This window comes from Zonotrichia leucophrys, chromosome 11 (genome assembly GCF_028769735.1).
Source record: "Zonotrichia leucophrys gambelii isolate GWCS_2022_RI chromosome 11, RI_Zleu_2.0, whole genome shotgun sequence".
Lineage (NCBI taxonomy): Eukaryota > Metazoa > Chordata > Aves > Passeriformes > Passerellidae > Zonotrichia > Zonotrichia leucophrys.
Window position 1 is genome coordinate 8,983,753 of NC_088181.1, and position 225,394 is coordinate 9,209,146.

At 39.4% G+C, this 225,394-nt stretch overlaps 6 protein-coding genes and 1 long non-coding RNA gene across 19 annotated transcripts; 4 read left to right on the plus strand and 3 right to left on the minus strand.

The window, feature by feature from the left end:
- The first annotated feature begins 685 nt into the window (after window positions 1–685).
- LOC135452977 (receptor-interacting serine/threonine-protein kinase 2-like) lies at window positions 686–12,256 on the plus strand. The gene is given in 13 exon segments (XM_064723533.1): window positions 686–728; window positions 2,925–3,090; window positions 3,928–4,081; window positions 4,284–4,439; window positions 4,580–4,728; window positions 6,063–6,112; window positions 7,184–7,345; window positions 7,679–7,764; window positions 9,167–9,235; window positions 9,519–9,678; window positions 10,497–10,640; window positions 11,935–12,213; window positions 12,216–12,256. Coding segments are annotated over 12 exon segments (1,602 nt in total). The 5' UTR covers window positions 686–728; window positions 2,925–2,938.
- Window positions 12,257–20,435: 8,179 nt separating this feature from the next.
- Window positions 20,436–26,171, minus strand: LOC135452618 (serine/arginine repetitive matrix protein 1-like). The gene is made up of 3 exons (XM_064722910.1): window positions 25,484–26,171; window positions 23,342–23,390; window positions 20,436–21,029 (listed from the first exon to the last, which is right to left on the minus strand). Exon 1 carries the CDS (start codon window positions 25,864–25,866, stop codon window positions 25,492–25,494), a length of 375 nt encoding a protein of 124 aa, XP_064578980.1. The 5' UTR covers window positions 25,867–26,171; the 3' UTR covers window positions 20,436–21,029; window positions 23,342–23,390; window positions 25,484–25,491.
- Window positions 25,613–54,686, plus strand: SLC7A6 (solute carrier family 7 member 6). 8 transcript variants are annotated; one of them, XM_064722906.1, is made up of 12 exons: window positions 25,870–25,944; window positions 26,500–26,622; window positions 29,352–29,518; window positions 31,357–31,908; window positions 35,712–35,837; window positions 37,594–37,738; window positions 40,215–40,338; window positions 47,028–47,131; window positions 48,188–48,284; window positions 48,940–49,089; window positions 49,782–49,965; window positions 51,131–54,686. In XM_064722906.1, exons 4-12 carry the CDS (start codon window positions 31,398–31,400, stop codon window positions 51,223–51,225), a joined length of 1,536 nt encoding a protein of 511 aa, XP_064578976.1. In that variant the 5' UTR covers window positions 25,870–25,944; window positions 26,500–26,622; window positions 29,352–29,518; window positions 31,357–31,397; the 3' UTR covers window positions 51,226–54,686. The 8 variants fall into 8 exon arrangements, with proteins under 8 accessions (XP_064578974.1, XP_064578979.1, XP_064578977.1 ...); XM_064722904.1 differs by lacking the exons at window positions 25,870–25,944; window positions 29,352–29,518 and adding an exon at window positions 25,613–25,746; XM_064722903.1 differs by lacking the exon at window positions 29,352–29,518.
- A 74-nt stretch (window positions 54,687–54,760) lies between these two features.
- Window positions 54,761–58,985, minus strand: SLC7A6OS (solute carrier family 7 member 6 opposite strand). Of its 2 annotated transcripts, none has more exons than XM_064722804.1 (5): window positions 58,708–58,985; window positions 57,555–57,932; window positions 56,994–57,191; window positions 56,002–56,125; window positions 54,761–55,492 (listed from the first exon to the last, which is right to left on the minus strand). In XM_064722804.1, the coding sequence occupies exons 1-5, from the start codon at window positions 58,849–58,851 to the stop codon at window positions 55,371–55,373; spliced, it is 966 nt and encodes a 321-aa protein (XP_064578874.1). In that variant the 5' UTR covers window positions 58,852–58,985; the 3' UTR covers window positions 54,761–55,370. The 2 variants fall into 2 exon arrangements, with proteins under 2 accessions (XP_064578874.1, XP_064578873.1); XM_064722803.1 differs by having other exon boundaries at window positions 55,237–55,492; window positions 56,994–57,194; window positions 58,708–58,923.
- PRMT7 (protein arginine methyltransferase 7) lies at window positions 58,745–72,755 on the plus strand. 4 transcript variants are annotated; one of them, XM_064722797.1, is made up of 18 exons: window positions 58,745–58,852; window positions 59,531–59,706; window positions 60,457–60,493; window positions 61,778–61,927; window positions 62,484–62,592; window positions 63,278–63,390; window positions 64,600–64,841; window positions 65,000–65,177; window positions 66,247–66,374; window positions 67,157–67,316; window positions 67,733–67,816; window positions 68,815–68,862; window positions 69,082–69,171; window positions 69,769–69,930; window positions 70,048–70,122; window positions 70,530–70,690; window positions 71,872–71,968; window positions 72,523–72,755. In XM_064722797.1, exons 2-18 carry the CDS (start codon window positions 59,612–59,614, stop codon window positions 72,676–72,678), a joined length of 2,085 nt encoding a protein of 694 aa, XP_064578867.1. In that variant the 5' UTR covers window positions 58,745–58,852; window positions 59,531–59,611; the 3' UTR covers window positions 72,679–72,755. The 4 variants fall into 4 exon arrangements, with proteins under 4 accessions (XP_064578867.1, XP_064578864.1, XP_064578868.1 ...); XM_064722794.1 differs by lacking the exon at window positions 58,745–58,852 and adding an exon at window positions 58,912–59,050; XM_064722798.1 differs by lacking the exon at window positions 58,745–58,852 and adding an exon at window positions 59,042–59,211.
- Window positions 72,756–84,018: 11,263 nt separating this feature from the next.
- SMPD3 (sphingomyelin phosphodiesterase 3) lies at window positions 84,019–189,126 on the minus strand. 2 transcript variants are annotated; one of them, XM_064723015.1, is made up of 8 exons: window positions 188,878–189,126; window positions 118,258–119,881; window positions 106,404–106,479; window positions 99,965–100,120; window positions 95,892–95,981; window positions 94,811–94,874; window positions 89,387–89,549; window positions 84,019–88,570 (listed from the first exon to the last, which is right to left on the minus strand). In XM_064723015.1, exons 2-8 carry the CDS (start codon window positions 119,587–119,589, stop codon window positions 88,469–88,471), a joined length of 1,983 nt encoding a protein of 660 aa, XP_064579085.1. In that variant the 5' UTR covers window positions 119,590–119,881; window positions 188,878–189,126; the 3' UTR covers window positions 84,019–88,468. The 2 variants fall into 2 exon arrangements, with proteins under 2 accessions (XP_064579085.1, XP_064579086.1); XM_064723016.1 differs by lacking the exon at window positions 188,878–189,126 and adding an exon at window positions 155,060–155,419.
- A 2,203-nt stretch (window positions 189,127–191,329) lies between these two features.
- Window positions 191,330–204,113, plus strand: LOC135452828 (uncharacterized). Its single transcript, XR_010441705.1, has 3 exons — window positions 191,330–191,407; window positions 197,559–197,623; window positions 202,676–204,113. It is a non-coding gene; the product is annotated as an uncharacterized LOC135452828 (long non-coding RNA).
- Window positions 204,114–225,394: the final 21,281 nt, after the last annotated feature.

Sequence of the window (225,394 nt, forward strand, 5' to 3'; positions counted from 1 at the left end):
TAAAGCTGATTCCAGTATTTCAGCAGCAGCCTCACCATTTCTGGGCACTGAGGCACCATGACTTATCTCACTTTCCTGACTGTATTTAATGCAGCCCAGCATGTAATTTTCTCCTTTTGCAATAAGAGCACACTCCTGGCTCATGACCATCTTGACTTTCACCCTAACCCCTACATCCTCTTTGGGAGGGCTGTTTGTCAGCCCATTGAACCTGGCTTCTGTGTAACACAACATCACCCTGTGCCTGCCCACCCTCCTACCAGAAACCCAGCATTTATTTCCTGTTTTAAGAGCAACTTGGCTCAAAAAGTTTACAGGGTTTTTAACTCGTGCTGTCAGCTTGACCCACTGCAGAGATCAGTATCAGCTGCACAGTCTGAGCACAGCTCCACATAATTCTGTACCTGGGCTGTATTCAATATGATATTATTGTTATACCTTCTATACACTGCTATATACCTTTCCCTCTTGGTATTCTTTGATGTGGAAGAAGCCGCTGTCCAACCTCTGTTTCTGTAATCGCTCTTATCTGCCGTCACTAAGGAGTTACAGTTTGTGTATCTGACCAGGAAATGTGAAGTGTTTGCAGGCAGCCAATAAAGCAGAGATCAACAGCCCAGCTGACTCACCGGCAGGAAATCCCGAGCTGCTTTTGAATGCCGGCTCGCACTTGGTGTCACAGCAGTTTCACTCCATCATTCCGTAGTTTTATGTTAGTATTTCCAGAGGTAAGTTGATTTTTATTTCCAGTTTTTTGCCTTGAGACACCTGTATATTAATGTATTTTCTCTCATAGTAAGGAAATGTCTTTGCTATGAATTAACTTTTAAAAATTACCTTATAATTAGAAACTTGAAATAAATGGCTTTATAGCAGTCTTCTTCATGCCTCCACCTGCACAGCTGGGCAAGGATGGCAAAGTTATCTGAGACTTTCAGTGTCTTACTAAAAAATAATGCAAGCTGTTTCCTTGCATAGGTGACCTCTGGAATATTGATTTTGGGGGTTGATAATGAGATTTTTAATAGATATGGGAGAAAAAGCATTCAAAATAGCAGAATTATTCAAAGAATGTCTTGGTACCTTGCAGTACAAAGATGTAGAGACACAGGGAGAATGGTGCTTAGCGTGTCATGACATGGTTTGTAACAATAAAGATTGAAGTGGTTTCTGTTTTGACTTTAAAAAAAATCACCAGTTTTATTAGATTTTGCAAATCCAAAATAGGAGCTGATGATTAGCTTTAATTTTTGTCTAATTAGCCAGTTAGCAAGAGTTTTAAAAATGTTTATATTATTACTTGATTCCATTTTAAATAAAAATAAATACTTTCAGGAATGGCTTAGGTAGTAAAACCATTATTTGGTCTTCCTTGCACTATGGTTGGAGTTGAGTAAATTTTTTTGGCTATTTAAATTATTATTTATTGCTGTATAGAATAAAAATGAAGCATAATTTTGCTTCTGCCAGCATTATAACCTCCTTTACATTCAGAATTGGTAGATTTGTGTGGTCTGTTTGCAACTTTAAGGAATAAATGCCTCATTTAGAAAATTATCTTCCTTCAGAGGAACCTTTTCAAATTTTATGAAATTGTTAACCTGTCAGTCTTATCTCTTAAGGACACTTCAGAGAAGCACCTAAGGCAGTTATTGCTTTCAAACTACAATAATCTAACAAAAAAGCAAAAAGTTCAACTGTGCTTTCCTACCAGAATCAAATATTGTTAAAGCTCAACTGGTAAATGAGCTGCTGCTTTTTGCATTTTGATTGTGGTTAGAGGCAAAACTGGGCTTATATTGTGAATGTGTCTGCAGGACAAGACTGAGATAAACCAACAATAAAATGCTCATGAACTAGAAGATCACAGGCAAATTTATCTTCATTATTTTGTTTCTATTTTACTTGTGGAGAAAGAGTTATCTGGGCTTTGAGCCCTTCTGCATCCCAGCAGAAAGGCTCTTTTTGTAGCGCACACCTCAAAGGACACAATTCTCATTCAAGAATCCTTCACAGTCAATTCAGTTCCCTCACTGTTCCCTTTTCTAGCCCTGGTCTACTGGACCCCAAAGGGAATATTGCAGCTTGAGGAGTTCTGACTCACTGACCACTGGTCTGTAGTGATCCTTACCAGTGCCAGCTGGTTTATGCCATCTGTTATCTCAGATTGCCTGCTTTCCTCCTTAACCTCTCACTTTTTGGCTACCTCCAGTCTAATGGAGCTTCACAGATGTAATTAGAAGGGTTACTCATGCAGTAACACAGTGAGGCTTTGCAGAAGGTGTCTCTAATCTGATGCCATGAAAAGGGTCTGAGAAGTGCAGCTGGCCCTGGAGAGGTGCTGCACAGACACTGCACTGCCCCAAAAAAAAAAAAAATTACTGGGTACAAAGACACAACTCCATTTAGCAGAATTCTGACAGCTCACAACAGCAGGAAATGTTCCTTTTTCTTTGCTTTTGCATTTACGTATGATGTACTAAAGATGATATGCAAGAATGGTGCAGAACTTGCTGACATCAGTTGTTGAATAATTGCCTTTTTTATGAGAAGTGGAGAAATTATTTGCCTGATATGCAACTGTAAGATGCTAGTTTGTTGTCTACATAATTCAGTATCAAGTTAAAATCACATTTCATATTATAAGTACTGGTCTACTATTTTGAAGGCATCAGATAGAAATAATGATGAGCAAATAATTAGCACCTTGCATCTTCAGATGGCAAATTATTGTCCAGACACTCCTTGCAATTAGTGCATTTTTTCCTCTCTTTGTAAGGAAAGTCTGACACAGAGTGGTGAAAGGAAGGCTTTTGGATTTGTTATTTGGGAAGTAAGGGGTGGTGCAACTTCACTGTGCTTTGGTAATTGTGACAAAAAAACCTCTTAAAACTTTTTTCTTTTCTGCCACATTTTTCCCCAAGCCAGCCATCAAGAAATGGCCAATTCATTACCTGTGGTGGCCCAGGAAGATTTGGAAAGCTTTACCTTGATCAGGACAGGCTCAGGCTTTGCACTCAAAGCCTTTCATATTTCCTGGAACACTCCCATCTCTGTGAAGCTGCTGAGCAGCCAGGACACCACAGGCAGGTATGGCTCTTATCTGCCCAACCCACCAGGCAGGTGGGCAGCACACACCTGCAGGGCTGGCACCACAACACATCCTGGCATATCCAGCATCACCTATCCCTGAGCACATCCCCATCCCTAGAAATCCTCACCAGCCAAGAGGCAACTTGGAGGCAATTTCACTGAGAAACAAGCTGTATGTTTTTTTACAATTTTTAATGAAGTAGAGCTTAATCCTGAAGTCAATAATTAATCTACTGGAACAAACCTGGATCAGAAATACTGGTATGATAAGGTGCTATTTTTCTAGAGGTCCCTGAAGAGACCTCAGTTGAATTTAATCTAAACCAGCATGCACAGATGAGAGCAGGGGAAATGGGAGGAGGGAAGAATAGCCAGGGTTACAAAACAGTGAGATGTGCATGGAAACACATCATCTCCTTGCAGAAGGGGATGTCACTAAGAGCAGAAGAATACAAGTTATTTGGAACAGTAAAGGTAAATCTTTCTTTTATTCCTAGCATTTCATATACTCCAGCTTTCTCCTCCTTCACACTTCAATCCTGCTTTAAGCTGGCTCTTATGTTCACATTAAAGCATCCAGAGGTCTTTCATTCTATATTAGAAAAAACACACTACATTATGACTGCTTCACATTCTTACAATTGTTTGGAAGATTATATGATATTGGGTTTATTGGTAAAAGAATACCAATTTAAAAAAAACTAAAAAAGAAAAAAATATGTTTGAGCTTGTGCTCAACCATAGGGCTCTCTCTCATTTCCACATCCTACACTCTCATCTCCTGCTGAAGTTCCTTTCAGTCTAACCTGCCTCTGACTTGATTTTTTTTTACAGGGAGTGGAAGTTGCTACTTCAGGACATAGCAAGTGTCAGACACTATGAGTCTGAACATCTCCTGCCTTTCCTTGGGATTTACCAGTGCCATGGACTTGTGGGGATAGTGACTGAATGGATGAACAATGGATCCCTCCAATCCCTCATCCATGAGGTAGATAAAAGATGTCATCTTAGAGGTGATAAAATTAATTACAAGATCAAAGAACAATCAGCATGTAAATTATGGACAGTAGTCACAATCTGTTCTTCAGTTTCTGCATTGTGTTTCTGTATGGTGGCTCTGTTTGTTGTCAAAAGAAAATGGGAATAGCAACAACTTCACAGTACCAAGCCCTGTATTTTGTGTTACTTAGCATCAGCTGTACCCAGAGGTTCCCTTTCCCTTACTCATAAGGATCCTGTCAGATGTGGCTGAAGGGCTGCAGCATCTTCACAGCCTGGAACCTGCTCTCTGCCACTGCAGCCTCAAACCTTCCAATGTGCTTTTGGATGTGCACTACAGAGCCAAGGTAGGAGCTTCTACTTTTATTCCACTACCATAAAATCCAGTGATTATCCTATTGTTACATATATTGATGTTAATAGTCAACTTTTGATATCAAGACTTGTTTTATTGTTACTAAAATTACTTTTGCTCTCATTTCTGTAGATATCAGATTATGGCCTAAGCAACTGGAGGAAACAGCAGCTGAGGTCAGACCTGCAGAACTGCCAGCAGAGAAACTGCCAGGATTTAGTGTATCTTCCTCCTGAAATACTTGAAGGAGGCCTCCCTTCCCAGGAAGGTGACATTTACAGGTGAATGGAGTCTCTAAGGCCACGTCATACCCAGTCCATGCTGCACTCTACAATGCTGCCAAAACTCTTCTCTTCAAAGACATTACAGTAAAAATGCCAGACATACATAATGCAGTAGGATAGTATGGCATGAGGCCAATTACAGCAGTGAATTAGATTTTAAATTCCCATATTTGGTGAATCAGATATCAAGGTTAACAACTGTTCCCAAAGTCAGTCATATAAATATTTATATAATGGACCTAAATGTTTTAAAAGTGCAAAGCTGCCAAAATTTTCAGATATATTTAAAAGCCTCACAGCTGCTTCACATAGTTTATAAGTGTCAACTGTTGCTGGCCTTAGTTTCAGAAACAATTGTTTATGCCTAGATCAGGCCCAGGTAAAGATAAGACCTTTCCCTCTATAGTGTCCCATTTAAGATGCTGAGATATGACTCAGATGCATGAGATTTGTGTGCATCTAAACAGTAATGCAACAGAAAAAGCAAAAATTTGTGTCATACATGAAATACAAATTACATTTAAGTTACATGTATGTCCACATTACATGAATACTTTCCAGATTTTTATGTGAAAGTAAGGCAAAAGAGGAGGCTCTTTAAACTACTGCAATCACTACAAGATTGTAGTATACAAGCAAGATATATAAATAAACAGATATGTTTATCCTAGAACTGCCTCTTCCCCTTTTGATTGCTTTGCTTCTGACTTACCTGCAGACTGTTTTTTCTCATCCAGCAGCCTCCTCTTTTCTGCCTCTGATTTTTGATCTTTTTGTTAAATCACTGTATTTTGTAGCATCTGAGTTGTGGGTTATATGTATAGATCTATGATCCCACTGCAATTACTCCTAGGATGCTGGAAATGGAAAAAGGTGTTAGGAGCCCCATCAAAATTTGTTGAAGAAAATAAAAACATAGTGCACCAGAACCAAGTTTTTGTACATTAACTGATGTGTTTGTTGGTACCTGCTGAAAAGTTCAGTTGATATTGAAATTACCTAAGAACAAACCAATAATGATAGAGAAAGGAGAAGAGAAGCTTCCAAAATTCAAAAGATCAAATGGAGATAAGGCAGTAACCTGAAATGTAATTCTAATTGAACCCATATTTAAGCAATAAAAATCCCTTAACTTGATGATTTTATAAGAACAACTCAATTGAGAACTGAAAAAAGGTCTCATTGAATTAGAAAAGACTTGGATAGACTTTGTCTTGAAAAATTCCTTTCTCTTAAAGCAATAAACTTGCTTTTGAAACTGAGAATGTAGATAAAGATTGCAAACTAATGAATGGTCTTTCACCATTTTGCTGGTTTTGGGCTTTTTTCAGTTTTGGAATCCTGTGTTGGGAGAGCCTCAGCAGACAGAAACCCTTTGAAGGTATTTATTGTTCATGTCAGACTTTGTGCTGTCCACAAATTCCCTTATTGTAGTGAAATTTTGATAAAAACACTATCTTTTCAGATGTCCCTTTGCCTTCTCTTACTGTTACAGCACAAAGCTCCACATTAGAGGATGTAAATTTTACAATTCCTCACTAAATCCTGTATGTTTCCAAAGAAGCTGCTCTTTCTGAAGGGAAAAGGCAGAGCTTCTTTCCTCACTAGTATCATCAACCTGTGCTTGCTGAAGCACTGCCACTGAGTTGGGTTTTCCATGGATCAGTGAGAAGGAATATCACTTCATACTTGTCAGCTGGAATTTTAAAATCAGTGACAAGTTGCTAATTGAATAAGCATAATACTCATTTTTACAGTTGCTGTGAGTTTCAAATACCAATCCAGAAATATCAGTTCATGATGAATTATCTCAAGGAAGCAGGGAATCTTAATTTTTTAGATGAAAGTGTGAGCAGTTTTAGAGAACTTAGTTTGCAAAGCATCATATAATAATTGTTACTGTCTAGGATCAATCCCTGTTTCATGGAAGTGGAGATCAGTAAGGGCTTCTTTGCTATGGGCTTCATTCTTCATGGCAAAACTTATTGAAGGACTCCTGCATTTTACTGAGGACCTTCAAAAAATACTGCATGGAATAACATCTAGATACCCATACAGCTTATGGCTGCCATCTTGAGGCTGCTCAAAGTAGATTTCTTTTTTTAACAGTTATTTTGTTCTATTCTTGTAATGCAAGTGTAAGACTTTATATAAAACTCTGCTTACAATAATAGCATGTATTCCTGAGGAATCTGTGCATGTAGTTTACAGTACAAGTTTACATAACCATTTGTGACTCAATATTGGACAGAGTTCTTCATCCTGAAAGATGAAGTCCTGTTGCAATAAGCAGCTATAGCTAATGTTAAAGGCTAGCATATCTACTTCCAAGAGCATTAATATATTTTTCCTTTTAAAAAAGCAGTCTTTGTTTTAAAATACACAATATATTGAATGTCATTTTAAGAGGTCTTTAATATTTTTTGGCAGTGATATTTTCTTTACATTGCAGGTCAAGGAACCCTGCTTGATGTTTTGAGAGGAATCTGCAGCAGTTTGCGGCCAGGCATTTCAGAAAAGTTCATACCAAGCAATTTGCCTGAGAGGAACAGACTGCTGCACCTCATTGCTCTGTGCTGGCATCAAGAACCAGATTATAGACCACACACTGCAGGTAACATTCAGGATTTCCTTCTGTGCAAGATCTGTAATGGAGACAGTCTTTATAGGAGCATTGCTTTAGCACTCCGAACAACTGAAGTGGAAAAGGTCTTTAGATTATCTTTGATGTTTCCTCTAACTGAAGCTTCCTACCAGAAATTGACTTATTTTTCTCCAACATTTTGTTTACTATAAAGTATGAGGTGGAAGTTGTATTAAACTAATTTCCTCTATTTCATCCATTTTCTCAATATAATATTAAAGTTAGTTGCAATATGATGATGCCTAAATGTATACATGCTTTCATACACAATGTGGTATTTAAAATGCTTTATTACCCCTGCAGAATGTGTACACCTTCTAAATGGAGTTTTGACTAGTATAAATAAGGAGGCAATTTCTGCAGCAATCTACAATTTGATGGATGCAAAGGTCAGTGCAGAATTTCTTGTTCTCCTACAACATTATTCATTCAATTGCAATCTTTCTGACCCAAAACCAGTGAAGGTTTTGTCTTGATTGCTTTACTGGTCATGCCAGAGAGCTGGAGAGTTCCCTTTGGCACTTCAGGTTCATTCAGAAATTGTAGAATATATATCGTGAGGTTCTCTGGAATATTAGTCAATTGCTACCTGCTATTTGAAAAATACAATTCTTTCTAGTCACCACCTGGAGTCAGACTGGCAAACCCATGTGAGTGAGAGCAAACATCAGCCCAGTACTGCAGATTAGGACTAGAACCAAGGACAGTTTTTTTCTATTACTGGTTAGAAAGCATTTAGTTCAAAACCTGAACAGCATTGGTACCTGGAGCAATATCAGTAACAGCACTGCTCTGCACCCTTCACTGCTTCTAAACTGCCAGGCTTTCAGGCCGTGCTCATCCCAGGGTCTCAGGGCTCTCTAATTCCACAGGAGGGGAAGGGGAACAACCAAGGACTGAGGGATGGAGGTAACTCCACATCTGCCATGGGAGCTCTGGCACAAATGGGACTGCCACAAGCAGAGCTGCATCCTAGCTGGCTTCACTGGGACAAGGACTCTGCTGGAGTTACACAACCCATGCTGTGTTGATGGTTTCATTGCTGTGTGTTGTGTATGTTGATGCATGCAGGACTATTTCTATATGTTGCAATCACGTTCTGGGCTTATAGAACAGCCTTGATCAATGTTTTAAAGGTGGCATAGTTAGAGTCAAAGTAATTCTTACTACTGTTGAAGTTTATTTAAAATTGTACTGCCAAATACTCCATGATTTAATGCTTCAATCTCCCTTGAGCAAGGTTTTATTTTTGTTAGATTGTGAAGATTTATTTTATTAGTGATCATCGTTTATTGTTCAAACAACTGAACTGATAAGTCCAAAATTACTCTGAAAATTATACTGAAGTTTCTGGGAAATTGATTCACAACTGTTGAAGTATAAAATCTAAAAAAATAGTTTAACAGTTCTGCTGTGGATGTACAAATTGGGAAAAAAGTTTCAAGTATTGACACATCCTTACTGCAGACAGTTTGGCACACTGAACACAGGATGGCCATGCTGTTTGGCTACTTAAAGACAAACGTGTTCTAGCTAGCCCAGTCTGTCTCAATACAAGCTTATGATTCAACACTGGGTTTTAAATAAATGTGAAACACTGGAAAGAGTAACAGGGTAGAATTTTGTCAGATTCCATGGCTGTTCACTCTGTCCTGTTCATTGAGTGTACCTAGCAGTACAACACATGTTGCCAGTAGAAGTTATGTTGCTATGAACTGTTGCTCCTGACAGCTGTGGATGGCACAAACCACATCCACACTCCCTGCAGTTACTGTGGCTTTCTTCTTCCAGGAGAGAGCGCTGAACGCATGCAAAGGCTCCGAGACCTTCACCCTGCAGAGAGGCACCTGCAATTCACAGGTGAGTTTGGGGCACAGGAGGCTCCCGAGTATTTCATCAGCTGCTCATTCCTCCTGACAGCCCTGACACTGTGCAATGCACTTGGGCAAAATGTTCCTGGCCAGGATAACTCCATCCAACAAACCCCAGTGCTTTACCTTGTTCCAGGCAGCTCACTCTGACATTGCTCTTGCAGAAACAACCTCCTCCTCTTAGGGTTTGTTTTGAACCTCTCCTCTTTAGAAAAGGTTTTGGAACAAAAGTTGCCAAGAAGATAACTCTTCTCTATTTTGATCTCTTTCAGATCATCTGTCCACAAAAAGGCAATCGCTTAATCAGCAAGAAAATTCCTCTTGCAGTGCCAAGCTTATCAACTGTTCTACCTGATAGCAGTGCAAATACAGCAGGAAGAGATAATATTGAGATTGGTGTGTCAAGTACTACCCCACAGAATGCAACCAAAGGTCACTGTCTTGAATTATATTCAGCTCCAGCTGTTACAAGAAAAAGACAAATATTACTAGTATATAGAAATTTTTCATGTAAAATTGTCACTTCTTAGAGCTGTGCTCTCTACTGGTATCATCTGCAGCATGAGTTCACTGCAAGAAACCAGAGACACCACAAAACTTTCCACTTAGATGTATAGAACGAAAAAACAAAACCAAACAAAACCAAAAAAGTACTAATTTTTTTTTGACTACTGAGTGAATCAGGCTGCTTTCTGCCACCAGCTTTGTGGGGTTTTTTTGTAATCTGCTAAGAAATGGAGATACCTTTAAAATCTTTATCTTATCCGGAGATATTTTTAAAAAGGCAATGTTGCCAGGAACATATGAATAATTCCTGATAATCACTGTTCCAATATGGGTAATTTTATTTACCTTTCCAATGTGGATTTGTCCTGTTTAAATTTGTGTCAAGAACAGACAGCCTGTATTTCTCATGCCCTCAGGTACAAAAACTGAGACATCAGAAGTCAATTCACCCATAGCAACATCTGCATTTCCAAGCACTTCAGTTGTGATCAATAGCCATCAGACTTATGGACAGAATAAAATGTTCCACAACTTCAATAGCAAGTGCCTACAGACAGAAAAGCCAGATGTGTGTAGTAATAAATGCCATTTTTTTTTTATAATGATGTATTAACAAGAGCCAAAGTAATCTCGAGTCAGTCTTCAGTTCCTGTGTCCTGCAGTGGCTGATATATGTGTAATTTCTTGTTGTTCAATTCAAAGGTCTAATCATGCTCATCTTCACCTTTTTGTACATCACCCAGGCTCTGAGAGAAGAAAACCAAGCTCCTTTTGCACAAATCCTTCATCTGGCTCAACTGCAGGCAAAGAGAGCAGTCAGCATAAATCCCCAGCAGTGGCTCTTCAGCACAGACCACAACCAATGCACCTGGGACAAGCAGTGACAGGTAAGGCACCATTGCCACTTTGAGCTGACAGTACTCACCTTGGCCACACCTCAGTGTTTAAATTGTTTAAAACTTGGAGGAAACATTGGAGGAAACATTTTCAGGTATTCAGGGTAATAACTGATTCTAACTTGATACAAATGTCTCTCTATTTGTGTATAGCTGCTCCTCTGTTCTCAGAAGTTCAGGCACTGACCACTGAGAACATTGGCTTGTTTTATTTTAGGACCACAGTGAGGCTGAGAATGGTTCTGAAAAGACCATGATAAAAATACAAAAACCACAGCACACATTAATGTGAAATACATTAGATGTTTAGGTCTGGAATATTCTTTTGCAATCATAAGCTGTGTATTGCCTACCTCTGCAAAAGTAGCAATTGACTACAGAAACAGATGATAGGGGACCCTTCATCCTCTCACATCATCTCAGGTCTTCCTCCAGAACAGAGGCAGAAAGGGTCAGCTTTTGATTTGTGAAGATTCTTTGCCTGTGGGTGAAGCTTTGTGAGGTTTTTATGCTAACTTTTTGCAAACTGGCCTAAAACAATTCTCAACTTAGCTGGCTGTCCTTCTCCATGGCAATTTAGTGATTACATAATTTCTGGATAAATCAACAGACTAGACCATGCAGGAAAAGTTCATCACAGAACTCTCCTGCCAACACTCAGAAATCAGAATAACAGAAGCATGCTCTCCAAAGCAACACAACTTTTGGTTATTAAGTTTCTCTTGGTGTATGGTATTTACTGTACACTAAAAACCCTAATTTCAGCACTAGGTATTCTAATCACCCCATGAAAAGAGGCAGAACCCAAAGCTCTCAGGCATTTTATCAAGAGTCTTGCTTTTCACATTAGTTTGGCTTTGATCTATATTCATTTTCCTAGTTTCACATTACATGTTTGAAACTCTCCTGCTACCTTGAAGTACCTGGTACCTGTCCTTCCACCTTTATAGGAGAAAGTTTTCTCATCTGTGTCCAGCCAAGGTGCTTTGCATAAAGTTAAATACAGATGAATAGGCCATGACTTGAAAATCTTCTCCCCTCACACAATCTGAGCACCCAGAGGTTTAGAAACACTTATTTGCTGTAATCTGGTCTTCCTGAGTTTCAAACGTGAGATGAAAATACTTTTGGACGAGTTACAAACATAGACTGCAAACAAACTAACTCCTCCTCCTTCCTTCCTCGGCTGAGTTTGTATTTCTGGTGTCGATGCTATCACTCGCTAACAATTTCTGCATGAAAAAACCACTTGGTTTATCTCATTTTGTTTTCCTTTTCACTCAAGGTCCTTGCAGCAAAGGCAGCTGCTGTCAAATCCTGGCCTGCCAGAGGCAGAGCATCCTGAGCTGCATGACCGAAGGGCTGCTGAACCACGTGCTGGACGCGCTGCGCTCGCAGCAGGCCCTGTCCCGCGGGGACTACGAGAGCATCAGTGCCCAGCCCACGGTGACCGCGCGCGCCCGCGCCCTGCTGGACACCTGCCTGTGCCTCGGCGAGAGGGCAGCACAGGCTGCACTCTCTGCACTGGCAGCGAACAGATCCAGTCCTCTGGGACAAGTCATTCACGCCCAGGCTGTCCTGCCAAGGTAAACAGGCTGTTGTTGTGACTGGGTTTTTCTTCGTGGTCTGCTGTAGGCATCTGAGCTCTAGGAATTTGTGATGGCAAAGATTCACGCTGGTGTCTCACAACCCATGGACCAAAGGCAATTCTTCCTACAGCTCATTATTTGAGTACTGTAGTGGAAAAAGCTAACTGGATTAAAAGGTCGAGTCAACTGCTGCCAACAGAAATTGCCAAGAGTGGTATAACAAATGCTGATTTGGACCTCAGAGATGGGAAAAGTGCAATATGTGCCAGAGCAAACAGAGTTCAAGCGAGATGGCACCTTATTTCCTTGATTTTTTTCTTTAGAAGGGAGGAAAATGAAACATGACTTTTTGGAGGTCAAAGTATGGAAGAATGATTATTTATAAATACTTCCAAATAAAGATAATGAATAACAGAATACTGGATGAGGAGAAAAAATTGACTGCCTTTCACTGCACTCATATCTAAGCCAGCTGTTACAGTGAAAGGCTTCAGAGAATCAAGAAATATTTCTTCAGTAGAGCCTTAAGTAAGACTTGGAAGTTTTATATTATGCATATAAATGACTTAATTTTCCTCACAAATGGTCATATGAAAATGTAGCAGTATTTACATATGTACTTCAGAGATGTGGGACTTGGAGTATTCATTAAATGGAGAAATGTTAACACTTTACATCCCTGTATCTCTCTAATCATGTCTGCAGCACAAATGTAAAATTAAACCAGGCAGAAGAGGTGCCTGGTTTAATCAAAGTGCTCTAATGGGGACAGCCTGGGAACACTGGGAGGTTTTGTAGCTCTGGCCCCCATGGTCACAGATGCTTTGGAGTGTCCTGCTGCTGCCTGAACTCATCCTCAGGTCATGGACCCTTTGACTTGAGTTCACATGGAGTTCCAGTCTGTCCAGAAACATTGCTGTTATCAGAATGTTCCCAGGCACAGCGGAGGAAGATGATAAGTGGTACAGCAGGCAGTGAAAACAACAGCCCAGCTACTAACAAGCACCAGACTCATGGACAGAAGGCAAACAAGTCCCATGGCAAGCACAGGAGTCTGTCAACAAATCAACAGCAACAGCAGCTACAAATGTGATCCAGCACATTCCAGTAAAATCTGTTGTTACCTTGAACCCCTCAAGCTCACACTGGATGTTGAAAAGAACATTTGTCCCAACAGACAACTATGCCACACAACAGTAAAGTGAGAAAACTTGTTTGTTGAGAGCCAGACAATTTATCAGGTAAAGCAAAAGCTGCACACAAGCAAAGGAAAATGTGGAATTAATTCACCACTTGCCAAGGGCAGGCAGGTGTCCAGCCATCTCCAGGAAAGCAGGGCTCCATCCCATGTAATGGTTACTTAAGAAGACAAATGCCATCACTCCAAACATCCTCCCCATCCTCCTCCCCTAGCTGAGCTTGATGCCACAAGGTCTGGAGCACCCCTTTGGCCAGCTGTGGTCAGTTGTCCCAGCTCATCCTCCCCCAGCCCCTTGTGCACCCCCAGCCTCCTCCCTGGTGGGGTGAGGGGCAGAAAGGCCTTGGCTCTGTGTGAGCTCTGCCCAGCAATAACAAAACATCCCTGAATTGTCAACACTGTTTTCAGTACAAATTCAAAATACAGCCCCATACTAGCTCCTATGGAGAAAATTAACTCCATCCCAGCTAAAACCAGCATTTGAAAGAGAAATAATAAGATTACTTTCTTTATAATGAAAATAATGATATATTTTTAAAGGCCCAGTGAGGTCTCTTCAAGCTTCATGGCACCAGATTAACATGAGAACTTGTTATACCATCTACAGGTATTTAAAATACAAAACCACGTTATTTGTTTCCCTATGTTGCTTTTGTTCTCTCTGCAGTTTCAAATTTCTCATTGAATTCAGTCATTTGGCTGATTGCAAATGCAGTAATGATGTGTGGTCTGGGCACAGTTAACAAATAAGACATGTGTTACATCAAAGTTTCCAGCTATGATGCTGCTGCAACCATAAACTTTTTATTTTTTTACATAACTTCATTGAACTTTGAGACTGCTTTTAATTGTAACAATATTTTAATTCAAGGCAATGTCTATCAGAATATGTTGACAATAGTTTTGCTTATTAAAGGAGCTAAATACCTTTTTCACTGTTGAATTTTTTTTCACTTTAAAATCTACACTTTAAATGGGAAATTTCAACAGTTTGCTAAAAAGGGATGTCTTGCTTGTGAGGAAAGGAACTGCTGTCATGGTGTTTTGCCTCTTTAGAAGGCATAAGATACTCAGTAAAACAGATAAACATTCACCTGCAGGAAATAGTTACAGACCTTTAAAAGAGAAACTAGCAATACTGTTGAAACTTAATAGCAGCTTACAAAATCATTCCATTTAGTTGTTTTGCTGGACACTTTACACTCCTGTGAAAGATATGCTGGCTGGCAGGCTATGCTGAATTTTTGTCATTGTGGTTTGGACACAGAAACGGTTTTGGCTCTTTTCTAGAAGCAGCTGCCTACTTGAGAATAAAATCTGATGCCAAACCTAAGCCCAGTCTTAACTGTTGATAGAAGAACTGGCATCAAAACAGTGGGAGCACAAGCTGTCTGCTTTTCCAGTGTGGTATTTTTCAAGGGATGGTACACATTTGTTGAAATGAAACTGTTGTTGATACAAAAAGGTTTGCTACCAAACTAAATGCAGTGACCTGAAACTAGCAGCATTTTTTCTCACCAAAAATACATACTCTTGTAAGGTCTGTAGTGTGAGCTGTTACAAATGTCTCATGTTGATCCCTGCTATGAAATATCAAACTGCTGAAAGCTTATGGTGTTTTGTTCCTGCCCAAGCTTGTCCATTAGCTAAGATTTCTGTGGTCCTCACCTCTGTTTTCTCCAGTTACCTTGATATTATGAAACAATGTAGAATAAATGGCACTGAGCAGGAGTAAAGACAGAAAAATCAAACTGTTCTTTGTGAAGAACAACTGGAGTTGCAGGAAGGAAATCTGAAACCTGGGTATCTCTAGAAAACAGCAAGGAGAATAATAAAACCAAGTCACTCCAGGACTGATAATATAAACTGATTAGTAAGACTCTGTTGCAGTTACTCAGAAAAGAATTAATAGTCATTAAAAATGACAAGCTGTACAAATTTTATGAAGCTATTTAAATTTATTAAAGGAATGGGGTATAGAGTAGGTAGATGTTTATTTTTCTGATGTATTGAAATGTAATTTTATTCTTGATTGCAACTGGTTGCAATCTTTTGGTAGCTATCTTTTGCTGATTTGCAAAAAGATGAGTGTCCCTTGCCCTTTGTCCTAACTATACCATACTTTTATCTGAGATGAGATAGTTTCTGCAGTGTAAGAATGTCTGCAGTAGAATTTGTTTGAAGTTGATTTGTGGAAAATTAATCAGAGGTGCTGGAATGAAATGTTTAAGAGATTAGTCCTTCCAGTAGAGAGCAAGGCAAACAAAGCTATAAATACTACTCAAATGTTCTTACCAGTGCCTGTTAAAAACAGTTCCAGAGAACATCAGAGGAAGATAACAAGTGCATATTCATAAAAAACTAATCTACAAAATTGTAAAAAATGCATTAATGGACTGCTAACATATACATAAGAATTTTACATCACATGAGTAGTCTAAAATGCACAAAACCTAAAGCACTAATGAAAACATGCTAAAACTCAAGGATTCTTATTTTATTGTTTCAAGTCTGAGTCCTACATAACCTTGTAAAATTCTCATGCTTGCCCAGGCTTAGTCACTTGAGCACCAAATGTGAAGAATTTTAAGGAAGGTTAAGTGCATAAATAAATACGTGTGGGCCTGGTATGTTAGGGAAGGACCCAAAGATCGTCAAGACAGGCATAGGAAATTTAGATTTCTTTATTGCTATTTACTGATTTCAGAGCTATACAGCTATTAACTATGCTCTCCTCCAGTAATACATATTGTCTCCAGGATTGCTGGGGTCTTTTATGCCTCAGGAAATCTTGCCTTGGACTATATTCCCTTTCATTCTTTTCCTGCACACAGCCTTGCCTGGCCTTCCCCCGCTTTGCAAAATACTTTCCTGGTGCTCAAAAGGCCCTAGCACAGTTTGATTTTGTTCCTTTTCTAGAGAAGCAATTCCTTCATTGCCTGCCTGCAACTGCATTCCCTTAACTGAGCACATGGTTGACTTGACAGATGGTATGTCAGCTGAGTTAAACAAAACTCCTGGATTTTGAAGGTAAATCCACCATAAATTAAACTACCTGACAAGGTCTGAGAAGAACATATTTAGTGATTTCATTGGGCAACATTAAATTCAGCACAGCTGCAAGAACATATTAATTGCAAGCATTTTGCTTAACCCCAGCAAAAAGGTAGATCAGAAGCTTAGAGAGTATTTCCAGCTCTTGTGCTGATACAATTTGTGATCAGCATTTTATTTCCTGCCTTTATTTCTCTTTGCCAAGAATACATGCCATGTAATGTTACAGAAATCTGTAGCCTCAAACTGCCATTTCCCCTGGGCTTTAAGAATGACCTTTCTTCTTTCAGAGAAGACATGAATCAGTTAAAGAACTTCTGGACTCCTTCAACCAGGATGAATTAGATGGCAGTAATTTAGAATAAGAACTTAGCCCTTAAAATGTGGCAACATGCCAAAGTATCTCAACACCTATTGTTAGAGACAAGCTGATAAAACTGTGTGTGTTTGGTCTAGCAAACAGGAGATGAAGGGCACACAAAAGAGTCTGGAGCAGAGGCACTGAATATGCAGTGAGGAAAACCAGGGAATGGTTTGTTCTTGTGGTTTGTCAATCTGGACTGGCTTTCAAGCAGGGGCTTAAAAAGGATTTAAAGGCCTTCATGAAGACAGGCTCCTTCCCCATACCCAGAGAAATTAGCAATATTCATGGAACTTTCTCTTACCTGATCAAGAGTTCTTTAGTTGACAAAATTAATGCAAACAGCAGAGATTTACTAAACCTTTCCCCTCAGCCTGTTCAGTTTACTTATGCAAGCTATAAACTTTTGAAGTGATTTAAGGGAAAAATTAACTTGTTTTTGCTTGGAGGTAAATAACATGGATATTTATAACTGCCTGTAACTCAATCACTATTCACTCCACTAACACCCACCTGTGAATGCATGGGTCTGTTATCAGGTCAGCTGTTGGGACAATGGAATAAAGATAACTTCAATTGAAGAGCCCTGGAGATTATTTCCACCCTTTACAGTGTTGTTATGAATTCTTAAAAGAAAAGAAGGCTCTTCTACATTTTTTGCTTTGCAGCAGATCATGGTTGGTCATCTTCTCTCAAATAAAATGAAAATGTTTCCATTTTTATTAAAATGCAATCATTATCCAGCAAGATTTCTGTCCTGTCCATTAAATGTTTGCTGAGAGAGCTACTTCACACTCATGTATTTTCTTCCCTCTTTTCACATGAAACCACAGGAACATTAAAAGAGAACCCCTTATGACACACAATATCAAAATGCAAACAAAGTAACAGAATAAAAAATAGAAAATGGGTTGTTACTTGTGCTGAACGGGTATGAGCTCATAGGGAAATTCAGTTGTTTTTCTGATAGACTGCATGTCTTGGACAGGTTTTATTAAACACTGTATGAGACTAAAAGATTTACAGCCAAAGAAATATTTCAGCTCAGGGAGGCTTTCTGCAAAACAAGGCATTGCTCTGCTCTCCTCCCTTCTGCTCTGACTCCTGCAGAGCTGGTTCAAATGCAGTCTGGCAACTCTGGCTAAAACCTTTTCTCTCCATTGCAATCGATCATGTACTGGTATTCAAACCTGCAGATTTATTTGTTTACAGAAAACTCTCCCTTACCTAGAGAATTCATGACATGAACAAGAGAGGAGAGATTTGGATGCTGGTTTATATTATGTCTTTCAAAACTCAAGTTACATTTAAGTTTCTGTAGGATATATAATAGCATTTTAACTCCTCAGCTATTGCATTTTGATGTGTTTAGTAAGAATGTTTTCCTGTATTCCATTTACTACCATATCAATATAGCAATTTAATGAATTCTTAAAATCAGAGAAGCATTTAGATTGAAAAGACCTTTAAGATCACTGAGTCTAAGTATAAACCTAACACTGCCAAGCCCACTGCATTCTTAGGTGGTCTGAGACTATTTATTTTGGTTTAAATCTTATGGTAACTGTCAGCTTCTTCACCCAAATTAGATCCCATCAATGAAAGCTGTCATTTCTTGTTCAGTGTTCTTTATGTCCATCTTCAGTAGCAGCAGAAGGAGGACCCAGCCTGTGGCCTGGCCTCTCCTGCTTGTAACAGTGCCAAGAACTGTCCCAGTCACTGTGCACAGACACAGCTGCAGAAGGAAAGTGCACTCAGCATTTGAGACTTCAAATATGCTTGGGCATGTAGACAGGATTATTCTTGTTTGTTTTTGCAGCTGGCTATTTAATCACAGGTGTTTTTCTTGGACAAAGGAAGCCTTTTTAAGGAACAAAATAAAAGGCAATTATCAGGATTTCACAGCTGTAATTTTACTGTATGCTATACATTGGATTTAACTCCAACAGCATGCAGTGTAGCTGCCTCCCAATTGTTTCAGTACAACCACCTAATCTGAACCTTTGGGTTTTGTTTTAATGACACAGCCTCATGGTTATCTACAATGTATGTCATTCTAGCATAGAATAATACAAAATAACAATTTCCCCAATGATACAACACTTCAGCAATAAAATTTGTCCTTTGTAGTAAGGACAAATACAGAGTTGTTTATGGAGTGTGACACTGAGCACCCTACATGGCCAAGTGACCAATGTGTGGGGTGAGGACACTTGCAGGACTCCAGCCATAAGGTTTGTTGCAGGAGATGACACTGATGACACAACAAATAACTTGGCCATCTCCTATAGTTTCCACTTAAGCTGAGGTGTTCCACATTTTCCCACAGTAGTGACACTGAGGTAAAAATAACTCCCTGACCTCCAGAGTGTAATGTGACACATGAGGTTTAGTTTCCTTTATCCTCCTGCCAAAGCTCTAACAGTAAAGCCCAGTGTTTGCTCTCACTTCACTTAGTCTTCCAGACTCATGTAAAAGTAAAGACTAAAATTTCACCAATGTCACCAATAAGTGATCATGTGTCATTAAATCAACGTTACTGGTATTCAGAATGTTATAGCCTGTGGGATTTGGGATTTCAGCTGAGAAAAAAAAAGTACTAAAAAATCTAGCAGTAAACTTTAACAAAAGCCCTTTCTTCTGGAAGTAAAGTATACCTCTAAGTGTCTGAAGCACAGCTTTCAGTGTTTTCAAAAGTTTGATTTATGGCACTTCACAGTATGTGACTGGGAATCTGAAAAGGCTTTTCATAGTTCTGGGGATCTTGCATAACTTGAGAAACCTTGGTAGCTCTTAATTAGTCCACTATGATTTGCTCTGTGGGACACTGTACACACCAAGTAATCAAGAGCCAAGTGGGGAACAAAGGAGCAAAGTGCAAAACACTCACAAATAGCCTGCTGAGAAATCATTTCTGAAAAGTTAGCAAAGTCAACCAGAATTTTAATTTTAGGGCTGGATGCCTTCTAATAATAGCAAAGAATGGATTTGAAATTGGAAAAACTATGCTGGCAGACAAAAGACTAATAAACCCATTAATAGAGCTATCCTATTTACTGCAAAGGCAAATGGACTGGCAATAAATCCCTACTCTTAAAGGTTCTTTTAGCACTAAGATATTATACCTCTCAGTTCTTAAGGTGTACTTTTAAATAGTGAGACATTCTGAAAATCTTGCTCATGGAACATGGAGTTCTTTGGGCAAGAACTTGAGTGAAAACTTCAAAGGTGTTCTGATCTTATTTTGTGAAACAACATGGTTTTCTTTCTTTTACAAAGCTTGCTAATTAGAAATTATTTGTCACTCTTAGCACGTGTACACACTAGACTGTTCCTCTTAGAGGCAAAATGTATGAGATCAACATGCATTGGCATGTTTGGTTAGCACACACTGTGCAGAAGAGAAAGGTCTTTGAGATTATTTTTTGGAAAACTACTTTTGGATCAAATACAACAACAGAATCCCCCAAAAATCTGAAAGTTTAGGGAATAAAGGCTGTCCTTACTTCTGTTTGTCCAATAACTGTTCCTACACTGTAAAGTATTGAGTTATTATAAGGTCTCTAAACAAAATAGCAGAGAACTTTTATTAAAGGTCCAAATTTATTTGTATTGTACAAACGTTTCAGGGTAATTCAGTAATTAAGAGAAAAGTAACAGGAGTGCACTACAAGCAAAGGTGGAAGAGTGGGATCAGCACTGATGGGCTTGTACTGTAATATTCTGCATTCAAAATGGCTCTGCTAAGGAACATCTGGTTGTATTTAAATGGCAAAGTTTGGACTCAGCATGACAACACAAACAAAATGATGACATTGGCTTCAGCCTCTAGTAACCAGCTGCTTGCAAACAGAGTGTCAATGCAACTACTGCTGAGTAGGATCAGAATCTCAGAATACTCCTGCTTTTAAACAGAGAGAGAGACAGGTACCACAAATATATCAACAAAGGACTGACAATAATACAGGGTAATCTACAACAGAGAGGAACTTTGCTGTTTTGAAGAAAGTCTGAGCAGTTGCATTCGAAGGCCAGAGTTACTTAACCCAACCCAACAGATGTCTTTAAACTGTCGCATCCAGAAGAAATTTATTTAAATGCTGTTGAACTCGGTTACAAACATTATAACTAAGGACTTCATATTCTTCAATCATAGTACCCACATGCTAATTTGGGACCTGAAACAAGAAAAAAAAACTTATCCTTAAGATGATATTTTTTACAGCTACAAACCCTCCTTAGTTTGCTTTTATACATAATTACTTTTAACAGCCTTCAAATTAGACATAGACAAAGAGCATAATCTTAAAAAATCCCTGCAGTGTTATAAGACTTGTGAAACAATGATTCTAACTCCCATGTCGTTTTCCAGGAAAACAAAGACTGTGATTCATTCATTCTCAATAGTAAATAGCCAGATGCTCATGAAGTAATTCAACACAGATAAAACAATTTGTATAATCAAAGGGTAGGGTCTCAAAGCTGAATGATTTCATTGTCTAAAACATTAAACACAAACCATCTGTTTTAAAACAAGTATTATGTACAAGGGACTATTTTTTCCAAATAAACTCCCAAAATTGACTGGGAAAAATTTTATGTACTGCTCATTCCCCTTTTAATAGAGAAGATTAAGAGAAATGTAAAATTAAAATACAATGTTTGTGGCATTAATCAAAATAGTGATAAAAAACTCCCAGGGACCTTTGAAGTTTACCTGAAGATGGGCATATCTGTGCTGGTGGTTTTTTGCCCTCCTAACAAAGTTAACATTTGAAAACTCGTCCATGTTTTAGAAGACATCTATTCCCACTTCTGCATTGCAGCATGGACAGCACTGAACAAAACCAGCTTGCAATAATGTGCAACAAAGATATGTGCAAGCAAATAATAAACTTTGGTGAGAGTAGATAAGGCAGTGAAAAGAAAAAGGCACCTGAAAGGCAACAGAACCAGATAGGACAAATAAAATTAAGAGATGGGATGTCAAAGCTCATTTTACAATCTGTTTTTAAAACCTTTAGTATATAGAAGCTAAGTTTTCCATAAAAGAAGGACTAATGTTGGTCTTCAGAGTATTAAATGACTGCAGTTGGAAAAGACAGAGACACTCCACAGTTTCTGTTCCTTAAAGGGATATTTTCTACTACCTCCTCCTCTGCTCCTAGCTTATTCCATGTTTGTACTTCTGTGATTTTGATAGTAAAAAACCAACCTTCATAAAGGTATTGTTTTCTGCCAGCTTAGTGAGCACAACTGCCTTGCAGAGGGGGCTGGGCAAGTGCCAGCACCAGTTAAATGCTGAAGGCTGGAGTAGGAGGAGACATGGAGCTAGGAACAGGGGAAGGTAAATATAGAAAGCTAAGTTTAGACCTTCTCCTTTAATTGCATAGCACTTTGGTGCTTATAGTCACTCTCATCTGTACTGTGTCACACACTTACCCTGCTTAAACCACTTCCTGCAGAAATTTGTATGATAGAAAGATGAAGGTAAAAACAAAAGGCAAAGGATCAGTGAATTTGTTTTTGTAAACAAAGTCACTCAGCTTTAACCAAAGAAAAGAAACAGGTGCACTTACATTTGTTTTTGAACTGATTCTGTTTCCTGAAATACACAGTTGATACTGTTTGTTGTTTGAAATTATTAAGGTTGAAAAACTAACAAAAAGTAATGTTTGCTTTTAAGTGCTTATGAAAACTGTCATTTGCTGGGATCTGGCTAAACTTCCAGATTTACTGTCCTGAATAATTTCATGACCCCTGTGAATAACTCCTGTGTCAACAGAATGTACATTTCCAAACGAACATCAAAGTGGTCCCAGGACTCCCTCTGTATGGTAGAATTTCTAAAGGAACCAGCATAAGCCATCAAACACATGGCTGGAAGCAATATTTCCATCATAAGCTGCAAGCTGCAATGAGTAGTGCTTACATTTACACAGCACCCCTTCAGTGCTGACCCTTAAGGAGCTCAGTGCACTCTCATTCCATTAATTAAGTGCATAAGCAACACATTCTTGGGGGACTTATGCTGTGAGGATATGCTTAAACTCAGCAGAATGACCCTGTGAACAAGCACAAAGCTGATGTATAAGGTTTCAAATTCATTCAGATTTAATAGCAATTTTTACCTTGGTTTTGTTTCATGTTCTAAACCCATTTAATGAATATCGTGTGGATTTGGTTTCCAATAATCTGATGCTATTTCAATTTGGTTTGTTCAGGGGCATTTAATCAGTTTATTCTTCAAGCTTTTTGAGTTGAATTACATTTTTAAGATGTATCTAGTGGCAATATTAGTCAGACACAAAAAAGGAGATAGGGCAAACTCAGAGGCTTAACCAAACTTTGTTCTCATTGCAGCAGGAGATAAGATCTTAAATTGATTAAACAGTATCAGATAAAACCCTAGTGGAAACAAAATCTTTTTTAGCTGTTTTTTGTCTGCTAGCACTTAGAGAATACACACTCCTGTATAAACACAACTTACCAGTGGCCATTTATGGAGCATCAGGGAAGAGCCACACAATTTATGTAATCTGTAACAAGAGAAGAAATAAAGGAGCCCAGACTTACATTTCGCTTCCATAGTAAAATGGAAAAAGTAATTTATAAAATATGAGCCTTACCAAAATGAACAAAAATATCTACCTGCATGATTATTCTGAGATTTGCTTCTGCTCACATGCAAACATTTCAGAAGCATTGTCTAGCCTTATGATGCTGTCCTAACTTGGATCTCTCATACCAACCTCTAGTGTTTTAAGTTCTTATACTTCAGGTGGTGAACTTCTATTCTGAAACCCCTAAATGGGCACTTTTTCTAATAAATATATTTCAAAGTTCCAAGGTAAAATGTCATTCTCTATACTTCCAGCATATGCCTAATAATTTATTTCCTATGCCTTTTCAGTTCTCATATATTTCTTGTTTCTAAAGGCAACTTTATAATTAGCTCACATTTTATGAGTCCATTTTTTTTGAGGAGTCAATGCTGTCTACAGTAGATTCGATCATGGGAGAGCTTAAAATGCAGCCTACCAACAACTGAAATCAGCTGCATCTTTTACATTCACACTCAATCCACCTTTTGATTAACGTGTGAGACTGTTGCAAACACCCATCTACCTGAAAATCCTGCACTACAGAACACAGGGCACCAGCACATTTGTAGAATCACTTAGCATTATTACCATCTAATGTCTGCTTTCTGGTACGTGTTATCTTTGTAACAACAATCAGTTTCATATTGCAAGGATTTGATTATATTCTGGGGATGTCATCTATGTTTTTATCTTCTATCAGTGCTGTATAAGTGGCTTAAAAACAAAGAAGTCGCCTATCAGGGCTGTTAAGCTCCCAGAAGGCAGCAGACTGGTTTTGTTTGTTGCTTTGCAACACTGTCAGTAGCTTCAGCAGGTAATAGATTTAGAATAGTTTGTATTTGCCAAAAGCCAAACAAAGAGTTGAGACAAACATAATTAAAGAGCTGAGAAGATCAGGCTCCTGCAAATGAGAGTTTGTTTTGCTATGGTGCTTTATAGTTTAGAAATAAAGTCTAATGGTATTATCTTCTTTGTGTGCAATTAAAAAGCCAACTTTTAACAAAAAAAAAAAAAAAAAACCAAACCAAACCAAAAACAACTTTCTTAATTCATTTTTATCCAAACACAGTGTAATGAATATCGGAAGATCTAGATGAGTGCAGCAGTTGCTTGGTAGCCTGATTGTCTCTGTGACAACGAAGGAAAACAACTTGATAAAACACACAAACTTTGGGAGAGGAAGCAGAATGGAAATCAGAAACATAAGCCTTGTGGCAATAAAATTGGACTCCACTATTGCATTTACTAGCACATTTATGGGTATGACAGTGAGTGCATGGTTCGCCTTTCCCTTTTCTTTTACAGCCTTTTAATTTTTATTTGCCCCTAAGATTTTTCACCCTCTTGAAAAACTACATGTCTTACTTATCTGTGTCAGATGATAAATAATAACCGTGGACCAGGGAAGGGAGGAGTAATTAAATTATTTAGAGTGAGACTACCCTGACTCCTGAACCCTGTTGTCTTTCCAGGCACTGAACCATCCCTTTGCCTTGCAGGGAGCAGTAAAAAGGCAATAAAAGAACATTAAGAGGGGGCTGCAGTCTGGGGTTCACTGGCTTAGACAGGGTAAAACTATCAATCTGCTAGTGGAAGACAAGAAAGGTTTCATTACACCCCAGATAAATCTGCTGAATAGCCAATTCCTTACTATTATAATCAGGGACCACGGGTCACTTTTAATCACGATTCTGGGAAGTCCATTACTATTTTAACAAAGCCAAATTCTGGGTGTAGTAGCTATGCCCCTCTTGGAGGCTGGAGCACACCAACGCTACCGTTCTATTTTCACTTCCATATCCCCTATGACTGGTGCAGGACCTACGGGTAGAAGCCCAAAATATCACCAGATCTTAGGGTTTCCACCCTCTCAGGCCCCTAAGTCTCAAGCCCGAGGGTCTTTCAGGAGGTGTGACTCATGTGGGTGTAACTTTGTGCGGCGGCCGCCGGGGCTCCACGAGAGCTCCGTGTCCCCGAGGCCCTGAGGGTGTGAGGGCAGGACCCCGGCCCCGCTGGCAGTGCCGTACCGTCAGCGCTAGGGCTCCTCTCCATCCTGCCCCGGCGGGGAAGGGGGAGCCTGGTCCCCCGCTCCGGCTGCGGCGGGGGTGGCGATCGTGGCTCCCCTCACCCACCGGTAGCGGAGGGGCCGACGGGAACTCCGCGGGGCTGGGGGGAGCTCTGGCCCGGCAAACACTTCCCTGCGCACCAGCGGATGCCGCAGGGTCCCGCGTAACCCCCGCGGAGCCGGTGGGCGACTTGCGGCTTCTCCCTCGGGGGGACCATGCGGGAGGTAGCGGATTTCAGCCGGGGAAGGACGAGGAGGAGGCGGAGGCGGCGGCGGAGGCGGTGACGGAGGACGCCGTGGCTCTGATGCGTCCGTGGGGGGGTGGGGTGGAGTAGGGGCGGCCATCGCGTTTCGTTCGGGCGGCAAAGGGCGGGGAGCATCCCAAGGGAGCTTGGCGGTAGCGTTTCCGGCGGGACGGCCCCGGTGAGGTTTGGGCTTCTTTCCCCTTTCCTTCGCCTCTCTTGACCTTGAGGGGAGGCGAGCAGGGAGCAGCCTCAATGCAGGGGCTGCGGCGGCAGCCCTGCCATGCGGAGCATCTGGGGCGGTGGCTTTGGCGATCCGGGCTGCCGAAATGTGCGGTGGTAGCCATATGAATGCCGTGTGTGTTTCTGTATTGTCTTTAAGGGGCGCCCCGACTCTGACAGCACCCGTCTGAGGCGGGTGCCTGCAGCTACTTCCTTCCCGGGGCTGTGTGAACCTCGCTTATTTTATGAGGAGAAAGAGGCTCACCACGGCTTGTGGGGAGCGGAGCGGCCTCCGAGAGTGGCGGTGACACCTCGGGAAGTGCCAGCCCTGCTGCAGGAGCCCTCGGGCCCGCGGCCACAGCCCTGGAGCCCCGCTTATGGCGACTCGAGGGTGGCTTTGGCAAGCCACGTGTTCCTTTAGTGCCTTTGGTGGTGGGTGCAGAGAGCTAGCGCACCTTTTCCTGCTGACGTTTAGTAGTGATTTTATGTGTTTTATGTGTTTTTAAACGCACAGTATTAACTACAATCTGATCAGGTGCCACCTAAAGAGTACACATGGGTGTAGCGTGTGCCTTTTGGCGTTATTTTTCCTCCTTTGAAGAGGTTTCCACTTTTCTGCCCCAGCATGAAACATAAGGTGAATTACTTTAACAAACTCTACGATTGTTCCTTCTGTCTTTACCTGGGGTTTATTGTATAAATTTCACCAGATGTTCCTCTCACTGCAGCAGCCTCTTGCACTGCCAGCCTAATCAAGACTGATCAAAGTCCCTGTTGCGAGCTTACTTCTGTTTTTTATCTTGGAAATATGAAAATAATTAAAAATACGAAAAATATGAAAATATTACTTAACTAGCATACTGATACACTATCAAGTGAAAAGACTGTCATAGTAACTTCTCTTTCATATTTTTTACATGACAAACATACCTTGTCTTTTTTTTTTTTTAAAGGATGTTACAACCAATTCTATTTGATCAAAAGTTTATTGGTATGGTTTCTTTTTTATTGTGCTAAAGATGGTGTGTTTGTATATGCAAGCACAAAATACTTGGTTGAACAAATCTTTACAGTGAGAATTATTTTTGTTGCACGGACTTCCTGTCTGTTAAGTGTACATATGGTAGGGCAGTGATTCTTCTCTCAGCAGAAAAAGAAAAACATGTCCCAGACAAACTCTAAGCCTTTCCCATGTAAGTGTTCAGACTGTGAGGTGCCTGAATATATACAGTGCAATGAATAAGCGTTTGCTCTGTTGGAGCTTAACTCCCTGAAGACTTTGATGCTGTTTGCCTGTATAGAGCAATCTTGAATATTGCTCATGGGGCCAGTCATTGTGTTCAGAAATAGTCTTACATCTGGTACATGTGAACAGCCAATGTAAAGCTGTGTTACTATGGGAGTTGTTTTATGCAATCAAGAGCTGAGGAAGACAGTAGCAAGAGCACCAGAAATCTTTGCTAATGAGCAGGTATTGTATAAAAGCACGGCAAACACAGTAAGCTTTTAGCAGTTTGGTACTTCACCTTGGTCATGAAATCACTTGCAGGTTCATCCCAGGTCAAACAATCTGCTCAGTGGGAGAAAGGGGATCTTGGCAGATGGTTCCTCTTTCCCTCCCCTTAAAGGAGGGCCACCCTGTAATGCAGTGTTAGTACATTGCTAATTGCATGTTAACCTTCATCAGCTCCTGTGGTACCTGGCTGCAGTGTGATAGGCCTCACCAGAAGATACATTTTTGGTGAAACAGTGAAGCGATCCTAGTTTCAAGTCACTGTGTCCTGGTTTCATACCGTAGCTTTCTATACCAACAGCAGAGTCATTTCAGTTTAAAATTAAAAAAAAAAAATCCACATGTATCAGCAAAATGTTCCTCACAGCTGCAGTGATCAGCAAAAAAAAAGAGTTGAAGACACTGTGTTGCACAAGGGTGAGGGATGAGGAAATCCGTGTTGGTTAGCTTGTGTGGAGGCAGAGCCCTGCATTAGCCATAGCACTCCTGTGGTCAGGCTTTGGCAGCATTAGAGATTGTTCTGAAAGTATTTTTAGCTGCTGTATATTAGGATTGTTGTATGTTAGAAAATGTATACTATTTGTCTCTGGTTCTCCTCCTCAAAGCCTCTTTTCTGTTTCCACTGAAATAATTACCTTGGGACAGAATAATGGATTTTGATATATGTGTTTTTTCTCTGACATAGCTTCAGTTTTCTCTAGTCTCTGCTTTCTCTCTTTCTTGGTAAGTTTTTTCCAAGTGGTCAAAGTTGCAGATTCTAATTCCACTTAAAATTAAGTGAAGCACTTGAGAGAAAAAAACCTGCCAACAGATTTTGGCCGAGGTGGTGGAAAAGCATCACCGTGAGTCAGGCAAATTAGCAATTCTGCCCTGAAGGCTTTAAAAGGCACATAAAACAAACAAGACTAGGGAGGAGAATGAAGTATCAAATCTCCATTGAGCTGTTGTACACACCTTCAGGCAAATCCTAGTTATTAGCAGATTCCCGAAATTGGGAATAACAAAAGAGACAAAACTGGGAGAAAAGAGTCTGGGTTGAGGGATACTGTGATCTTTCCTGGGTGGAGATAGTAGGGCAGGAAGCAGTCAAGGTCATGGGTAACAAAACTGTATTGAACTGCAGGCACGTGCTGCTGGTTGGTGGATGCATTTGAAGGGTGACTGAGTTTCTAGTTGCAGGTAATTAAATGCACCTCTGAACTCCAGACCATGAGGTAAACCAGTCATGGTTACTCTTTGTGCAAAACTGGCTCTGAATTAACACACCAGGTTTGATGGGATTTGAATTATTCAATTGACTTAAATCATCAAAATGCCTGAGTATTCCAAGTAATGTGCATGCTTCTGATGAATTTGTATTTGGAAGGTGTTTAGGAGGAAATGGAAATGATGCTCAGGATATGAGCAAAAAATGAGCTCAGGATATGAGCAAAAAATCCTAAAGCTGTGTAGTTACCGCCAAAATGGTGTTTTACATTCATGATCAGTTCTTAACATATTTATCCTTTGGCTGTAAGGGCTGAAAAGAACATGGCATGTTTTAAATGGCAGCTGGATGTCATAATAATAGCTGTAGTATTCTTGTTTCTTCTGCTGACATTTGTTCAGGGTGAATTGCCTTCTAAAAAACATTTGCAACTAGTATCTTGTCCCGAGTTCTTTTCATGGAAATGAAAGACTCAGTTTGGAGTTGAATGATATTTTTATGGGTCACAAGAGTTTTTTTAAATCCACTTCTTACAGCCAAATTAGTAATGAAAACATCTGCTTTGATTATTTGTTCTGCTGTTTTGCAGAACTTTCTGATGATTGCACCATATCTATAATTACTTAATGATTATATGCATTTACAGATAATAGCTTCCTCTTGTAAAGCAAACAAATAATCTTGTGAATTTATGGAGCATATATATTTTTGAAAACTTTGCTCTGCTACACCACTAACGCAAAGCCAGGCGTGAAGTGGTTGCAGATGAATTTGGCACAAGGTGGATGGAAGAATAAATAACAAGAGAAACAGGTAACAACTGCTGAGATCAATTGACTTTGCTTTTCCTTTGCAGTTTTGCTGACACTCATCTGTAGAAACTGTGGGGAAGCCTCTCTTCTAGTTAATTTTGTTGGAGGTGCCTCATTATAATACTCAAGCTTTTAAGTTCTGAAATGGTAGTGATTAGTTTCTGGAAGTTTGAAAAATTTTTGTTTGAATATAAGTGTGAAATTTGATGTCTTCTGGTGTATCTGTGATATTTGATGTTGACTCGTGTAAATGATAAAATGTGTATTCAGTAATTAGGCATCTTTAAAGTGTTTATTTGGAGTATTGAGGGGAAAATAAACCAGAATAATAATCCAGCTAAACAGATTGAAGGTCTTACTTTGCATTACTTAAAAGAACACAGTCTCCAAAGATTAATGAGTTGGAGATGAATGAAGTAATACTGTTCAATAAAAAATTTGTACCCCATTTCAGTAATGTTACTTCTGTAATTGATTGAAAAGAATCTTTGTAATTTTCACATCTTCATTCTAGTTCAGGGATGTCTGGTCAGATTCTCTGTGCTTTAGTATACAGGTGTTGGCTTTATGATAGAGGAGGAGTATTATCTCCAAAAAGGTGTGCCTACAAGAGCTTGTATGTTCATGTGTACTAGATGCACATGTGGTTTGGGTGACTGCATGTTGACCTTTCAAAATTCCCATATTCAGGTTTTTTGTTGTCACAGTTGACAAGTGTATTGTTGCAGATAGAAAACCTTTTGTAAAATTAGTGTTACCCCAAAAAAAGCACAAAATCCACTCCACACTAGATTACCTGCTTTATTCTAATTGACCCAGATTTTCTTTTTATTTTTTCTATTCTATAGTAAATAGCTGAAGTATACACTAAAGGTTTAATCAGGGACAGGACAAATGAATAGTTACGAAAATAATTTTAGTAGATATGTAGGGCCTGGTTTTTTATGCAACTAATAAGCTAGTGATCTTGTGTAAAATGGGTTTTATTCAGAATTATCGGTCTTCTTGAGCTGAGTGATTTTATTAGCAGTAACTTGCTTTTAGAAGGCATGGGAGCATTTTCTGGAGACTTCAGAAGAAGGGGGCTCTTTTCTGGTCAGTCAGTTCTGAAGCAGAGGAAAATGTTTTTGTGTCCTTGTGTCCCCCTAATTTCTGTGTCCTTAGATACTGTTAAAAACAACTGCTAATGGAGGAATTTGGATTGAAACCACTGTGGGTTTTTATGTGCAGTCTGTACTTTTAGATAAGTGAGTGATGAGGCAGTGAGATGTGGATAAAGAGCTCTGGGGAGGGAGGGAAGAGCTCGGTGTCAGTCAGAGGTCAAGGCTTGCATCAAGGGCACAGTGGAGTGAGCACCTCTGCCTGTGGCCCTCAGCAATTGATAACTTGCTGCTGGATCTCTCATAAATTACCTGTGTAAGCACAGTGCTTGGATTGGTAGTTTTAGTATTGCAGTACATCTGTGTTCATGCTTAGAACTTCCATCTTGGTCTTGTGGTACTTCCTGATCTATAACAACTCACTGTCCTTCTTTCTGGTCTTCTCAAGACAGGAGACTTTTAATTCTGTCCTTCCTACAGTTTTGTTTGTTTCTTTTCCTGATGGTAGCAGTTCCTCTTTCATTCTAAGTTATATAGCAATTTGTCTCATGGTTTGTCTGGGTTGGTTCTGCTGTTTAACTGTGCATGAATTTGACTTTGTGTAAAAAGAACCAAACATGAAGCAACAAAAGGAAATATTTTAATTTATATTTGTTAATCATAGGGTAAAAAGGTGGAAAGAAGATTTTGCAAGGGATAAAAAAAAATAATTATTTCAGCTGTCTATATTTTGTTTTAGATTGTGGTTCGGAGTCGTGGAGAATTCACAGTCTTTCTACAATGGCAGAAAGGACAGATGATACAAAACCACCAAAATACAGCCCAGTCAAAAAATCAAAAAGGACAGGTCGGAGTCGAAAACAGGATGGAGACCAAGATACATTGCAACTGAAGAAAGAAATATCTTTAATAAATGGGATAAGCCTCATAGTGGGCAACATGATTGGTTCAGGTATCTTTGTCTCGCCCAAAGGAGTTCTCATCTACAGCAAATCTTATGGATTGTCTTTAATAATCTGGGCAGTTGGAGGGATATTTTCAGTCTTTGGAGCTCTGTGCTATGCTGAACTTGGAACCACTATTACTAAGTCAGGAGCCAGCTATGCATATATCTTGGAGTCTTTTGGGAGCTTCATTGCTTTTATTCGTTTGTGGACCTCACTCCTGATTGTTGAACCAACTAGTCAGGCAATCATTGCCATCACCTTTGCTAACTACATAGTCCAGCCTTTCTTCCCTTCTTGTGACCCTCCATATGTGGCTTGTCGTCTTATAGCAGCTGCTTGTGAATGTAAGTATTTCTTGAAATTTACTATGGTAAGTTTTTATCCATGTTTTGTTAAAGATGTTTTATTAAAACATCTTACCCACGCTCCGAGTTGGTGCATAATGGATCTGCAATGGTTTGAGGTATAGTGGGGAAAAGAACAATTCCAGCCTGAGAAACTTGCAGGTGTTCAGTCAGTGAATGACCATTTTCTCATTTGGAAGCAGAATAAGGTGTTGAACTCTTTCAGGCTTACTTACCTGGCAAAAATTGCCAGGTAAGTAAGGGGGTAAAAATTGCTTTCCCTTGAGAGAGGTATTTTAAATCAGACCTTGGGGTACTCTTGGTGTGGTCTTAAGAGCTATTGTAGAATGGCTCTTATGCTAGAAATGCTGATGTATTTTGGTTTGCAATACGTTCTCAATGGTTGCATGGTTCAGTTACTACTCTGGTTTCAAAAAATCATTCATTCAAGATTTTTCTTTATACTTGGGATTAACTGTAAGATCAGTAGAGCAGTGTGTGTGGTAAAGCTGTTTTGAAAAGTGGAAATTTTGCATGTACATAAAATTGAAATATTTGTATTCATATAGCCAGCTCTGTTAATCAATATATAGAGGAGCAGCTGCCCACACTGTTCTGCTGTATGATTGAATTGTGTGTTTTATTTAATTTTAGGTGTTTCCTATTAAAAGTGTTTATATACATATTTTACATTTCCAGTAAACAGTGAAAACTGTATTTCAGCAAGTGTGTAGCACAATGCTTTGTGATGAACTGATCCACAGCTGTGTGCTCTGGAGCCTGTCACCTGTATTGACACGATTTTGTATCAAAAAGCCAACACAGAACTTGGGCTCTTACTCCCAACAATATGCTGCAAGGATGTGTGCTGCCTGTTTGAGGCTTCTCTTGGAAGAGTTCTAATGTTTCTTAGTGTCCATAAAGGATAAGGAAAGGGAAATGACATGTACTTTGGGTATTTGGCCTCTGTAATTGGTTATGATGATTGCAGCTTCCCCTTCCATTTTTGTTATTTTTTTACTGCTGTGGAAACATTAATTGAGGAGCAAGTAGGGGGGAAAATAATCACAAACTTTTTCCAGGAAATCTGTCTGTTTAATCAGTTCTGTTCCCTCCTTCTTGCAAATGAGTGAAGGGCCTGTAATGTCATGTTCACATTCCTTAAACAGGTATTGTCCCAAGGTATCTTGGCACAAATTAAGGAGTGTGGGAGAATCTGCTCTTCCATTTAAGGTATCCCCCTCACTCTGAGGGCAGATAGCCCTTATAAAAAGGAGTTGGTTAAAAAGCAATAAATTAAGACAAAGTGATTAAATTAAAATTATTATCTAGTAGGTATAGACAAACACTGTGATGTCCTCTACATATGCTGCTAATCAAGAGGATTTAACACCTCTTTTTTTAGTGGAGACACATGACAGCAGGATCACTCTCAGGCAGGTGGAACAATTTACTTCAACAGTGTTCTGTGGTTTAAATGCTTGTTCTGCCCTGCTCTGAGTGTCAGTGCTAAGACACAGCCCTGCTCTACAGCTCCATTGAGCTGTTAAAGCTTAGGCTTCTCCCTGTCTTAGCACTGCTGGGCTTGTTTGTCACATCCCTAGCTCTGGATATGATTAATCCCTTTGTAATGAAGTTGCTGGGCGTGGAAGTTAGGTTAGGTACAGATTGTATGTGAGACTGGGTGGGTTTGTTGTGGGGTTTACTTTTAGTTTTGCTTGTTGGTTCTTTTTTTATTTTAGTAATAGCAATACTAGAGCCAGTGTGAGAACAGTCTTTGTGTTATACAGCTTTACTTTGACAATCATTTTGGCAGTGGGGTGTCATCTGGTGCTACAGAACTAAACTTCACAGTTCTCAGAAACTTTAAGTGCTAAACAATAATTAAATTGAAGAAAACAGTATTTTTAGCAAAAGAGAGGTGTTGCTTATTCAGAATATTGATAACCTTTCTTTTTTTTTTTTCCCTTATAAGGTATCAGAGTATCATTTCATCTAAAGTAGAGACCAAGCCCTAACTCAATAATTAATCCCAATGAAAGTTGCTTTAAAAAATATGGCAGAAATAAATCCAGCAAGCAAATACTCCAGTCCCTAATACTGAAGAGCAGAGACTGAGCAGAGTTGTTTTTTTTTCCTGAAGGCTGTTTGGGAGCTTGCAGCAGTCCTGACTTTTGAAATTTGATACGACTGGGTTTTTTTTCCCCTCTTCTTGCCACACAGCTGAAGCTCATCCAGCTTGTCCAGACTGTGTAACATACTGCTGCTGTACTTATCTGATCATTACCTTTCTTTTGTTAGCTTCTAAAAGTTACTGTTTTCAGTTTGGTAGCTGTGCTAAGGCCATTTTTATCTCAATGGTATCATGGTATTCTTGGATTATGGGAAAGGAAATAATATATCACATCTTTTAATATAATTTTTATTTACTGCTACCTTACTCCTGAAACAATCAAGTTTAGTTTTTATTTATATGCATATTTAAAATACACAGTACAAGAAGATTCTATGGAGATAAAAAGTACAGTAGTATATAAACATTTTTTCACTGGCTAGAGAGAAAACTGAGATTTGGAAGAAACACTGTTTCCAATACAGAAGTTTCAATTATGTAGTAATAATTTAGCTAAGAAAAATATGTGCCAAATTAGGATTTTGTTGAATAAAGAATATTGAAGATACTGAATCCTGTTTAGTAGGAGTTCAGACAAAGGTTGCCTGGCTCTCCACTTCAGAGAAAGGTAATGAATGCATAAGCAAAATGTTGAGAGTCAGGAGAACTGTCTTGGGGAAGTTGATCATGTGAGTAAGTTTAGTCAGCAACTAAAAAAATATTTGTGAGATCTGAAAGTCTCATTTCAAGTTTCATTGCAACCTTGTGACATAGGTCTGACTGACTTATTTTGGGATAGAGGACTAAAGGCATTCAGGATACTCGTTACTTGCTACCAGTTTGTAAAAATCCTGACTCCTGTTGCATTAGCTGTAGGGCACACGCCCTTTAGAGCCACAGGATGCTTTAGGTTGGAAGGGACCTTGAAGATCATCTGGTGCCAACTCCCTGCCATGGGCAGGGGCACCTCCCACTCTCACAGGTTGCTCCAAGCCCCATCTAAGCTGGCCTTGAACACTTCCAGGAATGGGGCACCCCCAGCCTCTGGACGGTGCCAGTGCTTCATGACCCTCCTGTGGAAGAATTTCCAGATGACACCTAGTCTAATCCAGCCCAATCCAATCTAATCTACCTTCTTTCTGGTTAAAGCCATTGCCCCTTGTCCTCTCTTGTAAAATTGCTATGTTCTCTCTCCATAATGCAGTTCAGTAGAACTGGAAAGGAGTACTGAATCACCTGGAAGCATACTCAGCACTGCAGCTACTCCATGGATGTTGAACTCATCTTCAGCCTAACAATGAAGCATTAAGAAACCTTCTCACTCTTTTAATATGTTTGCCCAAAGGAATTTCTAGATAATCTTTAATTTATTAGGACAATATTGGTACATTGAAATTAATTATTTCTTTAGTTCCAGGGTAGTTGCAGAGTACAGCTGATGAGAGGTAACATTAGGAAAATGGGCAGAGAACAGGAAGGTATTTCCTTCCACTGTTGACACAGTGTTCAAACATCTGTTTCCTGCTTTGTTCAAACCAGTGTGTTTTCAGTACCAATGCATTAATTTAACCTAAGTAATAGTATAACAAGTCAGTGCATATTTAGATGTCAATTAAAAGCTTTGAAAAGTGAGTTAAACTGAGCATTGCTCAAATAGAATTTTAATTTTTGTGTTTTCTTCCTTCCCTAGGTCTTTTAACATTTATAAATTGTGCCTATGTTAAGTGGGGCACACGTGTGCAGGATATATTTACTTATGCTAAAGTCCTTGCTCTTATCGCCATCATCATCGCCGGAATTGTTCAAATCTGCCAGGGTAAGCTTGTAAAATTGTAACAAAGGTTTGTGTTTATCAATTAAGCTGAGTGACTGATGTAAGGACAGTGAACTTCCTCTGCATGTTTTATGGAATGCCTCAGTAGAAAAAGTGTAATGCAGCCACCTTGAATGTACCCATAATACCAATGTTAGGTATTGTCATGATACTGTATTATGAGATACCCATCTTATCTCAATTGACTTTGAACTTGGTAAAAGAAGGTAATTGACTGCTCAGCAATGTTGTGTTATTTACAGCCTGCAATACAGAATTAAAAAGGAAGTGAAAACAGCAATACACAGAGGCAGCAAAATACAGTGGGAGTGGTGAAAGTTACGAATTTCTCTAAGGAACATCTCTTCTTTACTGTGAGATCAATTGAATATTTTTTTACAAAATGAATCTGTGGCCTGAAAGTGTCTGAACTTAAGGCACAAAAGTGCTAAGAATATGTAGGTAAACTTGGGAAGCTACAGCTCTATTTTTGCCCAAAGCCTGAGTTACTGTTGAGAATTAGAAAGTGTGTGTGTTGGGCATTGTGCCTTCAAGTTAAGAGAAATTCTGAACTTAGTTTTGTTCTCAGCCCTTCCTTTGGGAACAGTTTGTTGGTGTGTTAGCTTAAGAAAATTATCCTGATTTAAAGCTGCCATAAAGGGCTGTCTTTCCCTGGCAATCTGACAGTTTATGTCCTTTGCTCTAACTGGTTATTGTTGAAAGTTCATGATCAAGATAATTACTGTGAACCAATCAAGAATATGCATATGTGAGCACCATAATCCTTAGCACATCTGCCCATCCCTTGTTTTGTAGATACCAAGCTTGTTCCCATCTGATTTCCTTGACATTGTCTCCATTTTCTGTTCCTAACTCAGCAGTTACTCCACGTGTGTCTGTGCTGAGGGAGTAGCAATGTCTGATTGGGATAAAAAGTAGAGAAGAGAAATAAGTAAAGATATTTTGGAGGCTTCAAATATTACAGTTTTAATGGAGTCTAAACACTTTAGGATGCATAGAATAGGGCACGTTTTGGAGTTGCACAATAACTTGCCTTTCTGTTTTTGGTGGTTTTGTGTATGTTTATATATATAGAGAGTCTTAATATTAAACTATGATTGATGAACTTGTCTTGACTTGCTTACAGTCAAAAGATGGCACAAGTTTTCACAAATACTGGTCCAAAAACCACACATACACTTTAGCTTAGGAAAATTTTATCTTAACAGGAAAGCTTTATTCTCTGTTAATTTTTCTCAGTTTTCTATTATTAGTAGCAAAACCTTAAACATCCCTGTCGGTGTTTGTGTGGGGTTCTCTTTTCATAGTTATCAAAGTCACTTGTAATCTTTGTTTTCTGCATAGGCTAAATGTTTGAAAATTTAAAAGGATAAAGAAGAATTGAGTGGGTTGTTTTCTAAATATATATGTTATAAACCCCCACACTTAACCTGAGTACTGTCATTGCCATTTGTTTACAGCTTTGTCTGAACTTAATGTTCCTGAACTTCTTGTGCTACTGTGGACAAACCAGGTGTTTAATTGTAGACCAGTATCATACACACAGAATAACTGATAGTAGTTTAAATGCCATGCTAATTCTCATGGCTAAAACTTGGAGTAGGATTGGAAAAACGTTCTTAATAAGCAGATTTGAAGGAATTAGGGTTTCTGAGGTGTTTTTGTAATTGTGTGGCACATGGAAAAATATTACTTACTGTATTTTATTATCCTCTTTCATTGCATCTTTTCCACACAGGACACACAGGGCACTTCAAGAACTCTTTTGAGGGATCCTCTGTTGATATTGGAGAAATCTCCCTTGCATTATATTCTGCCTTGTTTTCTTACTCTGGCTGGGATACACTCAATTATGTAACAGAAGAAATCAAAAACCCAGAAAGGTAAATGATTTGAACTTTCTAAATGGGGATGGTCCCAGGTTGGGGGGCTTGTGGCTGTTACTCACTAATAAATTCTGAGCTTATACAGAAATGAGTGGAACTGCTCTACTGGTGAGGCTGTGGATGGCCAAGGGCAAAGATTTACTAAACTCCATTAAAAGTGAAAAAGAAATTAAAATGCAAGAACAATTAAGTGTAGATGATTGCAGGATGTTGTATTCAGTGCTAGATAAACTTTCAGTTCAAGATGTTGTTACAATTTATTATAATAGGTGTCATTGTTGCAGTGGTACTTAAATGTTGTCTGTGTTTACCTGTGCAATCATTCTGATTTCATATTTAAGAATATTCATATTTTCCATGAATTTATACTCTAAAAGTGTAACTGGCCAATCTTGCCCAGTTGTGAGTCTGTAAGCAGACACCTTTATGTTAGAATAGATTCCCTTTGATGATTTTTGCATCCAGATTGCTATAGCTGAATGGTAAAGAAGAATGAGATTTTTTTTTTTTAGTTCTCCCAACTGATTTTGACTTTTGCAGTTTATTCCCTTCTATGTTGGATGTTGAGTTTTATGCTGGGCATTTATCTAACCAGGAAAGCTATCTATTAAAACAGTGGATAAGTACTTTAAAGAAAACCTAGCTATTTTTGGTTAGATTGAATTGCAGATTTCCAGTTTGTTTCCCTAAATTTTCTTGCAAAGATTTGATAGACATATTCAGAAGACACACATTTTGTATTTTCATCAGTCATTTGGCCCTTCAAATAATGGGCTTTTTTCTGCTGAAAAGCTTCTTTTTTGAGTATTGTTGCAATGCCCTTTCCTTTTTAAAGTAAGTATAGTGTTCTCTGTTATCAGTTTGATAGCTCTTCTATTAGATGCCTTGTTTTGAAAAACAATTTTTCTCACAGTATATTTAGCTGATGAAAATTTCTTCATAATCATTTGCTTTAGATAGGCATCAGTGCCTAATACAAGCTTCATTCTTGGTAGAATGGTAGCTGGTAAAGTGAAGTTCAAATTTTAGCTTTCTGCATTGACAGTTCTTGAGAATAATGAGGTAGTCCAGACTTCTACAAAATTACCACAAGAATTACATATTTTTCATGTTCACTTGATTGGTCGTGCCTTCATGCTTATCCACCCAGAAGTTGCAATCCACAAATTTTTTTGACATCGTCCCTTGGCGTTAATCTTGGATGATGCAAAGTCCTTAAAATGCTATTTCAGATTTTTGTTACATTGTGTAATATTTCTGAACTAAATTCACAGTCTTCTGCTTCTTTTTCTTCTCTGTGCTGGGATTCATGGGTCTCTTACTATGAGTGTGCAACCTGAAAGAAGAGTCAGAACTCCCAGTTACTAATTTACTGATTTATATAGAGGATTGCTGGCCCTGTTTATTTTTCTGCTTCTATGGCAGCAGACAGACAGCTGGACTTCTGGGCCTCAGGAATTTTTTGAGGAAACTTGCAAAGTTTCAGACTTGCAAAGTATTCAGACTGATAATTGTTATGCTTTGGGGTTTTGTTTTTTGGAGATTTTTTATTGTTGTTATTACAAACAATGTTTATGGCAAATGCACATCAATGTCACCCTGCTGTATTTGATTTCAAGCTGGGCAAATGTGAGAGTAACACTCTCAATTCTGCTTCCCCTTTTGAAACATTTGAATATTCCTGTGTGGTTTGAGGGAAGAATAAGAGTGAGAAAAGCCAAAGCCACACCTTAAAAATGTGTTTCTGTGGAGCTGTACACTCAGGGCTGTGACTTTATCTCACAGTTAACTCTTACCTGCTCACATCTAAAGGTTAGCAGTTTCCTGTTACTCTTGACTTGGTTTTGTGTAGCTTTCTAGACCTGTGTTTGCTAGTAGGATACACCACATGCAGGGGCTCATAGCTGTTCAGAATTTTAGATCTGCATCTCTGTTGTGCAGCCCAGTTAGGTTGTTCTCTGCTGTGATGAGGGCAGATGAGAACAGGGGTTTGGTTTAATAAAGCTCCCTGCATCAGTTCCAGAAGGAGGTGCTGAAAGGACAACCCCATTCCCCAGGGAGGAGGAGGGCAGAACCTCAGAGCTTTGCCTCTTTGGGTTCTAAATGTGGTAATTAACATGGACATTAGGAAATCATTTAAAGCATGTAAGTTTGAAGGCTGTTACTACAGATGTGGAAACCTTGGAGTGTTTGAAGAGCAGTTGCAGAGAATCCCTTTTTACACATAATTTAGGTTCTAAGTTACTATAAAAATCTGATTTATTTTCCAGTCTTCTATATTAGAATTTCTAGTTATAAAAGAAACCAAACTCTGATTCCAGAGATACCTTCTTTGAAACCTTTATGCTGGTTTCATTAATTTTCTCTGCATTGTAAATGATACAAATAAATAACTTTAATCTGTTACTAGTGTAAGTTTTCTTTTTCTGCAGTTGTGGGTTTTGGAGTTTTGGCTTTTTTTTTTGTCTTGCAGGAACTTGCCCCTGGCTATTGCAGTGTCTATGCCAATTGTCACTATTATCTATATTATGACCAATATAGCTTACTATACAGTGCTGGATTCTCATGCTGTTCTCGCTAGTGATGCTGTGGCAGTGGTAAGTTGACCAAGTGTTACAAGTGAGTGTTTGAGATGCTTAACAAATCATTGTAAGGGTATGAGCAAAAACCAGATTCTCTGGGTGGTGGAAGAGAGTTCTATCCTCAGTGGAATCTTTAGGAAGACTTAGAGCATTGTATTCAGTGGATGAATGAAGAAAGGAGGTGAGAATTAAGCTATTCAAAGAAATCTGATGAAATTGAGGCACTTTGATCTGCTCAGATATTCTACATGTGACACAAGCTACAGATTGCTTGTTGCCCTTTATGTAGTTGGTGCAAGTTGGCGTAGGTTGAAGATTACATTGATGAATTTTTAAAGAAACATGGTAGTAATATTGCTTCATTTTCAAGTCTGGTGTAATCAAGCAGCAGTTACATTTCAGCCTCCTTGTTGCTATTTTGGGAAGAAGTGAAGTGGCTTTCTCCTTTTCAGTGAAGAGGCTTTGAGCTGGAAAGGATGGAGTGAAGCCATTTCTGGTTTCTGAATGGACTGAAGGTTCTGAGTAAAAGAAGTATGAAAGGATCTTTCCAGATCACATTCTGTGCTGTTTTTATTGGTGATGGGGCAAAAAAAATCATACCAGGGGGTTATATGGGAAAAGAAATAATAAAATGCCCTCCTTTTACAACACAATTGGCTTCATGTGATATAGCCCCAGTGTTGGGGCTAAGAAATGGATTTTTTGAAGTTTTTTTGTTGAAGAAATTTAAGTGATACAGCAACAGCCAGCTTAAAAGTTTTGCAAATGCTCTTCAGATGGTTGCTGACTGTGTCAAATCACTCACTTTTTCAGTGATTCCTGTCAGAGTCTCACAGTTGACTTCTGTTTTACCTCCTTATGGAAACCATTACAACCTTTGCTATTAACTTTTATGGAGATGAAAATTACTGTGTAGCACAAACACAAATAAAGAAGAGCAGACATTTTACCTCATCTTTCACTATTACTGAACAACCTTTTTGATGTTTTTTGAGACTACTATTGTGCTTTTATCTGTGAAAGAAGCAGCTGGCTCCACAAGCACTTTTGTCTCCTGACTGGAAGCATACTGGCTGCCAATGCACAGTTTGATACCTGTGTTTTGGTCATTTCTGTGGGCCTTGATTGAGTTCCTACAATAGGTGGTGTTTGGCAACCTACTTCTTTTAGCTCTTCCTTTGGAAGAGCTAAAAGTGGTTGAAGCAAACAGTTGTCCTGCACAGCCAGCTGTCATCTTTCTTGGAGCTGTACAGCTTTGTCAGCAGACTGGGGATAAAGAGGATGACTTCAGTTGCATCTTTGAATATCATCCTGTGAGTGCAGTGTAAATCCATCAGTTCACCCTGGTGCTCTCATATTCTAGAGCAGGCTTGCTTTGCTTTGCCATGCTCCCTCAATGAACTGAAACGTGGGAGGCTGTGTGGTTTAGCTGTTTTATTCTTCTTTGGTGTATTTAATAAGTATTGACTATTCTCAACTAACCACAAAGATATCAGGACCCTACACCTGATTTTCAGCGCATGAGCTGGAATAGTGGGTACCGCCCTAAGCCTCCTCATCTGAGCACAACTAGGCCAACCTGGAGCTCTTCCTTTTTCTAACTGAATTCAGACAGAAATTTTTAAGTTCTTCTTAGACCTTTTGGGTATTACTTCTCTTCCTTCATTGGCTTCACTGGCTTCTTTTCTGAAAAGGAAAATCCGCTTGTACTTAGCCATCAGTGTCATGTTCCTCTTCTTTGCTTGCACAGGCACTTCCCAGTAAGGTTTCTTTGGATGAAGAGCACATTCCATACCTTCAAACTGAGGGTAGGCAGTTGCTTTTAGAGGGAGAGTTGTTCAGTAAGTTATTTGCCTTCTTTCTTGGAGCCAGCTGTAATTCACTGCCAATGCAACACTCCTGTTGGCAGCTGCATGGAAGTTCTGTGGCTTTGGAGTCCAAGCTGAAAAGCTGAACTTGAGAATGATATATTATATTTTCAGTATGAGATAGGTAAGAGACTAGGGAAACACTGAACCCTTGTTCTACAGCTAGCTGTGAGAGAGGATAAACACCTGAGAAGGTTTAGATCAAATATCTTCAGCACCTCCATGAAAACATAAATGGAACTGTTTTACTGTTGGAGCTGACACTGGAAATTTTAATGTGGGCTGTACAGAAGAGATAACTTACAGGCATGCAGGAATGCAGTGTATTAATGCAGCAGAGTAGTGCTGGTTCTCTTGCCATAAGATTATATTCAGTGACCCAAAAATGAAGTGGGAATTTTATGCTGGACTTCTTACTGCACTGATACCTTTTTCTCCCAGTAAAGGTGTTGCCAATAATATGAGAGAATTATGTCTGTTTGAGTAGAATTGATCAACAGCATGGTAATTGAAAGGAGAATTACAAGAGACACATTTAAATTGTTTTCTATTGCACCTTTACAATTTTCTGGGTTTGGTTGATGGGCACTCTTCCTTCTAATATATGTGACAATAAATCTAATTTGGTCAATGGGGAGAGATGTCATACAGTATCCTGACAATGTAATCTATGGCAATGGGAGAAAACTTCTGCTCAGGTGCTTTTTTTTCTTTTTGCATGTGCAGCTTCCTAATTGCCATTAATCAAGAGTTTGTTTTTGTTAGGCAGTAGCACCTTAGAGTCCTCAGAAGCTCAAAATTAAGAAAACATACTGTAATTCTGACTGCCAGATCTTCCTGTAATGTGGGAATGTATTTATACTTCACCTCAAGAAAAATTTCAAAGCAGAATTAATTGTGTTTCCAAAATATCAGTCAGATTGCTTATATATATATGTACACACACACATATATCCCCTTGCTACTCTGAATGTTAATAGAACTTGGTCTGGAAAAGCTCCTGGGCAATAGGACCTTGAAATGAGTTAATGTGAAGAGGCTCTGTAGATGCCTTTTAAACTTTCCTAACAGAAACACCTGATAATCCTTGGGTATTTTTTGGTATAAGTTTCTTATTCATGTTAGGCTACATTCCCTTTGCATTTCTCCATTTGTCCCTCCAATCAATACTGTGTGCTGCTTTGCCAGCCTCACATGTGCTTGTGGCTCCTTATGCTCTCAGTGTAGTCTGACATTTCTTGTGTGCCTCTAAGTACACTTCTAATGTGCAGCTAAGTGTGATGAAACTGTTCTCATCTTGTGATTTGTAATATGTATGTGGGTCTTGCTACTCATCTGTGTGCCTGAATTACTGAGTGTGAGGCAATATCCTGTGTATTTTGCTGTGGCAGCTCTTGATGCTGGAATTTCTGCTGCTTTTAGTTCAACCTGTTTGTACAGAACTGTTGTTTGGACCTTTAAAAGGACAAAAAAGTGTTCTTGCAAACCATTCAAAACTTACCAGCTGATGATCATGAGATCAAACTAACCCAAGACAAAAATAAAATGTAGTTTATTCAGTCATTCATGCCTTGAAACAAAGCTGTAATTCAGTTTTTGACCATTCTTCTGGGAGTAATGTAACATTTTAGTTATGATTAAATAAGGGCAGTTCAGCTGAGAAGTGCAAGGCTGGAAAGCCTCTTCTTTCATTATTATTCCCTGATGTTTGAAAAAAAAAATCAAAACTAAAGGGGACAATTCCAGCTGCATGTCCTACAGTGTGCATGTATCCATGTATACCTTACATATTCAATGGATGGGAGGGCATAAAAGAACTGTATCTGTACTTGCAAGGGTTACATCAGCACTTCTCTGAATTCTGTTTCCAAGCTGTTAGAAGCAGTTATAATTCAAGTCTGGACTACAGGATTTGTCAGACTATAGCAGAGATGACAATTTAATCTCTTAATCCTTCTTGCTCTTTAGACTTTCTCAGAAGAATCCTGAGATGATATCCTCATAGTGGTGGTTTTCTCCTGTTATGGTGGACTAAATGTTTCTGCTTATAGCTACCTCCAGGTAGGCGGCTCTGTCATCCTCCACATGCCTTTGTAAATGCTCTATTCTTTCCTCCATTGCCAGCTCATTTGTTTTTATATATGTACTTCACAACTCCCAGAAGTAGTTGTAGTTAAAGTAGAATTGGTGAGGAGCTCAGCTTAAAGCCCAGGACTGGCTCATTTCTGGAGGATCCATGATTGTACAGTTGTGGTTTTAGCAGAAAACAACCACTAACTCTGCTACTTTTCCCTCCACCTTTCCCTTCTTGGTGCAGTGCACTCAGTATGTGTGCTTAATAACTTGATTTTGTGTTGTACTTTCCTCTACCCTGCCTTCTTATGCAAAATAATCCTCTGATATGCATGCAGTGAATGTTTCTGTGGCTGCTTTTACTTAGACTTCAGTATCTCTTTTAGCAAGAAATGCTGTGGAGATCTTTGGGTTTATCTTTGTTCACAAGAGACTATAGCTGAGCTTGGAAAAAGACATTTCTTGGCATATGTTAAAGGGAGGATATTGAAGGACTTTAAATTTGTACTCAAGTGTCTGAGTAGTAGTAATGAACTTGGCTGATTTTTGTTATAAATAACGGTGAAACCCTGTCAGAAAACACCTGCCTAAAGGCAGGTGGGTCTTTATGTTCATGTAAAGCTGGTTAATATCAATAGATAGATTAGGCAAACTCCAGGGACCTTTCAACTTTGTTTTGCTGAAAGATCATTTTGCAGGCAGGTAAATCTACTTGGCAAACCAAGCTGAACTTTTTTTAGATGAGTCTCAATTAAAATAGTCTTTTGTACTGCCTCACCTCAAGTTTAGCTCTTGAAGTTTCTCTGCCCTGTGCTCTGTGATGAATCCCAACTACAGCATTAGAAAGTAGATTGGAAATGACAGTGTTTGTTAGGGGTTTTCACTACATTACTCTCTTTTTTGAAGAGTCTGACTTGTACAGCTCTAGGGAAATCACTTATTTAGGCTTTGAGCTGGATCAACAGTTGATGTAGCACATAGCCTGCATTTAGAATACATTGAATCTGTAGCATTTTGGTCTGTATATAATTTGTGGGTTTTACTGTTCATTTGAATTAAATGTTGCTTTCCAAGATGTGTGCAACAGTATTAGCATCTCCTAGAACAACTGGATACACATTACAGGATGGAAATAGCCTTTGAGTTAGTCCTGCACTTGTCATTCACACTGGCCCATTTCCAGATGTTTCAAAAGGAAATAGAAAAGAACATCATTGCAAAGAACATCTTTGGAGGGAAAAAATTTCTCCAAATGTTATATTAGCTAATTTGCATCCTTCAGCATAAGATTGCATTAATAGGGTTTTTTTTCTCTCTTCTTTAGCTTCAGCTGTTAATATTACTTATCTAAACGCTTATCCTTTGGGCAGTTTTACTAAACATCTTAATTCTCTAACATCTTCTTCTGTAGCTTAACTTAATATATTAAAACAAAAAATCCTCCAGGAGTTTTGTGTCTGGTAATTTCACTTGTTGTTTGGCTTCAGAAATCAGCAGTTCAGGTTTAAATATTCCTTTAAAATATTTCAACAATTGCTTACTAGAGTTTTCTTCTTGTCCTCATTCTTGTTCTGGAGGAGTTGTCTTAATTCATTGACTGGATCATAACAAATTACATTCTGCTTCAGGGGACTGCTGCTTGCTAAGATGTAAAATGTTCAAACCTTTGTTTGAATACTTATACATGAGTATGTACCTTTGTGTTTCCCCAAATAGTGACTTGATGCTGTCCAATGTAGTCATGATTTTTTTGCTACTATGACTGTTAGTTTGCTTCTGTAAAAGAAATGATGGAAGTGATTTAGTTACGTGTAGGTAGGCTTGGGATGGGTAGGAAGGCTTCCACCCACATCCTTGAACAGCCTGAGGGCATTTCTGCCTCACTTCATGCCAGTGTCCAGATATGTACAATGCTCAGACCAGGATGGGAGATGGAATCCCTGTCAGTCTGCATTAATTAAATTTCTTCATGTTTCAAATGTGTGGTCTGATACTTTAAGTCTCTCTGACTTTTTTCTCCATCCAGGAGGTTGAACAGAATAGACCAGGACAGTATATTGCAAATTATTACCCATTTTTGTTTTAGATCCAAGACTGCTGGCAGTCAGTGGCTCTTACCACTTGCTGTTAAACTTTGATGCTCCTGATTTCCTGGTTCCAGAGCTCTACCATGGACAGTCACCACAGTTTCTTGCAGTATTGTCTAGCAACATCAAGTATTGAGCAATTGATAAGATCAATTGCTCTGTTATTTGCCAAGTTGTGAGAGTAGAGTCCAGAGGCCCTGCCAGTGGAGCTAAAGAAAAAGATGCTGCTTAGGAAACTGAAAAAAAAAGGAATTGAAGTAGATTCCTACAATAGAATCTATGAGCAGCAGCTGTGATGTTGGCAGTGGTTATTCACTGCAATATGACATTTCCCTGTTTGGTTAGGTAATATTTTTAGTAATCCAAAGAATGTTCACTTGTGTTCTGTAGGTCAGTTAGATAATAAAATATATTAGGATTGGGAAGAAAATGCTCAAAACATTTTCTTTTCCCTTGTGAGCAGAAATATAACTTCAGATGCTTGGCTAAAGAAGTTTGTGTGTATTTAGAATCCATAAATAAATAAGAGAGCTGTGTGATTCCTTGTGCTGCATTATGAACTGTTCTGTGTTACTATTTTTCCATACAAGTGTATTACAAAAGCTCTGATATAATATTTTTACATATTCTTTTTTGCAGATATTTTCATGTTTCCTTTTCTTTTCCCTTTCATCAGACATTTGCTGATAGGGTATTTGGTATATTCAGCTGGACGATTCCCATTGCTGTAGCCTTTTCTTGCTTTGGAGGACTTAATGCTTCAATTCTAGCATCATCAAGGTAGTGCATACCTCTTTCAGCTTGACAAATGCTCATAATTCCTTTTACATGTTACTGTTATGCTGATCTATTATGAGAGAGGCAGAAAATACTTTTAAAACTCAAACTATAATGAATAGCCACAATAAAACCACAGATCTAAATAAACCTTTGTGTGTGTCTGTACATATACCCTTAACACTGCCTTGTTTCTCCAAAGCATTCCTGAGTGTATGCAGAGCATAATTATAAGATCCAATGAATTTTGTCTGGTGAAAAAGAGTCAAATGAATTTTGTGTGGTGAGTCCTCAGGCCTTCTGATTGTTTGCATTACCTTCCATTTTGATTGATAGAATAATTCTAGCAAGTTTTTGTTTTCAAATGTATTTATCTAAAACTTACTGACCTTTTAATATCAGTATTTTAAAACTTTGTACTTGGAAAAACTCTAAAAAACTTGCTACTGCTATGAAGCTGCAATCAGAAAGCTTAGGATACTGTCTAGAACCTTTTCTTTGAGCACTGATTGTGGATGTAACTAGCAAAAGTTTTAAATAGATTTATCCAGGCATTTTAATATTCTTCCTATCCATTGAATGAATTTGAAATGTCTCTACTGAGAAGAAATATCATCATTTGGTGAAGCAGTCAATATAGAACAGTTGGTAATAAAATTGTGTGTTTGTTTTTTGAGCATGTGGTTGAGTGACATCATTTTAGGGACCTGGCAATCTCTTCTGGCAATCTCTTGACATTGAAAACTGTTTTTCCCTAAGCTGGAATGATTTCAGTGCTAGCTTTTAGAATTTTGTGAAACAATAGAAATTTGTTTCAGTTACGTAGAGATTCCCTATTTTACCTGTAGGACGATTTAAAACAAAAAAGGTTGTTAACAGCTTGTTTCTAAAAGCTTACCTCTCAATACTTGTACAATACACCTTTATAAGAAGGTTCCAGTTTAAAGGACAGAAATTCAGTGTTGTAAACATTTATTTTGACTGGTATTGTTCTTTGATTTTCTGTAATATATTCTCCTTGCCTGTGATCTCAACATGTGTTTTACTTCTTTTTTTCAGGCTGTTTTTTGTAGGATCTCGGGAAGGTCACCTTCCTGATCTGTTGTCTATGATCCACATAAAGAGGTTCACACCTGTGCCAGCTCTGCTCTTCAATGCAAGTTATTGCTTTTCTTTTCAACTAATTAGATGAGACACACAGCACAGCTTCCCTCAAAATGCAGCTTCAACACAGAGCTAGAAAAATGTACACAAATATATATGTTTAAAAAATAACATGAGAAAAGTATGAAAGAACTAGTCCATGTATGTATTCAATTTCATGCTGAAATCAGAACATCAGTTTAGCAGAAGGCCATGCCATAAGAAATGTGTTCTGTTTACAATGGATTGCATTTTTAGCCATTTGAAACTGCAACTAATAATTGACATATTGTATATAAAAGATTTCTGCTGCTCAAGACTGAATAATTCCTAGAGCCCAAAGTGCTTCTCTCAGATCCTTCCTGCATCTAAATGCAGCTGAGAAACCCAGTCCCCTGAATAAGAATGTAATTTATTGTGATCCAGTCAATGAATTAAGGCAACTTTTTCAGAACAAGAATATGAATTATTAAAAGGAAAACTTAAAAAAATTCACAAGAGATAAAATATACTGTCATCAAGGTGATTGCTGAAAGAGTAATTTTTTGAGGCACAAAATTATGCCAGACACTAAGGAGTGTCAGGTGTTACTTAAAGGCAAAAACCAGGATAAACAGTAAGTTTCAAACCTTTGAGTTTAGATGCTTAATCTTGTTCTTTTCTGACAGTGTTTTATGACCCTTATTTACCTGGCTGTGGAAGATGTCTTCAAACTGATTAATTACTTCAGCTTCAGTTACTGGTTTTTTGTTGGTCTGTCTATTGCTGGGCAGTTATATCTACGTTGGAAAGAACCAGATCGGCCTAGACCTCTTAAGGTAATACTGATTACACAATTGTTAAAAATCCCTGCCTTCCTTATAAGAGTACTGTCTAAAATCTGGACCATACATGTTAAGTGTAAAGGTTACAGATTGATCAGGACATAAAGTGTGGTTTGCCTTTGATATTGTACCATGAAAGTTAGCTTGTCTGCTAGGTAAGAACAAGAGATTGTTGTGGCAGTATACTCTATTACATGCTAGTTCAATAAGTACCCCTTCTGTCTGCCCACTGGAGAATGTCTCAAGAGCCTAACACAGTAGTTAGCCTTTTATCTAGCAGCAGAAATCTCTGGTTGGAATTGCTCAAGTTAAGTAACTCTGTGGATCACCTTTAGCTCTGATGGTATCTAATACTCTAACCTCATACTTTGATACTCTACTGCAAAAAGTCAGTAATTCATGTTTCCCAAGTTTTACTGGTTTTGTCTAAAAACACCTCATGCTACTATGCACTTTCTTTCAGCACAGCAGAGTTACCATACTTGATTACTTTTGCAATATTTAGCAACAGTTCTGTTAAGAATAATTCTGCTATTTGCTTATTGTCCTAAATAGCCAGATATATGAGAGGAAGAGCAGAGAATTCTACAGAGGGGGTTTCAGAGAGGAAAGTCTGTATCATAATGTTTGTAACCATAGATAGTGAATATCTCATTAACATTGTGTTCTCTTTTTTCTGTCTACAGCTGAGTCTGGCTTTCCCAATAATATTCTGTATATGCACAATATTTCTGGTGGTAGTGCCACTCTATAGTGACTTTATAAATTCAGTGATTGGAATTGGCATTGCTTTATCTGGAATTCCATTCTTTTTCTTGGGAGTCTATTTACCTGCATCAAGGAGACCTCAATTTATTAACAAGTTTATGGGTAAGTTTCTTTGTTTGCTGGAGATGTTGTTAGGAAAGGGAAAAGTAAGTAGGTGACTCTTGATCTGTTCCTGGAAAGGGTCGTGGTGGGCTGACCCAGCTGAGTAGCCAGGGCTGGCTCATCAGCACCCCCAGCAGCACGAGGGACAGAACAGGAAGAAAAAAGGTGGGGAGCGCTGCTGGTCAAGTCAAAGAAAATTTAGTGAGTGAAGAGGGGGAAAAGCCCTGCTGCTGCAAGAGCAATCAATCACACACCTCACAGGCAGCCCAGTGTGCAGCCAGTCTCCAAGCAACAGCTGTATGGGGAAACACTCCCACAGGCAAACACTTCTTGCTCAACCCTTTTCTATTGCTGGACGTGACACCAGAGAGGATGAAATAGCCCTTTGCATAGTTTGGGTGAGCTGTTCTGGACATCCTCCTGCCAGACTCCTGCCCTCTCCCATCCTGCCAACTGCAGGAAGAGCTAAGAGGAGAGAAAAGAAGCCTTGATACTGTTCAGCAATAGCCAAAACATCAGGAAAAAGTCTTTAATTTGAACCAAGATTGATGATTGTAAAAAGTGTGAACATTCTTGGTAGCACAAGCTGTCCAGCTTTACTGAATTGGTTATTTGAAAATAGATAGATTTTATGTCAGTAAAGAATGGAATTTTGCCTTCTGTTGAATTACAGTTTGCCAGCAGTTAAATTACACAAATTTCAACTTTTCTCTATCGGTGCTCTTTGTTTTTGTCACTGTGTGAGACAGCCATGATGAGGGATGTGGTAAGGAAGGTTTATAGCATAACCTGACCCTGAAAGCAGGATGTGGTGCTGCAGTAGTAGAATGTATGTAAATATTCAGTAATCTTGTAGCCTTCCCTCTATGCTATTAGTTTTACTTTCTTTATTCCACAAATTTTACACACTTAATTATAAGGAAAAAAGATTTTATTCAGTTACTTGGCAGGGTACCTAAGAAGCAGAACACCCTAGGATATCAACAGAACAGTTTAAGATTTGTGAAAAATGAGTGGGACAAAGTTATTGTACTAGCTTTTACTGTTTCTTTCCCTAAAGAGAGGTGAGACAGCATTCCTGACAGCTTTCATTGGTCAGATGTGTTTTGTAATTAGAGTTGAGATAGGTGGCTGTTGTTCTAATCTGTCTCCAATTTCTCTGCAGGTGCAGTCACACGGAACATACAGCTGCTCTGTTACTGTGTTTTAACAGAGATGGACCCAAATGAAGAAAAGAAACCAGAAATCAAATCCAACTAAAGTTTAAAGCCATTACAAGAAGCAGGAGGGAGGATAAAGCAATTACACAAAAGAAAGGGAAGAGCTGGAACTGGAAGACACAGAAAAGCTGGTTTTGGTGGTCTTTCAGAAATGCTGAAAATATTCTTACTTGTAGATGGATTCCAACATGGGTCATGCCCTTGTGTCATCCTCCTAAACTATGGCATGTTTTCAGGGCAGGTTTTCATTGGATAACGATGACCTACTCATTACCGACTCACACATGATGTGTGTCAATACTGTTTCTTTTTCGGAATAGGTACTAAAATGGTAAGAGCTAATGGATCAAATTAGATTTCAGCAGAAACAAGTGGTGAAGTAATGCATTATTACATCAGACTAAAGCCCACTTTGACTCCAAAGACTGAGTAATTTCCAGCTTAATTCTCATGGATACTTGCATGAAATGATTTGCTGTACTGTCTCAGTTATTTTCTCAGAAGAAAACTGGTCACAACAAACTACTTCATTTGTTTTTCTGCCCCTTGCCACTGCAGATTTGATTAATGGTTGATTTTTTTTCTTGATAACACATCGGTACTTTGTGTTGTATTGTGTTCTCATACGTTTTAGTTGTATAAAGTTCTACTTTGGTTTATACCAGTTTCCCCCTGTTATAATGGTTCTGCCCCTGCTGCCTCCTCCCTTCTTTTTTATGTCAATCTCCCTACCTGTTCCCCAAAAGTGGCTGAATCCTTCCCTTAACCCCTCCCCAGTGTCCTGTCCATCACTCAACGGCCCATCCCCTCCCTCTAGAAACTTCTACCAAGGGCGTCGAGTGATAGGTTCAGGCACTGGGACCCCTCCCTCAGGTGGCCCTTATTGGCTCCCCTACCTGCCTGTTTCCCTGGTCCCCACACCCTCCTGTATCCCCATTGGCAGGTGGGCAAACCCTCCCTGGTTTGCTCCCCCCCTTTATAACACCCTGCACACTCCAAATCGTCATTTTCAGTTGGCTGCAGCTGCTGGGTTTGGGCTCTGCTTTGAGCTCTGTAATAAACTGGGCTTTGACCCTGATTGGGGTCCACTCTCCTCCTTCTCCCTAAGTCATGCTGCTGCCTCATCCCGAAGGTGAAAGGCTCAGCTGCTTTCCCGACCTCCCGAGGAATAGGGGAGAGCATCCCCTGCAGTGCCAGAGCAAGCCAGGGTGGCTCCAAGCACCCACTCGGAGAGGCACTGCCGCAGCTCTGTAAATCTCTTCCAGGTTTTATGAAACTTTCAAAGTCAAAATGTTCAGTTTGAAGTCTGTGAACAGTTATTTAATTGCTTCAGTGAAGACCCAGTAGCTGAGTTACCTCAGCAGAGAGAAAATTCCCTTCATAAATTTCAGTGCTGTTCACTAGAAAGTGACCACCTAAAACCTAGAAACCACTTTCTACGGCAGAATTTCTGTGGCAGATACTAGATCTTGGCAGCTAAGTAGCAGGGAGAAAAACTAGAAATAAAAACAGAAGTAAAGGGTACTACTGCAGCACAGACATGCTGATTCATATTCTATGTATAAATTCCAAAGCTGTAAGCCTAGAATCGGGGCTGTTTTGATACTGAATTCTGGTGCAGTAAAAGGCAACAAGAAGCCTGTTTGTCTGGCAAAGTGAGGTATGTATTTCAAAAACATACCTAAGATTTTTACCTTAGTTCAGAATGCCTGTCTCAGTTGACCTGAGTTTGGCCACATGTATGGATTTGTGCATTTAAGTTGAACTAAATCTTGAAATTACAAGATTATGGCTGAAGTAATACACACTTCAAAGGGTGCACCACAGTTGCATCAGTGACCTGAATAATAGTGGGGATAATTTGGATTTTTGCACTGTCTTGTTAACTTTTCTCTGAAGCAAACAAAAATACCTTGTCTCCACTCCTTTTTGTTATTACTACTGATTGGCCTACTGCTGCAGCCTCCAGTTCATGAGTGACATTGACCAGCAAAGAGCTAATCTTATCAGCTGTTTTTGGCAGACTCAAGTAGGAGAGTGCTGAAATACTAAATGTGTCCAAACAGGTACAATGGAATTGTTTAAAGATCTACAAATGCAAGTTAAAATGGTGACCTGGGTTCAGCTCTGCCAACTTCTGTGATTTTTAAATGAGTAAAGAAAACTTGGTAAAAAAAAAAAAAGATTTACAATTGGAATGCACGTTGTTCTACTTCAATTGTTAAACTACTGGGGAGAGTAATGGACAGTCAAGGCATTTCATATGCTCAAACACTTGTCTCTTGTGAAGAAAGACACTTGACATTTAGGAACAAATGAATTAGAAAGCAGTAGGATAGGTTGCCTTCCAGGACTTCACTTGCTATCAGGGCAGACACATCGATCTTCTTGTGAAACCTGACATATTAGTCATGACCAGAAGGGCTGCTGCCAACAGTACCTCCACATCTGTACATTTGCTACAGGTACAAACTCTTGGGCATGCAGCTTTGGGAAAACAAAAGTAAAGGTCCCTGGTGTTTATGTCTCTCTGGGAGCCTTTCAGGAACCCTCAGCCAGCCCCAACAGATTCAGGCAACAAAGACCCTCAAACTCCTCACACCGATGATTATGTAGTAGGAGAAGAAAATCAATTATGGCGTGATTTTGTAAGGTGGCTTGCCTTGTTGTTTTGTCATCTGCCAGGAGGTCAGAAAGTGCAGCTGCTGTAATATTTGCCTGTTTAGCGACCCAACACTCTAGGTGTGACAACGCACCTCGAGCTTTGGCTGCAGACACCCGTGGCAAAAACACGGTGATTGCAACACCTTTTGGGTCAGACCAATGTATGATTTCAGAATCACAATTTGGGTCCAAATTCCTTAAGTTTCTCTTTTTGCGGGCTGAATTGTGGGCGCTGGTTTTGGTTCACCAATCCATGATTTGGGTCTTGTTGGGTGTAAACAGGCTCAGCTTTCCAATGGTGCATGGACCTCCGATCAGACAAGAGGGGATGCCCTGCCCACGCTCTATCACCACAAATGAGGAAAAAATCTTTAGGGAGGGCACGGGGCTTATTGTCAGGGGAGGGCGACATCTCCACATGGGAAAGGCTGGATGGTGGCTGTTATCCTTGTAGGGCTGAGCTTCAGCATCTCTCCAGGCAGAAATTCAAGCTTCACTTACTGACTGTTCAGTAGTTTCCAAGGGAGAACAGTGTAGAAAAGTGTAGAGAAGCGAGTGCCGCGCACAGCCTGTCCTGGGGGGGGTGCTGTGGGCCGGAGCTGTGCTCCTGCCGTGCCCGCGGCTGTCACAGCGCGGCAGCAGCCGCCGTGCCCTCGGTTAGCGGCACCGGACGGCGCTGCCCGGGGCCGGGCTACTGTGCAGAACAGCGCAGCCAGAGCGGAGCCCCGAAAGGCCGCGAGGAGCAGCCAGAGAGAGCCGCTGCTTTGCAAACCCCTCCAGGAGCACCGGCCGTGGTTTTTGAGGGCTGTATTTGGTCACGGAAAATAAAATCTTTCGCATTTTGATAATTTGGCTTTTCGATTGATCATTTATAACACACCTGTTAAGAATATGAACAAGGTCAAACTTTCTCTGGAAAAAGAGGTTCTCATTTATTAAAATAGTTACAAGGAATGGAATACCTGGGATAAGCCCGAGCACCCCACACAGTGAGCCAAAAACGCTACCCACAAGTGCACTGGGTTCTCCCCCAAAAGCAACCTTCCAAAAAGAAGAACCCCAGCCCAACCAAACTCCCCCCGTTGATAGCCCCCTTCGAGTCCAGGATTGGTCCATTACGGATCCGCATGGTGACTGGTCCATTTCCAGGCTCCTCATTGGTCTTAAACGCCGTTCATTCTGGACCAGTTTTTTCTGCAGGGCTTTGAATGATTGGTCAGATGTTCCATCCAATCCCTCTACAACCTCACCTTGCCCCACCGCACCTCCGTTCCACCAAACCCTGGACCCTTCTTCTAGAACATTCTAATAATGCCCCCACTCTTAACATAATACAATTAATATAACATAATATATACAATATAATTGAACTATACACTAATCTAACATAACTTAACTTTTACCTATAACACACTCATCTGTTTAATGTCCACCAGCTGAAGCTGGCTGCTCAGATAGTACATTCTCCTAAAGCAGCAAATGTTCACCTTCAGTGTGCATTTCATCTCCAAAACCAGGCTGTTAGTCAGAACCCAAATCTTCAATCTGATCGTATCCAAATTCCTTCAAAACCTCCTCTCGATACTTGTCCCATGTTCTTCTTCTGTAACATTGGTCCTCATCACTGAGGCTGTCTTCTGAATCTGCAGAGAAATCATCAACACTTCTAGATTATCCCTTCTTTTTACTTAAAAAATTAAGTTCATCAACACTTCTAGATTATCCCTTCTTTTTACTTAAAAAATTAAGTTAATCAGACTAGTTTAAACTTCTTGAGAAACTAACAAAGTCTGAACAACTTCTGTATGAGCTGAGGTTTGAACTGTGCTTGAAGGACTCTGGGGTAGAGACTTCAGAAAAAGGAGGCAGTGTTTCACAAGCATGCAGACCCAAGTAAAGGATTCCTTCTGTAAGCAAGCAAACCTTTGCAATTCCAGCAGCCTCAATTTGACTTCTCAATTTTGTCTTTTCACAAACACTAATTTCTCTTCTAGTTCCAAGAAAGATAATCCTCCTCTACACACATTTCACCATTTTAAGAGCAGAATCCGACCCCAGCAGTGCTCAGTTAAGTTGCTTTTCTAGGGATAGCATGTAAAAAAGAGGGGATGTATGCATGCAGGAAAGCAAACAGCATTTATGACAGTTGTACCTTTTTCTCCATCTTCCTCAGGCAAGAATTCATCTTCCTCAGGATAATCATTACGCCAGTTATTTTCATCATTTTCATCGTCTTCATCGTCATACACTTCCTCTGGACCAGGATCATCATTTACCTGCATGTCAACACAAAACACAATGCTGAGTGTCTGTGCTTATAGTGAATGTTAAGTGAATTTTCATCCAGCTGTGCAATACTGTACAGATCAGAAAGAGCCAGGGAATACTGATGGCAGGCAGAAGGAATTCTGCAGTGACACAGGGCACACTGCAGGAGAATTTGGAGTTGTTACTGCATTCACCAGCACACTTCAAATCTGCTTGAGGTGAAAAATCAGTGAAGTCCCACATGTATGTATGTGTTCCACTCCAGCATTTCAATGCTAATGTCTAGCTTAATCCTACTCACTTCAGCAGTAGTGTAATAGATCAGGGAAGACAGAAAATAATTTCAGGCTCCCAATATACAAGTCTGTTAATCACAGGAACTATACAACACAAGACTAAACCTTAGATTAAACTTCCTAACTCCACAGTCACTGAAGAAGTATTATGAAAAAATCTCTGATATGAAGATTAAAGTCAAGTCCTCAAATAGTGTAAAAGCTGTGCATTCCCCTTGTTCTTGTTTTCATTCAGTCGTATTTACAATGCCATTTTAATGGCTGTCTCCTAATTGCAAGCAAGACATAAATGACACAATTTTCCTGTGCCAAAATTGAATTGTCAGTTTGAAACCAGAGAGATTCTTCTCATTACATGAGCACCATCCCTTCCATTTTGTCATATGATGTCCTGGGATCAGGAGTAACCTGCAGGAACATGGGACTGCCAGTTACAAAAGGCCTAACACAGAGGTCACTGAGCATACATGTAGTGTCTACCTGAAAGGACCTTTCTTGGCATGGCAGCTTCCAAGAGCAGAATTTTAAACATATTTGTGGTCTTTCTAATTGAGAAAGATTGTTTTTTCCACACTCTTACCCATTCATATTCTTCTCTGTAGGGCTGCACAGAAAGGATATTTTCAATCCAGTCAGGGGCTGATGTTTCCTTATAGTAGATGTCATAAACATACTCATCTTCTTTGTGACCGTGTTGTTCTTTACCATCTTCAGAAATATTTAAACGCTCACGGATCATCTCTACTGCATTGCAAAGGATTGCATCTGGATTGGTCTTCTGCTGAGAAAAAAATGAAAAACATTTCCACTTAACTCATGCAAAGTCTCATTTACAGCCAACAGTTTTCAGATGAAAAGAGAACTTAGCCATCAGACTGAGGCAAAGAAAAATAGGGTGGTACAAGCCCTTCCTTAAGCAGCAGCTCTGCACACTGTCTGCTTGAACATTGGTGCACTCAGGATCCTCATGAAACATTGCAACTTGCTCCTTTAATAGGAGCTTTAACTAGATGCACTAGCTAAAGCTCATATTAAATAGTGGAATACTTAGAGTGCAATAAAACTCCCACAGCACTCTGCCCACACGTGCCACTCAACAGCCATACCAAATCACTTCAAGTAGCCCAAGTTCATAGCTGACCTGTGGGTTTGCAGTGGTTACACTGGGATCTCCCACCGTCTCCTCTTCTTGTATAATATCAAACAGCTGGAATTTCCCACAGCAGCCTGAACTTTTATCCACAGCACCGCTCTCCTCTGGTGAAGCATCCTGCAGTGCTTCAGAGTCCGACCTGTCCCCGTGGGGCACGGCCTGTCCGTCTGTGGCAGGTGCAGCTGTGTGGGCGCAGTGGGGCCGGTGGCTGGAAATGACCCGGTACCGCTTCTCCTTCCTTTCCGCCTGCTTGGCACAGCGCAGCTCCTGAAGGATTTGCTGGGTGCTTCCCAAAGGGGGCCGCAGGCTCTGAGCTGCCTTGTCCCGCGTGATGGCATCTTTAACGTATTTCTGAACTGGTTCATCCTGGGGGAAAGGAACAAAGAGGAGGAGGAATGTAATGACAACGTAAACATAGCAAGTCATACTCCTTACTGGAAGGGATGAAGAACTGCAATACCAGTAATCCTAACAACATTCAAGTAACTTCTACTATGACTTGAATCAACATAATCATAATATTCTTTTGTTATGAGGGGAGAAAAGCACAAGATATAGAAGTCCTAAGACTATTTCAATTTGATTTTAAACAGCTTTGTGGTAGAGAATAGCTCTTTAAAGAAAAAACACATGCTTTTGGAAGACTGCAGCGGACCTAAATTTAGGGCATAATATCCTGTACTTTACTTTATCCTAAGAAGACCACTTCCCTATTCTTACTCAATAGAAAAGACTAGATGGAGGCTGTTATCCTTGTAGGGCTGAGCTTCAGCATCTCTCTAGGCAGAAATTCAAGCTCCACTTATTGACTGTTCAGTAGTTTCCAAGTGAGGAACAGTGTAGAAAAGTGTAGAGAAACGAGTGCCGCGCACAGCCTGTGCCGGGGGTCAGTGCGTGCTGTGGGCCGGAGCTGTGCTCCTGCCGTGCCCGCGGCTGTCACAGCGCGGGAGGAGCCGCCGTGCCCTCGGTTAGCGGCACCGGACGGCGCTGCCCGGGGCCGGGCTACTGTGCAGAGCAGCGCAGCCAGAGCGGAGCCCCGAAAGGCCGCGAGGAGCAGCCAGAGAGAGCCGCTGCTTTGCAAACCCCTCCAGGAGCACCGGCCCACTCCGCCCGGCCCATTCCGCCCGGCCCGGCCCGATACCTTGGAGGACACGGTCGCCGCGAGCTTGAAGAGGTTGTTCTCTACGGGCTCGGCCCGGCGCCGCTTGCAGGCCAGGAGCAGCGCCTCGGCCGGCTCGGAGCTGCCGCGCTTCCGCCGCACACGCAGCACGGCCGCGCCCGCCATGGTGACTGCGAGAGAGGGCGGAGCGCCCGCACAGCGCCGGCCCCGCGGCTCGGGCTCAGCGGCGGCGGGGAGTGACGGCGTGTGCGGGACAGGGACACGCGGGGCCGGGGCGGGCACGAGCGGCGCTCGGGGCGGATACACGCGGTGTCCCGGGCAGGCACACGCGGCATCCGGGGCGGGCACACCCACGGGGCTCAAGGTGGGCACACGCGGCATGTGGGAGCTGGGGCTCTGAGGAGGGACGAGCCCGCGGCTTCTCGGGCCCGCTGCGCTGGTTCCGCGCTGGGGATGGCGGGGAACGCTCCGGCCGTGCCCCATCGCAGCTCGTTCCTGAGGCGGGGAAGGGCCGGGCCTGTGCCGGTAGGGACTCTGGGAGAGGGGCCGCCGGCCTGATCCACTTAAGGGATGCTCTTCCATGAGGATTTACTGCTGTGTTGGTTTCTTTCCTGCGTTGTGTTCTCAGGGGTTACACCTGGATGATCATAAGGTCCCCTTTTAGTGTAGGGCTAGGTGACAGATTTTAGCTTAAAACGTCCTTGTGAAAAAAGCATAAAGTGGTCACCAGTACTTCTGGCTAAAACAAATGTAGTCGGGGAAATGTACAAGAGCTAAAGTGATACTTGTGTTTACTAAAAGTTTCATGGTTGGTTTGTTTTTGTTTTGTTTTTTTTTTTCACAGCCACCATTTGGTGTATTCTGTTGAAGCGAAAGCAAAGCTGCACACAATACATAAATAATACAATACGGCTTGAGATTGATCATGAAAACCTTTTGTGGAAGAGCCAATCCAACCACTGGCTCGATGGAGTGGCTGGAAGAGGGTGAGGACTATGACTACCACCAGGAGATTGCAAGGTATGCTTGGAAAAGTAGCTTGTTCTGTTAAAGGCCACTGAAAAATGAGCACATCCAACATTTTTTTAAGGGCAGTTTGGGGGTCTGTCTTTGTAGAAGTTCCAAGAGCATGAGGTGAACAGACTGTAGAATCATCTAAATGTCAGTAAATGTGCCCAGTGGTGTACAGAGCAGAGCTGTCAACATAAAATGTTGTAAACTATTCTCCAAGTAGTTTCCTTCTAACTTTTTAAAATTGTTTTCTGTGGACCTGATCCTGATCCTGATCCTGACAGTGTCTGAGCTGGGACAGAATGCATTTACCAAATTGCTTTTAAATGGCAGTGCAACATGTAACTGCCAGTTGTCGGTTCTTGTTGTAGCTTTTTAAGAGCTTAGTGTAATAGCCAGCGAAGGTGAGAAGATATATTTTGGGGTATTTTTTGGGTAGTGGAACCCATGAAGAAATGGGAACCAAAGAAGTTTAAGTCTCAATGTCTTTCATTGTTCTGTATGACTCCATGTGTGTCTCAGGTGCTACTTCACAGCTGTTTGTCCCTACATCTGTCTATCCCTTGGGTCCATTGCTGTGGAGAGGATTTGTGCCAGTGATTTTTATGCTGATGGCCAGATCACTGAAATTACATTATCCCTTAGATTAGAGAAACACTTTAGGTCTTCAAAGAGTGTGTCAGTTTGTACATTTGTGGGGCACAGGGACCAGTTGCTTTGCAGAATGGAGTATTTAAACTGGAATATCTTTTATTGCAGGTCACGCTATGCAGATATGCTTCATGATAAGGACAGAGTAAGTACAGAACCAAAACCCTTTTGAATGGGGGAAAAGAGCCATTGCATTTCTCTTGAATAGCTGTCACTGAAAAATAAAGTGATCACATTTTTGTACTCTCTAAGGTACCAGACCTGCTCTTAAATCAACAAATGCCTTCTTACATCTGACTTTACTATTCTGTTGTTTACTGCAGAACATTTTTACATTCAGTAGCCAATTTTGCTCTTCTGTGTTTGACATTTTTGACAGAGCACTCCTTAGATGAAATTTCAAAGGTTGTAAAAGTGGAGCTGGGCTTCTAAGTTTTTATAGGAGTATATGTAAGTTTGTTCTTCTGTGGTATTTCTACCATATGTACAGGCATGATGAAGTCTGGAGTAAATAGTTCAAATGTTCATTTTCCTCTAGCCATTAAGTCAGCCTTCCATCAATAACATTTTGAAAGATTTTTTTGGTGCCTCCACAATGAATACTGATTTCATATTGAATTAAAACTTATCAGTGGGATAAGGCATTTAATAAACTTTGTAGAGGCAGTGAGTTGTGTCTGAGTGATAAAAACAGCTATTGGAATTATGTGTATCAAAGTTGTTGACTAGAATTGTTGAGAACGGGGTCCAGCAGACCTTCCAGATGTATAATGTTCAAAGGTTGTATATTCCTTGGAAGGGCTTGATAAATCATTTGGAAAGGAATGTCTTACAGTAGGTTGTTAAAAAGAAAATATAACCATATATATCAATCTGTACCTTGTGGCTGACAGCATTTATTTTCTTCCTGTTGTTGATGCTGGTGTGCTCACAGCTCCATTTAATGGCCTGTAACTAAAACCCAGGATTTACACTTTTAATTCTCATGTATGAACCTTTTTGAGTAAATGAAGAGAGGAATCTAGACCAAGACATTTCAGTTCTTGTACTGCCACAGGGAGAATATGACTATTTGAGTGGTCCTGCAGGGGAAAATTAATCAGAAAACCTGTAGGATCTCGCATGGATCTGATTATTATTTACTTGGGAAAATATAATGACATTTGGAAATCATACATATGTTATGAATAGCTGATTGACCAATGGTAATATGAACATTGTGATAAATATTGATGTACTTTAAATGGGCTGGTTCTGCCAGTTACACTTTTTATTGCTGAAAATGACATTGGTGTGACTGCTTGGCATGAGGAGTGTCTGTAGGACTTTTTCTGATTATAAACTCACAGTCAAAGAGTGCAAGATTTCTGCACAAAAATTAAAAACATAAATGGATAAAAGGTTGCTGATTTTTTCTTCTTTTCCACAGAATGTGAAATACTACCAAGGTATTCGTGCTGCAGTGAGCAGAGTAAAGGAGAGAGGTGAGAAAGCAATTGTGCTGGACATAGGGACTGGCACAGGACTCCTGTCCATGATGGCAGCTTCAGCTGGGGCAGATTTCTGCTATGCCATTGAGGTGAGCATTGGTTAGGGATTGCACATACTCAACATGTTCTTTGTGATGCTAATATTTTCAGGTTGTGTACTAGCTCTGTTATTTTTGTTCTGAATGAAACAGAAATTCTCTTCACAATTACACTGTTAATACAAGCAGGATTTGGCATCCTTCAGTGAGTATTTCAGTGCTGGGTGTTTTGGTGTCATTGACATAGTGTCTTGAGCACATGTAAATCTTTAGGGGCTTCTGTTGATGCATGTATAGGTATCTTTATTTTTTCAAAGAAATGAATTTATTTAATGTAAATGCTACAGTATTAATGTATATTCTTGTGTTTCAAAAGTTAAATTGGAGTAGCCTTTGGAGGCAGCCAATAACTAACAGTGAAGCTCTGAATTTTTCAAGTGAGGCTCATTGCCTTGTTTCATGGTAATGAACTTCAAACATAGGACAAGATAAGAATATGTTAATTTTTTTTTTCAGAATTAAATATATTGCATTTTGTGTAGATGCCCTTCCATTTTTGAAAGCTGACTTGAAGGGAACCATGTTGTTGCACTCTCGCTGTTCACAGGTGTTCAAGCCCATGGCTAATGCTGCTGTGAAGATAGTGGAGAAAAATGGTTTTTCTGACAAGATCAAAGTAATCAACAAGCATTCCACTGAAGTCACAGTTGGCCCAGGTGAGAAAAGTAGGCTAGGCTTAAAAAAATTGACAAGTACCTGAAAACCATGAAGGAAAAGGTCTTACTGTTATTTATTATACATTTTTTGATTCAAACAAGTGTGTTGAGTGCGCTGAGGGAGCTGGGATGGGTTCAGCTTGGAGAAGAGGAGGTTTAGGGGAGACCTCATCTCTACAACTGAAAGGAGTTATTGGGTGAGAAAGGTGAGGGTTGGCCTCTTCTCCCAGGTGACAGGATGACAGGAGATGTCCTCAAGTTGTGCCAGGGAAGGTTTAGATTGGAGATTAGGAAAATTGCACAGGAGGGGTTGTAAAGCATCGAAAAGACTGCCTAGGGAAAGGGTAGAGTCAGCATCCCTGGAAGTGCTCAAAAACATGTGGATATGGCACATGGGGACATGGGTTAGTGGTGGACATGGTGATGGTGCTGGGTTAGTGGTTGGACTTTAGATCTTAAAGGTCTTCTCCAATCTTAAGGATTCAGTGATACTTTACATTCTAGAAAGTAACACTGGAAATCTTCTTTGGAAGAAAGTGTTCTGGTAATATTTCAGTAACCATTTGTATTTCAAATGGAAAATAATTTCCAGTCTTCAGCAGACTCTTTAACAAGAATAAGTTCTTAATTACTTGTGTATTCAGGTAAAAGATTTAACATTTCAATGTTGATTTGTGTCTTCTAGATGGAGATATGCAGTGCCGGGCAAACATCCTGGTTACAGAATTATTTGATACAGAGCTGATTGGAGAAGGAGCTTTACCAACCTATGAGCATGCACACAAATACCTTGTACAGGTAAGAAAATATAGGGAGTGTGTCACATCTCTCACTAGAGAAATTTTTCTGTCTTTTTTTGAAATAGGAAAAGGATTATACAGAACTTAGGCTTCCCTTGGTAAATACACCATCAGCTCTGCTAGTTTCTTATTCAGTCAATAATTTACTAGATTCATTCCTAGAATAAAGCTGTTTGAGTTCATATTGTAAATCACAGGCTCTGAAACTACACCTAATTGTTTTGTGTTGAAACCAATAACTTGCTGGTTAACAAATGTCTTTCAGAAAGGCATCCAGTTCTTATTTGAAGCTCTCCATAATAATTCTTTGTCCCAAGAATTTTTTTTTAATTCTCCTAAATATAATGAGCTGCACATCCCAGGCATTGATTCATTTTTGGTTATTTTTTTTCCTATTGTGCTCTTACTGCTCCATATGCATTTTGCATGTGAAAATATTTTAAATGCTGTATTTAAATAATACCCTTTTTTTTACGACTTATAATCTATGGGAATAATTTTGGGGCTTTCTCTTTTATATTTTCTAATATTTTCCCTTCATTAAAATGTGGATGGCAGAACTTTGTTTAGGTTTCCAAGTTTCCATTCCTGAGTTTAGAAGACACCATATAAAGACAGTAGCACTCCATAACTTTGTAGTGCTCTCTATATAGAACTCTTAATTTGCAATTAGTCTTTTTTCTGATAATGCATTGTTTTTGAACAATGAAATGGTTCGCTCTTAGTGCTTAGTGGGATTTTTAGGACAACTTGTGTGTTTTCCACTCTTTAAACATCGGTGCAAAGTTGTCCTTGTATAAATATTTGAGCCATTATTTTTCTTATTTCCTCATTGCAATTAGCAGCTGTCTTGTATTTTTGATAGCTTAGTAGTTTTCTGCCCTAAGCTCAAGCTAGATCTCTTATTTCAGAACAAGAATGGAAATGCAGGTTTAACTGAGGCTAGTAAACTGATAATATTGCATGGTTAATGAAGTAATCTGGCCTTGCTGAAGCACACTGAACAGGACAGATATGTGTGTTCTGTTTCACAGAGAGACAAATTGCTCTGATTTTACCAAAGTCTCTAAAATAACTTGTATTTTAGACTTCAAAGCTCCCAGTCCAACTTTTCTTTAAACGGGATTGAATTTCAGTTGATTTAATCTCACTTATGTCTATAAGTGAAACTTGTTGAATGTGTTTACCCTTTGTTTTGAACACTCAGGAAGGATGTGAGGCAGTGCCTCACAGGGCAACAGTCTATGTCCAGTTAGTGGAATCCAGAAGAATGTGGTCCTGGAAGAAACTCTTTCCTGTTCATGTTGAAGCAGAGGATGGTGAAAAAATACTTGTCCCGCCTTCAGAAATGGAGAACTGTCCAGGTCTTCCTTCTGTTTGTGATATCCAACTGAACCAGATGCCTTCAGGTGACTTCAGTACCCTTAGTGATGTGGTGAAAATGTTCAGGTAAGGGAGATATTGTTTTGTTCAAAACAAAGTCATCCTTTTATGCCTTTCATATAAGCTGTGTATTGAGCTTAAGAAACTGATGAGAATTTCTGAAGAATTCATTTTACAATTTCCTTTCTAATATTTCTTTTTACAATTTTTATGCTTCCCTGCAGTGTGGATTTCAGTAAGCCAGTACAGAGTGCTTCTACCTGTTATAGAGTGCAGCTGGAGCCTGTGAAATCTGGCAAGGCACAAATTGTACTTTCCTGGTGGGATATTGACATGGACCCCTCTGGGATGATAAATTGCTCAATGGCTCCCTACTGGGTAAAACCCACTTCTGCTTTGCAGGTAAAATGCTGAGCCTTCAGATACCATTGTCAGATGACTGAGCAATCCTTTGGAGTACTGGGGGGTTTAAGCAGCTCTGCCTTAAATTGCTTAGGAACTTTGCTAGTATTTAATGTATTGGAAGAAGCTAAATAAGCAAATTGTAGAAATTTTAGCTATGGTATATGCCCATTTGAGGTTTTCTTTAATGGTAATCATTAAAGAGTAATCTTTTTTGTAAAACTTAAAGACTGAAGGTGTTCTTCCAGATATCATTATTTCTTTTATGTTCAAGAACTAAAGATTTCTGTATCTTTTTCCTAAATAGTCTCCATCCCTGCTTAGTCTGTAGTTTGCTTCCTTGTAGTTCTTCTCTTAAATTTCCAAGTAAGTGTTATGTTGATGGTAGTATATTTATACTGTAATTTAAATAAAGAGGCTGGTGTAGGAAAGTGCTGGATTGATACACATAATTATAGAAATGTTATCACTATTAAGTCAGATTTCTGTGTTTTGTGTGAATGTATTTACCAGTAGGAAGAAATTAGTGAAAAGGAAGTTAAAAAATGATTGTCTACACTTAGCATGTTTGAGAATAAAATCTGAAATTACCAAATTGGGGGTGTTCAGTCAACTTAGAGTGACTGATCTGTATAGGATATTTGCAGTGCAAAAACCAGCTTTTTGAAACACAAAGTAGTTGTGCTGTGATCAGAGTGACACTGAGTGACAGTTCTGGGTGCATGAGGCTGTCAGCAGTTCAGTACAGGTTTCTAACACAAGTTAACTGTGGAGGGTGAACAGCATTAATTAATGCAAAGTAATTTTGGGTTGTTTTTCATTTGGTTGCAATAGAAGCTTGGCCAGTGAGCAAATTGTCTTGGGTTTATTCTGTTGCAAGAAATCAATATTATTCAGTGTGTGATATTGGTCTTTATTCAGCCTTGCTAAATTGAACAAGATTCTTTAAATTAATCATGCATTTTCAAAGTTGTGCCCATGCTTCCTTATTGATTTCCTGCTATTTGTTTACTTTCCATTTGCTATTTATGAGTGAGTTTCTGAGGTTTTGTATATCAACCCTTTTCAGTGGAGGGATCACTGGATGCAGTGTGTTTATTTTCTTCCACGTGAGGAGCCAGTTCTGCAGGGTGAGAAGCTGCACCTGACTGCCTGTCGTGATGAGTACTCTGTGTGGTACAACCTGCAGAAAGCCAGGTAACAATCTGGGTGTGGAAAAGACTGCTCTCTTACTCCAGGCTGGAGTATTTGCTGCTCTTAGAGCATCTCCTTTTGTAGAAATGCAAGATAAGAACCTAAAGGGTAGAAAAATATTAAAGGCTGCTTCATGGGCAATGCACAGGTGGAAAATACACATTATGCTTAAAAACTCAGTTGGACTGCAAGGTCCTGCCTTGTACCTGGTTTCATTCTTTGAAAAGAAGCATAAAACAATCATGGTTGGTTCCTGGAAATTTTAAAATACAGCACAGCTGAAGTGGCATACAGGTAAAGAAGTGAAATAATTGCCATTCCATTTTGTATTTTCCTAGTCAGCACTGTCTTTTTGAGATTACTGCTTTTTGCTCAGATTAAAAAGAGCTTAATCATGTTGGTTGTCATGGCAATTGCAGCAAACATTTTTAAAACCAGCGCTGGCTTTAAAATGTCTGACTCTGATGTGCCTTTTTTACCTAGGAATCCAAAATCCAAACAAGTAACTGTTTGCTGAAAGGGCAGAGCCTAAAGTACCTAGCCATCACAGTTAAGTGGTGAAGTGGGGGATGGTTCTTGGTTTTGTCTTTTAAAGAAGGTGAAAATTCTTTTTGACCCCTCTTCATTTGGAAACGCAGAGTTACGGAAATGTCTCTGAAGCTTCAAAAAAGTGACAGCAGAGTTTGCATTCATTACTGTGCATATCAGCCAAAATGCATCAACGTGCTGTTTACAAAAATGTCTTGCTGATGCTGTGGTTGATACTACACTGAAATTTCTTCCAGAGAAGGGGAGAGCAGAGCAGATGAAGAGGAGCAGAAAGCAGATGTCTGTGTGCAGAGTCCTGTCTGTAGGTGTCGTGCCCATCTGCTGTGGAACAGGCCCCGCTTTGGGGAGCTGAACGATCAGAGCCGGACACGCCAGTACATCAAGTCCTTGAGGAAAGTGAGTGCTTGCTGCCTGCAGGTTCTGTTGACTCCTCTGAGGGATGCTCATCCTGGTTTATTTATGTAATTATTTATGGAATTTGTTTGTCCCCTGCGAAGGACTTTGCTCACAAAGTGTATTTTTCTTCCATCAGCAGATGGAAGTTACAGTTTTGTCTTGAAAGCTTTAGTATTAAATTTGTAAATGGTAAGCAGCCATTTTTGCATAGGATTTGTAGTAACTCTGTGTGTTTGTTAGACCTGGTATTGGCAGTTAAATAAAGACATCCATTACATTTTTGAGCAAAATTTTTCAGACCTAAGCCAAAGGCATTACATGAGAATTTTTTTACAGTTACTAGATATGAAAGTGTATTAAGTGTGGAAAGTTTTCCCTCTGCAATAAGAATAACGATGACTATTTGTTTTCTGTAGGTTCTGAAAACAGATAGCATTTGCCTTTGTATCAGTGATGGCAGTCTGCTGCCTGTGCTGGCTCATTATCTTGGAGCAAAGCAGGTACAGTACTTTGACCTGTTTTTCAGATCTTTGCATTTTAGCTTGGTACTTTTCTCTCATGGAGTTCATTTTCAGCTCATTATTTAACTATTTCCAGTGCCTCTTCAGGGACAAGTGAGGAATAGACTCATACTGTGCTGAAGGGGAGTTTAAATTCATCTCTGGTCAAGCTGAAGTCTAGGAAGATAATAATTACCAGATTTGACATTTACCACTTTGTAGTTTTGAGGGAAAGTTCCTTATTCCCCACTGCTTCCTGTTTGCCATCTTGTTTCTTGTTTCTCTGAGGAAACTCTATGGACCTAAATGTCTGGGAGGGTATTTTTCTTTTATGTTTGCAATTCCATAATTACATTTATTACCTAGTCTGGAGTGGAAGATCTGTAAGGAAGCAGTAAGAGTACTGGGTCTGTGTGTAGCTGAGAGCTGCCTGGCTGTCTCACACACATAAATGCCCTCCTTGATGGGGGACTCTTTAACCTAAAATCTGTTAGAGCTGAACTGAATATCTGGGAATGTGTAATGTAATATAATCCTGAGGAATGTAGCATATTTCCTAACAATTATCAATTTTGGATAAAAACTATTTTTTTCTTACTGCAAAAGGCTTCTGAGCACTTTCCAGCTGATACAGTCAGGTTATATTAAGCAGTATTTACAATTTGGCACAGTGGTGATATGCCTTCATTTGTTCATGAGTAAATATGTGCTTAGGACAAATGTTAATATGCTGTGTGCAGCTTAGAAATGGAAAATAAGTATTGGCATTCTGTTGAGGTTTTTTTATCTTGTATAGCCATGAAAACAGAAGTATTTAACCTGTAGTTTTGGAGGGTGTTTTGTTGTTAAAAAAAGTTCATTATAGTGGGCTCTGGAATAGATGCATGGTTCTTTTAAACTGTGCTCACTAGGGCATCAAAATGTTGCTTCGTTCTTCAGTAACATACTTTTAATTAAAAACTATAAAGGTAGTTTGACTGACTGTGTTTTTTCATTAGGTGTTTACCTTAGAAAACTCTGGTGTGTCCTGTTCTGTCATGGAAAAAGTGAGTATTCCATTTTCTGTTAAAGCTGGATCTCTCCTTGCAAGATGCATGCAGCCTTCAAGAATAGACTTGTTTCATCCTCATGAGTTATGGCAGGCAGTTTTGTTAAAATTTCTTTTGGCTGCTGGGGTTTTTTTCCTTATTTATTTTCAATGAAATTGTTATTTTGGACTCAACTGTGGCTTTTGATAAAGACAGTGTGTTACTTTTTGATTTTAGTTTTTTAAAGCAAATAATCTTGAAGATAAAATTAAAATAATAGAAGTGCGACCTGAGTTGCTGAAGCCTTCTCATTTGGAAGATAAAAAGGTATGTTACAGTTGTCCATTATACTGAATTTTAGGGGTTGGCAGGGAGCAGAAGGTAAAAATGAATTGTAACCACAATGAATTCTGTTACATCCCAATTAATCTAAAATTAAAATGGTTCACACCATGTGCCACTAAAATTAGAGACTAAAGAATGTGGGAGGGTTGTTGCTTTGTTTTTGAAGGGGCTGACTTTCCCTGCTGCATAATTGCCTCAGTAGTTAAGGCAGTTTAACTGGTTCTACAAGGCTGTAACTTTCACAGGCCACTCAAGAAGATTGCAATCTATTTGGAAGTAATAACATACTTCAGAACTTCGGAATTCTGTGACTCATTACAAAGCCTTCCAAACTCAAACGCAATATTTTCTCACAAACTTTGTTGCAGGAAAATTGAATTTAAAATGTGGTAGCTGAACCCACAGAACAATGTCCAGTGTGCTGAATGTGCAGTGTACAATAATTAAATCCCTATGGAGCAATCTAGATGATTTCACTTAATATATTGCACTGGCAGCTATTGGAAGAGCTAAACAGCCTGTGTTGTGAGTTGTTGTTCTTTATTATAATGCTTTTTATCTCTTCCCTCCTTTGCCAAGATTTCTGTCCTGGTGGGAGAGCCGTTTTTCACAACAAGTTTGTTGCCGTGGCATAACCTGTATTTCTGGTATGCCAGGACAGCTGTGAGCTCTCACCTTGCCAGCAATGTCACTGTCCTGCCTCAGTCTGCTTCTTTGCACATGATGATTGTGGAGTTCCAGGTGAGATACATACCTACTATGTGGTTTGCTACTGAATGTCTAAGCTACAGCTAAAATTACTGCAAGATTTCCCATTTCCTTTGATAAAGCCAAACAAAATGCTGTTGTTTCTTCCAGGATTTGTGGAGAATCCGGAGTCCCTGTGGCATCTGTGAAGGTTTTGATGTCCGGACTATGGATGATATGATTAAAGTAAGAAACTCAGTTTCACCACAAGTCTTAGCAAAACAAAAAAGTCAGTTTGGCTTAATCAAGCATTTAGTGACTGTTGAAAAACTTGTGTATTAGGCAGAACACCATTGTTTGAGATTCATTTGCATCAGTTCTAGAGCTTTGTTCTAGATTAATTTGGAGGAGTACAGGCAGTTGTAGAATGGAATTCATGGTGAGGGAAAAGAAAATTTCAATGCATTGTGTTTGAAAGTGCCATTTCTGTTTCAGAGCTGAGGGCCCCAGTCACAGCATTTGGTTTCATGCATGTAGGACATTTTCTCCTTTGTGACTAAGTGCAGTCCTGCCCTCTTGCAGCTTTATTGCTTGAATACTCTGGGTTTGCATTTCTGTTGTTTTCAGTTAATTTTATTCCTTCCTTTTTTCAGGATTCTCTGAATTTTAGGGAATCCAAGGAAGCAGAACCTCACCCGCTGTGGGAATATCCCTGCAAGTCACTCTCAGAGCCCCAGGAAGTTTTGACATTTGACTTCACAAAGACTGTCCCAGAGCACTGTCTCAGCACAGAGGGCTCTGTGAAGCTCTTAAGGTCAGTTTTCTCACTGCAATAAATATTTTTGTCATCATCCATTTCTTTACCTCCCAGTCAAGCTCTTTAGAGGAGTTGAGTTTAGAGCTCCTTTAAGTCTATTACACTTAAACTGGTGCATATGTGCTTGGCAGTTTTTAATAATTTGTCCTAAGATTGTGGAAGTTACCCTGACACAAGCTTCCTGTGGATATTCACAGTTGGCTATAAGAATAATACAATGATGTTTGATATTATTAGATAATATACCTCTGTTTAAAAAACCAACATTTAAATAGCTCTCACCATGATTTAAATTTTAAATATATTAATTTATAGTTTAGAGAAAATAAAATATTACCTGGATGTTTTTTAGTGTTTCTGGTCAGAAAAAAGCTTCTACTTAGCTTGTCAAATTATTGTGTTTAATAACTAATAACTTATTATGTTTAATAGCTTTAAAATTATATGCTAGTAGCATGTAATTGTTGTGTATATGTTAATAGCTTTTAATGTATATGTTATTCTTCCTTGTAACTATAATCCTGGCAGTCTTTATATTTTGCCACATCTTCTGAGATACTTTCCACTATAACTGTGGATTGTACTTAATTCTGTTCAAACTTGAAATGCTGTAAAGAATTTAAAAATGAGAAAGCTTTATTTTTTTTAACTATCTAGAGCTTACATAGCTCAAACACTGCTGTGTTTCTCATTAAACAAAATTCAAGCTTTCATCGAGTGCAGAGCCATCTGTGGGGGTCTCTGTGCCTTTGCAGCCGTTGTGTTTGCAGGCAGCACAGTGGCATGGCCTCTGCTTCTTGTGGAGCAGGCACTGGAAGTGACACCATGTGTGTGGTAAATATTTCCTCTGAATTCAGAGTCAGTAGAAGCTGGGGTCTCTAAAGGAAGTTCGCAGCTTATGCTGTGTAATTCATGCCATGTTACTCAGTGCTGGTTAAGTGGCTGTGCTGCTGAGCAGATGTAGTTATGACATGTTCTCTTCCTTGCCTTTTTTTGGATTTCATATCTGCAAATACTTTAAAGTTTCTGCCCCCAATTACCAACTCAGTCAGCTATTCAGCTTTCTTTCAAGGAAGGAAGTTGTTCATGCTTTTGCAGCTCTCACTTAAGCACTAGTGCAGTGGTTAAGGTGCCAGGATTGTGGAAAGTGACAGTTTCTATCCTGCTTCTCTCCCCAGGAAAGGCAAGAGCCACGGAGCAGTTCTGTGGATGGAATATCATCTTACTGCTGATATCTCTGTTAGTACAGGACTGATGAAACTGTCCAATGAAAAGGTAGATCTTCATTTTAATTCATTATGTCAAAGTCTGTAGGATTGCAGAGGGTCTCTGCTGGCCATGCTTGGGTTGTGTAGTACCCCTTCTCACACTGTTTGAACATTGTGTCATCAGAATTACTAAAAATATCTGTTCATGTTTTTATGGGGAGCAGGGGATGTACCTTAAAATGGGAGAGTCTGATTTGCATCCAAATGCTCCCTAGTTTGGAATAGAATTCAGAATTAAAATGGGACGCTAGGCCAAAGCAGAGTTTTTTCATACAAATAACCTCAGGTTAACAAAACCAAAAATTTGGTGAGGAAGGAGTAAGTATTTTTAGTATTCTTTCTCAATATGCTTTGACCAAATCCATTTTTAGGTCTGTGACTTCAGTGTGTGGTGTAGTAGATGGCTTTTCAAGTTATGTGTTCCATAGTGGAGTGGATGGCAGTGTGAATGATAACTGTTGATGATTGTGTGTTCAGCTGGGAGCAAGAACTCTTTCTGCATTGTTACTCTATAATAATATTGAAGATTTTGACTTCTTTCACTTTAACACTCTCCTTTAGGGAAACTGTGAATGGAATCCCCACTGCAAGCAAGCTGTTTATTTCTTCAGCTCTGTTATTGAATCAGAAATTCTGTCAGACCCTACTGCTGTCGAATATGCTATGAATTTTGACACAAAGACAGGAGAGATTGCCATGGATTTCAAGCTATTATAAAATTCTTTCCTCCTGCTCATATTCCTAAATTATAATAAATATACAGTATTTCCTTTTTTTGTACAGCAGAAGTTTTCTTTCATTGTGTTCACAGAGCAAACTTTTATTTAACATACTTCTAACCTTTTTGGTTTGTTTTCAAAATACAGTTAGTGAGGTACAGAGGAACCATTTCTTAGAGACAGGTATTTTAGAGTCAGGGATTATATACATATATACACACATGCTTTTCATCATCTCTTCCAGGGTTTTACATAGTGCTAAGGAGGTACAGAACAGTTGTTTTGACAATAGCAGCTGGTTATTGCAGGGCATATCATTGGATGAGGACACCAGGCCTTACACTGACATTAGAGAAAAGTGAGTTAAACACTTCTATTTCTGGGCTGTGCTCTGTCACTGTAAAATGGGAAATAATCTCCAGACTGCACAAACAGAAATCCCAAGTCAAGCTATATATGTATATTAGTACATGTAATAGGGAGAAGGAAACAGCTTAGCTGCTCTCAGACTTGTCTAAGTTCTGGCTGGTTCTAAGCTGAAATGGCCAGGGAATTAAACTGTTCTGCTGCAGCTGATGATCTGAGATGCTGCATTTCTGAAGAGTCCTGTGCCAAAAAGTGACCAGAATCTGGAAAGCTGTGACTGGAAATTAGAAAATATATATTCAGATTATTGGAAGTGACAAACCAATGGTAGTCTGACTAGAAACTGAAGAAAAAGAGTCATGGGCAAAAAGCAAATCTTTATGAGAGATGTAATATTCAGTAGATGATTAAAAATGACTCATTCCATCAGAGGTGTAAATAAAACCTGCCAGTTTGGCTGAGTTGTGAAGTCTCTGCAGTAGCACATGTCCACTGCTGAGGTTTTCTTAGTTTTCTCCACATCACATTGGCTTCAGTGGCATTGTGTGAAGTGAGTTCTGCTTTAGATGAAGAATCAATTGATATCTGTTTTGTATGTGTGACCTATTAAAGTTTTGATAGAAAATCAATGTCCTGCCAGTCCCAAATTATGTCAGCCATCCACAGGGATGACACTTACTAAACTACTCCTATTTCTCTGAGCAGCAGCTTTAGCAAAGTGAAAAGAATATCATAAAGAAGCCACAAGGCAGCAGAAGCCTCTACTACTCTGCTTTCCTGGTCACCATGATACATCATTCTCGTGACTAAAAATTCTTCCTTTTTTTTCCCCTGATGCTGTGATCATATTTATAGACCCACAAGCCATCTGCAATATTCCCAAATGTTTAGATCATTTTCGTAATGAACAGAAACCTTGCAGCTCCTGCTGATGTGTGTGAATTTCACTTTTCAAAACTGCACTTTTAAGATGCCCAGGGATGGGTGCAGTGAAAGGGAAGGGCAGAGGTTGGGTGCAGTAGCAGCCACCTGCAGAGCTGTGTTCCCAGGGCTGAGCTGTGTGCTTTGTGCATATAAGGAAGAGCATCTTACATTTCAGTGCACCTGGAGCAGAAATTGCTTTGCTGCTATCCAAAAAAACCCAAAAAACCTGGAAGGATGGAAAGCTGAGCATATTTTAGCACATGTGGGTTCCTTAGAAGAGCAAAATCTGAGGGATATGCTCAAGAAACCTTGTGCATGTTCTAATTCACTGTGAGTGTTACCAGCATCACTAGTGCTTGCTGGTTTGGCTTGTGCATTTAGACAGGCACTGCAAGTGCTTTAAGGATTTAAAATTAAAATTGTTAAATTGCTGGGAGCTGTTAAGTTGAGGCAAGCCCTTACCACAACTGTGTGTAATTAAGAGTATTTAATGTATGTAACAGCCTTTCTTGATTTATGTGAATTCTTCAGGTTGAGGTTAAAAACCTGATGTGATCTGTCAATTGTGTGGAAAACAGCTGCTTACAGAGGGACACCATTTCTTACTTATGCGTGCAAGAACAAAATAAGAGCCTGTTTCTATCTCTGTCCTGTTCCACAGGGCATTTACTGCAGGCACACACTTGGGGGAGGAAAGGCACTTTATCAAACAAACACATTACCCAGAGCAGCAGTCAGCCTCCATTTGTTCCCAGATCTGACAGAAGCATTGCAGTCATGTTCTGAGTTGGAAGAGCTGCTGGCTATGGGCATCCTAATAAGCAGAGCAAGAATCCTATTTTCTCTTGGAAGGAACTTATTTGGTGCTGCCAGCACAGGCAATTTTTTTTCTAAATGACAATAGCTTTGATCCTGACTAAGCCTGCAGGCACAGATGCACGTTCTAATAGAAAGAGGATCTTCTGCCAGCCCTGAACTAACAGCATTAGAGATCAGATATTGCAATAGAGCTAGTGTATAGCTGGGCAGCTTTTTTAATGCAAGACACAGGTTTTAGTCAGGTATTAAAAGTCAATAAACTACCAAGTGTTGCCATTCACATTTAACTTTCCAATTTTGGCTTTACTGCAGAAGTAACTGTTCTGTAGTTCTGAATTGCAGTGAGATTTTACTAAGGTGTGGTGGTTACCACAGCACAGCTCCACGAGAGGGTGCTGAGAACCCACTTCTGAATTTCTAGCACATTATAAATCAGGAAAATGCAGAGGCTTGCAATGCAGCTGTCTGATGCAAATCACACTTGTGTTATGAGATACACTGTACATACATGCATGGAAGTGGAGAACTAGTGCAAAAAGTGGTAACTGCTCGAAAATCTAACCAGACCTGCACCTGCTGTTAAAGCAGGCAGTCAACAAACTCTTATGCTGAATACCGAGTGAATATTGCTCCTTGGACAGTGAGGTTGTCATGAAGGACAACTCTTGCATTTTAAAAGGTGTTTTCTAAACCATGGCAGGTGCAATATTTGCTCCTTTATTTGCAGAACTGTTACCTTTTGTGTGAAAGCTGGGCACTTCAAGGACAGATCCTGGAGCTTGCTTTTCTCCTTCATTAGTCCCTTTGAAACTGCTCTGTGTGGGCTTCCTGCATTTAACAAGATAGAGGATGCAGTTCAGGACTAATTCATTTAGTCACTCATCTTTTATATTCTATTTGTAGTTACAGCTGGTTGTTAGGGGGGGAAGAGACTATTAGAGCTTCCTCTAGAGTTGGATTTTTCCAGTGATGATTGTGAGCTGAATACAACGGGTGCTTGTGTTGTCATTCTACCTTATTGACTCTGATGGCATTGCAAAATGTTAATTTGGCTTGGTACTTAATCATTGTGATACTTCACATTTCTAAGCATTTAATGCAGATTAGTGATTAAGATGCTTCTCAGAGAGGTATGTGTTGTCATCTCTATTTTTTGGATGAGAAAAAAACCAAGTGTGGTTTGTGTGGGTGTGTGAGTGTTTCATCTGCCCCAGGCTCACTATAAGATTAGAGCCTCAGAGCTAAAAATGACTTGCTCAAGGCCATGCAGAATAGACTAATCCCCTGACTCCCTAGCTCTGCTTTAATCATTTGTTTTCTTAGCACAGTGTGATTTCACATGCAGCCTTATGAGGTTTGACCGAGATGCAGCAGATAAAGACTCAGAGACAGTAAATCCTTGGATAGCTCAGTAATTAAAGCCACCTGGGTTTTAATGCACATGTAAAATATATTTATATTATATAGAAGTTACTTACGTATTTAATATAAATATATATATATGTATATTTACAAAGCTACAGAGCATTGGTTTTGCTTTCAAAAGCTGTCATGAAGATGACCCACTTTTTCTTCCCCCCAGCAGGATTCTGTCTGGGATCTGAGAGCCCTGAAGATGCCTCTTTTGTGGACAAGGGCACTAATGAATGAATGAATGAATGAGAGCTGATGATCCTCCTGTGTGCCAGGGGAAGGCCCTGCAGTTGCAGGTCTGGCTGCTCTTCACAGAGGTGTGGGCACAGTCCCAGCCTGTCCTGGCCTTAAGTCACACAAGATTGGCTGTGTACCCTCTGGTTCTTCCTCAGGGTTTTGCTGAAGTGCAGCTGCATGACAAGCTGCAGCAGCCCCTTTGCTGTGGATGTGCCTCTCACTCCTGTCTTTTTCCATTTCCTCTGCTCCCTCCTGCCTTGCACACTACTCCCTTGGGGAAGTGATGTGCTTTGGGAGCAGGAGTGGGTGCTGCAGGTTGCTGAGTGTGCTGCTGCTTCTGCAGGGTGGTGGATCCTGCTGGATCTGTCCTCACTGAAGGTGCCTTCTGGCTTCCTGTCAGGGTATCTAAGAAACCAATTACTCACACTCCTGACAATCAGCAAATAAATCAAGCTGTGGAGATGAATGAGGTAGGAGGGAGAGACAAGCAGCCTTCACTGCAGCACTCCAAATGCCCTGTCCGGGCTGCTGGGTGTTTCTAGGAATGCTGGAGGGACTCTACATGTCCTGCATGTCTCATTTCAGGCAAAGTCACTTGTGCCCAGGGGCTGCTGATAGAGAATGAGGCTCCCTCACAGCGGTGGAAAGGCTGGGAGTGCCTCCAAACTGGGAATGAAGTGGCTGCTCTGCAGGAGTGACACCCGGGGACACTGGGCCAGGGATGTCCCCAAGCTGCCATTGTGCCCCTTCCTGCTGGGCCCCTGAGGGGCTGAGCTGCAGGGGGGATGGACACACTCTCCTTATCCCTCCCTGTGCATCCCAGTGCCCTGGGCTGTGTCCTACCCAAAATAAGATGTGTCAGCTCCTGCTACCAGCCCACAGGGACAGAGCAGCTGGCCAGGAGGCTTGCTGTGTTCTGTGAGCAGCTGTGGGACTTGAGAAACCAAAGTTCATGTGTTGAGTTTGTGTCTGTGCGACTGCCAGCCTGGGGGAACCAAGAACACACAGGGCTAATGAACTGGTGTGAAGAGAATATTCAGACCATATAATTTTGCTGGCTGTTCTGCCACGTGTGTGTCCTGGCATGCTGGGACAGGGTACTGAGGGCCAAGACAGTGCCTTTAATATTGGCTGCTCGTGTCCCTGCTGTTTTAAATCAGGACTAGTGTTTGTGTCTCTGACCTCCTGAGTTGATGCTGTTTAAGGGTTTTCCACAGTGCTTCTCATTGCCTGGTTCTATTGAGTAGCAATCATCTTTGGACTCCAGCTCAAGTAGTTTCATTCTGTCAGTGGAGTTGAGGTGATGGGCCCTTAAGTGACCCTGTTGGCATTGCTGCTTCTTGAGCCTTGGCCTTGCTTGAAATCAGTGCCCACCTCTCCTTCTTGTGTCCCTGCTGGCCAGGCTGGTCCTGAGAGCAGAGCAGAGCTCAGAGGACAATGGAAAGCACGACAGGAACTCTCCCAGGATGAGGGACTTGAACCTCTCTTGAGCAAAAGCTCTTTCTGACTAGAAGTACATTTCATCCAAAGTTTATACTTCTGGAATTGATGGGGAAACTCAAAGTTTTATCTGAATGCCCTGAGGAGGCCTTACCTGTGGGAAGGTGTGGTACAGCAGTTACAGCAGCTCTCTCATGTGTCACTGGATGCACTAATGCTGAGTGGCCAGGACTGCATGCCAGAAGAGGGAGGGTTTGGGTTAATACCTGATGGCCCTGTGCTGAAAACTGTGCTGCCATATTGCATTATCATGGCTTAGTATGTGTTTCTGTTTTGTATGAAACTCTTAGGGAAGCTGCATCTCTTCTCCTTCATGCATCAAATAAATTTCTTTATAGATTTCAGAGGCTTAGATTCCTGCCTTGCCGTGGCTCTTCATTTTTTGCTAATACTGACTGTTGCTCAACAAAAACTAGCAGCTCCTTCTGTGTTGCACAGCAGAATAAATTAACTATGAAGTCAACTTCTGTGTTAAATGTTAGGTTTTTATCTTTTCTTGCATTATCTTGACACATACCCTGCAATACACATGAAAAAAAGTCTTCAAAACTGGAAGAAGGAAGAGAAATACCTAGGAAAAACTATGTCTTCATATTTCAATACAAACCAGTCTTTATGTCTGTTGTAGCGGGGTGCTCTTCTCCACAGGTTTAACGGCTCTGTGCTGTCCAAACATTTAATTTTTGTGTTTTCTTTTGTGCTTGTCACAGACACGAGGCACTTCAAGGCCAGTCTCATCCCTGTGTGGTGCTGCCAGGCTGAGGGGTTTGTTTCATGCTCACAGCTGACATGAATGCAGCAGCAGGGCAGAGGCATAAGCAGCATTTCCTTCCCAAGAGGGGCACCAGCACCTCAGACCATCTGAGCAGGTCAGTGCCCAGGCTGGGCCCCTGGTGCCCCACTGTGGGTGTGCCCATGTACAGACTGGCTGGCAGTGTGTTCCTTGTTCCAGAGTGGCAGTGGGAGGTTTTGGTGAGGATGTGCTGTTCCCCTTTCAGGTGCTGTTTATCCCACTCCCTTTGAGAGCACCCTCGATGGCAGATGTGTCCCCATTTAGATTGGTGCCATTTCTGTTGTGTCCCTGTGCCAGCCAGGCAGGCCCTGAATGAATACTGGGATTTTCTCACAGATCATCTGTTCAGATTGATGCAGTGCCTTACATCCAGTGCCAGCTTCCTGCTGCTTTCTTGGATGCTGCTGCCCATATCCTTTTTCTTGCAGGGAGAATATTCCACTGTGTCCCTGCCTCTGGCTGGGAATGAGATACACTGCTCCATTGTTTACCTCCCTAGAAGCTGAGAGCTGTGGCTCTCTTTATGAGACAGTCTGTATTTGCATTCCCTGGGTTGGCTGGGCAACAGCTAATCAAATAATTACATTTGAAATAAGATTTAACAAAAAAAGCATGTCTAAAAATAAAGGCAAGGTGTAGTCATGCTTGTCACCAGCAGAACTAGTCAGCAGTGTGTGTTCTGGGGAATGTTTCCTGAGCAATTAAGGGCCATTTAATCTTTCTTAATGTACTTAATCTTTCTTAATGTACTTAACTTTATTTGTTGCATTTTAAAAATATTTTTAGATGTTCTCCTATCCTTGCAGTATGTCTGCAGATCCAGTATGACCTCCCATTCCTTCTCCTTCCATTCCTTCTGCCCCCTTTGCTTTCAGCCTTCTCACACAGAGCCTTGACAGGCACCTATTCATACTTCAAGTTTCTGCTTGTAAGCTCCAGTTCTGTCCACGTTTAAAACATGAGTAAAAATAGCACTGCTGGGGTTGTTTAAATAATAAACTGACAGTCTCAAACAGATAATTTTGCTTCCCTTATAAATAAGCATAACCCAGAAGCAGAAGAAATTCTGTACTTTCCCCCTGTCCTCAAACCAAAGCTGGGACTGAGTGGGACCTTTGGGTTGTTCTGCATCATCCTTTCCTGCAGCTTGGCTCAAGCACAGATGCTCTGTAAATATACATTCAGCTCTGTTTTAAAAGCAGGCTTGGAGTTTCAGAGAGGAATTTTTTTTGGTTTATTTTGCATTCCATTGTGGTCATTTGGAAGCTAGTTTTGAACTTTCCTGGTCTTGTGGTGAGAAACTTTCTAATTGTCAGCCCAGGCACCCAGGCCTGGACAAGGACCTGTTATACTGGGTGTGGAGCGACTGCCCAGCCCTTGACCAGACCCTGTGTTTCTTTCTGCCAGTGCATAATAATTGCTGCATTTACAGCTTCTAATTTGCTCTGGCTTTGGAACAGAGCTGCAGCATGGTGAGGTGTCTGCAGTGAGGTGAAAGGACACTCGAGGTCAGCTGTGGGCAAAAGGATCTCGCCAGGTAAGCACTGTGGGTTCAAAAGTGGCACAGAGTTTCAGGAACACTTGTAACGAAGTGGCTGCAGCATGAAGACCTTCTTATGTGCTTGTTGTGGACACAAGACAAGTTTGGTTAAAAGTCTGAGTTTGCTGTGGCTATAAAAAACTTCGTTGGCAAATGTGGAGGAGAGGAATTAAATGTAACCAAGGAATAACAGAAAATAGAGTTTTAAATACCTGTTTCATAACAGTCTGATTTTGGGGCTGAGATAATAGACCAGGTTGCATGCTGAGAATTAGTTTGTCTTGTGTGATACACCTTTCATTAGCAATATATTTAGCATAGTGCTTAGCACCATGCTAGGCCCGGGATTTTTGTTTGGTTGGTGTCCTGCAGACCTTGCAGCTGCCTTTTGTTCCTTGATACCCTGATGTCCTTACTAAGCAATATAAAACATTCTGTGTTGGCTTTACTGGAGCTGATGGAAGTGTGGCAGTTGACCTCAGGAGAAGTGTTTTAAATATAAAGATCCAGCTGGATTTTGCTGGGTATTCAAAACTATGAATTTGCATTTAGAAGGTATTTAAGAACCTGTTTCAAAGAAGGTAACAATTATACCTAGGTTGGTCTGAAAAGGTACTGAGGGCATTACCCAAAGTGTAGCAGGGCTGGGTTCAAACTCAGAATCCTCTGCTGATTTAGAAGTTCACAAACCTCTGTAATGAGAAGAAAGATACCTAATTACTTTTGATGTGGAAAGATGTCATCTTCCCCTCATCATGCTCATCTCTTTCTGTTCACTGTGGTGGGATCAGATAAACTGGGGAATTTCAGGTTCTGAACTCCCACATCACATTACCAAGGTGTTCAGAGGCTTCTGAGCAGACACTGCACCATGTGATGCTGTGGCAGCACTGGATCCCCCTTCAGTTGTTTGAATCCACAGAATCCCAGAAGTGGAATTTGGTTGGAATGTGAGAGACCATCAAGTTCCAGCCCCTCTGTCAAGGGCAGGCTGTCATTCCCTGGATCAGGATGCTCAGGGTCTCATCCAACATAGCCTGGAACACTTCCAGGGGTGGGACATCCCTGAATCCAGAATCTTAAAATTGCAGTAGTATTGTTGTGGAATGAAGCAGTTCCTAGCACAGCTGCATCCTGAGTTCTGTGTGAATCAGCCTGCTCAGCATCTGTGGGTCCCAGGTCACATCTGTGGGTCTGTCCCCCCTGCCCTGCAGCCTCTGTGGTCTGCAGGCAGCTCTGGCTCCCTGGGCTGACACTGCAGTGTCTTGGCCACCATCCTCTCACTGAGGCAGAAGGATTTATCAGTTGGTAGCTGATAGTGTTCAATGTGTGTATCTGGGAGGCAAATTCCATTTCAGCTGGCTGGGGAGCAGTCAGGGACATCAATATTCCGTGTCCTAATGGCAGCCCAGCGTTCAGGATCACATTGAGGTCCCTATTGAGCTCTGCACACTGACACATCTTATTGCTGGGATTTGGAAGGCTCAACTCATTTGCAAATAGGAATGGGAGTTCTAAGGCTTTTGGTTGCTTTGGACAAAAACTGCTGTGGCTTGAGGAGCTTCAGCAGAGCCTGGCACAAGCCCTGGTGATCAGCTGTAGTGCAACAGTGAAAGCTGTATGGAGCTCTAGGCTTTTGTTGCAGTGTTTACAGAGGATATTCTGACACACCTGCCTACCAAATACAGGGCACTTGAAGCACTTTGAAGTTATTCTGCTTGGTTTAGCTTCAGAGACATCAAAGGTTTACTTACAAAAGGATAAAAGAGGGTTTGGCAGTGGTGGGCACTCCGTGGGTTGGTGAGATGCTCCTGTGGGAGCAGCAGAAGGTGAAGCATCAGCTTACAGACACTTCCAGAGGGGCAGAGCAGGTGCTGTTTTCTAGGAATTCCATTTGCAGACAGGGGAGCCAGCTGAAAGCTGCTGTGTTAATAGGAGCATGTGGAAAATGCCCCTTTATTTTGTGGTTATACTCAATTATCTCATCCTTTAAAGCGCACAGGAAAGCTGTAGCATTTTTCTACTATAGTTAATGTCCTTTTCTGATCAGTTGTCTATTCAGATGTGATTCTTGGTACCACAGGGGAGGTACCAGTGGCTGAGCACAACCTCAGGAGCTCATGTGATCTGCAATAGTATGAAATGTGTATCAGACTCAAGAGGAGTTTTGAGAGCATTTGGGAAGAAGGAGTATACATCATACACATCCTGAGCTGAATGTTGATGGAGATTCCATCTTTTTGTGTAACTATTCTCAGATTTTCTTTTTCCTCCTCCCATTTTCTTCTAATCTTTCCACCAATTAATGCATATTTCTTCCTGTCCACATTTAATGGTTGTAAGAAGCAGTGGTTAAATCTACCATTATGTAAAATATGAGAACTGGGATTGTTGTTCTCCTGCCAGTCTTCCTAGCAGGCCCCACACACTGATTTCACGAGTGGCTTCTTGGAGGCTTTCCTAAATGTCAGGGAAAGTCTGGAAGAAAATGGTCATACAGGTTCAGGAGTGGTAGATGGGAAATCTGGAATAATCTTCTGAAAGGTCACAAAAATGTAGATGAGCCTCTTCAATTTGCTGCAACAAGGAGAACTGCTACACCGAAGTATTAAATAGTCAAAGAAAAGGGCTACAAGAATGATGGTTTTAGCAGCATCCTGAGCAGGAATTTCAGTGGGATAAGGAGGTTTGTGTTTCAATAATTGTGCTTGGCCAAGAGAGTCTGTAAAACAGCCAAGGAGGCAGATGGCAGTGCTGTTCCAGTGCTGACCCACAGGCAGCTGTTCATCACTGCAGCTCCTGGCACAGGCAGCAGGAAGGAGCTGCAGTTTTCTGTACTCGTTCTTGTAACTGTCTGCAATATGCAAATATCCAAGAAATTACTGTGCTTTTAACTTGCAGTTCCTTAGCACTTCATAGAAGGGAACCCACTCATGATCTGCTCTCATAATAACCAACTGCAGCAATGGGAAAATAGGTCAGGCATTGCAAGAGAGGCAGTCTAGGAATCTACCACTGGAAAATCAAGTCTGTCAAAGTATAATGCAGTGGTAGCATCAGAATGCAGACAAAAATCACCTGTGCAGCAATGGAGAAAGCTGCAGAAAATCATCTCCAACGTCCTGTCTCACAGGATGGGGTGGTGCCTTCCTGAGGCAATGACAAGAGACTTGTGCACTGTCCTTTTTCTTACTCATTTGCATGAAATCCACTGATTTCATCCTTTCTGCTTGTGGAAAAAATAAATTCTTCACAGAGGGGCTCCCTACTGGCTTTTATGGGAGCGTTTGGGAAGACTAAACCAGTTAAATGGATTCTTTTCTCTTGACATTGTTCTGTTAAATCAGCAGTAGTACAGGGGGTGTGATGTGTGTTTTTTATCTTTGGCTGGAGAGCACAGGGATGAAAAGCTGCTCTCCCTGAGCTCAGGGGCTGTTGTGGTGCCCAGCCTGTTCTGCCAGGCTCCAGGGCAGGGCTTGTCCCTAGAGCAGGGACATGGTGTGAGATGCACAGGGAATGCTCTGCAGGAAGGCTGCACCCCTGCAAAACTGCTCAGGGGCTCTTGGGGCAGTGGGGGGAGTTAAAAGGACTAATTTCTTTCACCCAGTGTTTTGTGCAAGTTCACTACAACAGGTGTGGCACTGTGAGCTGCACTTGACCCACCCACCAGACTGTGATCTGGAGTCAGATCTGTGTTGGTGACATGAGACTCCACATCGCAAAACCAGAGAAAGTGACAGCACAGAATCATTTGAGCCTTGAAATTTTATTATCTTGTTTGCATCAACCAGTTATTCCTTTCAGCACCAATAAAAGACAAAAACCCCTCCATATTGTTTAAAATACCTTGTTTTTATCAGGTCTGTGATTGTGGTTTTCTTGCAGGTAAAGAAACCAATGAAAATATTTAAATTTTTCCTTTTTTTTTAATACATTTATAACAAAATGTCAGAAGGTGTGTGCTTACCATATAAAAACATTAGGTTCCAGAAGGATACAATACCGAAAAATCATTGAAATAAAAAAAGGTTATTCTTATTACAGGACTTCTAAACCTCAGCAATAATACAAGTCTTTAAAAGCATCAAGATTATATTTAAAACAAAATGCCATGGAAAAGTGAGACCTTCAGTAACAATTTGACCCTCATAATGGATAAAATTGGGAGGTTCTCAAAGTGCTTGAATTGTATTTCTGTCCTCATCCTGTAGTGCCAGGATGAGGCAAAACTGTTTCATTTCTGAGCTGATGATATGTGGTGACACTGCTGTGCTGCTGTGTGAGCCAGGGTAGCTCACACACCAAACTGGGGACAGTCACATTGGCTTCACCTGACCACCAAACAAAGGCCATTGAAAAAAAATCCTCATTGGAACTGGATGTTCCTTAAATCTTACTGTCTCACCCAACAAGTAGGCCTGAGGGTCTAGCCAGACCAACTGAGGGTGTTTTTGGGATAAAACTGTCATGATACTGGCACAAGGCAGGTGAGCTCCCTCTGCAGCCAGCAGGACACACCTTTGGGGCTCAGGCTTCTCCTGGAGCTGGGCTCTGGTGGTTTCCGTTTGGGGGCTTTAGGCAGCTGCTGCCAAGTGTCCAGGCTGGGATGGAGTAAAACTGGGCACCACTGGAATAAGTCAAATGCCTTTCCCCAGCATGAGGCTGGGGGTGCCTCCCTGGGCTCAGTGCCCCCATCTCTAGGGTGCATTTTTGAAGTGATCTAAAGTTACCAACTTTGTCAAGACCTGACACCTTCAAAACTCCTGGAAATGCTTGGTTTTCTACTGTGCTCCTTGGGCCTTTTGTTCACTTGTTCTAGAAGTGCTGTTGTAAAATGCAAACTGAACATGAGAAACAGAAAATGTTATCTAGCTTTTATAAAAAGATATCATCTGCAGTATCCCTGGTGAGGGGCAGGTATTAACCAAGCATAGTCTTATCAGTCACTCCTTGAAGATGCCTGAAATCCCAGTACAAAGTGGGATAAGCATAGTAGAGTAAGCTTAACTTGATTTCTTATAATAGTCTACTTATAAATTGAGTCATGCTACCCATAAGCAAAGTAGGATTGACATCTGAAAAAGCTTTCCAGGGTTTGTTCTCCTGGGTGTGGTCTCTTTACCCCCAGCCCTGCCCCCAAAAATTTTTTTAATGCAAATATTTTATTCTATAGTGTTTGCCTAAGGCCTGTGATGGTTGCTATTGTGCCAGTACAGGCATTGTCTGGGTGGATTCTCTGTGGGCTGTTGGATGGAGCTGTGGTGGCTGGAGTGGTGTAGGCAAAACTCATTTTTCTCCTGGAGGTCACTGTCGTGGAAGGGGAAGCCTGCTCATTCCAGCTCACTGCTACAGACACTCTCTGACCCCTGCAAGCACTGCCAAGGCAGCAGAAGGCACAGGATCCATGCAAAAACCAAGGAGCATCTGCACAGTGGTGCCACAACGCTGAAACCCCCAGCATCCCTCCCTTGCAAAGCCACATCCCCAAGACAGCAAATTAGAACTACTCACACTGGTTAAATGTGTGTGTATTGTGTAAGAGAGCATTTTACAACTAGCCAGTTCTTGAGCACTGAGGAACTAGGAACATCAAAATCTAAAACAGTTTACTTCAAATTTGAAAAACACATTTCTCAGCATGTCTCAAAAAGTTGATGAAAGTGGCTGATTTTTCAGTCAGCACAAAGCCACAGAACACATTTTAAAGTAATTTAGACCATGATAGTTTTACTGTAAATAATGTAACATTGTTTGGCAGTAGTTTTATGTTTGTATCCCACACAGTGTCAAATTCAGCTCCTGCAACTGATACTTGGTGAAATTGATATCAAATTTTAATTTACATTGTTAGGAAAACTATTAAAAATACTGTACCTTGTAGTTAGTCTTACTACTGAGAAATATCTGCTGGACAGCACACAAATTGCTACTGGTACTGTTTGGGTTTTTTAAAAAAGATTAATAAAATACAAGCAAGGTAGAAAACAGGATTAAAAAGCATTGGTTTGGGTACAAGTTTTTCTGAATTGACTGGAGCAATAAGAAACCCGAAAAACACATTGCACATATGTGCACCCTCTGTATAAAGACAGACATACAAAGTGGGAAACTGGTGGTGCACTGGGGTAGTACACTAAAGTCTCTGATTCTGTAAACTTGAATTCCTAATTTTATAAAAAGGGGAGCTGAGTCTGGTTCCATTTTTGAGTCCCCATGGGTTACACTTCACACTACCCCATGGTTTGGCACAGTACACTTTTAAGAGGCAGTCTCTGCTGAAGGAACCCCAGGACTGGAAAACGAGGCATAAAATGAGTCAAGACCAGGTGCAGAGGGAGAGTGTGAGCAGTGGCCTTGCTGCCTCCTTGGAATTAGCCAATACTCTTAGTCCTGTACTCTCACGACTACTACGAGTTTCTCTATTTGCAAAATCAGATCTAAGTACAAGTTCTGTTGGTTACTGTAGCTAACTAAGCAAGTACCAGAAGCTGTGCAGACTGAGATTTCTAATTTAGATCTATTCTGATTTAGCTCAAGCTGATTCACAGCAAGTGTAAACTAAACCAAAACAAGAGCATCCTCAGGAGTTTGTGGGCAGCATAACTAAAACAGGTTACTTAATGGAGTACATCTAATATTGGGTTAACTCTTCTTAACACAGGGGATTTGTAATGCAAGAGGAAATAAAACTAAACTAGAACAGGAAATAGGCAGAACAAACTAAGTGAGGGTTAAAAGAGAAGGGGTTTCATTGTTCTCCCAACAACAAAAACCCTCTGAAATTAAATCCCTAAAAAATGCCAAGTCTCATTATGGACCTGATTCTCAGGTTTTCATTATTTTTAAGGTTACAGAGGCTGGGTAGGTCAGGTCATGGGGACAAGATGGCAGAGGGGAGCCCCACATTTGAAGAGCTTTAATGGAAAGAACTATGATTCGGGTGGCAAGACCCCCATTCAAGTCTGTGGGTGCTTAACAAATGGAGAATCGTGTCTCACAGACATCAAAACAGCCTCTGTTCTTGGGAAGCAGTTACCTAAGGCCAAGAGTCACAGTTCTATTCTCTACTCTCCTTCTGGCCACGTTCCACTTCCCCTTTAAGTGTACTGATTCCTTTAGAAAATGGTCAGGTTATTCTGCCTTATCAATCATACACTGTTCTACACCTTTTCTCCCCCCAAATGTCACTTATGTTTATTTTTACTCTATATCTAGCATGCATTTTACAATTCATTTCCCACTTACCCTTTCTAGCTAAGGCAGAATGTTGGCTCTGGTGTTACCAATGGTACTACAGGAATCTATTCACTCTACTGTAACATACATATCCCATACCATAATTCAGAACTGTCCCACACATGGGAAAGAAAAGACATTACAGGGAAACTATTTCTTCTTAAGGGAATAGGTTGCATTTAGAAAGCTGAAGGCCTGATTCTGGAGTCATCATTCAGACAAAAGAGTTCATAATTTCAGTGGGAACACAGCTGCAATAAGGGTGGGACTGTGTTCTTGAAGTCTCGATTCCAAATCTTTTAATTATCCTTCAATCAGACAGGAAGACACCGGTCTGCAAATTGAAGAGAGCTGTTTGGTTTAAGGTCTACCTGTACTGACAGAAGGGTTTCCAGTCCCAGGAGGCTCTGGCTGGGCCTGCTTTGTGCCCTCCCTTGCCTGCTGCCAGGTTCCTCTGCCCGGTTCCTCCCGTGCATGCAGTGCGGGCGCATGCGGCTGCTGCGAGCACGAACTACGACTGTCACAGGCTAAAGAAAGAGAAAAAGCTGCAGCTTTGTAGTTAGACAAAGAAATGATGCAAAAAACCATTGAGCAGCACTAACTCACAGACTAAGTACAAACTAAATTGTGCTATATATTAGTATAAAAACATGTTTTAGTAAGAATGGCACTGGTTCAGAAGGAATTAGGACTTCCATCTCGGTTCCGTTCGGTCCACAGTGAAAGCTTTGTAGTACAGGCCTGCCCTGTTGCCTGAGCCACTTGTGACAGTGGCTTTTGGCCACAGCCCCTTCCATTTCTTCCCTTTTTAGATCCACATTGTTGGTACTTTCTGGGAGTAGCCCAGGTCAGGTCTGGTCATCTTTCCTAACGTGGCACCAGAATAGTTCATTCTTATCCTCTGATATTTTTGAAATATCATTCATGTTTCCCTCTTTAATCTCTCTGAGCTGGTTGGTTTTAGGGGTCATCCTCTCCTGTAGACACCATGAGACGCATTGCTACTGGAAGGTGGTCGGTCAGGCCTGCCAGCTGGGTGATAAAGCTGAACTCTTCCACTTCCTGCAGAAGGAGAACAAAAGATAAGGAGCTGAAAAATCAGTCTGTCATTCCACACATCAGAGCTCAGCCTCTTTGAACTACCTTGGTGTATTGTAGAGGTGTGGGAGCTCCCCTGGTTTGGCTGGATTTGTGGGGAGCTGCCACTCAGGGCATGGCAGTGATGCAGAGGGTGAGGGAGCCACTCATGCAGCTGAGCTGCTCTGGATGAAATCTGTAGGGCCTTTCCATTTACAGTAACATCTCTGTTGTTCCACACAGACTCCTCTGCAGTGCTGCAGTAGGTGATCCATGTGCAGGGTATGGTAAATGGATGTGGATGAGCTCCTTGTTTTCATCATGGAACTCTGTAAGGCAAGGCCTCACACTAGGAAGCAGACTGCATCCTACAAGTTCTCCCTCTGGGTACTCCCTCATGTTAGCTTCTCCCCACATACTACAGAGTTGTAACTTAGGCAGGTTTACATAGGCATAAAAGAACATCCAAACACTTGAAAACATTAAAAAATGTTCAGATTGCAGGCACAGGAAAAGCATCAGGAAAAACAGTTAGGCAAAAGCTTAAAAGGAGTGGAAATCAAGGTTGGTTGGCTGTTTTAGAAGAGCAGTACATCTACCAGTGCTGCTGCTGGAATCCTCAAACTCAACTTCGTTATGTAGTAGCTTTACAAACATGTTACCTGCATGCAGAAGTGGAAAATAGCAAAGCAGCAGGTCCTCCCAGGAGTATGGGTGTTAATCCAAGCAGAACAGGCTGCAGTGCCATTCAGAGAAGTGTGTTGTGCAAGTTACAGCATTTTTGGCAGCTCTGAAACTCACCACTTTCCACTCCAGGTAGAGACCTTCCTCTGTGTAGAGCATATAGTCAATCCTCCTCCCATTTCCCTTCAGTGATGCCTTCCTCCCCTTCTGACTGGAACCATGGTTCTTGCTGGTGGGATAGACCAAGTATCCTTTCCTTCCTTCTTCACTTTCCAGCACCCTGTTTCATTAAGAAAACAAACAAAGCAAGTTTTAATGTTTAAATGTTTGCTCATCCTGTCCATTTATGCCTTACCCCAGGGCCTCTCTAAATCCCTGGTAAGGACAATCCCAAAGGACTGTTAAAGCTGTAAAGCACATCTTTTTCCAAATGTGGTTTCCAGTGTGAGGCTGCTCTAACTGCTGACAGTGCTCATGGCAGGCTTGGTATCACTGGTGCTGCCCTGGAGCTCCCTTGAAGCCAGGAGAGCAAACACTGAGAGAGGAGCCTGCTATCAGTGCTATAAGGCTGCTCACAGCCCCTCTGTTGATTTCCAGTGTTGCTGACACTGGCAGAGGAGGAAGTTGTTTCCTGGATTGTTTTGTTTGTATCAAACCTGAGCACTTTGATACAAACCTTTCCATTCTGATCAGACCAACTCCTGAAATTACAGCATCCAGCCCTACAGACGGGATGGTTTGCAGGAACCCACATCTGGGCACATGGTGGGTGGTTTTGAGCAGGTTTCAGCATCAGATTACTGTGTCTTGCACCCCAAGCCCTTCCTTCACTAGAAATAACAGCCTAATTTGCTTGATTCCTGTCAGTGACACTGCAGACTCCTCCACATCAGGAGTTACTCAGCAGGTGTGCTAGCACTGCCCTCCCACCTTGCAAGGAGATTTCCCAGCCCAAGGCCACATACAGAAGCACTCAAAACTGAGAATTGGTTTTCTAGGTACCAATCTTGTGTTCCAGGAAATAAGATGCTGCTCTCCCATTAAAATACTTATTTTGGGTGTTTAAACATTACCTGTAGGCTTTAAACAGAAGACTATCAAGGCCCTGAGCAACTCAATCTAACTTTGAACTGAGCCCAGCTTCAAACATGACCTTGGACCACGTACCTCACAAGGGTCCCTAGCACTCTGTTCTTACAGTAATCCTGTGCTGTTCTGGGCTGTTCTGCTGTTGTGTTGGACTTTGAGGGAAACTTGTTTCACCCTCCTGTGTTCTATTTCAGAGCTCTGCCAAAGGAGCACTGAGAGGAACAGCCCCAACCATGCGAGCAAAGCTGGAATGGGACCCACCCGTGCTGGGGATTGTGCCCAGGTGACATCAAGTCCAGCACAGGTGAGTGCACAGCCCACACAGACAGGGGCTGCTCTGGTTTTGCTGTATCTGCCTTAAAACATAAACCTTCAAAAGCACCTCCTCAAAAATCTCCTTCTTTACTCACCTGCCCCAGCCTGAGCTCAGGGCTCTGTGCTTTCCCTTGCAAGGGCTGATTTTGCCATTAAGCTGCATCACCAACTGCTGCAGGAGAAACACTGAGCCATGAGCTTGGCTCCTTGCAGGCACAAAACCTCTAATTTCACCTTGGAGAAAAATAAGATCTTTTTGATCACCCAGTTCTTAAGACTTGACTTGGATGGGTTTTGTGGGGCTGGGTTCAGGAATTTTTCTAATGCAGACATGTGGGAGTACAGAATGGAGGAAAAACAAGGGACAAGCACTTGTGGTATGTTTTAATGTGTGAGATTCAGATGGTTGCTTTGTCAGATTTTGGGATATTGGAAGGACCTGATTGGTGGCAGAGGGGACCCAGCACTGGCTACAGCTGATCGGGTCTCAGTAGTGTTATAATCTCTAAGTTTGGGTGAATTGGTACATTTAAAGGTGCATTTTTTTGTGCTGCAGCAGATAACAATGACAAAACTGATCATGTAGTCATCTGCTCAGAACTTTTCTTAACTCCTCTTCGGACTTAGGGAGGCATTGAAGGTTCTTAGAGCTTACTGTAATCAGTTTATGAAAGTAAACTTTCTTTTGTGTGTTACTTTGCTTTAATAATAACTCACATTTAATTAGCTTATTGTCTGCACCCCATTTTGATTCTCCAAAGAGCTCTTGCAAATGATTCACTTCCTTAGATTGTTTTTCTAGGTTCAAGGAAGCAAGTTCTTTGATGGTACTGACCTGTTTCAAAAATTGTATTTATATTTGGCAAAGCTAATTAAGTAACAAACTAGAAGAAACTGCTGATTAGCTCTGCAGCACTACTGCAAAAAAAAATTCTTATTTGCATGAGTTTAAGACATGAATTTGTTTCAGCTTCAGTTGTCTTTTGAAAAGTCTCTGAGTGCTGGGTATTCACTTAACTGCACATGTGCTGGTTGAAGGGAAATATTAATTTCAAATACACAGGGGAGGCAAATTGTGAATGTGCATGCATGTGCTGCTGCTGAGAACTTGCTCCTCTCTGTGCACAGGGGTTTGCTGTTTGTCTCTCCAGGACAGCTGGCTCAGCCATGCTGGCAGTTAAACCCTGACAAACTGAGGGAACATTTCTAATCATGACTGAGCACACCTAAACCTCAATTTTATCAGAATAACTGTCTTGATTCATAGGATACAAAGCAAGGCAGAACGAAATAATTGTAACTTTGTTTTCCCCTAGCAGGATTTCAGTCCCAGGTACCCCAGAGCTGGAGAGAGAAAGCTCCATCCCTCTGTTGGTTCCTTGTGTGGAGCTGATTCAGCTGCAGCCAAGGAGTACCAAGAGCAGTGACTGCAAGGGAGCCACAAAGCAAAACTCCCCATCCCAGACCTCGAGGGACCAGCTCTCATTCTGGCCAGAGGCACCTGAGCTGAGGAAGACTTTTCTCACTGGTATTGAAGCATTTAGCCCAGAACTGGGAGCCCCTGACCAGCAAAAATTGCATTTAAATTTTTCCTTAGCTGTGCTGGAATGTGTTCTCTTAGATCTGCCTCTGGTCAGGATTCAGAGATAAAACTGGCTTTATTCCAGGACTTAAACATGACAATCATCTCTGTGAGATGGGATTATTTGTGTGCATTTCTTGAAGCCTTTCTGAGCAGAAGCTTGTGTGGCATCCAGGACTGTGGCAGGGCCCCGTTATTATTATATCTAACTAATTAATTGTTTGATAATTATAAATGACTTGCTTATTACTTGTACCAAGTCTTTTGTTCTACTTTGATGTTTTGCATACACTGTGCTTAACTCAAAAGACATAGTTAAGAATGAGTTCTGCTGCTTTTATGGCCTATTTATTTTAGTAATGTGAAATAGCTAATTTTATTTATAAACCAGAGAAGAGTGCTGATGAAGAAATAATTCTCTGGGTAGCTGACATTGCCAATCTAAATGTCTGTAAAGCTTTATCAAGGTTTATTATGGAAAAATTTGAGAATGGATCGATTCTAGGCAGTACCCTGCTTTGCTGTGTATATGAACAATACTTGTTAGCTAGATAGTGCCCCCCAGCCACTGTGCTACTTAACATTTAAATGTCTTTAAAGCCCAGATTCCATTAATTGCTTTACATTTCCTGGAATTTCCTTGCACATTCCCTGTTTGCCAGTCCATTGCAGAGACAGCAGGACAGGCTCCCTCAGCCTCTCATGGAAACCATGGCTCTGCAATACATGAGCCCTCCACAAATGCACCCATGCAGAGCCCTGTGTCCCTGCAGAGCTGCAGAAACAGCCAGGGGGATTTACAGTCTCACAGAGGTTATTCCATCAGTGCAAGAGAACTATAACACATTGCAGGAAATTGAAAGCCAACTTAGCAGGCAGGAAGCCTTATGTGTATTCTGCTCCCAGCACTCAAGGCTATTTTTCAGTTGTCACAGCCAGAGGTGCTGTGCATGCCCAGAGGCAGCAGAAGTAATATTCTTAATTTGTTATTGATTATTTGATGGCTCCCTATTTAATCAGTCATGTATTTGTCAGTGGAACAGAACTGCTGAACACCAGTAACTCTTCAGGGAATAAAACATAATAACCCAAAAGGAGTTTTGTGACACATTGTCTGAAAAGGCCACTTTGAAACACAGGGTTTGTCTGGGCTTTGGTTTGGTTTGGTTTTCTTAGGAGATGAAGTGGGTTAGGTTTTGTTTTGGTGTTTTTAAACGCTCCAAACCTGCTCTTGGAGGCATAAGATATAATGTTATATCCATATATATTTACATTAGCAAACTTGATTGTAGAGCCAAATTACCTTATTTTTGCTTTCCAGAGATCCCTTTCACATGTACTAAAGTTATGTTTTTAATGTGTGAATAGAAATTTCTGGAAAATTTGTAATGTCTCAAATGTGCAAAGCAGAATTCACTGTACAAAAAATTTATTTTGGATGTAAACTAAAGCCAGACCTGATGCCTAGAATTCCATTTCTTTTTCAAAACTGAAAGAAAACTTCAGGGTGTAGCCTCACTTAATGCATTCAATGAAGTGTCCATCTTTGCCATGAGGTGTACTGTGCTTGATGAGTAATTACATCAACCTCCTATAATGTGCCATTTCCATTATGTCTGTCAACAGAAACATCTGGATTGACTTCTTAATTTAAATAACTTTAACTCTGGAACATATTTTGGTAATGCATAGTTAGAACATCTTTTATAGTTAGTCATGATGCTGAGGTATTTATTTATTACAGTGAACTTGCCTTCGTGGTAGAGAAGGTGACAAAAGGATTGCCACATTAATTAAGTGCTACTCTAAAATGTACAAAGCTTATTAATTTCTCTCCACTGGCATATTATTTAACAAACAGGTATTCAAGAGATTTATCTTAAGACTTCTGTAAATTAATTTTTTTTGTATTTTTCATAACTCCCCTTTCAAACCACAGACACCTGTTTCTCAATATCAAACACTCCTTAGAGGTTTGATGCACTAGTATCACTGGAAGATCCTGAGCCACATTTTTAGTTCTGTCTGCTGTGCAGCTAAATTCCTGTCTGTATTTGTGAGCTGGTGTTTCAGGTGTATTGAACTCTGCAGTGAATGGGAACTCAGGAGTTGCTGGGCTGGGGGGAGGATGTTTTAAACTTTGTGGGGTTTTTATTTGAGGAAAACCACATTTCCTTTTTGCTGCCCTTTGCAGTGACCTCAGAACTGGCTGCCTGCAGACACTTTCAGACAAGCTGTCCATGCTCTCTTTTTGGAGTGCTTGGAGTTCCTTGTGCCATGGGCCTGCCCAGGTAGGACCAGCTCTGGAGACAAACAGACACTTCCTGCAGCTCTCTCATCTTTCCACCCGCTGAATCCAACCCTATTTGACCTAGAGAATCAGCCCCTTTTATCCTCTTCCGCAAACATCCCTGGGTAAAAATTGGATTATTTGTTTTGTTTTCAGTCCATAAAGTACCTCTCAGTCTGAACATCTGAAATGTTAAACAGCAAGCAATGAACTTGCTTTTTACAGAACTGTCTAAAAAGATGTGGAAAGGTTAGGAATTGCATACTTCTGTAGGTTATCTGGGGTGCACACTTCTTCATCATATAATCCTTCAGGATCCAGCAGGGTACCTGTGAACAGAAAGGGAGATGTGAGTGTCCCAGCACAGCTCCTGGATGTGCCTCTTGGGCAGCTTGCAGAGGCGCAGGTGTGTGGGGCAGAGGGGACTGCTCTGACAGCAGTGTGTTCACTTCTCCCTCCAGACCTCCCTGCTGCCTGACACCTTGCACATATCTCCACACTTCCACTTTCTCAGCCCCCATGACTCTAATTTGTTTTTCTCCTACCACAGAGTAAAACCCCATTATTAAAAAGTTCTACTTAACTTTAGTACCTTCACAGTTATTAAAGCTCCTCTGGGGAAAGTAATAATTCCTGCTCTAAAACTTCAGTGAGTTCAACCGAGTCTCACCAGGTATTAATATCTCAGAGTTCCAGGAAATCTTTTGTAATACAAACCTTACAAATTCATGGAGTTGGTTTGCTTTGTTACATCCTCACTATTTATTGAGCACTCTGGAACACTCTGAGCAGAAGCTGCAGGCTTTCACTGCATGCATAAAGTACAGAAACAATAAATTGGCTACCTTCCCCTCCAAGTAATCTAGAGATTGTTTTTAAAGTAGAACATTTGGGGAAGGCATTCAGGTAGCTTGATGCATTCAGTGCTTGATGCACTTCTAGAATGTGGAATGCAGTTCCAGATCTCTGTTTGGTGCTTAATTTCATCATGAGTTTATTGTTCAAGTCGTAATTTATGTAAAGAATCCATATAAATATAATTCTAAATGATATGCATTATTATATATATTATGTATTATTATATATATTATTTAATAATATATTATATTATTATATTATATTATGTTATATTTTTATATTATATATTTATTTATTTATTTATTTATTTTATTTATTTATTTATTTATATTATATTTATTTATATTATTTATTTATTATATTTTTATAAATATTTGTCCCCCACCAAACCCTCGGTGCTGGTCAGCTGAAGCAGCAGCAGCTGCTCGGGGCAGGCTGTGGGTGGCAGAATGGAGTCATTCCCACACTGAGAGCTGGAGAACTCTTACCGATTGCCCAAGGCTTGTCCTCCCCAGGACCAACTCGACACGGGTCTTTGTAGTGTGTAAACAGAGAGTGCTGTTGCTCCAGCTTGTCCTCTGCAGGGAAAGAACAAGCCCACGAAAAGGCACATCAGCTCCTGGTTATGAACCTGTGCACAGCTCTGTGTTCTGACACAAAAGCAACACCAAGCCCTCGTTTTTCCTCAGTAGGAGAATCCTAAATACAAAGGTTTGATTTGAGTCACTTCAGCCACAGCTTTACTGCACAGCAGGGTCTTGCCTCTGTCAGAAATTCCAGCAAATGCTTGCCATTAATAGTGCTTTCCTGTGCTTTCTTACAAAGTCTTTTCAGTGGAAGGTATTTTTGGAGTTTTCAGCTCTAAGCTGAAGTGAGTTTTTCAGTGATTCTCCTCCCTCTGCCACTGCCATTGTTTGCTTACACAGTACAAAACTCTTGTTGAGATGGAACACCCAGAGGAGAGCTGGGCTGGCTTCCCAATGGCAAAGGAAATGCCTGTTTAGGGGCATATTCACACATCTCAGTACGTTTGAAGATAAAACCTTTTGCTTTCTTTGCTTCAGAAGAATTCACTGACTGAATGTTTTCCAAGCTGTAGCAGATCAGAGAAAGGACAGGCAATTGATAATTTGCTTGGGATGTTATCTGCAGCATTAAAGCCATTCTAAACATAATCAGCATGACTATCAAACTTTAAATTAAATTCTTCCTAGCAGCTACTGTGCTCCTTTGAAAGCATTGAAAGCACATCAAGCTCCTGGGATCACTTGGTAAGAAATCCCACAAAATTGCACATACCAGCATTTCAGAGCCTGAGCAAACCAGCAGGTTCCAGTTCTGTGAGTGCTGCTTATCAACACCATCACCATATCTGGGCAAGAAACTGGAACCTGAAAGTGCCAATGGCTACAATCCTACTCTTAAATGGCAAAGAAAATGCAACCAGCTCCTGAAAACTTCCTCACAGCACTTACAGCTTTTACAAGGCTAAAACATCTTAGCAACACTTCAAGGGTCTCTCTTGGGAGAATATTCACCTGAGTTTGGAGCTGCTGCTGTTGTGAAAATGGGAAATAAAGTCCAAAACACAACTCTGAATGTGAGCTGTGTCTTTTAGACAGAGCCCAGCTCACACACCAAGGATCCCATGAAATCTCCTCGTGTAAAATGCTGCTCTTGCCAAGGAAGGAGCTGCTGATCTCTTGCTGAACAAAAAGCTGGAGTGAAGCAGTGCTGTGCTCACAGCTGTTGGCTCGTTTGCCATTTTGTTATTCAGTCTTTAGTTCAGCTGACTGACAGTTCATCTGGCTCATTACATCTTCCCAGCCAGCTCTCAGTCTTGACAACACCCTCAGAACTGCAAGGAGATGAAAAACTAATTTTTCAGGGAATCTTGAACTTGTAGCAGATGATTGGAAGATTGACCTTCCCTAAGTTCTGCCACGTGGGCAATTGTTCACACAGAGAATTGTTCTTTCTGTCTGAGCAGCCAATTGGTTTGTTTAATGTTTATGAAAAAGTAGAAGATTAAATCTTTGCCATTTTTCATTTCTCCCAGTTTTCCCTTGTTGTATCATATGTCTACAGTATCTTCCTCAAAACCAAGATAGATTAAAAAATATTAATTTACAACTGTGGGATTGACCATGACAAGTTACAGCTGGTGACACAAAACTTTGCCCATCTGATTGGAAGGCTTTGTTTCTTATTCTAAAAGGTTTAAAAACATCATAGACCTTTACACAAGTCAGTTGAAAGCAACTTAAGGAACTTTCTGATAGCAGTAAGGAACTTTCTGATAACATTCCCACTAAGTGTGAATTCCCTGTGCAAATGTTGCCATAATGTTCTGTAAAACTGAGTTGCAGAAAATTTGTCATAAGCATAAGGTCACTCATGGACCTAAAGATCTTTGAAAACTGTACTGTCAATATAACTAAGAATAGAAGCTTGGTATTCACTGAAACATTAATTAGCTGTTGTATCAGTCTGTGGAGTAGGGAGGGATTCAGAAAATCACAAAGAGAATTACAGGAAGCTAATTATTGCTTTAAAAAAACTTATACTCAATTAACCTATAATGCTAGCAAATGTCCCTAAAACAATGAGTAATGTAAAAAGGGAGGAGAGAACTTTAAAACATTGCATTAATCTTGCTTAGTACATATGGAAAGAAAGCAATCTGAAAATAATAAAAAAAAATAATAGCCAGCTTCATTCCAGTTTCCAGGCTGGGTGCATTTTAAAGGGGAGGGTGATGAAAATAAGCATCAGAGATAGCAAAGATAAAATTAATTTTTATAACCCATTTTTCAATCCTCTGTAGCAGTAGTTGCAATGTTTACAGCTATTATTTGCAAAAGCAAATTGTTATTTTTGCTTTGTCATGAAAAAGACAGCTCAGAATTGCATTAATTATGCTCTGTGCTTCTTGTGAAAGATCTTGGGTAGAGTGCCAACACTTCTCAGGTGGAGAGTCCTGACCATATGTTCTACCTCACAGCTCACTCCAGTCTCTCTCCTCGTGCTGCAGAGCCCATTCACTCCCCATTTGTGATGGGACTGGGCAGGCTCCCATTTGGTTTGCAGCAGCTTGTTCATTTCCTTGATGGACACCTTTGCCTCCAGGCCACTCCATGCAGACAACAGTGAAAATGAACTGAAATGCTCAGACCACAGCAGATCTGTCTGTCTGTCTGTCTGTGTCCCAGCCCCTGCCTGCCCTGCCCAGCCCTGCTGCAGCTCCTCAGCCTTGGGCACAGGAAGAGCTGCTATTGACCATTTCCTTCCTGGATTCCCCCAAAACCTCACCACCTCTGCTGAATTGTTCTATCCCCTAAGATGTGTTTGTCTGACTGCAGCCTTGTGCAGCCACTGCCACCCACTGCTCCCCTCAGCAGTGACCATTCTGAGTTCACTTTGGAGCCAAAGTTGTGATGGATTCCCTGTTTGTCCATATGAGCTAGAAACAAGTGAGAGAAGGGCTGGTGTTTGGCTGGTGGTCTTTTCTACCAAACTTTGCTAAAATCCTCCATTTCACGTGTCTGATACAAGTAATGAGATTATAGACTACACTCTGGGGTTTTTAGCTCAGACAATGGTTATAAAAACCACCGAATCCACTGGGTGCTGTTGGCCTATTCACCTGTCCATCCACAAACCCTGCTCTGAGCTGCTGAATCCCTGTGGGTGCTGCAGCCTGATGTACCTGGGCAGTGCCCTGTGCTGATCCTGTTCCTGTGCCTGCCCTGTGCTCTCTCTGTGTGACATTTCAGCCCCAGCCTCTGATCCATGTGGCAGCTCCAGCCCAGCAGGGAGCTCTGCTGGGTGCCTGAGCTGGACAGACCAGGGAGGCACAGAGGATGCAGACAAAACACTCTGCACTCCACATTGGCAATTTAACTGTTGCATCGTATAATATTCATGTTTGGAAAAAGCTTCCGTCTCTGTGAGCTCACCACCCATTCATTATGGTTTTGTGGATTTCTTTTTCTAGTACCCTCAGCATCCAATTAAAAGAAAAAAACAAATTTCTTAAAATAAAGAAAACTCAAAAGGACATAGCATCAGTTAATTTTTTTCCAAGACTGATTTAGCAAAGTTGAATTCTCTCCACAGCATTAGTCTCCTATGTCTGCATATATGTACTACCAAATTATTTTTAAGTGCATGAATTTACTGCTTTTTCTCCACAAAAATCCCATACATGTCTCTCCCAGTAACTAAAACTGTTCAACAGTAAATGTCTATCTACCTAATTCAAAACTAAACCACTGGATCTGTCCTCATTATTGCTACCACTAGTCACAAATTATTGCTTTGTGCCTTAAAACCCATCATGCTTAATAATTCCACAGACCTCATGGCATGAGCCAAGGGAGTAGCTCACACTCCAAGCTCATACCTATTTTAGAAGTGTCTGCAGCAATTAAGCTTTTCCTAGCAAAAGGCAGTCATAATTTAGCATATAGTCATATACTGTGTAACCCACAGGGATCAAGAACATTCCTATTCCTTTTCAGGACTGGTAGACACCAGGAAAAGGCAAACCTTGTCTTACCAGAGGAGCAGTTATCAAAGTTGAGATCTCCACAGAGCACATCAAACGCCACCAGCTCCTCTGGATTGGCTGTACTGGAGGAGGAGGTAGATTTTCTGAATTCAGACAGCCAATCTTGAAGCATATCCAGTTGCTCACATCGAACAGTTGTGTCTCCTGTAGCAAACAAACAACAAATCAAGAATAAGACCTCCTGTTAGAATGTTACTCAGCCAGATATGAGTTTCTGAGCTATTGGAGACATCCTGAGAAAAAGGCTGCAAGATAAGAAATGGTGTGGCCAGAAGGGCACTCACAGTGCTGAGCCTGTTGGGAGCTCCATCAGGACTCACTTTTTGGTGATTTGAAGTGTCTCCTTCTGGAACCAGGCACAGCTGAAGAAATGAGAGGATGAGTTCCCTGTGCTGCAGACAACTCCCAAAACAATGATGTTTCTTGTCATAGGAGAATCTGATGCACCATGTTTATAATTAGGAATTCAGAGTTAAAATCCTACTTCAGACAGAACTAGACAGTATGCTCTGGGGTAAATACTTGATCTTGCTTTGCTTTCTAATTTATAAAAAGGAGAAGTTTAGCTTTCAAGTGTAAATAGTAAACACACATCAATGGTACATTCAGCTTACTTATACTGTAATAGTCCATCTGAGCAGGGGTTCTCTTTATGGTCAAGAGGAGATTGCCTGCACTGGAAGTATTTTTTCATATTTTTAAAGGTACATGTTGGAAACAGGTTTAGGTAGGCAGAAATCCAGAAACAGAGAACAAAATTCTTTTTACCAGTTCTGGGGACTTACACCAGGGTGTGCCCTGCTCTGCATGGAAGGGTTGAGATTGATTGGTTGCCAAATGGAACCATCTGACACACAAACCAGCTCTTTAATTACAGCAACTAACCACACTTAACTTCAAGCACATCAGGTGACATGAAGTCTAACAAAAAATTATTCCTGTCTCTCTCTTACAATGATACAGCAAATCATTTTGATGTGGTCAAAGGAGCAGAAACATGCATTCTAGAAACAATTATTTACCATATTGTCTTTCCTTTTATTTTGTTCTCAGTCCCTGGAGTTCACAGCTATAATTTTGCTTGTTTCAGAATTTTATAGATATTTGAAGTCAGAACAACATTTCTTTTCTTCAAAATAAAAGATTTGTTTTCAAATGCCAGAATCAGAAGGAAGAGCAGCAAGCCCAAAATTATTTAGTCTGAATAGAATTTACTTTGACATAATTTACTACTTTGTAAACCTGTTTAGTTATGTATGTCCAGAGCTTCTTTCAGAGGCCACTGTGGAGATGGTGAATGTTTAATTCTGCATCCTTACAGTCTATTAATCACTCATCTCAACTGCAGCTGTCACCAGGACTCTTTAGAGACTTTTAAAAAGTGAGCTGTGCAACATTGGCACTGTCACTGCGTTAGCACACACAGGCTCCAGCCACTAGGGCTTCACCCTCCTACCACTGCTGCCCTGTGAAAGGTTGGAATTTCAACATCATCTTGGGGCAGGGGGGAGCAGGAAGGTGTTAAATCAACAGTTAAATACAAACAGAATCAGAAATGTCCAACCAATGATTATTTGATACGATGCTAAATAATTAAAAGATAAATTGAAAAAACCATGACTAGGGAAAGAGGGTTTAAAGTAGGTTCTGACACTGACTCATCTCTTCAGGCTGGTAATTCCAACAGCAAAAAACTTGATTTTTTTCTTCTGTTTGTGTTACTCCTAACAAACCTTTACCAGCTAGGCTGTAATATAAAAGCAGATGTGTTTCCCAGATCTGTTCCCTAACCTACAGTTTCTAATTACTTGTCCTTCAGGTTCCCATTGTACCCTGCTCACACAGCTTGGGAAAGCCCCTGTAATGACAGCGCAAGGAAGCCCCACAGTGAAGATGGAGCCAAACAAAAGCACAGGAAATAGGTCAGATGGAACAAATGGAGCCTGGAGCAGGTGACACTCACTACAAAAGGTGTGCGTGACTAACAGATCCTTCCTGCTGAGCTAAAGATAGGGTAGAAATCACAGATCCATGGAATGTGTGAGCTGGGAATGTGAAAGGGACCTCTGCAGATCATCCAGCCCAACTCTTCTGCCCAAGCAGGGATCACCTACAGCAAGTTGATCAGGGCCATGTCCAGTCAGGTCTTGAAAATTCCAAAATCTTGCAGATTCCATAACCTCTGGGTAGCCTGTTCTGGAATTTTGTCATCCTGTCAATAAAACCCATTTTCCTGTGTGTAAATGGCGTTTCAGTTTGTGCCCAGTGTGTCCTGTCCCATTGCTGGACCCCAGAGAGGAGAGGCTGCCTCCACCTTCCTTGCACCCTCCCATCAGGTGTTCACACTTGGCCAAGAGCTTTCTCCTCCTGCAGCTGTCCCAGCTTTCTCTTTCCTGGTGAAGCTCATTCAAATTCATGGGCTGTCCTCCTTTTGCAGCATCTGAATCTTCCTCTGCTGTCTCCTTTCCTTAGGCTGTACTTTTTCTGACCTGCCATTGTTTCCTCATAAAGAACTTTTAGGCATGGTGCTTGTTGACAAGAAAGCAGTAAAATCTCATTCCCTACAAAGTCCCAATTTCATAAATTGCTTCATTTTCTAAGAAGTGCTTTTCCATTCCTGAATGGCCAAGGATGTTTCACTCATTTTCTGTGAATTATCCATCTGGCATGGCTTCACCAATTGAGAAATAAAATAACAGGCCCATTACCACATGGGCATAAAACTCAGGCAGCAACCTGTCCCACATCAGCACTAAAAATACAGCAAACCCACTTAAATGAAGCACAAAAAGGTAAAATTCTCCAACAGAAAAATCTTGAGAATAACAAGAGACACAGAGGCAAAATGATGTTGTGTCTGATAAGATGCATTGCTGTTACTAGGAAAGCATTAACTGCATTGTGACATCCACCTCCCTCTGAGGATGCTGAGCCTTGGTAACAGCCCTGCACAGCTTTTAACCTCAGGGCTTGACAGGTAAACCTTGGAGCTCTGGGAACACGACTTCCATCTGTCTTTAGCCAATGTGCACTTGTGACAGCCCAGCAGCCCTGGCTGTCCCCACTAGAGGTCACAGCAGTAATTGCTCTTCAGGGCACTGCTGGGAGCAGGGGCACACAGGCAGCTCCATTTCCAGCACACAGGATGGGATCTCTCTAATGAATGACTTGAATGTAATTGTTTTCTAAGATTAATATTATCCAGCTCACTGCAGCTCTCAGCAGGTACTGCACATATCCACATAGAAGAGTTACAACCCAGACCCCAGTCTCAGCAGCTCCCAATGATCAATAACTTTCGAGATGAAGATAAGTAAACTCATCAGACACCCAAGTAGAAGAGAAGTCAAAGTTGCATCCAGCACACTCAGGGAAACAGTTCAGTAAATACTGACAGGAGAGAACTAGGTAGTAACTCCCAGCAAAGGCTCAACTTCTTAAACATTCAGATAGAATAAGTGATCTGACTGCCACCAGGGATTAGCCAAAGAATACAGATTTGTGCTAATTGCTCTGCACTCTTTTCTTCAGTAACTGGCCTGGAAAAATGCACATAATTGTGTCCTGACGGGTTCCTGCAGTCAGCATTTTTGAGTTCTCTGAAAGCTCCTTTCAGCTTCAAATTCTGTAGAAGGATGAAAGGGTAATATGGGAAACTTCAGCCAGCATAAATAAATACTTCACCTCTGTTCATTGTAGAATAATCATACTTGCCCTTTCCATTCACTTTGAAAACACTTGAGTGAAACCCTGGCTTCAGTCAGAACTCAGGCAAGAATTATGCACTGACTGTTCTATCCTAGTCTGAAAGACACTGGAAGGAGCACTGTGGTTGTAGGACAAAGCACAAGGCCTAGTCACAGGAAATTAAAAAAATCTACTGGAGGCAGTGCAGTATGGGATGTATTGGCAGGGAACCTGGGGAAGAAGAGCAAAAAAAACCTTGCAGAGTGTAGGATGTGAAGCCTAATCACAAGGAAAAGTTGTTTCCAAGTCACAAACCAAAGGCTTCGGTTCAGCTGTGAGACAGGCTGTGTCACAGACCCTGCACTTGTAACACTTAATCCAGGGTAGACTGAGGAAATAAAATAAACCAAAGTAAGAACAAACCACCTAAAACCCAAAGGAACAGAGTCCCCTTTTACTCTGCTGGGCTCCTGCTCAGCTGGGTCAGGTCCCCAGCCAGGTGTAGCACAGCTGGGGTGGCAGAGCTGAGAGGAGGGCAAGGACAGACTGCCCTGCTGGACACACAGCTCTGCTCCTTCAGAAATGTCTGTGCAATCACTGCTCAGCGCTGGAGCTGCTCCTGACTGCACCACCACAGCTTCCAACATGAGAGAGCTTTCTCAGCTCTGCTCCAGCTCCGTGCAGCCTTGGGAGCTGAAACTGGGGCTGCAGAAGGGTGGGTTCCATCAGCTGGGCTGCCAGTGGCTGCATTCACACTAAATGCAGAACAGGGATGTGAGCAGGTTTGAGATAGCATCCAGCAGGCCACATCCCTTCAGCTGGGGCTGCAGTAGCTTGAGGCTGACTCTGGACTGATGCCTTGGAGGGGTGTCTGAGCTGTGACTCAACAGCACTCGGGATGGGGGTGGATTCAAGGCAGCAAAACCTGGCCAGAACATTAATCACTGACTAATCAACAGACATAAAAGAACCATGTAAAATTAACAGCCCTGCAAAATAATTACATCAAATCTCATTAAAGGATCCCTTCATTTGTCACTGAAATGCAGCTATTTCCACAATGGAATAAAGAGTTTCTTCATAGCAGCAACCAGTACCAGGCAGAGACCTGAGAGGAAATGCTACATCTAATTCTAATGTTTTTGAAAAAGTTGAAGGTCAGGTCTGAACAAATGGTAATTGCTCAGAACAGAGTTGAGCCAGCACATACCTTGAGAAAAGCATTAGCAGCTGGTCCCTGATCATGACCAGTTGGATCATTTCACTTTATACTTGTGTAAGTATCAGAACTGTCAAGTGTAAGTTTACATGTCCTAGAAGGGAAACCCGGTTGCACTCAGCCATGTGTGACAAGATGATATAAATGGCTGACCTTTTAAACACTGCTTGTTTTTATAGATAAACATCTTTACATCATTAAACTGGGGTTTTGGATAATTTGTTTAATGCATGAATGTTATGAATCAAACGATGCAAATCAGAAAATACAGCCCTGCCGAACTTACGAACTTTAGTTTCCCATTTCATTCCATAAACAAATACAATATATCTAGGGACAGACTCTTAAATCATTGTCTGCTCTTGTTGAATGTAGTTTGAACCAGATAAGCCTAAAAATACAAAGCAGAAAAATAAAAGGTTGTGTTTTATTCTTGAGCAAACTTTAGGTTGACTTTGAAAATAGAACATTACTTCCCCTTTCTTCTTACCTCCCCCTTCTTCCTCTTTAATATCTTAGGAATTTCACAATGTGGTTATCAAGGATTAACTGAGAATACAGGACTAGGTACTAAAAAGGAACAGGACTGAAAACTAGAAACAAAACCCAAAAAAACTAAACCAAACTGGAACAGCAATAAATCTCAGCAATCTCACAGTACATTACTGTAAGTTAAAAATAGAAAAGCAGAGAAGGATGTTACATTGTTAAAAAGGAGCTGAAAAATTAATTAATCTTTTTTAGAGCCATGCAGTGTCTCTAATGGACTTGAGGGACTGTTGGTTTTGCTGGCAGTCCGTGTGTGGCTGAGGCAGGAGGGAGCAGCAGAGCAGCCCCAGATGCTCACACACGGGTTGGCAGCTCTGGCTCACTCAGGTCCCAGCACATGGGCTGGCAGCAGCCTCCCTGCCAGGGCTGTCCTGCTCCCAGCAGCACCAGATCACAGCCAGGTTTGATGAAGGAAGGGTATCCAGCCTTCTGGCTAAATAAAATGCTGACCATACTCAAAGTAAAGATCTGTAGATTTGGTTTTTATAACTACTCCTACTCTGAACAGAACTGCTTTAAAACATATGACCACGAGAATTTTGCAGTGAGTATATTAACCTGCTGGTCATTTATGGATGAAATTTGCAGGGCAAAAGGCAGAGAATTGTGGCTTTTTCCACCAGAAATCAGCAGCTATAATTACTGTCCCACCATGTAACTTCTGATTAACCCCAGTTATGTACAAATAAATTTTTGTTTATATGCTGATACTCACAGTATGGGTTGCTAAATGCTGTTGAGTAACAGTGATAGTAATGTATTTCTAAAATACCAGTATTTGGTTAAGAGGGAGCAAAGAGAAGTTCCCAAGGGATAGTTTTTGTTTGTGCTCCATAATAATTACTCTGAGATTGAAAATGTGAAGGGTTGGGGATACTTTTTTACCCTTCTTTGCAGTATTGCTCTTGTGCACAAAATTACCTCCCCAGGCCTGGAAATGGTGACAAACAAAGATGAATCTTAGGACAGTACCTGCAATAGCTTGCAAGTGAGTGCAGGAAATGTATCCCACAATTCTTTGGTCCTGAGGTGTACTTCCCACTTGCACCTGGAAGGGAAGAAATAAAAAGGTGATGAATGGAAGAGCTCGTACAACTCTACCTCCAAGCCCATCTGTGCAGCTTTTTTTACCATTCTTTCAAGCCAACTCCATTTTGAAACCAGAAAAGGCTACCAGAGACACACACTGAGGCTTCCTGATCTTACTGGGGCTGGTGGCCAGCACACTGACCCTTGGCTCATCACCAGGTTCAGGGTTTTGATTTTGATCTGCACACATTCAAAAATGTTCCTTTCTCCTGTTTTTGCAGTCCCACAGGCTCCCTGGCCCTGCTCTCATTCCCATGTACAATTCAGGCCCACCACTCAAGTGCCTCATAAACCAAAATTACCAGTATTACCATGGTTCTTGCTGCCTGTGTATGACTAGAATGAAAAAGGAAAAATGCCAGGAAAAAGGATGAAATATTAAATAGATATTGGGTTTGATCATGTTTTTTCTATTCCACAGTAAGTTTTGGATTTTGATGGATTTTTTACATTCTTCTGCAAAGGTGTTGGGAGCCTTGATGTGCCTCAGCAGTGTTTGCATCCTTCAGCTCACAGCAGCAGCCCCCATGCCTGTCAAGCAGACAAAAAACACTGCCTGGAATCCTGTTCTTACACACAGAAGAGGAAGGGCTTCCAAGGAAGCTGGAATGTAATTCCTCATCTATATCTTAAGTTACAATCCTTTAAAAATGTACTTGCAGATAGACACACAAGCAAATTAAAATAAATTTCTCGTTTAGAATAAATTTCTGATTTTTTTTAAATCAAGTTCTGGTTTAGGTTTTCAACTCTATTGGTAATTTTGGCAGTTCAGGACTTGGCTGCAAATCAAAATTCCAAATGTAAAATGGATAAGTTTTGTATTGTGGCAAGAAACTGGTTTGAGTCTATGGTTTTCTTGTTGACAGTTTATGTGGCAACACTGCATGAATTAAAGAAAATGCCCACAGAGGAAAGTTGTACCCAGGGCTCAGAAAACACCAGCGCAGATGACTCTACTTCACAAGGCTGGGCTCAAATTTTATCTGACACCTCTAAATAACAAGCAGAGCTCCATTTCATATGGTCACAATTTTGTCAGCTTGGTTGGTTTTCTTGTTTTCCAGCTATTCAAGAACCAGCTGATATATTTTATAACTGAAAAGGCAGCTTTGCAGTAAGTGAATTTAGAAGTCATTTGTACTTAACAATGCCTTGTTAACTTTGAGGGTTTGTGCCAGCCAGGGGAGTAGGTAATAAACAACTGGCATTATTCTGTCCTCAGCCTGTTCAGTCCTTTTCCAGACAGTTTTACAAATGGATATTGATGGTGTTCTGAGTGCTGTTCCCTCTCAGCTCACCTGCTCCAGGGAGGCAGAGGGAGCCAAGGCAAGCTCAGGCAATCACTGGAGCTTCCAGCCCTAAAGTTGGAGATTCTCCTGACTCCCAGGGCTGCAGCAGCCTCAGAGGATGGAAAATGCTCACACCTCTCCCTCCTGCCTGGACATCTCAGCAGGGGCACTGCTCAACCATTAGGAGCTTCCTCTCCAACTTTTTTATGCATAAGCCATTCCAGTAGAAAAGTGGAAAACAGTTTATTTCCTCTGCTGTCTAGGACAGGCATGTGGATGAACCATCTCTTCCAAACTTAGTGATTCAAAATCAGGGTTTCTCTTCGATGCCATAAAACCCCCCCTAAACTATAAACTCCACTTGTTTGCAAATGTGCAGTGTTTCCTGCAGCAGAGGACAGGTGTGGATGTCACACGCCTTCCAATGTCCCCACTCTGGAAGGAGAACACTGCACATAAAGCGTTCTGCCTTAGAGCAGGAATGTGCTCCCTATAATCCCCTTATTGACCAAAGCAGATGGAATCATCCCAGTGTTTCTATTCAAAAAGCAGAAAAGATTTAATTGTAAAAGCTGAACATCCAGACATAAATTATAGCCCAATTGAGAAAAAGAGTCAGCTCAAACTGGCTTTAGAATTTCCTGTGCTGCCTTAATGGAGTGCCTGACAAGGCTCTGTACTCCTCACCCAGCTTGTGCCCAGGATCATTCTGATTTCCGTTAATCAGGAATAAATGTGTGTTGTTCAGTGAGCCTGCGTGCTCATCTGTGCTGAGATGGACTCGGGATCTTTTGCTCTCAAAGGATTGTGAGAAATGGCCCAGATGAAGCCTGGCTGTGCTCTGTGGAGGGGCTGAGCACAGCAAATGCCCGTGGGGAAGGTGCCCCAGGGCTCTGCTGGAACACACAATCCAATAGGGACAGGGGAGGAGAGGGGCTTTCATAAACACTCTCTGATTAAAAAATAGAGCTCAAAAGCAAGAAGACATTAGCATAATTAGAATTTCCTTGGAAAATGTCAGCGTGGAAGTGAATCCAAAGCAGCTTGTCTCCCAGATTTCATATTTCCTCCAGCTTTTTTGACTTTTAGGGGCTTGTAGTTTCTTTTGAGAGGCAGTGCTGATGGCAACCACTAAACTGAGTATTTTTGCTGTATATTCATAATGGAGGCAAATATTTGTGACAACTACTGGAGAGTAAATAAATACCTTTGCATCCTCCTAGTCAGTTCCCAGCTACAGTGGAGGCTTTACTGTATTAAATACAATCTGAAGTAAAATAGCAAGAAAACTCTGTTTATTCAGTCTAATTTGGTATTTCACAGATGGACAAGGACTGTGGGTTGTGCAGACAGGAAACCTACTTGACCTCTGAAATACTACAAGCCCTGTAATTCTACATGAAAGCATTCTTTTGTGTGGCCAAGGAGCAATTTCAGATGTTGCATTTTCCAGGCTGTGCTGGATGCTGCTGACGTGGCAGGAGGACCAGGCTGAGCCTCCAACGTGGACCTTGGCAGGAGGTTCTGCTTCCACCACACCAAGTCAGCACTTCACAAATACAATTTTAGCTGCTTAACACAGAAGAAACATCTACAGCCACATTTACAAAGGAAATAGATGTAAACAAATAAGCCAGAGTGGCTCTGTCACCATAAGCCTGACTTAAGCTCACCTCAGCTGCTCTGCATTGGTAGCTGTGTGTCAATAACACATTTATTGAATCATCCTTCTTCGGGCACTGCTTTCTAAAATTCACCATACAGTCTTGATTGTGCCATGAACCATTCCTCTTTGTGTATGGAAATGTATAGGAAGAAAATACCTAAATATAAGGTCCCAATGTGTTAAAATATTTATTTTTAAATGATCACGGGGGAAAAAGGTATGTGATAACCTGTTAAACTCTAGAGGTAAAATTAAAACTGACTGAACCTATTTGTGGTTTAATAAAGTATCCAGTTATATAATTTTCACATTAAAAATTAGCCTTTTTCACAATTTTGCTGAAATATGCAAAATTTATTCATTCCAGTTCTCACTAGATTTGCAATAATCTAATTAGTCAAACATTGAGAAGCTAAGAGTGGATTCAGATCCCTGTTACACCTCTTACCATTACATTTTGTTTGCTCTTGGGAGGGGGCCATGAAAATCTCATTACAAATGGGAAAGAGACTTTTTCCCTTAAGGGGGAAATCCTGCTAAGGGTGTGTTTGGAATCCAAAATGCCATTTTCTGCTGCTGCATATTTACATTTGTCCCCCACCTGCAAACAAAATAAGAAAGTGCAAAAGCGACCTCTCTGAATTTTTGTTTTCCAAGTACTGGCTGTGTCAAGCACACCAAAGTACTTGACATCAAGTAGATTTTATTAAAAGATTTCATCTCAATGCCACAGCACATTAGTACAATCTGTTGGAGACACCACGCTGGGACTGTGCTGTGCAAGGCTGGGAATATTCCTAGAATTGTTTTGCAAAAGCTTATCCTACATGGCTGAGGAGTGCTCTGTCCTCCACTGAGACTGGGATCAGGTAATAAATGGCTCATGGAAGAATCAAGGCAGCAAGGTTATGGCAGAAAGATTCTTTTTCACAGGAATAAAACCTAATGAGTAGCAAGAACTGAAATTTTAGAGCTACAGCAAGGGAAAATAACTTGAAATTTAATCACACTGCTTGCCATCATGGGAATTTCCTAGGCTAACTGGAAAATCTTGCACATCTCATGTTTCCCATATGCTGGCACAGTAAGTATACAAAGCTGCAAACTTGACAAATACCTTGTCTCTTAAGAGTTTATATTTACACACATCTGTTCCAGCAGTGCAAAACAATTCTATCACATCTGGATGATAGATGTCAAGAAAAGCATCAACAGATACTTAACAAAACCCATGAGAATGCTACTTCAGTACTGGGGCATTTCTCTACCACCTTGGAAAACAGCTTCAGACAGGACATGGCTGTGTCAGCAAATCATCAGGTGCTCTGAAGGAAATGCTCTTTAATGATTAAAAATTTGAACTGTGCATGAGAAATCTCACTTGATTAAAGAACCAATCTAGAGTCTCAAATACTGACCAATAATATATACACAAACCCAAAACATTTGTTATGAGGAGAACTTAATCTTTAGTGACATTTTCTAGAAGCTTTACATTGCCAGGAGGAAGTCATTCAAAAATATCCAGAATAAAATAGTTCCTTAAATGTGTACCCTCCAAAACAAAGGAATTATTAACATAAAAGTCCAAGCACATGTGATTGCCTCTCCCTTCAGGGGAAGCAAATCCTGGTATGCAAACCAGATGAGAGCTAAAATTTTGGCATACTAATGGCAAAAGTTCTTCACAAAGTCTGTTACCCCAGAATCTCTATGTGGCAAATAAAGCCAGAGCTGGGAAAGGTAAATAACCTGTTTGTAACACTGAGACTCCTTCAGGGGAATTTGGATCTCCACAGCTCAGCTCCAGCCTCAACCAGTGTAGCTTAATCTCATAGGGCTGTAAATGAGCAAAACCTTCCATTTCATCCACGCAGGTGACCATGGAGGTGTCAGTTTTGCCACTGAAGTAAATGTAACCATAGTGCTGCTCCCTGCATTGCTCTTCTGAGGAGGATAAATCACCAAAGCACAGAACTCTCCAGGAAATGAATTCACAGTCATGGCAGGATCCACACTAATGATGGTCATGCCATGGAGAAAAACTAACCAGGCTGAAAGAAACTCTGCATGCTCTGGGGAGGGAAAACAAAACCATCTCTCCCTAAAAACAGAAGTACGAACATGGCATTTGTAAAGAACATCATCTGAACAGGGGCCTTGAGTAACTCTTTGTGTTGGAAATAAAACACCTCAGAGAGAGAGTAAGTGCAGGGCACAGAAACAGAATTTACAGTCGATGTGACAGTGACTGACTCCCACAGAAATATTCATCTTACCATATGTAGCCAATATTGTTTAAGTTCAAGGGAAGCTCCCTTAAAAAGAGTCTGAGGTTAGGAGAATTGCTGTGGATGAAGCAGGTGCAGTGTACAAGGAGGGGCATTTCCACACCCACTCAGGGCTGGTGCCCTGGGATGTGCTCTGTGCCTCCTGTTCCCCTGCACTGGGGATGCCATTATGTAACCCAATGTGACTATAAAGAGTTAGCAGTGGGGAAGGGAAAAGAAAGAAATGGAAAACGCAGTTTGTTTTCTTTCCAGTACAACATTTCTGTAATCTTCCAAGTTGTATCAACCTCTCCTGGACTTTTTTTCCCATTTCAGCAAATTTCCAAAACAAGCAGGAGAGGCAGCATTAAGAGCCTAACTGGGACAGCCAAACTGTCCCAGTCCTCATTCCTGTTACTGCTAAGAGAAGATGCCAAAGAAAACTTGCAGCTACTCCCATTCCCACTTCAAACATTCCTGTCCCACAGAGATGACTTAGATTAGTCATAACTCCCAAGAAAGGTGTATTTTTGGTTAGCTGAGACATGGTGCAAAAACATCTATCTTATTTTCTGTCCTTTAGCAGCTCTGCCTTTTGCCTTCAGAAATATGTAGCAGCTTCTAAAGAAGACACATTAGTTAAATCCCTAATTATTATATTAAACATTTTTTAAAGTATATTGAAGAAGTTTAAAATGTTATAGGAGTCAATTCAAAATTGTGTAGTGTTCTGCAATTCTTTCTAGCTACATTTTCACTTGATTATTTCCTATTTTTTTCCCACCTGCCATGTGCAACAATTACTGTTCCATGAACTCAGAGAATTTATTTGGCAAAGCTTCATTAAACATATATACGAGGGAAAGTGGCTGTAAATTGGTGCCACTAATGAAGGGCTCATCCTCTTTGGAAGAGGAGAAAGACCACGACTCACATTTTCTCAGATCTGTGTTTCATTCTGCACAACAGTTTTTATTTATCCCCATTAATGAAGGGGGAAAGGACCATGATTAATAACATTAATTATATCAAAGTGAAGGAACATGGTACAGTGCCATGGTAGAATCTTTTTTTTTTGTTCTTTTTTTAAGAAAGTCTCAGTTTATTGGACTCCATCCAATTCCTGCATTAACATTTTACAGCAGAAACTCAGCATGTGGAAAATGTTTAGGTTACCCTCCTGCCTTAAATGGCACAGCTTTAGAGTCATCTAAACAAATTCATGAGCAGCACTCGACATTTCTTTTATACATCTTGGGATAACTGTAGGTGCTGGCCAACTGATCAAGGACAAGGAAATCTGACCCCTGGAAGCTCTGGGGGCAGAAAGGAGCCATTCCCCTTTCCTGGGGAATCCTGAGGTCCAAAATCTTCCCCTCAACCCAATGTGGAACTGCAGCAGCTGCCCCTGCACTCCAGGCACAGCTCACATGCAAAGGCAGCTTAAATCACCCAGGTGAAATGCATCTGCATCAGAAATATCAAAAGGGAGACTCACAGAGGTGAATTCAGGGAACCCTCATTTTCTCACACAAATCAGGCTCCTTGAGAGGAGAAAACAGTAAAAACTGTGCTTCAAAACAGTTTTGCAATCAGAGCTGCTGCTCCTTCTGCCATCTGTTACCACCAAATCAGCTCTTTGGAAAACAAGTTGAGCTTTGCACACAGAGCAAAGGTTGCTAGGTTTCCTTTAAGCAATGAATAATGACACGTTCTCTGCACAATTACTGTACTCCCTGAGAACAGCCTTCATTTTCAGAGAATTTGAAAAGTAAATCTGTTAATAACCTTAGGAATTAATATTAATTAAGCACAACTTCTTCCAGAAATCTAGCAAAATCCACAAAACATTCTTTTTCCTTTTGATTTTGAAGAATACTATTAACTGTTCTAACTTCCCACATCAGAAAGCAGTCTTTACATAATGCTCACATACTCCGTTTTAACTTAGAATTCTTATTTTTGCTAAAATTGACTCTTTTGGCAGATGCCAAACCCCAGAATAGTTTCCTGCTAGGAGCAGTAGGAAGCACAGCCTTCTACACACCATCTGTATCTCCCAGTCCCTTTGGGAGCAAGAAGGCTCCAAAACCTCTCTCTCAGTCAACAGCCATTTTGAGAATGATGCCTCTTCCACTCACCTCCCTACTCTGACTGTGCATCTACAACCTAGCTTAGATTTACACCATTGTTACAAATATTACAATTTAAGGATAAGAGAGGTGAAATTTGTCAGCAAAAATGAGTTTTTATTAGATTGCTACACTGGAAAAATGTGGACAAGCTCACCAGGGCAAGTTAAGGATGCTTTCCAGTTTTGCTGCACTACAGTCCAAAACTCACACAGTATCCCTGGCACAGGGTAACCAAGGCTCCACATTAGATCCTCTGTCTAAAGAGGGATGTTGACATTTTGAAACCATCTAGTAAATTACAGACAGGTGATGCATTACACAATTTCTGCTCAGCACTCATTGACACCTTTTAAACTTGATTTGACAATGCTGATTTGTAAAATCAACATCCAGTTTCTGAAAATTATGTATATTTTATAACTGCCTTTTAAATCCATCAAAACTACAGTGCATTGCCATCATGGGTGAGCCAAAGCTGCAGCTGCAGAGGAGCTGAGGCTGCTGAAATGTGCACCATGCTCCAGACAGACCTGTCCAAGCCAGCTTTTCAGTGCCAGCCACCAGCACAGGGGCTGTGCCAGGCCCCCTTCCCACCTCTGTCTGCAGCTGAGCAGCAGCACAGACAATGGAAGTTATAAAACTACAAAGTGACTCCAGGGCTCTTCTCTTCAGCATTTTAAATGAATGTGAAATGCCAGGCTGGAACAGAGAGTCTCAGCAGAGTCTCCCAAGGGCCCAGACTGTCAAAGTATGAAAATGGATTGGCTGATTTATGTATTTGCTAACTTCTCCTCTGAGTCTTTATGGCAACTAGGAACAATGGTTTAACACTTCAGACATGAAACTGTCATTTGGCTGTGACATTTCCCCCCTTCATATATGCTATTTTTTTGTGTTTTTATTACATGCCAATGAGACCCTCAGATTGGAGCACAAAAGCCTGGTAGAGTTTGAAGAGCTCCAAGTGCCAAAAGCAAATCAGTCCTCTTTGCAGAAAATGGACTTCACACAATGGCTCCTCACAGTCACATCATCCTCGTGTCTTCATCCTGCCCTGGAAAGCCTCTACAGGTGGAAAAACCAGTCTGGTCTCTGTCAGGAAAATGCCAGCAGCAGCACCTTTTGTGGCAGGCTTATTAGGAGGAGAGCAGAGGCAGACTTCCTCTGAACAGGTCTCCAGGTAGCTGTTGGGTAGCATGAAACTGTGCTAAAAGCCTCTGTAATTTACTTCCAGCTTGGCTCCTTGGTTGTGCCACCCTAGGTGTTAAGCCACAATCAAATCACTTCACCTTCCTGTGCTTTAGTTTCTCCTTCTATTAAGCAGATATTGACCTTTCTTCATTATGCACCCTGAGACATAGGAATGAAAAGCAGTGGGTAAGAGCTGATTGTTATTGCAGCTACTAATAATAATCCTTGATCTCTGTAAGTCTCTCAGGTAAAATAATTTTGTATGACTAAGCAAATCTCTCAAATCCTTCCAAATCTCCACCTGAACTTTACAATCTAGATAGTGAAGACAGGGCAGGGAAGACAAGGGCAATGGAAAATAATTTCTTATTCATGGGAAACAGAACCCATTCTAAAATGAAAAAAATGTGCAAAACACTTGTACCAGGGCAGTAGGGATCTGTTTTGTATCAGAGTCCCCCAAAGCAGTTTTGTCATTTTGAAATTATTTCAACTTTCTTTAAATATTTAGTTCTGAGACCTTTAATTTATCTCTCTAACAGTTCTATTTGTAATAAGGAGACAATCATACTTACTAAAAAACAATCAGATTCTTTCTCTGAACATTCTTCTGAATTAAGATATTGGGTGTTTCTTAAGGTTCAGAATAATTGTAATAAAGACTTCATCCTCCCCCAGAGTGGAAATATTAACTGGCTTTATCCATATTTTCAAAACATATGAGTCTTCTCCTCTCAATTGCTTTGCACAACTTTTGGCTTCTAACCAACACAGAGAGCAACTGCTCCTTTACTCAGAGATGGAAACTGTGCAAGGGGAACAGTCTTCACAAGTATCTTTCCAAAACAAAACTCAATTGATGCCTTTTCTACATCAGAAATGGGGACACTGCATTCCACAGGAGTCAGGAATTTTAAAAAACAGGGTTTGCACAGGTCAGAGGCTCAGTTCCATGCCCCTGTGGAGGGGGAAGCAGTCAGGACACCCCTGTTCTGCAAGGCTCTCTTACTTTCTCTAAAACCAGAGAAACTCTGTGTAGGACTGGCTGGTATTATGGACTTTCAGAATTCTGTAAGGGCCAGTAAAAGTCCCACCTGGAAGCAGGGAGATGAGCTGTCCCTGGGGATGGCAGAGTGCTGGCCACAACAGCGCCTGCACCCAGAGCTCTGGTGCCCTCTGCCAGCTTCTGCTGCCCCATGGAACAGCTCCAGGCTTCTGAACTCACAGCACTGATTCCTGCTGACTTCAGAAACAAACCAGGCTTTCACTTACTGCATGTAGTTTCTGTCTCTGGAGTCCACACTCACCCAGCTGCTGACTAAGCATCACATCAAGAAAGACAGCCTCTAAACCTACTTTATTTCAAAGACAAAATTAAATAATTATTCCTACTCTATGTTGTTGCTGGCATCAAAGAAATGAAATATGTACAATTGGTCATTTATTTTACAATTAAGAGAGAAAGTAAATTCATGTTAAGGTAGACTTAGAATGAAAAATATTTCAGGTATGAAAAAAGTATATCAGCATGACACAGACAGGAGGAAAAGCAGTCTTATGGCTGGTCAGAACTCTGTTATGTTCAAAAGAATGGAGTCATCTTTGGAACTTTATAATAATTGGCCTCTATTCCCTGCTCAACTGTAACATTATTTAACAACTTGGTTCCATAATTAAGTTCATCTTCCCAGTGGAATCTTGAAAAGAGGCTTAATTTTCTGCAAGAGAAATGGAGACATTGCAGCCAGCCTAGCAGGGTGGCAAATCAATGACTCAGCAATGGGCAGTTACAAACAGATTGGTTTTAATCTCTTAATCCCCAATATATGCATATGTTCAAGGGTAGTCTTTGTGACCCCAGAAATATTTATACTGCCCAAGATCCATTTTATTTTTTTGCTTGCAGCAATTTATGATGAAAAAATAAATTGTTGCTGTTTATAAACACATAAGAGTGCAACATAGAGAGCTTAGACCCAGTTTTTGGAAACCTGTATTCAAATAGGGATTGGCTTTTGTTTATGTCAATGTACATGAAAAACTGAACTATTATCAGAACCAAAATTCTAATATTTGGGGGTTTTCTTACACAAGCCATGGTACCAAAAGTTTTTGATTTGGTTAAAAACCACAAATGGAGTACAAAGCCTCTCACTGATCCTTATTTACAATCCATATTCTTAATGGCTATTAATGTCTTTTGTTGAAGACTTGTGACTAGAAAGTACATATAATTTGAGCATCTAATGTACTTTGTCAATGTTAGAAAAGAAGTTCAGGATTTAGTTAGTGAAACCCATTCCAAACTGTGACTAAATCACAAAATCTGAAATTCAGTATTTTGGACATTTTCAGATCTTTCTAGGTTTGGGTCTACAGACTTGGATCTCTGGCAAAAATTTTTGGTTCTTGATAATTCACAACTTAGAAAATCCCACTTTCCAGTTTAGAAAGAGCACAGCCAGATACTCCCAAGAGTTAAGCATGAGCAGCCTCTAGATCTTGAAAAAACAAATGCAGACTTTATGCTTTTCATGATTTATAGACTTACAACCCCAGGCTTCCTGTTCTCTCTACCATCAGTTAATTTATGTAAACTGTGTTAATAACGCAAAAAAGCTCTGCGCTCCCCAGTGTCCCAGGCATGTTTGTCTTGTTTATTCCTCTTCATATCTCTCCTTGCTAATTCTTTTGCAAGCAAGAGAGCAGAGTAGCCATACCTTTGACTGCAATTCTTTCAGTTTTATTATACTGACATTTAGACATTTGATTGTCTTTTGATTGCCAGACAAACACACAACAAGCACAAGCTGGTTTCCAACAATGATGCTCATTGTACTGTACTCATGTTATGAGGCTTAGAATTTATGCATTTTCTTACAGAGATTTCCATAAAGAAAGAAATTAAAATATCATGAAAATCACTTCAAATTTTGAGTCTTGAAATTATACTTGAGTTCTACCTCCAAAAGTCCCTCATTGTTTCAGACACATCCATCAATTTAACACAATATTCAGGCTACAAATCCTATAAAGATTATATCTATAGCCCATTAGGTTATATCAGGAAAGCTAAATCTGAATATTGCCTCTGTTGCAGTCTAAAGAAATGCGAAAATAATGTAACTTTATAACTTGCCACATATACAGAGTCAATACTTACAGCTTCAAAAAGGCTCTTACCTTGAGAAACAAGGCTCCCTTGGAAGCCAAGGAGTCCATTCCTCTTCCATTGGGGTAACAGTGATAGGCAGCATCCATAACAGGATAGCGGCTGGCAAAAAGTAGACCACTGTTCACAAACTTAAAGCTACAGCAGCTGTGGCAGCTGTAGACCCCAACATCATAGACGATGTATTCAAAATAGTGATGGAGCTGCTCTTTCAATTTCTCCGCAGCTCTTTTGTCAAACACTTCCTGCAAGCACAGAAAGTCCAGGTTGGCAGGGAAGAAAGCAGAGATCTCATGATCAAAGGTCTCATCTGTGTGTTTCTTTTTCCGCACTGAAGTCTTCTTCATGATTGAAGCTTTGTAGAGGAGCTTGTTGTTGACAGTGCTTTGGTCCACTGTACCATCTCCAACACGGACTTTGACTAGGGACTCTCGTGAGGCAGAGCAGCTGTCTAGACTCCCAGAATCTCCTTCCTTCTGTTTGTGGTTTGGTGTTTTTGACACCTCTGCATCACCTTCCAGTGAGGGCTCTGCTGGGCCACTGGCATGAGCCTGGCCATTGACGGTGTCTGCTTCTGTGTCTGACATGTGGCCGTTCTCCTCTCCATTGATACGGACAATGCAAGTGTTTTCTTCTCCCTCGTGTGGCTCTCCACTCCCACCTTTATCTTCTCTGTTCTCCTCACCGTTGTTTGAGCCACAGTTGTCTCCTTTGTACTCCATTGATGTTGTCCTTTTGATGCCAGCATTCACAGTGCGGTTATCTCCAGCCTGGGGGGAGACCAGGCTGCTGAAACTCGCTGCACTGATGGATGTGTTGGTAGGAGAATCTATGTATATTTTAATCTGTGGCCTGCTCGCCCCATTTCGGATCCTCCGGCCGATTTCCTTAGCCCTGGCCTGTGTATTGAAAACGTTATTAAATCTTGCCAGAGAATCGGGCAGCAGGCAAACGTTGGCGCTGCCAAAGCAGAAGCTTTTCCCGCTCCCTGCTGCCTTCCATTCAGTGAGCAGTGTGGCTCCATTGGCGTGGTTCTTGTCTTTCAGCCTGGAGTAGATGTAGGGCCTCCTGGCTGACTGCAGAGGGGACCAGAGCAAGAAGCCAATCAGAGCGAAAGGAAGAGAGGCCACCAGGAGTGCCAGGTAGATGGGAGTGGTGATAATGATGCAGAGTGCGTGGAAATAGCATGGGTCATCTGCTCTTTGACGTTTTTCATAGGTGGTTGGAACAAAAGAGCCCACGAGCCTGTCTGCTAGCCAGTAACATGGGAAAATCAGGCCCCAGGAAAAAGAATGCAGAACTGACAGAAAGCTGTTGGGAAATGGAGAAGTGTATAAAACCATTGCAACTCAGTTATGACAACACTTCAGGGCCTACTACATGATGTCACTGTGTCAAGCATCCATAAAATCACTGGGAGAGGGATGGGGAAAAAAGGTCTGGTCAGGAGATTGTTGGGTTTCTTTCCAGTGAGAGTCAATAACAAAACTTTAAGAGCACCATTTCACTGTGTTGGAGTAAAAATGAAACAAGGCCACTGTTTTTGTCTGGCTTTTTGGCATCTGTATTTGTCAAAGGATGTCATTGTTCACTGGGGTCTGCCATAATGAAACTCTCCAGAGGCAAAACAGAAACCTGCAGAAACAAAAGACAAAACATATTGGAAGTTTAGGTAACACTTACTGGAAGTTTAAAGCAGATTGAGTTTTTCTCACAACAATTAAAGACTTATTATATTTATTGTATTTAGATGGAAATTGGAAAGGTTGGATCAAGGGAGGATTTGGGAGTTTTTTGTTTTGTTTCAATTATTAGCTCAGCATAACTTCACCAATCTTATGCAACATGTTTGAGTTCAAAGAAATAAGGGACAAGTCAAGTGCCAAATAACAAATGCTTGGCATTTACACAGTGCCAAAGGCATTTTGGGATGTTGATAATAGGGGGGAGCCTGGCAGATTTGTTTTTCTGGATGATTTTTAGGATTCTTGAGTAAAAATTCTCAAAAGCGACTCTGGCATCCACGCATCAGATAGGAAAAAATTAACCTAAAACCTATCCAATTATGTAATTACCATTAGAAAAGAAAAATCTCTGAAGAAGTTATGCTGTTCTACTGGGTGCTTAAAATGCTTTATAAAAGCCCTATTTACATAATCACTCAGCAGACCAGAAAGATTCCTGTTTACAGCAGTGCCAAGGATAAACAGAACGTTGTGTTTGGGATCTGTGAAGTGAGGACAGACTGCAAGCCCTATTTTCCAACTTTCAGGCTGACAGCCTTCCTGGTGAAAGGTGTAGCAGTGCTGCAGAATACAGGTCAATTTGACTTTTACTATGTTAAAATAACAGACCAGAAGAAAGTGCAAAAGCTCAACGGATCCATTAAAAAATTGCCTAATTAGGTCTTCAATAGGTGTTTCCTTGAGCATATGATGACAGGATGTTACAACTCCCTGGGGAACATGAAACCAAGGGACAGTTTTGTAGATAGAGCAGTCAATGCCTGCTTGGTGATGTGCTGAAGTGGAAAAAAAAAAAAAAAAAGAATCAATTCAATACAACTCTTGCCAGTTCTATTACGGACTGCAGTATCGATAATCTACAAGATAAATCTACAAGATAAAGCTGTCCAGCAAACCATGAAACACCCAACTAAACAGCTTTACAAAAGCCATTATCCAGATTGTGGAGACACACTCTGTAAAAGGAATTCATGCTTGCTGCAGATCCAACATACTATTGTGTATTTGTAAAAATGGAAGAAAAATAATTGCAATCACAAATCCTTCCATGGGATAAGATTGCACAGCCCATGTCATGAAGCAGATTGGTTTGGACTGAGGTTCGTTTTAACAACTTCTAGCAAGAATGTGATTCTCTGTAAACACTAAAGGCTGTATGATAGTTCAAGGCCACATTTATGACTCCTACACTTCCTCTGCCTTAAAAAGTGAGAGTATCTTCCAAAATCAGGAGGGGTTTTGACCAGGTGCCAGCTGCATTTCTCACTAGCAGCCTGCTGAAGTGAGGAGGCAATAAGGGTTTGAGTACACACTTGTATTCCATGCGTTTTATTCCATGAATTCTAATAGATTTCCCACAACTCATGACACAGAAGCACAAAAACCCTGGTACAACAGCAAGCTTTAAAATATAATAGCTGGGGAAAAGGGAAGAGGGTATAAAGGATGGAATAGCTGGATGTCCTTTAAATTTTTGTATATTGCAGACAGAAGACATAGACATGTCAAGGTCCTAATTAAAAACCCTCTTCTTGCAAGGAAATTATTATCCTGACTTACTAAACTTCCAGATGAAAGCAATCACAGAACTTGCCAAAGCTCTGTCACAGACTCTCTGGCACACACACAAACAGGAACTAAGTTTCCTACTCCTTGCTAGAAAATCCTGTGCGCTCTAGTGCCTCAAAGCCACCCCAAAAAAGAGAATTAAGAGGGTCATGGGAGACAGATTTTATCTCAACAAGATCTTAAGGGGTGAGGGAAGGCACCATGTGAGTCAACAGGAACTTGGAAAACATGACGTCAGTCACATCTCTCCTAATGCAGCGGTTTAGATGGAGCCTAAAGCTAAAGTGCCTAATTCCTTGTGATGAAGGGTATTACTTGGTAATCCAATGCTTTATTCATAGGGGTTTGGGAGATTAAGGGAGAATTTAAGATATTGCAATGAAACAGATATTTTTGTATGCTACAAAGACGTAAACGGCAGCGTTGTTTGGTGGTTTTTATTACTCTGTGAGTGTTTGGAGGCTAAAAATAGACTTTATTTAATTTTTTTTATGGTGGCAGTATGGAACATCTCAACTTTAGTGATAACAAGACATCAGGCAGGGAGGTTTCAAAGATTTTTATGATCATAATTATGCCCAGAAGTATGATGGAGACATCATAGATCAAAAGAGATGTTTCTAGCTCCAGCATTGCTTGCAAACTAAATAAAGGACAATACAAGTCAACAAGTGATAGGAGAAACAGAAGAAAAACAACAAATCTTACAATAATCACGTTATGAGAACAGTCTAGAAATGGTCAGAAAAGTTTTAACTTCCTTTTGCTTAGAAACTAAAATACACTTTCAAATTCAGACAACTAAACTTTCTTCAAAAGTGATAGTAATATCACCTATATACAGTAAAAATACAGTAAACTGTATTTTTAAAACTATAAGTAAATCACTGGCACAACAGTTATTTATTTAAAAACAGAATAAAACTACTGAAGTGGCTAACTGATTTGGAAAATTACCCTATGGGTAATTTCACATCATAATTTACATATATTCATTAAAACTAGTGTTTCTTGAATCCTGAAAGTTGGTTTCCAGGGAAGATTGTAGCAATATTTATCTAAAAATGAATTCTAGAAAAGCAGTTTATTTAGGCTGTGGTTTTACCTTGATTTACTTATTGTCATTGTAATATCAATCAAAGAAAACAGTTTTACAAAATTGATCCCACTAGATCGTGTGAAACCCCAAAAATTAGTGTTTGTAACTGAGCACAGGTGAAATGAAGATCTGAGGTAACTGAGGGAATTCTCACTCAGGCTGTCACATCATTCAGGCTTATTAGACAAACCACAACTTAATTTTTGCTTTCCTCATTGTTCTCATCTGGTTTTCCTCCCAGACACACTTCATAAAATCTTCCTTCTTTTATTCAGTGTTGTTCCCCTGATTATTCTTATACATGCTTTTAATTAGAGTCTAGTTCAACAGCTAACTAACCTTCTGGAAAAGAAACCCACTCCAAAAGGCCAAAACCACGTGAACTGCTTTCCATGCTTGATTACATGGCTGTAATTACAGAGATGCAGCCATCTCGAGGGGTCAGTGGCTCTAATGAAGATGTTTCCTTGTTCCCCTGTGATCACTTCACAGCCTGATGTTCTAACTGAAATCCTCTCATCCTGGCTGGGACTCATTCCATGAAGGAGTTCACCATGCAGGCTAAGGGAATTTAAGTAGAACTTACTGGCTCACCTTAACTTCCACTTAAATCAGTAACAATTTACAGCTTAGGAAAATCTTCGTAAAAACTTAGGGAAAACGTGGATCCTCTTTGGTATGAGAAGCTGAATTTGGTGAATCACTGCTACTGATGAATAAAGCAGAACCCATTCAAACTAAGGATTTGGCAGGAGGAGAAGGGAAGGAGGACAGTGTTTTTGCAGACTTGCCATTGCAACATTCATTTACCAGTTTCTGCCTAAACTCTCTCCCTCCTTTCTAGAGAAGGTCATCAAACACTGCCAGGCTGCTCTGCACCTTGTCTCTTTGTCCATAGGCAGCCAACAGGCAAGAATCAGCATAAACAAGATGCCTAACTCAATTGAGCTAACCTGTAAAAAATAAAATACTAAGAAGTGTGAATTTACAAGTCTCCCTGAATAGATGTCAGCAGTTAAGCACATGTCTGCAGTGAAAACCCCAAAGCATCCCCACAAGTCCAGGGAGCTGCTCAAGCCTCAGGGAGTAGACTTGTGGTGATGCAATCTGTATTTGAAGCAAGGAGATGCTAAATTTTCTTAAGGAGTCCTTGGACTCTCAGTGATGCCTCTGAAAGCCTCCAAAGCTGTACATTGAAGGAGATTTGGTGCTGTTACTAGCCACAGGTGAAGGGAGCTGGAGCAGGGCTGGAGCCCATTGGGCACTCAGCGCTGGAGCTGGATCAGCAGTGCCAAGGTACCTGTGGGCACCAGTGTGAGTGGGAGTCATCCCCTTCCTCTGACAAAAGATTGGCTGCACCTGCAGAGAAACTGGGCTGGCCTGGTGCCCTGTGTACCTCCTCACCCCAAATGGGAGCTTTTCTCTCAAAGTGCTGAAAAGTTGTTTGTGATCACACTGTAAAACTTGCTCTGAGCTTTACAGTTATGTGGGCCATGGCAGCAGATTCTCATTTCCAAAAGCATATCATCTGAGTTTGGTAGTCCCAGATCATATTCCTAGGCCAAACCCCATACCCACATACCTTCTGCTACCTAAATAAATTTGGTTTAAACTTAATTTAAAAAATATAAATTCAATTATGTTAATGTATGGAAACACAGGTTAAAAAAAGATCTTTACAATTATAACCCATTGAAAAGCATTAAAAAAATGTCAGTTTGGTCCCTTTTTTCTTTCAAAATGGGTGAAAAATTGAAGCTGAATGCATTATTGCGGAAAACAATCATCTTTCATATTCCTGCAAGCAACACTGAGTCTACCCTGACACAAGAGATTATACTTGCTCAAACCCTACATACAGAGTTATAAATGCAGAAGGGACACATCACATCTCTCAAGCCTAGGAAATGTTTATTCTTTACTCCACACATACAAACTGCACTCCAACAATGAATGCTGTGTTTACACACCAGCTTCACTAATTGCTCCCTGGAGGCCTCACCCAAACCTAGAAAACTTCACCAGTGCAGCTCCAAATTCTGAAATACACCTCCAAAGCCTTGTGCACTCTGTGAGTGCACCAGTACCAGCCTGTGAGCATCAGCTAAATAATCAAATACAAGCCATGGGGGAACTTTTTACAAGGGCATTTAGTTCTACTTCACTGGAGGGCATGAAGACTCATCTGAAAATCTGGACTCCACAAACTTTCTTTAATTATTTTTATTTCAGTGGAAATAGAAGCAGACTGACAGTTTCTGTTGTATTTTAGAGGGGCCAATGCCACGAATGCCTCTAAAAATATCATGGTTATGCAAACTAAGTAACAGCAACCAATGTCCGTTCTGATCTGCAAGGACATTACTTTAAAACATAAATTTGACTGCATTGTTAAAGTAGCTACTTCAGAATTAATACAAAAAAAAATCCTAATCAGCAGAACTGTCTCTTCTTGTACAGGGGACAATTACATATTTCCAAATTATCAATTCCTATTTATGGCCTTGGGAACTGGTAAGAAGTAGGATCAATATCATATTGATAGATGAAAATAACTGCAAATACAGAGAGCTCTAGGTTTTCAGAAAAGCTTTGCTATCAGGCAAGATTTAGACAAAAAAAAGTTAATCTGACCACTTGGTGATCTCACTCAGCACCTGGAAAGCTAAACACTCTCTGTTTTGAGACCTTATTTGGTGAACTTCAGTAGTGAGACAACTGCAGCCCACAAAAGTATGAATCTGTGACACTAAGCTCTGTTTATACAATAGAAACAGAATGAGCTTTATTTACAAAATCACCTTTTAGTGTGCTTGAGCCTCGTATTTTACAGGAGCTGGAGTAATTCAATAATGGCTAAATAAATCTGATCCTTGTAGATGGTTTGTTTAACAAAACCCAGTGAGATGGAACAATATTGGCCTTAGGTGCACAAGACAGAAGTGGAGATAAAATTTTCCCTACTCATCTTTCACCATCTAAATCCAACAGAGGTCTGACTACAGCCATGCCTTGCCCATAAATTAGCAGGGGCACAGGCTCCTGTAAAATGAAAAGCTGTACTTTCTCAAGCAGCACTTTGAGCCTCCAGGCTTCTGGTTACTCCACGACAGCTCAATAGAAGTATAAAGTAATCATTTTTCCCCAGAGTGGATATTTTTATACTGTTAAAATTGTTCTTAAAGGTGCCAAAGAAAAGTTACCTTAACCTACAGTAAATCCAAGACAAATTCCTGCCAATAAATATCTGTTCCTCTATAAAAAAATGCTTACCTACTATTCTTAAAATACTTTATAAAGGAAATTAAAATAAAATGTGACTGGATTAAAACACAGCTACCCTTATAAAGAAAATTAAAGTACATTTATTCATTTTCTACTTATGGAAAATTGGAAAACAGAGCCTTTTTAACTTGCACAAGTTTTCATGCAAACCCCAAAACTAGACTCCTTAACTCCCAGTTTCCAGCTCTGCTGACAGAGGCATATTTCCCCAGGACCCTGAGATCTAATTGTATGGTGGTAATCATAAAAAACCCAGCATTGCTCAAAACTCAACACATAAATACCAAGTCCTTCCCTCAAAACTTGCTACCATGTCAAGCCACTCTGACAAAAATGCAAGAATTCAAGCTCAAGGTTTTTAAAAATTGCTCCAAGATAGGCTGAGTACTTTTGTTGCATATTTTCATACACCCAAACAGACATCTATTAAAACTCTTATTACAAAAAAAAAACGAAAAAAAGACCCACCAGCATAAAAACCAACCCAGAGCACTTGACACTTTCAGCTTTTCAAAAGTTATAGGAAATTCAAGCAAAAATATTACATTTACTTATTTGTAAATTCATGTTACTGCAATACACTGGTAGACTAAAGTGTGACAATCCTCTCATATTTTCTTCTTACAGAGTAACACATAAAAGAAGACAGAAAACAATATGTGATTTTTTAAATTATCCCATCCAATCACTTAACACTCTAAAAGAACACTTGTTGCCATCTTCACATATAGCATAGCTAAATTTAGCTCAGATATTACAAAGCTACTAATCTCTCGAATACTCAAGAATGAATTATTTAAAACCACAAGATCCGTGTGGTGACTTGTCTTAAAACCACCCCTAAGAAAGCAGAGAGAATTTGCTGTGCATGTTTATTCCAGGAAGCCTCATGGCTTGTTCTTCACTGGCTCCTCCACAGTAACACCCTCGTCCTTGCTAGGCTGGGCAGCTCTGGGGGAACAGGGATATCTAAAATGACCCATGTAAGGAATTTTCTGGCTCACTTCACACTCTGCTGCTGCACATCTGCACAGACACCCCTGCAGAAGGCTGGGGACAAGGGGCTGGCTGCAGGTCTCAAACATCGACGGCCACGGAGCCAACAAGGGTCACTGGCAAGGACATGCTGGGAGAAACAGTGGGATGGGGCTGGAGAAGGGGCCACAGGGGAGGTAGGACAGGACTTTTCTGGGACAAATGTCCTTGTTCTGGGTCCTGGGAATAAGCACAGCATAACAGAGCCATGGGGTTGAGGTCAGGAAGCAGACATGGACCGAAGGCCAGCTCAGCAGGGGGAAAACAAGACCACCTCTGAGCCCCAAAGGGCTCTGAGCCATTTCCTACCATGCCAAGAAGAGTGAACTGCACACTGAGAGAAAGTTACCTTGAGAGTAGGGAAATCTCATCCATAAAAACCTACCTCCACAAAACCCCGGTGTGCACATCCCAGGCTGCTGGATCAGTGCTGGAGCCAGCACTGCTGATCTTTCTGTCTCTCCCTCTCTCTTTCACTCTACCCTTTATTCAAAATCCACCCCTGTGTTTACATGGGAAGATAAGGGACTAACATACCAATTTCCATGCCAAGTGTATAATTTACTTATAAAACTGTCTTTTTGAAAGCCTCTGACATTTGCGGTTCCTTCTCAACCATGGGCACATACAAATCTGGGGTGCTTCCCTTCCCTTCCACAACCCTGCAATGTCTTTTGGAAATATGTTTGCCACCAAAATGGCATTCTTGAAAAAAATCTTCTTGAATCTCACAAGAATGCAAAACAGAAGGACTGCAATATGTTTCCCACTTGTCCTCAAACTCCCTTCACTTTTTATTAACCATTGCATTACACAGAAAAGGCTGATCCTTCCTCTTCGCCTTCTAAGACATCTGACAAACTGAGAACATGCTCAGTCTGTTCTGGATGCCTCACTGTTACAGCACAGGAAGCAATGTTCAGCCACAAAGCAACCTTTGAAGTCTTCTGACATTGCCTGATAAGAACCAGGTTTCTGGCATTGTACGTTAAATTGCCCAAGAGTCTCCCATATTTTCTGCTGGCAGAACAGATCCTGGCTCATGCCTCAACACTTTCAGCATTTCAGGTTCCAGGTTTCAGAGATTGCTTCTCTTCAGACATCGCTGCTTTTTTGCATGAGTTGGGAAAGGACTTGGTAGAGAAAAGTGAACACAAAATTTGAGGTGGGATAGGGAGAGGAAGATCCTATTTCTGAGCCAGAAGCTTTTGCATCTCTATGGAAAAACAAGAATAAAGGCTAATCTAATTTTTTTGTAGTATACAAAATGTATGTTTAATCCATAACACACCTGAAATATCAAAATTGTACTGCTGTTAATCAAAGTGGTCCATATTTAGAAAAGAAACAGAAGAAGCTATGCTAAATACCCAACATTCTACCACTTCTAAACCAAGAGAGTAGCATAACTCAGTAACAGAATCTGGCAAAAATCTAAAAGAACAAAAACAAGGAATCAGTGCAAATGAGCAGCTACTTTAGAGGGGTATGCATATATGGATACAAAGTTCATCTCGCTATTCTGTGGACTTTTATTTCCTTAAAAATACAGCAAATGTTTATAGTTTTTTCTGTTATTAAATGCATTTTTGAAGATCAGGGCAATATACAGATATTTCATTTTGCACCCCATTTTTTATTTCCTCTTGGAACTAGAATGAAATCAGAAAGTGTCCTATATCCAGAAGAAGCAAGAGGGGACAGTGTTTGCTTCCATCTAAAAATACCTTCTCCAGTGTTCTTATGTGGTCACCAACAAATGAAGTAACTAGAGGCTTCTCTTAGCCATCAGCAGAAAAAAAATTGTTTAAATATTTAATATGCTTTTAAAAATGTCAGTACTGAGTCAAACTATTACTAGTTTTTTATTGTGACCAAAAGTAAAATGTTTAATTGAAGCAGCTGCTCCTTAATAAATAACCAGAAGCTGAGAGCACGAACGCGTGGTATTTGCAGATTAGATTTTCATGCATGGCATTCCAGGCATGATCTTTTCATACACTTGAATATATGACAAGTTAAATAAGATCTCAGTCCAAGTAACAAAACTGTAGAGAATCAGAAGTGGTGATTCCAAAATAGATCTGGGCCTACCTCCAGTATAAACAGCTTGATCTCAGTATTAATTTTAGGATGCAAAGCAAACATCCTAGATCTTACTGCTGCTTTTACTCACTCAGGTAAGCTTTACTGTTACAATCGTTCAGCAAAAATATACTGGGGATATATATACTGCTATTCCAGGGAGTAAAAAAATGAAGTGCATTAAAATTTGGTCCAAATATGGTCAGAAAAATTTTTAAATTGCCTCTTTTTTTTAACCATACCTCTGATGTATATTCACAGTACAAAAAACCCTATTTTTAAAAGGTTGGTTTTAGTAAACTCTGCACAACCAATTCTACCACAGTGAGTTAAATAAGGGTTTGGTTCTACAAGACCTGCTTTGATGTATTTGTGAACTTTATTTCATTCTTTGGACCAACTCTGTAGTCCATTATTTACAAAGAGCATCTTCAGGCATGTAAAATACCTGTATACCAGGTTCATGCAACTGCTAAACAGTACAGCATCCACACAGAACTGTCAATAGCAATGCCTAAACTGTAGAGACTTTTGCTACATTTTCCAAACCAGCATAGTCTTGTCCTGCTATTAAATAAACTCATTTTGCCCTATGATTCACTTCAGAATTCAATTTTTAAGAGTCATTTTGCAGAGCAGAAATACATTTCTAAAAATTCAATTGTCTTTAATAGAAAAGCAGGCTTTCATATATTGAATGCTGTGTTCTTGGAAGTGAAGCTCTTCAGCACTGAAATGAAAATCATATTTCAGTCTAAGTTTGCATTATCTCCTGCATGTCACAGAACAGTTGTCAAAGAAATGACAAGGAAAAAGGTGCAAATTGTGTAAAGCAACATTTCTGATAGTGGTAATCTCTGTGGCTTTGGGTTAAATGATCCCCACTACACAGCTGAATTTGTCACATACCTAGAGTCAAGAGTCCATGTTCAAGAGTTAATGGTTCAGCTTCACTGATAAAGCACAAATGTTTGGGGGTTTGGGTTTTTGTAATTAGCCTTATTAGCTATTAGTTCCATTTCTATTTCTGCTGGCTGCCCCTAGTCCTGTGCTACACTTTCCAGGACATACATTTACTTGAGTATTGCAGGCAGAGATACCCTTTGTTTATTAGCCATGGCTTTTACTCCTATATTGACTTTAGTAGGACTGCTCCCAGAGATAAATTTGCATTTTTGCAATTCCCAATGCATATTGGGAAAGTGTCAGAGAACTGTTAGACAGAATAATATTATTTGTAGAATTCTGATTATTATGCACCCCAAATTTTGTAAGATTTGATGTAGAAGGAACATACTGTTAATATCTTATATAATTCATTCTGATCACTTAAATAGTTTCTTAAAACAGCATCCCCTGGATGCCAGCTTTTGAAGTGTTTAACAAGGTATACATAAAGAGGGTAATAATTATAATGGGGGTGTAATGAGCTTCACTATCAATGGGAGTCAAAGTACAGTAGATTTTTATCTCAGATAATTATTGTTATGTGCAGTAAATGCACCAGCAAAATTGAAGACATAAAGCCTTTGGATTACCTCTAGTGAAGAGAATTCACAAAAGAGAACATTGATTTTTATTCTGACTTTGTTCTATGAATCTGACAGGTGTTAAGCTTCTAAATCAGGGGACTTGAGACCTTGTGTAAGTGACATAAAACTATATTGTACAGCAAACACAGCAGAACTTCCAATTCCACTGTGCCTTGGCTACAGGTGACAAGAAACCACTTATGTCTATGCAATTAAACAGCAAACCTTTCACACCAAAGGACAGCAAGTTGCAATGTGATCAGCAGCCAGAAGTGCCTTAGCTGTGAGAAGGGGATTGTGCTGTCCCAGACTCCTGGGGAGCAGCACAATCCCCAGTGCACAGCCACCCTGACATGAATCTCCTTCTCTCAGGAACAAGGGGCTTTCATTTACTAACCACACTCATCCACCCTCGAGCCCTACAGCCAGAACCACCACAAAGTCCCTAAATATTGCTGCTGCTTTTGTAGGAAGGGTTATCAGGCTGGCCAGGGCTGAGCTCACTGAGCTGGCACAGAGCACTGAGCACAGGTACCACCAGCTGGTTACTCTGCTCACTCTGCTTCAAAGGATTATTGATCTGCTGGGATGGACTGGACTGCTGGCCAAAAGCTGTAAGGCAATTACATGCAAGATCCAGGCATTTCAACCTTCCAAAGACAAAAAATCTCTTCTACTAAATTTTTAAAAGTTTGTGTTCTGGGTTGTTTGTTTGTTTGTTTGTTTTTCCTATATATGAATAATTTTTCCTTTGTATCTCCAACTGTCTTAAGCATTTACACAAGTAATTTTGTAGCTGAGATCAAAATTGCTCTCTGAATTTATTATCCTTAAACTAATTGAAAATTATGGCTGGCTCACTAAGGCAAAGAAGCCCAACTGGTAAGCACTGAAGATGGTAACACTTTGCTGCTCACTCAGCTGAGAACAACTTGATTTTCAGCTTTATGAGAGACTGAGCAAACAACTCACGTCAGACAGCTGCAGAGCTCCAGCCTAATCTTGTAAAACAGTGTTGGTAAACCACAAACCTGTCAAGGTGCCTTCATGTGCTGCTGGGCATATTAATTGTGCCATTAGCATACCATGTTTTTATGTACACCACTGGTAGATACATCAATGAAATTATAAGCAACCAACAGAAGAAAGGAAGGCATGAATAGAAGTAAATTCAAAGCAAATTCACTTCAGTTCCAAACCCACTCCTCCAGAATCAGAGGTGTTCTTTGAAGTCAACTGTAACTTAAATGCAGGTTTAAATGATTTTCCATTTTCTATGTAAAATAAAATCTTAAATGATTTTCCATTTTCTACAACCCAGTATTTTCTGTGCTGCAACATTATCTGAAAACAAAGCAGAGCAACAACAAATAAAAGCACTAATTCTATGTTTGTGAATATTTCCTGGAAACCAAATAGCTGCTTTGTTTTATCACATTCATCCCTCTTTTCAATTGCAAGAACTCTGGCAAACAAGTTTTGAGGAACCAACTGCTTTTGTAATTTACACTGCTCTCTCCAGGCAGGCTGGGGGCTGCTGCCTGTCCTGCTCCATTGCAGCTGCTTGCTGTGGTTATGTAACACATATTTATGCATGACTTTTTATGTAAAATACTTCACAGTTCCCAGTGTATTTAAGTTAGGAGCCTATTTTGAAAGTTCTTCACCAAGTCCACCTACAATGGCTCATACCCACAAATCCACACAACAGATTTGCCACAAGCAATTCAGCCAGGCCTAACCCTTCCTCAGATTGTAGCTGGGGCTTTTCGAGAATGCCAAAATCAGTGTCAGTCTTTGAAGAAACACAAACTAGCTATTTGTGGCAACAGCCATGTGAAAGAAGTACTTCAAAAGAAAACTTGACTTGGTATAGGAAAAAAGATCAGGAACCTCAAACTCCAAAACACTCCAGGCAGCACAGACAGTGATTATTTTATAGGACAGAGCTCAGCCCAAACCTTTTCTCTGCTATGTTGTAATAAGTATAATATTTGAAAAGTTGAAATAACTAAGGGTTTATTGGCTTTCTGAGGGGAAGTTTCTAAAAGTAATTTTTCAAAATTTTTTTTCTACCCATGCATGGACCTTCTGAGCAACCTCCACACAGGCTCAGAAGACAACCTTCCTTTGTAATCTTGGGATGTGTATCGAAACATGTTTGAAAAAGCAGATTAACACTCAACAGTAGCAGTGCTGTATTTTAAGATAAATCACAGCGTAAAGGAGTAAAGTAATACTGAATGAGGGACAGTTGAGGATTATTTGATACTGTGCCTCATACAAGGGGGCTGGAAGCTGATGAGGGTTAACTTCTGCCATTTCAGTTTCATGGTGAGGCTAGGAGAGACTTTACAATGTAATTCAATAGAAAAAATATCTTATTTATAAATAGATAATCTAGGAAACTTTCCCATCAAATACTAAAAGTAATCATGACACAAGATGTGTGGCTCTACTGTTTTGCTTTATGATGCAAACCTATTTGCCCTAGTTTTTAGTGATTTACTAGGTATTAAACATGTTTGTCCCCATTACTTTTTCCCTATGGGCTGTGACCACATTCTTTTTTCATTATAAAAATCCTTCAAATTATTTATATTTCTTCATATCTGAGGAATATAACTGAATTATTATTATTACTATTACTTTAGGGAAATTCCCCCAACAGGAACAGGTTAGGCATAACTACACAAGGAAAAACTAATCACCAACAAAATACTTTGCCATTCATGCAGAAGAAAGCCCAAATCTTACAACACGCCTTTCTTTTTAATTCTACCTAACATTTTCTGTTTCATGGTTTTCTTTTAATGGACATAAACGTGAGTACTGCTAATACACCTTGTTTCTACTTATCTCTCTTTATACTGCATAAGTCTGCTTTCAAGATAGCACTTCTACCTGCTTTTAGGCTTCAAACTACCTTCAAAATATGCTAAATTAAAGAGGAATATTACAGGAAGGAGCCAGAGATGTGTCTCATCACTAGCTTTGATCTCTCAGAGACAGTTAATTCCAAAATTACAATTAATTGGACTGCCAGGCCAGAACAAAGAGTGACCTCTCCACAGTAACCCAACACTGTAACTTTACATAATTTGCATTATTTTCTTCTATTGTATCAGGAGGATAAACATCATGACCAGAGTAATGGCCAGGTTATGGCAGCCAGCACAGGACAAAGCACTGATTCAGAGGCCTTGAGATGTGCTTCACCATTTGTGACATGTGTGGCACCCACGGTCCCAGCTCTGACCCTGCCTTTGCCCCCTTGCCCACTGCACACCACAAGCACACACAGCGATCCAGAAACTCCCCAGCCAGCAGCAGGAGCTGGGGAAAGGCTCAGAGCAGAGGGAAGTTCTGCTCCTGCATCTGCACCTGCCCCCAGAGGAGCTTTTGAGCCTCTGTGTGCCCCTGCTCGGTCACTGTCCCCTCTGCCAGTCCTGCTGTGACAGATCTCAGATTTAGGCACAGTTTGCTGGGGAGGCACCTCCCTGGTCAGGACCCCTTGAGCTGTGAACCTCAGCTAGTCAGCATATCAGAAGAGAAGCTGTCCTCTGAAAATTGGCAATTTTATTTTCTGAGGCAACAATCAGCTGTGCAGTGCTACTCAAGCCACTCTCCCCACTGAGATCAGTCAGTTTCTTGCCCTGTGTCTCACCCCTTCACCATAACCTTTGATGAGTGCAGTAACTGTCTATTTTGGTGCCTGTGATGAAAAAATTATTATTCATTGTATAAGATTTCCCATTATATATATATAAAATCATATATTTCATACTTATCATAATAAAAATGGATGCATTTTCATCAACATAATTAATGTTTGTTGTATTATCACTAAAATAATTGCATACAGTTGTAGCTGGAGAACACCACAGCTCTGAAATAGCACTCTTCATCTGAAGATCAATGCAAATGCAGCTGGTAATTCAGCTTTTGTGAGCAGGTCATCAGCATGACTAGCATATTAACATCTCAGCCAAGGAGCAACACTTAGAGGCATTCTTTCAGAGGTTAATGAAAGGGCTTAATATGTACTTCAGCAGTGATTATTTCCAAGAAATTCGTTAAAGGCAAATGGCTATCACTTGAATTTTAATTCAAATTCTAATTTTAATCTGAGCAGTTATTGTAGGTGTTGCCTGACTGTTAAGAATATATTCCTGCTCCTGATCCCATTGTACCCTGCTGAGATTTGTTCAAATTAATTGTGTATGGTGTTACTGATTAAATTCCCTGGGAAAAAAACACAGTGCTCATATATAATGACTAATTCTCTCAGCTTATTGATCCTAAGTTCAGAATCATTATGTCAGTACAAATGCAGAATGCAGGGAAGAGAGATGCTATGCTTGGATCATAGAGAAGGCTCATACCAAGTGCAGCAGCTCACAGCAGCCATAACTGTTTCACATTAAAGGCATACACTGTTATCTACTTTATTTTGCATTCATTTCAGCTTCCTACTCCCACCCCCCAAAATAAATTCTGACCAAGCAAATAAATACACACACCCCAAAGAACCATTTGGAAGCGTTCAGCATATTCATATTTTTCACTGCAAGGACCCACACTGGAATCCTCCAGTGAATTGTCATTAGAAACAGATTGAGGAGCTTCACTTGCCATAACCTAGGGGCTGAGGGGAAGATTCATGCAGCACTACCTGCTGCTGTGCAAGGGCTACAATTATTCCTCATATTCCTTCAGCTAGGCTTTGTCTCTTGTAGGGCAATCTTCACCTTTCAGCCTGAAAATTTTAAGGCCTTCTTAGAAAAGCATTCCCAGAAAGATCAGAGCCTTGAGGCAGAACTGCATCATCCCTTGATTGATAATGGCCCTGGAAACTGAAGCCACATTCACCAGCAAAGGCAGCCAGCTGACAGCTCAGCTACCAAAAGAGCACAGACCATTGTGCAAAAGCAGAGATCCAGGATGACTCTTCCAAAATTAATTCTATCTAATTGCATGTGGGAATATAGTAAATAGAAGAAGGAATTAAAAGAAATTAATTCTTCCCAATTCTTTCTCTATCTTACTGAGGGAAAACATAAATGTTAGAGTCAACTCATCCCAGCCTTGTTATCTGCTAGGCAGAGGGCTCTGTCTGCTCAAAGGTGCTTCTCAGTCCCTTCTGGGATTTTCATTTTTAACCAGAGGAGGTTTGTTCAGTCTGAGTGTGCTGAAACCCTTCAGCTCATATTTAGTATCACACCCTGAGATACTGAAGATAAAATTTAAAGCACCATTAGCACTCAGTACAATCTACTAAATGATGTCAAAGGATTCTTGAAAGCTGCTCCTTGTCTCCTGCAGACAAAGGAGGGGAACTTAGCAAGAGATAACCCTTTGCATGCAAATAGCAAAGCAACATGAAACAATGAGAAAAAAGAAAAAAACCCCAAGCAATATTATAGTCATAAAAATAATGCAAGAAGCTCCCCATAAAGCAGTAATGCTGCTTATTTAACCAGCAGGATATTGCTGCCTTTCACAGGAACAATGCTGTTACAATATCACTCAGAAATTCTGTGTTAAATTCTCTTCACCATTTTTAAAATGTTCAGTAGTGTGCGTTGTTCGTCAGATTTTTTGTGTTATGTGTTTGCACTGGAAATGCTAATGAGAACTTTTTCTCCAACAGGACAGTTTTTAAACCAGATATTGATAGTAACAGGCAAAAAAACCCTACCAGTATTGAAGTTACACAGTGCATAAGAGATGAAACAGAATCTGAATCTATTTCTTCACATGGTTTTGGAAAGGACCTGCTTTGACAGAAACCTTTTGTATTACTAAGAAAAAAATCAGAGCTGCACAAACACTGGAGAAATACACAGGGATTTTATTTTTAATTTTTTGTTTTGGCATTTTTGTTATTTATTCTGCTTTATTTTTTAATTTCTACCTCTTAGCATTCTGGAATGTATTATTTAGGGATCTGTACTTCCCATATTGTGCACTTGCTTTATGGAAACATGAAGAAACCCTAATTATTTTAATTAGAATTTCTGTTTTCATCTACAAAGTTATTTAATAATTTTCCTTCCTACTGCTCTAATTCTATATTAGTATGTTTAAAAAGGCATTTTTAAGGTCTTTAGGTAATTTGTTAATATTGTACATTGAATAAGTATTGGTACTATATAAATTAAACACGACATATAGAAACAAATCTTTCAATCTCTGCCAGGCAAAATTTCTAATCAAATCAGTAAAGTTTTACCTAAACTAGATCTAAATAAGAGCTAGAGGAGCTGGTCACAGGCAGGAGCTGGGACACCTGTCAAAAACCAATCAGGAACACTGGAAAATTCATCCTCAAGGGGGAACTTACTCTGTACCATGTTAACCACACTCCTGACTTTACTCACTCAAAACTTCTTCTCTAAGAACTGATGAGCATGTAGGTCTGCAGCAACATTCCTGGATGTATTTGCATATATTAATATTGATAAGCAGAGCTGTTAAGCTATTTTATAATCACTCCTGTAAAAGCTGTAGGAAAGAACTGGTGGAATCACTGTGGTGTATGTTCAACACTGCCAGCTCATGCTTCTTCACAGTATTAAATTATTGTTATTTTATGGTACAAAACCTTCCTAAAAGCAACAAAAAATTTAAATTAATCACAGATAATATGCAAAGAATAAAAAATACTTAATCCTCAGTAGGAATATCTCTCCCTTCGTACAGAGAAGGAGAAAGGGCCAGGGAAGAGGAATTTCCCTTGTGTAATTCTCTTCTGGAGATTAATTCAATATAGTACATGCCCCTGTGGATTAAGAAATGCCAGATACATTAAGTATACATACACCTGCTCACTGTCTCACAGATATGGAAAAAAGGATATTTCTTCCAAGAGAGACTAAGACAGAAAAAAGAATTCCACTCAAGAGGAACTAAACAACTGCCTGTCCCCCTCACAGCAGGAAAACCTCCTCCTATTAAAATAAATGCTCCTGTAATGGCAGCTGATCTGCATAATGTTATGGTAACATGCAGTTCCTTTCTCTGAACAAAAGATGCTGTTTTTCAAAATTAACTTCAAATCAACCCACTAAAAATTGCTTACAATGAATAGCTGCATTACTAGACTATCTATTCATAATTGTTAGTTTATATTTCTCTCAAAGATAACGATAATTTATACAATAAAATGAAATGTTCCTTGCATCTCTTTGTGCTTTGGACAAACATTCTTCAATAGCTTTGGTGTCCCTTCCAAATTGGTAAGAGGTTTATACACAACCTGTGTGCCAAGCAGGGCTCATTTTTGCTTTTAGAAATGCACTTGGCAATAAGTAAACTGGAAAAATTTGCAACTCTTCTGAATCTTGTTCTCAGTTAATTGTAAGTGCTCTTTCTTTTCTCTCAACATGTGTGCAATTCATTACACTTCAGCTTTTCTTCTTGGCCTTGATAAAACCTGACACAGTAGTTTCCTTTCTCCTTAATTAAAAATATTTTTTACTTTGTTGTAAGGTTTTGGGGATGACTTTATTGTATTTGGCAAGGGAGGATACTTGAAAGAAAACTACTCTGTGGGCCTTTCTGCACCAGGTCTGTTTCTCTCTGCCTGAAATTGTGAGGCTCTGTATTTGATAACCCAGATGGTCCCTTCTGGTCTTGCATTCCTTAAAAAGGACACTGAGTACTGTAAACTGATGCCACATGGCATACAAAAATCACAAAATTCTTTAAAATGTCATGCAGCTACCAAGCAAGTTTTAGCCCCATTAATGGCATTTCACTAAAGGAAAATTGCCATTTTCAAATGCAGTTTGTGTTAACAAGCTCTGAAAACAGATTAAGCTAGTTTTACCATTAAACAAAGGTATAAATGCAGCATCTTTCCCCCAGATCTGCAGCAGCAGAAGTATGATTATTGAAAATAAATGAAATACAGAAAAACCTGGAATTTTATTGGACATGATGATCCTAAAAATAGTCACCAAGATGTGTTTTTCTGTGGAGATGGGTATTTGACAAGCACATGAAGAGCACTTTCCATCACTGTTGTTATGATCTACATCTTGTCTTCAAAGGCTTTACACCTTTTTGTAGAAACTCTTTTACTGCCCAATCAGGGTGGCAGCCAGGGACTGGCCTCACAGGGACCCCCTCATGGATCCAGTGAAAGGGAACAGCACAGCTGATTTTGTGCTAGGAAACCCAGTTTGTAGCCCAGGAGCAGCATTTGTTCCTGTGCATATTCCATGGAATAACCTTCATGGAAGTTTTGTGGTGATGTGCAGCCCAAGACTGATAAGAACTTTCAACCTGACAGACAGCCCTGACTACACCAAACCACCCCAAGATGTGATGCCAAGGAAATATATGACTTCAGCAAGGATCCAAGGCAGCATGGTTTAGAAGGTAGGAATAAGCTAGGAAGGAAACATGAAGGAAAGCACCAGCAGCAAATCCAGTAAATATGGAGATGCAGTCTGGAACATTTAATGCACATTTGTGGAACAGTCAAGAAGGATCTGAAGCACTGATCTGTGCCAGGCACCTCTTTCAGGGTCCACTGCTCACAACCCATCCTTTTCAGGGAGCCACATCAGGTATCCAGACATTCACTATGGCCTTCTCTTTACTAAGAATGCATTTGAGAAAGCAGGAGTGAGCTTGTAAGCAGGTTCCTATTAAGAATTAATTAAGGTTGTTTGTTCTGAACTTGTGAAACCAGTATGAGGTGTTATCAAAGGTTTTCCAAATGATAAGCCTTCCTAAATTACCCTTGGCTTTCACACAAGGGATTTTTCAAAGGCACAAAGAACAGTTTGGTGCTCAAATGCCTTTAAAAATGTCTTTGATAGAAAGCCACCAGGGAAGTGAGTTAGTGTTACAGCTCTGGCTTTTCCAACACCTCAAATCAGCCCTTTGTTTCTCCTCTACAGAAAGAGCAACAAGTTTCTTGTAATTAAGAATTCCCCCCACACCAAGCACTGAAGGTGGGATTTTCTCATCTCCTTAGAAGTCAGTAGCTTAAATAAGTCTCCATCTTTGCTTTTCAGAGTTCACAGAGCTTCCATCATTGTCTTTTCAAACAATCTCTTCTAAGCATCTCTTATTTAAATCCTCTTGTATCAGCCCACAACAGTAATTTATTTAATGATTTGTTTGCCTTCCCTACTTCCCCCACTGATGTATCAACATGGTCTGCTTGCTTTTTGTCCTTTAGAGGATCAAGGAAATTTTAACCCAAAAACCTCTCCAGCACACAGCGCTGCCCAGAGAATATTAGTCTAAACAATTCCAAAATGCAGCAGAAGACAGTAAAAACACTCAGAGAAATAGGAAGGAGGAAGCAAAATCCCCCATTTTGGATAGGGGAGTTTCCTAAAACAGTGGCACCGAGAGAGATGGGAGGTCCCTGCTTCCTATCCCCAAAGAATAGAAAACTGAAAAAATTTATAACAACAAAATACACTTCACAAATTTTCTCTATTTTTTTTCTTCATATCTGGGCTGATTCTTATTTAAGGCTGCTAGCAGGGTTTTGCTGTCATTTACCCAACTACTCTTACCCTATTAGGCTGGGATAGGATAAAGATCAGAGAACCAGCAAGCTCAAAGTTCTCCTTAAAAGGATTGCAAAGTAATGACTCCAACTGCAGAGGGTCTTTGTTAATGCATTTATAAACTAAATAACACTTGAATTGTCAGGGGGTGTGTTACTGAGGTCCAAGCTTTGCTCTGTCAGACACACAGATAAGCACCAGCTGCAAGGTTTGGAACTGTCACATTGCAACTCTAGATTTGAACTAGGAACTCACACCATGTACTAACAGCCTTTCACATTTTGGAAATTTCAAAAATTCACTGTCTTTTCCTATCATATTTTCAATATTTTATATTATGGTGATGCTATAAATAGAATTAGGCACATGGTTATATATGAAAAATATGCTATTACAAACAGATTTAAAATACACACTGTTAAAATACAAAGAAATAAACAACCTGTGACTCACATAGTACAAGCTTTCTATCCATACAAGTTTAAAATTTGAGTAAATGCAGGGCATGCAGTACAGGAAGTTCTTCAGAAAGTAAAAAAATATAGTTTTAGTTACTGACTGCAAGGAAAGCTCCCAGTGTCCTATTGAGATCCTTGTATTATTAATCTAATTTTACAAAAAAATACTGCAGAAAGAGGAAATTTCTCTTACATATATATTCCTGATTCTCTAGTTCAATGAACATCATTAAAAATTTATTGATTCATTCACCTCTACTTACAGACAGAATCAAACTGCTGAAAATTTCACCTGATGATAGCCAAGTATGAAAGACTTTGGGAAAAAGCTCAGCACTTTCCAAGATCAATTGACCAAGTGCTTTTAGAATCCAGCAGCAAAAACCAGGAATCTTGACAAGAGCGCTGCAATCAGAGTGCTAATGGAATACAAGTTGCTATCACAGTACAAACAAAAGAGGTCAAATGCTATTATTATTTGTTATTACTGAACCCTGCATGCCTCCTGCCCCTCTGTGCCTGCAAACACTTGCACAGCACAAGCTTCAAGGAAAAGAAAACAAGAATATAAGAAAAAACCTGTAACATAAAGGAGAAAAACCTCTCAGCAGAAGCTCTTGTTGGTAGTTCACACCATAACAGACACTGAGAAAATTCTGAGAATTTTCAGATTAAATGTTGTTGATCTTTTTTTTTTTTTTTTGCAAAGGTCACTTCCACTTTCTGTGCATTCATGCCAAAGTGTTTTAGAAAATCCTTAAACAAAGCAGAGAATGTCTGAAAACATTTATTTGTCATTCTTTTTATGGCAGAGACACTGTATGTGATTGCACTTGAACTGCTCCTCTCCTTACCTTGAATACTTTGTGTTCTGCATCCTCTTAACTCATCAGCTCTCCCATCCAAATTTAACATTGCTTTTACTGTCACTATTTTTTCATTATTTATTTTCTTCTCTCTTTCTCCACTACAATAATTAATATTTCATTTAGCTATCAATGTATATTTTGATAGATTGCTAAAAAAAGCTCCAGTTTAATTAATTTATGTTACAAACAATTCTATCACTATCAAGCACACTGAAATACTTGTGTGTTGGGAGCAAACCTACTCAATGTGCCAATGTAAAAGAGAGTCTTTTGAGACTGTTGATATCACCTTTTTCAGGATAAGCTGCATTACCATGATTTTAAGTTTTTAATACAGTCACTAAACTCTTGTGGTGGTTTGACCAGGAAGGAGTGGGAATTCTGGGATGCTGTGGTCAAACCAATGGATGTTCTGAGTTCCATACTGACACCTGGTATAGCCAGTGGGGTTTGGACACACCTCCGAGAATACACAGGGGTTAAAAGCAGGGCTTTGGCCTTGGGAGGCTCTCTTGGGACGTCGCGGCGAAGAGGTCAGATCACCCTCCCCTGTCCAGCCGCTGCTGCTGGGCGGGGGAGGGGCAGCCACGTGGTAGGCCCTGGGCCTGGACAGAGATGGGGGGGAGAAGGCCCTCAAGGATGGAAGGGTGGAGGAGCCCCAAGAGACATCGGGCAGCCATTCCCCCCCCCAGGAGGGAGAGAGAGGGAGAGTCGGCGAGACGGAATGTGATAGCAGCCGGCCCAGGAGGAGAAAGGGGGGAGAAGGGTGCAGCCCGGCCGGCCGCAGCAGCAGCACGTGTGGGAGTATTATCGTTCCGGGACAGACAGAGACTGAAAGTTTTAACCCCTTTCTTTCATGATTGGGGCCTTGCAAAAAATGCTAATCCTCCTCGAAGCTGAATAAGAAGGGAGATGAGAGATGAGATGAGACAAGGACCTGGCCCGAAGAACGTGGAGATGATTGAATGGGGAGAGATGATTTGGAGTGGCCTTTTGGCTGGACTTTTCTTGTGGCCATGGACTCAGTTGTTCCTGTGACACAGAGACTGCACTTAGGGGGAAGCAGTGGCTCAGAACCAGGAGGGTTCGTCGTGAGGACCCCCCGGCCCCAGGGGGTTGGAAAAATATGGGGGGGACAGATGTCCCAAAGCAGAGACTGTGCCTTTTTGGAGTGAGACAAGGCATCCTTGAAAGACAACCCTAAAAGCAGCTCTGGTCCATGCGTCAGTGGTGAGAGCACTGGGCATGGAAGGAAGATGTCACAAGCGGCAAAAGGACTTTTTTTCCGGGCGGTGCCGAAGTGACAGGGAAGCACACGAGGTTTCAGTGTGTTTCCAGGGGAAGCCTATGGAACAAGAAGGACTCCTTTCCTCTTCATGAACTGAAGTTTGAGTATACTAAAGTGTGGTGCCAAGGCTGGGCAGTTGGGTGTTTTGGGAGAATGTATCGGATTGGGAAAGTCAGGTAGTGGGGAGGAGGAAAGTAGTTTTTTGTAAGGTCTTCAATTTTTTTCTTTTCCTTATAGTTTTTCCCTATTTCCCTGTAGTTTAGGTAATAAAGTGTTCTTTATGTTTAAGCTAAAGCCTGTTTTGCTTATTCCTGGTCACATCTCACAGCAGACACCAGGGTGAGGGCATTTTCATGGGGGGCACTGGCTCTGTGCCAGGCTCAAACCATGACAACTCTTCACAGCTCTTCACATTCAACAGCATTGAAGAGTGACAATTATAAAATTTCCAACTACTCTGACAACCAACATCAACAAAATGAAATTTTAAGCACTGGCATTAAGACAATGCCTCTCAAAAGGAACCAATAAATAATTTGGAGAATTTGGTGCTTCATTAAGTACAGCTACCTCCTTACCAGTACCAACATCAACATCAGATATTCAGTTTGGGAATTTTTAGTTTTTGTCAAGATCTGCCAGGAGGTATGACCCAAACAACTTTCCTAAAAGCAAAAGCAAGGAAGGAAGCAGCACTGAGCCCTGGCAGGCAGCATCAGAGCAAAACTCAGAATCTCTTTCCCATGACATCAGAATTACATGCATATTATAGAGGTCTTAATTAATATTTTTTTCCTCAGATATACAGTTCAACTCTAGCTTTTTTGCTTGGGCAGTAATTAAGCAAGGCCAATTTTATTCTCAGATTTTAGAATTGCATGGGGATACTCAACAGACTTCAATATCATCCTGGGAAGTCCTAATCACACAACTCTGCTGCACTGACTAAATACTCAAAGAGATTCCTGGGAGAGACCCCCACTGCCAGTGCCATACAACTGGTATATTTTTACTATAATCCCTGCTGCCAGCCCTGGATTAGAATCAACTGTGCCCAGCTCCTTTTTAGCCACTCTTTGATTGTGATTTTTCCTTTCACTCTGCAAATCAGGGCACATTTGGGAATGTCCAAGCTCCATTTGAATCCACCTTTCAGGACTGAAGGCTGAGGATGAAGAGCAGCACAGCCACCACGAAGCTGCAAACCCCAGGCTTCTGCTCTTTGTTTGACAAACTAATCCACCACAGGAGAAGTCAAGTGCCAAATCTTGTGAAAATGTTCCTGAAAAAAGGGGAGTGGATAAGGGGCAACACAAGCTAAAGAGAAGGCATCTGTTTATTAACTAGATCTGCTCTGTCTGTATTTTCCCAATGCAGTGAGTTAATATTCATGAGGCACACTTTCAATCAGGTGGGGAATATCCTCATTCAGACAGGCTGATGGGGTTAATGCAGAGGCATGGCCTCACTTATGCATCAGCAAACCAAACTCATTTCCTGTGCAGCGCAAGGTAGGGAGATGCCATACTTAGAGTCACCACTGAAATCATGTTCCCAGGTGCTCTGCCTGACAATGCATGATTAAAGTATCCTCTGTGAGCTGATTTTCTGTGATTTACAATCACAACCCTTTGCTTTAACCACTAGTTAGGGCTAAAAATTTCAGTTTAATTTCAGGATCCATGTAGCTGCTATGTCTCATTGTTTCCTGGGTCTTCCCATTAGCATAGCTGCAAAAGTGGCATTGCTCTCTACAGAAAGTTAATTTATACATATTGTTTTACAAGTGTGTTACATTTGAGGCCTACTTTGTTCATTTGATAATATGAGCAAGTGAATGTTTTTCTGAAAAACCAGTTTTCCTCCAGCTGGATCACAAATATAACAGTTCTTTTTAATATGGTGTCAGCAGGCATTCAAGAATAGTGTCAAGTGGTCATTCTGTGTGGCAACAGGAGTTTCACTCCAGTTCCAACTAGAGAATTTGGTATTATACAATTCAGTTGCTGAAAGACCGACAGAAATCCAAAACTGAGGATGTAAGACTAGAGATAAAGGCTCTTTTGCTTACAAGAAAAATTCTGCTAAGTTGGTACATGACTATGGATATTTTCAAGGGAAAAGTTCATCGCTTTTATACATTGATCAATACTCAACCCTTACAGGCTACAACCTGAAAAATATTATCTGTTGAAGGGAAATTTTTAAAAGCATGAAAAAGAGGAAGTTTTAGTAACTTATAAGTCCAGACCCTTCTCCTCAGCTTAATTAACTCATAAGGTTTTACAGGAAAGGATTGATGCTATGAAAATCTTTGTTAAGTCAGAATTACAAATCCCATGGCTTTCACAGTCAGATTTTATAGACAAATAAGGAGCAAGCCTCAATTGCTCAAGGAATTCCTTCTTCATATGGAGTAACAGGGAAGCAGTTTACTGTGCAAATGAGGCAGTCCAAGACAGACTGTATATCCAAGCCAGGCTATTATGTGCATCACACACAAAATATACATTTATCATAAAAATCTAGTGCCCCTCATCTGCGTATTTTTCATGTATCTGTGCTACATTTTGATGTAACAGCTGTTATGCAGCAGCTCCTAATTAGATTTTCTGCTCTCATCCACCTTTCTATACTTTAGCCTCATTAACATGATGCTTGCAGATGTCAAGAACAGCTTCATTGAGCCTGGTTCAATAGAAAGGTTTCAATATGTGGTAAATGGCTTTAGCTGCCACCTCAAAAAAACCCTCCCAGAAGAAACCACTGGTTGACAAGACTCAGATGCATTAGTATCTCAGTTACTTTCAAATTTTAATTCCTAAGTCCCCAGTATACATAGCTGCACCCAGAAGATCTAAACCACAAACCACATATTTTGGTTTGCTAAGTTTCTATCCAGTAGCAGACCAGCTTTTAAAATGTCATGGCAACATGTATTAATCCCTTTTATACTTCCACATAACTAACAGCAATAGATTTAGTTACCTTTCTGGCTGAGTTCTTGTTTTAGCTGCTTTTTGAATGTTAATTATTAACACTGACAAAGTGCACTTGCAGCTGTGCTGAACATTTCTGGTGTAGCTGTGGCCTGGAATGAAGGAAACCTCATTGGGACATTATATAAGTGCAGTTACCATGAATATAATTTTGCTGCTTTGTGACCTCAGCAAAAATCAGTATGCAAAAACATTGCAATTTAAATATTTTAATTAACTGCTATTGAGTTAAAGACTGTTATCTTTAATATGACCCACAAAAAAATCTAAACAGATTTTAAATTTAAGAGCTGATGAGATTTCTGCTGCTTTCAGTCCCAGTCTTCAAGACTGGCATTTCTAGTGCACAAAGTAACCTCTCAGAGACTTGAAAAAGTGTCAGTAAAATATCCCACAGAATTTCTACTTACATAACCAATCCACAGTCTTCAAAAAAAGTTTAAGTAAACCAACCTGGCAAGCTCACCATGTTATAAACAGCTCTGCCTCTGCTTTGCATGTATTTGTGACTGGAGGATGGAGAAACAAATAAAGCAGCAGGAAAAAAAAAGAAAACAAATGGAGGTGTTTAACTCAGAAAGGTTTTGCTTCAGGAAGTAAGTGCGTGAAGGTATTTAAAAAGACCTTTTCAAAGCAGTCACTAGATCAAAACATTCAAATGGGACAATATTGTAGAATTGTAACATACAATTCTAATTAAAGTCCTATTGATTTATGACCATCTTAAGTATTGACTAAGAATTATATTCCCTAATCCCTTGTCATTCCATCAACCTACAAAGCACAGAGTGGGAGAAAATATGGAACAGAGCCCTTTTCTTGAGTCTAAGGAAGGAGTACTTAGGCAGTGAGGAGCAAGCTGTAACTTCTACAATCGTGCAGCCTTAAGTAAACACATCAAGTGCATTAAGAAAAAGGAGGTTTGTCTTTGATATTTAACAAATACCTAAAGATCCGCTGTAAGCAAACATGGAAAAATCACATATAAGCAGAGCAATACAAAGTAAATTTTGTCCTGCATCCGTCTCATGTGTGAGTTTTGTTAGTGGTTCTCTTGGGAAACATTTTCCTTATCCCCATATTGCCCCCACAAACAGACTGTGCACGTGTGAGGTGAGAGTAGAGTAGCACTCCAACTGCTTTACAGAGACAATTAAATCCTAGATAGAATTCAAGCCAGAAGCCATTCTTTCTTCATCAAATCTTACCCATTTTTTATTCATTTTTCATGAAACTTACTATATACACTGTATGTTTTGAAACACCAAATTCTCTCATTCCACAAAAATAGCAAACTGCAATGTGCATAAAGAGAGTGAAGGGAACAACATAAAGACCAGATTAATGCATAAAATTAAAAATACAAATGGTAAAATAAAATGTACATGAAGGTTCCAAGTACAGCACAGTCACATGCACAGGTACCTCCTACCTATCACACAGATCTTAATTTCACAGCATCCATCTCTGTGTTGCTGCACCCCAGGGAACAGTGTTGGCATGGTAACTGCAGGCTCTATGTCTTTCTTTTTTTTCCTATTAGCAGTCATATGAGTTTTTTGTTAGCTTCAGGATCAGGTAAATTTAGACTGATAGCACTAGTGATTTGGGGAAAAAAAAAGAGGAGGGAGTTTGTCTGAAAATATAACCAATCCCACATGGGGAAAGAGCAGAAGCACAACTTAGATTGAAAAAACAAACAAACAAACAACAACAAAACCCAACAAAAACAACAACAGCAAAAACCAACCAAACAAACAAAAAAGAAACCCAAAAGCCTCATAAAGAAAAGTTATACATGTCTATACTCCTCAAAACAGTGTCACTAAAAAATATACATCAACAACTTTTTCAATCGGACTAGAGTCATGTTTAAGGACAGAACAGGCTAAATTTAATTTTCACTCTGATATCTTCATTATCATTTCCTGTGGAAAAGCAGAAGAATGGTCAGAATTGGAAAAAGCCTTTAAATAAGTCATCATAATAACAGTAATTATCTTAGTAGACCCAATTTTATATACAGGAAAAATGGCAGTTTAAATTTTAAAACAAAGAAAAGAGCGCCTCATACTTCTATTACTTTTATCTCAGCAGAATAGCTTGCAGAGCAACAAAACACTAGATATTAGAAGACTATCAGGAAAAAAGTCAAAATCCCAATGCATGCAGATTAACCTTGTCTGTAAGTGTCCCCAGGATTGTCTCAATGACCAAGTGAATGATATCCTATTAGTGCAGCCCTTTTCTATATTCCATTGCACAACACAGACTGACATGATCCAGTCAAAGGCACGTGGTAGATAACAAATAAATTATGAATTTATTAGACACTGCTTGTAGTGGACATGCTAAGGGACTGTGATACATCCCATGACAAATCCTGAGTGAATTAATCTAAGGTTAAACTAAATGTTTATGTAACTTTCTCTTATATATGCAGGAGTTTACTCAGTGCTTAGGAAATGTTTATTTTTGACCAGAACAACACTCCAGGCACTGCAGGCACCTATAGTACACGATGCCTCCCTACACATGTAGGAGTAGTGTGATCTCTTCTTGCAGAAACCAACAGAGAACGTGATTCTGATGCCTTCTGGAAGTTTCTGTGATTGTGAATTAGTTGTGCTGTCACACTGGTATCTCAGCTATGTTTTGTTCTTTCAAAGTGTATCTCATTTGCCAGACAATGATGTAAGAAATAGAGCAATAACAGATTATCTTTCTTTTTTAAAAGTCAAATCTATTTCAAAAGCACTCCATCCATTTCTTTTAAACTGCAGTCTAGGCAACCATTAATCAAATCTCAGCTTCATTCTTTTCCAGTTCCTTAGAGCTTTTAGAAGAAAAAAAATTAAAAAGCAATATAATTAACAGAAGTGTCTTGGCTGCTTGTTAGATCCCTCCCACGTCTCAGTTCTTCCACTTCACCTCCCCTAACATTAGATCTCTAAAACCACTGCCCTTTCTTGTTTCCCACCAACAAAGCTGACCTTTCACTAAAGCATTCAAAATGCTTTGGCCATCATCAGTGGGACTACAGGATGTGGAAATCCTTCTGTGCTCATGTTCACATAACCTAACAATTGCTACCTGACAAAAGGAGCCACAAAGCCTTGTCACTCAGAGCTGTGCCTGATGCTTGCAGAAACAGCATTTCTAATGACTGCAGGTGTCAGAGGGGGGGATCTGGGCCTTTCATGTCATGCTGTTACTTTACCATTCCATTTTGTAGAATCCAACGTGCAACCCACTGCAAGTGAATTCTACAGCTGAGCATTATAGATCCTGTCTATTACAAAGGTAAATATTTAAATCAGGCAACTCTTTTTCCTCTCAAAGAAAATCCCTTTATTAAAAAAAGCTAGAAGAGAGAGGAATTATGTATGTTCCAAAGAAATGTTTACAAGGTGAAGGACTGAAGCAGCTTGGTTCATTTACAATTTTACTATTGGGGGAAAAATGCAAACCTGCTCTGATTAGTACCTACAATCCCTACTTTTCTGGAGAGCCCAGTTTTCACTAGTAAAGGTTATTGGCAACAAAATAATTAAGCAGGTATGGCCAAAACCCAATCAGGAATTCAAATGAGTATTTAAGAGCTTTTGTTCTTGACTGAGCATCTCACCTCCACTTGAGCTCAGTTCAGCTCCATAAGCCTCACTCTGCAGGGCTCTGCTGCGTCTTGTAGTGTGAGAATCCAGGCTGGGCAGCATAAGCTAGCCAGTATTTCTGGCTGACTGACAAAGTTCTGTACACCAGCTTTGGAATGAACTTGCCATCTAAGCATAACATTTCTTACAGTGAGAGTTAAAAAAAATAGAACTTTTTTCCCATAAAGTTTAAGTGTTACCACTCATTTCCATATTGTTCCCTTTGAATTTTATTTTATTAAATTTTATTTAAAATAAGTTCATAGGAGCACCTCTTTCCTTTTGTAACTTAGCATTTTTAAGGATTCTCACATCCCTGTGAAAGAGAGAGAAGACACCTTTAGTGCCCAAAATAGAAGTGCAAGATTAGTTTCAAAACACCTAATAGTGAAAGAGCTGCTCATTTGCAACAATAACAACTTTACCCCATTTTTAAGACAAAACAACTATGAACAATTTTAAAACTGAATGCTAAAAGAGCTAATATATAAACAGCACCAAAATTACAGAAAACCAGATATATAGAATATACTGAATAGAAGACCCAGTTATGTCTGGAAGTTCTTATCCAAATTACTGTTGGACCATATTGTCACTCTGAGATGTAACTGCAAATGAGTGCACATAATTATATAATGCTACAGGCTATTTGTTCCGGGTCTAATATGTAAAGATTTCTTTTCAAATACATTCCAGTTATCACTGTTCATATTATTATGACCAAAGTCATTCAATAGAACCCTTTACAGCATGTTATTTCATAACATGGCCTAATCATATGCTATATCAAAATAAGATTTGGTAAAGGCAGTACAGGAAATAAAGGAAATAAGATTACACTAATTCAGACACCAAATAAAGAATGGAATGACTGTCTTAATTCAGGCAATTTGAATTATTAATGAACTGTTTGCATCTGTAAAGATTCTGTAGAGACTTATTCTATTTCCTCAACCATCTGGATCAGGAAATTGGAATCTCAGCTTCTGAAAGGTCAGGTGCAAGATGCTGCAAAGGGCTGCTCTTTTCCAGAATTTACTTCACTGACTGAAATAGAATTCCCAGGAAGTCCATCCCTAAAAATGGACAACAAAGTGCCACAATAAATACAGTGGGATCCTGAGATAGCAACGTAAACACGTGGTTCCAAAATTATTCTCAAACACTTTTCAGAAAGTGTTTCCGCCATTGAAATACCACAGCAGGAGAGCAACAGGTGCAATGGCAGTTTTGTATCTGAGTTTCTGTGTCTGTCATCATTCATTACTTAATGGTCACAGCAAGAAGAGAAGCCCTATTTTCTCCTGCACCTGGTGTCTTCCCCTTTCTGCTCCAAGAAGAATATTTGTTGTGAGAGCAGATAGACCATGCCAGTTTAATCAGCCCCTCAGCCACTTGGAGAACAGAGAGAGTAATTTTCACTCAGGAACAAGTGCTGACTTTATTTGTTCATTCTTCACACTGGAGAATTCTAACACTTCACAGAACCTTAGATGTGAAATCACTCAGAATATGTATAGTGATTTACATATTAGTAAACCTCTAAGCTTACAGAAATAATCTAATTTGTTCTCTGTACCCAGCAAATTCTACCTAAAGAACAGCAGCATATGTCAGTGTCTAAAACTGACCAAAACTTCCCATGAGAAATTTGTTATTACTGCCAACATGACTAAAAGAAATCACCAGTCCTTCGCATTAGATATTTTATTGCTTTAATCTTGCTTAGTTACATCTTTTATTAAGTCTGTTATTTATTATTTTTGACCTCTCTACATGTCATTCTTTTGGAAATTCAACAGCCTTTTTACAGACAGTTATTTAGGCTTCAAAAATTCCCTCCTCCCTTCTATTATTGCTCTTCCCTTTTAACCTGAAACCAATATCCAAACCCTAATATATTTAGCAATTGCAATGAGAGAATTTCTGCCTAGGAAACCAATAAAAATTACATAGGTTTAAGAAAAGAATAAGAGGTGACCTTTTAGGGGTGGCTGTTAATATTTGGGCTCCTGGTATGCAGTATCTTCACAACAGTGTGTTAGATGCTATTAGGAAAAATGCAGGTAACTGCCATGCACACAATAGAGTGTGCTGTAAATAAGAACAAGTAACAATGTTTGAAAAAATCTTGTACCAAGCCTCAGAATTTTCCATACAAAAGTTAATAAATATCCCTTGCATATATGCCTCACCAGTTGGTCAAACATCAAATGCTTTGTAATTGTAGGACCTTCAGAAGGGATGCATATAAACAGAAACTCTGTCATTGATTTAGGCATACCAGTTGGTAAATACATATCAAATGTTCCACAAGACAGTTCTACTACTATCTGCACTAAAAAAATATAGTAATCACTTTTTATCATGCTTTACAGTCAGGTGACAAATGGTACATGAATAATTTCCCCACCCATATTGTAAAACATTATTATAGCTACAAGATTCTGCACATTGAAGTACAAAAACTATACAAACAGAAATCTTGCAAATAAGACAATCAGAAGACAAAGAGGCAGATGGTATTAGCAGTCTAGCATCACTGGGGTTTACAGTAACCACTTCCTTAATGGAGATCCCTCACATCTCATCCAAGCTCACTTTTAAGCATCTATTAAATGACAAAGCAATTTTCATTATGCTCTTGGCAAATTTTGCCCAACAAATCAAGTACAGTATTCCCTGTAGTAATCAAAAGTTATGTTTCCAAGCCTGGATTCACCAGCACATTTGTCACACATAATAGACGCCTCAGATTTTCCTGAGAAGTGCAAGTCACCAAAGACAAATAAATTGCATTACATTTGTTTTGTACTTCTAACTGCATCATTCAGCCCTGCCACTAATTTCTGCCACAACCGAGACGTTCCGTACCTCAGCATTTTCCAGTTACAATAGGCTTAAATCTAGCACACAAAATAACAATAATAAAAAACCTCTTCCAAAAAATACATTTTTACCACCAGTATGCTTGCCCTGCTATCATTCACATGAGGCATATTTACTATTCTCTCATAAATTTTAGCAATGCCTGTTGCAGAGAAAACTTCAAGGGATACACAGCAGATTTCTGTTGAAAAAATATCGCGCAACAATGGCATTTTGAGAGTTGTATATATTTACCTCTGCTAAGCAAAACATGAGAAAGGTATGTGCCAAAACATGGCCATTAGAGCTGGTTTTGGCAATCAGGTAATGAAAGGTTTTACTTTATATCAGTGCCTCATTCCTGACATTTAGCTCTATGGTTTTGTTCTACCATCAGGTTCCGCAAAACCCATTTGGAATTACTGAGCACCTCATGCACTGCCTGCAGTAATCAAGGCTTTACAATCAACATTTTGGAAGCAAAACATGCTCCAATCACTTTGGAAATTTCTTGCAAAAAAGTGGCAAAAGCAACATGAAATGCACAACCAAGTTCTGAGTTGAACAGTTACTACAAACACCTGTCAGAAACCCTTTACACAGTTCAGACAATCCTGGAGAGAAGATGGAGATTCTTATACAGTCACTATTTCAGCTGAGCAAAGGAACATATGGCACAAAAGAGATAAGACAAAACAGTGACTGCTTTTCATTGTGCTTCTGAACTACTTCATTCTGAATCAGCCAGAAAGACATATTCTCCATATCAGTTTTCTGAGGCACTGACTGATTCAACATTTTGTACAACACAGAAAAGTTAACGGCAGGCATGCAGGTGTGTTTTAAATCCACAGGTATCTGAACACATTGACTTCCCAAAGGCTTAAAATCTTCATTGTTTACAATATTTGTATCTCACCAATAAACAAAGGCTATTCAATATGCATATTCCTAAACAATTTTAATGTCAGAAGTTTCAGGACTTTTTTTTTAAAACCCCATCCATTTCTCTTTCCCCCATTCAGCAGCCAATTATGGATATTTCCAGCAGTGTGCTCACCACCCTCCTCTCTCAGCAGCAAACTTCAGCACATCCCCTCATCCAGTGACAGATAATTACTGCAGCTTTGCAGAGACTCTGACTGCAGCCCCATCCTGCTGTGCTCATGGAGAGAGCCCCTGTGACTCCCCCAGGGCTGGGGACATCAGAGGACAGCACCTTCCTAGACCTGCAGTCAGGAACACACATTCCTCACCTCCCTGGACTGAAGATCTGGGTCCTACAAAAGTTTGCTCTGTTATTCTGTTAACATCAACAGGAATCACACAGGTGAATATTCACAGCAGGTCCTAGCACACAGGTTTCTGATTTTAGCACACCAAAGATGAGAATAGCTCTATACTCAGCTATTAATGGAAGAAAGATTAAATAGAAATTATTATGAACACATAATAGTAATGTGACTATATAAGACTTTAAGGAAGGAAAAGCTTCTGCAATGCTACTAACACACATTTTTTCCTATAAATAACCATCTCTGCTTCCACAAGTCAATTTTTATGCACCAATCTTCCAATCTTTCTAGACTCAAGAGCTATAAACAGCTTTCTTGAAAAGAAAAAACATCCTCCCAGCAAAATACTTCTATCAAGATTACACAGCTACTTGGTGTAAACATTCCAGAATGCATTCCATTACTAAATTCTTGAGAAGATTTGTAAAATAAAACAAAACCAAGTGACTTTCCCGCCCCCAACAGTTTAGTGTTTCCTCACAAAACCATGAGTAAGCTAATGGTCCCTGAACATAATTTCTGCTTGAAGACTACTACGGCATGACAAACGAATGCTCCACAAAATCTTTCTAGTGCAAACCTTTCAAATATTCAACAAGAAGAACTTAGTATAATTTCCCAATAAAAATATTGCTTTCTAATTTTAAAGACCTATTTGGAAATCGTTATGCAGCAACCTTTTCTCCTCAGTGGGATTCAGCAACAGATTAGCAGCAGTTAAAACCTGAGATTTGTACCCTGTGGTTAGGCAAAGGAAAAAGCCATGCTGGTTGCTAACATTTGGTCAAATGTGACTTTAAAAAAAGTAGGAAGCTTGGAACTACCAGCTGTGATTTAAAGACTTTTCTACATGGGACAAGTTCAGCCTTTGCAATAGCGGGACAAACTTTTGATGACAGGTTCTAGAACCATTCTAAGACTTTCTGCAGGGGAGCACTTGGACATAGAGGAGTCCTGCTGCTCATCACTGCAGTCAGCTGAGAACTTGGTACATGTGCAAGTGAATTCCATTTCCTGCTGACTTCCCTAGTAATTACATTTGGCTTTATGCAAGCAACACCTGCAAATACGATTTTAACATTTTACTGTGAGTTTGGCTGAGCTGATTACTAATAACCCAGGCCCACATGTCTGTGAGCTTTTGAGAGATGAAAAGATCCCCTACACACAAACATTATGGTTTCCAAACACAAAAAATACTTTAAAATTGGGAGCCTATTGTAAAGATCTTTGGAAAACTTTAACAGCAAAATTATGAGCAAAACAAACAGGAAGAAAACTAATTAGGCCAAAATACAACAACAACAATAACAAAAAAACCAAAACAAACAAGTACTCAATACATAATGAAGAAAGCTGAAGGAGAAATTAAATGCAAAGAAGTGATTAAAAATTTGTAAAAAGACAGCATTTCCCAAAGAAAACAAACACACATATCCTTCCCCCCCAAAAAACCCACCCCACTGTAGATTTAAAAAGATCTCATGATCTCACCTTTGTTATGTCTACACGGCCATCTGAAAATTCTTTTGGGTCTAGGTTTTAAAAGAAGTCCAAAATATGCAAGAGTCTATTCTGTGAGCTCCTGGGAAAATCTCTCTATGGAATTATTTTCTCAGAACAGCCAAAGGTCTAAAGTACTGAAATATTTCCTCAGAAGTAGAAATTTTTCGCCTGTGTCCCTTCTGTCTTAATTTGATTTCAAAGTCAGTAATTTTGAATAATTGTGTTTTGATTTTAGAACTTTTCTTCAGAAAATAACTGAAAAAAAGGAATTTTTAATGAAAGCCCTAAATATTTAATTTTGAAAATAAAAAAGTATAATGATTCAATAATTTTGGTTCAAAATTGTTTTTTCTTAAGGCAGGAGATAAACAGAAAAAAATCCTATTCAGCAAATTATTTTGCTTTCAGTTAGTCCATATTTTCTACATAACCCATGTAAGTAAAAAAATCATGAAGGTCTATTTCCTTTTCTACATCTTCAGCAGGAACTGGACTAGGTGGGAAATGGAAACTGCTGCTTTTCTCAGCTGTGCAGAGGCTGGGAAGATTTGGCTATAAAGCACCTGCTCACCATCAGCTGTGAACAATCACACATTTTGACCAGTAGACTTTGTTTTCATTTATGCTTCCCATGTCCAGTCAGGCACACAATTCCATTCTCCTAGTACATGAAATTAGTAAATTTATACATGTAATCATACAGTTTGTATTACTGCATATGAGTTCCCTCATATCATCCCTTAAATTTACTAAGCAGTGACAAACTTCTGGTCCCCAACTAGAACACATGGATAGAAATTGGGTGTTTGCTACTCTTCCTTTAACTATCAGCTAGGGCTGAGGTGCTAATCCATTTTTTTCACATTTATGAATAAAACAAAAATACACTTTCCTCAGGAAAAAATACCCATTTAACTCAGCCTATTTCTTGGGCCTGGTTCTTCATGCATTGTTACACAAGACCTTGAAAAGGAGTGAAAAAATCCCTTGACTAAACAAGATGTAAGATTGGTGCTATCTTTCAGTTTTCTCTTGTTTCTGCATAAGACTATTGTTTCTTAACCAGAAATTAGATTTATATAACTCAAAGTTACTGAGGCATAACTCAACATCACTTTGATCAAATAGAAGTTATTATAAGAATTGCAACAATCCAGTACTTCAAACATTTTTAGAACAGTCTGTGTGTAAAATATCTAAGTATATAAATTTTTTCTCCCCAAAAGTCAAAAGAAATTAGATTTCTTAATATCTCATTTCAGAAGTAAAATTCTGATGTGTAGAGTAACAAATAATAATTATGTGGATAATCAGTAGCACATACAAGATTTTGCTGGTAGAGAAAAAATTCAAAGGCTAAAGTTGCAGCAGAGGCAGAGTGGAGACATCTTCAAGTTTCTTTCTGCTTTTCTAAAGATCAAAATTTAAACAATCCAGAGTGATAATGAGCAAACTTTTTATTCAAATATTTCTGGCTGTTCAAATTTAGTCTCCTGTTAAAGCTCTATTAAGGACCATTCAGAAGCAAACAATGGGCTTTTCAAAAATGAGACAGCAAATCTTTAATAAAAAGAACCACCTCTGAGTCAAAAAAATGAAGTTTATTAAACTTTTTTTTAATAAATGAAAGCGGGAAAGAAATTTTTTTCCCCTTAAAAATGTAAGTATTCACACATAGCTATCAGTCAATAAATATCAACAGATTTAATGAAAAGTACTTATTAGTTTTCTATTTTAAATTGGTTCACATGTGTCTGAAATAATCCAATTGTGTACTTCATAGTTTAAATTAAAAAATGCCTTTGTATGCCTTACTTTTTAAGGTGACTGCCAATTTTGAGAAATGATTATATTTCACATAGAGAGAAGACTTATTTTATAAGTTACATAATGAAACAGCTTCTCTATATAGAAAAGGTCCTTCCTTCTTGTATTAAGTTTGAACAAAGCTTCCAGAAAAATAAGAGAATACACCAACCCTGGGCTCAGAAACTACAGCTAAGGAGCTGCTCCAGTGCAGCTACAACTTCATCCAGCTGGCTGGAAGACTACCAAGCTTCTGAGCTTCCCTGCAGCATTTTAAAGCCAGGGGCAGAAGAGGGAAGAAACAGCAAAGATTTAGAGCATCAGCTGCCTAACAGGGACTTCAATTTTGGATTAATTTTTAGATGAAATATCTCTACACATGCTGTCACTACAAGCTCAAAAGTTGTTACCAGAGTGTGTCAGTTGATCTGTTTTAGACTGAAGGGAGCAGTGAACACCTTCCAGCAGTGCTGAGGGCCACAAGGACAGCAGCTGCTGCTGCTGCTGCTGCTGTATCTCAGCTCTCACACTGCTCCTTAGAAGGAACCTTCAGAAGAAAATGATGCAGCTCCTCCTCACATTTAGTACCACACTGACTTCTAACCAATTACCAGCCAGACAAACACAAGTTAGATATCTGGGGTCTATGAACAGTTTTCTGTGGTTGTGACCCATTTTCCCCATTAGCCAGCTGCAGTTTAAGGGAATAGAATGTCACCCATGAAAGGGTCACATAAGTTGATTAAAAAAATCAGCACTTGGTCTGCAACACATTTATAAACATGGGAAAATGGTAGGGAGGAATGAAGATGGAACAAATATCCAAGTATTAGTCCTATTTTTTGTAAGGAAAAACCTTTGTGATTAGGTTGCACAACAGCAATACTTTCAATACAGTAACATGACTCACAACTATTTTTTTACTTTTCTGTGGCCAATATGATCACTTTATATCACAAAGATGGAGACTCTACAATAAAATATTGTCAGCAGGTATATAGCATACACAGACAGGCTATATGATCTTACAAACTAAGCAAGAAACTAAAAAAATTTCAGTCTGAGTAACCAAATTTCTGACACTTCCCAGGTCCCTCAGCAGGATGTGTGCCAGACAATAATATTAAGCTTTGTATATTCTAGGAGAAATTGTTCCACCCCAACAGAGATCTTCAAGTAAAACAGTATATTATACACATGAAGCTAAGTAGTGGAAGATGTGCTATATTTTCCATGAACAAAATCTTAAATATCTTTACTTGCAACTTCAAAGGTAGTTTTCTATATGCAATTAATTTTAACTGTAAATAGTTTTTTCCTACTCCTAGAAATATTAATACTAAAATCACTTTCTTTAGCATAGAAAAATGTCCTCAATTCCCCACTCAGTTTCTTTGAATTATAATATATATAAAAATTAATGAAAAAAAAAAAAACAAACATGTCTAGAATGCAAATTTTGAAATACAGTCATTTTGAACAAAACCTGTATTAAACTGTAGTCTCCCAGTTCTAAGTGTACCAGGTGAAATTGGCCTGTAACTAGAAATGGAGAGTGAAAACAGTCTGGAAATGCAGACCCCATCCTCTTCCAGCAGCATTTTCAGGTGCAGCTCACAGAAGGGTTGAGGTCATGTTGCAGGCACAGGGCAGAAGAAGAAGCACAAGCTCTGCAATAGAGGCATTCCTGTCCCTGGGGCTCCATTTTGTCACTGTAATTTTGTGGATCCTTTATGAGGCCATGCCCCTCCCATAGTCAAGCAATGGAAGTGTATTAATTGAAGTATCAACTGAATATGCAATTAAAAGTCACAGGGAAATGGCTCCTCTATATCCTCAAGTTAATTCCCTTTAGTTCAGCACCAAGTTCTGCACCAGCTTGCATATAATTATTATTACTATTTATGTATTAGTGCATCAAATTACATAAACACACAATATCCATTGTTCAGACTCCAATTATTCAGACCCTGTACAGAAATCAAGTCTACCACAGGCATTGTTATTGTGCTATGACTAAAAGATTTCAAGTGCTGTAAGTTTATATATAATGGTCAAAGCCACTCATCCCACAAATAAAAAGAAGCACAGATTTTCTGGAAGATGGCAGCAATCACACAAAATGTTTGCATTTCACTTTTAGAAATGGGAAGTAAAGAAGGAGCTCTCTCAGGAATCAGCATCACAGATCCTTTGGATGCAATTAGTTGCAGAATTTGCTCCATTCAAAACAAGCCTGTAAAGTCTTAAAAACTAATGCTCAATGCTCAAAAATCTGCTCAACCCACAAAAAGCCTTTAAAGTTTTAAAACCTAAAACAAATTTTTGTATTCTGTATTTTATCCTCGTGAAAACGCTACATTAACACAAACTGGGACTGGAGTCTCAATTAAAAGGCACAATAAACATCAAAAGACAGCTGCCTCTGCAATAGAAGAGGTATATTTTTGCTAAGTAACTCGCTGAACTATAGTAAAATAAAAGATTTACAGCACTGGGAAGAGGACTTTTGAATTCACAATAGACTTTGGAAGAGAAGAGGCTGGTTTCTGCTAAATAACTCACTAGTGCTGATGAAAGCCTGCAATACAAAACCTTTTCAAGGTCATGCATTTCAAACCCATGAAAACTGGTTAAACTCAAATTATCTGTTTACTACCAGCTTAATTCCAAACAACTCAAATTTTATATCTGAAAGCTCAAACTTAGGCTTCAAAAATATTTAAAGGAAAATAAATGTACCTCCAGCTACTAAGTGAATTGCTAATGCTGAGAGTCTCATTTTCTTAAAATCAACTCCAGATTTGATTATCTATACAGTAGTAGTTGAACTACAATAGCAGAAAGAAAAACAGATACTACCAAATCCACAAAAAATGTAGACTAGATTTCAATAAAATCAAAAATACCATAAAATCACACTGAAGGTTCTAGAAATCTCAGGTACCATGGGCCAATAACAGGAGTTAAGTGGTGTTACAACCTTTTTAATGAGACAGAACACAAAAAACCTTCTCTGCAGCTTGGTTGTCTGCAAAAAGCACTCGGCATTTCAGCCAAAGAAAATATTCTTGAAAACACAGCCAGTCGTACAACGATAGAAAATCAATGTAAAACAAAGAACTAGGGAGCTACTGGAGTAAAGTACTTTTTTCTTGACACAGACTCCTGCTGGAGATCAGAGGGGCTACAGAGATGAGTGGCTGAGCTGCAGGGGGGCTCCTACACTCATCCAAATGCCTGCATTGCTGTAAAACCTGTAGCACAGTTCTTGATGTGCTATTCCAGAAGGTTCTTTATGCAGCACCCTAGTTAATATTGCTCCATATCAAGTATCCTCATGGCACCTCAAAGACAAAAAAAACCAGAAACACTCTGGCCAGTGTGAGCAATTGTCTTATCAGCTGACATGGCTCAAACCCCAAACAGCCTGTAGATAACTTAGAAAAAAATTAATTAATGACCTAAAGTCTTTTTCATGGAAAGTACAACCAGGGAGAAAGCATCACCAGGAACAAAAATACAGGAGATGTCTGTATGTGTCCAGCAGTGCCTGTAAAAAAATATTCTATTAAAGAAAATGTCTTTTCCATTGTGCTGTCTGGCAACTTGCCTAATTACTGTGGTAAAAAAGAAAAATGGATGAAAAATGATCCTGCACAGCTTGGAACTCTCTATAAGCTCTTTCTAACTTGAAAATTTTATTTGCTCTAAACAAATGTTAATTTCACTGCTTAAAAATGTCTGGGATTGCTGAGAGGTTAACAAGATATACTTGAAGCAATATTTTAATATATTTTATTATAGCAAGACCATAATTACATTATTAAAAAAACAGTAAATCTAAAGTTTTTATGGACTTATTCCCCTATAGATCCACAGTAATTTTGTAATAATTATCTCAAACTCTCTGCCCAAATAAAATTCCAAGTGTAAATTGCTTCATATCCATCTCCCACAGTGCTTGATTCTGGTGCCAAAAAACCTGATTTAGAGGTAAGGCACTAACTAACGTGAGCTGATTTAATTTTCCACTCTCCCTATTATGGTTTTTGGGAGGGTTTTTTTAATTAAAAGACTCTCAAAAGCTTCTAACTCTCTACTGCACTTCTTCCTTCTTGGTCTGAACATGCTGCTATATCATTCAAAACATTATCTGCTGATTTGAGCATCCAGTCAGTTCCAAAATTTAATATTAGATCTATCTAACAGATGGTTCAAACTAGGGTTTTAAATGTTTTAACCATCACAGAGCAAAGCAGCGAGCAGAAGAAAAATGAGGATATAACCCTGCAAGCACCTCCACAGAATTTAACAGCCCTTTAAAGTTCCCAGTTACGTTTAACAGCAGGCAGGCAACCAAGTATGCAAGTCCCTGAAGTGGAACAGGTAATTCTGACATCAATCTAACAACTCTGCCATCAGACTCTTTTTCCTTTCCTTCTCCTTAAAGTGAGAGAAAAGATAACAGAAGCTACATATATTTCCATTAGAACTTCTGATATAAACTTGAGATGTAATGATGAAATTGACAGCTTTACTTAAAGGAATTCACCTCAAGGGCTCTTGCAGGATATCAAGTTGAACTTGTCTCTTCCATTGCTGGGGAAGAATAATGCATAACAGCAGATCTGAAATTGCACTTGCTCTGTATCCTGTCTGCTTCCATTTTATTAATTCTGTCAATGAGAAACAGATGCTATGTTTGATTTTCTCCTGACAGCAGATCAGTGGGGGAAAGCAACAAGCTTGAAGACAGCTCAAGAATGTTCTACAAAATGGGACACTAAAGGACTCAACGTGAGAGCACAGCTCAGTGTGTTGCAGATGAACAAACTATCCATCAATTTCAATAAGTTTGGGGCTGTTCCCTATATCACATTCCTGTTACACTGCACAGTGACAATAGAGTGACACACAAGAGATATGAGAAGCATTACTGCCACTGTGGCCACCTCCCAGATGTCAGCTATAAAATCAGCAAGGTACCTGCTGAGTTACCCAGTGACTGTGACATGCTGGCACTGGCAAGTACCATGCATAGCTAATCAAACTCGAGGTGGATTTCTCCTTGCTCCCAGGTTTCAGGAGCCTGCCTTCCCCCCCATTTTTAGTTGCTATCTATAATGGGTTTATACAGATTAGCTGCATTAGTGTTGTGTCCCTGCTAAGCCGTGATGCTGGCTGGATAATCATCTTCTCTCTCCTTTCCATGACCCTTCTTCACTATGAGTTGTTCCTGGGTTTGTCTGGTTTTTTTACACTGCCCCACTCCCTGACCCTTTACAGGCATATTGATCTCTTCACATTTCAGGAGACTGCTGTAGAATGTGTAGCAGGCTGTTAGTTGTCTTGTTGCATCTTGAGAAATTGATGAGTCTATTACCAACTAAATCGAGGCTAATCAGATATAAAATTCTCATCTTGTAGCTTTCAGTGACCATTACCAGATTTCAAAGGCTACACAGCAGTTGTTCTGTGTGTCATATCCAGAACTGGTGTTGAATTAGAAGAAAACAACAAAATAGAATGACCCTGGTCACTGTGGGTAGATTTCCTTACCTTGCTCTTTCCCCATATTCAAGTCAAAGCTGGTTTTACTACTCAGTACAAGTCAATTTGAGAGAATGAACAGATGACATCAAAAACTTTCCCAGCATTCATAACTGTAAATTACTAAGGAAAACAGTATTGACTTGTGGAGTAATTACCTTCTATACCAGATCATGCTTGTGAATTTTAGAAAGCCCAACAGCAGGACAGAAAGCAGAATCAAGCAGACATAGTGCTGTTCTTCCTATCTTATCAGTAATTTCTAAGGTGAAGAACACAAAGAACCAACTATTGAAAGGAGCTACCTCACTACTTCAAACCATAGTGAAAGAACCATAGTGTGAACTACAGAGATTTCACTGCAGAGATAAAATTATTCTGTATGGCTGTTGGGAGGGCTCAGTGTCATCTAGGAGATATGAGCACTGTCTGTTCTTGCTGAATATCATTTTGTACAAAATAGCAATGGAAAGGATTTTCCTCAGTAACGAGCCATGATGGGGGGAAGAATGAAACTTAAGCCAGCTAATTTTTCCAGGATCATAATGTTCTTCATTTTTAGGCCATTTGAGTTCCATATTAATTCTAGAAAGATGGAGACTTTGCAATCCCCCTGCTCCCTCTCTCATTACATATGTACTTGTAAAAGCTACCCTGCAGTAATAAAACATTCATCTCTGTACTTCTCATTATGGGATCACATACTCATAGTGATGGATGACCATGTGTCAGAGCACATTTCCACAGTACAAAATATCACTGAGTCATCATTTGGAATATGAAAGCACAAGTCCAAGCCCTTAGCTAGACTACACATTTTTGTTTGTTTTTAACCTACACTGAAGTAGATTCTGAGCCATGTCATTGACAGAAATAGCTGATACTTTGTTTAGGCTTAGTCATACCTAATTGAGTAATTCTGCATAGATACAGTGACTGTCTTCTGAAATGTGCCTTCCTAACAATGCTAAAGGCAAAATTTATTATATCCAGGAACAGTGGTACAAGACATGGGAATAAATTCTATGCAGATTTAAACAAAAAAGACTGGAGAGATACTACTTCATTGCAGTTGATATGACAGTACTTGCTTTGTATTGCAGTTATAACAGAAATTAGTAAACTACTCCGAAAATTTTTCAATGCAGTTCATTTCAGCTGCAGGCCTGCTGAAAAAAATTGACACCTATGTTCAGATGGTGTTAAAATACAAATTTCTAATGTGGATTTTTACTTCTTTTTCATGTTTTGTTGCACTGGATAGCACAGTCTACCAACACATCTGGAAGATACATTTACCTATTGACAAGAGCTACTTACAACTGATTTTAGATTAAAACAGAAAAATTAAAATAAAAACCCAAACAAATAAACAAAAAATCTAAAATCTATGTTATGTATTTAATTACATATGCCCAATCCATCTAACTCTACATAAATCAGTCTTTCACACACACTGTGACAGAATGTGCAAATCTCTCATAACTCTGAAAAGAGAAAACAAATTGTGAAATCACAGCATCTTACTTATTGATTCTTATATAAAGGAAGGTTTACAGAGGGAAATCCCCAGCTTCACATCAAAACAGTCACATCAACACCACATTAGTATCAATGGGATGGTGCTGCTTTGCCAGTCTGTGTAACTAGATTATACATGGATACCCTTTACAGTTTATTTTCTCTTCATCCTATCCAATGTGAAATGTTGAGTTTCACTTACCCTTCAGTGTGTCCTCTGTTAAAGAGCAACAGTAATATTAGTTAATTTTTTTAAATGTATTGGGATTTATAAGTATGAAACATTTTCAGTGCTTATCCAAACTGCTTATATTATGAAGTTGGTTTCCTTTCTCTTGGATTAAGGCTAACGAAAGACATGGTAAGACATTTACCATAGACTTATAAGCAGGAATGGCAAACTGTTACTTACCATAATTCCAAAAAAACTTGGTATTCATAATTCTAATGGTCTTTAAGAATTGAACACTGATTTCTATAATATTTCACACCTTCTATTACAGTTCACCTAAGCAAACAAGGCAGAAGGCAGGAGGAACCTTTTGTAAACTGCAGCTTTTATTTTTATCAGACGTGCTCTTAGTTTTTAAGTAACACTACAATGCTCTCTTTCCCTAGATATGTTGTTTCTTCCTGTTTTGAGTTCTGACTATTTAAATTAATTGTTGCCTTTAGCACAAGCATCAGAGTTAACAATACATCAACATCCACCTGACATCAAGAAGGAGTAAATATAGTCAGTAAATATAGACTGCTCCACTTTTCAAAGGAAAGTAATATAAATGCATGTGATAAATTCAGCATGTCTTTCTGGTGCCACAAGTCCCTGTGAGGAGCTGGCAGTCATTTAGCTGTGCTATGAATTAGCAACTGCATCTCTTATAAGCAATTAGGTGTGGACAAAACCTATTCCAAACATAACCGTTCCACATTTTATCCTACTACATTTAAACATTATCTGAAGTGATAAAAGACACAGCCCAAGCGTTGTGCTCTTCTTTGCTTTCCAATATATCCAAGAAATGTTCTGGGCATAGCAGGGCAGACTGCTCTGACCTCTGTAAAGCAACTATTTTTACTCAGCCGTACAAAGTTGAAATGCACTTCTCACAGAAGTGCCCATGTCTTTCCACTGAAAATGGAAAAAAAAAACACCCAAAAAGGGCAGAGGATTAGCTGAGATGCTGTGCACACAACACTTTTATGCTGTAGTTGCACAAAGCTGCTACACGAGCGGATTACTCCTCACAGAAGTGTAACCTCAGTGTTTCCCTTGGCCTTTGAAACTACTTTGAATTATTCTATTTTGAACTTTCTGCCAGAACACCTGTTTCTCCGTCCTTGTTCTCTTGAAGATATCAGCAGAAAAGGTCACTTGTACTGATAAATCCATGTCAGCTTAAAAATTCAGCACTAATTAAACTGCAGAAAAACAAAATCATGAACAGAAAAACACCTGGGTATCTATCTAAAGAATGTGTTTATATTTTCAGAAAGTACTGGCAGTTAAGAATTTTCAAAGACAACAGTTTTCCTGTAGGGGGACAGCACAAGGACTCACAGAACTCAAACACCTAAACCCAAAGCTAAACATTGTGTGCACTGTCTATCATCTATAAATCAGCCCATTTTTCAGGCACAATTTGTAAGCATTTCTAAAGGCAGAAGGAAGCAAGATTTCAACTTGACACACAGAGAAAACATGAAGGAACATCAGGGAAAGAAGCCAGATCTCCCAGTCCCTACATATTACAATCAGTACATTAAACCACTTCAGGGCTTTTGAAGAACCGCAGTTTAACACAAAAGCAGTCTAAATTAAATACATTTCACTCCCGTAAAACTTAATTAAAATCAAATTTCACCATTTTTTATAAGAAGGAGTAATAGTATGAATGGAGTTCCATGCACAAAAAGAAAAATAAATAATAATTTTGCCTTTGTCTAAAAAACAACAGATTTTTTCAGAAGTCAGATTTACAGCAAAGGAAAATGAAGAATTGTGAAGTTAACAATGGAGCGGAATAATTTCTGCAACCAGCCAAATCTTTTAAACAGGATTTACTAAGGAAAAGAAAGCATGCTACACAGAATGCTATCTCAAATAGGGATTAGAAATAGGAAACTCATGTAAATTCTACTTTTCTGTAGAGATTGAATAGTAACTATAAATCTGTCAGTTCTGTGAGATGTCTCTATTAAAGTGAGAAAATGTCTAACATGTTAAGGAAAAGTGTTCCTCTGGTGATGTGACACATGAAAACCCTTGCATTTCTGACTCTAAAACAAAACACTGAAGATATTAGAATCAATAAGGACTGTTGTAATGTTGTCTATATTTTTTCAGTGTCCAGCAGTAAAGAATGAAGAATAAATTGGTGACTTTTAATAGACAAAAATTTAGGAATGTGAAATATAGGTAGATTTTGATACAGTTATAAGTGGTTTTCTAATACTCAGGAATAAAAAAATCTCTACTACAAACTGAACATGTCTTATTTTCCCATGTATGCTCTTCCCCCTCTCTAGGGTGTTTGCTGTTCTCTTACAATATTTCTAAAAAAAACCATAAAAGATTTGTCCTACAAAGAGCAGTTGCACAAATATTTCAAAGAACGCTAAAATCTTTAGAGTCCACATATACAGTCTAGCAACAAACACTTGTGTAAGTATTTGCAACCTTTAACTTTTGGGAAATTCCTCTGGTTCTGAAAGTTGGAGTGCAATACCAGCTTATCTGCAGGTTTTTACTGGCTAACTATTTGACTTCAAAAGCAAAAGGCAGATTTGGGTCAGACATTAATTTATTGTTTCCTTTATTTAAAACTTTTTATAAAAAAATCATCAAAATAGTCTAAGACAAAAAAAACCTAGTTTAAAGAAACTATTTTGGAATCCAGATCTGTAACAAACAAGTTGCATAAGGTAAAGCAAATAATGCCTTCACACTCAAGTAGCTCAGAACCAGCTGCTCATCTTATCCACCAGGTGCACTTCCTCCAGTTTCAGACGTGCATTAAAGCTTGAAATCAGAGTCTTCTCAGTTCTAATCAGTACTATCATCCCAGAGGATTCCACACTATTTTTGTAGCCAGTAACCAAATACTGTTGACTGCCAAAACAAGCAAAATAAGCACTGATCAGCACAAACCACATCATAATTGGCTCTGTCCTCAGGCAAAAATATTTGCAGTCCCCACTGGAGCCCAACTATGTCAGGAAAAGAGAATCACTGCATACAAGTCTTAAAAATATGCAGCCATCACTACAGTACTTCCTAATGGCAAAGAAAATATAACACTGCAAGCAATTAGGGCTTATCATTTGAGTTTCAAAGTTGCAAGAAGTGCCAGGGATTCCTGAATGACTTAAATTTTACAACTTTATTTCCAGTGAAAAACTGTAACTGGTGAAAATACCTATTTTGCACAATGCAACCAGGTCACAGTTACACCCAAGAAGAAAGGAAACTACTTCTTGTCAATATTTTCCAGAACCACAGAAAAGTACCTATTAACATTATGTCCACTTATTAGGACTCAAATCCTCTTTATTTTATCATAACTTACTCAGGCAACACCACGGCACACAATGACAAGACAATGGGATGAAGTCTTTATTTGCTAAACAGGCTGGATTGCTGCTTCTACCAAAGTCTTAATGGAACATAGATTTTTCCAGTCAGATCATTCTGTAATAGTCATTCCCTGGAGATGTGCTTTGCAAGGAGGAGGAACAACAACAAACAAGAACACCCATGTGCAGCCAACCAGTTATTCCTGCTTTACTAAAAAGAAGTGTTAAGAATAGCATTTTGCAACAGCTGAATTGGGAAAAACTTGTACAAACAGTAAAATATTTTCTTGGTCCAAAAAGAATCTATGCAGAATTCAGCTTGTATATGTGCTTGTGAAATTTCCAAGTGTCAAAATTGGTTTCAATCACATGTGGCAGAGGAATCTCAGCACAGTTGCATTTTCCTGATGACACATTCTGTGGGCAGAGTTTGGGATGGATGTGGCATGAGGACGGACAATTAAAACAGTGATCAATTTCCCCATGCAATACAGAAAAAAACATCTAACATTCTTTTTAATTTAGTGATGATCTAATTTTCTTTTCATTAACAACCCCTAACATAGTTGGAGGTAGGTTTTTTTTTCTTGTAAGGTTCCAGCAAATTACAGGGATCTTAATTCTCTTAAAATAAAATATAGTGAGAGAGTTTACTCCCCATGGCTGAAGAGATGAGCTGGAAATCTGTGCTGTGTAGGCCCTAAAAATAATCACAGATTATACAAAGAGAAAAACTAAGAAAAATGTTCAAAATCTAAGTGATTTATTTGTGGCTTTAAAGTATAACTTTGTTCTTAAAAAATTCATTAGGTCAACAATGCTGGAGAAATACATTTCCTTACAAATTTTAATCTACTTACCTGTAGCACTTCTAGGAGATCAGTAGGAATTGCTCTCTGCTAATCACAGTTTATCCAAGTCACCCATTGGCAACTTAAGCTTTTGAAGTTATGAATAATATTTTTGTACAATCTCAAAGAGTTAGTAGTAATTTTGGCCAAATGAGTATTTAATATTTTATAGGCAACATAACACAAATAAAAATAAATAGCACCTTTCATGTCTTGAATTACTAACAGCTACAAGGATTCACATGGTATTTTTCAAAGTAATAGAGCAAAAGACTGATGTTCATAGCTCCATTAGAAACATTTATATGCAAAACACTGCTTTTTCCCATCATGAATTTCTTTTAAGATTCATTATTGCCCTGTAGCACATTTGTCTGAAAAGAGACTCTAGGGAGATGACACTTTCTTTGGTTAGCATTGTTGTAGCTGACAGAATGCATAAAAGGCAAAATGCTTTTTCTCCAGCTTTCAGCCTGAGCTCATCAAGTGCAGAAATTCTCAGCCTTTTCTCATCTTGAATTCTGGATTTTGAAGTTTACAGAATAATTGTAGGTTTCCAGCAGAATACTTTTGGCACATAGACCATTCGAGCTCACAGAAATGCTACTGGTGCCTTAAATACCATTGATAAAAAATATCTTGATCTTTCCATTGTAGATATGTCAGCCTGATTAGAAATCATTGCATATTCTTAGGATTAATGCACATTTCCTTATGAAGGAATGATTCCTGAAGGCACCCCACACTTACCTTCCTATGAAAAAAAATTCATACCTAGAAACATTTTTTTCCTTCTCTCTTGAGGTGGTATTATAGGCCATTGCCTGGATTTCTGGGCCCTGCTGTGTTAAACACTTGTACAAATAGCCAGTCTCTGTTCTGAAGAGCTTACAGAATTTTTCATTTTATTTTTAGACAACTGAACAGAGGCACTGGAAAATACAAGTGAACATCACGATAAGCACTGTTTACCCACTGTAAAGACTTTACAGGTATCACAGCAAATAAGAGTTTCAAAGGACTTCAAAGGAAGAAAGGTGACTCCAAGAAATATTTAGAAGTGGCTTCTTCTAAACACAAGGAAAGGTCAAATAAAAGAGGCTTGTTAGAAAGCTGGATAAGTAAACCACCAAAACTCTTTGCTGACCTGTACTTCAGAATAAAACCTAAAAGCAAGTGACACAATAGATAAGCCAGAGCAGAGTTAATCAGCTGGCAAGGTCCCCTCACTCGTGTGCTGGAGAGACAAGCAGGAGAAGCACAGAGCGTGGCTGACTCCAGAGCCAAGCCAGTGAGCTCAGCAGCAGAGCTCTGCACTGATGGCAACTGCACAAAATGGGATTCAAGGGTCACGGAGGAGGAGGCTCTTCTCAGAGTGTGCGAGAAGTCTGGAATTTGGAAAGATATTTTGGTGGTACTGTTCTTGGTTTTGCTCCAGTTAAATGCAAGATGATAAGATTTTTAAGGCAACAGCATTTAACATTACCCAAAAGCTCAATACTTTTAAAAACCCAAGAATTTATTTCATTAACAGAAGCACTTCATGCTACACCTATACTGTCTCTTCACCCCTGGGTCATCAGGTCTTATAAAAGCCTCATAAGTTGTGAAGTTACCTAGAAAATAAAGGTCTATAAAGGTCAGGACAACAAAAGTACCAGAAATAAACTTCATTTCCTGGGACAGAAACCTGCAGTGTTATCTGGCCCAGAGCTGCAAATGAGAGGCACCTGAGCTGGCCTGAATTGAAGCCAGTGCAGCCATGTGGTGTGGCTGTGCTCGTGGGGACACCGTGGGGCACAGTGTGACTGCAGCAGCAGGGGAAAGCTCCCAGGCCCTGCAGGCTCTCCCACCTTGCTGCCAGTGTGAGTCACCAGCCACAGCCAGCTCAGCAATTCTGCACTGCACTCCCCTGCTCACTTATGCACCAGCAGCCAGCCATGCTCACCAGTAACTGCAGCCATCTGGTTCCCTGCTCCAGGCCCCCACTGAAAACATTTCTGACATCAGCACTGTCTCCATAGCACCTAGAAAACTTCAGTGATTTTTTCCAGAAAGAAAACCAGAGCAGAAAGCTGGACAAATTTAAATGCAAGATGACATTTCATAATTTAATAATATTCTAAATGGCAAGAAGTAACTAAACTATGTGCAAGACCATTTTTCATATGTTCACAGAACTTTTGACTTGGCCACTGTGAACCTTTACCAGAAAGGATTGGTTTGCACTTTTTCCTGTCTGCTGTATGTGTTTTTATGGTATTTTGTGCACTTGTCACTGGCACCTCATGCAGCCCTGCACAGTTAACTAAACCAAGGCATTGATGCAGCTAAAAACTGTGTAGCAGCACTGATTTTCATCATCTTTAAACTGAGCATGGGTCTGCATCCCCAAAGTACTACACAGCACCACAGCACACCACACTGCAGCTGACTATTTTGGTATCTTTATGTGATTACTTGTAGATAAATTGGTAAAAGGAAAAAAAGAGAAGCTGAATCACTATTACTTGCTGCTCTGCCAGTTGACAGCTTTACTATTTATATTTCAGTGGATCACTTCCTGTCAGGAGACCTCAACTTTCAGATACATCCTGTGAAAAGAATGTGCAGCTTTTGCTTCTGCTTTTATCAGTTTTCTTAGATTTCACTTTTTGCTGTACCAGAAGCTGTTTCCCTGCTGCTCAGGTTTATTCCATTTTCTCTGGCCACAAGTCCTTTGTGGGTCTGTTCTTCCTTGAGAATGAAAATACACATCCCTGTGAAGCAGCATTAAACCATTCAATACAATGTAACTTACACGGACTCTGCCTGCTATCGACATTCACTATCCTGCTGCTTCCTCTCGAGCCTTCAGTTCACTGCAGCACATTCAGAACACTCTCAATAAAGCCATCCTACAGCAGGTGCAGTTTCTCTAAAAATGTATCCTGTAGGATCTCATAACAGTTACTGTCACAAAATTCCACTCACACAAGAGAAAGGACATTTTGGAAAGAGAGACAAAGTTACTTTTTAATATCTTAAATGATAGAATACAATAAATTTATTACATTACAATGATACTAAATATCTGTGTTTTCTAGAATACACTTGACACTAACTATTTTTTCTCAAAACTGAAAGAACACTAAGCTCTAAAGCAGAAAGCTTCAGTCCATATTGGATTATTTTAAACTGTAGCTTAGACATTACTCTCACAAGTTAAATAAATATAAATATACCAAACTGCTTGACCTTGGTTCTGTACAAGTAACAATAACTTTATGCAGTACATAAAACTATAGAAATTGTAGATATCTGCACCCCAGACACATCCCAGCAACACACAGCAATGCTCAGCACAAGCCCTTCTTGGGGACTCCTTCAAAGCAGTCACTTTTGACAAACAGCCTTTTGGCAGGTATCAGTGTAGCAGATATTTTTTCCCCTTTTGCCTCATGCAAAATTCTCACTACACCATCCTGGGTGTGTGCCCTTCATTACTAGGTCACTTCTCACCTTCATGCCTGTAATTGGAGAGTAATGATGCCATAATGGGCTCACAAAGTCAGTGAGGAGCAAGCTGAATCAAATTCAGTGTACTAACCTCACCAAATGAAATTTTCATTTGCAGAAGAACATTCAAAGGATACAGATGTAAAACAGACCTAAGTTACCCACTCACTCCAAAAAGTGTGACAAAAGGATGCTCAGTCTTATCTAATAGTCTTTGTCCAAAATGAGGCTTGTGACTGTTGTGTGACTTCTTTAGCCTTGAGATTTTTTCAACACAGACTAAACACACTAAATAATTAATGAAAAAAAAAATTAAAACATCCCCTTTCCCAAGCTGTTTATTTACCACTGTGACATGCCATAAAGGACCAAGAGAAAGCACAGTCACCAAGTTGTGCCTGGGAAAATAGCTTTGGTAACTGCAGTCTAGGACAGGCTCTGCTTTGCCGTTTCAGAGTACAAGTTCTACTTCTAAAAAATATACCAACCACGAGATGAAATATTAGCAACTGCTCTGTGGAATTGAAATCAGTAAATATAGAATCTGTATGGCACACTGACTTCAGGAGACCCATTACAGGTGTTTATTAGTGTGTACATTTGCAACAGTACAAGGACAGCAAACTCCAGAACTTCGTGGCCATGGCTAACAAGGAACACAAGAACATTTCCCAAAGCCAAGGGTCAAAACCTTTAACAAAAAACTTACTTGCAATTCACATCAACAGAGCAGAATAATGGCACAACAGGACAGTTAAGTAACAAGTAAAATACAACCTCCATTCAACCATTCAGGCAAAATGGAAGCAAAATGGTATTTCACCTGGAGCTCACAGAGCAGTGACTGTTTATGGGCAGCTCCTTCATGCAAGTTTTTTCCATCTCTATAATCACCATCTTATTCTAATTTATGAATGTTTTTAAAGCCTAGAATTCACTCCAGCTAGCACTGGCAAGCTAGAAATAGCATGATGCCTTAATCTCCAGTTTTTTGAAAGGTCTGGAAAGCAGCTATCTCAAGAACAACTCATCTCTTTTCCCTTATCACCTCTGTGTGAATGAATCTTACTGCTCTAAGAGGTATCAACATAAATGTAGTCATTTTCAATTTATTTTCATTTGTTTATCAGAGGTTCACTCAGCTGTTCTATAAATGCAACCCTAGCATGTAGACATGTATCCCATACTTCCTACATGGAAATTACAGTATTATTGTTTGCTTATCCTGGATTATTGAAGATCCTTATTTCAACCAGGCAAGCACAGTAGGAAAGTAGTACAATGTGTGCAAAAATAAAGCTCTGGTTTGGTTTGGTTTGTCTTTCCCCTCAAAAGGCCACAGAAAATTATTGGTTTGTTTCCTCAGCTGCAACAATTAATAATTCATTCTTCAGACAGTGATTAAGAGACAAAGACAAGGCCAAAACATTGTAGAAATGGACACTAAATTAATTTCAAATAAAAGGAATTATTTGAAAACAGAAATAGAAATCTTCTGCAGTAATCTGCAATAGTAAGTGACATAACTAGCTAGAAAGACCACATAAATCAATATTATCACCCTGTAACAGCTCTGCCAGTAAAAAAGATGGCCTGTGGCTCATTTAAATTTTTTTCTCCAACACAAAACATTCATTTTGTTCATACTGCTACTATTTTAACATAGGACTCAACACTGCTAAATCAAATTCAGTAGGATTCATACCATTGATTACAGTGATGGACAATCAAAAAGTTCATCCCAGGCCCCAGGTCAGAAGGCAGCACAACTCTAGAAGCAGTGCTGTTATCTCAGAACTCACAAAATTATTAACAACAGCTACAGTACATTTTAATTAAAGCATTTTCCTCTTGTGGCTTCCCAAACACATTTTTGCACTCTTATAACCAGCATTTATAGCTTCCTTTCACAGCAGCTTTTACTTTAAATAAACACATCCAGAACAGAAGTAGCAAAAGCATACTTGTACACTGTGAAATCCTAGAAAACTGTTTGGCAACACATACCAGCTTACAACCCTGCCTTACTCATACTCTGTGCTCTGGGTGGCAGTTTTGGGGTACTGAACTGAGGGGGGGGTGCTGTACAGCTTTTTTTATTCCCTTGGAAGTGTTATTACTGCCCTGACAGCACTCTAAGAATGCCACGCTTTGCTACAGAGACCAGATTTTCAACAAATCAGTTCAGTTAGGCACAAAATCAAAATGGACAAATCTTCACAAGAGCTCAGAACAGTCAGTGCTAACCTCTTTAGAAAATCTGCCCCAATTATAGATGCCAAGTACTTGAAAACCTGGCTCCAAGCTCTTAAAAATCAATTTTCATATGTTCCAAACCGACACTGCAGTCACTAAAGGGAGTCCTGACAATGTTTTTCTGTCAGGGGAGGAACAAAGTAAGAGGCAACCTAGGATATACAGAGTAAATCTACTGAATAAGTCTATTTGTAATCACAAAGTTTACTACTATATTTACTGGCACCATCCACTTTTGGGTTTAGCTTTGTTTTTATTTCTATATTAGTCTTTCTGAGCCATCACTGAGCACATCTTCCTTTTGCCAATTCCTCACTGATATCAGCCTGAGGTGTTGCTACAGAGAGTAAAAAAGAGCCAGAACAATGAGCTGGCCTGAAGGAAAATGTAGCAATCCCCCACACCTTACCTTTCCTGCAACCAAATCAGGTTCAATGTCTGTAAATTATCCCAGTTTACATACCATGGGAAAAAAAAGACAGAACCAGAATATTCATCCAACTGTAAATTTATACAGGTGTGAAAGAGAATGTAACCATTTGCTATTTACGTGGGCTAGAATGGTATCACTTAGCTTTAACACACACCCCAGAATTCACTTCCTAAAGTGTTGTGCAAAATGAGATTGAATTACATATTTTAAAGCTTTCACAACTTTGAACTGTAATATAAAATGTGAAATACCAAGGCCAAAATTCTGCCTTCAGCACAATGCTTTATCCCAAAGACACAAATAAAAGTTGTTCTGCTACTGGAGTTTATTTGAGGATATCAGAATTTAGCAGTATAGTAGTTGTTTGTGTTTCTGTGTTCAAATTTAAAACTGAAATGACAGTTTTGTCCACTTCATATAGTTGTTACACTAGCAAGTCACTTTCCATTAGTTCTCTGAAGTGCCACATAGAAAAAGAACCATCACTTTTCTGCTGTGATCAGAGCTATAAGGAGAAGCCTCCATGCATCTGTTAAGGAACTCTTGCCTTTAAAACATATGCATGAAGTGCTTGCTTTTTACTTCTGCCATCTGCCCTGATAATTTAAACATCTTATTTTCTAACAAAAACTATTTTTACTGTGGTCACAAATAAAGACTTCTCAAAGAGGCAATGTTAATTCTAGCTTATCTAAATGTAGATGATTCTTAAGAGAAAACAAAAACATATGGGATTAAATGTAAAACCCTTCTAATATCCTGGGGTATAATTACATTATTCATTAGCAAGTAACCTCAGGTGGGCATAATTTAATGTTTCCTTCCTGTCCCTTGAGCAAACACAACACAGAATAGCTAATCAATTTGATCCCAAGATCCTAAAGCCTCAATAAAAGCTGATGGAGGCTTACAGAAGAGCCACCCCAGGCTACCCTCGAGGATTAAGAGTGCTTACCCAATTTACAGGTTCACTCACTTAAGAGGGAGAGGATGGCAGATCCATGTGCTTCCTGTGCTTCCATAATTTCTCAGTAATTACAGAGCCTGCAACACTTACTTGTCATTTGGTGCAGGTTTTGGCTAACTCCCCATTTTGAGGGCTGGGCTGGTCCCTCATGAGATGCCCTGAAAATGGGCACATCTGCCCTGAGCCTCACCTCCTTCAAGAGAAACTGTAACCAGGCTTTGATTTCAGCTCGGTGCAGCCTGGGGAAGGATCTGCACACCGACAGGAAAAAAATTATCTATTAAAACAATGCTTAATAGTCTATTCTATAACAATGCTTCATATCTATTAATAACAAATTACTTACTAAAACATTTAATTACTTAACAAAACCACTGCCATCGAAACACCTTTTTGCTTCATATTGCCTAGCAGGTTTTATTTCCAAAACACTAAGGAGAAAGCCAACCAAGAACTTTCTCTTTCACTGAAGAAGTGAACCAAGAGCTTTACAAGCAGAAGTCCCGCTGCGAGGAGATGACCCACGACATCTGTCTAACCAGCCTCTCTCAGCTGCCGCTGTTCCTGTGCTCCTCCAGGCTTTTCCCTCATTCTCCCTCCTTCTGCAAGGCTACCTTGACACGCCCGAGCGGAGCAGCGGCCGGCGCGGGTTCCTGAGGGGCCATGCCCGCGCTGAGGGAGCCGCTGGCAGCGCCTCGTCCTCCCACGCGCATGTGGTGCCATGCGGATCCTGCTTTCCTGCCGCGGGCGCTCTCATTGGCTGCCCAACAGCGGGGGCAGAGATGAGGGCACTCTGATTGGCTGTTCGTGGCAGGGGTGGGGCCTCACGGTGTGAGGGCGGGGCCTCATGGTAAGGGCAGGGCCACGGTGTGAGGGCGGGGCTGCGGTGTGAGGGCAGGGGCACAGTGTGAGGGTGGGGCCTCGCGGTGTGAGGGTGGGGAGCGCGGTGTGAGGGTGGGGAGCGCGGTGTGAGGGCAGTGTGAGGGCAAGGGACGCAGTGTGAGGGACATGGTGTGAGCGCGGGAGACGCAGTGTGAGGGTGGGGCCTCACACTGAGGGCGAGGGCCACAGTGTGAAGGTGGAGCCTCACGGTGAGGGCACAGGCCACAGTGTGAAGGTGGGGTTGCTCAGGGCCCTGAGGCAGTGGTGGCTCAGGGGGTTTGGTCAGAGATTCTGCTGTTCCCGGGAGCCAGGTGCTCTGGTGAAGGGTGAAATGTGAAATGTTTGCTGGTGTTCTCCTCTAGATGAAATGTGATCTGTATGGTATACATCTCAATGTTGTATTTGTTCGCAGATAATATTGGCCTCAGAATACAGTGTCAGTGCCCTCTTGAGGAATAGCCTCGCTTCGCCTTACCTGTATCTTGCTAATGCTATGCAACAAACTTTCAACAACACAGTTCTTAAACCAGGGAAAGGTGCCTTTACTGATAATAATGAATAAGCCCTACTACCTTTATTGATGGCTGACTTGAGTTCTTCATAATTATATTGGCTTTCTGCATTAATGTGTGATCTATAATGTTTTGGAGCCGTCCCATACTGTTTATTTAATTAGTTTGCCTGGCCTCTGTATTAAAATCTTTCTGCATCTTGAAAAGTAATCCAATTTCCCAAATACCAGAAAGATAATCATATTCTGGATGAATTTTGGAATGATTTTTAATATTCTACTTGTCCATGCCATAGTCATTTTTCTACTGAAATAGTGGTAATAGATTCATCAGTGTTTAAAGAATTTCTGGAGATCTGTCCTCAGCAATGAGCTGTTTTTATTGAACTGTACAGCTTAAATACTGACTATACAGTGCACAATTAATGAAAACAATGTGTACTTCAGTGCATGTCTGTGTGGTAATGCTAAACACAGAAACACCATCACAGAACTCAAAAGAAGGATGCACTTTTCCTCTTGTTTTCAATGACTGGCAGCAGTAACGGGCTGGAAAAGTAAAAAGGAAAAGTAATAGGAAAGGGCAACTTGGTAACTGGAAGCTAATGTAGAAATATTTTTTAATAAGCTGCTCATTTGGGATCCTCTTCTAAACCTCCTTTTTTGTAAGAACTATCTCTCCTCATGTTGGTATCAAAATTCAAGATCAGTTTTCATGAGATCTCACAACACCTCCTTGTTCATGCAAAGCTGTTCAGTTCTCAAACCTGTTCTTCCTACAACCCCTAAACTCTGTGCATTGAATTCACTCAATTTTCAACAATATGTTAAGGCCAGATTGTTCAAGGGTTCTTTTTATCATTATAAAGACAAGTGGATTGTACTAAAAAATATTTGAAATTATGTGGAGACCTGACTGCAAATATTTAGTGGGTTTCAAGATGCAGGTGTTGGAGTTGACTGTTATGAATGTCTGGACTGTTACTGATAGTAAATCTGTAGCTGTGAGAAATGCAAGCTTTGTGGAAACTATTTTATTCCTAGTAGACAGATTTAAACTGGGGAGGAAGGGTGAGGTGGTGTCATAAACCTTTGCTTCTGACACTGTTTTTCATGTTGAATACAAGAGGCAGAATTTGCAAATGAATGCTAGGTGATATGCTTATCTTTTAAGTTCTTATGCCTATTGAGCATTTCCTCACTTGTAAAATCTCCTTTAAGTCACTTGTGTAGTTTCACATCTCACCTATTTGCTGCTGGTTTTTCAGGTAATGACCTTTTAATTCTTCCTTTGTCTATTTGCTCCTGTGCTGATGCAGAACTGTCAGCTTGGGGCCCTGTACACTGCCTGCAGTTCAGCACATCATGGACATTTTTATAGAAACTGTTGAAATTGTGAGATTCTGCTCACTTCACTTACGTGCTTGGCAGCAGTCCCTTCATGGGTATAGCTGTTGTTTTTCCTCCCTACTGAATGTTCCAGCTCTTGCAGTGTCAGTTCCTTCACCAGCCATCTGTCTTGCTGGCTCACTCACTATCTTAACAGCTCTCCTTCCCAGACTAGATGTAAGTCCTAGTGAGTATGCCATCAGCTGTTAATTTTTTATTCAGAAGCTTTCAAAACAATTGTTGCTGCACATGAATATCCTACATTTCAATCCTGTCGATCCTATCCTTGCCTCCTAATGGCTGCTTTCTTCTGCATCCTCCTTTTTACAGGTTCCTTTGCAAGTTGTTTGTCTATCACTTCACTTTTTTTCCTGAAAATTTTAGAGTAATTTTGTTCAATTTGACAGCTTGTCCCTGAATTCTGTCTGGGGGATTGCATGTCTGAGTGCAAGGAAGGCCTAATCCAGTTCTGTTTGTTGTGGAACAGTAACTCCACCATCACTGCAAGAAGGATCTAAGCAGTTTCAGACATTACACAAGTCAGGTAATAGCTCCTGAAAAGTGTAAGATTGTTACCTTTTGTCAATAAGTTAGATAATAACTTCTCTGTGCTGGTATCAATGTTACAGATAGGATAGATTGTCTTGTAGCTCAGGGGCTGGCATATTGCTAAACAATCTAGCAATCTTTTTGATGAAAAGTTCTATTTGCTTGTAAGCCAGTCAGGTCTGGATGCAAAATTACTTTATGAAGCCCTGAGAGTATAGTATTCCTTATTATAGTAGCAGTTTGGTTTATTTTTGTACACTATACTTGCTTTATAATCTTCCAATAGCTAAGATTCAGCTAGTGTTGAGAGCTTTATAAACAACTGCTTGGGTTTAGTGCAATTTTCAGTTGTAGAAATGAACCACACAGATAATAATTTCAATAGAGACACAGCAGCTTTTCTTCTTTTTAATGTATATTGATAATCCTTTCTCAGACCTTCTGCTCCTTTCCTGGACAAACTCAAATATTGTTTATTGCTAGTGCCAATTAGTCAGCCAAGCATCTGCAGCTGGCAGCTGTCCACAATGAGGAAGCCCCAGAAGATTCAAACTCCCAGCTGATTTGCATGTTAGATGTCATTGTTTGTAATCTTCTGGAGTTCTTCCACATTTAATGTTTCTTAATGCTAAAGAAATCTGAGTGTGCTTACAGTAATAACTAATAATTAGTGAGATGGATTTTATTTCCCCTCTGTATTTATGACCTCCAGGATAAATTTAGACCTGTCATTTAATGCCTCTCATGAGGGGCTGACCATCTGAGAAAGGTTTGCTTCCAAACTAAACATTGCCACTGAAACAGGTCTTCTCATGCTGGTACAAGTGTGTTCATAACACATTCATCCCTTCTGGGCTAGAAAGTTAAATCTGTATTATTATATTGGTAACAGAATTTATGCCAGTGTAATGAGTAATTCCAGTGGTACAGAAAAGTTTTACCAAGTTACACAGTGTTTTTCTGCCATTGCTCAGGCCTTTTTTTCCTTTGTGCACAGAAAGTGAAAACATTCAAGACAGCAGCATAGACAACAGTGAGAGTAAATTAATTTCTTTTCTGGCTTTTTCCCAGGCAAATCAACTCCCTAACTCCAGAGTGTGACTTCCAGAAGGAAGATGACAGCAGAGATTGTCTCCAAAACCCTATTAAGTGAGGCACTCAGGTGTGATCATGGCAAGTCATATGATTAAATATAATCAGCAGAAGCAAAGAAATTTGCAACTGTCCAGAAATCTTCAACACTGAACTGGTTACTAATATATTTTTCTCTCATTAGGTGAAGCTACAGATGTCTTATGCTAAGAAGAGCAAGCATCCAAATCCAAGGAAGCTGCAGAGGAAACTGATGAGCTACAACTTATCTTCCCTTCCTGTTAGCAGGATATGCTCTGTGGTCTGGGTTCAAGCCCAGCATTACCCCATGAACATTAAGGAATGTCGTTGTTGTTAGGTGAACACACTGCCTGTGATAATTTACTCTGCTGGAAATAACTTGTAAACTGGTTTGAGAAGAATAAAACTATTCACCAGAATGTGATTGGAAGGGTATTTTAAGAGCAAACAAAATCTACTTACATGCTAGGCTAGAAGGAGCTAGCTACTACTTAGCACACTATTAACTAAAAGGAATCTCAATTAATTCCCTCTTAAAAAAAAAAAAAAAAAAAAGTTAGGCCTCACAAGACTTCAAGATTTCATGCTTTAAATAATCTCAGTCACCAAAGAGAATTCCTAACACACCAGCTGGAATTCCCACCAATATAGTTAAGGAAGTCTGAAGTGAATAAAAACCTCAATTTTTATATTAGATTAATAAAATCTTTCCATCGTGACTTTAGTTTCATCATAGGTTGTACATTGTACTATAGTTAAATAGGTTTACATTTTATCAAAACTATGTGAGCAAGTCACACCCAGTTGGCCAGAAATGCTCATTGTAACACCCTAAAGTAATAGGAGCATCATTGTGTAGAGTTTACTATTCTTTTTCATACTTTTTAAAACAGGGCATGGCATGCTGTTCCATTCACCTATAATGTGTTCAGTAAAAAGCCAAATTAAGTGACTTTACATATTCTGTAAAAACAGCTGTGGCACAGATCTGAAGGCTCTAGAGGTAAGTTCTGAATGGAGAAATCTGGAGCTGGGCCTTGCAGTGTTGTCAGAAGCTCTTCAGAGGCAGATTATGAAATTAGAGCTGTAATCTCTGCCTGACATAGAGTTAATATGAAGCCATTCCAGGACTGAAGCTGTTTACTGGTTCTTCCATCTGTCAGGATTTTCCTACCTTCTATGGGAAGGAAATACATTCATGTGAAACTGAGATTGCATGGAGGAAAACTTTCTTTGTGGTGTGTTAGGGAGCCCTTTTGAGGAATTGTAGGTAGCTGCTGGCACACCACCAGGTGAAGGAGTGAATGAGCATAATGGATGTATTTATTTACAGTAACTAAACAAAACACAATTTCCTTTTCCTCCTCTTGGGTGTGACATTTGAAACTTGTTTGTGCAAGAAAAAACAGTGTGAGAAGTAATAGTTAAAAGCATTAAGTCATGAGGAGAATGAGACACTGACATTGGGGATTTTTTTTCTTTTGTTCTTTCTTTTAGGACTGGGCTTAGCTGACTAAAGTTTGATGTGTAAAATCTGTAAGGTTAATGTATAAGCTACACTTGAAGGACCTTGCCATTGGGAAATAATGAAAGCAAGCATTGTATCAGCTGGCTGAGATGAACATCACATACTTGCTGTAAATTACTTGTGAAGGCTGTCTTGGAAAGTCCAAAGAGTCAAAATTAGAAAGAGCACTTACTCTGTGCTGACCTAATGGTCTGGTGGGGTAGGGTTTGTATCTATACATTGATTCTTCTGTGTTCCATGGCCTTTTCTTGTAGGACTATTGCAATTAGCTATGTGCAGCAGCAGTGTGTGTGCTATGCATCAGAGAAACTTTCAACAAATGTGTCTATGTTCAATAAAGATTTAGCTGTGCCTGTACTTTTTCACCTTATGTCCACAGGCTACATTATGTTTGGCTTTGGAAGACATAAAGAAGAGGATATTGGGCTACAGCTGAGGTTCTAAGAAATTATCAGGAAACTGCTTTTTAAAAAGTTGCAAATACCTTCTTCTGTCACTCATGTTATCTGAAAGCTAATAATTTAATATGAAAGGTGAAATGGCAAATTCACAGTGAATAAAAATCCTTTTATAGCCAAGATATTCCCATTTGTTTACAGCAACATACACTGGAATTAGGTTTGCCAGGCTGTGGTAGCCAACTTCCTGTGCTTCATTTCCATTGTACATTGTCCTTTCAAAGGAATGTTTATCATATAGCTGATACCCTGGCAGTAAACAGAGTCATTTACATAATTGCACCTTATCAGGACTAGATTCTTTCAGTAATTTTTCCAGCTTTGCTGTGGGAGTAAGGAAAGTTTCCCCAGGACTAGAACCAATGAAGGGCTGGTTTTACACTATAGAGTCATCTTTACTTGCTCTGTCTTGCCATGCTTGCAGAGTAACAACAGCTTAAAGATTTATCATGAAAAAGGGGTGGAATGTGCATCCCCTGGGACTAGCAGGGATCCCCATCTCCAGCCTGTGCCAGCAGTGTCTGTACCCACCTGCACAGGAATTCATATTGTCAGGGTCTCTTCTTCCCTCTCTTCCTCTCTCAAAGAGGCACTAAGGAATTCCAAGAGAGGTTTTATCCTTCTTTTCTCTCCCTCATGGCAACAAGAGAACACCAACTGCTCTCTATCCTCTGACTAGATCTACTAACACATACTAATTCACAGAGAAATAATAAACTTAACAAGATTCTTATCTTTCTTCATTTTTCACTGCCAGTTCCTTAGCTTGGATAAGAGACTCCTGTCCATGCAGGGTTTTCTAGACCCTCCCTGTCTTTTCTTTCTGCAGGTAGGGTCATGCATGGAGTTCAGCTTCGAGCTCAGTGATGGGCTCCTAGAGGAAAAGCTATAAATTTCTGATCTCTGATCTGTATGGCAGTGCTGATTCCACAGAATTAACTGTGATGAAGGAGTCAGGAACTGAGTATTTTTTCTTCTACTCTGTGATATTTGAAGTGTTTCAGGGCACACTTATAATTCTGATGTATTTTCACTTGTCATTTCTCACTGAGACAGAATTTCTCATTGTTTTCAATGACAGGCAGTTCTGCTTAGCCATATGGGAAGGATGGAGTAGCCAGTACAGAAAACTACAGCCCCTCAACAGATAGCTGCTTACATTCCTTAGATATTATCTCCTCCCAGAAAGGGTTAAACTCTGCTTTTTCTACAGACAGTAATTTCTTAGTAAAGTAGAAAACAAAGTTTCACAGCTTGCTGATCATGAATTTTCCTGCTAGTCTCTTTGCAATGCAGTTACCCAAAAGAAATCGATGGAATTTTACCCCTTTTTCCAACATGACTGTACCAATGCTTGGAGTGAGTGAAAGGAATAAAATGACCACTTAACTCTTCTTTTGGCAGAGAAAATATTGAAGCAAGACATCCTGCTTGAAAGTGAAAAGCTTCCACTGTGCTTGAAGCACAGTATAGGTGGGAAAGAGCTAAAAAAATCACCAAAACCCTGTTCTTAAAGCAAAACTGTTAATCAATGTTAACTCATTTAGAAATAGTCAAGAGGGACAGATGGAATCCAGTTATTATCTCTCTTTTACTTGAGTCAGTTTTAAAATATATTGAAGCTTGTGTACTTTTGAGTGGCAGATATTGCTTGTCACTTTAAAGGGTATTTTTGCTATTGTTAATACTGAAATAGATTGAGGAACAGCAGTTAACAGAAGTCTTAAGTACCTCAGAGAAAATACTTCTCTTGCATTTATTATCTCAGCTTTCAGATTTAAGCAGCTATATGTGGTTAAACTTTGCAATTATGTAACAGTAATAGAATGCTGTTCAAGTTGATGCCTTTTAGAAGACAAGGGAGTGGGGGTGGGGGTGTGATTGTACAGTAAACCCACGTTAAACGTTTTTCCTTAACTCTGCTCCTTGAGACAGAAATCAGCTACCCAGAACAGAGCCCAGAACGTGCTCTCTGCAGTTTGCTCTGAACTCACAGTGCATCTTGTGGGCTTTTTCCCCATAAGACAGTGATATATGTCTAAGCATGGATGTAATTCATTTTAAAATCAGAATTTCTCAGCCTATGTTGTTTAATTGTTACCTGTTCCCTGGTAACATAGTTCTAGAGTAAACAGCCTCTTATTATTTGAAGAATATGCATTTTTAATTATCTCAAAACTGAACTGAATTGTTAAATCTTGTTTTTATTCTGTAGTTGAGCTGTGTCATAGGTCACACACTACTTTCCAAAGTGCAAGTTTCAACAGATGCTGTGTGAATCATGTTAACAAAGGGCACCTTTAAAATTAATTTCCCATACTTTTAGGATGCCAGTTTTTCTGCTTTGTGTTAGTGATGCTGAAGTTTTAATGCACTTCCAAAGCAAAAATAGCAAACCATGTCACCAGAGCAACTCTCTACTGCAAATGTAGCAAGAATAATCCTTTTATGCTGGCACAAAGATAAGTGGACAGGCAGAGGTTAAACTTCTTGTGAGTGGAATATTGGTTGTATATAGATTATTCTTTTATAATTTCTGAGACATCTTGGTTGCAAATTTAAAGAAGACTGTATAACATCTTAAATGGAAACTAATGGAAATTCTGTTTATTTCAGAAATTTTCAATAATTTGGTCCTGTATGTCTCATGTGGAATACCTCAAATGTCTGTATTTGCAAATTTTGTCAAGTCGTATTTTTGAGGACAAGTAGCAAGAGATCTAAAAAAACCCAAGTGTAATTTTTTGATAGCAGACACAGCCTCAGACACATCTCAAAAAAAGCAAAACAAGAAATCTGAAAAATAACAGAACAAATTGTTTTGTGCACTTCTTGCAAACAGGTGCTTGTCCAGGCCTATCAGCTCTGCTCTGTAAAACAGCAGGTGAGTGAAGAATGCAAACTATCAAGTGTTAGGCCAGAGAGAATAATCATCCTTGGCAGAGAAGCAGGCATTCTGCCCAGGCACTTACTCCCACTGAGGAGACTGGGGTCAGCTCATACTGAGCTGTTCTTTAAATATGCTTGTTAAACCTCAAACTTGCAGCACAAGATTCAAGACAGAGATGTCTCAGTCTCCCTCACATTCAGTGAAATTTTCTATAATCATGAAATTGCTTGCTCCTGCTTTAACTCAAGAGGGTGTTTGCTGGTCACCTCTTTAAGGTGGGACAGCATTCTGTCTCCTTTAGAGTAAAAGCTGAGTGCTGACAGCAGAGCCCTCAAAGGGCAGTATGTGCACGACCAAGTCAGGAATCCCCAACATCTGGTGACTTCCCAGTGGATAAGTACAACTGTGTGTGCAGGGCTTGCCCTCTGTCCCATAGTTTTCCTCTTCTTGCCCCCAACCCAACCCAAGAATCAAAGCTGAGTAGAACTTACACAAGGAGGAAAATCTTGTATTCACTGTGATCTACATAAATACTGTCTCCAAACTGCCCATCTCTCAGAACTACTTGTTCAAGACAAAATAAAATGGAAGTGGATATTTCTGCAAATCTTGTCAGCATTATGCTGTCACCTCAAATTATGGATTGTCCCTTTTACAACAATGTCACAATTCAATCATAGTCTAACATTTTCCCAGATTTTAGAGTGGCTTTGACCTATGAGACATGAAAGTACATGATTATAGCAATATGCCTAGAGTGCAGCTACAATTTTCTTCTGTTAGGGAGTGCTGTGGAGAACTTAAAACAAATGCTTAAACATTACAGTGAAATACTTAGAAGCTATACCTTAAAAAGTCATTGAAAACATTACTTAATACTTGAAGCAAGTCACTGGGATTGTTTCTTTTTAGTTAGCAGGCCCTTTCCTCTAAAATGAAGCAGTACATAATTGCTTATTGCAGTGTGCATTTAAATGCCTTTTTTAAAGAGTAAACTTGGGAGTATCATATAACAATTTACAGGCATTTATGGGGATAAGTAAAATCTAGTTATGTTTAATGCCAAGAATTGCTAGAATTCAAGTAGAAAATTGGCACTACACAATACATGAAATTACTTTTTCTGTTTTTAGAATTGTAGAAAATACATAAGCCATCTCAGCCATACCTAGGGGACAATATTAAAAAGATGGTTTGGTAATACAGAGTACTTTAATTCCCCATACCATATGAAGGCATCTGTCCTGTCATTCTTCCTCATACAGACAGCAGTTAAAAAGTCTCTGCTTTTCTAGAGCACATGTTGATTATTAACTATAGCATTTTTGTACAGATTGTCCTTATTAAAAATTTTTTAATCCTTAAAAAGCCCCTACCCTTAATGTGTTGCTGTATAGTGTGATCACAACAGTGGCTCTGACATTAAAATATATCCAGGTCGGGTTTCTGGGCAAGACTTTTTGAAAAATAGACTTTTACTGAACTGTAATGGAAACATTTCCATGACTTCAGCAGTCTCCTTTGGAAGTTAAAATAAACATTTCCACAAAGAAATTGCAACTTGAGATTTAATTTACTGTGCTGAAGGCATGATAACTGGACACAGAAAGTTGCAGTGAATGCTACATCAGTAAAATATTGATTGTTCATTGCTCAAGCTGACATACAAGTAATTAGCAGAAATATTCTATTTGCAATAGCCTTTAGCATAAACAATGTTGGGAAACACAAGAGTCCTTTTTAATATATTTTGGGAAGCCCAGATTGTTGGCTCTATTGAAAGCATGCTGCAGTGGCTTCATTAGGACAAAGCAGCTTTGTCTTTGTCCTAACTGACCAGGTAGAAATAAGAATGTGGCAGCAAGCACAGAGTCTGGGTTTATGAATTATGGCATTGTAGGGGTGTGGTCAGATCATGCTGCTTAGCTTTTCTCATATTTTAGTGGCTTCTTGAGGGCTCTTGCAGGCAGCAGCAACTGCAAACATAGAGCTGAAACATCTACAACATCTTTCTGTTATAAAGCCTCCTAATCCTACCCCAAAATGAGAACCTATGTTAAGGTTTAACAGTGTCCTTTTAAATGAGAAGCAAACTGCTACAGTGAGACATTCAGCCTGGGTTAGGCAGAGTATGCTGTGGTTACCATCACTAAACAGAGCTGGATCTGTTAAGATCAAAATGGTTGACTTGTCACTCTATAGTAATTGTTCCCTGTGGAAAAAATTCAATAGCATCGCTTAAATCACACATAGTGGTCACGTGCTCCGAGGCTTCGATGGTTCTTAGACTGAAAGGCAGAGGTGGGGAGGAGCTGTGTCAGGAAATCTAATTCTGCTGGTGTGAGGGGAAGCTTGCCTTGCACACAGTCATGTGCACAAATTGATTTTTAATTTTACAGCAAAGCACTATTTTAATTATTAACTCAATTGATCCCTAAAAGGCTACTGTTAAAAGCCAGATGTTATGCCCCTGCATTTCCAAGGTGCATATTGGAAGGAGAGCTTTTGGATGTGAGATGACTGTCAGACTGCATTCAATCTATTCAGCTTCTTTTTATTACAGTAAAGAAGAAAATCTGTTAATCTGCAGCTTCTGTAAAACAAATTGAATGCACACTATCTTAAAAATTAATTACATACCTGAACCATAATAATTAGTACAAAAAAAAAAAAAAAAAAAGCCAAGTCAATGAAAATAATGAAAATTAGAAGGACTATGTTTCTGTCGAGACTGGAGAATCTTTAATATTATAGGAATTTATGTGAGTCTCACGATTTTGCCTTTTAACACTTACCTTACTGCTGCCTGCAATTTTTTTTCTGGCTCTTTTCTTCTGACAATGATACAGTAACATAGGGAGAGGAGATACTTAATACACAAAGAAATTCTAGATACAGGGCAGAAGTAAGTTAAGACAAAATGCTAAGAGTATCCTAATTAGACTGCATTTGATTTTCTAAAGGAAGCACTTAGTTTGGTTCTTCAGTTTCTTTTGAAAATCAGCACAGAAACTGTAAAAGTTCCTGCTCTGACTCCATGCAGTCTCCTGGGTTAAACTTTTCTCACCATGTACACCTGAGAAAAGTGCTGAGTTTCTGTTTTGCCAGGCTTCCCCTTCCCCTGCCACTCTCAGAAGGGTAAGTTAACCTCTCTTAGCCACAACACAAAAAGGGTGCAGCTGCATCCTACTCAATTTAGGGTGAAACAGTCTTTTGATAGCTCAGGAATACTCACTGATCCTGTGACAGAAGGTGCTACACATACAAGCACTGAAGAACACTTGCTGCTTGATTATGCATGGTTAATACGCTTGCTCAATTCCCTATTCATCAGCCAGCACGAAGAGGAAGCCTGAAGCATCAGGCATAACAGCACAATGCTTGGCTCTAAATGACTTCATGTAGGATGCAACTTGTCATTTGGCCTTAAATACAGTGGATTTTTTTCCTCTCTTCTTCTGACACCTTGTCACAGAAACACTGTGCCTGCCACTCTGACCTTCTGCTGCTTGTCCTAGCTCTTCAGTGGGGCTGGTAATCCACACGAAAAGAAGTAAGAATTCATTGCAGTGCAAAATCTATACAAGCATTACAGTTAAGGAGGGTACTCAAGGAAACCATTTTGCAGGCTTGACTATAGCACTATCTTACCTGTATGACAAACACATCTTTTCCCCTGCTGAAGCATGAGAATGGCAATGTGATTCCATGATTCCATTACTATGCTTAGGGGTATTTTCCCCCTACATCTAAGTACAGATATTTGCAGTTAACCAGCCATCCCGCTCTTCCCTTCCCCACTCCCCGGAAACTAAAATAGCGAAACTACTCAAAAAGCATCTGGACCGCACCGCTTTGTTCCCCGCGGTCCGCCTCGCGGAGCTCTCTCCCTGCACACAACTCGCGCCTCCGGCAGCCTCCGGCAGCCTCCGGCTCTCGGCTCGGCAAAAGCCCCCCGAGCCGGCAGCTCCGAGCGGAGGGCGGGCGGAGATGCAATGCGGATGGGCGGGGAGGGAAATCTTTACCTGCCGCCTTCCCCCGCGGAGCCAGGGGCGCCTGGAGCTGCTGCATCCACGCCGGGGCGCGGCGGGCGGGCGGGCGCTCAGAACGCCTGGCGGAGGCGGCTGAGCGCGGGGGCCATGGCCGCGCCGGGGAGCGGCGAGAAGGGAACGCGGCCGGAGCCTCCGTAAGCCGCGGGGAGACTCAGCACCTGGGCGCTGAACAGCTCCACGGAGCGCCACGGGCGGGGCCGGCGCCGCGCTCCCGCCCCTGGGCGAGGGGGGGCCGCGCTCCGCCCGCCGCCCGCCGCGCTGCGGCCGCCCCGCCCCGCCCCGCTGCGCTCCGCGGGGCCCCGGCCCGGGCGGCGCCCGAGCGGAACGGGCGGTGGTGACCGCGCTTCCCAGCCGCCCCGCGGAGAGGAGGCGGCTTCGCTCCGGGGACAGCCGGGAGGTGTAGTCCTGGCTTGCGGAGCGCCGAGAGCGCCGGCTCGCTCGGGCGGTGCCGGGGGCCGCAGCGCCGCTGCCCGGGCGGGAGCCCCCCCGGGAGAACGCCTGGGGCCGCCGCCCCCCGAGCGGCGAGCTCCGCCCGCCCGGAGCCCGCGGGGCCGCGGCTGCCCCGCGCCGGGGTGTTGGCACTGCGGCGCTGCGCTTTGTATGGAGACTTTCCAAAATGTTTGATTCTGCCCTTTTTTGGTGGGGGCAGAAAAAACTTCTTTTTAGTACAGGAAAGCACAAAATCTGCTATCTGCAGCCTATATGAGACAAATTGAATGTATGCTATCTTAAAAATAAATTACATATCTGAACCTTGAGCAGAAGTTAAAAAAATAATAATAAAAGCTAAGCTGCTGAATATAAGAAGTACAATCTTTCTGTTCAGACTGGAGAAGCTCTAATAACATCAGAATTGCTGCAAGTCACATTAACTTGATTTTAAACTTGCTTTACTGCTCCCAGCTATTGCCTTTCTGGCTCCTCTTCTGGTTTAATATGGGGAGCATTTCCATAACGTTTGACTGTCCATTTTTGTCAGTTTTTTGGGGGGAGAAACAGAAGTGATAGTATAGTTCTTATGGTCTTTGAGAGAGTCCTGAAGCTGCACTGCCTCCCTTCCTCCCACCAAGATTCAGAAGACAGAAGATACATATTGTATGTTGTATGATACATGTGTAGCTGTTCAGAGCAGCTAAACAGTGCCTGTGTCATCAAAAGCAAAACACTGCAGAAAATGTAGCAAAAAAGCCTGTAATCCAATTGCAGGTGGTTTTTAGAAAGCTATCTCTGATAACTTTGTTTATACAGGGTTTTTCATGTAGTTATGAAGAATTTTCTGAAGCAGGATGTGTTATTAGTTAACTACAAATGAAATGGTACAGTACTTCCAAGCATTTTCTATTTACTTGGACATCAAAAGAAAAAGCATGATTTAGTGTAGTTTTAAATTAGAAGTTCATTTATTCCTCTGCTAATGACTACAATAGAAGAATCTTTCAAGTATTATTTTAAAAAAATAGTTAACAAGTAAATTTAGATATTTGGGCTCCCACCTCACCCTGAATAATGTGGTGCTGAAAGATGCTGAAGGCTTGTGTGGAGGATCCAGTATGTTTGAGCTGCATGAAGGTCCCTGCTTTTGATGCTGTGAAATCCTGTTTTCCAAGCATTGCCCTCATCTAGGAGAAGGTTTTAGCTACTGTACTGCCAGCTTGCAAGAAATATGACAGAAATCTGGGGCAGCCAAATAAACTGAGCAATATGTTTTATTTACACTGTGTTAACAAAACCTCCCTTTGGGTTGTCTTCATTCCTATGTGGTTTTTTCTAAATCAGTGATGTAGGAGTTCAGTTTACTGCTTCTTTTTATTCAATGGGTAGATATTATAATGATTTCTTGCCCACTTTTGGATGCTTTTTTGGGCAGTTCTTAAATGTAGTAGGTTTCCCAGACAGCAACAGGACCACACAGTCACACCCTACTGAGCAAGGTCTCTTGTGCAGCCATCCTGAAAGGGTGAGAAGTTGACACTGATGTTACATTTTGCACAGTGGTTCATGGATTTAAAGTACTGCCAGATTTGTTGTAATGGATGCCTGATATGATACAACATTCTATGCCACCAGCATGCTAACTTGATCACAGCATAAGTCTTTGGAATATATACAGCTGTTTGATAATTATTCTCATCTTTGCTACATGCTGACTGCTAAATTGCTTCCTGAAGTACCTTCCCCAGTGTTTCCACAAGACTCACTCAGCTCAGAATTACATATGCTGTTCCCTACCTTGCTGAACTTTTCAGCATTAGAAAGTGTAGGGGAATATAAGAAAATAAAGAGAGTGCAGAAAGTAATCTTACCCCTAAGAAGTTACAGCTGGGCCAATTATCAAAGATTAGGAACAGACCCGACTTTACCAGGCCCCAGCTGTAACCAATGAGAAGGAGTGCCATAAAAGAGTGGGGTGGCTGGGTAAGAAGGGAACTGGAGTCAGTTGGCTGCTTTGTGCAGAAGAAAGAGGCAGTGCTTGGAGGAGATGCCTACAAGAAATACCAAGAAGGTATGAAACTTTTGTAGTAAGGAGGTAACAGCATGGAACCCCTGCAATAAGATGACAACAAGGAAGTTGTAGCAAAGTATAGTAGATAAGTTTAAAACAGCATTTACTTCATTACAACTTTTGTTTGACTGAAGCGCATTTGTAGATCTGGAAAGCACTTATGAAAATATTATGGCAATTGCTCTTGAGATTATTCAAGATGTGGGTTTGATATAGTAAAGAACAAATTACAGAAAGCAATTTCTTCCATTTGGCATCTCCTTCTCATTTGCATAACAATTGAGTGTCCTTCCTCCAGGCTGGGCTCTAGTGTGCAATTGGGGCTCCCTTTCCAGAAGGCTGCCTGAGATGGAGGCAGTGGAAAGCTGCCCTGCCAAAGAGCCTGGCTGAGGCCAACGTGAGGCCTGCAGAAAACCTTCAAGAGTGTAGGCAGCTATAGGGCACTCCCGGTTTACGAGGCCACGAGTAAGCAAACCTTTAAGTGTTAATGTGGAGGACAGCTACCACTACTCCTGTTCATTGCTCTTTATTTTCAAGCCCCATTCATCTTAATGAAGCCAAGTTTGTTCTTGTTCCAAGTTTGTTAGCTGAAAGTGTCCTGCTAAACTGCTAACCATGTTCTGCTTTGCAGAGAAGAAAAATAGGAATATATACACATTAAAAATACTTTTGAAATAGTTGTGAATAATCAAAATATATTAGTTCAAACTGTAACACAGTTCAAATTATTTTTAATTAAAGGATTTAGTGCCTGAAAGAACTTAAAACAAGTAACTTTAATGCATTGTAACTTAGTTAATCAAAAGCTCACATCAATCCTACTCTCTTCTTTCATGCCCCCTGTTCTGAACTGTAACTTTCTGAGCACCAAAATAGAAGAACAAACATTGCTATGCTTCCAAACTCTCATAGAAATTCCTGAGAACCACCTTCGAATCTGGAATTAGGTGTGGCTAGCTTAAGGTTTTTACAGTTACACTTGATTCCAGATGGAAGTAAAATTGGAGCCATCAGCCATTCAAGTACAGCTGAATCACTGGATTCATGGATTCTGGTTTCTGCTAACAGCAGCTGTAGTGTGCTGTTGTCAGCAGCAACCAATCTGCTTACCCTGGAGACAGTGACTCCCATTTTCCTACACACATAAGATAGATTCAGGGAAACCCAGATAGAAGATTAAATTTCTTCCCAATTTCAATGAAATCCCTGCATTTATCTCAGTAGGTCATCCATCTTATGAAGGAAAGCAAGAAAAAATTACTGTTATTTTCAACAGATAGCACAATGTGTTTCTTCTTTTTAGGTTTTGTACATCCAAATTCTTATTGATGGGCTTAGTAAACATTTAATTAGACATACTGAAGGATCACTGATCATTCTGTCTAAGGACTGCCCAATTATGCTTTCGAAGGTTTGTTCTTATTAAATGAAAGAACAGCAGATGTGATGATTCACCCTCACTACCTCCATTTTCTCATCCTCAGTAAATTATAACCATACAGGGCCAACATTTTCTTTGCCTTGCAGAGAAATAAACTGACAGAATAAAGTAAGAATATTTATCTTAAGTTGCTAACAGAATAGAAAAGCTGAGGTTGTGCCAAATGGTATAGCTAAAATAAACGGCACAGCCATATACAGTTAGAGTCTCATAAAGTTGAAAGGCTATATAAAAGAAGAAATTCAAGGTATTTGCTAAAAAATACAACTGTTTTTAAAAATTCATAAATACAGCCTTGATCAGGCCTTAAATAGTCACTACCTAAATAAGGCTTTGAAATTATTTTTAGACCTTCCAATTCATGTAGAGAGTACTGCAAACTGGTTTGATGTGTCTGGCATAAGTCTTTCATGATTCTGCCACTGGAGGTTCAATATTTTATCAGTAAGAGATACCAAGGCACAGGATTCTATGTATGGAGTTGTAATGGTTTGTTTATCACTGATTGAGCGTAGATGTCAAATGCACAGACAGAATAGACTGAACTGAGAAAACAGTTGATTTTAGAGCATCAGTTAACAAACCAGGAGGGGAAAAAAAGTGTGAAATAGTTGTAAATGTGCAAGACTTCAAAATTATGACAGAGAACTGTCAGACAATAATGCTAAAAGGCTTTAATTAGACAGTCCAATCTTTTACTGTAGTTCTCTGAGATTTGGAGAATCCAAGAAGGTGATCAAGTGGGCTTCACCAAAGGTGACAACAGTTGTCATGTGTCCGGTTTTCGGCTGTTTGAAGGGCCTGGAAAGGCTCGGAGTGGCCTTGGGGCAGCCCACGTATCAAAGGACGAGAAGAGGCTTCAGTTCTTCTTTCGGTCTTTATGTTTATTAATTGTTTATCTAAAAGATTTTCTTTCGGCCTGACAGAGGTCTGCTCAGCAGTCAGCCATGAGCACACTGTGCTGCCCTCCGGACAGTCACCTATCTTTATACCCATTGTTACGTGTACAATATTTATCATTTTTCCCCAATCCTTTTTATTCTTATTGTCCGGTGCACTTTCAGTAATGACCAATCCCAAAGTGCCACCATCACCACAGAAGATGGAGGAGAAGAAGGAGGACAGGACACGCCCCAATTCCTCCATCTTACTTTTCTAAACCCCCCTGTACAGCAATCTTAAACCCTGTGTCTCACCCTCTAATTAACTAATCCCTTCACCATTCACCCCGGTGAAGTCCTCCTATCCTCATACAGTGTCGTCTCCCGTGTAGGATCAAAGTCCAGCCACCAGACACTTCTGGCAACATTCCAGGACTCCCGAGCCCCCCAAGGGTGGTCTCGGTGGCTCGGCACCTCAGTCCTGAGGTGCTGAGATCCCACAGTCATGTTTCCAGAAATGAAATGGAGCACAATGCAGTATCTCTAATTGAGCTGCGTTGTTGGAAAACAAGTCAGGTGAAGGAATAAAAGTAGAGAATGAAAAAAGCAGAGAAAGCAAGGTATAGTGCACAGTGAGGCATTGGGGTAGGTATTGGAATTGTTGCCAGCAAATTTTGTTCTGTTACTGCTATGAAGAGACATTTTTTAGATAAATGGTTTATATACATACTTCCATTTATTAGTATTCACAGTGGGAAATTAATTTTTCCAGTCTGATTTTATGGTATGGCTTCTGACACCCTCACTGTGAAGCCTACATGCACAGAAAGAAACTTGAAGCAGGAATGTTTTTTCTCTGAGGAACAAAATCCATGTCTTGTTCATCATAAGGCACCTGTGCTTTGTGTAAAGATAATGTTTTATGTTGACTGTCCTGCTGTCACCAAGGAAGGATAAGGGGTTTCTGAATGGTATCAGAAGGTAAAACTTGATCCAGAGAGTAGAGTTAAGTAGGTTTTTCATTAATGAAAAATATTTTACTGACATGATCCCCCAAAAGCAAGCGTGCTTTATCTCTTGCTGCACTTTTAGTTTAACTTCCCTAGAGCAGCATTTTAAGTGCCAGTTTCCAAAAGTCAGGCAGACATTTCATGTCCCTACAACTGAGTTTAGTAAAACAAGTGTGCTAATTAAACACTGAATCCTTAAAAATAAAATTATTTCATTCATCTTCCTAAACACATGAGAATAATGCCCATAAACCCTGGCTTTCAAAATTACTTGGATTTGCTTGACAAGAGAGTAGCAATTACTTCTAAATTCAGCTTACCATCAAGAGCTGAAGGCCTGCAGTCTATAAAACCACTATTGCAGCCTTACAAAATTTATTTTAAATCACCTGTTGGACCACACAACCAGAAGGCAAGTTACCATAGATTAAGACATGAAGACATCTGGTAGTTGACAGGAAGTATTCTCTTTTGGTATTTATGGTACTATAGCTTGAGGCTGCCTATAATTTATGGATGGAAGTTTTATGTGGATGGGTGAGAATTAGCGCCCTCTAACAGGGAAAAAAAATGCAATATGTTTGATCTGAGATAATTTTAAACCATGACAGGTTATTTCTGTGTAGAGGGAGAAAAAAAGCACCACAACCTCTCTCAGTTAGCAGGTACAACCCAGAAAAGCTTTCTTCCACCACCAAAACCTTAATTTTAATCAGTGTTGTGCTCATAGCTACACGCTTTTTATTGCAAAGCGTTGTGCTGTTGAAATGTTTCATTAATATAAATTGTAGTCAAATCAACTGCATAGAGCAGATTGCATTTAGAAAATGTTGAGAGTTAAAAATAGCATAATTAAAGCAACTTCTTGTACTTTTTTCACTTAATATTTCTTTCAACTCTCAGAGTTTAAGTTCAAGACAGCAGTATTACTCTTAGCTTAGTTAGCTATCATCAGATATCTGGTGCCAAAAAAACGTACTGAGTTCAAAATTGTAAGAGGTTTTGTTACCTCTTATAAGGTAATGAGAGTGAATGATTTATCCAGTATCTGGATATCTTCAGGGAACAAGATGTTCTGAAGTTTGTAGGAAAATTGTTTTTTACCTCATCAGGATTGGAAAGCAGTCTGAGTTTTTTCTTTTTTTTCTCTCTCTTGACCTGTATTTCTCTTATTTTTACATTAGAACTCTAAGAAATCTCATCTTAAAGCCCATCTGACAGATATCTTGAGATCGAGAAAGATTCTAGTGGAAGAAAATGTAAAAGTGATTTTAGACGACCACTCAGAAAAACATGTAGGCTTAGGGTGAAGGCACACAATCCATTCCGATGTTCCTAGGTGGAATGTACAAAAGACAGCAAAGCTGGAGCCAAATGTTTATTTCCAGCTTCAGATCTTTCTGCTGCTCAGCAAATTGAATAATTAGGGTTGGATCTGCAATTTAAGCAGTGTAATTATCCAGACTAGTAGACTATGCTTCAGATTTCTGGGAGAATGGGTATCCTTTTTCAAGTCCTACTGGCCAGGATAATTGTAGCTTCCAAGTGAGCAATAGAGGATGATGATTGCTTTTAGTCTTGTCCTAATAACCAGAAACATCAGGGCATCTCAAGCTCTTGTCCTGTGAGCAGTTTTAATGACATGAAATAGCCAGTACAGACCTGGTTTCTCTGGGCAAATAAAAATGTCTTTGTTTTTTGATCATTCTGTTTGGAGCTGTACACTCCTTCTTGTTCACTGCCCATCCTTGGGAATGCAGACACATTCTTCATTACTGGACTTATATAACATGTAAAGGTTCCCCAGTAAAGAGGAACCTTGATTTAAAAAACAGAAGCAAACCAGAATCAGTGCAGTGCACAAAATACTCAGTTACTAAATTTAAGGATTTTTCTGATTAGTCCTTTGTATTTTGAGTGATTACTAGTTTATGTTGATTTTTTTTTTTTTAATGCTTGTCCTTTCCTGATTTTTGGGCTTGCCGCTTAATCAGAATTGAAAGTAATACTAAGTGGTATGTGCAATCTCCTAACTTGATTTTTGGCAGTTCTCTCCCCTTGCATAGCATTACCAAGTTTTGAGGATTACAGACATTTCAAAATAACAGACTATCTCCTCCCTACAATTCATATTGTATTGATTGTTTCCCTTCAGTTCTTAGTGTCTGAATTTCCCTTATGGAGACAAGGGGTTAGCAGAGCTTTTGTTCAAAGCTTGAAAAAATAACATTAATGCAATAATTTTTCAGTGAATCTAAGAATTTGTTCTTACATTTGACTTGAAAGATCTCCAAATCATGCTTAATGTTTATTTTTCTGGATGGCCCAGTGGTGGGAAAACTTAAATGTGCCTACAGATCTATCACTCAACACTTGGGATGAATATTTTAATAACCTAGACATTTAAGTGACTCTAGAGGAAGAAGATAATTCTTTTGAATACTTTGGAATGCTTCATTCCTTAGGAGTGCCTGGTACAGCTATTTAATGGTGGATCATTCTAATCATTCTCTGAAAATGTTATTTTAATGAGTCAGGCTGGATCAATTCTAGAGGCATAACTCTCCAGGCTTGACCTCAAGAACACAAACTGGAAAATCCTGCTGGACACTATAGTTAAATTCTGAGGTTCAGTTCAGCTGCTTTGCATAACTGGATTTTTTCATGTTGGTCTGAAATGGATTCTCTCCTCCAGTATGCAAGAGGCCAATCCACACAGAGCATTGGGGTATTTGATGTTGCCAGAGAGCAGCATTAATTAAAATGTGCAACATCTGGTACATTTGAGTCTACTTGATTCTGCTTCTTGCTGTCCCCAGGAAGAATGTGTGTGCCTTTCTTCAAGATGTGATCCTTTATTGGAATTCCACTCTAATGCAACCAGGTAATTTCTTCCCCCACAAAGTGACTCAGCCTTCTTCAGGGCCCTAGGCATTTTTAATAGCAGTAAAGACTGACCAGCTGAATTTGCCCTCTGTGTTGCAACCAACATTTCACAGAAATCACGAACTACAAAATGTTTTATTGCTTTTTCTCCAAATTCAAGTTGTGTTAATAAGGTGCAGCCAGTGAGACAAAGCTTTAGAAGATTTGAGCATCATCTTTTGCAAAGAAAAATCAGTAAGCAAAATGAGAAATGCTGGGCAATGTTTGAGTTGCTTTCTCCTTAAAACAACAGCAACAAAACTGAAATGAATTTAATTTCTGGCTGAATACTTTTGGCAATGTCTCCTGTATCTCACACTGAGCTTCTAAGAGGATTATTGATTGTGTATGGTAGCAGCTTCCAGTTTCCACATTAGCCTTAGGAGGAAATTAGATGATCTATAAGTAAATACTGTAAGCGTAAAAACTGTGCTGAAGCCTTTCATTATTCATTTGAATTGGATGTTTTGGTTTTTAGAAGACAACTCCGTTGATGTTATGGATGGTTTTACTGTTTTGTTTAATGTTTTATTTATGTTGGAGTAGAAAGCCACTTATTATGGCATTTTTTAGTATAAAAACATTAAAATATCATTATTCATTTTGCAAGCTATTTGTGAATTGAAAAGTAAGTATTTGCCCCTTTTACAATCATTCAAAAATACTAAGTTTGGGCTAGATTTAATTAGTTAAGCCTTATTAGAGAAAAAAATTGCTTAGCATATTTGAAAAGCCAGACCGTTAATTTAGATTCCTAAGCATAGATCAAGCTGCCTACATTTGGACATCCAAATTGGGAAATTTCAGAATGCTTTGTAATTCAAGTTAGTTTAATATTGAATAATTGCCATAAACAGTTTGCCTTATTAGGTTCCAGTAAAAAAATTGACTTTGATTCTCAGATCAACATTGAATAACAGATTATTTCAAGAATATTTTATCTGAATATAGATCATTAAGTAGTACAGGGAGGAGGGAAAGAATTAAGCTGATTAAAACAAGATTCATTAAGTATTAGTCCATACTGAAGGCATATACTGCCTATCTGGTGAAAAAATTACTGTAATAAATAGTTAGGAAAAAGTTCAATGGGCATTGTGGAACAAACTCAATGTCTGCTAAAACAGAAATCTCTGAGCAAAAAATATTTGAGAGATGAGACAAAATGAATTGTATAATAAAAACAAATCACTGTGTAATAAAAACAAATCAAAAAGATCAGACCAAAGTCTGGAATTGAACAGCTTCTCTATTTCTTTCTAATTTTATTGGTGGAAAACAAAATCCAAACAAACCGAAAACCAAACCAAAAAATCCACATGCAAGCATTTGTGGCTACTTGGGTTGATCTTTCTAGTTGGCTTTATTGTCTGATTCTTTCTGGATTTGAAAGAAAGATTTTAATGTTTAGAGCTATGTGCTCTACGATTTTTTGATTAAAGATATTCCCACTAGGTAGTCAGTTTTAAAAACTTACTGATTATTTAAATCCTTAATTCCTCTAAGGACTAGGCAACAAGTGAATCAGGAGGGAGGGGAACCTGAACATGTGAATTTGGTAGAAATCTCAGTGACTTGCTGACTCAGAATTTGTGAGATGTTAACATTTTTTTTCTGATATAGCATAATATTCTCCTCCAGTGAAACATTTTTGGTTTCTACTATCAAAGCAATTTGTTTTTCAACTGATAGACTGCCAAGCTCCTTGCTCTTATCTCCTGCAGGCACTTGAGTGCATTTTTTGAAAGAGTTCACTGTGGTAGATGCAGAGTACCTCAAACTGTACAGTAGGTCCAAGACCATGTCACCCTCAGAACACTGCCCAGGTTGGATGCTAACTGAAGGCTTCACACTGGATTTCTGTGCTAAATACTTTCCTTCTCCAGTGTTAAAGAATATGAAAATGACACTTAACACCCTAATTTATTTCTCAGAGTTCTTTTTCTGCATGGCTTCATCCTTGAATTTCCAGTTTTAGCATTTTAGCAGTTTCACACCCTGTGGTATAAAAAATGGATTATGCCAACAAACAATGTAATTGGTTTCTTATGACTTTATGATATTTTCCAAAATATCTTCAGTTAACCAAAAAATAAAATGGATTTAAACAGCAGGCAAATTGTTATTAAAATGATTATGAACTTTTATTTATGCTGAGCATTTGCTACAAGCCATTTAGATGTGAAATTGAGAATGAACAGAAATGTGATTTTGTTTAAAGCATTTAAATAACTTTGTTTCTTCTTCTCAATGATTTTTCCATTTTAAAAATTGTATCTTCACTGAAATTGGAATCAAAAATTGAATTGAGGGGCTAAGGGGGTTGAGGGGAAAGGGGAATGGGGCACAATTTCCTCCAAGGAAAATTTTGCCCCATTCTTCATTAATGATTTCCATAAATGCATGAGCTTTGGAAAAGTAGCAAGTTAGCAGTTCTAGGGACATGATGGCAGAAGTTCCAGAAATTTTAAGCTGTTTAATCCCCATTGCTTTTGGAATATTTCCTGCTAAAAGCAAGCTTACCAATAGTCAAGTTGTATACTTAAAATGTAGACATTTTATTATGCAATACTTCCATTTTAGAAAAAGTGTTTACTCATAGAATAATTTGGGTTCGAAGGGATACTTAAAGGTCACCTAGTTCAATCCCCTGCCATGGGCAGTGACATCCAAAGTGTTGAATTTCCTCATGTTGATGAGGTGCTTAGAACCTCTTCTGCTAATTACTGTATACCATTTGGGGCTGAGCAGTTTTGTAAAAGCAATTTGTCAATTTATTGCAACAGGCCTGCATAATTTATGTTGTGCATCCCCCTAAATCATTGGTGTCAAAGGTTCTGTCACCTATTTTGGCAGATGAGTGAAATATCTTTCATTTTCAAATGCTTAAGAGTGCCCAAGTAAGCAAGGGAATTCTGCAACTTATGCAGAAATAAATAAAATATACCCTTCTGATCATGTTTGTGCATATTTGTTGAATGCAGTATGAAGATAATTTCTCCTGGGAGAGGGAATGAGAACTGAAAACAGCATTAGCTCATCTAACAGGGCTTAAAATCTTTTAGTGTAGAGTTTACTTTTAAAGTTTGTTCTTAGTAAGAGCAGGCTCAATATTAGCCAAAAGAGGGTGGACTGACTGTTGGGATATTCATTGCTTATTCTTGTACATTGTGTCCTGAAGATTTTTGTCAAGATATGTAGGATTTCTTCATTAAGCTTATTTACCACCTGGCAGTTTTGCTTTTGTTAATGCTATGTGCTTTGCATCTTTAAAACCTTATTTCCCACATCTTGCAAGTTCATTCTTTGCAGGTCACTTCCTCAAGGGCTAAACAAAGCAGAAGTTCACAGCCAAGACAGGCAGCAGGAAACCTTTCTATTCTACAGGCAGAGCTTTGCACAAAGCCCAGCCACACCCACAGGCTTTGCTCTAGACCAAAACTTCCCATCTGAGCTCAGCACTCACTCACCCAGCAGAGCAGTCTGGCCCCTCAAGAGCTCATCTCCACAAAAGGTTACGCTGGGGTAAAGGCTCCAGCTGGGTTAAGTCATATCAGCTCTTACTGGAACAATTCAGTCTCTTCTGCATCCCAGCAAAGCTCAGCAAAGAGAAGACACAACATTATCTTCTGCTTTAGGAGCTCACAAGTGGGTTCTGGAGCAGAAGATTCTCATCTGTTTGCTGTGAAGCTCCTGTGAGCTGGTGCTTTGCAGTGTCATGGCAGAGAAGGGGAAATGCCATTTCTAATTATGAGAATCATAACTTTGAATTATCTGACTCTCATTTCAAACTTAACACAATATCAGTTCTCCTTTCCACATTTATTTCCTCATAAAAAATCCACAAACATTTCTTTGTACTTGATCCTCTCTTCCTTCTGGTATGATCTGTGCTCTTCTGAGGTAAGCTACCATCCAAGTAGTAGTGCTTGTAACTCAAGAACAAGTGGTTCTTGTAAGTCAGCTGAGGCACTGAATACAACCTTAAATGTTTCTCTTTTTTCTGAATCTGGTAAAATGGACTTTTAAATTATTTTTTTTTTTACTGTTCATGATAATAATCACCATTACCAAAAGCTGTATGCTGTGGCAATGGAACACTATTTGCTCAGTAGGTTAACATTTTTTGGATTTATTTATGCCAGTGTCACTTGATATGAAAACTTACCAAGAAATATATTTACTTACCAAGAAATATATTTACTTACAATTTAATCTACTGGTAATATAGAAGAGGTGCTGAACCAGCATAGGTCGTAAAATAAGGTAGTTGTTCATTTTGTTGTTATTAGAACATCAGAATGTTGTCATTAGATGTCATCTGCTAAGACTGATATCAGAGGACCAAGAGAAATTGAATTTTCAGTCAGGAGACTAAAATAAAATGTTGAAATACACTTGGAGTCCTCTGGAAACACTTCTTAGTCACAGGTAGTGACTAAGCATTAAAGCATTGAAGTTTGGTGACATTTTTCTTTTTTTCTTTCACTCTCTTCTAAAATAATTGGGTGTGGAATGTATTTAAGAATGAGCTAGCAAGCATGAGGATTTGGTATTTGGTACATTTTTTCAGACAAAATTTTAAAATCATGTGTGTTTTCATATGCTCTCCACATATGTAAAGGAGCCCTGCACAGTTGTCAAGTCCTTTTATTTGTGTTAATTAACAAAGAGAATATGAAGGAGACACATATCTTGTCCTGCAAATTGGAGGACAAATATCTTTCTGCCAAACATCCTTCTTTTCATTCCCTCTTGCTGTGTGAATCTTGACAACAGTGTATTTTCACGGCTTCTGTGCACAGGAGCTGTGCTGGAACACAACAAATTCTCATTATTTCTTGAAAATTACTACCTGTGAGGCAAAAATTAATAACAGCCATTGTCAACAGCACATTGAGAAACATAATCTCTTTCCTGAACTTGCTGGTTTGCATTTGAGCTCTCATCTCTAAATGGTTTGCTTTCAGAGTGCAGTTCTTAGTATTTGTTTCTTTGTTATTCTGTTCAGGTATGAAATCCCATCAACAAGGCAGTGCTGAGGCAAACCTGCTGTGTGGAAGGATGGGCAGCATATTGGGTGTTAGCAGCAGGTTTGAATTAACTCAGCCAAGGATTTGGATCTGAATGTAACAGTGAATGCCTGAGACAAGAGTTCCCTCTTATACTTCCATGAACACATATAAAGCCTTGATTTCATTGTGATCTGCAATGGATTTGTTTTTCATGTCAGAGCACTGATGAATAGGAAAAACAATACTGATGAATAGGAAAAACAATACTCTGCCATCTTCACTTTTGATAGTAACTCCTCTTTTTACCCTAATACAGAGGGTTCCTGCTGTCAATAGATCTTTATGGGATTGTTTTAGAATTATGTATATGCTTTGGAGTATGCTGGTTGTCTTGCTCACTTCAGAAATTCTGGCTTGCAGGTTAAACTTCTATTAAAAGGCATAGCATTGGAACTAATCTTCCAGTAAATTAATTATATGGTTTAATGCCATGAGCAGTGCTGAAGTTTTAATCAAATAAAAATGCAATCTCTGTGCAAAATGTTCCCATCTCCTTTCACTGGGACAAGCTATGCCTGGTTTTGTTTACTCTTCTTGTACTGTCATGCATGACCTGCAGCAGAGATCTTACCAGCTGCTACAAGAATTCACAAGAAACACCTAATTTCAAATACATAAATGGTTATATTATTTGTAGAACCAGAAACCTTCACAAATTAAGATGTTCACCTTGATATGTTTTTCTTTACCCTCCCTTTGCTCATATGCACTCTGAATTTACTTGGTATAACAAATGAATACATTTCTCCAGTTCTGGGTCTTCTGGTTTTTATCAAGCTGGAAGACTGAGTTATAGAGCATGGTAAATATATCCAAATGCAGTTCACACAATGTAATGGGAAATCTAGCCTAGCTCTTACTATGAGTGAAAGTAGAAAACTGAAATAAATTGAGTTTCTCTGGTGTCTCAAAACGAGGCCTTGGGTTTGGGAAATCCTTATGTAGGAACTGGGAATAATCTACAAGCTTCATGGAAAAAAAAGGTCTGAGGTCTAAAGTCTTCACAGAAATTAGCACTTAGAGCAATTCTTTTAAAAGTTCATTATTGAAGCTCCTATTGTTGACTTCACCAAGACAATAATGTAGATATCTTTTACACAAGATGGATCTGAGAACTGGGTGCCATTGAATCACCATGATTATAGCCTAAGGAGGATCAAAATCATGCCCAGAACCTCAGACTGTGTTTTACATCCTCACTTTCCAGTTTAGAAAGGACTGAAGGACTGCCTTTTCTATGTACTTCCTATGAACACTTCTCTGACACCTTCCTTGGTTATTTTGCAGCTGTGACCTTTCTGTGTTCATTTAGACTGGATTCTGCAGGGCCTGTTAAACCTGCCATGGAGATTTCTACTGCCACAAATCTAATAGGGCATTTTACCCCCTCCCTTCGGTAGGGTCCTAGGCTATCCTGTGATCTGTAAAATATTGCTCCCAGCACCTAGAAGCAGAATTGCTAAATAACTGAGAAATGGACTTTAGAAGCCTCTGGAAGAGAGTAATTTCTAAGCTGACATACAAAGTGTGCGCTTTAAGTTTTTCTAGTTTAAACTACAGAACAGAATTCTGCCTTTTTGTACACTTTAGTATGATTTTTATTGCATTAATGTTGTAGGGTTTTAAGAATTATTAGAAAGCTTTCACCTCTACAGTAAGTCCAGAGCCTAACAAAATAACTCTCTGGTTTGCCTACAAAGTGGATTCCAAATTGTTATACTTTTGCAATCAGTGTCTGATATTGGCCAGCACTGGAGACAAGACTGAGCTAATCATAGGCATAATCAAGCTAATATAACAATTTGTGTAGTTCCAGCTTCTTGCTCAGTAGAGTAAAAATATCATCAGAAAGCACTAATTTTCAAGTCTTTGCTCAAGTAGATAACTTAATCCTCTGTGTATAAAATATCAGTTAAACAGTATTTAAGTACTAAAAAATGTAAAATAAATGTCTACAACATCAGGCACCCTCAATAGATAAAGATAACATAGGGAAAGAGAAAAGTCCAGTGAAAAGCCACTAAGCATCACCTTATTTTTTTTTTCAGTTCTGAACTCTGTAAATAAATGTATTAGACATGATTGGTATGGGTTTGGATGAGATTAAAATCACTTTCTTTAAATCATTTGTACTAATTCTTATCTCTGCTATTATAGTATAGAAATTAGAAAAAACACAGAAGATAAAAATATTTTCATTTCATTTGTTTTACCAACTATAGATCACAACTGTCTACATGTGAGAATGAAAAACCATTGCAATTTTTTAGTTTGATTAATTTATAGGTGGCAATAGACATATGTGTATCCCATATAGTATCTGACATGAGGATTACATACAGTAGCAAAGAACAGACCTAAGGAGGAAATCTTCCTTGACAAACAGATGAAAGATTTATTTAACAAGAGGCTGAAAATTAGGCATAAATTAAATTCTTGCTTTCATCATTTGTATGAAATGTTTTAATTTTGATGTGCTGCCTCTTTCTGAGCAGACACTAAACAATACAGAATTGAGTTTTGGCTTTTGTTTGGCTTTGTCAGTCAGAGTAATTTCCAGAAGTTTTGTAATGGCTCAGTAGTAAGTGATTTCTTGGCATGTAAGTATGTGTAGACAAGACCCTGTGCTAGCAAGAATTCTGATTAAATGAACTGCAGTAACAGTTTTCTTGAGGCTAATGGTAAAGGAATTTGTATGCTGTTCCAAAGTATTCAGTAGCCAAAGAAAGCTCAGTTATATTTCATAGTAGCACTTTGCCTAATCTGTCCACTTAGCAAATCTGTAGCATATAATTTCAAATGTAGTAAACATGACCTTTTAAAAGATTTCTCTTTTTCCCCCTCTGGCAGGATCACTGATCTCCTACCAGAGAATCTCTGGAATACACTAATACATTTTAAAACCATGGAGAGCATTACATAGAAATGGGTTTTAGTTTTACTGACGTACAAGTGGACTATAAAATACACAAACCAGTAAGAACTTAGGCTATAGTTCCTAGGAGACTGAAGCCAAGCCCAGCCATCTGTGATCAGAAATTTGCAACCTGCTGCTGGTCTGACACTGGTGCATATGTGGTGCTGTGATTGTGCTTTTCAGAAAATCACTTTGGTGAAAATGTAGTTTTCCACTCCCAGATCTGTTGACTGTGAATATCTGTGCTGGGGAAAGGGAAGGGGGCTAATATAAATAAATATCCCTTAACAAAAGTGAGAGAGCAAGAGTACAGCAGCCCATGGGTAAGTCACTTTGAGGATGCATTTCCATGTTAGTTCAGTGATTGTGCATTTGTGTTCTGTTCAACTTGACATGAAAAGGGGCTTTCCTTGGGTCCTGGTGGTAGCTCTGCTTGACTGGCTGGATACTGACAGCTGTTGAGCTGCATTACCATGGAATTCTCCTTCAGAATCCCTAAAACATTTCTAGCTTGAAATAACTGGGATAGATGAGATGTTCTAGGATTATACTGCTTGGGTTTATGCAGATATAATTTAAATCCTAGGGGATGTCAGAAATCAATCAAGTGTCATGGATAACCTTGCTAGGGGGACACTTTCTTGATGAGCTGATCTGTTCAAATGGAATAGATTTTTATGTATATTTTTGATAATGCCAAGTATTTCAGCAAGAAGTTTATGTTCTTGTCTGCTGTGGCAGCATCACAGGGCTGGCTGCTACAGTTTGCCAACCTTACTCGTTCCAGGATTTTGCTTGTTCTCATAGCACCTGTGATACACCAATATCTTTCTTCTTGTGATATGTGGTCCATTATTGATTAAAGTACAAGGGCCAAAGTTCTGCTTTGGTTGTGACATTGAAAAATTCCTGCTTGTAAAAACACTTTAACAGTGATGCTGGATAGAGTTTGAGCAGCAATTGCAGTGGCTGAGTTGCACCTAAAATTTGGCTTGAAACAAACTGAGCTGTGGTTAACTACTGCTGAGGAAGACATTTCTACATTAGAATTTTATTGCAGTATGCTTTACTGCCTTACTTTTCCTATACTCATGATAATTTTTGTCATCTTTGCAGTTATGTTGAGTTTTGTCACGAAAAAACAAGTATAAAAGTTTGCCCAAACCATGGAAATGGAAGTCTAGTGACCGTAAATTAGACAGCCACTAGTTTAAGCCAGTTGGGTTTTTTTTGTTTGTGGTGTTTGTGCAGCCAGCAGCTACCTAGACAGTGTTTTAAATCTTTCATTTCTTGCTGTTGCTTAAGATTTATTTTTCTGTTTGTAAATGTACTGCCTGTCTGTATACTAATAATTAGCTCTTCTCATAGTAAAACACTAGTTCCCCTGTGATTTTTTTAAAGCAAAAATGCTTACTTTTGCTTTAACAAGTTGCAGGAGTAATTTCAGAGATGTGGTCCAAATCATCTTTACTAACCACTGTATTATGATCTTCTAAAAAAAGGAATAAAGAGTGGAACTGAGACCACAGAGGAGTCTACCATTAGTTTAAGGAGAAGCAAGACTTGCAATTCAAGCCTTCTGCTATGGATAAATCCATCATTCAGATCAATTATGAGATCTTGAATTTGGACTCTGTAGTGACTTTTACATAATAATGTTGTCTTCGAGCTGCATTGATGTGGGTCACTAGCAGGCATTAAAAACAAAACTGAAATCTGAGATGCTGTAGTCAGAAAGCAAATGCTGAGAACTGTGGTCATTACAGTGTAATTTCTGTCTCTCTTGATCTCCTGGGATATCATAACAAATGAACAGAGAGCTTTCAGCTTCTGAAGCACGGGAAAAGAGGAATCATCCTTCAGAGAGTGGTGAGATATAAGGCAACTACACTCGGTTTTGCAACATTAAACTCTCAGTTGATACTTGGTCAACTTGTAAGTTTATGTGGTTTAGAAACACTTGCAGCAGGACTTTCAATAGTGAGACAAGCAGAGGAAAGGCTACATTTATGACTCTTGTTACAATGATGCAAAACCATCATATTTAGGTTTATGTGCCCTGTGTTCTGTCTTTCCAGCAGTATTCATTTATTGATGAGCTTCCAATTGGTTTATTTTTCAGAAGCCTCAAGAAGATGCTTATTTATTGACAGTCATTCCAGTTTCTTTTCAGAAAACAAAACAGTTTAATGTACTCTTATTTCTCAGATCTGTTTCTTTTATGTGATAATTTCAGATTTGGTCCTAGGTTATTATTATTTCAGTTTTGTTTGTTTATTTCCCTTTTAGTTGAAGGTGTTAGAAAGTCTTGTGAAGACCCTGTTTTGTTGTAGGTCCTGTGATTTGCCTTTGTAATAACCAGAAGAGATGTTATCAAAGCTCAGGTCTCCCTCTGCAGAGGCTGCTGCACCTGTAGAAAATAATGAAGGTGGTGTTAGCAGAACCAAGTGTGCAACTATTTACTTAAATAAATACTTCTAGAACATCAAAATGTCTGCCTTCTGTCTCTCTTCCAGAGGCACTACAGAGAGCTGGGCTGGAGTGTGATATGTAACATTCCCTGGAAGGGCACCTTTCGTTTTCTGTGATCAGTGTCTGTGTTTGTGTCAGTAACTGGAAGTTCAGGAAGCAGTCCTAGAAGTTTCTTTTTCTTACATTGAAGGATATATCTCATCTAGTATTGATTGCCTGTCTGGATGACGCACAGTTAAGTGTCCTATGGTTTTTCTTGTCTTTATGGCACACCTTGGCCATCAGCAGGGCATGTTCTTTGTGCAGGTACAGAAAAAGGAGCAAATTAAGGAGTTCAGTAATTTGCTGACATACAGTCTAAAATATCTTTTAGCATTTAAACAATCTCTAACTGAGAAAATATCTGAGAGCAAAAGATTGTGCATGTTTTCTTCTTAGAGTAAACAATAGAAGAAATATAGATCATTTTCCCACGGCCACAAGTTAACAAAATTCACTCAGTACAGAAAAGATTCGAGTAAAGGCTGCCAATTCTACAGCACTGCACACAGTTTCACAAAGGTCTTTGTTTTACTGCTGTAAAGCAAATGAGGATTAGTCCAGTAATTTGGTAATTGGTGAGGAGATGAACTGTTTGAGATGCAGCAATTACTATGCAGTGAGAAGTGCCTTAATTGATCAGAATGCTAGGTTCTAGGGATTACACAGGTTACAGTTTAAATTAGTGATGGGTTTCTTAGTAAAAAAAATAAGATAAAATAATAAAAATTTTTTCCTCCTCAGAAAAGTTTCTCAGAATTTCAGGTGTTAAATTGCTAAAACTTTTTGAGGTATGTCACAGGTTTAGACATTTGCCTTGAAACACAGGAGATTAATGGAGACATTTTCTAGCTAATTCCAGTCACAATAGAGATATTTTTCCACAGAGATTTTTGTCCTTTATCAGCTCTCTAATTGGTCTAGAATTTCTGCTCTTTTTTAAAATGGCTTTTAAATTTCACTGGGCTCTGGAAGACTGGTCAAGTACCCAAAGGAATGGAATGAGTAACATATGTTATATTCATGGGCTTAAGGACACTTTTTCTTTGAGACAGATGTGTGCAGTAATGGAATAAAATTACAAAAATATGTTTTCAGGCACTTCAGAGACTTAAATTGAAGCAAGTTGTAAATTCTGATTAGCTAAGGTAGAATGATCTTAGAGCTACATTTGGCTCACCCATAACAGCCCAATTGTAACCCAGGATGCCATTTTTGCATCTTCCTCTTACATTCTATTTATGTGATTCTCATTTTCTGTGACTGGGTACTTAAACCTGTAAAAGATACTATTGTGGGTAAAATTTTGCTGGCTCCTTCCCTTCCCTGTCACCTCAAGGTGGTGCAGGCCCCAAGTTTTATGGTATATCTTAAACAGCCCTTTGGCTACTTTCTTTTCATTATAATTTTTTTAAAGTTGTTGAAATGATAAATTCAGTTTGAGAAACATAGTTAATGTGGACTCATCTTTAAAATTCCTTGTTGAGTGTTTTAGAACTTTGTGCAAAGACTTCACATGATGTAATACAACAGAGGACTGGGGGGCAGGATGTTAGGATAGAGTTGCTAACATTTCTCCAGTAGCAAATCATATTTAGTTAGAATTCTGAGGCATGCACCTCAATGTGCCTTCCAGTGTATCCATCACTTGGCTTTGGAACATTGAGAACATAAGGTTATTAAAATTCTCTACATCAGTAACTGATTTCTATTGTACAAATAATGGATCTCCTGTGTAGGAAAAAAATAATTTAGTGCCTTAATTTTATTTTATTTTTTAATCTTTCTGCATCCTACCAAAAAGAGTATGCTGTGAAGAGCTGTGAATTTCGTTTCAGTACTTGACTGATTGATTCTAGCTGAAAACTGAGCTGGATGCTCAGAATTAATTTATGCTGGAACCTCACTTCTTCCCAAGTACAATTATTCAGAAGTGGAGATTTCATTACTTTGCTGTTTTCTTCACAGACTGCTGCTGATTAACCAGAACATTAAGATTTTCTTTCAGTGTCTGATGAAGCTATTTTTGCTTCTTCAAAGTAAAACCTGCTGGGATGAAGTGGCAAAGGCATTGATGATATAAATGGCACACTGTGTCAACTCTTACCTCAATCAGCTTTAAATAAACATTTGTTTCAAATGGTGAAACAATTAATGTAAACACAAAGTACCAAATTCAGCTCTGGAATGAGCCAGTGCCCATCTAGTGACTCCTGCAGATTTGCACCAGTGTCCAATCTGAGCACAATGTCTCTCATAACTGGTGAGGTTTTCAAATGACCCTCCCTTCAGATTGGTAGAAGATAATCTTCCAATAGGAGAAGAAATAAAACAACCGAAGTTGGAAAATTGATCATGAGATTAGAACTGGGCAGGGACTATTGGAAACAGAAGTAATTTTAGTGCGCTGACACCTGATTTTAGAAAGAGTGATGAAAAGAGGAGAATTCTGTGAGCAGGCTGCTTTAGCTAATATGAAGTCTTCTATGAGGACATTTTGAGAGAGGAATTCTGCAAAGGCAGCTCAGTATCAGAGGTGAAGGATTATGCTCTCAATTCTATGTACTGCAATGTATTGAAATTTCCACAAGTTTAAAGGTTTTTTTAAAATAGAATGTATAACACTTGATGAAATATAGGCTAGTCTGACCCTCTGCAATCAAACTGGCTACTGCGCTCTTCTTGACTCCTTAGATCTTCAAAATTTAGTTATCTTTCATCTGCAGAGACAATTATTTAAAAGCTGCCTTCAGTTTCCTTTTTGAGCTGTGAACAATTTCAAACAGGGACAAAAAAGTATCCAGAAATAGAACTATGAGTTCAAAATGTTTAAACACTGTGCAATAATAGATGTTTCAGTGTAATTTAATGATTCTTGCTTCACAAAAATTAACATTACACTTTAATATGGAGTTTCAACCCAAAGAATCCTTTTTCATTATGAGAAAGACGTTGAACTCCAATATTTTTTCCTTCTATACAATAGGTAAAACTGGAGTTCTGCATTCTTTTTGGAACAGAGCCCTTAAACTCAGTCTCTGCTAAGTGGCAGTGTTTATTCTGTGAAAAGTCTAGCCGGAGCTGTGTCCACTAAGAACTTTTCCAGTCTCTCAGTTGATTAGTGTTTCAGATGTCTGCCATGACATTTTGGGAAAAGAAAATTTCTGGGAAAAAAAATACCCACCAAAAAAAACCCAAAAAACAAAAAAAAAAAAAAAAACAAAAAAACACACAAAAAAAAAAAAAAAAAAAAAACAACAAAAAAAAAAAAACCAGACCAAATCACACACAAAATTATACTATTTTTGGTTTTGGGGAAAAAAATAAAATACTTTTTTTTTTAAATGCAGGACTTTTGCCACCTCACTGGCTGTCTAGTTAGGTACCCTGATATTCCTCCTGTGCTCAAAGTGAAGGTTAGTCCCTTTTTCCTGTTATAAATGACTGATTTATGTAACTAGGGTAGAAAAATGTGCACAAAGGATATGGACTTGATTATTTTTCTTTTTCTTTGCCCTTGGGTTTTAATATAGGTCATTAAGATGTACCAAAAAGGGATTTAAGTTTATAAATGAAAGGAAGCTTCCAGATGAACTCAGTAAATTTGGATTCTGGAATAGGCAAAGAAGCATTTTAACAGGAAAGCCTTGCTACTTCCATTGAAGGTAACATGAATATTATGAGCCTGTCTTTGGAACACCTTCATTTTCCCCACTCCATCCTACATGCACTCTGCTCCAGAGAGAAAAATTTGTCTATATGAATCTTGCGATGAATTGGATAAATTTGGGGTAATTTTTTAAAACATAGCATTTAATGTTTTTTCTCTCTGTCTACTGATAAACTTTTCAGAGGGTAGCCAAACAATTTCCACAATTTCCAGCAGTCCTTCCCAGCAGCCACTTCACTGCTCACTACAGCTGCACAGTTTATCCCACTTAACTCTTGGCATTTGGGTGGGCAACTGCACAGAGAGGATTGACTGGTTTGCCTGATTTGTACTTCTGTATTAAAGGCAGATGTATTTCTAGAAAATATAAATGTTATCCATAACAAAAGAAGATATCCTGAAACCTCAGTGGAAATCCAACCTATTTATAATTTTAACAGGAAAACTCCTACTTGTTGACTGAAACTCTAGTTGAAAGATCAGCTTGTCATACTATTTATAATACTAAGTTGTATTTGAAATCCTTCATCACAATGCGACTGTTTTGTTTTGCAAGACTAGCCAAAGGAGCTGAAGTTTTATGTATTAAGTACAAATATCACTGAGTTTTAGAATTTTTTAAATGGAAAATAGTTATATTTTCTCTATGTCCTAAGACATGACTATGTAAATGGAGGTTGCAGGGCTTGAATCTCATTTTGTATAGAGAACATTTTAAAATAAGACCCTTTAAATTCAAGAATGGTTCAGTCATGGAATTGGAGTAAGAATATATTTATAAAGTATTAATATTAAATTATAGACCTCAGAAATACTATCTTCATTGTTCTGCCTCATATGATGAACATATACATTAGCTTTTTCTATACTGTATCTACAGTACATCGTATACCTTCATTGCCACACTTCTTTTTTTATTCAGTGACAATTTTCCTATTTTCATTCCATTTTATCTCTAGGCATAAAAAGTAATCTATATTTAATATGGCTGTATCTAGCCAGGGGATTAAAAATCTAAAAATATTTTTACTCCAGCATGTGCCTACAGGCTTTTATTTCATGGCATTCATTGTCAGAACAGAGAAGGATGTGGTCAGGAGGAAATTGGTTACTCTTTTGATCAGGAAGAATATGACCTGAATCATTTTAAGAGCTGATGGGGGAAGGTTTCTTTCCAGACCAAATTTGCTTTGCTGAACAGGGCAGTCTACATTAAAATGTTGTTAATAAGTAATTTCCTGTCTCAATCCCCTCTGTAATAGCTGTAAAGGGAATGTGGCCTGGAAGTATTCCATACTAGTGTCTAAAAAGTTCTATTAAGCGAACTGTGAGCTCTAGATTTTGGTACATGTGAGGATGGTTCTGTTTGTTGTGGTGTTGCCCACCGTGCCAAGTATAGGGAAAGGCAATGAAAGCACAAAAGCTATCAAGAACATTAACAGCTGCATACAAAAGACACCTGTAAGAAAGCAAACTGATTTTATTCTGTGTGCAAAATCTGTCTGGATTTCAAAAAGACCTGGATCACAGACACAGATTCCCTCCCCAGCTTTCCCTGAAGAAGAGATGCAATCTCATCTAAGTAGCTCACAAATAAGCTGTAGATGTATTTTGCAGTGAAATTTTTCCAGCTGTTTTTTCTTTGAGTTCATTCAGCCTTGTATGACTGCATTGTTCATCATAAAAGATGCTGCACTTGCATAGGAGATTTGTCTTGAAATGTGGCAGGTTTTTACATGCTTCAGTTTTGCTTACAAAGTACTGATCTCATTACCTGATACTTGGAATAGGAAAAGAGTGCCTCTTTTGCTGGACTATTGCTCTCCAAATTTTAATTATACTGCTGCTCTTCATACCACAGTATGTAATTTGTTCTTACTTAATTTTCATTGTTCTTTTTGCCACACAGTGCATTCTGGCTCAGTTCAGGTTAGAAACAGTATATTGTGATACACTGCAGTATCATTAATGAAGGTGAAGTATGTAATGTTGTCTGTAGTAAAGTATTATGGGAGTCAAGTTGGCTACTGAAATATGCCTAATTACCCTCTTCCTACTATGGTCTATTTATTTTAGCTATACTTGCTCAAAGCAAATACTTGTTTAAAAAAAAGTCAACACGACTTCACTGGTCACACTTTGTTTCTGTTCCAAGTCCCAGCTCTGTGCCTGTCCTGAGCAAATGAGCCAGGCTGTGGGCAAATGTGCCAAGGCCTGAGGGGCAGGAATCATGGTCACAGCCATTTCCAGCTTTCTGCAGCAACCCACATTGGCAGAGAACACTGTTGGTTTTCTTTCCTCTGGGCTCTTGTCAAAGGGGGGAGAATTAGAACCTTGTTTCTTCTCTCACATAGTTTTATATATGCTTGCTAGGAAGTGAGATATTACCAAATATGGATTATAGGGCTCCAGCAGAATCTTTTCAGCCTGGCTGTCTGCCAAAAAAGTAAAATCTTCAGAAAACATAAGGCTATCATATTTGCCTGACATTTGTGGGGAAATTGTATGTGTATGTGCACTGTGGAGCACTCATGCAGTACCCTTGATGTTTCTCCAAAAGGCTGAGTTTGCTGTGTAACCGATATATTGCCAAATTTCTAATTGTGGTTAACATTTTCTGAACAAGTGTATATGCTCACTGTAGTAAATTGATATGCTCATGTAGTAAACTGAATGTATTTCAGAATGCACATACATAACAAATATATGTGGAATTTTTGGACATATGGTGACCTGTTTGGTGCTGCTGTGTGCACATAGCTGATGTGACCTAAATACAAAATAAGTAGGGTATGTATGTACATATGTATGAATAACAGAGAGAGGATTCCCAGGGGAATTGGGGAAACCTCAGGAGTCAGAGACTTGCCAGGGATACACTGCATAAAATCTCATGAGTAAGAATCCGTATGTTACAATTCTTAGAATCTAAGAAGAAATAATTCATAAAAAATCTGTACAGGAGTTGTATGGCTTGGTGGTTTCATCTGTCCAGCAACAGCTAATGTCATTATAGGTATTCACAAATTATACCACCATCAACATTTTGTCTGTTATAATTTTCTGTGTTCACAGACAGGGCCTTTAAACAGACGTTTCCAAGTGTAATTCCAGTCATAATTCAGTTTTCATAGTACTTTCCATAAATGTCTATTTTTGGTTATACACTGCTCTAATTCTTTACAGGATTTTTGTCAGTTTTAGACTGGAAAAATTGACAAGAAAAGCCAACTGCTTTTCACGTAGTATTGGTTTCTGAAAGAGTTTCAGAACCAAATTGCACAGACATATGTCAGAGGGAAATATGATCCTTTGTACAATTTGTGTATTTCATAGTGTTGAGAGAGGAAGGCTTAGTGCAGAAAACAGTGTTTTATAGGTAACCTATAACCCGATTGATTTGAAGCATGTCAATTTTTTGAAAAGCATCTATATGCTTGACTAATTTGTATTAACTATTGCAGTTATCTTTATAAGAATAAGCTCATTAATATTTAAACTACACATTAGCTGCATCTCCTATAAGGACATAATTCCCCACAACTTCCAATAATTATCACCAAATTAACATGAACTGAGAATAATTGATTTGGAATAAATCTTTTGTGTTTTAAGCCAAACCTGAGTAAAAGTGGTAACAATAGCTTTAGTAACCCATTATCTCCTCATTTTAGAGTCCATCTGTTTTAAAACTGATACAACTGAGTTCTGGGTTGAAACTGGACAATGCTGGAATTTGGACAATTGTTCTCTTATCCCATATTGCTCTCACTTTGCCTTACTTTTCACTTGTGTGTTCTAAATGAGCCTAAATTTGAGCACCTGTGGAATAGCTGTGAACTCCCAGAACTGCAGCATTTACATTTATTTAGTACCCACTGATCTGTTTATAATCTCTAGGTGAAAACACGCAGTTGCACGGAGATGTGTGTTGTAAACTTGTGGTATCTGGCTGTACCAGTGAAAGCTTGCTCTATAGATAGGATGTAAATGGAATCTTTTCTCAATGCAATGCAAATTTTATAAGCTCAGAAAACAGTTTTTGTGCAATGACGTGACAGGACAATCTGAAGAAGCACTCCGTGCTGTGTCATATTTATTTGGCTTTCATTTGAGAACATAATTCCTGCAGGGAATTCTGTTTCAGCCACAGAACGAGGCCTGTGAACAGCTCTTCATTCTGCCTGAATGTTCCCCTATGAATTGCTGATGGTTAGGAAAGCTCACAGTGACATAACAGGAGACAGCAGCTTTGTGCTTAGATGACAATAGTCTGTGTCTGTGCGAACAGCAACTGGCACCATTAACTACCTATCCATAGACTGAAAGCAGAACAATTATCACTGCATGCATTAGAATGATGAAATCCACTCTGTTTCTATAGTAACAGGAGTGACAATTTATATTATGACCTTAAGAAAGTACAATGTGACCATTTATTTTTTCTATATTTTTGCAGTTTTACGAGGAGCAGCAATTCTCAGAGAAAATAATGTTTAAGATGATGCACGTAATTGGCAAAGATAAAGGTAAGACGTACTTTTCCAGTAACAAAGAGATGCACAACATACATTCAAGCTGGTGTGTTGATTTTGACTTTTGTTATGTAGAGATATACTCAATTTAGTGCTGTTTGAAGGGGATTCTTCTGTTTATTACAAATAATTTTAAGTGGAAGCTTTAGAAAAAATAGAGTAAGAGAAAATATAATGAGGACCTTAGCAAGTCAAAATTTTGTAATTGGCCACATGGTCTGACATAAGCTACCCTATGAAAACCAGATGTATATTCTGAGCTTTCTTCCTCAGAAGCACATCAAAGTATCAACACTCTGTAAGAGATTAGTTCATGGATATGTTTATTGTACTGCAGCATTTTTAAGCCTATCCAAGCTAGCATTTATTTAATTAGCTTGTTTGTTAGTAGCAGAATGCTGTGGCTAAATGTCTCACTAGGTTTTGAAAAAGCTATCTTTATAGATATTTTATGAATATTATGGTATAAACCTGTCAAGAGAGAACAGTTCTTGAGTTCTTTAAACTGATTTCAGCATTCTGTTTTAGTATTGCTTTGTTTCATAATCACCTCCCTTTACAAATGATATAGCACGTGTAACTGCGCAGTCATTTAGGAACAGCCGTAATTCTTGAAACATTTAATAATTTACAACCTTCCCTCTCCCTACATACTTGTCTTGCCCAAAGCCTCTCTCCTCATTATGTGCTAAATATATAGATGTTCCTGTGAGCCCCTCTGGGGCTCTGCTAGGAGTGAAGGATTATGGAATATCTGTTACCTACAGCTTCAGGAGTGTGACACTAATCCCTGCCTGGTGGTATTTCCTTGGGTGTTACAGAGACAACCAGATAAAAAAAGGAGAACTTAATTGTAACTCTGTGCTAAAATATCATGTTCAGTCACTTGGTGCTCTTTCTTTCCATGGAGTAATTAATTGCAATGTTGAATTTATAAAATTTGCTTAAACTAATATAAATTACTAGCCTTTATCATAATTCCAGGAGTGTCTATAGCCATGTGTTTTAGAAAAGTTTTTAACCTTCAGCACATTTATAAATTTCATTTATCTGTAGTAGAGCATATTGTATCCTAATGCCTCTTTCTAAGCCCTAGCTTGGATTGCTGATTTAAATTGCATTTTTATAATGCATATAGATGTTTTAAGTTCTTTTAATTTTTTATTATTGTGCATCCCAGTGTTAGAAACAGGTTTTCTCTACACAGGCAATTATAATGATAAACACAGACAGTTTTCTTTAAAAATGCAAATAATTTCATTTTAGATAAGTAAGCATTCTGTTCAAAGTCTGAAATACTCAACTATTATTAAAATATTATCTCCATTTCTAAGTGGATTCAACTGAGCAAATAAGAAAAGTTAAGTAAGAGTTAAGATGCTGAATATTTCTAGTCTAGATTTGCACATTATACATGTCATCAGTTATATGAAAATAAATCTTGCTACTAGTTAGGCAGATTTTACATCATGTGTGAATTAGGAGATTATGTGACTGTCATCTGAGCAGGCAAGGAAACTACTTAAATAGAGCAGGAAGAATGAAGAAGATTGCTTTTGTTCATGTAAAAAGAGCAATACTCAAATCCACCACACACAGTTCCTCTTCTGGAGCACAAATGGAATAAAAAGCTCTGTTTAGGCACAAAATGACACTTTGTTTTCTGACTTCATGGGATCAAGTGTGGTCTCAAAAACAGAGAAGTCTGGTTACTCACTCTGACTGTTCATTCTTCATTTTGATTTTGATGATTCTTCTATATGTATGTATGTTCTCTACTCCTCTGACAGTTCATCTCTGGATGGAAGGAAGATTATTAAGAGAATTTGTGTGGAATGGAGAAAAAAGGAATGTAGGTTACTTATGCTGTTCTTAGAATTCCAGTGGCAGGATTATTTTTTCATAGTTACACAGTTATTTCCCTTATTTTAGCTTGCTTGTTCATAGAAAAAATGTAGAATTGTTTCTTTGTACTTCCTGGGGGCCTTTTATAGTTACAAAAGCTACTCAAACCATGTAGAATTCCCCCATTATTTTTATGTTAAACATCTGAGATGACCACCTTAAAAAAGCCATGTGGCAACAAAAGGAGAATTTTGTGAATGAAGAGTTAATGCTACAATTGATGTGCAAGTACTAAATAAATCTTTTAAATTTCAATTCAATTTAGAATTAACAAATTAAACTCCAGCTATTAGTAACATCCTCAGAAGAATAAAGGAGATTAAATAGTTAGGCTGTGAACACTTGTGATTACACATTCCTTGTTAAGCCATAAAAAGCTGAAGAATCATAGTAATGGTTAACAGTAAATTCTGCTCCACACACAGACATGCATCAATAAAATATTACTGCAATAATGCTAATATTACATTAACAAACAGTGCTTTGTAATTGGAAGCAAACTGAAAAAGAGCTGTGACGAGGATAATCACTGTGTTTTGTAAGGCAAAATTAACAGCCAAATATGTCTGATTTTACTTAGCATGTATCAGATTGACTTTATATTTTAGTGACAATTTTCTACGTGCTGAGCTTCTGTTGGTTCATGCAGTTTTTAGATTACAAAATCACTGTTTCCTAATCCCTACATCAGCATAGCTACATCGTCATTAAGAAATATTCTAGTTTTTTTCCCCACATTGATAGATGTACAAATATATGTTGGTTTTCACTCACTGATCCTTCAAAACTGAACACAAGTGAAAAAATTGAACTTCATGAAAACACCTCAAGCAACTTTTCTAGTTTTGGCAAATCATCGAGAAGATCAGGGAATAGGATTCTTTTCCAACTAGGTGCTCATTTGGAAATGAAAATAAAAAAAAAATAAGTAAAGTGGATGAATGACAGCTCATTTTATTCTGCTGCAAGTGTTCATCTAGGACTAATGTGCACAGTTTTTGCAGCTTGTTCTTGTTTGCCTTCTTGTTTGCTTAAAGAATTCTGCTCAAGATCCTGAATGTTAATACATGCCTTGAATTCCTATTAGTATCCCTATTTTACCTCTGCTGCTACAAAGGTTCCTAAATAGTTCTGCTTTTTGGCCTGGAACTCGGCAGAGAGTCTGTAATGACAGACTTCAGTGATGACCAAGTACAGAGAAAGTTCAGTAAATAAAGAGAAGGGCTGTGGTTCAGTTTCCAAAAGGGAAAGGCTATATGCAGAACATGGCTTTCAACATAACTGGTAGTTTCCATTCTGTGGTTTTAAACATATGAATTTCAAATTAAGCCTATGGTGGCTTTGATCTGGTAAGATTTTATTAAATGGAATCTATTTCTAATTTTCCCTTATATCTTGGCTTCTATTCTTTAAAGAGTTACTCTTCCATTTTACAGACCAATATGAAAGTATTTTAAAAGTTAAGTAATGAGAATTCCAAAGGCTAATCTCCCTATATAATCTGATTTTTACCTTTGTGCCACCATTCCTGTAATATCCTTTAAAATATTAATTTGATAGAGAAGGAAAATGTCACATAATTTGTATATGGATATGAGTGTAAGTCATGTCTCCATGGCATATGGTATTCAGCTAAGCCTGGTACAGTTGACATATGTTTAAGTACAGTCTCTTTCTGGTATTAGGTATTTCAATTTCTTCCTTTGCATTTGCTGTAGATAAGATGACACGGGGCATTTATAACAGTCATAGATATATCATTTTTCTTGAACAAATTGTTTCTGTTTACTTAAACCTTTCCAGAGAGTTACTGGAAAAAATTGCTATGCAGAGTGAAAACACCAGATCTCTACTGCTGGTAATAAATTCAATTTACAATAAACTGCAGTCCAACCTGACTTACTCTGTTGTCCATAAATTTGTGTCATCTCAAGGACTGGAAGACTTTACTCTTCTGCTGTCATTGCTTGCTGTCCTATATGGGGAAAATTTACTGACATTTTTTGGATAAAGTATTGGTAGTCTGGTCCTTGTAGTCTTTACCTTTGATTTCCAGGTTTTTGCTAGGCCACTGTTAAATCTGTGGCCAGCTGCAGTGTCCAGCAGAGGGTCCTGCTTAGTTCTTTTAATCATCATGTGGTAAGAAGCACTGGGTCCCAGAGTGGAACCGCTGGCTTGTCATACTGCAAGAAATCTGGATAGAAAATCTTTCCAAAAATTGGATTCACTCCTCTTATGTTGCCATAGCAATATCAACTGCATATTCTGAAGTGAAAGTTTTTAATTTAATGTGAATAGCTGAATTGGGGAAGGAGCACTTAAAAGCTTTAGATATGTTCTACTTTCCTAGACATGCATAATAATAATGTACCTTAACTTGAATTTATTTTAGGAAAAGGAATGAGAACAAAGAATTCTTTAGTGGCAGAGTATGATGTCTTTTAATTATGTAGTTTACAATGAGTGCAAAAAATGGAGGACACCATTTGTAAAGTTAAATTGAAACACTAAAAGAAAGTACTCAGTAATTTTGTAGCTTCATGAGCTATACCTCATGAACTACTGTCCTGAGTGATAGTAGTCTTCTGCTCTTAGATTTATTCCTTATAAATTCAGATACAGTAGAGGAGATGTGTACAAATTATCTAGCACTGCAAACAGATTCCTGATCCAAGCATGTACACTGTCTTCTTTTATTTCCTCCTTAATCAGCTTTGTACTGTGATTTTTACTTTCTGCTGATATATGGACTTGTAATGTTAAAAAATTATATACCCTTTACAAAGAAATAAAGAAATCAGACATGTCAGGATAAATTTACCAGATATTTAACTACCTAGTGTTTATTAAGGATGCAAATCTAAGGAGTGCACCCAGCTGGGATGCCACAAAACTCTGCTTTTATGATGGCAGACCTGTAGGGCTTTAGTTGCTGCAAATAAGGTGGTGCTGCAGTACAGTCTGCAACACTGTGGCTGCACTGAGACTGGATTACCATTTGGTTGGGGTGATTTTGGTTTTTTAAAACTATGTTTTAAAGGAAAATGTTTTTGAAATACCTCTTCTCCACACTGCATCAAAGATCCAGTTTAACAAGACCAAATTCATATTTAGACCTCAATATTCAATAATGACAAGTTAAAAATACACGAACTGATGGGAACTTGCTGGTTGATCAGGAGTTTAGGAGACTTAGTTCTTTCATTTCTATCCTAAATGGAAACTGCTGACTTTTTAAAAGAATCTCTCCCTTTAATTGTAGACTTTAATTGCTAACACCAGGCTACAAGTCTGGGCTTGAAATGGTAAAGTACAAAGCACAGAGTGCCAGTGATTTTTGAAAGAGTAGCCTTTTAATCTGGTTATTTGGTTTCATGTTCTTTGTTCTTTGCTATTTAAAGTTTGTGCATATGTTTGTGCTCCTGCAAGATCCTGCAGTGGCTTTAGAACTGGTAGTGGTTGTAGTCCTTGAAGCCTGAACTTCTCTCCTTAGAGTACAGTAGCATGTCATTAGTCCAGGGCTGTGTTATTATGTCAAAATCTTTCTGCATCCTTGAATTTTTAGCTTCTAATTATAACACTATCACTAACTAAAATAACACAAATAAAATGAAGTCTTCCCAAACCCACTGATAATTGTCAGTTTATGCAGCCCTATGTACCTGGTTGCTGGCTGAAATTAGATACAGATCTTCCCAATGTTTGTTTGTATTTAATTTGTCCATCCTAGGTTGGAATGGTACATAATGCTTCAATTAAAACATGATTTCCATATAAAATATGTTAAAAGCACCCTCACTCTGTAATGACATAACTGCAAACAGAATTCTTTCATCAATAGTTTGTTAGCATTGGTTGCTCATGAAGAAGCTGACCAGTCTTTCAGTTCCATATTACCCTTTAAGGTACAGGGGAAAACATGGCATACTCTGAAGTGTCTGAATTAGAGTGTAATTCTGTTGGAAACAGAGCCTCAGTGATGGGTACTACAAGCCAGGATCTTCAAAAATAATGGAATTCAAGGGATTATGGTTCAGCCACAGCATTATGACAGGAGAGAGCTTGTCTTTGGATTACATTTTCCCAGCTACTATTTTGTCATTTCAAAGTCCAAACTCATTTTATTAAAGGATTGCTTTATTTTGAAGACAGAGGAAACTTCCTTCTACCTAATGGACAGCATGTGGGTATTGGGAAGGGGGAAAAAAACCCCTGTATTTTTGGTTTGCCACAAAGCTGTTTGCAATGGAAAACTGCCTGTAATTTCAACATACAAATACAAGCCTGATTACTGCATTTGAGGGAAAGCTATTTTTGACAATTTAACCGCTTTGAGCAATGCAGTTGTGACCACATTATCTTAGTGGAGCCCACTTTGTAAGGTGCTGCTGCTACCAAAATAGCTGTGGTTGCTGTGCTGGTTGCCTGGCTGTACTTAGAGCACCATGGGCTCTATTTCCCTATGCAAGTGAAGCAAATCATGTTATACAGCTAGAGAATCTTATTCTAGCCTGGGTATCTACCCAGAGACAAGAAAAATCATGCTGAGAAAGAAAAAAAAGCTATAACTATTTATCTATTTATCTTTGTATACCAGAGGAGCTAGATATTGAAGTATTCCTTTCCAGTCTTGTTTCTAACATGTAAAATGTTGAACTGAAGGTTGGACTGGGACATTTACTATCCCAAAGCTGTCTGGTCTTACCAGTTAAAGATACAAGCTGTGGCATAGACTTCTTAAGAAAAATGGCTGATATGCAGTAAAATACAGAAATTCAGAGTTAGTTCAGAGTTAGGATTAAAAATAAAGACAGGAAAGCATATCAAGGCATTTTGAGGCAACCATGGCAACCATTTAATTTCTTTTTCTTTCAATTACATTGTCATTTAAAACATTCTAGGCTTTTGACTCAGTTTATATGAAGTAGAGTTCTAAAAATTACTTTTCTTTTCCAGAAAAATTACATTTTGTTCTATGTTCTCACTTCCTTGCCTTCATATGAAGGCAAATATAAGCACTGTTTTCCACTGACTGAATTATTTCCCTGTGAGATCTTCCTTTATTTCTGTCTTGAAAAGAGAAGCTCTCTTTTTTTTTATTCATGGAGCTTAAAAGAAATGCATGCCAATTCATACTCAGATTATTTTGCATTTTGTTCCAGGATTCATGCATCAAACATCAGTGCAGCTTAAGAATACTCTGATTGCTAGATTTCTGCTTAAATGTTTCCAAGCTGTTACAAGGCATGTGAAATACAGATCTAATTTAAAGGGTTTTGTGCTACCATGCATCACAAATATAATACCTAGGTGAATCATAGATATTTATTTACAGGCCTAAAAATGTATTTTATTCTTGCCTTATGAATAAACTATAGTGGTTGCCTGGAAAGCTCCAGACCCTGAGCTGTGCAGCTTTGACCATAGGATCCACATAGGATCTATTGTGATTTGTGATACAACCTCACTTTATGGAAGAATGAGGTTTGGAGGACTACAGCTAAACTTTATAGTCTTAGTAATTTCTAATATGCAAAAAATCACTGAGTTCTGAGAACTGCCATCAGTTCTGAATTTCAAGTTTGGCAGTTCCACTCAAAGCTATGTGAGTTAAAATCATAGTTTGGACATTACACAGTAATGCACCACAAATTAAACTAAACCATACTGGTATTGTTTTGCAAATAATTTTAAAAGAAAAGGATAACTTAATACCTATGATTCTCATGTGGATGTTAAATTGTATTTTAACATCAGCCTCTTATGATCAATTTAGTAGTAAATTAAACATCTCCCTATTAATTCTGTATGAAATTTATTCTTCAAGGACCTTTTTCAGGAGCAGACCTCGAGTCTGATGTAGAAGTGTTACTGTATTGATTTAAGGAGCTTTTTAAATGAGTAATGTGCTCTAGTGCAAGAGGCATTTGCTTACACCTCATTACACATTTCATGGTGTGATGTGCCATCTAGTGTCACACTCCCCAAAAGGAGGAAAACACTGCAAAATCCTTCAACAGTACTCTTGGAGAGTTAGGGAATTCTCTGAAATGTTGTGTGTTCAGGAATGAACTGAGCATAAACAGTAAAGAACTAATGTTTACATCTGTTTTTTCTGACTGTTAATTTAATATTTGCTATGTAGTGCTCTGTTCAATAACCCCTGTTGTCTGGGGATAAAAATCTATTAAAAAACTCTTTTCCCAGCTACAGCCATGCATTTTGGTGTTTATGCCTAAGGAACTGTTGATACCTGTAGCATCCTGTATGAGAGTGCTCACTTCATGCTATACTTAAAAAGAAGTTAAATTACAAAGAGAAACAAATTTCTAAGGGCTTCTAAATGGATACAAATGGGCAGGGAAAATTATCAATAGCCCCAGAGATTTTGTAAGGATTACTCACACTGTATGTTTTGTCGTGCAATGATATATTCTTTTAATAAGCTTAATTGGTCAATATTGACTTAGTCTGCTTCCATCCTACAAACAGATGGAATTTCATGCAGTCAGTAGGAACATTTTGTATGCCTAAAGACCTTTTACAAAGCTATTATTACCTGGGGTTTTTTTCCCACCTCACACAATAACTCACATAATCATATGTCATTCTTTTTCATCTAAACAAGAGGGAGAAATGGAGAAACTCACCATATTCAAGCTCTTTGTGTTTCTGATATTTATTTCCTGCATTGTGTCGGTTTTCTAAATTAGCCTCATTTTTAACAGTTTCAGGCACAGCAGTCTAGCAGCAGCTTGTTTTGTGGTCTGGTAGCCAGCTCATCTGAAATAGGAACTATTAAAAGTACTTGCCAGACAAATACAACTTTATCTGCATTGTAGTTAAAGAAGGGCTTAAAGTGACTAATTTTACTATGATGGTGAACTTCAGAATCACTGTATTTCTGAGTTAGTAGATGAAGTAGTAGACTATAAATGGAAAAGATTAAATGGCACATCTTAAAAAATGCAACATACTTTTATTTGAAAATTAACTTAGTTAAAATTCAGTAGAAAACTGCAGATCTTGATGGTTATAATGAATTGAATACATAAAGTGTAAAGAGGGTAACTGTGAAATCTCTTCTGGTTTTGTATGTATAAACTAATTATGTCAC

Excerpts from the sequence above, each read along its gene's own strand:
- LOC135452618 (XM_064722910.1), bottom strand. The coding sequence starts at position 25,866 with ATGGCCGCCCCTACTCCACCCCACCCCCCCACGGACGCATCAGAGCCA.
- SLC7A6 (XM_064722904.1), top strand. The coding sequence starts at position 31,398 with ATGGCAGAAAGGACAGATGATACAAAACCACCAAAATACAGCCCAGTC. Across the intron at positions 37,739-40,214 it reads GAAATCAAAAACCCAGAAAG|GAACTTGCCCCTGGCTATTG; the intron begins GTAAATGATTTG and ends TTTGTCTTGCAG. Across the intron at positions 40,339-47,027 it reads CTAGTGATGCTGTGGCAGTG|ACATTTGCTGATAGGGTATT; the intron begins GTAAGTTGACCA and ends CCCTTTCATCAG.
- SLC7A6OS (XM_064722803.1), bottom strand. The coding sequence starts at position 58,851 with ATGGCGGGCGCGGCCGTGCTGCGTGTGCGGCGGAAGCGCGGCAGCTCC. Across the intron at positions 57,195-57,554 it reads TAACCACTGCAAACCCACAG|CAGAAGACCAATCCAGATGC; the intron begins GTCAGCTATGAA and ends TTTTTTTCTCAG. Across the intron at positions 56,126-56,993 it reads ACAGAGAAGAATATGAATGG|GTAAATGATGATCCTGGTCC; the intron begins GTAAGAGTGTGG and ends GTTGACATGCAG.
- PRMT7 (XM_064722797.1), top strand. The coding sequence starts at position 59,612 with ATGAAAACCTTTTGTGGAAGAGCCAATCCAACCACTGGCTCGATGGAG. Across the intron at positions 63,391-64,599 it reads CACACAAATACCTTGTACAG|GAAGGATGTGAGGCAGTGCC; the intron begins GTAAGAAAATAT and ends TTGAACACTCAG. Across the intron at positions 66,375-67,156 it reads TACAACCTGCAGAAAGCCAG|AGAAGGGGAGAGCAGAGCAG; the intron begins GTAACAATCTGG and ends AATTTCTTCCAG.
- SMPD3 (XM_064723015.1), bottom strand. The coding sequence starts at position 119,589 with ATGGTTTTATACACTTCTCCATTTCCCAACAGCTTTCTGTCAGTTCTG. Across the intron at positions 89,550-94,810 it reads ACCCCAGATAACCTACAGAA|GGTGCTGGAAAGTGAAGAAG; the intron begins GTATGCAATTCC and ends TTAATGAAACAG. Across the intron at positions 88,571-89,386 it reads TCTACCTGGAGTGGAAAGTG|GAAGTGGAAGAGTTCAGCTT; the intron begins GTGAGTTTCAGA and ends CTCCTTCTGCAG.